The sequence below is a fragment of the Psittacula echo genome (assembly GCF_963264785.1).
Source record: "Psittacula echo genome assembly, chromosome: Z".
NCBI classification, from domain to species: Eukaryota; Metazoa; Chordata; class Aves; order Psittaciformes; family Psittacidae; genus Psittacula; species Psittacula echo.
Genome location: NC_137742.1, coordinates 83,839,647 through 84,111,567, shown reverse-complemented (window position 1 = coordinate 84,111,567; position 271,921 = coordinate 83,839,647). Strand labels below are relative to the sequence as shown.

At 50.0% G+C, this 271,921-nt stretch overlaps 11 protein-coding genes across 21 annotated transcripts; 6 read left to right on the top strand and 5 right to left on the bottom strand.

Annotated features, from left to right (window-relative positions):
* Window positions 1-45,878: 45,878 nt before the first annotated feature.
* On the bottom strand, window positions 45,879-58,790 carry SLC9A5 (solute carrier family 9 member A5; the record flags this gene model as incomplete). Its single annotated transcript, XM_080637187.1, has 16 exons — window positions 58,636-58,790; window positions 53,327-53,629; window positions 52,481-52,644; window positions 52,094-52,172; window positions 51,520-51,697; window positions 51,165-51,385; window positions 50,777-50,979; window positions 49,988-50,077; window positions 49,814-49,884; window positions 48,833-48,962; window positions 48,530-48,618; window positions 48,216-48,342; window positions 47,916-48,086; window positions 46,977-47,046; window positions 46,614-46,745; window positions 45,879-46,330 (listed from the first exon to the last, which is right to left on the bottom strand). Exons 1-16 carry the CDS (start codon window positions 58,766-58,768, stop codon window positions 45,879-45,881), a joined length of 2,613 nt encoding a protein of 870 aa, XP_080493313.1. The 5' UTR covers window positions 58,769-58,790.
* A 1,891-nt stretch (window positions 58,791-60,681) lies between these two features.
* On the top strand, window positions 60,682-76,369 carry FHOD1 (formin homology 2 domain containing 1). The gene is made up of 22 exons (XM_080637930.1): window positions 60,682-60,885; window positions 66,693-66,799; window positions 66,919-66,983; window positions 68,283-68,350; window positions 68,450-68,555; window positions 68,682-68,776; window positions 69,159-69,270; window positions 69,377-69,471; window positions 69,568-69,711; window positions 69,818-70,026; window positions 70,459-70,569; window positions 71,823-71,989; window positions 72,227-73,077; window positions 73,346-73,498; window positions 73,643-73,825; window positions 74,065-74,184; window positions 74,364-74,525; window positions 74,625-74,815; window positions 74,897-75,089; window positions 75,186-75,339; window positions 75,424-75,600; window positions 76,132-76,369. The coding sequence occupies exons 1-22, from the start codon at window positions 60,715-60,717 to the stop codon at window positions 76,212-76,214; spliced, it is 3,717 nt and encodes a 1,238-aa protein (XP_080494056.1). The 5' UTR covers window positions 60,682-60,714; the 3' UTR covers window positions 76,215-76,369.
* An 8,339-nt stretch (window positions 76,370-84,708) lies between these two features.
* HSD11B2 (hydroxysteroid 11-beta dehydrogenase 2) lies at window positions 84,709-100,116 on the top strand (the record flags this gene model as incomplete). The annotated part of the gene is made up of 5 exons (XM_080638259.1): window positions 84,709-84,979; window positions 97,675-97,887; window positions 98,138-98,323; window positions 98,815-98,952; window positions 99,755-100,116. 5 exons carry the CDS (start codon window positions 84,709-84,711, stop codon window positions 100,114-100,116), a joined length of 1,170 nt encoding a protein of 389 aa, XP_080494385.1.
* A 1,036-nt stretch (window positions 100,117-101,152) lies between these two features.
* On the bottom strand, window positions 101,153-137,571 carry ATP6V0D1 (ATPase H+ transporting V0 subunit d1). Of its 2 annotated transcripts, XM_080637459.1 has the most exons (8): window positions 137,410-137,571; window positions 126,597-126,768; window positions 111,790-111,968; window positions 108,687-108,766; window positions 104,834-104,911; window positions 104,003-104,179; window positions 102,989-103,066; window positions 101,153-102,497 (listed from the first exon to the last, which is right to left on the bottom strand). In XM_080637459.1, the coding sequence occupies exons 1-8, from the start codon at window positions 137,537-137,539 to the stop codon at window positions 102,336-102,338; spliced, it is 1,056 nt and encodes a 351-aa protein (XP_080493585.1). In that variant the 5' UTR covers window positions 137,540-137,571; the 3' UTR covers window positions 101,153-102,335. The 2 variants fall into 2 exon arrangements, with proteins under 2 accessions (XP_080493585.1, XP_080493586.1); XM_080637460.1 differs by lacking the exon at window positions 102,989-103,066.
* Window positions 137,572-139,177: 1,606 nt separating this feature from the next.
* Window positions 139,178-140,379, bottom strand: AGRP (agouti related neuropeptide; the record flags this gene model as incomplete). Its single annotated transcript, XM_080638194.1, has 3 exons — window positions 139,178-139,369; window positions 139,882-139,976; window positions 140,211-140,379. The coding sequence occupies 3 exons, from the start codon at window positions 140,377-140,379 to the stop codon at window positions 139,178-139,180; spliced, it is 456 nt and encodes a 151-aa protein (XP_080494320.1).
* Window positions 140,380-144,609: 4,230 nt separating this feature from the next.
* Window positions 144,610-148,583, top strand: LOC308231992 (SNF-related serine/threonine-protein kinase-like; the record flags this gene model as incomplete). The annotated part of the gene is made up of 5 exons (XM_080637923.1): window positions 144,610-145,198; window positions 146,513-146,654; window positions 146,771-146,983; window positions 147,076-147,213; window positions 147,740-148,583. The coding sequence occupies 5 exons, from the start codon at window positions 144,610-144,612 to the stop codon at window positions 148,581-148,583; spliced, it is 1,926 nt and encodes a 641-aa protein (XP_080494049.1).
* A 2,531-nt stretch (window positions 148,584-151,114) lies between these two features.
* Window positions 151,115-154,983, top strand: SETD6 (SET domain containing 6, protein lysine methyltransferase; the record flags this gene model as incomplete). Its single annotated transcript, XM_080638364.1, has 9 exons — window positions 151,115-151,141; window positions 151,216-151,314; window positions 151,391-151,535; window positions 151,938-152,079; window positions 152,395-152,589; window positions 152,759-152,882; window positions 153,196-153,376; window positions 153,594-153,736; window positions 154,672-154,983. 9 exons carry the CDS (start codon window positions 151,115-151,117, stop codon window positions 154,981-154,983), a joined length of 1,368 nt encoding a protein of 455 aa, XP_080494490.1.
* Window positions 154,984-158,079: 3,096 nt separating this feature from the next.
* Window positions 158,080-217,285, bottom strand: CNOT1 (CCR4-NOT transcription complex subunit 1). 7 transcript variants are annotated; one of them, XM_080636906.1, is made up of 49 exons: window positions 217,157-217,285; window positions 210,956-211,233; window positions 206,222-206,329; window positions 205,391-205,489; window positions 204,796-204,864; window positions 204,642-204,696; window positions 204,000-204,203; window positions 202,090-202,258; window positions 200,220-200,346; window positions 199,817-199,927; window positions 198,477-198,647; window positions 197,847-197,974; window positions 197,156-197,396; window positions 195,570-195,689; window positions 194,168-194,290; window positions 193,791-193,942; window positions 189,293-189,443; window positions 187,805-188,006; window positions 187,241-187,387; window positions 185,430-185,554; window positions 184,300-184,586; window positions 182,893-182,971; window positions 181,228-181,458; window positions 180,504-180,644; window positions 178,849-179,028; window positions 177,699-177,815; window positions 177,177-177,287; window positions 176,516-176,593; window positions 176,046-176,223; window positions 175,448-175,578; window positions 174,541-174,837; window positions 172,054-172,194; window positions 171,835-171,939; window positions 171,216-171,335; window positions 170,495-170,689; window positions 168,619-168,761; window positions 167,929-168,037; window positions 167,664-167,833; window positions 166,314-166,545; window positions 164,257-164,505; window positions 163,493-163,656; window positions 163,109-163,226; window positions 162,550-162,651; window positions 162,148-162,321; window positions 160,644-160,793; window positions 159,328-159,508; window positions 158,809-158,941; window positions 158,577-158,711; window positions 158,080-158,432 (listed from the first exon to the last, which is right to left on the bottom strand). In XM_080636906.1, exons 2-49 carry the CDS (start codon window positions 211,055-211,057, stop codon window positions 158,354-158,356), a joined length of 7,134 nt encoding a protein of 2,377 aa, XP_080493032.1. In that variant the 5' UTR covers window positions 211,058-211,233; window positions 217,157-217,285; the 3' UTR covers window positions 158,080-158,353. The 7 variants fall into 7 exon arrangements, with proteins under 7 accessions (XP_080493032.1, XP_080493033.1, XP_080493035.1 ...); XM_080636907.1 differs by having other exon boundaries at window positions 170,495-170,686; XM_080636909.1 differs by having other exon boundaries at window positions 176,046-176,211.
* Window positions 217,286-218,805: 1,520 nt separating this feature from the next.
* Window positions 218,806-224,050, bottom strand: USB1 (U6 snRNA biogenesis phosphodiesterase 1). Of its 2 annotated transcripts, none has more exons than XM_080636914.1 (8): window positions 223,892-224,050; window positions 223,655-223,806; window positions 223,353-223,536; window positions 222,517-222,570; window positions 221,426-221,531; window positions 220,187-220,270; window positions 219,811-219,911; window positions 218,806-219,230 (listed from the first exon to the last, which is right to left on the bottom strand). In XM_080636914.1, the coding sequence occupies exons 1-8, from the start codon at window positions 223,987-223,989 to the stop codon at window positions 219,221-219,223; spliced, it is 789 nt and encodes a 262-aa protein (XP_080493040.1). In that variant the 5' UTR covers window positions 223,990-224,050; the 3' UTR covers window positions 218,806-219,220. The 2 variants fall into 2 exon arrangements, with proteins under 2 accessions (XP_080493040.1, XP_080493041.1); XM_080636915.1 differs by having other exon boundaries at window positions 218,806-219,227.
* Window positions 224,051-224,169: 119 nt separating this feature from the next.
* ZNF319 (zinc finger protein 319) lies at window positions 224,170-230,999 on the top strand. Of its 3 annotated transcripts, XM_080637470.1 has the most exons (3): window positions 224,170-224,843; window positions 226,399-226,669; window positions 226,755-230,999. In XM_080637470.1, the coding sequence occupies exon 3, from the start codon at window positions 226,756-226,758 to the stop codon at window positions 228,406-228,408; it is 1,653 nt and encodes a 550-aa protein (XP_080493596.1). In that variant the 5' UTR covers window positions 224,170-224,843; window positions 226,399-226,669; window position 226,755; the 3' UTR covers window positions 228,409-230,999. The 3 variants fall into 3 exon arrangements, with proteins under 3 accessions (XP_080493596.1, XP_080493594.1, XP_080493595.1); XM_080637468.1 differs by having other exon boundaries at window positions 226,399-230,999; XM_080637469.1 differs by having other exon boundaries at window positions 224,170-225,004; window positions 226,399-230,999.
* Window positions 231,000-239,619: 8,620 nt separating this feature from the next.
* CNGB1 (cyclic nucleotide gated channel subunit beta 1) lies at window positions 239,620-267,836 on the top strand (the record flags this gene model as incomplete). The annotated part of the gene is made up of 32 exons (XM_080638363.1): window positions 239,620-239,724; window positions 239,945-240,002; window positions 240,148-240,205; window positions 240,322-240,451; window positions 240,648-240,690; window positions 240,878-240,959; window positions 241,044-241,125; window positions 241,521-241,560; window positions 241,888-242,038; window positions 242,142-242,217; window positions 243,160-243,196; window positions 246,156-246,330; window positions 248,156-248,269; window positions 250,291-250,420; window positions 250,782-250,824; window positions 253,114-253,249; window positions 256,493-256,591; window positions 257,414-257,571; window positions 257,689-257,868; window positions 258,604-258,812; window positions 259,670-259,720; window positions 259,836-259,922; window positions 260,287-260,351; window positions 260,790-260,912; window positions 262,110-262,251; window positions 262,484-262,643; window positions 263,894-263,991; window positions 264,077-264,160; window positions 264,555-264,673; window positions 265,260-265,406; window positions 266,209-266,425; window positions 267,624-267,836. The coding sequence occupies 32 exons, from the start codon at window positions 239,620-239,622 to the stop codon at window positions 267,834-267,836; spliced, it is 3,612 nt and encodes a 1,203-aa protein (XP_080494489.1).
* Between the last annotated feature and the right edge of the window lie 4,085 nt (window positions 267,837-271,921).

The following is a 271,921-nucleotide window of genomic DNA, read 5'->3' as shown; positions in this document are numbered from 1 at the left end:
TGTTCCTAGCACTACCTCAGCCTTCACCTTCCAGCGATGCAAGAGGTCAATCACTTTGGACAACACTGCTAGATCTTCCTGAAGCAGCATTCCAGAGGAACACCGATCTCCTGTAAATGGGATATCTTGAAGTTCACAGGGTCATGTATGTCATGCCCCAAAGGTTTCACATGAAAGACTGACAGACTTTCTAGGAGAACGTAGTCATCTTCTCAAGGTGCTTTAAGCCTGGCAATAGACACAAACACCCAGTCTAGTAAAGGAATCTGCAGTAAATGCAGAAAGCCTGCAAAGAAGACCAGAAGGTCATGTTTAAAGACAAGAAACTGAACATACTGAAGGTACCACTAGGGCAAGAAAAAGACACAAATGTACATGACAGCCCTGCCTTGGGTATCTCTGTACTGAGCAGCTTCCAAAGCTAGATGAGAGAAGCACAGTACTGGTGCTGGGGCTTTTCAGCCCAAGAGAAACCTCACTGGAGTCGTGCAGCCTCCAGACTATGTCCACCTTACTCAAACAAAGCTCTTCCCCAGCTTCTCAGGCTCAATTCAGCTCTGCAGACATCACCTCTCTCCACACAGGCACCAGAACACTGTTTGTTATTTGCAATGCGGAGTGGAGGCACTTACTAATGTGCAAATTGTAGAATGTGGAGGATTACATCAAAAAGCAAACTGGAAGCTGGGACATCTGAATTTGCCATGTTTGCAGGTTCCTCCTTTCCCCGAGGTTAAGGAAGCGGTAGAGGAGGATTTGCTTGTGTGCATTTCAAAGAGACATTAGCATTTTCCCTGCCAACTGCCCCGGCACCAGTATCATCTATGCTAACATCATGTAGTACCAGCGAGCAGGGACGGAATGCCCCAGCAGGTGCTGCTGAATATGCCCCAGTGTGGCTTTTCAACCAATTCCTTGCTATCAAGATACTTTCAGCTCCCAAAATATAGGGATTCTTTCCAGACCTGCAAAGTTTCAAAACTCACATTCACTTCAGGTTAGTCAATAGAAGAAAACAGCAGTTAAATTCTTTGTGAACAGAACCAGTGAGAATTTTAAGCCAACTCAAAACAGCTCCCATTTGACACAAAATCTTTCTAAGTTATAGACCACATTTGTGCAGAAAATAAGCTCAATGGGAGGCAGGAGGAAGAGGAGAGACTTAAGGGACAAGGAAAAATCTGCAGACACAGTAAACGCAATGCCCCATTATGTGTATTTTGACATAATCTAGTGTCTGTTGTAACAAGCAAGCTCCTCCACCACACACAGAGCAAATCATACATCTATCTGCCCACTACTGCTGAGGTGAGAACTGTAGCTCCCAACTGACCCAGTAAAGCTTAAGCCTTGTTGTTATCTGTATTTTAGGCAAAATACCCAGTTTCCAATCATAGCAAGAAAATGACCCCACCAAGACACAGTTACGGAGAATTTAACTTGTGTAGACACTGACTCAAAGAGGAAAAAGTCCATTTGTAGGACATTCGCTCCACTTCGTAATTTTATCTCTGTATTATCTTATTACTCTATCTCTGAGGGTTTAATGGGACTGGATAATGGGATGGCTTGTTTGAATGTCAAAGCAATCAAATGGATTAAGCTTATTATAGTCCCAGCTATAATGTTTAAGAAATACTCATGGCATTAACAGATATCTGAGCTGCCCCTGTGCCTTAAAGAGGGGTTGGTTTGGGGGTTTTCCTGGTGATTTGTTTCTTTGGCTTTATAAACTCTGAGATAACAGGGTTTTTTTTAACTGCAATGCCACATTTTAACATCAGCAGAACTGAACCACCAATGTCACTTATTTCAGCCAAATCCCTGGAAACATTTAAACTGTCTTTCATTAAGAACAAACTCCACACATACCCCAGAGAGGTTCGTCACTGCTGAAAGCCACAGCAGCAGCCATGACTCATCCTGTGGAACAGGAAGAACATCACACTTACTGTCTCACACACCAGCTGGACCTGACTTATTTTAAACAGAGGAGATGGGAACACAGAACAAGGAAGCAGCCACTGGAATCAAAAGAAGACTCTTTGTGCACCCAGCACTCAACACAGCCCAGCTTTCTGGGGTCCAGTCCTTCAGAAAAACAAAATTAAGCTGGGTTCAGCTTGGCCAGGGGAATGGGTATCAACAGTGTGGGTCTTTACTGACATACAGCCCCCAGGTGACATCATCCCCTAAAGACAGGCAGAAGCGGACCTCTCTTTTTCTGCTCATGGTGGTAGATCCTCAGAGGCACGCATACTTCAGAAAAAGAAACTTCTGAGCTTCACAGAAGAGAAATGCTTGTCACCACAGAAGTATCATAGAATCCCAGACTGGTTTGGGTTGGAAGGGACTTTAAAGCTCATTCACTTCTAACCACCTGCCACAGGCAGGGCCACCTTCCACTAGACCAGGTTGCTCCAAGCCCCATCCAACCTGGCCTTGAACACTGCCAGGGATGGGGCAGCCACAGCTTCTCTGGGAAACCTGTGCCACCACCTCAGCACCCTCACAGGGAAAAACTTCTTCCTAAGATCTCATCTCAATCTCCCCTCTGCCAGGTTAAAGCCATTCTCCGTTGTACTGTAAGAAGTCCCTTTCCGGATTTCTTGTAGATCCCCTTAAGGTATTGGGAGGCTGAATAATCAGAAATACCTGGTAACTGTGGGTTTGCCTAATTATGGAATTAAAATATTTTGATACAGGTGTTAATGAAATTTCATTTTAATTAACAGTAACTTTAGTTCCATTAGGAAGTCACAATAAGGCATTGAGTAAAATATGACTTTTGGATGCTTGAGAAAGCAGCTGTGTTTGCAGCCACATGGAGCAGTGCTGCAGTGGTGATACAGGCTCTTATCCACAGTTTAGGACCAATGCAAGCACTACGCTGGCAGCCTGTCCCAAGCCAAACACCTCTTGACCTGTTCCTCCACAGACACAGTTTAGCAATGTAGATCTGTCCCTCCAAACCTCTCAATAGTCCTCACTTCAATATCCCAATCCAGGTAATCCCCCTAGCCAGGGGTCTCAGAGAATGAGAGCTGCTGAACTGCAATAGCACGTTCCACCACCCCCACCACACACTGGCTCCTTCATGGGATCTGCATATCTACAGCTTGCCAGACTCAGTAGAGCCAACATCACATCCGTGCGGTTAGAAGTCATCTGCCCGAAGCTTGCTGCAAAAAGCAGAGATATCTGGGTTGCCTCTTTGATTCCTTCAGAAGGAACACAGCTCCTGCACAGAAGCCTCGGCAAGACCTGCTTGAACATACTGTCTGAGTTGAAGTTAATTTCTCTGTGCTCTCTCATTGGAGTTAAACAGCTTCTACTTGAAACATAACCAAGCTGAAGAAAGCGTGCTTGAGGGAAAGGGTGGGAAGAATGAGAAACCCCTCAATCTGCAGTTTTCTGGTAACTGATTCAAGAAAACAGTTACCAGCACACACATTTGTTGATCTTCAGGTCATGTTTACACAACTACCATTTTACTTTGGTATCCAATGCTGCTTCCTCTTGCCACATCCACCTTCCTAAAGCCAGTTTTCAACTATGAAAGACCTGTACGGTTAAGACATTCTTTCCTTACACATCCCTATTGCATCCACGCATCCTCATGCATCCATAACATGCACACAGTGTATGTAACGGGTGGAGGTCACCAGCAATCAGATTAACTGAAAAAAGTCTCTTACACTGGAACTTTGTTCTGTATCAATGGCAATTTGTAAAGAATTACTGAACAAAATATCTACATAAACCCACCTAGGAAGAGAAAGCTAATTTCAAACCACAAAAATTACAACTTCATCACCTTCCTCTAGTTTGTGCTATTAGCCCAAAGCCGCCCAGCAGACACACTTGTCAGCAGTGCCTCTTGAAGACTTTGCTTTCTACCCATGTTATCAAACAGACAAACGCACTCGCACCCAATTGCTGTACCTTCAGGACGTGATGCCCCAGAAGCTGCCTCCTGGTGGAAGTGCAGAATGGTGGACTCCATATGCCCCTTAGTGGGTCCTGCTAGGAGTGGTCCAACCTCCAGTTCCTCTTCAATGGATTCCAGTGTTTTTAAGGGTATAGTTGACTTTTCCCCACAGGAAAAGCTCTCCTGGTTCTCTTCTCCTTCCTGCAAGTCCTGTACTGTGACATGCTCTGGGTTCAGCACAAAGTTCTTTTCACCTTTACAGCTATGGCTTTCTGCTCGTCCTTGTGGTTCCTCACACTCTCCTCCAGACCTCTGGGTTCTGGACTGACCTGAGCCTTCTGCTTGTGCATCAAAGCCCATCAAAGTGTCACTGCTTTTTAATTGTGCTGCCATTTGATCACCCTCTGCTGACAGAGCAGCTTGGAGTAGTGTGACTTCTTCAGCTTCCTTATGCCAACAGGTAGAGACCTTTTGCTCTTCACCACCTGACAAGAGCCCATCTGTAGGAGCTTCTTCAGAACAGTGACTTTGACTAGTCTGACTCCCATTTGCAGTCAATATTTGTTCAGCCTCTTTGACTTCCTCTGGGCTGTCCTGTCTTCCCAGCTCAAATTCATCTACTTCTCTTTGGTTCTGTTCTGGAGGGTTTAATGGAGAACTAAGGTTTGCTTCCTGATCACTGAAGCAAACACCAACAACTTCTACATCCGCTGTGTTCCCTGAAGGAGAGCATCCCTCCACATCTACATCTGAACCCTCAGGTGTGATAAGCAATGTAGTGGCCTGGGCTGGTGCAACACTTTCACTTCGACTCTGGCAAAAAATATCAGAACCTTTCTTCAGTGTGCAGTGTGAGCCCAAAGACCCTGAGACAGAAATAGAAGAGACACAGATCTGTGCCACCTCATCTTGACCCTCAGTCACTGGTTCTCCATGTGCTCCTACCATCATCTCCTCTTCAGCAGCAGTAGCATCTACAATTGTTTCTGGGCTCTGCTCTGATATTTCAACACCAGCATTTCCACTAGGACTATCACTTTCTCTTTCCATGTTTCCAGGAGCACCAGGCATTTGTGCTTTGCAGCTGACTCTGCCTCCAGCACACACACTGCTGTAGCTGCACAGAGCGTATCTCAAATCAACTGAGTGTTCACTGCAGATTTCCTGTTCTGCAGATGAATCTTCTGCACTGCAGACAGGAAACTCAGCTCCAGGAAAGCTATTCCCCATGTTTCTAGGGCCACCTGGTATCAGCTGACCTGGAGAGAGCTCTCCATGTGCCAGTTTGCTGCTTTCCAACGGAATTACATTTTTGAGAACTTCTGCAGAAGACATTCTCAGGGGGTCTGTTTGACAGTGCTCCTTCTGCATAAGTGCTGACTGAACTATGTTCTTAGAGTAGGTACTATCTTGAATGACGATGAACCTGTGCTTGCCCTTAGATGCATTCACTCTTGTTCTGGGCTGAGTTAGAGAATTTAAAGCTAGCGACTGCGTTAAAGAGCCTGTTTGTGGCCCAAACCTGGGCAGTGAAACTTCCGTCAGCTCAACGTACTCGCCTTCAAGGTCACTTTTCAAGTTCTCTTGAGGCACAGGACTTGTACAGACACCATTGACAAGAGCTTCACTTAACTGGGGAGCTGTGCTGCTGATGACCAGGTTCTCTTGAATTGGACTTTCCTCCTGCTTACACTGAGATGCTAGGCCTGGTGAACTGCACTCAGCATGGTCCATGGAGAGGCACAAAACTGAATGTTCCTCTGTAATTTCTGGAGAGATGATACTGTTTTCAATTATTTTTGGTTTATTCATAAATTCAGGATTAACCACTTTATCCCAGGGGACACGAAATATTTTATCATCAGTGGTTAGTAAACAATTTTCCAGTGCTATACCCATCCGCTCTCCATTGAAAGTACTCAACCATTCCCGAGTAAAAATAGAGGTATAGGAAACTTCTGGAATCACGACTTCCTCTACATTATGCTTGTCTTTTGCCAAACATTTCAATACAATACGTGGAGACTTCTTCAGATAGGGAACCACCTGCAGGTAGAAGTCACCAGGCTTCAATATTCGCCAGTCAATGGAAGCCAGCTGGACTACAATCTTCTCATGGATACAGAGGGGCCAGCCCTCGTGGCGAAACAGCAAGCCACAGTACTGAACCTACAGAAAAAAGAGAGAGTTTCAGTATCAGGAACAGCTCAAGCTTTTGAACAAGACAGATCAATGCTTCTCTTTCACAGCTGTAGCAATACAACGGTTAAATTTAGGGTCTTTGGTCATTAGTGTAGGGGAGTTCTCCACTCTGAGGTCTTCTCTTTAAAAAGCAGAAACAAGAAAAGCTACCAACGCAAGTCGCATCATCTCAGAATGTGAAAAAGAACCAATGAGCTGCCAGAAGTTTCAGCCCTGTTTTAAAGATGAGTCAGCACAGACAGGCAGAGGTCTAAGCCCTAGAACCCCAGCATAATCAGGAGTTCTCACCTCCAAGAGCCGAAGGCAGGAGACTCTGTCTCTGTCTCATTTGTGATTCATTTGGACCAACTGGACTGACCAAGAAAGAGAAAATCCACACCACACAGCATCCTTAACCAAGCGCCATTACAGAAACACAGGCAAAGAGCAGTCTGCTTACAATGCATGGACAAAACCCATTGTCCACAACTAAAGACCACCCACAGCCTTAGCAGAGGTGGCAAATAACACCCATCAATTCCAGAACATCCACAGTGAGCTCTGGGTTGCACCAGGTACACTCGATACTGACCTGCCAGATGAAGCCTACAGATTGCAGAAGCCTCACTGCACAGGATGCCATTAGTCAGCCTGGCACCACGAAATGTCTTTCCCTTGGTGAAGCAGTGATGGGTCTTCACCTCCCTTCCAGCAGATTGATGAAAAGCTTTGCTGATGAAGGAAAGCAGAATGGAAGTGCCAAGGTCTGTCTGAGGACTTGTTTTTATTCCCTCATGTGCACTGCTGGAGTGTGCAGCATTTGGTGAAGGAGTGTGCACCTAATTTTGGTGAAGCCAAATTAAAGAGCATGGAGCCAGGTAAAACACATCACTCATCTTGTGCTATCAAGAGCCTACATGAGATGCATGGAGACAAGTTACACAGTATACAGCAGCAAGGGATGGCTGCAACCTACCAGCAAGCAGAAGGAGATACTGCAGAGCAAGACAAGGCAGGAGAAAGCAGGCAGCAAGTGAGGAAAGCACAGCAAAACCACAGAGAAAGAAGGCAGCAAGCCCCATCAGCAAGCTGTGAGGAGCTACACTTCACATACAAGGGATTTCCTCCTTCCAAAAACATAGCAGCACACAGGACAAGTCTCACACAAATCCAGATCAACTAGAATTAAGTTTTGTGGCTGAACTGAATTGACTCAACTATTTACAGCTTTATGATAATTTCAAAAAAATAAAATCACTGCTTTGAACTTGATTCTGATTGGGTAAAGTAAGATTTCAATTAAGCCATGACATAATCATGAAATTCATGGTTTAATTTCATCTTGCTCTGTCATGACAAGGGCTTAAACAGGATTCACCTGTACCAGATGCAATTCTTAAATTAGAAAGCTGTCATCTGAAAGCCCAAAGACACTGGCAGCATCAGACTTCAGCCATTTTATCTTGTTTCTCTTACATGGCCAAATGGAAGTCTTGACAGAGCAATCTATAAAAATACAATTGAAGAATAGACAGATGTGGAAAAAAACCCCAAACCTTTCAATCAAATATTTTGCTATATAGCAGAGAAACCACAGAACTGGAAGGCACCTCCTGGGTCCTCATGCACCTTGAAACAACAGGCAATGGCATCAAGTAATCTCTTTCCTATATTCATCAAGGTTTACTTTCCTAAGCCCAGCGAGGTTTTTAATCCTCACTGCACCTGCTGCGAAGTACCTCAGAGGCTTAGAAGCCCAAATCATCCTTCAGATTCAATAACTGCTCCTCCTCAACCCTGGAGCTTATTCTCTGGATGTGTTCCCACTGCTTAAAATCATTAAGCCATGTCGCAACACCTTAGCCCATCTCTCTTGATCATCTCTTCAGCCTGCCAGAAGTGCCTCCCCAGTGATACCTTCTCCTTTGTTCCACTTTTCCATCATGCAAAGTAATGCCAAGCACCATGTATAACAGCACCAACACTTCCCAACTGTGCTAGAAGCACCTCTTAAAGCCAATATCCCACGTCCTCCAGTCATGCCCCTACAGTAACCCCATCACTTGCTCACTGTTCCTTCCAAACTGATGAATGCCAGTTCCCATCAGAAATCCTGCCTGTTGCTTTGTGGAGACAGGCACAGGCTGGCCCTCCGAGCCTACTGTTATAAAAACTAAAGTACAAAGTTTTAGGGCTCCTCTTGTGTAATACAGTTATCTCCCTCCTCCTCTAGGTCATTGCCCACATCTCCCAAACAGGTTTAATCCCAAATACCTGTTGTATACGCACTCTTACTTTTTATGCCAAGTTTATGGGTGAGGAATAATGTGTATCTCATGACTCCTGCCTCCAACTCAGTTTGCAGGGCAGCACAAACACTCTCCCTTTCATTAGTTTGTTACCCGTTTTGCAATACTTGCATAAACCTCCATCCTTTTGGCACAATAATTAATTTTCCATATGACTCTGTAATAAATCCTTTATGGAAGAGATGAGACAATGAAACTTTTTTCTCTGGAGAGAGCTGATTTATGGAAAAGGCCAGTCTTGCATTACCTCGCACATGAAAAACATTACCCAGTTTTTAATGGGTCAATTAATTCAGTCCTTGCTCAGTTCATGTTACCTGCTCAGTTTATTCTCTGTATTTTGTTACTAGTCCTGATTTAACAGATTCAATAAAAGTCTCTGTTACCAGACACTCAGCATTACATGGTAACTCCTTCCATGTTCCAGGATTCCAGCCACTCCCTTTTCTCTGATACAGTCAAATCCATATCCATTTCAGTCATGGCAGTTTTATTTCTGTTCGCTCAGTGCAACTGCCTTACTGTTGTGCCTTCATATTGTACCACTACTAAACTGAGTCTTACTTCAGTTTTCATTCGTTTGAAGGATGATATTAATACTACTTTTATATTCTAACCTTGAACTCAGAGCAGACCCACCTCCCTTTCTTTTCTCTTTCTATTAACTTCAGAGCTTAAAAGTTTTATGACATAACTCACAGTTGCTTGTGCTTCCCTCAAAGGCATGGGGAGCTAAGCTATGCAGTCTTACACTCTTAGCTTTCTGATCTCTAAGACACAGATGCCTCTACCAGCTAGTTCCTTTTTTACACAGCACAGTTAAATTCAGCAAACCAAGACCGCCTCTTGCAGCACAGAGTTAAATTATTATAAATAGCTTATATGACTGAAAAGTGAGATACACAATCAGGAGGAGCATGAACATAAAGCTGAATTTCATCTGCACCCACGTGACAACAGAGTTTCTGTTAAAACCTGGTTGCAGAGTAACCTATTTGGTGGCCATTCATACATCAAGAAATCCAAAACCCTACCTCACCACCTAGATGACCTGCCTGCCTACTGACTGACAAGCAGAAGAAAATTCAGCAATAAGATCACGAAACCCAAACTGCAAAACGCACTGAAGCTCCTGAAAAAACCCACAAGCCACAGTCTGCAGCAAGAGCCAGAGTAACATCCAAGCAAGAGTTCACGTCCTTCAACAGCCTAAACATTTGAGAGCTTTAAAATGTTGGAAGTGAAGCACCCTCATGCTGCTCCTGCTCCATAAAGCACCTTCAAAGGGAAGATTATGTGAAGAGGCTTATTTCAGTTGTTTTAACATTTCACTTTGAGGCTCAAGTATTTGCTGTTCTCGTGTCCAGTCACTCCTGAGCCAAACCAGGTTTGTCAGAGGAGCGCCAGGAACACAGTCTACACCCAGTGGCTGCAGCCAGGAATAAAGCTGCCTCTGGAGAAAGAGCTGGGCACTAGTGACAAAGATGGCACAAATATGGCAGCTCCTAGAGCTACAGGGCTAGTTAGACTGGAACATATCAACAGATCACTTAGCTCAGGATGTCATCTGAAGGCCAGGGCAAAAAACCTGGTTTCTTACTCTGTGCTAAGCAGAGACAGAGCCCTTGGCACACCCCTCTCCAGCCCCTGGGGATCACATACAGGCTATTGATTTTAATATGCCCAGCTGAAGCCTGTGAACTTGTCTAATACTTCATGCAGCCACTTACACTTCTGCCACTGCAGAGGCTGACAAAAGATCTAGTGCTCTCAAGATTTCCTACATCAGTCAGACAGGAGCTACTTTTCCCCTTTAGTGTGTTTAGGAAAATCTCACATGTACCAGCTGAACTACAAATTAAGGATGAAACACTCTTTTTGTTTAGACTCTCTAAAAGGCAAACAAAACTCTTAAAGAACAACTAACAAGAAATAGTCCTTTGATTTAAGACAGTGAAGACAAAAGAAGGTGCACAAAATGGGAGTTTGGGGAAGACAAGGGGTCCACAACAAATGAAAGAAAGAACCTTCAGCAATAAAAATTCGAACAAGCAGACTTCTAAATAAAATATGGAATTGCCTAGACCCACCACTAAAGACAGTACAAGGTTCCTAGAGCTTCCCTTGCTCTGCCTGTATTGCCAGTCTGAAAGTACAAAATCAGGAGTTAAGGCCAGAAAGGGTCACAAGGAAGGATAAAAGGCTCAAGGCACTCAGCTGTGCTCTTTGAGAGACCTGTGCTTGCACTCTGCCTCTTGTTGCCCACTCTCCAGGTCATTTCACAACTCAGCAAAACCCCCCATACGTAATGCTGAGCCCTTACTGGAGGTGGCTGCTCCAACACCCCCACCAGCCCCAAATCTTGTGGCTACTGGGCAGGTCCTGAGGTGTCCCCCATTCCTAGGCCTGAGACAGGAGGGTGGCTCCAAGCACAGCTCCTGTCCCACCTCCCCAAGCAGTGCTGCATATGTAGGACAGCCCCACCATATTGGTTTTCCTCTCCAAAAGACCATGACCTCAGCCACCACCAGACCCCTTGCTTCTATATCCCCTGGGCCCATGCTCCAGTTCAGAGCATGGGGGGTGGCCACCAGCACACTGCATTCCTCCAGGGAGCCCTCACACCCTCCCACTTCAGGGACCCCAGAGCTCACCACCCTCACAGCTCTCCCACCTCAGGCCCACGGCCTCAATACCTCCTGCTCCAACAGCCTCTAGGCCACCATGTACATCAAGGCAGCTCCATGCTCCCATTGGCTGCTGCAGCCTCTGCTGTGCTCCCACTGGCTGCCAGGCAGCACAAGGCCTGCCCTACCACCACACCCCTGTCCCCTAGGGCAGCCATGGCCTGTGGTGTGCCTATGGCCCCACCAGCCCTGGCCTGGTGCCCAGGGGACAGCCCCAGCACTGGCACCCATCCTGCAGGTCAGAGGGTGACAATAGCAGAACAAACACTGCACCACAGCACCTGTGGGGTGACCAGCTCCCAGTACTTGTTACATGGAGCTATCCTGTGTGATGAGTGTTTACCTCGCCCACCGCTTCCCCTTGAGTCAATGAGTAATTGACTTTTTCAGTCTCTATTTTATAATTTTCCTCTTCTCGGAAGTCTCTTGCCTTCCACAATGAAGATTTCTATCAAAAGCCTGGCTGCACACACTGCTGAGGTTCAGAGACAAAAAGGCTAGAACAAATCCGAGGTTTAAGTTGTTGGGGTTTTTGTCATGCAGACTTTGAGCCAAGGTTATGATGGAGGCATTTGACTCATCGTTTCTAACATTTCAGACTCCCAACAGTAAGGCACATTAATCTTGGACTCGTTCTAGCAGTAAATGTAACATGACTCCTTGGGGCTATGGAGCATTGCGACCGTTCCAGCAACCATCAAAGCAGAGATGGAGTTCTGGGAAAAACACTGACTGGCAGCATTTTGGCCCACACATCCTCCTGCCAGCGGCAGGAGCCCAACAGCTTCATCCACAGGGCCAGTCAACCGCTGGGGTTAGAAGCCACCTGAGTCAGCCATATCCAGCAAATGCTTTGCTAAACCTCTTTTTCTGAATCCCTTAAGCCTTCTGTTTGGAGTTCCTGGTTACCGAAGGCAAGGCTGCCGCTCCACATCTGATCTCTGCCTGGTTAACTTTCAACTGCAGTTTCTCAACCGTTTCCTAATTGTCTGCCTGCCCTCCCACCTGGGCTGCCGTACACACGTGAGTGATTTTTGCCAGCCGCTTTACATACAAGAGCGGAAAGCTCACTCTCCAAGAAAGCCTTTGCAGGCCACAGACAGTATGATGTACTCACACAGGCATCCTGCTGAATGCACTGCAGGATGTGCTTGGCTGGAATCAGGAAGTCTATGAGGTAGCGTAGTCCATCCCCACGGTACGTCTTCTCCACCACATCAAAAACTTGGCACAGAACAGCGGCAGCGGTAGCCTCAAACGGAGGGTAGAGTGCTGATAACGCACTCTGAATGCAGCCGTCCAGTGACTCCGAGTCCTACCACGAGAGAAAGTGTTAGCGGTACCACAGCACGGGTGCCCTGGCGAGCCCTACACCCAGCAGCGCAGCCACCTCCAAGGGCAGGAGGAGAGAAGATCAGCAGGAGCAAACCACTGTTCTTGCTCACTCCTTTTGGCATCTGGCGACCCCAGGTAAACACAGCACAGCTCTCCTGCAAGGCAAGTGTGGCGCTCGCTGTGCACAGCAGTGAGGTTTCCCAGCTTTTGCTTACGCAGCAAGTCCTTCTCCTGCCTGTGCTGGGTGGGGCGGCTGCTAAACCATTCCTGCAGCACGTGAGCGCGTGCAAGCGAGACACAGTATCATGGGGTGGATGGACAGATCTGCAGCACCACAGTTCCTATACATGGGGCTTGGGCACATTAAAGCCCAGTGCTACTCTCCTCAGTGGGCTAAGGGGAGTTGGGCTGAAGCTCCTCAGCCTGCTGTGCTCTGGAGTCCTGCACAGGATAAGCTATTTGGTCCTGGGGGAAGGCACTCTGCAATGCAATTCCTTGTTCTTAAAAGCTGTTTGCCTCTCATGAAAGGCCCACTCTGGGAGTCAGGAGTTTTCTGCAGGGACAGATGCCTCACAAGAGGAGCATGTGAACACGGCTGCCTTTGGTGCTTGAGCATGCGCATCCATACATAAGATGCCTATTTCCTGCCCAGGAATCAGAGGAGATGGCTTCCCTACTTCCACCTTCAATCAGGAGAGCCTGCCAGCCACAGCTTGCCCACAGTGTCAGGAGCAATTACAGTGCTAGAGGCCAAATTGTGATCTATTGCATGAGTGTAGATCAAGAGAGCTTGCCAAGAAGTAATAGTAAAAAAAATAAATCTGTACACATCTGGAGAGAGGCTCTGGATCCCGCCTTTCCTCTCTGTTTTAGAGGGGACCTCTCTGGCTAACTTAAAGCCAGTCGGACTGAGTTTTGCTACAAAACCAAATGAAAGTTTACTCATGTGTCTGGCCAGATCCTTATCTGATCCAAATCCACCTCCCTTTACTAGAGACAAGAAAAGAATTTCAGCTGCTGGCCTAGAAGCCCTACAGCCTTCTGCAGAAGAGGAACAGCTGGACGGACATGCCTGAAAACACACCTCAGTCACACAGCAAGATCAGGGTAGAAAGTTAAACAAAGCAGCGCCAGAACAGCTTACACAGCCACTGGGGAACAGCAGGATGTAGGGACAGGGAGGAAGCAAACAATTTTGCTTCTTGCACTTCAAGGGAGCACATGATCATCACTCCAGATACCCCCATTGGTTTGAGAAGACATAGCAGTCTCAGAGCAAGCTCAGTTGACCTGCAGCCAGATGCTCTTCACACAAGCCTTCTCACCTCTCTAAGCATAATGATCTTTAAATTCCTTCTTTACAGGGTTGGGTGCTTCAAGCACAATATGAACTTCCTGCACTGTTGTAAAGCCTTCTTGCAGGAGAGCCTGTGAGAGTGGTGACACCCTGGCACAGGTTGCCCAGAGAAGCTGTGGCTGCCCCATCCCTGGCACTGTCCAAGGCCAAGTTGGACGAGGCTTAGAGCAACCTGGTCTAGTGGAAGGTGTCCCTGCCCGTGGCAGGGGTTGGAACTGGATGAGCTTTAAGGTCCCTTCCAACCCAAATCAGGAGATTCTGTGATTGCACAGGAGAGGTGAGGACACTCAGGCAATGCCCTGTGTGCACACTTCTAAGCATTGAATGCTAGAGTTGAGTATTTAACCCAAATCCCAAATGGAAGGAGAAGGCTGTTTTAAACAAGCTTTCCAGAAAACAATTTAAACCCTCAACTTTTATTCCATTACTTGAAATGAAAAGCTGGGAAGTTCCTTCTCTACAGGTACAGGTCTTCAGAGAAAATCCACCACTAGATATCACGGAGGTCAAGATTAAACTGCCAAGAGCTGACAGCCTGCTCTGTGCAGCAGCCTGCAGCTCCTGCACAGCTCTGGTCAAGACCTCTCTACACAGGGTACAAGGGGATAACTCAGCACACTTCTGCAAGAGAAAGCAGAGGACAGAACTGTGGGATGAGTTGTACAGACTCAAGAAGACAACCCAAATAAAAAAATGTTTCTTTTACATAGTATCCTGCAACTGCTAAAAAAGGCATGGAGGGAGTTGTAGGCTAGCGAAAGGGGTAACCAGCCTAACATAAAGCCTCTCACAATTAGACATTACCTAATATTGCTAAATCTTGACACAGCACACTGAACATTACACACTTTCCTCATGGAATGACAGAGAAGATGTGCACAGCCAGCTAAAGGCAAAGGCAGCTCCAGAGACCTCTCCTGAACCAACCTGTCCCAGCAAGTGCCTGTGGCCTTGCAGGCAAAACTAGCCTTCCCCTGGGTGCTCTCCCACCCAGCACCAGCCATCACAGTGAGCTCAGCACCACCACAGCAGTGTTACTGCTGGTAGCATCTGACAACAACTCCCCTCTAACCCTCCGCATTCCACAGGTATCAGTCAAAACAAGCTGGGGTTGGTTCTGTGCCATTGTCGCCTCTGCACCCTTCTTGAGCAAAATGCTTTCAGATATTACACCCTTCACCCACCTCCCCCCCCCCAAAAAAAAAAAGAAAAAAGTTTATTATTACAAATAAAGAAGTAAAAATATTTAAACATGAGTCAGTGCATTGCTCAAAGGCTCTCACACCATTCCTGCTGCCTTAGCAAAGCCTTCACAAGACAATTATTGACACTGGCACCAAATCAAAAAGCCTTTATATGGTTAAAATAAACCAAGTCCTCGATTGTCCTTCCTTTAGTAAAATGCAGGATAACCATAGCCTGCAGCCATTGCTGAGTTCAGCACTAACAGTGCACTCTGCTGAAGAGGCCTTATCTCTCTGCCGAGAGCATACCACAAAGCCATGATAACTGTGCAGGCTTTAACAGGACAGAGAGAAGGTTTTAACCCCTACCATTTGGTAGAAAGCAGAGATTAATTTTTTTTTCCACCATTCTCTGCTAATTCAAAAAAAAAAAAAAAAAAGGACCCAAACAGGGAGCAAATTCCCAGTCCCATCACACTGATGTGACTGTAGCACCAGCATTCTTGGGCAGCTATAGAATGCAGCCTCCATGTGCTGCAAATGAACAAGAAGGCAACACCAGGAGCAGATCCGCCTCCCAACATGGACTCATGAAACCAACTCAGTCCCAGGGATGGGGCTGCATATTTGTACTAAGTAACTTCTCAGACTGCAGAGTGGCCTGAGGAAAGGGCCACAAGGGCTGCAAGAGGCCCCATGGTCCTGCTGTTCAATGCTGGAGTGCAGATGGCCAGGCTCACACATCTCATCTGCACGCATTGCCTACTACCACACACATGGTTTGAAGGCTCAAGGAACTCATATGAACCAGCTTGAGGCAGCACAGGCCACAGAGATGCTGCGAGGGCTGGAGCAGCTCTGCTGTGGAGACAGGCTGAGAGAGCTGGGCTGGTTCAGCCTGAAGAAGAGAAGGCTCCAGAAGATCTTAGAGCAGCTTCAGTGCCTACAGGGGCTACAAGAAACCTGGAGACAGACTTTGGACAAGAGCCTGTAGGAATAGGACAATGGCTTTAATCTGACAGAGGGGAGATTGAGATGAGATCTTGGGAAAAAGGTCTTCCCTGTGAGGGGGAAAAAGGTCTTCCCTGTGAGGGTGCTGAGGCCCTGGCACAGGTTGCCCAGAGAAGCTGTGGCTGCCCCATCCCTGGCAGTGTTCAAGGCCAGGTTGGACAGGGCTTGGAGCAACCTGCTCTAGTGGAAGGTGTCCCTGTCCGTGGCAGGGGGTTGGAAGTGAATGAGCTTTAAGCTCCCTTCCAACCCAAACCAGGCTGTATTCCATGATTCCAGAGGCTGATCCACCTGGAGTCTACAGACAATCCTACTTACAAACCTTACTTCAAGCAGATGATTCGACCCCCAACAGGCATGAGGAGAAGCCTCTGCGACCCAGGATGAGGTGAGTACCTGGAGAGGAGGAAGAGGACAAGCTAAACCCAGCAAGGATCCAAGGAGAGGGTACTCCTGCCTTGGCACTCTTCCACTTACAGCCACAGTGACCCCCAAGAGCAGACAGAGCCCAGCACAGGACCCTCCTTGGAGAAAGCACCCTCCTGTAGGGACTGCAAAATTCCAGGCTTCCTTGCCTCCAACAGGATTGCCACATTCCCCTCATGGGAGAGGTCCTGGACCCTTGTTTCCTTCTCAGGCACTCAGCACAAGCAGTAAAAAGAGTGTTTTCCAAGCAAGCCAGAGAGCATCTCCCCAAGCAGAAGGTGCCTTGGGACTCAAATGCTTCTTTGTCAGCAGCACAGGGGGACCTATGAACTTCTATCTCACTGCTACCACTCACCACACCTCCCAAAAGAGAAACACGCTTTTAAAATAACTCCTCCATAAATCAAGGCGCTAAATAAAGCCCAGGTTAAGGTCATGTCCGGCTGTGCCGGCTTTCACTGCTGCTCAGACAAGAGCCAGCTCTGGAGCACGGAGAGGGAGGAGGAAAGTGGCACGTGGGGACGCGATGAGCTCAGTGGGCAGAGCGGTGATGGAAACCAGTCAGCATGATCCTGCCTGGAAACCAAGAGAGAGCCCAGCACAGCCTGGGTCTGAAGAGGGGCAGAAATGAGTGGGGTAGGACAGGCTGCCCTCCCCGCCCTGCACACAACAGGAGCCATAGGGCCAGTGAAGTGAGTAGAGCAATAAAGACCTGTGGCAAAGTTCTGCTGCTCAGCCCTAAGATCCAATCTCCCCTTTAGAAACTGCAGCAAGACCCAGGAGTCAGGGAGAGGTGAGGTTATGAGTGCCTGTGCAGAAGCTCCAAGCCAGAACGAAGAAGAAGGAAGAACTTGGGATCTGCTAGAATCCTGCTCAGAGGACAAACTTCTCTTTCTTGGTGCAAGGAGCCACTGTGGGATGGGAGAGGAGCCTGCCAAGAGGTACCTGGAGTAACCAGCAGCTTCTTGGGCTTTTCTAGGTGCAGTTTTCTGCCTCCCTTTGTGTGCACAGAGAGCTACATAGCAGCTCCAGCCACTGGGAACTCCTGCTGTACTGCGTTTCTTTCTGACTCAGGACTCAGCTTCTTCCTCTTTGAGACCTGCTGCTTGCCAATTAAGTTTGAACCATGGGGAGCCTCTTACGGGTTTGGAGAACAAGAAGTCAGCCTGCCCGGTGAGCAGAGAGAAGATCCCCAGGGCCACACACCTTGCCTGGCGTCGGAATACCTCCACCTTTCCAGCGAGGGCCTGGGACACCAACCCAAATGGCTCTGGACAATGCAGGTTGGTGTGGGGAAGGACTGCAACACTGCTAGACCTCCTGGGCCCAGAAACCTTGGCAGCATTTTCTCTACAACTCACCCAAGCACCTTGCTAAGAAGTTACCATCTTGCTGAATAATTTTGTCTCTCAAACGCTGAGTCTTGGTCAAGAACATGAAGAAGTGCAGATCTTTCCAGCTAACAGCCCAGGTGCTGTCTGGAGACTCCTAAAAAGCATCAGTATGGTGAGACCAGACAAACTGTTTGACTAACCCATGACTTATGGGTCCTTTCTTGCAGGCTGGACTGGCCCATATAACACCCTGAGGATTCACCTTGCAGCAGAAATTCAGCCTAAGGATCTGCAGCTCTCCTCCGAGAAACCCAGACCTCCAGTGAGCAGCCAAAGAACGAAACTACATATCCCAACATGTCCCAGTTAAACCCAGTGCTTGCCGCAGCTTGGCAGGGCGAGGTGCATAGCTGGGCAGTGGAGCAGAGCAAGCTGTGCCCGTGGTACATCCAGCTCTGAGTCACCGTGCAGCAGGAGCCTGACCAGGAGCTCCCACTGCTGCACCCTCCTTGTGCCAGCTGCCCACAGTCTGGCCACATCCTGCATGCACCCACCTTCTTCCCCTTGCTCAGGTACCAACACACATTGTGAATGCAGAATAGAGGAGAGCAAAGGAGAGCTCGCAGAGGTGAGGGGAAGAGATAACTCAACCCTTCCACACCCCAGAACTGGAAAGTAGAAACAGCAGTAAGGCTGGGAGGAGGCAGTGGCTGCTCGTGGCCTCCAGCCAGCTCTGTGATGGGGCAGAACGAGCAGGGCCAGGAGAGCTGGTCGTTCTGCCAGCAAAGGCTGCCGTGCTGTGCCACTTGGCTGGGGCTGCTCAGCTCTCAGCTGACATGAGAAACTTCATTTCCAGTAAAAACAGCTCTCTGGGCTTTCCATTAAGCCTTTCCACTTCTGACACAAACCTGAAAACCAGACCGCTTTGCCTTTGAAAACGAGACGTTTCACTGTTCAGAAAGGTTTTTGGCTAAAAACAAGGTTTGTTTTTCTTACAAAATGAGAGATTTCCCACTCCATTTCTGCAGGGAGGAGAACCGGCCCGGCCCCGTTTCCTGAGCCGCTCTAATCAGAGCGGCAATGAGTTCAAGAGAGAAAAATCTTCCCAGAGCAACTGCCAGCTTCCCCCTCTGCCGCTTGCTCCAGGGAGGCTGGAGGGGGGCGCCTGCCTTCGGCACCCTGCCTGCCTCTGGGTGTTTGAGCTACAACAACGCACTATTAAGTGGTGCAGCTACAGAGGTCAGCATTCCCACTGCTTTAATTACACCACCTTCCTGTGAGATAACCAGGAACAGCCCTACCTGCTCTTTGGGCTATTGTTTTTTGCTTTTCAGGGAGAAAAGCACAGCACCCTGTTCCACTGGGGAGGAAAGCATCTGCAGGTTTAACCAGACTAGCTTTGCTCATGGGCTGTACCTCTGAAAGTGAGGTGCCTTCTGCATGCCCCCATGGGATCCTTTGCATGATCCCCATGGGAGCAGGACAGCTCTGGAGCCTGAGGATAAACCAGCTCCTACGGCCTCGCAGGGAGTGGAGCTCCACAGACTGAGCTGGAGAATCATTTCCAGATGCCTCTCTGTGCTCCTCCAGCCCTTCTGCGGGTTGCAGCAGCCAAAGCAGCTCCTACTGGGCAGTGCGCAGGATTATCATTCCAGGCACTGCAGGAAAATACGTGCTTGGAAGCGATTAACTCATGATCTCTCATTTAATTAAACAAAGGGAAAAATGATGTATTTGCTTTCTAGCTCTGAGGTCCCGCTTCTGTGCATGATGTAGGTCGGGGCATGCTCAGCCAGGAAAAGGCAGGCCCAAAGCTGGACAATCCCCCTGCCAGCCCAGGGCTGGTTTGGTTTCACTCACAGGGGATTTTGAGGGATCCCAAATTGCTCTGAAAGCAAAGCATGACCTCATGTGAGCCTTGAGTTTGGAGCTAGTGTGCAGCTACCCCAGTCCTTATACTGGAGCAAGAAGGAGGGAATAGATGGCAGAGATGACAGGAACAGGAACATCCCTGCCTCTGTACCACACTTCAGTGACCCACAGAGATTAGTGTATAGCAATACAACCAGCACCAGTCACCTGCCCCACAGCCCAAGACCCCTGCAGCCCTGCAGGATGTTTATATGGGTCTGATATAGCTACAGAAGAAGCAAACCTGCTCTTAACATACCCAAACACCAATATTCATCCTTGTCAAAGTCATATCCTGCTGCAGTCCTTCAGGAAGGAAAGCCTGTGCCTGGAGAAGCAGAGCTTGCCCCAGCCCTTCCCAAGGGAAGTTGGAAGCAGCTTGCTCTCTGCTGTTGACCATCTCCAGACCTGCCTAGGGCGCAAGCATGACCAAACACTACTCCCAAAAACATGGTATCACATGCCTTCAGACACAGCAGTCCAGCACCTCTTCCCACCAGAGCTTTCTATTCACGTTACCGCTGTCTAACCTTTCCTTTAGGTTTTCGTACTCCAGCCTCTCTGGAGCAGGGCCTGGGACTTTGTGCAACACCCAATACCCCAGAAAAGCTGCTGACAACTGCTGAACAGATTTAACACTGATCCACAATCCAAGAGAGTCATCATACAGACAGAGAGGAGTAGAACAGGGAGATGGAGATAAGCTTTTCCTCATAGGGATGTGACCTGCTCACACCCGAGCTCTCAATGAACTGAACAGGAGGTAGGTCTTACCTGAACAACAAACAAGCCCTGCTGCCAAGACTTGTGACTTTCTATTAGCAACAGATCCAGGAGATGATACAGGTATTTAAAGGGCAGCTGAGAGAACAGACCAGAGCCCTGTCCTTAAACAGACATCTTCCAGCTGAAATGAGGGCCTGTGAGTAGACGCAAAGAGCTGTGTGTAAAACATCACCCTACAGCTGGAAACCAGCTTATTTTGGTTTAGGTTAATCAAGGGATTAAGTCCTTAATCTGAAATAACTGTCTAAGCACAGGGGGCATTTAAGTATCATTGGCATAGATCTAACCATGCAATTAATTAATGAAGTTGTACTCTGTGTGATGCAAAGCTTTGGGTACTTCTAGAATACCCTTTCTAGCACCAGTCATGCTGGAAGAGCATGAGCACATGGTGGCTGTGGTTTCACAGCCCACCATCAGGCACACATGGCCTTCCACCTCCTCCAGATCTTCCAGGGCTCTTCACTCTCACCACCAGATTTCAAGGGCTGCCCTGGCTTGGTCACCAAGAGCCTGGCCATGGCACCATATGCCATGGTCCAGCCAAGGAGCGCCCTGTTCCAAGTGTCATATTCCTACAAGAGGCTTGGACAAGGCTTGCTAAGTCCAGATATCACAGGCAGAGCCTAAAATTTCCCAGGCCACCTCTACACAAGTCATAGAATCACAGAATGGTTTGGGTTGGAAAAGATCTCATTCCAACACCTTCCTCCAAGCCCTGTCCAACTTGGCCTTGAACACTGCCAGAGATGGGGCAGCCACAGCTTCCCTGGGCAACCTCTGCCAGCACCTCACCACCCTTACAGGGAAGAACTTCTTGTATCTAGCCTAAATCTCCTCCCCTGTTTAAGTTTGAACCCATTACCCCTTGTGCCATCACTACAGACCCTGATGAAGAGCCATGGGACATTACAGCAGGCTTCCTTTCTTTACAGGGCTCTTCTTGCAAATGCACTAAAAACCTTTCCCTCTGCTATGCAACAGAAGAAATTGCTTATTCATCTTATTATTAGTTACAGTAGTTGCTCCAGCCTCAACATCAGGCATTGGCAAACCAACCTGCGCAGTAGCACTTTGTATCCTTTCCTGTTTGTGCCTAGTGGTGCTCCAGGCAGAGGAAAGGTTTGCTTATACCAGCTGGCTACAAAATACCCTGCGTAAATTCTTAGCCAAACAGGTCAGCTCGTTTTAACACCTTTTAGTCAGAGGCATTAGGCCATAGACAACACCTTGTGTTCAGACACCCATCTGGGGGTATCTTACAACAGATGGGAGGCCTCCTGTGCTCAGAGACAACACTATAATCTTTCAGCAGGGCAACTGACAAGTGCCAAAATGATCTTCACAGGGTCAGCATTTACATTATTACTTACATGCCAGCTTTGCACACATTCTGAGCTCATGTTTAGATTTCACCCCTTCCTCTAGCAAGGTGTATGAGCTGCTGGACAGACTCCCACAGGGCCTGGTAGATTCTCCATGTCTTGCAACGTCCATAATTGAGGGTGGACGCCACTAAGAAAAGGTCATGTTTGCGTTACAGAGCTCCCAGACTCAATGTGGGAGCTAGGTAGTACTCCACTGTCCCGGTATCTGGTAACAGATGAGCCATAGTTCCTTTTGGCTTTAAACACGTTGTATTACCACTTGTTCATGAAATACAAGTTCTGCTGTACCAATGGTGAAGAGAAACTGTGAGGCTGTGGGGATGGATCAGCCAGAAGGGCAGAGCAAACAGCCCAGAGATGGCCACAGCCATGCCAGCTCAGTCCTGGGCCACCACAAAAAGCATCAGTCTTTGCCCCACAGGGAGAAACGCTCCTGGTGAAAGGGACACAGATTTGCTCCAAGACTCTCCAAGCTCACTCGCGAACAGCCACATGTGTGGTTGAGCTCTCCTGCTCTTTAGCAGCCAAGAGCAGAACAGAGTCAGATGAACACATTTCCCCTGTATTTGCAAACAGCCCTAAAAGCATGTCGCCAGGAAAGCCAAGTAAATCAGCCATAAATTCACTGCACTGATTTTAGTAAAGTCCTGAGCTAGAAAGGAGTAAACACAAGCTTTTAAAGCTACTCTTTCTATAGCTTTCCTTTTTTCCAAACAGAAAACAGTCTCACATGTCCCATTATTTCCATACATATCAAAGGAGGGTAGGGATTTAGCTAGCGATTTCTAAAAGATCTTTGTGCACGAAAGGGATGTATGCCAAAACGTGGGTGGTTATAAGCCCAAACACAAAGGATAATACATCCACAGGCATTTTCCCCTTGATCCATTAACGGGCCTGCATACCAGCCTCCTGAGCATATGAGAAGGACCTTGTTCAAAAGGTAGATGTATTCAGAAAGATGACAACAGATGGCGAATAATCCACATCCTTTAACCACGTTGGAGGCTCAGCAGAGCCAGGCTTTTATTGGAAGGCTCCAAGATTGAACAGGCAGCCTCAGGGAAGGTATCATCCTGAAGGAACCTGCTCAGGAAGCCTTGCCACTCCTGCCAAAGCTGTCACACCTAATGCAGGCTGCAAAGCTCAAGGTGGACACCTAGCTCAGATCCTGCAGCCTTGCTTCTCTGCACCACACAAACCACCATTGTGCCCCACTAGGGGTGACCAGAAGCCCCACGGAGGCTCTGCTCTGCCGCATGCACCAATGCCCAGAAGGAGCACATGGAAGTCTTCGTCTGGTCCCTGCTGCACTTCATAGACTGGTTTGGGTTAAAGCTCGTCTAGTTACAACCCCCTTGCTCTTCAGGTGAGTCGTTTGATTCCATCCAAATCAATGGCTGTTTTTTGGAGCAAAGGTTCATCCTGGGCATCTCAGCCTGATGGCAGGATGGTAAATCCGAGCATACAGAAACACCTCCAGATTCATTCTGTGCTGCTTTGATCTTGGAAGCTTCAGCTTGGTGTCCAGTGATGCAAAAAATGGATCCGTATGAAGCCAGCCAGAAGCACTCACCACAAGAAAGGCCTCTTTTTTCTGATGAATAACTAGGTCAGCCAACAGCAATGAGGCAGAGAGGTATTAGCGTGGTCGAACCCTCAGAGTCAACAAGGGCACCTCCATTCACTTCTCTGAGTTGCAACACAAGTGTCCTGGGTGGTGTAGAAAGCGCAGAGCACCTGACCACCAGAAGCAGGCAGCTTACCCCAGCAGCATATCCTGGCTTTTTTAATGCTCTTCAGCCAGCAAAACATCTGATCCTGATGCTACTATTTGCTTTTTCACAGGTTGGCTACACTGAGCTCTGCAGGACAGGAACAGGGGGCTCCTTCGTGAGTTAGAAAGGCAGGAGCAGGAACAAAAGGTGCTCTGATATTGAATGTCCACAGGTGGGCTGAGTTTATAGCTTAGGCAGAACATCCCTTGACTGCTGTAAGAGATTTTTTAGCACTTTGGTACTAAAAGGGCCTGTAGCCCCCCATGTCTGTCATTTCCACCCACACTCAGGACCAATGCTCAGGTTGAGGCTGTGCCCACAGCCTGTAGAATCATAGGATCAACCAGGTTGGAAAAGACCTTTAAGATCATCAAGTTCAACAGTTACCCAGCACTGCCAAGGCCACCACTGAACCATGTCACTGAGGGCCTCCTCTACACAGTTTGTGAACACTTCCAGGGATGGTGACTCCACCACTGCCCTGGGCAGCCTGTTCCAACGCCTGAGCACCCTTTGGGGAAGAAATAGTCCCTAATCTCCAGTCTAAACCTTCCCCTGCACAGACTGAGGCCATTTCCTCTTGTCCTATCCCTTGTTCCTTTGGAGCAGAGATCAGCCACCTCCTGGTTCCATCCTCCTGTCAGGTAGTTGTAGAGAGCAATAAGGTCCCCCTAAGCCTTCTCTTTTCCAGAAGATGATTTGGTTTTGCACAGATCAGTCGCAGACAGGGTCACATTTGAGGTGAAGCTAGAACATTAGGTTCTAGGAACCAAGTGGCTGTGATGTGCTCTAGGATTTAGCAGTAGACATGCTGGCTGTCTTTTCAGAAGCAACCAGCAGCAAGACACTTGCAAAGCTCTTGTGTTATGATGTTTTCTGCTGGCAAGGCATGTCCTCAGGGCTGACTGAGAGAATGCCAGCAACATGGCCAGAGGTGGTTCTGGTACAGGATGCTGAGTCTCACTCACTCAGCATACAGTCCTCCTTGGACACCTGCAGTATCTCACTATAAACATGCCTTGTCTTGCATTCCCAACTGGTACTAGAACCCATTTGGTGGTTACTGGGAGGAGACACATGGATGCAGTTGGCCTGACATCTACATTTAGCCACTATTTTATTGCTGTAATGAACAGCATGTTCACCCGCCTAGTGTTTTTGCAAAGAAGCTGGGTAAAATGCACGAACTGTCATCCTTGTTACCCCAGAGAAGCTTTCAAACCACTTCCATGCACTCAGGATTACATCTCTGGGCTTTGTCTGTGTTCCAACATAGAATCATAGAATAGTTAGGGTTGGAAAGGACCTTAAGATCATCTAGTTCCAACCCCCCTGCCATGGGCAGGGACACCTCACACTAAACCATGTTACCCAAGGCTCTGTCCAACCTGGTCTTGAACACCGCCACGGATGGAGCATTCACAACTTCCCTGGGCAACTCATTCCAGTGCCTCACCACTCTTACAGTAAAGAACTTCTTCCTTATATCCAATCTAAACTTCCTCTGTTTGAGTTTTAACCCATTGCCCCTTGTCCTACCACTACAGTTCCTAATGAAGAGATCCTCTCCAGCATCCTTATAAGCCCCCTTCAGATACTAGAAGGCTGCTATGAGGTCTCCACGCAGCCTTCTCTTCTCCAGGCTGAACAGCCCCAACTTTCTCAGCCTGTCTTCATACGGGAGGTGCTCCAGTCCCCTGATCATCCTCGTGGCCCTTCCCTGGACTTGTTCCAACAGTTCCATGTCCTTTTTATGTTGAGGACACCAGAACTCCACATAATACTCCAAGTGAGGCCTCACGAGAGCAGAGTAGAGGGGCAGGATCACCTCCTTCAACGTGCTGGTCACACTCCTTTTGATGCAGCCCAGGATACGGTTGGCTTTCTGGGCTGCGAGCACACACTGAAGCTGGCTCATGTTCATTTTCTCACTGACCAACACCCCCAAGTCCTTCTCCGCAGGGCTGCTCTGAATCTCTTTTCTGCCCAACCTGCAGCTGTGCCTGGAATTGCTCCGACCCAGGTGTAGGACCTTGCATTTGTCATGGTTAAACTTCATAAGGTTGGCATCAGCCCACCTCACAAGCATGTCAAGGTCCCTCTGGATGACATCCCTTCCCTCCAGCGTATCAACCGAACCACACAGCTTGGTATTATCGGCAAACTTGCTGAGGGCGCACTCAATCCCACTGTCCATGTCACCGACAAAGATGTTGAACAAGACCAGTCCCAACACCAATCCCTGAGGAACACCACTCATTACCTGTCTCCTGCTGGACATTCAGCCATTGACCACCACTCTTTGCATGCAGCCATCCAGTGAGTTCTTTATCCACTGAGTGGTCCATCTATCAAACTGATGTCTCTCCAATTTAGAGACAAGGATGTCATGCGGGACAGTGTCAAACGCTTTGCACAAGTCCAGGTAGATGACATCAACTGCTCTACCCCCGTCCATGTGGTGCTTTAAGCATCCTCCAGCTGCAGCAACCCAACACAGACACATCATTCCTTACACTGAAACACAACTGGCCCCATGAAGAGGAATCACCTGCCTCATGCAGGACAGGGCAGCCAGCAGTTGCACAGTGCCAGACCTCCATCAGGAGCCAAGCTTCTGAGAGTCCTGCAGGCTGCCAGAGGCCATGCGGAAGGTGACGCAGGCAACACACTGACCCACATTCACTTAGAGCCCAAATCTTATGCTTGCAGGGTATGTTGGATTCACTAGGACACCAAAATCCCAAGACAAACAGAACAGCTTAGAGCTACAGTCACAGCTGAGCTGCTCAGAGATACACCTCCTGAAATGCAGACTGATCTAGCACAGTGTTGAGAGCATACCCTTGTTATGGATCACAGGTTCCATAGTGTGGCCAGTGCCCATTGCTGCATCTTTGGCAGTTTGATTTCTGGTTCCCGCTCCTTGCAGCTGCCAAGCCTGAACTCAGCACCCAAGAGGCACACAATCCCTCCTCAGCAGCAAGGCATGGTTCCCACACATCCACAACTCACCATGGACCTGGACTGGCTGTAGTACTGCTTACACAGAGGCCCCAGCTTCAGACATCTTTTGCATCACACATTAAAACAAGGTGAAGGAGAGCCTAAACTGGAGAGGAAGCACTTGGGAATCAAAAAGTCACCTCCACATTGCAGGATCCGGTCTCTGCCGGAGCAGAACTCTGGTCCCTACGGCAGAATGCATCCCTTAGGACTGCAAGGGATGGCAGAATGCATCCCTTAGGACTGCACCCACTCTGCACAGACCCAAACAGTGCTCTTCTTTGACTGCAGCTTCATACCACAACCGGAGTAGACGAAAGAGACCAAAGAGACACACTAGGCATGGGGTGAGGAAAAGAGGTTCCTTACTGGAGTGGAAGACTGGGAGAAGCAAGATGCCTCCAGGCCTTCACAGCAGGATGGGAGAGGAGAGCACACCACAACTCTGATGTGGGCATGTGAGGGTACAGAGAGCCACAGAGTCCTCTGCAGAGGAGCTGGAGGGTGGCAAAGGGGAAAGACATGGGTCTGAATTTAAACTCAGGTTGCAAAAGCCAGAAGTTGGGCAACTCATCCTCCAGTGAAAGCCAACCTTTTCCAGGCTCAGAAGCTGGAGTCTTAAAAAGGAGCAAGTCACTGCTAGGCACAGCAGCCATACAGGCTGTTTGTTCCCCTTATGTACTTTGTTCCTCTGCCGTGGGGAAGCAGGCCATGACACAGCAGGACACATCTAGGACATTTAGGGCTGCTGGGCACATGGATCCTAGGCTGAGCCCAGGAATAGAGTATCAGAAGCCAGACTGCTGCTCTGTGGCATCTCACCACAGGTCCCTCCGGCCTCTGCCAAACCCAGACTGGGCACTTCTGTTTGCAGGCAATGCCTGCAGACCCTGCAGCCCCTGCAGGGGAAAGAGGGTTCTCTGCTCCCATCTGAGCTCAACAGCCTCTCTCCTTCTCAGACAAGGATCTCCACATGCAGAATTCCACTCGGAAAGGGCAGGATCTATGCCCGGCCCCAGGGGTTTCTGTGAGCACCTGAATGCCTCCCTGGGCAGAAGAAGAAAAGCTGATGCTCTCTCCTTCCCTGGGCTCTGCAAAGAGGCAGTGCACACAGCCCCCGGGCAAGGGCAGGAGGAGAACCCAGCATCTAGGCAGCCCGATAGATGGGGCCATGCTGACCTGCCCCATCCCAGCTCTTCTCTCCATGGCTGCACCCCTATAGGTACCACCCCGCAGTGCCAATGAGAGCCCCCTGTCCCTGCAGTCACCGTCCAAGGGCTGGACCCAGGGTACAGTGTGCTAGTCGAGTAACAGGAAGCCCAGAAGAGCTGTTTCCCACTCCCAGCATGAGCCGTGAGCTGGCTCCAGGCAGGCTGCCCCACAGCAGCTCCATACCGTCCCCGTGGCAAAGAGCCCTCCGCAGAGATTTCCTTACCATGTTCCCGGCCTCCTTTATTCCCCCTCACTTCCAAAGGCAGCGTTTCTTCTCCTTTTCCTCCATGTGTGCGACGGGGCGCCTCGTCTCCCCTCCGAGGACGTGAACCACCGGAGCACTTTGAGTTCTGGACTGTAATCCAAGCCCTCACCGCCCCCAGCACAGCTCCAACTAATCTAACTCATGACACTGCCGGAGCTGAGCAGGGGACCTCCAAGGTTTCTCTGACAGCCAACTCCAGAGGGGCATAGTGAGCGCAGGGTGCTGCCTCTCCCAGCCTTGCGGGGACCTCAGGGACACGGGCAGAGACAGCAGCACTCACCGGCTGCTGGTTACAGCACTGCTGCTATTTGCGTCCCTCAAGAGCACGCCTCAGCCTCTGCACAGACCTGCTTAATGCGGATGCTTCATGGCAGGGAGCTGCCTTTGCCCAGGAAGGGCTGAATAGCTGCTGGAGGAGAATAAGCCCACGGCAGGCATCCCGAGGTCTCAAGCTTCCCAAAGAGGTTTCCAACAAAATCCTCCCCCTGCCTCCTCTTGGCTCGCTTTTCTCTAAGTCTAGAGAGGCTTCTCCACTCTGTGAGATCCTTGGGCAGCGCTGCAGGTTAAGCAAAGTGCTGAGAAATACAAAAATTTTGTGTTGCTAACTTCTAAGAGGAAAACAGAAAGGCAGTGACAGCTTCGGGCAACAGCAACAAACTGCATTGGTATCAGGCAGGAGATGTAGACCTCACCCCCTCCCAAAGGAGGAAGTAATTTAACATGGCAAATTTCTCCACCCCTCCATTAATTGTTTAAAATGGCCAGAGGCCAAAGCACGGCCCGAGCAGTGGGGAAGGTCACGGAACAGGCAGGCAGCAGCCTCCAGAAGTGACAACGGGAAAGGGCAGAGCCATAGAAGCAGAGAGGGAGGGGAGAGGCAGGTGCTGCAGGGCATCCCAGGACCTGCTGACACACAGAGCCTTTGTCTAACAAGAAGCAGGGCAGGAAGTTACACACAGGCGAACCTTCAGAGCCCTGGGCATGAGGTGCAGGGCCTGGCAGCATGGCACAGGACCAAGAGCTGCCTCCCCCGCCTTGCTTGGCAAAGCAGCACGTGGTCATGGATGCTCCACAGGGCTGACCCTCCATTACAGAAACCACAGTGCCAGGATATGGCTGTCCCCTCCTTTGGAAGATGTCACGCAGACCATCCCAAAAGGACAGGTGACTTGTGCAGGACATGAGGACCTGCAGCAGGAGGGAAGATGTCCCCTGCATGGGCAAGCTCACAAGAGCAGCACAGGGTATTTGCCTGCTGAAGTTGGGGTGACAGCTACCAAACACCCCTGCTGCCTTGGCTCTAGGGGCAGGTCCCACAGTCTTCCCAAGCCATGCTCCACAGGGCCAGCAGCAGAGCCCATGACAGCTGGTCCAGCTAAAGAGCCCCTTCAGAAACTCCACTCCCAGAGAGGATTGCCAGTAGTTTGCCCTAAAACCCATTGTACATGATAACCTCATGGCATGTTTTCAGACATAACCACTGAATAAGGGTTCAAGTAGTCCCAAATCCAACCATTCCATACACCAGCTGCATGACGTGCTGTTGTGCTTCCTATGCGCAGCAACGATGGATGATGGTCCCTGCAGTGCACCATAGAAGGGAGAGGTTCCAGCCCACATCAGGTGAGATCAGTTGATAATCACAGAATCACAGCCTGGTTTAGGTTGGAAGGGACCTTAAGATTATTCAGTTTCAACCCTCTGCCACAGGCAGGGACACCTTCCACTAGACCAGGTTGCTCCAAACCCCATCCAACCTGGCCTTGAACACTGCCAGGGACAGGGCAGCCGCAACTTCCCTGGGCAACTCATTCCAGTGCCTCAACACCCTCACAGTAAAGAACTTCTTCCTTATATCCAGTCTAAACTTCTCCTGTTTACGTTTTAACCCGTTACCCCTTGTCCTGTCACTACAGTCCCTGATGAAGAGTCCCTCCCCAGCACCCTTATAGGCCCCCTTCAGATACTGGAAGGCTGCTATGAGGTCTCCACGCAGCCTTCTCTTCTCCAAGGTGAACAGCTCCAACTTTCTCAGCCTGTCTTGAAACAGGAAGTGCTCCAGTCCCCTGATCATCTTCATGGCCTCTGGACTTGCTCCAACAGCTCCATGTCCTTCTTAAACTGGGAAATAATCCCAAACTGGGTGAAGGAGAGCAGCCTTGCCAATGCAAAGGGTGTTAACAACCCAGCACAGCCACTACTTAGTTGTCATCGCAGCGACTAAAGGAATTTGTGATCATGTTTCTTAATGCAGGAGAGCCTCTTTGTCCCCCATATTCATAGCAGAAGGATGAGGAATCTGGCATACTTCCTCAGTACAGCCTCCAACCACAGATGTCACCATCTGCAGAAGTAGCTTTGCCCTTATCTATTCCCCAAACACACCTCCCAACCTACAGACATGGCTGTACCTTTGCAACATCCTCCTGCAGGTGCTGGGAGTCTCCCTAAGGACTACCTTTAACCAGCAAACAGGTCCCTGCAGTTATCAGCCTCTGAGCAGAGATCTGAAGCCTTCAAGCAGTCTTGGCCACCAGCAACCTGGGTACTGATACTGGCTCTTCTGGGCTACTCCAGCAGTGGGTTAAAGCCCCAAACAGTCATATACAGCCTGTTTGAAAGCCCGCAATGGGGCTGAAAGTGACATGACAGGCCAGAAGCTATCTCATCTTTTGAATAAGAGACATGCACTCCTCAGACAGCACAAAGGATAGCAAAGACCCAGGTTGGGCTGGGGCAACCCAAGAGCCTGTGGGATGAAGGAGATGGAGCAGAGAATCTGCTCTCATGCTGCTACCAAACCAGTTAGGTCTTCTGCACCCAGACATCTGGCAGCAGCTTCAGGGTTAGAGCAACTTTTGGCTTTCCTCATCCCTTCAAGTGAGGTCTGGGAGCACAAGGTTGCCATCTCCTTTAGTTGAGTTACTAGCTTAAAATACCATCAAGCTGCCTAATTCCAGCTCTTTGATGGCCAGAAAAAGAGGCACTTTCAGGGGCTGGTGTAGGAGTTTGCAGCATCCCCATAAACAGATGAGAGGGACACCACATAAGCACACAGAGCCCATAGCTTGTTCCTATCCAATTTGTCACCTCTGTGACCAGAGACACAGCCAACACTCACTATCCACATCCTACTCAAACTATATAACCATTAGCACATATTTTTTGCAGCGCAGCAGCCAGCTCAGTTGTGGAGATGATAATTAAAAGCTCTCCACAAGTTCCCAAGCCAACACCACATAGACAATGCAGGAAAGTTGGTGGCTGTAGATCTGCATTTATACAAGCAGAGAGGGAAAAGGCTGTCTATCACAAGAGCAGCTTAGAGCCCAATCTCGTCCTCCTTCCGTTGCCGCACAGCACTTGAAGCTCAGGAGCACCTTTCCGCATCAAGGATCTCCAAACTGGAGAGCCTTAAGCTCAGCTCACCCCCATCCCAATCAGCGGCAGTGACATGATTTCCTGTGCTGTGGCACTGTGCTAAGGAGAACATCTCACTGCTGTTTACTCTCATATAGAGCTTTTCTTTTTTCCCATTGCAAAGTGGCCTTTTCTTCCTCTCCTGCATTGTAGAACCACTTCCCGCACAAGCACATGGGAGACAGCTGTAGCCAGCACTTCAGTGGGTGTTCAAAAGCTCCTCTTGACTGAGCCTGACAACAATGCCGCACTTGTTCCCCCACACAGTCTCACACTGTCTCCTCACAGGAGAAGCTCCTCGCTCTTGCACAAGGCCAGCGCTTTCCTTGGGCTTGGTTTAATTGCTGAAGCCACCTCAAAAAGCTGTCGTCATCCAGCTCTGCAGGCAGAAAGCAGCTTCCCACACAGCAGACCCAGGTCCTGTGCATGGACTCATGGGCAACTGATGAGCACTGAGGGAACTGCTCTGGTACCTGCCTGCAGCAGCAGCTCAATACTGCTAAGCGCAACCTGTCCCGGAGGTAAAATATGGCAAAAGGCAGTGAAGGCCAACATCAAGAAGGACGGGGAGACAAACTTTGAAGCCTGTGGTACCTCCCCAGATTTGAGGGAGGAAAGTTGGAACACCAACTGTTCTGAAATTTCACGGGTTATAACTTCAGACCTTCATCTCTTTCTTCCCCATCCCCTTTCCCCTCTGTTGCATCTGGTTTGCAGAGCTGCTGAAGCAGTATCACAGCCTAGAGCCCCATAAGGGCAGGGAGAGGGCAGAGGCTGGAGGCAGGGAAAGGACCTCTGCCTGTGAATCAGTTCTGCTTATCTTCAGTTGTGCAAAGCAGGGAGAGCTCAATGTTTTTATGAACAGGACTCTGCTCTGCTGGAAACAAGACAAGACAGATGTTTTAGATGCCAGATAAGGACATCTTCTGACCTAGAGGAAGTTGTGCAATACACATGCTAGCTAGACAACTGCACTACAGCAGCCAATAACTCTTAGGAAAACAGCCCCATGCACTCCATATTAGTTTAGCATGATCACTGGTGTGGTCTTCAGCACACCACACAGACCCTCTTATGGCCGTAGGGACTGCTAAGGGGAAGGAGAGCCCCAGAGCAGGCATTGGCAGAGCAGGAGTCCAGGACCTATGGCCCCTGCCACCCACTCATCAGTGGATGTCTCTAAATGTACCTCCAGGCACCTCATCATCATCCTTTCCACCAGCCCCCATGTCCACACACATGGCTATGCAGATGTCACATCTGATTAAGCTGTGCCCTGAAACTACAAGTTCAAGAAGTGTACCTTACAATCCCACCAAGCTACCCACTGTGAACCCCATTCCCTTTCCACTTGGCCTTATAAAAACATGGGAAGCCACCAAGAAGCAGCGTTAGACCCCACTCAGCACAAGCAGGCATCTGAAGACCAGAGACAGATCTTACTTTTCTTTGGCAAAACCTGTTTGAAGCAAACAAATGCTGCAGCAAGTGTAGCTGCAAGCAGCCCTTTGAACCAAAAATGTTTTGGTACAGAGCACTCAGCACAAGCAGGCATCTGAAGACCAGAGACAGATCTTACTTTTCTTTGGCAAAACCTGTTTGAAGCAAACAAATGCTGCAGCAAGTGTAGCTGCAAGCAGCCCTTTGAACCAAAAATGTTTCGGTACAGAGCTAGTTCTCTCCCCATCAGGAAGACAAGAGCAGGTTGTATGCAGTTTAATAATGTTTACTTGTGATCTGAAAGAAAGGTTTAAAGCAGGCCTTGGCTTCACAAAAGCACATCTTGGTTTAACCAATTAATTTGATAATCCCCTACTTTCAATCCTCAGGAGACATTCAGCTTCTAAAGCAAGTAATTACCGCTAAGTGGCAACCCCTTTGTGAGGCCCAGGCTGATTAGGGGAAAAAATGTCTTAAGCCAGGAATATAATCATGGTGTGATTTCCCAGAAGGACTGGAGGAGAGGCTGCACAACAACAGCTGGTCATGCTCAGGGATTTAAGCAACAGGAGCAACTCAATTACTTGGTCCCCAGCTACACTTCAAGATGATGTTCAGTGCCATGTGCAAACCTGATGTGTCCTTAACCATCAGGAGGCTTTCCAGACGTTTTACAGGTATAGAAGGCAGGAAGGTCCCACTTTGGGCTCTCAAATGCACATGTGCCACTGGGAGATAAAAAAAAGAAAAAAAAAAGTAATAAAATAAAGCAACTGCCCTTTAGGCCTGCTGCAGCACATGTACAAGCACGCAGTGCACAGTCCCATAGGAAAGCAGTCCAAGCGGAGCAATGCCAGCCTTACAGCTTCTCTGCACAGCTCCGAAGGCACACCTTGATGACACAGTGTCCTCCCAGACAAGCCAGCTGCTCTCCATACATGCAGAGCACTCGTTTGTTTAATGCCTGCTCCAGGCATCCTCAAGTGTTCAGGGTCTCAGCTCAGAAACAGCCCAGCAGTGGCATCACTGCCAAAGCCCACAGGACACAGTCCTGCTTCTGCACACATCCAAGTCACTTGTCTCAGGCTGGGCAGCTTTGGGCTGCATCAACTTTGGGCTAATGACCTCTCCTTATGTGAAGGTCATGAACACAGCCAGTACAGGTAGGAGCAGTGCTTGGATGGAATCCAGGCCTCCTGCCCCAATCAGGCACCCCACCAATAGGCACATTTTCTCTATAGCACACATACCCCCAAGAGGTTTCCTAGTTGTGGTGGACTCCCCTACTTGGGTCTGGGTCTCAGCATCCCACTGTCTGGTTGGCAGGAGGAGAGAAGACCCCAAATCCCCCGGGAGCCTGGAACAGAGACCTGTAAGACACAGAGCCAGGCAGGGCCAAGCCTTCATGGATGCAAACCCAGAAAATAGAACTAAAATCCTTTAAGAGGAACTGCTTGCTTGTCTCCCCACAGTTTAGGCACTGCCTGCCTTTCCTGATGGAAAAGTGCTCTTGGCTTAGTCCAGCTATGATTTCAGGACTGCTGCTTCAAAACTCAGCACCACCTCTGAACAGAAGAAGAGATTGACTTTTGCTGAAGAGCAGCCTGAAACTGACCCGTCTCTCTCCACATCCCACGTCTTTAATGGCACAAGCCAGTCATCTGTTTACCTTCCCTTCCGGCACTGATGCTCCGTGCTATTTACTCCCACAGCACATGTTTACTGTACTCTCTGAGACAGCACACTCACTTCCAAGCTAGACATGCCAGCGAGCATCTACACCCTTCCTGCCCCAGCCCAGCAGCCACCTCCCCAGCCCCTCTCCCGCCTGCACAGGGGATGTGGGGCAGAAGATCTCCCAGCTACCACAAATGCCATCCTCACCTCTCAGCTGCCAGAGGAGCACTCTTTCCAGGTCTGCTTGACAGAGGAAGGGTTGCAATTACAGACACACACCCCGTCTGTGTCACTGCACCAAAAGGAGCCCCGACCTGTGTCACTGCTCTGTGCACAGCTCACACCTAAGCAACCAGCACCCACACCAAGGGAAGCAGATGCAACTTTCCATGGACACCCCAAGCAGGTACTAAGCACCAACCACTACCAAACAAGGGCTGGGACACACTTTTGAGCTGCAGACTCACCCCTTCTCTTCCCAACAGCAGCCTAAACCCAACTGTGCCCTGCTAGGAGGAAGAGCTGACAGCTTTAACCATCCCACTCCAGGGAGGGGACGCCACTTCCAACCACTGACTGCAGCCTTTGCCCCACAGTTTGCAGAGCCAGGCCCTACCTGGGATGGCAGCCAGAGAACACAGCACCTCCTTCACTCTGCTCCAGGAGCTCTCACCCCCAGGACTGCTATTCCCCCTGAGCACAAGCTCTGCCAACCCCATCCAGCTCCCCAACCCCTCACAGACCCCACACTTACAGCCAGCACTTGCAGAGTCTTTGCCCAGCAGATCCCAGCAGATCCTGCAAACCATTCTCCCATGGCAGAGCCTCTCCAGAGAGAAGGAAAGCTCTCACCTGCCTGCTGTTTGCTCCTGCAAGCAGAGCAGCAGCTGGGTTAGCTCAGCACTGAGTGGGGCAAAACAATAGCCCCAAGGTACAGCACCATGTGGGCTTACAGTCCCACATGAGGTTTATACAGCCACATGGGCGTTCCCTGGAACCAGCAATCCTGTTGTCTGTAGCAGCTGGGCTGTGGTGCCCACTGAACTCGCGCAGTCCCACTGTGGGTCCTTTGGGTGCTTTTCAAAGTACTCTTAATCCTGCTGGTATTTCAGAGCTGAGCAGTGGTATCCTGTGGTACAGGAGAGACCTGCTTTGCCCCCCTCCAGCCTTTTCCAGCTGGTAGCAAAGGGGAAAGATCTGGTTCCTCCATCACAGTCTCAACAGAGCAGCTCTACAAGGCTCCAGGCTGAGATTCACGTCACTCTGCAGCAGGCAAACAGCAGTTTGGGGCCAGGGTCTTCTCCCCAGGGGAGTCTGGAGCCAGCTGTACTGATCCAGAGCACAGGAGGTGAGGCTTCTCACATGCCACTGGGAAGGGCTGGTTTGACGGGGATAGGAGCAGTCTGCCATGGGACATGCATAGCTGGCAATTAGAGGAGTGAACCTCAAGGAATGCCTACAGCAAGGGTGCCAGGCAGGAACACAGAACGGTTCCCAGAGCAGGTGGTGTGATGTGGATCATGGGTGCTAACACCAGGGACCCTTCATTCCCAGTGCAGGTTGGAGGGAGAGGACCCTGTACCAGGCAGGGGCAAATGACAGGGATGCTGTGCGCATAGTGCCAGCTAGGATGGGCACTTCGTCTCCATGGTGCCAGGGCACCAGCAGGAAATAGTGTGATTCAATCCCACTACAGCAATAACAATGGGTCTCCTACAGGAGATGAGCAGCTTCCTCTTCGGATAGGAAACAGCAGAGGGCTCATGGCTCCTCATCAGTCTGGCCTGCTTTCCTCTCACCCCTTTCTTCCTGTCACTGTTCTCTTCCTCCTTGCAAAGGAATCTCTGCTCCCAGATCAAGACAGGTTAAGACCAGCAATGGAGCCACTATATGAAGGGACCAGGAGGCTTACATCCCTTTAGCATTCATATAGAACCCAAAGTGGCCCAGTTGTTAATATGGGAACCCCTACCTGTGGAGGAGCTTGGCAATAACGGGACAAACAGGTCAAGAACTGTGGGATTGATATCCCAGCTATCCCTGGAACATCCTCTCCAGGTACTCCTGGAAGCAGAGGGAGTTCAGCAGCCCAGCCAGAGCTGGGAGTCCTCAGCCCTCTGAGTCCAGGAAGGAGCTTCCTCGCCACTGCTGAGTCTGTACGTTCCAAGTGTGTGTTCTTTGCTGGTTTGGTATTTTGTACTTTAAAACAGGCTTTGGGTTTGGGTGGTGCTTTGTCCCTGACAGGCAGCCCCTGCCTGCATTCACCACTGGCTGAAGTGAAGGCACCTGAGGCAGAGCTGGAGGCTCCCCAGGAACACTGGGTTGAGCAGTGGGGACAGGCAGCTGCCTGCACAGCACAACCGAGAGGAGGGTGGTGGGAAGCTAAGGGAGCAGCTCAACCGACACACCGCTGCTTTCTGGGCACACAGAAAGAGACCTAAAACTAGCACAGTGATGATGCGGAGTCTGGAGTATCTTTCTTAGAAGCAGACTGCAGGAGTTGGGTGTGTTTAGTCTAGAGCAGAGCAGAGCGAAGGGATCTCATTAATGCAGACCAGTACGTCAGAGGTGGGTGCCAGGAGGATGGTGCCAGACTCTTTTCAGTGGTGCCCAGTGACAGGACAAGGAGCATAAACTGATACAGAAGTTTCACCTCAACATGAGGAAGCACAACTTCCTTTGAGGGTGGCAGAGCCCTGGAACAGGCTGCCGTGGGAGGTTGTGGAGTCTCCCTCTCTGGAGACATTCAAAACCCTCCTGGTTCCTGTGTGACCTTAGCAGGGGGTTGGACTGGATGATCCCCAGAGATTCGTTCCATCCCTGATGATTCTGTGATTCGGTGATATATAGAACCATAGAATTATTTGGGTTGGAATGGACCTTCAAAGCTCATCTAGTCCCAAGTTGCCCAGACTCATGGCCAGCCTGGCCTGGGATGTCTCCAGGGATGAGGCATCCACCACCTGCCTCTCTGGGCAACCTGGGCCAGTGTTTTACCACCCTCAATGTACAAAATTTCTTCCTCACATCCAGCCAGAATCTCCCTCTTTCAGGTTAAAGCCATTCCCCCTTGTCCTGTCCCTACAGGCCCTTGTCCAAAGCCCCTCTCCAGGTTTCTTGTAGCCCCTTTAGGCACTGGCTCTGCTCTAAGGTCTCCCCTTAAGGACCCTTCTCTTCTCCAGGCTGAACCAGCTCAGCTCTCTCAGCCTGTCTCCAGGCAAAGGTGATAATGGGGTTTATTTTCCTCACCGGACCACCCCGGCGGAACCGCAGGCCCCGGCATCCCTCGCCGTGCTCCGCCGCACTCCTAGGGCGCCCTGCTAGGCCCTCTGGGGAGCGCGGCCGCCATCTTGGGGGCAGGCACACCGAGAGCACGCCTTGGTGCGGCGCGCCCTCTGTCGGCCGCGATGGGCTCCTCGCAGCCCCCAGCTCCTGAGGCGGCGGCTGAGGTGTGGGGCAGCCTTTGGTTGGAGCTAATTTACTGTTTACTTCAAAAGCTGGGTTTTTTGGTGGGTTTTGTTGGGGTTTTGGGGGGTCGGGGTTTTTTTGTTTTTGTTTTTGGTTTTTTTTTCTTTTTTTTGAGAGTAGAAAAATCAAACATTCATCATAATTCTGACTGCTCCCCAGCAGGAGAAAACAAAGATCAGAATTAGCCTGGTGCGAATCACCGATTGACTACCCAGCAGAAGCCTGGCTGAGCTGCTCCTTCAGTCAGAATCACAGGATCCTAGGCTGGTTTGTGTTGGAAGGGACCTTGAAGCTCATCCAGTTCCAATCCCCTACCACAGGCAAGGACACCTTCCACTAGAGCAGTTAAAACAAAGCCAATCCAAAGACACTGCAGCATCCTTCACTGTCAGTGCTGGGCTGAGCCACAGTGTTTAAGAGATGATGGTGACACTACTGGAGATCCGAGGACACCTTTAGTTTCCAGCTCACCACAAAGCCTCCCTAGCTCTAAAAATACCCCAAACCACATCTCCTTCAGAGCACTGCCTGTCTGAAGCATCTCTGGGCTGTCAGTACACAAGGTCCTTATGCAGCTGAGAAAGCACACGAGGATTTATCCTTCCTTGCAGAAGCAGCCCTGACATTTACCTCACCCACCTGCTGAAACAGGATCCCAGGCATCAACCTCCAGGCAGCTTTTCTTGGCGAGTTCAAGGACCATCTCTCAGGAACATAGACTGGTTTGAACTGGAACGGACCTTAAAACTCACCCACTTCCAACCCCCTGCCACAGGCAGGGACACCTTCCACTAGACCAGGTTGCTCCAAGCCCCATCCAACCTGGCCTTGAACACTGCCAGGGATGGGGCAGCCACAGCTTCTCTGGGCAACCTGTGCCAGGGCCTCACCACCCTCACAGGGAAGAACTTCTGCCTCATGTCCCAGCAAACACAAGCTGATGTTTGCCAGCTTCTTCACCATCAGCTCCTATCAGCCAGCCCCGCACCACCACATGTGAAAACATAATAGATCTTTGCCTTCGTAGTTGTTTTCTTTATTTTTTTCATCTTTCTGGGGTGTCTTTCCAAACCTTTGCTGTCTTTCTCCACAAATAGGACAGGGGAGGGATGCCTACTGAAAATATGTGCATCTACATGCACGTAGGAGGTAGATGAGAATATCCCAGTGCTGGGAGATGGAGCTTTCTGAGAAAGCAGTCAGCACCCAAAGCATCATGAGAAGCCTGGAGGGGGTGACCCCAGCACAAGAGATGCTCGTGTGGTCCCCGCACCAGCCATGCCTAGAGAAGAGCTCCCAGGGCAGCTCTGAACCCCCCATTCATCCGTCTGCCTGTGAGAGCCTCGGAGCCACCAGGGACTCACATATGGCGAGGCCCCGGGTATATGCAGAGTCCAGAAGCCAACTTACCCCAGGGATCCAGAGCAAAGCTTTAACTGTCTCTCTGACTTCAACTCCACTGCCTTTCCAAGTCCTTCTTCACCAGCTGCCTGCGGCTCAGTACAAACTGTGGTCCGAGGTAGGTATCAGACCAATTGGGCTCACAGCCACCTCTCCAGTGTCCTCAGCACCCTCCCTCTCCAACTAACCTGCCACAGGTTCCATTTACCTTCAGGTCAGCCTAGCTGCGGGGCAGCAGATGCTAGGAGAAGGCGAGGTGAGAGGCGTTCAGGTGGCTTCTTCAGGGATCTTTGCCTTCCTCAGGGCTGTGAGGAACAGCTCTGTCTGGCTGTGGGGAGGATCACAGCTCTAGGATCTGGGGTACTCATAAAATCAAAACCCCTAGCATGCTGACATCCATCCTGGCTGTTCTGCAGAATTCCCCGGAAGCAGCAGCCTGGCCACACAAAGAATCCCACAGCCACGTTTGCTCCTCCAGGCAAAAGCAGGGAAATCCAAAGCATGAACGGAGTTGTGGATCACCACACCCAGCTCCTGCTGACCCAAAGATCCCACTTGATCTTGTCTGTCCTTAGCTAGCCCACGCTGCAGCTTGTTCCAGGGTGCAAGGAGAGCCTCCTGGGCAGCCCTGCAGCCTGGCGTGGTGGCACAGCCACTGGAAAAGTGTCCCCAGCTCTGCAGGGAGCCCGGGGACACTCACCACCAGCTGATGACGAGGAGGCAGCGGCAAGCTGAGGGGCTGGCTCCACATGCGCTGGAGGGATGCAGCAAAAAGCACAAAGGCTTTCCCATCCTGGCTGCTCTGCCCTGGAACACAGCATGGGAACCACTGCCCAGCACAAATCTGTTCCTCATTATCAGCCCCGGCTGCCAACTGATCCCAGCTCCACCACCAGCCACTCACTGCACAGCCCCAGACAGCTTGTATCCCATCAGCAGAGCAACTTCTACACAGCTTCACCAGCCAGTGCAGCAGGGCAGGCCAGGGCTAGGCTGGATCCCACTCCTCCAGAGGTAATGCTGGAGTCAAAATCATAGACTCATAGAACCACAGCCTGGTTTGTGTTAGAAGGGTCCTTAAAGCTCATCCAGTTCCATTCCCTGAGATGGGCACGGACATCTTCCACTATGCCACGTTGCTCCAAGCCCCATCCAACCTAGCCTTAAACACTGCTAGGGATAGGGCAGCCACAGCTTCTCTGGACAACCTGTGCCAGGGCCTCAGCACCCTCACAGTGAAGAATTTCTTCCTTATATCTAGCCTAAATCTCCCCTGCTTGAACCCATTCCCCCTTGTGCTGTCACTGCAGTCCCTGATGAAGAGTTCCTCTCCAGCACCCTTGTAGGACCCCTTCAGATACTGGAAGGCTGCTCTGGAGCATTCTCTTCTCCAGACTCATTCCCTCCACCAACAGGCAGAGGAGGCTTCCAGTGAAAGCAGGGATGGCTGCTTCATATGAGAAGAGCAAGAAGCCAAATGCAGGAGGATTCAGAAGAGGTGCTAGTCTAATTCATGTGACCCAGGTGAGACAGATGCATGGACAGTTGAGCAGGAGCAAAGAACAAACTGATGTGTCTCCAAAATATGCTTACCAGATACGACTAGACTGAACAACTTTCCAGAATTTTCCTGCATTTGTCTTCCCACTGTTCTCCATGAAAACGAGAGTGTGGTCAAAGCCCCTGCCATGCTTTGTGCTAGCTAAGGCCTAGGACCAAGTGGGAAGTGGGAAGCTGGGCTCCCATTCACCGGCTTCCCACTGCTTGTGCACGTATAGGCCATTGTGAAAACATCACTTAAGGGCATCAGAAGTGCTCCAGAAATAGAGCAGAATGAAAAAGCACACAAGACTGCCCATGAGTCAACACCACCGTGCTGCAATGGAGAATGTGAAGCTAGCAGGTTCAAGGAAATTATTATCCTCCTGACTTTGTACCTGTGAGACACAGCTGGGTACTAGCTCAACAAGAAGATGGATATTGACATCTACATTTACGTCCACATCTACATCAGGGACTGTAGTGATAGATGTAATTGGTTTAAACTTAAACAGGGGAAGTTCAGTTTAGATAAAAGGAAGAAATTCTTTACTGTGAGGGTGGTGAGGCGTTGGCACAGGTTGCCCAGAGTAGTGGTGAATGCTCTATCCCTGACAGTGTTCAAGGCCAGGATGGGCAGAGCCTTGGATGGCTCACACATGGTCTAGTGTGAGGTTTCTCTGCCCATGGCTGTGGGGGTAGAACAAGATGATCTTAGGGACCTTTCCAACCATAACTATGCTACAATTCTGTGATCTACATCTACACCTGTATTAGAGACAACCAGCTTTAGGAAGACAAGGCAAAGAGGGGACCTGCCTACAAGGGGGCACAGAGAAACCAGAGCCCAACTCAGAGACACACTTGGAAGAGCAAGAGGCAACAGGGACAAATTGCACCAGGGGAAATGCTTGCTGAGCTGTCCTGGGTTCAGCAGTAGCAGTCATTTTTCTCCTTCTTAGTAGCTGGTGCAGTGCTATGTTTTTGACTTTCAGCCTGGGAACAGTGCTGATAACACCAATAGTTTTAGTTGCTGCTCATGCTGTTCATCATAGCAATGCTCATGCCGCTCACTAATGTTTAGTCTGACCAGGGACTTTCTGAGTCTCATGCTCTGCCTGGGAGGAGGGGAAGTCAGGAGGAAGCAGAGACAGGACACCTGCCCCAGACTAGCCAAATGGGTATTCCATGCCACAGCACATCATGCCCAGTATATAAACTGGGGGGAGTCACCTGGAAGGCCCAGGTCATTGTTCGGACTGGGCTGGGTATCGGTCGGCGCGTGATGAGCAGTTGTATTCTCTCCCTTTGTTATTCCCCTTATCATTATTATTATTGGTGGTAGCAGTAGTGGTTTTGTGTTATACCTTAGTTACAGGACTGTTCTTACCACAACCCGTGAGAGATTCCCATCTCTCTGGGAGTGGGGGAAGGAAGAAGGGCAGGAGTGAGGGAGTGGCTGCGTGGTTCTGAGTTACTGGCTGTTAAGGAGAAAATAATTCTGCACAAAAGTGGTGTAGCCATGGTGCGGCTCTGGGCCAGACAGGTGGTGACATCAGGAGCTTTCGAAACCCAATGGGACAGGGCTCTGAGCTACCTGGTGTAGTTTTGCCACCAGCCTTGTGTGAAGCCAGGGTTGGATCACAGATCTCTTGAGCCCCTGCCAGCCTAGAATCTACCTGATGCTCTAACACATGTTGTGCAGTGGTGAGGTGGTGATCTAAGGATGTCTGCACAATGTTGTTGCTTAGCTGACTTCGGAAATGGCCAACACCAAGCTGTCACCCGCTGCTTGGCTCTTCCATCCAGCTGATGCCCCTGTTACCAGAACTGCCTTACATCCCCTGCTGACTTCACAAGTTCTGGTACCATGGAGAAACTGGAGGAGCTGAGCATTGAAGAAAGTAAATCACTGTGGAAAAACTGTGCAGGTTTAATGGCAGGCTGTAAGGAGAAGCCAGCGTGCAAAATGACAGGTCTGCGATAGCCAGGAATGGGATTGCTTATAGTAACAGTCAGAAGGTTGGAAGTTCTGGGTTACATAGGAAGCAGCTCCTTTGATTATGCTTTACTCTCTTCTGGAGGAACACAGGTTTGGGCACATGTGTTTGTGGTTTGGCATGGTTCATGTGTTTTTCCACTGAAGCACTTGAGTATTTTTAGGCTGAAAGAGATGGCTCTGTGCTAAGCTGGAAGGATCAGAGCAGCCTTGTGCAGGCACAATACTGCTGGTATCTCTTCCCGTAAAGTGAAATACAGAGAGTGGAGTATGAGAATGAAAACTGGCAGAACCTCGTGGGGAAAGGTGTAGTAGGAACCATCTCTGGCCACAGCAGGGCTGACGTTGAGGATGGGAACAGGGGGTTCCAAGCTGCCAGCTGGTGGCCTGCACACACATTAGCTGCTAGGTTCAGATAACTGTGTAGGACAGCATCAACCAGTCCCAGTGTTTCCTGAAGCTGAGATGTCTACTTTTCCTTCTCTGAGGGGCTGAATGCCAGAGACCCACCACTTCCAGGAAAACAACCTGGCCCACACAACCTGGTGCACTGCCAAGGCAATCATCTCTGCAGCGAATACCGGCACTGAGGTCCAGCACACAGAGCACAGCTTGGCCAGCATTGCTAGTCAGTGGGATGCGAGGCAGCAGCTTCCAGAGAGACCAGTGCAAAGCTCTGAGTGCTAGTAGCCATACAGAGACCCTGCCAAAAAGGACCTGTGGGTGATGGTAGATGGCAGGTTGAACACAAACTACACATCTTGAACACAAAACACACATCTACCTTGTGAATCAAGTCTCCCTGAGGAGAAGCAGAGCCAGCAGATTGAAGGAAGTGTAATGCCAGCACATACCAATGCAGGATGGTTCCTGTGATCCAGGATGCCCTGAAACAGACCCATTTGAACCACATCTTTGGCAAAGGGAGAGGAAGTATCAACATGGGATGATGTGGGCTTCCATCACTCTGGTGCTTTGCACAACACTGGAGTTGTAGTGCCCTGCTGGCCTCTTGGTGGCTGCTCGCCACAGGCTGGCCTAATGACAGCTACAGGCAAGCTTCTCTTTGGAAAGAATTTCACATTTTCCACAAACATCGTCAAAACTAGGAAACCCAATTAGGCACAGTGAGTCCGAGAGGGGGCTGTGGCCTCAGGTGGAGAGGAACAGAGGGAGAACCGAACCAGAATCTGCAGCAACCAGGACATGCAGAGGTTCCCAGAAAGCAGAGCGATCAGACCACAATGTCTGCTCCAACTTAGCTTTATTGAACATTACAAAATACTCTGCATATATTTTCACATTAAAACAATATTCTTGCAAATAAGAGATTAAGTCTTGAGTCATCCAGGGTGCCCATGGCTACAGAAAACACTGACTCAGCTAGGGATTTAGTATGGCCCAGTATCAGCAATCAAAACCAGAATAAGGCATACCAGAAATGCAAAACTATATAAAAACCTTTTAAAAACTTCATCCAGTGGAACAGGTACCAAGCACAATAATAGCCTTTGTTGAGCCTTGCTGACAGCACCAGGGGGTACCACCAGCTTGCCTGCTCCACACTGGGCTCACTTACCCAGTGCATCCAAGTATCCCCAAGTGTCACCTGCTGTCCCAGCACACCCCTGTAGCTGGAACAGGCAGTTATTTACCTGCTCTGGGGCATTACCAGCCCAAATCCCCATTCTTCCTTCAGAGGAGCTAGTGCCCAGCTGCTGTGCTGAGCTTTTGCATGCAGAGCAGCTTTTGGGGAGCAATTCTTGGTCTTTGGGTTGACACCAGGGCTGTTGCCACTGGATTCTGCCAGCCTCTCAGGAGGGCCCAAGGGTGGCTGGAAGGTGGTGGCAACAGACCTTGGAGATGCACTTGGTTCTCACCTATCACCCCTGTTGCTGATGTACATTCATACCTGCTGGTCCTTCAATCCTTGCCCCATGACCAGCCCTACCAGCTGATGATCCCCAGGCAACTGGAGAGACTGGGATTTGGGCAGGATGAATACCAAGGTTGCTATGAAGGGCAGCTGCCCCCTACCGAAGTCTGAAAGCTGAACACGGCATTTTTGAGAACACACCCAGGCCACAGGCATGAGGCTGGCACAGGCAGGTTGGCTGCTAGAGGAGCCCTAGCATACAGGTTAACTAGCCGAGCTCCTCATGCAGCCAGAGCCCAAAAGAGCTGCTCCCAGTCCTGAGAAGGCCTTGCCTCTGTGGTACCTCCATAACCCAGGAATGCAGAGCTGCCATGGCAAGAAGCCCATCTCTGACCTTCTGGGTGCATCCATGCATGCTGTGAGGAACCAGCACTGTAGCCACCTTAAAGTCAATAGCCCATCACTGGGTGTGAATGGGCTCCCATCCACCAGCACACCTCCCAGTGCTCTCCCCAGAGGTCTACTCACAGCAGGTTGGAGATCAGATCCACCATGCTCCTACACCCGTGAGCAGCCACAACCCATTAACCAGCACCCACACACCCCAGGGCAGCACAGCCACTACAGGATGGAGTCCCCTTGGGATCCTAGCCCTGGGAGGAACATCTCTGCCCTCCCAGCTGCAGAGATACATATCCTGAGAGGAAGAATGACGTTTGGGGTCTGAGTGAATGGAGGCTGGTACCTGCTGTTGCAGCAGAAATCCCAATTATTGACCAGTTTGTATCAGTAAGTGCATAGGCAAAGCCCACCCTGGAGTGCCACTCTGGGAGGAGCAGTGGGTTCTTCTGCCACTCCTGGAGTTTATGGAGACACACAAGCTTTACAACTCAAAACAGCAGAATGACCACAGCCCTCATCCCTTTTGCCATCCACAGTGTGCCCTCAGAGGTGGCTCGCTCAGTTAAGCATCAGCCCCCTGTGCTCTGCGGTTGGCAGCACCCTGCCCTGCTTCTCCGTGGCCATAAAAAGCTGCATTTCCTGCTGCTCTGCACCACTGGGGTTGCTGTCACTCTGTGACCGCCCATTCTTAGAGACATGGCTGGGAAACTGGAAGCAGGAGCTCTGCTCTGGCACAACTTGGCTCACAGGCTGGGGTTGCTCCTCCAGAACAGGGCAGGCGAACCTCCTGTGCTGAGGTCCACTCTCAATGCCTGGCGGGGAAGCAATGCTCTCCAGGGAGGAGATGCTTTGGTTCCACGCCTTCTGCATATCCACTGGCACGATTTTGGTGGTCTCCGAGGAGATGTAAACAGCCAGACCAGCCTGATCTCCTTTCCATGGCAGCTCCTTCTCTGCCAAGGTGGGCGAGGGAGGGATGATGCAGGGGCTGGGGCAAACATCCAGGCTGTCTAGGGCTGCAGAAGGAGTGACAGTGAGATTTTGCACAGCTCTTGGTTCGTCCTTGGGCTCTGCAAACATTGCAGAAACAACCACTACCAAATGGTCAGCTGGCCCACACATGCAGGAGCCACCAGGGAGGCTCTGCCATGCCTCCAGAGCCACAGAAAACAGGGATTCTCCCATTCATGCTCTGCTCACTTTGGGTTTGCCCAGGCCAAAGCAATTTAGTGGCCCAGGAAGGACAAGTTACCTTAACGGCAGCTGCCCTGGCATGGGAGCACCAGTGCCTACCAGAAGCTGTCTTTCCCTGCAGGACCTCATCAGTGGCTCGAGCAATGAACACAATCCCTTCGTCATCCTCTCTCTCAGTCTCTGAGCTATCACTCTCCTCCTCCTCGGAGCTGATCATCACCAGGACAGGAGCTGCAACCAGATGGAGGGAGTTGCTTTAGAGGATGGGGCACCCTGTGGGGGAGGACTGCACCCATGGGAGAAGGACTTGGTGCTAGTACAACCACTTGTGCTGTTGTGCCACCATGCTGGCAGTAGGCAGGCACAGAGGTCTGCTCCCATCCCATCCCATCCATCCCACCTCACCTCACCCCATCAGGTCCGCATGCAGGACTTGCAAACCTTGCCTGCCACCCGCCTCACCAGCATCCTGCCAGGGGTCATTTCTGTGCATCTTGTCATTGGGAGCCTCTCTGGTCACAGAGATGTTCTTCTGTGAAGGAAGAGGGACCATCTGGGACCTGCCCGGAGCAAACCCCTAACCCCAGACCAGACGGCCCTGCAAGATAGGGTAACCCCAGGGACCCAGCCTCCCACCCCAGCCAGATTCCTAGCCCTTAGGCATTGCATTTTCATAGCCCTACAACAAACAACTCAGTTTCAATGGCTTCAAAAACCTCCAAATGAGAGAAGATACCTAAGGCTCAATTTAAGCCACAAGGCCTGGATCTGCAGCGATGTTCAGGCTACTTTATGCTGAGTGATCTTGGAAAACAAACATGGGGCTTGCTCAGGGCTTAGGACTGCTTTGCCCAGGGAAAAGCCACACCACAGCAGTGTTGGGATGGTGAGGACACATGGACATGTAACACTCACGTGCTCACACAGAGCATATGACAGGCTGAGAGGGCTGGGCTTTTTCAGCCTGGAGAAGAGTAGGCTCTGGGGAGACCTTAGAGCAGCTCCAGTGTCTAAAGGGGCTACAAGAAACCTGGAGAGGGGTTTTGGACAAGGGTCTGTAGGGATAGGACAAGGGGGAATGGCTTTAACCTGACAGAGCGGAGATTGGCTGCTCCATCCCTGGCAGTGTTCAAGGTCAGGTTGGACGGGGCTTGGTGATGTAGTGGAAGGTGTCCCTGCCCATGGCAGGGGATTGGAACTGGATGAGCTTTAAGCTCCCTTGCAACTCAAACAAGGCTGTGATTCTATGATATGCAGGACTAAGGTGAGATTAGCAGCTTTCCCCACTGTCTCTGCAGCTACTGATGCCCTTCAGCACCTCACCTACACCCCACTGACTGCATCCTGGGGGAGACCAAATCTCAGAGCTAGGAAAGGAGCAGGAGGCTGGGGAGTGCTTGCCTTTTTCCTGCCCTTTTCCTTCAGCCTGGCCTTACTCTTGGAGAAGCAGATGTTGTGCTTTGTGGACTTGAAGGTCTCCAGCCGCCTCCTCATATTCTGACGGAAGATTTCTTTGTCTTGGCGCTCTTGTTTATCTGGAGAGATGAAGTGACGGCTGTAGCTGGCCTTGTACTGGCCGAGGGAGAGGCAAAGAGACATAGGGTGAGCAGCTGGCCCCACAGAGCATCCTCCATCCCTGCTCCTTTTGTGGGTACTGCTACACTCAGGGTCAGCTGCACACTATGGCGAGGGAGCACTCACCCGCCGGCGTGGCTTGTACAGGCTTCCTCGCAGCACGTGGTGCATTGCAGCATCCTCCTTGTCCCGCCGGCTCCGCACAGTGTCAATCACCTGCATGTCCAGGCACGCGCCACTCCCACTCTCCCTCCTGGGTGGAGATGGAGATGGAAATGGAGGTGGAGGTGGAGATGAAGATGGAGTTGGTGGGACTGGGCTATATGCCCCCATCCTGTCAGCCCTCTGCCAGCCATGGCACAACACATCCCCAGGGAAAAGGGAAGATGCAGGAGTCCAGCGAGATCTGCCCTGGGGCTTGGGGGGATGCTTGTACTCACAGGAGGTTTGTGACTGATGACTCTGAAATGGATGTGCGGCTGGGCATTGAGGGCAGCGCCAGCTTGGCAGCAGAGAACGCATGTCCACCCTGGAAGATGGAAGGGCAAGGCTGGCAGCAGGGCAGCAAGGACCTCACTGGTCTGGGGGTCCCCACTGCCTGGCCTGCGGGTACATGTGTAGCCATATATGGTGGAGCCACCACCCCAGGCCACCAGCTCCTGCTGGGGCCATCCCACCACCTGGTCCCCACCATATGCCCCTGGTGGGGAAGCTGATAGCAACATGCATGTTCAGCTTGATACCTGGTCAACGAAGCTGATAGCATCACGGATGTTCAGCTTGTAGTAAACATCCCAGATCTCATCCCGCAGCCTGTAGGCAGATTTCCGCATCAGGAGCTGGCTCAGGTACTTCTTGTCAAACTGTTCCCACCTGCCATAAGATGAAGACATGGGTGTTTAGCGCTCAGGGGTACCACAGCCAGGGACCCCTGCCCATGTAAGGTTGAGTGTCCAAAGCATGGTGAAAGCAGGCTGGGCACACAGGACCTGGCTCTGCCCAGGGACACACTGCCAGGGAGAGCAGGAGCACAGGGGACATGCTGACCTTTCATCTCTTCCCAACGGGAAGTCAGAGACAAGTGGGTCTGTGGGAGTGGAACTGTGGCCAGCAGCTGCCCAGCTGGAGCACTTCCCTTCCAGGAAACAGGCTTTTCTCATCCTGTTCCTGTTGCTGTGCTGCAGATAAACACTACCCAGGCCTTAACAGGGCAAGTCCCTCCTCAGCACCCAGCTCTCCACCCATGGAGAGTCACTGGGCCATAGCCCATGCCCCATGCCCCATCCCTGGCAGTGTTCAAGGCCAGGCTGGACAGGACTTGGAGCAAGCTGGTCTAGTAGACGGTGTCCCTGCCCATGGCAGGAACTGAATGACCTTTAAAGTCTCTTCCAACCCAAACCATTCTATGATTGCCACCACCATGGACGCCTCATGCCCTCCCAGTAGCTCCAGCACAGGCAAGCAATGCCAGCTCCTGCAGCATCCCCAGCTCCACCTGCCTGACCTCTCTCTACGATGCTTTAGGTACTTCAGTCTGCTGCATAATAGGAGGCCGATGGTCCCTTTCCAGATGGATTGATGGATGAACATACAGCCCTCTTGGTCCTACTGCCCTGCCTACATCAGGGCTGTCCTCCGGGGTGGACCCTGCAATGTCCCCATGACTGGCATTATGTCCCCCTTCCACCTGATGGCCAGCAGAGGATCCTGGCTAAGACACTCACTTGTCCCTCCAGTAATGGTAGCCATGGTGCCCCACAATATCCTCCACTGCTGCCATGATGTGATCAAAGGCCTTGAGCGAGGAGAAGAGGGTGAGAGCAGTGACAAGGCTGCAGGTGCCCCAGGGGTGCTGAGGCAGCACAGGGAGCCAGGCAGCCTTCAGTACCAGCACCTACATGCTCATGCAGCTCCTCGTTCAGCGTGGGCTTGTGGTGGTCACTGCGCTTCACCTTCAGCCACGTCACCAGGGGTTTGATGGTGAGGCCCTGGAATTCAGGAAAAGGCAAGGGAAAGACTGGGAGGGCAAGAGGGTGAGTGGCTGGGGCAAGGGAAGCAGAAGTAACAAGAAGTCCCTAAACCATGTCACTAAGGGACATGGATTAATGGTGGACTTGGCAGTCCTGGGGTAAAGGTTGGACTTGATGATCTTAAAGGTCTTTTCCAACCCAGTTGATTTTATGAATCTGTGAAGTGACTGGGAACAGCAGCTATGCCAGCAGCGCATACCCCTACCAACCCGACCCTCTGTGCCTGGACCTGGGCAATGCTCTCATGTCCAGGGCAGCAACCATGCAGTACCTCATCAAGTCCCCCTTCCTCTAGGATCATATCCATCCACCCTTTGTCTCCCCTTCCCAGGGTGCAGGGACTGCAGAGCCAGGGCCATCAGCAGCATTGTAAAGAGAACATTCTCAACACACTGTTGCTGCTGTTGGAGCCAACCCCAGAGCAAGAAGCCAATGGGGAAACAATGTGGACCATGGCCCCACCATTGCAACAGTCACCACCATGGCCCTCCACACCAGTCTGGTGATGGACGAAGTGCCAAGAGGCACCAATAACCAAAGGTCACTTTAAAAGAAGTACTTGCCCCAAGCACATGTCCCCACGCATCCGCCTGGCCCCCCAGGCCACCTCTGAGGCAAGAAGGCAGCACTGGAGAACGGCACAGTGCCCATCCTCACCTGCACAATGACAGTGAAGAACACCACCACAATGGTTGTTGCCACAAAATAGTCCTTGGCTTTCACCTTTGTCCTGTCCAGCAGGATGACGAGGGCAAAGGCCACAGCCCCACGGAGGCCACCATATGACATGACCACTTGGTCTATCCTGTCCAGAGGAATGAGGCGGAAGCGGTTGAGCACACAGGTCTGCAGGACAACACCTAGGGAAGAAGGAGAAGGAGAGCCTGGGATGCTGGCAGGGATGTTGGGATGCGCCTGGAGATGGGGCAAACCCCAGTCAGGAACCATGGCTGGCCTCATACCCGAGCATTTCTTGGGGGATGCCACTTTTTGATATGAAAAGAGCTGAGTGCTACTGGCCAGAGGCACCAAGGGGCAGACTTACCCACAGCTCTGAAGAGCAGGATAAAGAACAGGGTGCCCAGCACCAGTGCTGTGTCCCATGCCCATTTGGAGGTGTCCACTGCCGAGATGCCCAGAAACATGAAGATGATGGTCTCTGAGCTGCTGGCCAGCGTCTTCATGGTGTACTTGACTGTGGTGCGGGACTTCTGGGAGATGTTGGCTTCTACATACTTCTTGCAGCAGATTCCACAGAAGGTGACTCTGCAGAGGGGCAGAAGGAGTTGGCACAACCTTGCAGTGGCATGAGGGGTAGGCCTGCTCACCACCTCTTGCTGCTTAGCACTGCACCCCTGATTTCCTGGACCCCCCACTCCATGGGATGCCCCAGAACTCACGCCAGGATGGAGGAGAGTGAGACCATCTCAGCAACAAGGTATGCAACATAGGCCAGGAGGAAAACGAAGAGTGGCTCGATGATGCGCACGTGCTTGGTGAACCGTGTGATCAGGGCCAGAAGGAAGGCAAAGAGCAGCCCCACAGCCGTGCCCCCCAGGCTCACCAGGAAGAAGGAAGCTGGTGGGGGGAGAAGACTCATCTGCACTATAAGCAATCGAGCCCAGCTCCTGTGCCCCCATGACCAACCCATGCTGGGCTGCCCCTTGTGCTCCCACCCGGCTCCCCACCAAAGTGTCCCATGATGACAGCCAGGATGTGGAGACAATGCCCTTAGTGATATGCTTCAGTGGTGGTCCTGGCAGTGCTGGGGAATGGTTGGACTTGATGATCTTGAAGGTTTTTTCCAACCTGGTTGATTCTATGATTATGATTCTATTATTCTGATTATGTGACCACTGGGATGGAGATGGCAGAGCTGTAGTGCTTACTGCCACAGAGTAGGACAGCACCTGTGCTTTCCTACAGCACTACCATGCTGGAGAAGATAGAAGGGCTGGTGGGGCACATACTCACCTACCCCCTTCACGTAGTCTGTGGCACGGACATGCTCTGGGCCCAGCTCCACAAAAGAGTTGAAGACCTTGTACAGGACCTGCAGGCAAGGCAAATGCCTTGGGGAAGGCAGGGTATTATCCTGCCTTGAGAGGGACAGCACCCAGCACTCATGGGCAGGATGGACCCTGCAGAAGAGGCATCACCCACCCCAAATCTGCCAGAAAACACAGCTCATCTCAACAGGCAAGGCAAAGTCCCACAGGGCCAGGAGAGAAGAAAGGCCAAGAGAGCATTGGGCTGCCCCCTGCTTAGGGATGTCACCTGCATCCTCTGCCTATCCTGGCGGGCTCCAGCACTCTGGCCCAAACCTGACTCCACATTATGGTCCCCCAAGCTCCAACTCACCACAGTGACAGCATCATTCAGGAGAGACTCGCCAAACACGATGATGAAGAGGGTTTCATTTACATGGACCTCTTCAAAGACAGCCAGCACTGCCACAGGGTCCACAGCTGAGATGAGGCTGCCGAAGAGCAGGAAATCCATCAATCCAGCTTCAACACCTGGATCTGCTAGGACAGAAGGACCAAGTTCAGGCAGACCATCTGCTCCAGAGTCCCTCTCATCAGCCTGAAACAAGCCAATCCCTCATCTGCTCCTGTTCATTTGGCTGCAGCATCCCGCCTTGGGACGCGGTGGGCTGAGCCTACGAGTGCTCCCAGACGTCTGGGGTCTCCCAGGCAAAGCACATTCTTGCTGCAACATGAGGGCAGCAGGGCTTGGATGTCCCCCTTGCACCCAGGTGCATTGCTGCCCCTCCAGTAGGTATGGACCAAAGTAGGCTTAGCAGCCCCACCTCAGGTCCAGGCATCAAGTGGTTCCTGGGGACTCAGGAGAGCTCAAACCACAGCCCAGGCCCCCGAAGGCCAGTAGCTCCAGCCAAGGACAGGGAACACAGCAGTGAGCCAGCAGAGCTAGTCAAGGTCTGGGACAAAAATAGCAAAGACATGAGTCACCCAGTGCCAAGCCAGACCCGTTTGTCCTGCATGCTTGACAGTCTTGCCAGAGCACAGTTCCTGGGATGTCAGGACCCTGCTCCTGCTATAATTCCTGGGAGTCCATGGCAGGGCCAGGCAGTGGACTCTGAACCTGGGGGTGCTTTGCACCCCCAACCCACCTTTTGAGTTGGGTGATAGGGATGGCTGGTTGGGTTGGGGATGTGGTCTAAGCTGAACAGCCCTGTGCACGCACCCATAAGCCCAGCCCGGTGCAGCCCCCAGAGTGCAGTGCCGGTGGTGAAGGAGTTCCAGAGGGTGCCCACCACCGCGTAGGTGAGGATGGCACCAATGTTGTCGAAGAACAGCCGGCTGGGCATGAAGTAGCCTGAATCGAGCACGATGGGGGGCAGAAGGAAGAGGAAGAACATGTTGGGCTCCAGCTGGTACTCCGCTTTCTTCGCCACAGCCAACACGATGCCCCCCAGGCCCAGCCCCAGCAGGATGAGGAGGCAGCTCTCCGGCACAATGGATGTCACTTTCCTTGACAGATGGAAAACTAGAAGGAAAGGAGGAATGAGAGCATCAGCCAAACAGACAGAGCATCTCAGATCCACAAGCTCCGCAGAAGGCTTGGTTGACACATGACGGGCACCAGGGAGGACAAGGGAGCACTTAAGGGAGCTTTGTGGCCACGTGTCCACAGACCTTCCAGCTAGCTCCCAGATCATGATTTCACATCCCTAACATTTTGGGATCTTCCTTTCCTCCTCAGCCACTGCCTATCAAGCCAAGCAGCCAGGCATTTTGCTTTGCTTGGCCTCTGGTATCTGCCCTTAATGGATCAAAGTAGCCAGCAAGCACATTCACAGTGTCACAAGCAATGCTGGCTGCTGTCTGAGACATCCTGGTTCATCGGGGCACGTTACCCCACTCAGAGATGAGGATGCTCAGCCCTGGTGATGAGGTGACCTTGTTTGCAGCCGTCTGAGCAAGCAGGGGGAGCAGCATGCAAAACACTGCAGCACTAGGCAGTCTCCATGCCCTCAGCACCAGCTAAACTACCTGCATGCAAAAACCAGGCACATGGGAGCTGCAGATCTAGAGATCAGCTTATTCCCTGAGAGGTTTGGACCAAATCTTAAGCTGCCACAGATCAAAATATATTTTTAAAGCCTGCAGGCTATGTTCTGGTATTCATCCATCAGCAATGTGGCAGTGAGCCTGCAGCTCAGGTGCAAGCCAGTAAGACGTCACACCAGACAGCACAGGACACTCGTTCCTCCAGGCAGCCTTGTCCCCAAGGCCAGGGCATCCCGTGTAATCACAAATCATTCCAGCTTTCTAGTGGGCAAGCCCCCATCCCTGAGGATTTCTCCTACCTAGAGTAGGGTGCTGTATTTTGGGTACCCCTCAAAGGGCAGTGCTTGGGGCAAGGCTCTTGAGGATCACAGCAGTTTTGCTCCCCTCATTGTTGAGTTCTGCCATTCATCCAGCCCACCTCTCTAGCTTGACTTGGTCATCGAATGAAGAAACCTCCTCCTGCGCATTGGGTTCCAGAGCCACCTCTGCCCTTGAGCAGCCAGCAGGTACAAGGGACAACACGGCAGCCTCTGAGCCGTCAATTGGCTGCAAGCCCAGCCCTGCTGCCAACCCAAAACCCAGTCCCTAAAGCCCTTATCTGAATTAGAGATGCCCATTGCTTATGCCAAGTCATCCTGCCAGAAGGAAAGCTGTGCTGTGGTCACACACCAACCCTAGGTCACTTGGCTTCTTTCCTCTTTAGGAACCCCCACGGACACACCTTAAGTTCTGCTTAGGCCAGGGTCCTGTCTCCAGTGCCGTAGACCTGGAGGCAGCACTTCATCATCAGGATTCTATGCCTTTGACTTTTCCCTTTGAACCTGTCCCAGCCCTGCTCTATCCTTTCTGGGGCAGCTCCCAGAGTCCCTGAGATGCAGACACCCTGGAAACTGAGGCCATCGGCTCCTGTTCTTCCTTTCTTCTTTCTTAACACCCCTTAGTTGGTTTGCTTTTTCATTGCTTAGTTGATTTTTTTTTTCAGTTCTTTTTTGAGCACTGAATTGCAGGAGATAATTCAACCTCAGAGATCTGGTTCTTATCTAGAGACAACATCTTTGAGGCCTCCACCAAATGTGCAGGCTAAGGGCTGCCTTTCCTCCTGCTGAGACCTTCTCAGTGACCGGCACTGCTCCTTGGCATGGTGAGCCATGTCCGTGCCATCCTGGTGAGCTCCAGCACTGCTTCCCTGCCATAACACACCAGGAGCACTGCCTCAGCCATGAGCAGAAGGGTAACCACCTGAAGGGGAAAGAGCTGCAGAGCACCCATGGCCAATCCTCCATCACGGCTCTGTGGCTTGGCTGCAGAGACTAGGGCATCCCATTTGCCCCCAGCTGCCTCCGCTTGATCCAGCCATGCAGGCAGAAGCAATACGGACACTACAGCCTTCCCAGCCCACCCACAGCCTGGGGAAGGGCTGGCTGAGCTCCAGCCCAGCGGAATTCCTGCTAAATGACCACAGAAGCTGTGGTAAAGCTCTGTTCACCCCACATAAGCCAGGCAAAGGCAGCGCTGGTGGGTACATGGTGCCTGTAGCATGCTGTGAAATCACTTCCACCCACTGGAACACAGCTCCAAAGTTTCCCAGAAAGGAACAAGGCGTTCGGCCTCTTTCTGCACGCTTGGGAGCATTGCCAAGATCCCTGCTCCGACAACCCATCTGCACTCTCCGTGCTGCAGAGATATGCCCTACCTGGCTGCAGAGATTTGGAAGAGCTCACAGAGATGCTGTGGGAACATGGCTCCCTGCTGTCATCCATCATTCCTTCCCTCAAGCCAAAAACTTGGGCAAAGAAAGGAGCAGCATCAATGGGAAAGACCTTGCTTGTTCACAAAGCCCCTGGCTGAGGGGGAATGCTGCCATCCTCCCAGGTGAATAACAGCACACAAGCTCCTTTGTGCTGTGGGAAGCAGCCAGTGGGGACGAATAGAATGAGCTCTAATTTTACACACACTAGTCAAGGATTTCAGTATTAAAGGTTCCCACAGCAACAGTAACTTAGCCACATGTGAATTAACTTCAGAGCCATAATCCACTCTCAGGCATTTATAATACACAATTTGCCATTGGGAAGACTCAGGTCCAAAACCTGCCTCTGCTTCTGCGGTGCTGGAAGAATGGTGGAACACCTAAATCAAGACATGAGCACCTGAGGACAGAGGTGATGGTGCAAAGGGAGAGGGTTGTGACCCATGGGGATGCTGCTGGATGGAAAAAGTTGCCACCATTGCACTTAAATTCAACAGCAATTCAGCTCTTGACTTCCAGGGTAACCAAATTCTGACCAAGGAACATCATTAGGTGTTCAAGGCCAGGTTGGACGGGGTGTGGAGCAATGTGGTGTAGTGGAAGGTGTCCCTGTCCATGGCAGGGGGTTGGAAACGGATGAGCTTTAAGGTCCCTTCCAACACAAACCAGTCTGGGATTCTATGATTCTGGCAAAGTCCTGCCTATGGGGGAACTGTGGGAGCATGTCTGGGGCAATGCTGATCACTTCCCTCTCCCCACACCCATTCAAGAAGACCTGTGCTCTGACCGGGGACGTAAAAGGCAGCAAAGGCCAGATGACGCCTCGCTGTGCAGGAAGGCAACACCCAAGCCAGTTTCTCCCCGCCCAGGGTGTTTGCTGGCTTGGGGCACCCTGGCATCGTGACTGCCTCCGAGAACAGAGACCACAGTGTCATTTCCCCATCACCCAGGCGCAGGGCCACTTCCTCCCCTGCAGTCACAGGGCTGTGAGCTGGCAGCCCAGTACCACAACTCCAATGGCTCCTCTGCACCAGCCTACACCCAGTGTCCATGGTGCTGCAGCCGGCACCGTCCCTCTGCTCCAAAGCATCCTTCACCCCTGGCTCCACTTCCTCCGGGCTCCCATGTGCTCTGGGGACTACGTGTGCCACCTCCAGGGACATCAGCTGCATGGTCCCATGCCAGGGAGCATGAGATCCTGAGGCTATGTGGATGTGATCTACTGAATGGGACTGCTCACAGCCATGCCCCCAGGTGTGGATGTTGCTCCTGGCTTCAGGCTCCCAGTATCCATTGGACCCACTGGATGCAATGAGCCAGGCAGCCCAGAGCTACCGACCACCAGGGTTGTGCCTCCAGATGACAGTGGCCATCAGCTCGCCTCAGGCCTGGAACAGCATGGGATGGTTGGGGACTTAGGAATGGCCCCAGCTTGCCCCCCCCACAGCATCCCTGCTCAGATAAGGCAAGGATGATGATGGGAGCCCATCAAGGGAAACCCACACAGGGAGCAGCTCCAGGGAGGTGCTTGAGAGAGTCAAATAAAAGCCACGGAAAGGAATCGCCTCTCTCATCTTCTGCAGGTAGGAGAAACGCACTCAGCAGCTGGAGGTGGCAGAGCTGAAGACAGAGGGTTACATTTTTAAGCCTACGGCGCCCTTTAATTCTTTCCTCGCGATGCCTTAGGTCTCCCTTGTGAGAAGGCGAGAAAGGAGAGAAGCACGAGCTCCATGGCAGTGGGTTCAGTGATTCTTGGGATAGGCAGAGACCAGCCGGTACTCACAGCAGAGGCTGAATACTGTATACCGAGACCTATTGCTGGTCCCTGGCTGCTCAGAGTCTCCCCCACCTAACTCTGAACCCACATTTCTTGAGCCAGATCCAAACTATGAGGGTGCCTGTGCCCACTGCCACAGGGTCTGTGCCCACAGTGTGGCCTCCAAGGAGGAAACAAACCTGCCTCAAGGTCACGGCCTCATCCCCTGGGCCCAGCACAGGGGCACTGTTGGTGATCAGCCCTCTGGGGACCCTGGTCAGCACCCACACATGGGCAACCCCTCCCCAGCACCCAGTATGCAGGGGGGGCACAGCCCTGCAGCACCTCACCCACCTCCTCCTTGCACCTTCCTCCTCCTCCTTTCCTCCCCCTGGTTGTGTGGTCCGGCACAAGCATCTGAGGTCATGTGAATGTGCAGGGGATCACCGGCACGAGCCCATCTCCAGGCTGCTGGGGACACGTCTTGCCCAACACCTGCACCAGTGGGTGCACTTCCTGGCGCTGGGGGACTACCAAGCAGTCTCCAGCCCAGCTGATAGCATGTGCTATGCCAGCCTCTGGGGCACAGGACATCTTTTGGGGGCATCTCTGCTCAGCTCTTCTCATGAGCCCTCCCTCTGTGCCCACCCATCCATCCATCAATAGCAGGGAAAATGGGCCCAGGCCCCTGCGTTGCTCCTCGGGCTGTGCCTTCACTTTGTCCCACGAAAGGGGATGGGGGATGAGCCATGGGGTCGTGCCGGGCATCACAGCACGGCCGAGGACGGTTGATCAGATGATGGTCCCCATTTGTCCCTATGACCTGTGTCCCGGGAGGCAGTGGCACCTCTCACCCCGCATGCAGGGATGTCGTATCCCACCGTACCCTCTCCGCGATGGGCGCAGCAGCTCCCCGTGCCCCGGGGGACCGGAGCTGGGGAATCGGTCGCGGGGGACAAGACATACGGACACTCACCGATCTTGGCTAGGCTTGCCACTAGGATCCAGGCGGCCACCAGGCAGGGCGCCTGCACCTCCTGCCACTGCCACCGCAGCAGCTCAACGCTCGCCGGGGCGGCAGGGCTAGGGGAGGCCGCCGGCGGCTGCATGGCCGCATCCCTCCGCGGCGATCCTGCCGCTCCCCGCCGCTTTGCCGCGATACCGGCCCCCGCCCTCGTCACGCGCACGTCCCCCGCCGGTCCTGCCCCCCTCCGCCCCACGCCACCGGCTCCGCCAGCCCCTCCCTCCAGCCAACCCTCTCGGTACTGCCGGGGGCCCCGGCACTGGCCTGCACATCCCGCGCACCCCGCTTCCGCCCTGGCTCGACTGCACCCCCCCCGGATGTCCGCCTACGCCGTCCCCGACCCCCTCCAGTGTCCCTGCACCACCTCCGCTGTTAACCCTGCCACATCTCGGCCCCCTGCGCCGGACCCAGTTCCCCCCTCCGTATCAGCCTGGTGCCCCTGCACCGGTCCCAGTACCCCCGTACTCTATGCCAGACCCCTGCCCCACTCCTCCCTGCAATTTCTCTGGTGCCACCCGCATCACTCTGGTGTCCCCTGCCCCGCTCCTCCCTGACACCACCCCGGTACCTCCTGCATCACCTCAGTGCCTCATGTCCTCCACTGGCACCCCTGCTCTGCCCAAGTCCCCTCACCCTGGCTCAGCCCTCCTGCACCCATCATGTTCTCAGTCTCCCCAGTCCCCCTCCTGGTGCCAGCCAAGACCACCCATTCCTGCCCCAGCCGCTGCCTGAGCACCAGCCTGGGAGCATTCCAGAGGGGTCCCTCTTCCCTCCTCAGCCTCTCTTAGACACCCTTAAAAGCTCCCACTTGCCCACCAAACCTAGGCTGTCCACTTTGCTCCAGGAGGTGCCCCGTCTCCCACATCCCATTGCTGTGGTCCCAGATCTGGGGCCTTGTTGCCTGAGCAGGCAGTGAGGGATGCCCAGCAGCCTGGGGAGCAGTGGTGCTGCCTGGCAGAGGGCAGGAAGGCATGGTGGCAGCACATTTCATGGGGAGCCAGCTCTGAGCTGCATTCGTGCATCCCTGGAGCATGGACAGAAGGACACCTTGTCTGTGGAGGCCCAGGAAAAGTCTTGCAAGGGCTGCGCTGAGAAGCAGCTGCCTCCTGTTTCCCTTTTAAGCTGCCAAAGGTGTAATTAAATCCCCCTTTGCCTCGCCTCCCGCAGGCTGGTCCTGCCGTGCTGCCCTGGCCTCTTGGACCCAGCCTGTGCTACTGCATGGGAGTCTCTGCAGTCTGTTCACACCTCTCTCCTACTGGGAGCCCAGGCTGGAGCCAGGAGTGAGGGGAACACCGCTTCATTGTGTTGGGCTATTGGCACTGCCCAGTATGCAATCAAAAAGAAGGTCAAATCACCTTTGCTAAAGCTTTCCTTGAAGGGCTGTGCTTTGTGCTGAGTCCACGGGAGATGAAATCTGCCTGTGTCCCCATTCCTGGTGCAGCCACGCTTCTCCTAGAGGTCCTCCCAGGGGTTCTGGCTCCCCTTTGCATTCTCCTTCCCAAACTCACCATACAACACTACCCTGTCCATTTTGGATGTTCCCGTTAACATCAACACCCTGCATGCGCAACAATCTCGTTTGTATCAACACCGGCCTTGGAGGTACTGAGCTGCCCTGCTGGCCCCCAGCCCTGGGGTAAGATGCACTGGCACCCCGGAGCGCCACGGAGCCTGCTGGAGCGTCCCCCAGATCCTCCTGGAGCCCGCCGAAGCATCTCCGGAGAGTCCCCTGGACCATCCCCTCGACCATCCCCTGGACCGTCCCCTGGACCAGAGTTCTCCGAAACGTCCGCCGGATCCCCTCGGATCCCTCCACAGTATTCCTGGAGCACCCCCTACAGCTTCCCCCGGAGCATCCCCGGGAGCTGTCGAGCGGCCGCGGGAGGGCGCGCCGAGCCCCTAGCGGTTCGCATCGGAGGGGGCGTGGCCGGGATGGGGATGAGGGCGTGTGGTCTGTGGGGGTGGGCTCGGACGGGGGCGTGGCCTCCTGCGCTGCGCCGGTGGCGGAGTGGCGGCCGCGGCGGTGGCGCCATGGTGGAGGCGGCGGTTCAGTGCCGGATACAGTACCTGCAGGACTCGGACCCCTTCGGCTGCGGCAGCTTCCCGGAGCCACGGCGAGCCCCGGTTTATGCCTTGGTGGAGGCGCTGCCCCTTGGGGCGCAGCTACCCGCGCTGCACCGCCTGGTCGGGGCTCCACTGCCGGTGAGGAGGAGCCGCGGGCGGGCGGGCGGGCGGGCGGGCGTGGAAGGCACCGGGCAGGCACTGGGCTGGAGTCGGGAGTGGGCTGGAAGGAGCGCCGGGGGGAGGTGAGGGAAGGGGTGGTGTGCCCCCGCCGGAGCACGAGCAGCGCTCCTGGTGTGAGTCACGGCGGAATCCGTGAGCCCTGTGCGAGAGATGCCGGTTCTCGCCCGGCACCGGATGAGTCGGCGGGGAGGAAGAGTGCTTGCTCACAGCAGGCAGGAACCCGGGCCGAGGGAAGCCGGATGAGGGCAGGCGTCCATTCCCATCTCGTCGGGGCTGACCCAGGCAGCGGTCTCCTACCCCACCATCCACCTTTCCACTCGGTTCCAGGAGTGGAGCCGAGCCTTGAAGGGAGCACACCACTCCCTGACACAGGAGGACCGGGCCAGCATCCCCACTCACTGCAGCACGTGGGCTTTGGGGAGGTGTCGGTGGAGCCGAAGGACCCGCAGCCCTTCACCCTGCCTATCCACCGGCAGCCTTTAGCGGAAACTTGTGCTGAGCAATTTCCTCCGTCTGGGAGGAAGGCAAGAGGCCAAAGCCAAAACAAGGCTTGTTGTGTGGCCTCAGGCCTGCTCCAGGATGGGTAAAAGAGGTTAGGGAGAAGAGTCAGGGGACCTTCCCTCTGGGGTGTCTTGTTGGGGTGATGCTGTCAGAGCATCCTTTACAGGGTGGGGATAGGCTTGTTTTCCTTATGAGTGTGGGACCAGCAGAGCTTTGGCAATGACTGAACATCTCTGTCTTGCAGCACGGCAGGAGTGCAGGCAGGAACCCGGGCAGGCAGGGGCAGTGTACTCTGCCCATAGCTGGAGAGGGCAGATGGAGGCAGCATGAGGGAAAATCAGTTCCATGTGCCTGGCACTGAGCTTGCTGCTGTGCCAGGGAGAGGGTATCACTGTGAGACTTTTGCCTGCACCACAAAACCTTCCCTTTTAACCCGCTTTTCGTTTGCCTTAGAGCAAAGTGGCAGTGTCTTGTGTCATCGTCATCATGGGATTTTTAGGTGGTGACTAAATGGAGTTTGTTTGGGAACAACCAGCCCCAAGACATGACGAATGGAGCAAACTCAAATTTCAGGCGTGTGCTCTCCTCCCAGGCAGAAGCTGGCTGTAATGGGATCACCAGCCGAGGGTGCTATGTGGTGACACGGGGGGGCTGGGTATGGCGTTCCCTAGGACAGGAGTGCTGCAAAAAGGTCCTGTGCATGGCAGAGGCGTGTTGATCTGGGATTTCGGCTCTGTTCTCTGCCTAAGTCAAGCTCTGGATGGTTTTTTATCTGTAGTTTTCCTGCATCTTGTAACTCTTGGTGACATTTGCAGCTAGGACCCTGCTTTGGGTTTATAAGCCAGAGTCCTCGTTTGTATGAATTATATAGATTATAAACCATGATCACTTTATTACATAGAGCTTTCTGAGCCACAGCCCAGCCTGACAAGTTGGGATGCTGGCTGGGATTTGCATGAGACAATGTGTTCATTGGGAGCCTCTGCACCGGAATTTACAGCCTGCAGAGCAAGGTCACTATCCCGAGCCACCTGCTTCAATCCAAATCCAGAGCTGGCACCCCAGAGCTGTGCAGATGTCATTACACTGGTATGATGAGCAGAAACCTCCCTTGGTGCCCCTCGTGCCAGGTAGCGCTCAGCTCCATTACTCGCTGCCCTAAAATTAGTAAATGAACAGTCGGATTTTTCCCAAGGAACTGGCTGTTAATAAAATTCAGCCAGGGTGCCTGGTGCGAGGCTTGTCCTGCAGGGCAGCATGCCCGGGGCTGAGCCGCACAGGGAGGAGGGTGCAATGGCTGGGAGGATGCAACCAGGGGTCCCCACATCACCAGAGGAGGATGAACCATAGAACCCCAGGGGTTCTGCCATGGGGGACCAGCGGCATCCTGCCCTCCCTGGGCGCAGCAGAGCTGCTCCCTGATCTGGGAACAGCCTGGAGATGAGCGGGGGATTTCTCATGCCAGTATCACTGCCTTGAACAGCCTGTCCTGCCCCATGACACCCTCAGTGCTTCCTCCCGCAGCTCAACCCACCGCTGATGACTTTTTCATGCTCTCCGGAAAGCGTGTTTGTGCTTGGAAATACCTTCCTGCTTTGTTTGTGCTCCCGCATTGTTCAGCTACGGGCTGATACTATCTTCTCCTGCTCTCCAGCATTTTTCTAGTACCCTTGGGTGATGCTCATGCTGGGCGTGGGGCTTTTCTGAACCTCCACAAGCAGGTTTTGACAGGGAAGGTCCCCATATGCTGCTGCGCTCCCTTGCCCCTGAGATCTAGGAATTTTTCCAGCCCCATTGTCCTCTATTTCCTAACTGGCTTGAGGGGGGCCTTGCCAAAGGTCTTTGCTCCAGTTCACCTCAGACAGGCATGGAAGTGGTGAGATGGGGTCAGCAGCAGCACTTTGAAACTGCTGTTTGCTTCTTGCCAAATGGTTAGAGCCAAGTGCTGGTGCTCAGCAGCCTCTGGCGATTCCCAGCTCCCAACAGTGTCCATGCATGGGTCCCGGGGTGGGAGCTGCAGCCAGGCATTCCATGGCATTGCTGGAGTGCCAGCTGGTCACCGGGACTGGAATCCTCCGGTTGCCTTGGGTCTGTTGATGAGAAACACAGGCTGTGTTAATGAGCAACAAGCCTGGCTAGAGGGGCAGCAAGGGCCGTGTGCGAGCAGGTGTGCAGTTCTGGGCCATCTCTGGGTGAGCTCCAGAGACCCCTCCTGGCTTCGCAATGGATTTTTCTCCCCATGATAAGGTAATGGCAGTGCTCCCATCCACTTGCTGCCATCCATCAGGTAGGTGCAGGCAGGACCAAAAGCCTGGCAATAAACAACCTTCTGAGCCCTGAAACGAAATCTCAGTGAACACACTTGGTTGCTGGTTGGGGTTGTCCTGTGTTTAACTCCTGCCTCAGCTGCAGCAAATATTAGATTTTTTTCTGTATTTCCCCCATGGCCTTCCTAGAAGAGCTGCAGCAACACTAGCAAATTGTGGTCAGTGCAGAAAGAAAGTGTTGGAGAAAGGGGAAAGTGTTTCCTCTGCTGGCAGATAAAGAGGATATTCACTGCCCAGCCCTGGAGCATCCTTCCGCATGGGAATGCCATGATAGGGGTGAGGTGATGCCATGGTGTGTGCCACCAGTTCAGTTGTGGGTGGAAGATGTCTCCATCACACCCCATGGTTCAGAGGGGCAGACACACCCTGAGGGGAGCTGGCTTTCCCTGGGGAATCACTTGCCTGTCATGTGTGTGGTTGCTGAGCTGCAAAGCCAGCCGCAATGCTAGGTGTTGGTAGGATCAGGGAGATCTATGTGTTCCTGCCTTCCCTATGTCTCAGGTCTGAGGCATCAGCATAGGTAGAGTGGGGCAAACCCCACTCTGGACCATGGGGTCCTGGTCCCACACTGGGGCTGGCACCAGCACCTTGTCCCCAGGGAGACACCAGAACCTCCCCATGTAGCAGATGGACATCAGTGCTGCTGGGGCTGTATGGGCCTCCCTGAAGCCTTGGGCTGGAGGTGTGAGCGTGGGATGCTCTCCTTCCCCTGCAAGTCCCCATGACCCTTGAAGCCCAGCTCATTTTAAAATGGATTTACAGGCAGGAGGCGGATGGATCAGAGCCGCCCCACACCGGTAGCTGTCAGTACCCCATGACCCCAGTGTGCTGTCCCCAGCAGCACAGCCCCGAGGTCCCAGCTTAGATCCTCAGTCGGTGCTCCCTGGGGTGGAAATGCTGTCCCGAGATGTTTGGCTGGGCAGCATGAGCCTGGGACAGCCTGTCCCGTCCCCCGGGGGCTGCTGCTTGCCAGGGGGCGGGGGAGCCAAAGCTGGGCCCAGCTTGGAGTGTCCCTCGTGATGAGCACTGCCAAGCTCACACGGGAAACATGCAGGGTCGAGTCCCGGGGTGCTTGGCCTCCCCTGCCAGCTGGGACATGTCACCAGACCCAAGAGGAGCTGGGGATATCAACTCTGGCTTGCTGGGGCTCTGGCTGCCCAGAGAAGGCAAAGCTTTTGTGCTGGAGCTGTGAGAGTTGCTCTGTACTGTGTTTGAGTGCCCAGGAGGATGCAGTGGTGCCTGGAAGGATACGGGAATGCCTGAGGGGATGCCTGAGTGGATGTGGGGATTCCCAGGAGGATGCAGGGATGCCTAAAGGGGTGCTTGCAAGATGCCCAGGAGGATATGGGGTTGGCTGGAGGGATACCCAGGGAGATGCAGCCTAGGAGGATGCAGGGGTGCTCGGGAGGATGCCTGGAAGGATGCAGGGGTGCACAGGAGGACACATGAATGCCTGGAAGAGTCTGTCCCTGTGGAGGCATTGAAGATTTCCCCTGCATCAAACCCTGCATGGGGCCAGCATGAGCAAACACCCTATGCAGAGGCAGGGCTGGCGGCCGGGAGTGCTGCCCAGGGCAGGCCTGTGTTTGATGCATGTTGCCATGGCTGGCTGGCATGGTAAGCAACTGCTGGAGGTGGAGTAGGACACTATGAATATGAACAACCCAGCAGCAGTGCCCTGCCAAATTGCTTCTTATCAAAGGCTTAGTCAGGGTTGTAATGGTGTTAATGCACATGGCATTTCTTCCTTGCCCTCAGGTTTACCATCACGCTCACAGTGAAGTCCTGTGTGAGCTCTTGTGACTTGAGGACGTGGGGCTTCATGGAAAGCAATCCCAGCGAGATGCAGGAGCCATACCCAGCATTGCTGTGGGTCACTTGAGGGTGGCCAGGGCCGTGGTGGGGAAAGGCATTGATGATAAAGTCAGAGAAGCTGTGACCATCTCCTTGGCCACAGGATATGCAGTTTGGGGCTGAAATTGGGGTGGGTTTTTAAGTGATTGATAAGCCCCACTTCTCTTCCCCTGGTTGCTGCTTGTGCTGCTTGCTGGTTTTGGCAGCAGTAGTAGCATTAATCATGGGGTTTTATCCCTGATGCTCAGCTCCCCAGGTGGTTACACAGTAACTGCGGGAAGTTGGGAAGGGGCATCAGTTCCTTGGAGGCAGGGTGAAGAGGGTACTGCAAATGCTTTAGGAACAGGTCCAGATGTGCAGGGTGCTGGCAAGACCAGGCAGGCATTTGCCCTCCCTCTGCCCCTACACACACCTTGAGAGCAAATTGCTCCCATCAGGAGCTCACCCAGGATCCCTGGGTGCTGTGGGATGCTGCTGGCTCCCAGGTGGCTCAGGTGGCCCTGGGTGCTGTGCCCGCCTCTCAGGGTGAACCATGGGTGCTGTACGTGGACTTTTAAGGGAGATGGCCTCACCCCAGCCTTGCCTTAGGCTGTGGTTTTCTGGGTCAGTCGGCTGGAAGATGCCACGTGGCTGTGGGCTGAGCCAGAGGCTGCGTCACCAGGGGACACCCCTGTGGGGTTTTCCCCTGTTTGGGGTGTCCTCTTGTGCCTTGGTGGTTCCCACAGACCCAGTTCGTGCAGGTGGAGGCAGTTCATCAGCCCAGGCGAAGGCAACAGCCCTGGGAGGAGACAGGTCCTGCTTTGGTGCTCACTAAGCCCCAGGGTGCAAATCTGCCAAGGAGCGTGGCACCACCCTCGCTCTGCCTTTTCCCAGCCTGGGGCTCCATGTTTCTTCTGTTTGCCGTTGGAGAGTGCCAGAGCATCTCCCCATGGGTTCAGGAGGGGACCTGCCACCCCACTGTGGGATGTGGCTGCTGGGTGTGTTCGGTGTGGGCAGAAGGGTGACCCAGGGATGCAGCATCCTCTGAGAGCCGGGAGGGCTGTGGTGGGCACAGAGGCTCAGTCAAGCTGTCTGCATTCCCAGCTGGAGGACTGCACACTGCAGGTCTCACCCTCTGGGCACTACCTGGACCTTGACTTATCCCTGCTGGAGCAGAAGGATGATCTGGAAAGTTTCTACGAGGAGGTCAGGTGAGGCACATGGGGTGCCCAAGCCCTCGAGAGATGGGACACGGGGACCCCATGTGCATGTGAACACTGGGAGCTGTGGTGATTCCACTGCGAATGCTCACAGTTTCCCCTGGCCCTAGGAAGGGGAGACGGCCAACCCTGATCCTGCGCACACAGCTCTCTGTCCGAGTCCATGCCATCATTGGTGAGTCCTCCTTCTTCAGTAGCTTGTGCCCCTCCCTGGGTGGTGGCTTGATCTCTGCCATGAGTTTTGGCCAGGGTTTTTGTGATGGAAGGAGGGAGCAATCCAGCCCAGGGCTGCTTCTGCCCCGTAACCCCTCCCAGAGATTCAGGGACATGGACCCCATGAGGCTGGTGGGGACTTGCTGGGTTAATCCTCTCCATCCTCAGAGATCAGGACTTCTGCCCTTTGGGCTGGGAGCCCACCACCCACTGCAGATATTCTGGGTCATTCGGGCAAGCTCTAAATACAGCCTTGCAGGATGCAAACAAATAGCTTTTGCGCAGCAGAAAGTGCTGCTGCACCCTGGGGCAGCCTGCTCGGACGTCCTGCACAATGCTCAGGAATGCCAAAGCCTCTTTCCTCCTTAGCAACAGGGGAAACAAGAGCTGAGCAGAGCAATGCTGGCCGGGCATCAGCTGGCCAGGCAGGGCTGCAGCCGAGCCCGAGTGATGCAGGAAGGGGCAGGAAGGCCAGGATCGGGGTCATGCTCTTTGTGAGCAGTTCCCAGGCTCCGGCTGAGCTCTGGACTCTCTGCTTTCCCTCTGGGGTGCTCTGCTTTCCCTCTGGCTGCTGTGACAAGCTGATAAGCAAGCAGAGGAGGCTGCTGGGACCTCGTGTTTTACAGACCCCTGTCAGCATTACTGGAGGGCTCCTTGGACAGCTTGCTTCTGGCTTGTTACACCCATAATAACCCAAATGACTCGGGATGCTCAGATAACTCAAGCTTCGGATGCAGGAAGTGCTGACTCCCAGTGGCTTTGGTCTGCACATTTGTTTAAGTGGTGCTTTCCAGCTTCCCATTGCTCTGGCTGTTCCATGCAGACTCCTGCCTGCAGGCACCATCCCCATAAGCACATAGTCGACTGTCCTTTTGTCGCCGAGCCAGTGTCATGCTGGCCATCTTTCCCATCCTGCAGCTTTTCCCAAGCTGTGAGGCTGCTGGGGACTCCAGGATCAGGGCAAATGTGTAAGGAGCGATGGCTAAAAGTAGCTCAGCCTCTTGCCCTTGTTCCTGTTTCGTTGCACAGGAAACCAGAGGGGATATTTATATCATTGCAGGCCAGAAAAAGAAGGCAAAACAAAAGGAAATTGGAAGGTGGCATGGCTGAAATAAGTAGTTGTGGAGCTGCAGCTGCTTCCTCCTGGGGCCAATGCCGACATCATGGGATGACAGCACAGGGCTGAGTTGGGTTGAGGGGCTTTTCCAGGCAGCTGGCAGCATTCCAGAGCCCTGATTCAGCATCAGTCCTTTCCTTCCAGAGAAGCTGTACAACTCGCAGGGGCCGGAGCTGCGGCGATCTCTCTTCTCCCTCAAGCAGCTTTTTCAGGTACAGTGATGCTGGTGGGGCTCAAGGGGGGTTCCCTGGGGGCTGGCAGCCCACCCCTGCCTCCCCACACTGCGGTTACACCTGGCCTTTGCCCTGCAGGAGGACAAGGACCTGGTGCCAGAGTTCGTGAACCTGGATGGGCTGACGTGCCTGATCAAAGTGGGGGCAGAGGCTGACCAGAACTATCAGAATTACATCCTCCGGGGTTGGTGTTTGGGCATCTCTCATCCCTAGGAAGGAAGGCTGGCACTTGGAGGGGGGTGAGGCAGCCGCCTCCAAGAAAAGCCCTATCCCTGCTGCACTGTTACCCTGCCTCCTCTCTGCCTTGCAGCCTTGAGCCAGATCATGCTCTTCATGGATGGGATGCAGGGTGTCATCAACCACAATGAGACTGTCCAGTGGCTCTACACTCTGTTAGGAAGCCCAGTAAGCTCCTGTTGCCCTTGGGGGCTGCTGTGCCCCTCACTGCACCTTTCTTCCCCTGCCTGTGGCTGGCTCCTGGCACTGTCCCACAGGGGATTTATCCCATTCTCTGCCTTTGGGCTCAGTGCCCTTTGTATGTGTTGGGTTCTGCTCCCAACCATTTGGAAGCCATGCAGGTTTCTAGAGCTCCCCATTCTGATGTGACCATGCTCCTGGGCAGAGAGTTTGAGCAAAAAGGTCCCACTTCAGCTCCCTTCCCAGTGCCCCTTGCCCATCAGCGTCATAGCTGCAGGCTGGTCCCTGGTCCCATGGCAAAGCCCCCAGCCCCGGAGCATGGTGACCCAGCAGACATTGCTGCCATCCCAGCCACTGTCCCTTGTCCCAGTATCGCCTGGTGGTGAAGATGGCGCTGAAGCTGCTGCTGGTGTTTGTGGAGTACACAGAGCCCAATGCCTTGCTTGTCATCCATGCCGTCAATGCCGTGGACCAGACAAGAGGTGGGTGCAGCACCAGCCTCTGGCAAGGTCCCCACTGGGGGGGACAGCATGTATGTGTGTGTGTGTCCTTGTCCTGTGTGTCACTGGCATGGGCTGCTTTTCCTAGGAACCTGTCCATGGTCCAACCTGATGGCTGTCCTGGAGCAACGCAATGGGGCTGACACAGAGCTGCTGGTCTTTGCCATGACACTGATCAACAAGGTCCAGGAGGGTGGCAAGGTGTCCCTGTGATGCCACGGTGGCAGGGCTCAGTGTGGGTTACACTGGTCCCAGCACCATCCTTTTGGTCCTGCTTAGACGCTGGCAGCCCTCCCAGACCAGGATACGTTTTACGATGTGACGGACTGCCTGGAGCAGCAGGGCATGGAACAGGTGGTGCAGCAGTTCCTAGGCAGCAAGGGCACCGACCTCGACTTGAAGCACCAGTTCACACTCTACGAGGTGAGTGTGGCTCCTGTGGGGTCTGACCGTGCACCATGTCCCATGGCAGCAGGGAGGGGAAGTGGTGGCATGGTGGGGCTGACATGCCCTCCTGTTCGCTCCACAGAGCGCTCTCAAGCTAGAGGATGGTGTGGAAGAGCTGCCCTCGGGGGGACGCAAGGACCGGAGGAGAACAGATGAGGGCCGGCGTGGATGGCGATCCCAGGGCGGCTGCCTTGAGCCTGGTCCTGATGCCCAGCTTGGGTCCCCTGGAACCCCAAAGGAGCCCCCCACTGGGGACACCCCAGCTGTCTCCATGCCGAGCAGCCCAACAGAGTAAGTTTGACTGGAGGTGGCCCAAGGTGAGGATGGTCCCAGGACTCTTTATCAGGGTCTGTAGCAATACGACAAGGGGTGATGGGTTTAAACTGAAACAGGGGAAGTTCAGGTTAGATTTAAGGAAGAAGTTCTCTGTGAGGGTGCTGAGGTGCTGGCACAGGTTGCCCAGAGAAGCTGTGGCTGCCTCATCCCTGGCAGTGTTCAAGGCCAAGTTGGATGGGGCTTGGAGCAACCTGGTCTAGTGGAAGGTCTCCCTGCACGTGGCTGGATGAGCTTTAAGGTCCCTTCCAACCCAAACCAGTCTGGGATTCTGTGGTTCTATGGTGAGGATGCTGGGATAGTGTGAGCAGTGCTCAGGTCTATTCCCAGTGCCAGGGTGAGGGCAGCTCTGCAGGACTTGCCCTCATTCACTGTCACCTCTTTCTCCAGCCTGTGTCCCAGCAGCGTCTTCAGCAGTGCATCCAGCGTGCGGCTCGCACTGACCTCCCCCCCGGCCGACAAGGAGCAGCCTCCAGCCCCAGGCGAGCGCAGTGTCTACAAGTAAGGAGCCAGGAGGGGCTGGGTGCACAGGGGGTCCCCCGGGGTGGCAGGGGGCTCCCAGGAGCGTGGGGTGCACCTGTGTCAACGCAGGGAAACAGGGTCTGGGTGGGCACTGGGGATGAAGAGAAGTGTGACAGGGGGAGTGGACGTCTGAGAGGGACCGGCCAGGGGCTCCAGGGCATCCTTCACATGTGCACAGCTCCTCTGCAGCAACTCCTCACTCTTCCTCTTGTCCACGCTTTACCTCTTCTCTGCCTACTCTTTTCTATCTTTCCTTTTGCAGGCTGCACCAAACTGCCCCTGTCTGGTAAGTGCCTGGGCTCTGCATGTGTGTGCTCCTTCCCAGCACGATGCTCTGGCGGGAACGGGCACTGTCCCACTCGCTGTCCCCATCCGTCGCCTCTCCCCTCTGACCCCCATCATCATGGGGTGATGGCATCCTCTTCTCCCCACCTTCTAGGGTGAGATGTCCCTCTCAGGGTGGCACAGCCTGCCCTGGAGCTGGCAGGTGGCTGGCATCATATTCCTGGTGGCAAACTGGGTGGCTCTGGTGCAGTGGACGCTACACCATCTCACCAGCACCTAATGCCATTTGGTGCATGGGCAGGAAGGGATTTGCTGGGCATCTCCCAGCTCCCCAGTGAACGCCAGTGCCATGGGGTGGCAGCAGGACAAGGGTCCCATGCTGGAGGGCTGCCAGAGGGGATGTGCAGGAGGCACAAACCCAGGGGGTCTGTCAGCAGTGGGGGCTAACCGCTGTTTTCCCTCAGGCGGGAGGATGCCCCCTCCTTGCATGGGGACAAGCCTATTTTGAGGAGGTTTGAGTAAGTAGAGGCATGCGTGTGTCTCCAGGTGTGCGTTTCCTTGGGCCAGCGCCTGCTGGAGGCTTCTGGGCTCTGGCCACACAGGGCATGCGGAGCAGGATGGTCCCCACAAGTTTCTGCCTGGGTTTTGTAGCCTTTGGATGAGGGTTGCAGTGAGCACCAGGTCTGCTGGGGCCAAAAGGTGACAAAGACATGAGCCTTTGGCTCCCACGGGACTGCAGCATCCCTATCCCCAAGCTGTGGTGGCATCACCTGCCTCTCTGCAGCACTTAGAGGAGGTTGAATCCTCCATGTTCCTGATGTTGTGTGGCCCAGGCAGGGGGTTTCTGTGCTGTGGGCCTGGCTGTGTGGTGTGGCATGATTTGCCCATTGTCCCAGTCATCCCCGTCCCTGCCTTGCTCCTGCCCAACATCTGCCTCTGTCTTACAGAGCTCGCTTCCTGGAGAATCTGGCTGCAGCCCAGAAGGAGAAGATCTCTTCCATGACCAAGGGACGGCTCAATGTCCTCGGTGATGCTGCACTGGAGCATCCCACCACTCTCGCTTGGGACAGGGACAGCAGTGCCCCTGAGTCCAGCCTGGAGACACCCAACACAAGTAGGTGTTGCCAGGGTATGTGTTCCTGGCTCTGGGCTCATTGGGGTCCCCAGGATGGGTATTAGTGTCCTTTCTGCCCCTCCTCCCATGCCTGATACTCGGAGCCATGGAGGAGCTGGGTGGTGCCTCCCTATCCCACTCCAAACACCAGCATCCAAGCACAGCCCACCAAGGAGCAGGACCCCAACTCTGTGCAGCCCAGCAGAGTTACGGCAGCCTCTCCCCCTCTCCCTGCAGGGTCTTGCATGGCTCAGCGAGACACCACCGACTCCTGCAGCACGATCTCCTCTGACACCAAGTTCATGCTGGACATGCTCTACGCTAAAGGCTCCTCAGAGTCAGGGAGGGAGAAGATCTTCCCTGAGGTCCTCTCACCTGTCCTGGTCCAGGGTGAAGTGGTGATGGATGCCATTGGAGGTGGCAGTCAGGAGCAGGAGGGTGCCTGGCCCCGTGGCAGGGCTCCAGATGGGCTGGTGGCCAGTGCTCATGCCAAGCTGGTGTGTGCCATGTCCAGCATAGATGCCGAGACCCACACACAGGAGCTGGAGAACACTGGGATGATGCCCATCAAGAAGGATGTGGAGCTGACATGGGAGCGCCTGGAGGCCAGCCCTGCACAGCTGAAGATCAAGGACCTGGACTTTACTGATCTGGGGGAAGAAGAAGACTTTGATATCCTGGACACGGGGCCGATAACCAATGGCTCCTTGCTCCCTCCTGCCATTGGAGCAACAAAAGCTGGAGCATTAATGGCTCCCCCTCCACCTCCTGCTGTCCCCGGCTGCCCACCACCTCCACCTCCACCTCCTGCATTCCCTGGCCGCCCACCACCTCCACCTCCTGCAGTCCCTGGCTGCCCACCCCTGCCAGGGCTACCAGGCCCTTCCGTAATGGATGGTCCTTCCGAGGCCAAGAAGAAGAGGACAGTGAAGCTCTTCTGGAAGGAGTTGAAGCAGCTAGATGGCACTGTGGGGACAGGCAGGTTTGGCCAGGCGACACTGTGGGCATCCCTGCAGAGCGTTGAAGTCAATGCTGCCAAACTGGAACATCTCTTTGAGTCACGGTCGAAGGAAGTTCCAACTTCAAAGGTACCTGTGGGCTGGTACCCATCAGCCAAGGGGACTTGAAGGGTGGGAGGAAGGCTTTTAATTCCTTTGGGGACCCTAGTCATGCACTGCCACCGCTACCCTCTGCTGAGGATGTGTACCTGCAGCTTGGAGACTTGGCAGGGACAGTGATAGACGGTGTGTGGGTTTGGCTTATCACCAGGTCTCTGATCAGCTCATTCTGTCCATTGTGTTTTCTTGAAGGAAGCCCTTTGCTTTCCTGTCCCCATCTATCCTGTCCTCTTTGCAGAAGGCCATCGATGGGAAGAAGGTGGTTGTGGTGCTGGACCCCAAGAGGAGCAATGCTATCAACATTGGCCTCACGGTACTGCCGCCTGTGCACATCATCAAGACAGCTGTGCTCAACTTCGATGAGTTTGCAGTCAATAAGGAAGGGATTGAGGTGAGCACAAGAGAAGCTCAGCCCCCCTGAAGCCCTCATATAGGTCATTTCCCCCAGCCAGGAGGCCTCCCTGCCACCGCCAGCCCTGGGTAACATATCTCATGGTGACATGTTTGGAGTCTGACACATCTCTCCTTGCTCTAGAAAATCCTGACCATGGTCCCAACCGAGGAGGAGAAGCAGAAGATCCAGGAGGCCCAGTTGGCTAACCCTGATGTACCCTTGGGCTCTGCGGAGCAGTTCCTGCTCTCCCTGTCTTCCATCAGTGACCTCACAGCCAGGCTCCAGCTCTGGGCCTTCAAGCTGGACTATGAGAGCCTGGAGCAGGTACAGAACCATGTACTCCATTGCGCCCTCCCACCACTGCCAGCCCCAGCAGTGCTGAGCGCTGAGCCAACTGGGGACCAGCCATGTCCAAGTACAGGAGGTGCCGTCCTGGGTGGGGATGGGCTGCAGGTCCCCAAGGCAAGCACAGGCTTGGGTTGACCACATGGGCAAGAGTGAATGCTGAAGCTCCTAAGGGAGGGGATGGCCCAGGGGTCTCATCTGCATCTCTCCTCTCCCAGGAGATCGCAGAGCCACTCTTTGATCTGAAGGTGGGCATGGAGCAGCTGGCCAAGAACCACACCTTCAAGTGCATCCTGGCCACACTGCTGGCCATGGGCAACTTCTTGAATGGCTCCCAGGTGAGAAGCAGGGTGTGGAGGGATGTGGCCCATCTTGAGTGCTGCAAGCACAGGATGAGCCATGGTGCGTGGGAGCTTGGGATGGCACCTGAGGCTGGGTGGTGCTGCTGGGTCTGAGAACTGGAGGGTGTGCTGGAGGAGGGATGGAGAAGGACTTGCTGAGTCCATTGTGGTTTCAGAGCAGAGGCTTTGAGCTGAGCTACCTAGAGAAGGTCTCGGAAGTGAAGGACACAGTGCACCGGCAATCCCTGCTCCACCATCTCTGCCAGATGGTGGTAGAGAAGTTCCCAGAAACCACTGACCTCTACTCGGAGATTGCCTCCATTACCCGCTCTGCCAAGGTAAGGCAAGGCAGATGATACCTGCACAAGGCAAGGCTGTGGGTCCCACAGCTGCTCAGCTCCACAGCATGGCCGAGTGCTGACATCTTGCTCTTCCAGGTTGACTTTGACGAGCTTGCCAACAGCCTGGTGCAACTGGAGCGGAGGTGCAGGGCCTCCTGGGACAACCTGAAGGTGATCGCCAAGCACGAGACCAAACCAGTGCTGAAAACCAAGCTGACAGACTTCCTCAAGGACAGCACCCAGCGCATCGTTGTTTTGAAGGTGGTGCACAGGCGTGTCCTCAACAGGTCGGTGGCTCAGGCCTTGGGGGCGCAGTGGGGAACCCCCTCGGTCCTATCAATGGCCTGTCATGACTGGTGTCCCCGCAGGTTTCACTCCTTCCTGCTGTACCTGGGGTATCCGGTGAGCGCGGCGCGGGATGTGAAGGTGACTCCCATCTGCAAGTTGCTGCGGGAGTTTGCCTTGGAATACCGCACATGCCGGGAGCGCGTCCTGCAGCAGCAGAAGAAACGGGCTGCCCACCGTGAGCGCAACAAGACCCGGGGACGGCTCATCACTGAGGTACAGGCACGCTCGGCTGTCACCACCACCAGGTGGTGACCACTACCTGGTGATGGCCCACAGGTCCCTTGATGCCTGCATCTCCTCCCACTGTAGACAGAGAAGTTCTCTGGCATCGCTGAGGCTGCTTCCCCACCTGCCGTGGTGTCCAGCAGCCCCAAGGAGCAGATGGAAGCGGGTCACGAGAGCATGAAGAGCCTGCTGGCCTCTCCCACGGACAATCCTGCCCGCCGCAGCCGCTCCAGCCAGGGTAGGAGCAGGGTGGCAGGGGCATATGAGGCATGCCTGGCTGGCTGGGCACAGCTGATCCAGCATCCCGCTTGTCCCCTTGCAGGGACAGGGCACACCAGCCCGGCCCAGGGCTCTCCAGCCCAGGAGGATGTTCCCAGCTCCCCAGACGATGCTTCGGATGAAATCATGGACCGGCTGGTGAAGTCGGTCACTCACAACACCAACCCACGGCCCTGTGCCAACAAGGAGCGCAGGAGGTCCCGTGGCAATAGGAAGTCCTGTAAGTTCCAGCCCTGTCCCCATGCCCTTTGCTGGCTCTGGTCTATATGCTCTGCCTGTTTCCCTGTACTCTGTCCCATCTCTCTGTCTCGGTCCTACCTGTATACCTGTTCCTGTGCCTATCCCAGCTCTGTGTCTCTCTTCCCATGCTCTACCCAGTACCTGTACTTTGTCCCATCTCAGTGTCCCTGTCCCCATATCCCGTCCCACCTCTGTGGTCCTGTCCCTATACTCTATCCTGTACTCTTTCCCATCTTTGCATTCCTGTCCCATCTCCGTATCTGTACTCGTGCTCTATTCCCATGCCTTGTCCCATCTCTGTCTCCTTGTTCCCATACCCTGCCTGGCTCCTTCCCCTCTGGCCACCCCTGATCTCTTGTATGTTGAGCCCACCAGGCCACAGCAATTTGTACACTGAGACCAGATTGTGTCACTGCCACCCCTCCCCAGCATGTCAGGGCTACCCTGTCCAGTGGGCACCCTGAGCCATCACTGCTCCTGCTGCCAGTGCCACCCTCTCTTCTTCCCGCAGTGAGACGGACGCTGAAGAGCGGGCTCAGCGATGACCTGGTGCAGGCACTGGGCCTGGGGCGGGCACCTGGCATGGAGGTTTGAGGGGGCTTGTGCTGCTCCCCACCACCAGCAGGAGGTGGTGGCAGCTCCTGCTGCTTCAGGATTGGCATCCTTGGTCTCGCCTTGCTTTTCCTTGCTGGCCTCCAGCTCCTGGAGGTGCAGGCAGCAGGATGGCAATGATACCCTGGAGCTGCTTTATGGGGATAGAGGATGCTCAGTGCTCGTGCGTGGGCATGGAGGCTCTGGGTTCATCTTCACAGCAGTATTAAAGGGGTTAAGGGGCTGGACCCAGACCCCCTCTGGGAACTGGGTCTGGCCTATGGCCCCTGTGGTAATAAAGTAATTGACACGCTGCTAGTGTCCAGTGTCCCTGCGCTGGAGAGGCTGGGGTACCCTGTGCCAAGCCTGCGTTCGCATCCCGGCTGCACCCTCAGCCCAGCTGCCCAGGACAAGCACTGGGCTTGCAGGGACCATCATCCCTCCCAGGGACAGTGTGGTCTCCTGCCTACCAGGACGCACAGGGAGACCCTGCCAGCAGGAGCAAGCACTGCTGCAGGCTCAAGGCTGCACACTCAAGGACAGAACAGCGGCTCCAGCATGAGATGAGGGGGACAGTGCAGCAAAATCAAGAATTTATGCCCTGTCTCCAACTTCACGTCTGCTTTACAAGTGTTTCCTGGGGGATTTCAGCCGGACCTAGACGTGGGTCTGGAGCCAGGCTGTTTCCCTCCCACAGTGAGTTCAGGGCACAGCAGCCATGTTGCCCCTGCAAACCTGGTCAGGCTGCAAGCCTGGGAAACATAGAGTCCCAGACTGGTTTGGGTTGGAAGGGTCCTTCAAGCTCATCCAGTTCCAAACCCCTACCATGGGCAGGGATACCTTCCACTAGAGCAGGTTGCTAAACATCTTCATGGGCTTGGGGCTGCCTCATCATGTCAACACAGCAAGGGCAGCATCTACCATGCCCATGGGGGACTGGCAGATGTCCAGGCACGAACATGCCACGTGTTGGCTCAGCATCACTCATGCCATCCTGGGCACAGGTTACAACCCTCACTGGATGCTGGCTGTGATGCCCCCTGTGAGTGCTAGGTGGTGGGTACCACTTCTGAGCATCCACTTCTGCCAGCTGTAATGCTTTGGGCACTGTCACCTGTGGTAAAGGCATTTGGGAACAGTGGCACATCATCCATCAGAGCAGCTCTACCTCGGCACTGCCCTGGTGCTGCCTCCAGCCCTGAATCCTGCACAGCAGGTCCCTGTGGCTTTCAAGGAATGAAGAAAAACTCCACCAGGCAAGACAGCTTCTTCCTCCCAGCTAACCTTTGCCCAGGGTTGTCCCTGTCTTACAAGGCTGGACACACTGGTGGCCTCGGAGGAGCTGGGCAGCACCAGGTTGTGACACACCTGAGATGTTCCCAGGTGGCTCCACGGCCAGCAAGATACTATGGTAAGACCTGCAGATGTCCCAGAGATGCCCCAAGACATGATCTAGCTCTCCTTCCTTCCAGGTGCTTGCTTTGGGTCCACAAAGAGATGATGAAGCAGTCACAACAGGCTACTTTGAGCCACACAGCAGGAAGGAGAAAGGGGTAGTAAAGCATCTTCCCAACACCCTGCACCTTCCCCAGGTACCCAAAGCGTATATGTGACAACCCCACGACAGTTGCTCCTGAGGGCTTGCTGGGATGCCGAGAAATGCCCCCCCCCCCCCCCAGTGAAGGCCTCTGCCAACCCATTTGGTTTTTTCCACCCGGGAATTTTTGCAGCCTTGGAGATATTTCCAGGATTCCCGGCCCAGCTTCGGGCACGCGCTGCCCTTGAGCGGCGCCTCAAGTGCTTGGTTTGGCCGCGGCACAAGGGGCTTATGCTAAAAACCCACCAGGCAGGAGCAGCCCCCCCGGGATGGAGAGGGGGTGCCTGGGTGCTGGAGCCTCTTTGTAAGCGGAGACAGGTTGGTGGGGACATGGATATACATGGAGTACAGATGGCCTCGGGCACGAGGGAGTCGGGATGCTGCACCCCAGGAGGATGCTTGGCTCCTGCCCTTGCCAGCCCACGGCCACCGGCTGTGTCCTGCTGCCACGAGGGGGCACGGCGAGGCCAACCGAAACACACTTCTCATCTTACCGCTCCTCCTGTCGCGTCCCGCCGCTCTTCAGACGCCCTCCGCCGGCCTTCTCTTTGCTGTTGTGTGTGTGTCCGTTCCCCCCCCGTCAGCCGGGGGACTGCGCCCTGCTCCCCCCTACCCCCAGAGAGATGTCCTGCTGCTTCCATGTCCCCAGTGGAATGAATGGCAGCCATGTCCTTGGTCCTGGCCATCTGTTCGGCTGGCAGGGACAGGCTCATCTCCCCAGCGCTTGTCCCTGGCCCCCAATCTCTCCCTGGCCCCCTTCCAATCACTGGGGATAAGCCCAGCTTCTTTTGCTGTCCCATTTCCCCTCTTCTATAGCAGTTCGATGGCAGAGACAATCCCACCCTGTACACAGCCTGTGCTCATGTCCCCTGCCTCCTCCATCCCACCCTGCCTGCCCTGTCCATGAGACTGTCCCAGCACAGAATCTTCTTTGTTGCCAAGCTCCAAGGTCAGCTCCAGCTTCCTGCCCATGGGCATGTCCCCAATGCTGTCCCCAAGCTCAGCAAGGGGACCTTCTGTGATCCTGGGCTAATAGTTGTCACACAGCCCTGCCACCTTGCATGAGAAGCACAATTCCCACCAGGGACAGCACAACCTCACTTTTGGTGAGAGGCTGTGGCCATCTAGAGTGCCTCTTGCAAGCATCGGTGTGCCCTGGCCACCTTCCAGAAGCATCCAGATCATCTGCCCCACCACCCCAAATTCCTCCTGCTGTCTCAGCTGGAAAACTCCTCCTCTATCTCCTGTTCCCAGCCCTCTTAAGCAATCCCAGGATAGCAACATGCTCTGTTCTGCAGCCACCTTCCCCAGCAGTACAGAGGTGTAGGACAGGAACCAGGTCACAGTTGCTCTGACCTACTGCCCTCTTCCCTGGGGGCAGAGGCAGCAGGATGTCATCTGGAGTATGGCCCAGCCAGCTTCCCCTGGGATCCGTCTTATGGCCAAGGGGGAGTCACATTTCCCCTGTCCCCATCACCCTAAAATTGAGATAGAGGCCCTGTGACAAGCATGGAAGAGATGGGAAGGTAATGCTGGGCTGGCAAAGCAAGCCAAGCATGGGTACCACTCATGCCCCAGGAGATGGAGGATGCAAAGTACAAGGCATTAATGGCGCTGGGAGCACTTCAGAGCATCACCTATGCTTCCCAGTCACACCAAAGGAACAAGGTCCCTGCAGCCCAAAACCAGCTCCTGTTCGGAAAACCATGGAGAACCTGATGAAATGCCTGGAGCCCAAGTGTGATGAGGAATGGTTAAGGGAACTGGGAGGTTTAGGCTAGAGAAGAGAAGGCTCAGAGGGGACCTTATCACTCTCTACAACTGCCTGGCAGGAGGATGGAGCCAGGAGGTGGCTGATCTCTGCTCCCAAGGAACAAGGGATAGGACAAGAGGAAATGGCCTCAAGCTGCACCAGGGGAGGTTTAGACTGGATGTTAGGAACAATTTCTCCCCCAGAGGGTGTTCAGGCATTGGAACAGGCTGCCCAGGGCAGTGGTGGAGTCACTGTCCCTGGAATTGTCCAAAAACTGTGTAGACAAGGACCTGAGTGACGCGGTTTAGTGGTTGGCCTTGGCAATGCTGGGGAACAGTTGGACATGGTGATCTTAAACATCTTTTCCAACTTGCCATTTGAACCACAATAGATTCTATTATTCTATTGTGCAGAAAGCCTGGCTGGTGAAGAAGAGCTGCCAAGGCTGCATGGGTGAGTGGACATGGGAATCCTGGGTCCTCATCAGGGCAGAAAAGCTTGAGATCAGGAAGAGGAGTGGCTTCCCAGAAGGAGAAACTTCTCCCAAAGCTATGAATGCAGATGGAAGTGGAGCTGTGTTTGTAAATACCTGGGGATCCTGCACAACCTGAAGAAAACAAGTCAGGGGTAGGAACTTTTCAAGAACAAGGGGATTTGCAAAGAGCCAGATACGGGGACAGCAGTCAGCTGGATGCTTCATGCTGCCATCATGAGCACTGGGGAGCAGCCCTGCCACTCCAGCCACAGCACCTTTGGAGCAGAGAGGTGCCACCAGGAGCTGGGGAGTGGTTTGGGCTGTGCCACCATCCAGCTGAGATGTAGAAACCCCCTGCAGATGTAGGATCAAAGCCTAGGACTCAGGCTGATCCCACCAATATGTCATTAGATGCATGGAATGATGGGCACAGACAGTCACCCATGGTTTACAGCAGCAAAACACAAGGAAAGCCCCTAAAGTATTCCTCAGTCATGGCCTGAATTATGTTGGGAAAAAGGGATGGGAAGTCCTAGGGGGAGAAAGGGGAGAAGATCCCAGCACAAGTACTTAAAGTGGCTCCTTGAGCAGTTGTGGCTTAGATTTGCCATGCTGTGGGAAATACCTCCATGCTGGGCTTTGGTAGAACCCAGTTTCCATGCACTGCGCTTGGGAAAGGACCGTGGGTATCCTTCCCCAAGTGCTGGGTGCAGGAAAGTCTTCCTGGACCTGAGTCTGGCTTAGCTGAATCACAGCCACCTGAGGATCTGCCCTCTGTGGAGAATAAAGCCACAATGACAGAGCTCTCACTCAACAATTCCAATCAGAACAAGTAGAACATTTGCAAGTTCATTGGTAGGACACAAATATTTGATGCTGGGAGTAATTAATCACTGTCCTCTGTGAGACAAATTTGACATTTTGGGTCAAAAGGAGAGTGAATTCCAGGCAGTGCAATGGCCTTTGTCATCCCTGAACTGTCTCTGGCCCCCAACAAGCTCCAGTGTTCCACATTTTCCCTGTGAAGAAGGATGGATCCACCTCCATCCCAAGGACTCCTTGAGGACATGGTGTGGGAAAGAGGGAGCCCCATCTGCTTTAGCTAGCGAGGGACATTTCCTGCGCCTCCTTTAATGTGGGTTTGATAGACCATGATGGGTACCCAGACCACAGATGACATCCATGTGTGTCCCACCCCCATAGTCACCCCTCCTGAGACAACTGGACAATTCCACTTGGCCTTTGTGAGGAGGCACAAGTCCCTGCAGACAAAAGTGCCCTGTTGGGTGCTTGCCTGGGTGGTGATAATAAGGAGATAATAGCCATGGAAGAAGGACTTGCTGTTTTGGAGAAGATTAAGTATCTGCCGGAGCAGTCTGGATGAATCATATCCCTCATGGGCTCAGAGCCCCTGGAAATGGCTCATGGCACTTTGAAAACAATGTTGTGAATCTTCTGCAGATGAGATTAGGGAGTGGAACAATTATCTCAAAACCTGTTAGTCATGGGAGGCTCCACGGAGCTGGAGGAACAGCCTAGGGCAAGGAGAGCACTAGGAAGATGTGGAGTGTGTCCCCACTGCTGTGGACCTGAGTGAGCAGCCGCAGTGAGGGTGTGGGAGGTGGCTGTGGTGGAACCAGCCCCACTACCCCTGAAGAAGGTGAGCTGTAATTAGCAGAACGGGTAAGGAAAAGCTCAAGTAGGTCAAAAGGTAATGGGGCTATCACCAGCGTTTCCTAACAGCACAGCACAGCACAGCTGCGAGGCACCCTCCACTGTTGAGCAACGGGAAGATGAACAAGGCCAGGCACTGTCTTCAAGGGAATAGCCACCAAGGTCACCCTAACGGCACGTCAGCCTATTAGGGAAGAACTGGGAACAGCCAGGGCTACCAAAAGGTGCTGTTAATCCAGTCCCACCCCACCAGAACATCCATGGGAAGCCCTGACTGCAGCTGATGGAGCACATCATGGCTATCGACAACCCATCCTGAGGTGTCCCACAAGAACAGCATGCTAAAACCACGTGTGAGGAGCTCTGGAAGCGATGGACGAATGGACACCCAACCCAGCTCTCAAGGGAATGCAGGAATGCACGCTGCAGCTTGGGAATGGCCACATCTACCCTTTGTGAAACACTGTCACTGGTAGAGACTCTATGCTCTGACTGTGTCTGAAAGGCACCATATCCCCAGCCCTGCTCCCTTGCACACCCCACCAGCTCTGGCTCTGGTGAAGGATGCTGTCTCTGGAGACCATGTCTTTGGAAAACAACCTTTCTCCAAAAGGATTTCTCCAGTCCTGGTGAAGCAATGCGTGGGGATTTTTAACAGGGTCCTCTTCAGGGCCTGAGGCTCAGCCTTGTGGCCACCTCCATCTTTTTCACCCACTTCAGTAGCCCAGTGCCACAAGCAAGCAGGTTCGTGTGGGAGAACCCGCAGCCACACTGCTGGGAACATCCCTTCTCCTCCTCTACCTCGCCAGCATTCCCAGCATTCCCCTGATGGGAACATCAGGGCTGTGGATCCAGCCATGTCCCACCACCACACCCCAGCAAACCACCCCAGCCTGTTTGACACAGCACTTCTGCTGCTGCTGAAATGTGGGGTTTGTGCCAGTATCAAGGGGGGTTGTTCCCAGGAAGGACGGCACGGATATCCACTGCCATTGCCAGGGCTGGCAGGGGCTGGCAGAGCCCGGTTCCTCTGGAATCAGAGACCAGTGTTGATGCTGGCATGTGAAGGCCTCTCCTGGAGGGCATCAGGGGTCATGCCCACAGCAGGATCACCAAGTACGGAGACTTGGTAAAATATTAAAGCGGGTGCTTAATAAAGCGAGCCCAGAGGCAGCAATTTCTAGTGTAATAAACCTCAGAAGGAGAGGACTTTGCCTCTCCCGACAGGGTGATATCCGGGAGCTCCTGCTGGCACTCACTGGAGATGGCATGGACCTGGCACCAGCACTGCATGGTGAGGCTTCCCACAAGCCTCATGGCACCAGCCAGGGAAAGCCAGGAGCTGACATTCCAGCACAGCTCACCATGCTGCAGCCCCACAGTACTGCTGGGTAGGCAGGGTGCTGTCTGCTCCGGGTGGGAGATGAAGAGCAGGATGGTGAAGAAGTGGTTTGGGAACAGATGGAAAGGAATTCCACCTTACCTGCCTGCTCCCAGCACAGGGAGAAATGGAAGCGTGGCTGGACACAACACTGGGACCTGGGTGGAAGGTGGCCATATGGTGTCCATACGGTGCTTCCCCAGCAGATGAGCAGGTCCAGGGGCACCATCCTGTAAGTGGGGACAGCAGTGGAGGGGGGGCCCTGGGGGACACTGTGCCCTGTGCTCCCACTGTCCTAGCAGGATGTGGGTGCTGGTGGCACTGATCTTGGCCTTGACAGCAGGCAGGGAAGGCACCCTCCCACCAAGCACTACTGCTTGCACCCAGGAAGCTCTGCCTGTCGTGAGCACCGAGCCATGCCAGGCTGAACGAAGCTGAGCTGAGCTGTGCCGTGCTGAGCCATGTCATGTGAGCTGAACAGAGCTGTGGCGACCTATGTAGGGTGAATATCCCAAGCTGTGCTGAACTGAGCCAAGCTGAGCTGTGCTGAGGTGGCATGACATCTCAAACCATGCTGAACCGAGCTGAGCCGAGCCATGCAGTGTTGAACTGAGCCCAGTTGAGCTGTACCTACTTAGATGACATGATGTCCTGAGCCGTGCTGAGCTGAGCCAAGCTGCACTGAGCTGAGCCATGCTGAGCTGAGCCATGCCCATCTATGCGGCATGATGTCCTAAGCCATGCTGAGCTGAGCCAGGCTATAGATGGTATGATGTCCTGAGCTGTGCTCAACTGAATCATGCTGAGCCACGCTAAGCCAAGCTAAATCATGCCATGTTGAGCTAAATTGTGCCTTGCTGAGCTGAGCTGTGCCCACCTAAGTGGCATCATGCCCTGAGCCATCTTGAACTGAGCTGAGCCATGTTGTAGGTGGCATGATGTCCTGAGCTGTGCTGAACCGAGCTGAACTATGTCTACCTGCACAGCATCATATCCTGAGCTGAGCTGAACCAAGCTGAGCCAAGATGAATTGTACTAGGTAGCACAATATCCAGAGGGGTGCTGAGCCAAGCCAAGCTGAGCAGAGCTGTGCCTGCCTGGAGGGGCATCATGTTGTGAGCCGAGCTGAAGAGAGCTGAACTGAGTTATGCCTGCCTAGGTGGCACAGTATCTCAAGCTGAGCCATGCTGAGGTGAGCCGAGCTGAGCTACACCCTACCGACGTGGCACAACGTCCCATGCTGTGCTGAGCTGAGCCGAGCTGAGCCATGCCTACCGAGATGGCATGATGCCCCAAGCTGTGCTGAGGCGAGGCAAGCCGAGCCAAGCCAAGCTCAGCTGTCCCTACCTGGGAGGCATCAAGTCCTGAGCAGGGCTGGTCCGAGCTGAGCCTATCGAGGTGGCACAGTGTCCCGAGCCGAGTTGTCCCGCCGTGCTCCTGCGGTGCCGGCTCCGGTATCCCTTTCCGATGTCCCGGTGTGCCAGTGCCCCGGCGAGGACCCTCCCGTCTCCCATTGGCGATGTGGCTGCCGGCCCCGCCCCTTTCCCCCCGCCCGGGCGGTTATAAACGGGCGCGGCGGGGCCGGCCGCGGTGGCAGCGGCGGGGCCGGGGCCCGGGATGGAGCCGGGGCTGGAGCGTTGGGCGTACGGCGCACTGTGGGCGGCGCTGGCCGGCAGCCTGGCGCTGCGGGCGGCGCGGCGGGCGCTGGGGCCGAGCCGGGGTCTGGTGCTGCCGCTGGCGCTGCTGGCCGCGCTGCAGAGCCTGTGCCGCGCCTGCCTGCCGCTGCCCCTGGGGCTCGCCCTAGCCGCCGCTGCCGCCGGGCTGCTGCTGTGGCGGGCAGCGCCCCGCAGGCTGCTGCCGGCCGCGGGCAGAGCCGTCCTGGTCACAGGTGAGTGCGGGGACACGCGGTCTCGACGCCCCGACGGCCGCGGCTGGGAGCTGGACGCACGGCGGGCACCTGCATGGTGCTGGCTGCGGTGTCCCGCCTGGCTGTCACCCCGCGGGAGGAGCGGCTCAGCCGCGCATCACTCCTCCTCCTCCACGTCCAAGCAGAACTGTCCAGGATGTCCCTTCTCTTGCCCCCGTCCTAAAGCAAGGAGGTTTCAGGGAGCTGCGTTGGACCCTGAAGCAGCTCCACCGCTCAAGCGGTCACCACGCTGCCGGGAGCTGCTTCCTCTGGAAGCTGGGAGATGGGATGGGACATGTGGTGGGCTTGGCGCAGAGCCGGGCAGCTGGTTTGTGAACACCTTGGCTGGCCCAAGGGCTGTCCTCTCCTCCCCTCCGGAGCCATGCTTGTTCTTAGAAAGCTTCTTGTATAGTATCTCCAGAGGCTACAACAGAGCCCAGGGCTGAGCACCACTGTTCACCCAGAGCTCCCTCCCAGGAGCTTCCAGGGAAAAGGGAGGCTGTTCTCTGTCTTTGCAGGAGCATGCTTGGGAAGTGCTGCTCCACTCTGATCACCTCTTTGGGCTGCCTGGCACAGACCTCTTCCGTGGGGAAGGTGGCTCTGCAGGAGATGTGCTGTGCTCCCAGCCTAGGCTATGCACACCTCTGCCCTGATGGCTAAATCTTTTTAGGGTAGCTTGGTATACAAGGGTTTTCTGCATTCCTTTCTCCTGGCAGTGGGGCTGGAGGATGATGAAGGTAGGCTGGGGTCAGCAGGTGCTGTGCTTTGAGATGATGGGTGAGGAGGAAGCCCTGAAGCCAGGGTGGTTGTTGCTGCTGGTGAGCTGGGAAAGTGCTGCTGGCTCCGCATGAATGCAGAGCAAAGGGAAACTTGTGGACACGACCTTGGTGGCACTCCCAAGGACAGGAGCCTGCATCCTGGTGAGGATGGTTTGGAAACCACAAGTTGGACAAGGGAGGCTGCGTGCTTCTTAGATAGTTGGGTCTTATAGTGGGGAGTTTTTCAGAAGGAGAGAGCTGAATGCTCCATCCGACTCAGAGGGCTCTGCGGTGTTGGTGAGAAGCAGAGGGAGGCCTTTCTGGAGGAGGAAGCTCAGATGAACAAGGCAGTGGATAAATGGATGATTCAACTGAGTGAAGGTCAAAGCCTCAGCAGGGCAGGGCTGCCTGGGGAGGACGTACCTGACAGCCATGTGCTTGCAGGTGCCCTGTGGCACACCGGGTTTAGCCAGCCCTGGCTCGGTGGCACTGCCTGTATAATTAGTGAGTCAGTGTCTGGAACAAGGTGTTCTTGCCCTGGTGCGTTGAGGTGACACCTCTGCCGCATTTGCTCTCGGCTGTGAATATTTTGTGGTTTTACAGGTTGTAGGTGCAGGCTGTGGTGCGGGATCATCACTGCTCCAGCAGGTGCCTGCCCAGGGGCAGATGCAAGGGCTGCTCTGGCCAGGATGGCATCCCTAGCTGTAGCATCTGCAAAGTAATTAGCCCGAGTCCTTTGCAGATTAATCTGGGACCCCTCCTGGCAACTGGCTATTGAGTCGCTGCTGGTATCTCCTGTGGTAGCAGCCAGGGAGGATCAGTGCAGGAGCAAGATCTTTGACAGGGAGAAGCATGGAGTTGCGTGCCAGGGCTGCTGGACATCAGTGAAGGTGTGTAAGGTCAGGGACAGGGTTTCTGCAATGCTAAGTGTCATGCTGGACACTGGAAAATGCAACAAAATCCCCTCCCAATCCCTGCCATGGAGCAGTGCAGGTCCCAGCCCAGAGAGCTTTGGGCATCGCTTCCTTTTATATACATTTCTTGGCCACTGGCTTAATCCTGCAGCAGGGAGTTGCACAGGTTTGGTGGAGCAAGGGAACATGGCTGAGGTGCTGTTGTTGAGGTGCCCCAGCTCTTCCAGCTGCCCATTCTTCCAGCCTCCCTGGGAACAACCCCAAGCTGAGCTCTGCATGTCATGCTCCAGCCATATGTCCTGATCTGGACATTGCTGCCTAATCAACAATTAGTTCATGGGAAGGGCTGAAGGAAAAATGTGTGGCTTGATGGGAAAGTGGCAGAGATGTGTAGTGGCAGCAGGACTGGAAAGTTGTGGCATTCCCCTCATGTTGCAAGTTTGCACTTTAGGTGTTGCACAGGAGGCTGGAGTTTGGCTGGAGCTGGGATGGACAGCTTGCCTGAAAGGAGCAAGGAATGCTGTGGTCTCCCACTGTGCAACCCTTGGGCTAGCAATGTAGGTAGCTACTAGTCTCCGTGGTGCTGTGTTGATCCATGGCTGTGACCTTGGGGCTTTTGCTCTGCATCCTGATGGTCCAGCTTCTCTGAAAGCATTTGATGGCCTGTATGTGGGCTGGCTGGGGGCAGGAAGTGAGGCAAGTGTTAATTCTGCCTTCCATGGGGAGGTCACAGCTGTTTGCAGTGGGGAGGAGAATGCCCTCCTGTGCAGAGCAGGTTGGGAGAGGTCAGCCCTAGGAGGATGGGCTGGATGAGGAAGGGAGTGGAGATCCTGGGAAGGAGACAGCAGCAATCTCTATGCTGTCCTGACCCTGCCTGTGAGCCCAAATATGCCTCTAAGTCGAGCCCAAGGTCTAGCATAGGCTTTGGCTAAGCTTCGGGGATCCCAGCATGCCTGTGGCATGGGCAGGCTGGTTACAGGCAGCAGCAGCAAGCTGCAAGGTAGCTGGCATCCCTCACCAGTGCTGTGTGGTTTGGGCACGCTGGGGTGCTGATGTTGGTGATTGGCACCATGTGCCAGGGGCTCACTGCAAGCAACCTTGTTCAGAGCATCAGACAGATGGCTTCTGTGTGTGCAAGCCCCTTCCTGAAGCTCAAAAGGGTATTTTTGGGTGTTCTCAGGTGTGTTGGAGTCCTCTGAGCTGTGTGAGCGAAAAGGAGGGGTGCTGCTTGTATCTCCTATGTCCCCTATCCCCTTCCTATTGGGAATCAACATAAAAAGCAGTCCAGCCTCTGCAGCCTGTGCAAGGGTGATGGTCTGAGAGCAGCCTTGGAGGGAGGTGCTGAGCTGACACTGACATGAGTTGTGTGTAAAGCATTGGTTCTTATGCTTCAGCTTGGATGAGCAGTTGAAAGTAGTGCTCTGAAAGTTGAAAGCTCTGTCTATGACAGCTGCACCTGAATTACACAGCTCTGAAACAATCCACAGCCACCAGATGGCTGCCTCAGGGAGGTAATTTGGGTCTCGCATCCTTGTAGCTCCACAGGTATAGCATATGGAGCAGGAGGCATCTGTGCTCTCCCTGATAAATCATCTCTGTGAACAAAGCTGGATGGTGGGTCAGGCTGCCCCAGCACTGACCCTTCCAAGTTTTTCTTTCTTCTTCTTCCTCGCTCCAGGGGAAAAGTGGCTTTCCTGGTCGGACTCTCTTGTTACAATTGCATGCCCCATTAGCAATCTGAAATGGGTCAGAGCTTCAGATCATGTTCAAGGTTAACAGAGGTTTTGCAACTTGATCATAGTCAAGCGGATCTTCAATGTTTCCCATGGACTCCCCAGATGTGGAAGCATCTGGTGACTGCGGCAGAACAGTGATTCAATCCAGATGTTGGGACTCTTGCTGTTCTGCTGCGAAGGTGAATCACTTTCCCCTGTGAAAGAGCAGCATCACCCCTGCCTGGACTGGGGTGGTGTCTCTTAGACCTGTTTTCCAGCTAAACTGGGTGATAGAGAGATGTTGGGGGTTGAGACTTTGGGGCTGTTGAGTATCCCAGGCTGGCTCCAGAATGGATGTGGCTGGTGCACTGGCATGGCATGCTCCAAGCCTGCATTTGGTGCTGAGCCTGCCAGCAGCCTCACAATGAGTTAAGCTTTATGCAAGGACACTGTAGTTCTTCATAGACAGCTTCTTCTCTGCTTCTGGAGCTGATGAGCCAGCTCAGAGGTACCCAGAGCCTTTCCCCAGGCGAAGTGCAGGCTGAACATCAGCTTGTTCTCTGGAATTGCTCTGGTTTTTCCAGGATCTATTAAAAATTAACAGCAGAGACAACTGCTCTCCAAGCTGAGAGCAGGGAGGACAGGACCAAGACCAAACAGCCAAACACCCAAACTGCAACCCTGATGTACAAGCAATCCCTTGTGTATTTAAAGTATGGGGAAAAAAAAGCACGTAACTCTAGTGAGGGATTTTACTGCTGGTTTCTGGGAGCAGAGCAGGAAACCTGCTCTCTTTGCCACTCATTGCAGGGCTGAAACTCATCCCTCCACCTCCAACTTTGTCAGCAGCTCTCTATGGTTTTAGGATTCTTCTTCCCCTCAGTAGGTTTCTTCAGAACTTGATACCTGCCCCTGCTCACCGCAGAGATGTCGATATACCCACTCAGCTTGTCCTTGCTTATCTATTAAATGAGCACTTTTGAAGTCCACTAATGACACAGACCTGTTGGGATGGGTTTTTAGCACTGCTAACCACGAAAAAATGATAAACACAGCTGATGAGGAGGAAAAGCACATAGAAGCTGCACACTGTGGGAGACCAGAATTGGGAGAGAAACCCAAGCTGGCTTGATTAGCACTCGGGGTTATGCAGGGACATGAGAGCAACAAAGCAGAGACTTCCCTGCAGAAATGAGATTGTCAGATGGGAACGGATGCTTCGGGAGAAGAGGAATGGAGGCAGTGGCTGCCCTCTATCCAATGAGCAGCATATCTTTAATGAGGTCTGGGATTGTGTTACCTACTGTTGAGTCTAGCTCCCCTCAAGCCAGGATCTGGTTACACAAGAGCTGTGCTGCTTTTACTACTGGTAGCACAGGGATGGTGGACTTGCCCACAAAGGATTTTGCTTGAGCAGGGCTGGAATTGGGGGGGGGTCTTCAAGGTGCCTCTGCCAAGCCTGGCGAGCATTTACCTTCTCCCCATGGTGGTCTTTCAGTGCTGTTCCAAAACCCCAGCTGGGGGACCTCAGCTTGCCCAGATGACCTGTGCAGGAGGAAAGGCTGTAGGGCTTTCACAGCTCTTCACCTCCTGATGTCCTTCCTGCCATCTCAGATCTGAGATACTGCTATGGAGCCTGCAAGGTGGAAAACGACCAGGACTGTTGCCTTCATGCTGTCAGTGTGTTCCTATAGGTATTACGTGAGGCTTTCCTTAACCTTGCCCAGCATATATCTGTTACCTCCTTGTCTAGTTCCCCCAGCTGCTGTGGTACATGCGCTGCCTCCAGTCACTGTTGTTCTGTCTCAGCCTGTGCATACTTTCACATGCAACGTATCACTTCTGCTTCTTTCTGCACTGGAGAGCTGCCAGCCCCTGAGCTTTATCGACTTCCCCATTGGAAGCTGGCTCCCACATGCTGCTGTCCCGGGATTTGCTGGCTCTGAGGCTGTAATCTTGAAAAGCAGTTTTTGGCTTTACAGGCTTTGCGGCGGTGCAGCCTCTTGTTGGGGTTGACCCTGGGGAGCCAGATGGTGGGTGCTGGCCGGGCAGGCTGGGGAGGGACGGCTGTAAGCCGAGGTCCTGGAGGAGGTACCTGCCCTTGTGCCTTCTACAGAGGCTTTAAATGCCTGGCTTCTTGTTTCAAGCCTTTCTCATTGCCTTCTGGTGGTGGTGATCTTGTGCAGGGTCTCTCAGCTTCCACCAGACATACCCTTCAGCAGATCTATGATCCCTCACTACCCTGTTTCTCCACTGTGGTGGCTGTACTCCAGTTTGGCATAAACATCACACCATGCACATCTGCTTCTTGTGCCCCTTGTCCAATGACACTGTGCTCGATGCTTGCTCCTCTCCAGGGTCCCAGTTACCAGGCAGGGACAAGCTCTAACCTGGGGTGTGCAGCCATCCCGTGGTGACTTCTGTCCTCCCTTCAGCTGATATGCTGGGCTCTGCCTGTGCTGTTCCAAACCAAAGGGCACACATAGGTGCTGCCGTGTGCATTGCTCGTCAGCCTGGGCCAACATGATTGTGTCCAAGCACATCAGCCTGGAGGCCACCTTCATATATTTTGGCAGAATGCACCAAAACAGGCTTGTGATACTCAAACTGATGAGTTGGTGGGAGCTGCAGGTTGGGGGTAAGAAGGGGACAACTTAAACCAGGTACAGAAAGGGCTGGTGTGGTTTGAGGTGGTCATGAGGGTACAGCTCAGCCTGGGGGCCTAAAGAGCTCAATGTATTTCAAAAGCCGTCCCGGCTGGTGCTCAGTTGGTGCTCACTTGAGTGTTTTGCTCCCAAGTGTTTTTGTTAACCCCAAAACAACTCTCCCCCAAACCTGAGCTCCACATGGATGTGGAAGCTGCAAGAGAAAATAGAGTTGGTACAACTGCAGAGCCTGTTGTGTTGTGGGGATGGGCAGGGCTTGCACCCGTTCTGCTTGCCTGGGCTTGTGGCATATGGTGGCAGTTTATTCTTGTGACAAGGGGAGTGACGAGATGGCACCTTACAAAATTAGATCACCAAAATACCCGTGAACTGACACGGCTTCATTGAAACCACGTTAGCTTTGTCATAGTGCTGCTTAACATCGTGATCCCTTGGCCTTGGTCTGGAGCCACAGCTTTGGGCTTTGTCCCTGCTGATACTGCCTGTCCCAGACTCCTGTGGCTTGTCACCATCACAATGTAGTGGCTGGAGTGGCACCCTGTGTACTTCAAGGCTCTTCCGTGGCTGACCTGACATACCATATGGCCAGAGGTTCTCCTGGTCCTGTGCTAGAAATACCTTGTTTCAGATGTCCTGGGGTGGTGGTGGCTCATGGTGATCCATGTAGGGGAGCTGGTCTTCCCTTCTGCTGCTTGTGGATGGCTTTGCTCTGCCTGTGGCAGACCTTCTGCCTCTTCTTGCTGGCTTCTGGGGCCTGATGAGTTACTGCATGGTAGAGATGGATATGGGACTTGGCTGGGGTCTCTGGGGAGCCTTTTTGCATCCCAGGGATGCTCCCAGCAGGTGACCCAGGTATAGCTTTGCTGCCACCACCTTGCTCCCCAGGAGCATCTTCAGCACTGAATCCCAGCCATGGCCCATGGAGATTTCCATCTTCCCAGCCTGCCTCTCCAAGAGCCCAGGATGTGTTACTGGCACTGGCTTCTCAGCACTGATCCAGTTGAGCCATCCCTGGGCCACGGGTATCCTTCCCAGTGACAGCTCTTGCTGATGGATGTCTTTTGCGGCTCACCAGCTCTGTGTTCCTGGTTCACCATGTTCCCTCTGAAGGTGATTATTAACCCAATTATCACTGCAGCTTTTCACAACTTCCTCTTCTCAGGCACACATCCCTCCATCCCTCCATCCCTCCCTCCCAGATTAGCTCTGTTGGCTGTGCCTTTGCCCAGGCGCTGTCATCTTCTCCGGATCATGCCTGCCCATGGAAAGCTCAAATTCTTGTCTATGAGAAGATTTCCTCTCGGTGGGAGCTGGAAGATGCTGCCTGGCTCTGGGATGCATTGAGCGGCTGCTTCTAGGAAATTCCTGTGCCCTTTTTCTGTGAAACCCTGCCGTGGTGCTGGGAGGAGGAGCACTTCCTCACCTGCCTGTTTGTGAGCCTTGGGCTGGTTCTCACCAGCAGCACCATCGCTACCAGTCCAGGTCATCTCCTAAGCTGTCCTGTGCCTCCTGCTCCTGCATCTGAGGAAGACTGGTGCTTTTGCATCTGCACTTTGCTGGTGCAAGCGCTTAGACTGCGCTTAGCAGGTCTGGGTGCCAAGCTTAAAGCCTGGCTGCAAGCTCTTGGATGGATCCTGACCTCCTTGAGCATCTCACCAGGCACAGGCCTTGTGCAGGAGAAGGTGGCTGGGCTTGTTTCTGTCTTGGCTGTGCCATGTATAAGCTCCTGGCTTTGTTAGCCCCATCAGTTGCAGGCAGCATCTGCTGCTCACAGCTTTCAGGAGGAGGATAAAGCATCTGGGTGGCTTTCAGTGACAGGGGAGGGCTGTGGCTTCCAACACTGGTTTATCTCACACTGCTCTTATTGGGCCCCCAATAATGATGCACCAGTGCCTGCTCCTGAGAAATGGGCTTTAATTCAGGAGCTGTGGGTGCATACGCACCAGGCTTGGGCTCCTTGTCATCTCTGCCTGGCTGCTCCGGGTTGTCTAGGCAGAAAATCAGATTTTCCCCCTTCTCTGTGTTTTCTTAAGTGCAAGATCTCGCCCCGGGTGGAGGTGATGGTGTGTGAGGCTTCAGAACCACTCAGCTAATCCGTTGTAATTCATACCATCTGGCCATTGTCCGTGGTGCAGGGAGGGGATCTGGTCATCCATATACCCCCTGGTGATGGGCATCCCCAGCTCTGCCTTCTGCCTTGGTCCATCAGCCTCCCTCAGGGGGCTGCCTGGCCCCTGCCCCCTCATGGTGGGACAGCTTGGGTGGGGGCTTGGCTGTTGTCCCATCACCAAGGATTTGGATCATCACTGAAGGCACCTCCCTGTGTTAAATTTCATTTAATTAGGCTTGTGACTTCCTGAAACCAGGTGCCAAGGACCAGCAGCAGCACTGGGGTTGCTGCCACCTCCCCAGCTCCATCTGCCTGGGGAGCTCCAGGAGGAAGGAACAGGGACACCACGATGCCAGCCACTGGCTGGGCTGTGGTTTCCTGTTGATGGTGATGGCACGGGTGGGATGGGAACCTCGGGTGCAGGTGATGGTGGCCGGGCAGTGTGGTGGTGGCTCAGCTGCTGTGGGTGCTCCTGCTGTCCCCTCCCTCCACAGCACCCTGCCAAGAATTTGTTCCCTCTCACCCAGGCCTGACATCACCTCTTTATCGCTCCCTGCTCCAAATGTGCCCAGCATCCGGGAGGTGTTGGCAGCAGGGCCCTGCCCTGCACACATGGGCTTTCGCTGGGTGCTTTTATTCCAGATGGACCGGCCCTGCCCATGTCTCTTTTGGGAAGCCACATCCCCACTGCTGGCACCATCCCCACCCCACTCGTGCCATCCCTGCTCAGTGCACCCTCACCCTGGGCTTCCTCATCCACACGGATGGAGCCAAGATTAGTCCTTGCTGCACCTGCTCATGTCCCCAGATGGGTCTCCCCATGGTGTGGCTGCATTCAAACCCAACCCGTGCTGGAGGAGCTGGATCTGAGGTGGTGGTGGTGGATCCTGCCGGGGCCAGGAGGCTGTGTTTTGCTTGGCATCCCAGGCAGGATTTGAGCTCGAGCCTATGGAAACAAGCAGCTGAGTGTGTTAATCCTCTCAACCTTGGAGCCCCAGCTCCCCTCCGGCTGATGGTGTCCTTGAGCCCAGCGCCATCCCCAGGCTGTGAGGCTGGTGACAGTGATGACAGCTTCATCTTGGCAATGTGTTTTGGACAAGGTGGTGGGACACGCAGTCCAAAAGCTCTGTGTGGGAGGTGGAATCGTTGTCCTGGGGTTTGGGGAGCAGTGGCTGGCAAGCACCCGGCTGCCTCTGGGCTTGGTGGCGATGGAGCATACTCAAGGGGTGTCCCAAAGCCACCCCACTGTCTGCATTTGCTGAGTGCCTCAGGAGCAGCCCCTTGGGGCTGCCAGGGCTAACCTGGGTGCTCTATCAGGTGCTCAATCCTGGGGCAAACCCTCCCCAGGTTCTGCACTGGGATCCAAACATGGATGGAGCAGTTTCTGGGAAGCTGTCGCTGCACCCAGGCACCCACCAGGGCAGCTTCACAGGCATATGGGACTGCTTCACCCAGGCTGCACTTCCAGCCGCTGTGGGTTTGCCAGGTCTGTGCTGATCCTCACCCACTATGCATGGCTCAGGGATGAGGATGTACAGCTTGTTGTAATTCATACAGAGATGAGGATGCCCAGGGGTGAGGTTCATGGCTTGAGGATGTTATGCTTGTGGCTCAGGGATGAAGATTCATGGCTCACAGCTCAGGTGGGGAAGCTGCTTGTGCCTTGCACGGAGGTGAGTGCTGTAGATGTGTCCCAATAGCCCTCCATCCCCAAGGATGGGCACAGGAGCAGGGGAGTGGTTGGGCTTTAGCAGCTCCTGGGCAGTATCCACATTATCACCCATCTCGGCTCCACTCAGCAAAGAGCAGCATTGATTTTGAGCACATGTCTCTCTGTGGTGGCCTTTGTTTTGGCGGTAGGAGCAGGGCAAAGACCTGAGACAGCAGAAAGCCATGTGCCTGACTCACCTGAAAGAGCTGCGTCCACACCGAACTGGGACCTCAGCGGGTGCGTGAGTCCAGCCAGGGCAGCACCTCCACCACAGCCCAAGGCTGGATGGGAGCTGCTGGGCTGGCACAGCACAGCCCCTCCATGACTTCGCTTTCACCATCAAGGGGCATCTCTGAGCAGTGGTGCATGGTGCTGCATGGTCAGTCTTCGGTGCAGGTGGGAGAGCACCCATCAGCAATGCTGGAGCCCAAGCCTTCTTGCTTGCTCAAAATAGGTAGAGCTGGGGTTTATCGTGCCACAATTCCTGTGGAGGCTGGCGTGCCCTGCTCCTGGGGAAGCTGCTGCAGGGGCTGGAGCTTCCAGTCAGCCCCTGGAACAGGCATTTGCCCCCACTGTGCTAGATTCTGCAACTGAGAATTGTGCTCTGTTGCAGCAGAAACCTCTGGTGCTGGCCCGGAGCCGGTGGGGGGATGAGATGGGGGCTTCAAGACACCCACCCTCCTTCACTGCGCTCCCTGTTCTGGGCTTCTCTTGCTCTTGGTCCGGCCACGGTCCCTCCCACCGGCATGGATGCAAAACGGGTTGGGAAGCTGGGAACTGGGGCTGGCACCGGCATCTCCTCATGATGCAGCATCCTTGGAGGCTGCACAGACTGTCCGGCTCCAGTGCTCTCGGAGGCTCGTGTGCTGGTAGCTACAAGAAGTGAGCGTGGCCCTGGGCGAGCTTCAGGGCCACGTGCTGTGGTCCCCAGGGGGTTCATTGTCCCTCCCTGCACTCTTGGCCATGCCTGAGTGCGGCGCCTGGGAAGCAGAGACCTTAAATAACTCCAGAGCATCCTCACCCTCCCAGCCCTGGGCTTCCCGCCAGCATCCCGGGATGGGTTTTTGTGTGTGTGTGAATAAATTAGAACTTCCGAAACAAACCCTGTGATGGCCCTGCTGCTCTAAGGCAAAACAAGCCCTGCCTGGCTCAGGCAGCATGCTGGTCTGTTTGTTGCCTCCAAGCTAGGGTTGCCTGAAACAAGCCGGCAGACTTGTCTCTCTGAGGTTTTTGGGATGCTTCCTGGTGTTTTGAGGTTTGGGAGGTGATTGGGAGCTTCATGGTTGGACTGGAAGCTTTTGTTGCTGGCTGGGGTGGGAGCAAAGCAAGTAACTGTTGAGGCCATGGCCACCAGCACTTTTATTTTTAAACCTTATCTTTATTGCAGTTTTCTCCTGCCCTGATGGGAAAGGAGAAAAGCACCTTATCTGGCTGGCTGCTGGCAGCACGACCTGTTCCCTGGGAGGGGAGAAGTGGATGTCCTGCATCAGCAGCACCTTCTGCATCCCCTGTGGCACAAAGGATGGAGCCAGGAGTGATGATGCTGGGGTGATGCTGAGCTAGCCTGGCATGCACCTATGATGGGTGCTGGGTGGAAAAGGGAGGTCCCTGTAGCCCTTACTGCCACCTGAGCACCTCTGGTGTGTGTCACCACTCTGGTCTCTGGCCATGGGCTTTATTATGGGTTTCTGATGCAGCAATAAATTCAGTTCTGAGCTGAGGACAGCTTAACTGGCACCCCAAGAGCTGGAGCTGGCAGTACTCAGATCCCAGGCTGGGGATGCAGGAATGGGGAGCTGAGGGGGCAGCCGGTCCTTGTGCCCACCCTGGATCTGGTGAGATGGGTGCTAGGAGGGGTCTGGGTCCTGCAAAGTAGGTGGCAGTGCCCAGAGCCACTGTTGTGTCCATCCCAGGGTGGCTCCAGGTGGCTGATGGGGCTGTTTCTCAGGGGTGACTAAGGAGCACACAAGGGTGCCAGGCAGGAGGGTGCAGGAACTATGGGGCTGTCCCTGCAGTGCTCCCCTGTTAATGGTTAATGTGGCTGGGAAGCAGAACAGGCTGTACCTTGCTGCTGCTGTTTGTTTGCATCGCAGGCGCTCCACCCTGGCCACTGGCCCCACACACCCTCCTCCTGTCTGGACTGTCCTCCAGCCACCCCAGTAGCTTTGGGGGTGACACTGTCATCTGCTTGAGCTGAGATGTAGGAGATGAGGCTGGGATCAGGCACAGCAGCACCAGTGCTCTCCGGCATGAGACATCCTAGTTGGATGCTCCCTTGAACGATGTGGGGTGGCAGGAGCAGATCAGGATTCCTCTTTTTTACCCCCTTCTTTAATCCCCTTGGCACCCCAGCTGGGAAAGGGTGTGCTGTGCCTCTTGGCCACCATTTCTGGGAGGTGAAAAGCATTCAGAGAAAGGCAGCAACTCCCACGGAGCCTTGTGCCAACTCTGAGTGATGCCCGTGGAGATTTGGAGGCTGTGTGGTGCTTACCCCACACCACTGCAGGGCTCTGGGCTGTCCTGGTGCCTCCATGTATCTGCAGCTTGCGTCAGAGAGGTGCTCAGGGTGACAGGGTTGCAGATAAGGGTGTTTTCTTCCTCTCGTGTGAAAGAGAGAAAACAGCAACTCTGACCTGCAAATGCTCCAGAGCAAGGCTGGGAGCTGGGTGATAAGCCAGGGTGGTTGTAAGATGGGGGAACAATGCTGGGGATGGGATTTGGTCCCTGTGTATGGAGAGGCAGAGCTTGGGGTCCCTAGGCATGGAGACAGGATGTACTGCTGGGCTCCTTTTGGCTCTTGCAGGCTGTGACTCTGGCTTTGGGCAGGCGACGGCACGGCACTTGGATGCCATGGGCTTCCAGGTATTTGCCAGTGTGCTGGACCCGCAGGGACCTGGTGCCCAGGAGCTGCACAGGAGCTGCTCCTCAAGGCTGACACTGCTGCAGATGGACCTCACCAAGCCAGAGGACATCCAGCGTGTCCTGCAGCACATCCAGACACACACCCACAGCACAGGTAGGAGCCCTTGCCACACCACAGGGACACTATGCAGTTCCCCAGGACCTCAGGCAGTGCCAAACCTCCACGTGTCCCCCACCATGGGCTGCAGTCCTGTGGGCATCCATGACAGCCTCTGCTAATGGGACTTGTCCTGTGGCACCCCATGATTCCCCTGCAGGACCACCATGAGCTGGGGACCAGTGGGGATCCCCAGGTGGGGGGGTCCCCCGTTTGGGTCACCTCTTCAAGTATCCCATCCCTGCAGGGCTCTGGGGCCTGGTAAACAATGCTGGCTTCAACGACACCATCGCCGACGCCGAGCTCTCACCATTGGGCAAGTTTCGCACCTGCATGGAGGTGAACTTCTTCGGCTCACTGGAGCTCACAAAGGGGCTCCTGCCCCTGCTGCGCTCCGCCGGTGGCCGCATCGTCACCGTGAGCAGCCCTGCAGGTGAGCAGCTGCCTTCTGCCTGGCCCGCCAGACCCCTGGCACCCCAAGACCCCAGTGCCAGCTGCATCCAACTGGCACTCAGCACCCTGGGGTGGGTGAGTGGCATTGCTGAGCTCCACAGCAGGCACCCACACAACTCACAGGACTGTGTGTGCACCCTGGGGACAGCAGTGCAGGCAATGTCAGCCCAGCCCCCACATCAGGATTGCCTCCCACATTGCCTCCATGGGGGTAACAACCCCAAGCGTAGGCTGGCCCAGGGAGGGAAAACCAGCTTCCCCTCCTCCAGTTTTTCCTCCCTCTGGTTAAAACACATTAATTTAAACCAAATTCCAGCTACTTTCTCAGTGAAACAAAATCAAAGCCCTTTCCGTGTGCAGTGGGTGGGAGTGCAGCCCTGTTGAAGCCCTCCCGGTCTCTGCCTGTGCCTCAGACATGCAGGCAGCTGCCTGCTCAGTGAGCCCGCTCACTCCTCCTCTTGCTCCTACAAGGTGACATGCCCTTCCCCTGCCTGGCAGCCTATGGGGCCTCGAAAGCAGCACTCAGCCTGCTCATGGACACCTTCCGCAGCGAGCTCCAGCCCTGGGGCATCAAAGTGAGCCTTGTCCTACCAGGCTACTACAAGACAGGTAAGAGGGAGGGTGCCCACTGGCTGCCTGTGCCTGCAGGTAAAGGGCAGGTACCTCTGGGAGGCAGAAGATGTAGCAATGGCAGAAGATGCTGCCAGATGCAGATTCTGAGCAGCCCCAGCCCCTGTGGCATTTGGGCTCTGGTTGGTGAGAAGCACAGTCAGGAGCAAGCTCTGCCTGCAGATCCTGAAGATCAGGAAGAGAAGACATGCTGAGACCTGGGCTTGTTCAGCCTAGAGAAGGCAGCTTTGGGAAGACCTTGTAACAGTCTTTCAATACTTAAAGGGCTCCTACAAGAAACCTGGAAAGGATCTTTGGGCAAGGGCTTGCAGGGACAGGACAAGGGGGAATGGCTTTAACCTGACAGAGGGGACACTGAGATGAGATCTTAGGCAGAAGTTAGCACCCCATGAGGGTGCTGAGGCCCTGGCACAAGTTGCCCAGAGAAGCTGCGGCTGCCCCATCCCTGGCAGTGTTCAAGGCCAGGTTGGACGGGGCTTGAAGCAACCTGGTCTAATGGAACGTGTCCCTTCCCATGGCAGGGGGCTGGAGCTGGATGAGCCTTAAGGTCCCTTCCAAACCCAGACCAGTCTGTCATTTCTGTGATCCCCTGCCACCAATGATGGCTGAACAAGCTCAGTCACATTTATGGCAGCATTGTTCCTACATCAGGCAGGGTCTGAGACCTCTTTTCCAGTCCTGGGGTACCAGCAGCCACCATGGTGCTTCCGCCATGGCAGATCTCTGCCAGGGTTCCAGCTGGAGGGGCCACACAACTCACAGGGGGTCTTCATTCTTGCAGGGACAACATGTGACCCTGCCTTCTGGAACCTGCAGAAGAAGCAGTTAGTAGCCAGCCTACCCCAGGAGCTGCTGCAGGCCTACGGAGAGGACTACGTGGAAGAGATCAACCGCCAGTTCATCCAGTTCATGAAGGTGGCAGTGGAGGACCTCAGTGCAGTAGTGAACAGCATCACGGATGGGCTCCTGGCAGCCAATCCAGCCGTGCGCTATTACCCAGGGCAGGGCCTTGGGCTCATGTATTTCATACACCGCTACCTGCCCTATTTTGTGCGAGACTTGTTCCTGAAGGGGTTTTTCATCAACCCCAAGCTGCCACGAGCGCTGCGGCAGGAGCACCATGATGCCACCAAGAAGGCCTGACCATGGCCTGCATGCAGTCGTGGGGCAGGAGCAAACCTTCTCACGGCATTCCCCGGCACCCCAGCCCCTGAGCGTGTGCACAGCTGCCAGCATCGCCCTCCTGCACTGGGGGGAAACAGGCAGCACTAGACAGTGAAAACCAAATTGCTTCCTAGAATCAGGCAGATCTATTTTCTATTGTGCAAGAATCAATGTTTTCTAGAGACCATGATTTTGTATTTTTTCTACCCATGCATCCTTGAAGGGGGCCAGCCCTGCCTCACTCAGTAGCTCTGCACCGCACACTGCCAATGGAAAATGGGTGTTTCTCAGCTACCCAACATCTTTCTCACTGCTGTTGGAGCTGCATTCACCTCCATCCATCGCCTCTTGGCTGGGTCATGCCCTGAACCCTGTGGCCACTGCCTCCCTGCCTGTACCACACACTCCATGTGCCCTGAGAGAGTGCAGGGGCCGAGGCCAGGCTGCCAGCGCTGCAGAGCTCCTCGAGATGAGCTACATGACTGTCACTTTTTAAATAAATTTGTTCTTGATACGCCACCGGGCTCTGGCAGTCTCCTTCTGTGGTGCCACAGTTGGGCAGGGATGCCAGGCCTGCCGGCAGAACTAAGCTGGGTCTCCATCAGCCCTGGATCAAGCACCATGACAGGAGCCTTGTGTGGGACAGCAGCAGCAGCCACTGGCAGCCCTGGAAAAGGGGTGAGCCTGGCAAGAAGAGCTTGTACCTCCTTCCCCTTTTCCTCCCCTCCAACCCAAGGCCTTCCTTGTTCTTGAGTTGCACTTCCTGGGCACTCATGACCTCAGCACCCACCTGCACCCACAGACTGGGGAATACTGCAGCTCAGTGTGCTCAGGAGTGAGTGTCCAGGGTCTCAGGGATAGTACAACATTGTGCCTGGGATAGAAATAAGTGTCCCAAGTCATACAAATTGCCACACCAGGCTCCATTACCACAAACACCAATTCCCTGGATGATGCAGATTCCTCTTGAGGATCCAGGAACAGGTGCCCAAGTCAGTAAGCAGGTAGACCACAGTGCAGTAGGCAGATATTTATTGGTATAGGCAGGAAGGGAAGCACAGGATAATACACACTGCAGAGGTGATCACAGCACAAGCTGGGACAGAGCTGGTCTCCATCTGGCTGTCCGTCCATCCATCCATCCATCCCTCCCTCCCTCCCTCCCAGCAGCAGCATCCAGCACATTTCCCACCACAGGAGGGAGGGAGGCTTCTCCACTGCCACCAGGCATCTCCCAGACTTCGAGCCACAACACAGCAGCCCAAGGCTTGGCTCCCTCACCACAAATGACCAGGGCCTGGATAGGGCATGAGACATCTGCACCAACAGCTGCCCTCTGCGCTCATCAGGGTGTCCAAGGGCCAGTGGCAGGGGTACAGCTCCACAGCAAGTGCCAGGCAGACACCCTGCACAGGGGAGTGGGCTGTGCTAGCCCTGGGGGATGCAAGTGTCCAGCACCATCCAGAGCTAAAGGAACCAAACTCCCGCATGGCTGCAAGAGGAACCTCCAAGCCATGGGTCTTCAGAGGCGGAAGGAGCTCAGCCAGCTTGTGGAGCCCTTTCATGGCAGGAGGGAGACTGACAGAGCTGCTTCTGAGGACACAGGGAGGCTGTACTAGTGCAAACACTGTTGGAGCAGGGAGCAGTATGGCTCTGCCCTCCCACTCCTACAGCCTCTGACCCAGTCCTGACCAGTCTCCCCCAGGTCAGGGTTAGCTACAAGGGGATACAGGGCTTACACAGCAGCATGGCCTGTGCCACAAACCACACTCAAAACTATATCTCACAGGAACAATACTGACTAAGAGGCGTGCAAAGCAATGACGAAGAGGACCCTCAGCTATAGCAAACCTGATGTTTTCCTCTGCAGCAGTGGGAACCCCTCGGAGGCAGCAGCCCCCCCAGTTGGTCCTGCTCTATGAGCATAAGCACATACAGTATTAGTACAGTAACACAGGGACTATTAGATACACAACAGGAGGTGTCCCTCCTGCCCTGGTCCCTCCAGATGCCTCACAGCACACATAACTCAAAATTCAGCTTGTGAATAATTTAACTAGCAACTGTAGAGCCTCCTCATCTGGGTCAGTTCCACAGACAGGACATCCCTGGAGTCTGGGCAAGGGGTAACTCAGGGAGTTAGACAGGGGTCCCTCCACATTCCAGGGGCAGGAGGGTTAGACAGGAGCAGAGCAGGGTTAGAAGATGGGAATGTAGTTGTCAATCTTGGTTCTGTGCCGCTGGGCAATGCACTCTGCGATCCACACAATGTTGCGGCACTCCTGCTCCTTCAGCTTCACAAAGGCATAGAAGACTCCAAAGTGGAACTGGTTGAGGAAAGCCAGCTTGTTCAGCTTCACCTGGGGAAAGCACAGAGATGGACACATGTCACTTGTCCATCTCAGGTGGGAGGAGCTGGTCAAGACAAGTGTGGAGCAGTTCAGGAGGTCCCATGACTATCCCAGCACGCTGGAAGGCTCAGCACAGCTATTCTGCTCTGCATCGCACCAGGTCCTTGGGACAGCTCTAACCTACAGTATATGGCTTAGGACAGGCTCTGACATTTAAAGGGTGAACTATTTATACCCTCAGTACTGTGAAAATCCTCCTTTCCCATGTAATTACACTGATTTTACTATTGATTCACCAGCCTTCCAAACTTGCCTCCCACACTGCTCTAATGTGTCTGGGTGAGAACATGGACTGAGCACCATGCTGGATCCCCACTCCTTTGCTGGAACATCCTTTTCCTCCCCCCAGATTCTGTTCATCCACATCACTTGCTGCTCCCCTTAGCTTTGAAAATGGCACAGGCAGACACAAGCCAAGAAGTGTCTTGGGGCTCACACACCTCATGCTCAAAGAACCTGTCTTCAAGGGTCTTGTCTCCAGGGTTGCTGCCAGCCCCTTCAAACAGCAGCTTGTACTCCTGCAGGAAGACATTACAAGAGAAAATACCCAAAGCCCTCCAAGCTCAGCAGCATACAGGGGCCCTGGGCATCAAAGAGACATCCCAGCCACCCTGTCAGGTCAACAGAAGCCACAGAGAAGCCAAGAGTCTGCCCTGTGCACACATGAACATTGGCAGTGGGGTGCTGCCAGGGCTACACTGCACACACACCAGTTGAGGGCAATCCCCAGAGAGGCAGAGAAATCATTTATTTCATCCATGAGCTTGTCCTGCCAGAGATCCCACCCCTCCTTTGAAATGTTCAGGTCTCAAAGCTGTATCATTGCTTTGAACCTGCAGAGAGGATGTGTCAGGTACAGAGCCCTCTGTGTACAGACTAGGGTGTTTGGGCCCTTGTACCCACAAACACTGCCACATGCCCTGGCTGCTTCAGTAAGGGGACACTGAGCTATGAACTCCAAACAGGTCCCCAGCTATGCACAAGATGAGCTTAAGGAACCCAGACACATCCAAAAAGTGTCCTCCCAGGTCAGTGTCTCCTCTGCAACTGAACGAGATCTCAAAGCAACCCACTACGGCTGGGGAAGCAACCACTTCTCACTGAAGACACGTTTCCACCCCCAACCAGCCAAAGAGAGACTGTCACTGCTGCCACACTGATACCTCAAGGGTTTGGTGGTGAGTGCAGGCCCCACAGTGTGGGATGGGGTGCACAGAGCATGGGCGGTCTCCCTACCACTACTGCAATGACAGCCATGACTAACAAACCAATGGCATCCCAGGCAAGCCAACTTCACTTTGGCCAAGAAGAGTACGGAACAAACAGGTACCAGCAGAAGACAGGCACCCCTCTCCCCAGGCTGTTAATCCACAAGTTCTCCCAGATCTCTGAGAAGCACTGACCCAGATCAGGTCCTTGAACCAGACCCCATGGCTCTAACCCCAAGCACTCACAGGGTAGTAGTCAGCAACATTCTTGACTTGTTCGTAGTCATCTGCTCGGGCCAGCTGAGCCAGGCCCTCAGGGTAGAGCTTGCCACAGTGCGGGAACAGCTTTGCCCGGTCCTCCTTGGACAGCTCAGTCCCAAATGAGTTAATGGTGATGATGAAGGCCCTCCGATCAGCTTCGAACTGTGGGAGAAGAGCGGTTCACCTTGGGATGCAGCATCTTTGCCAGAGCCCAGCAAGTACTGATGCTGCTCTGAACAGAACCACATCAGAAGGGCGGCATGAACAAGCTGCCTTGGACACATACAGCTATCTGGTGCTCAACCAGGGCAGGCTATACATGCAGGCTCCCAGTATGCCCAGTAGCTGGTGCATGGGGAACGGTCAGGTGATGAAATCCCAATCCCATGCACAAGCCAAAGCACTGAGCAGAACCCTGCAGGGTCAAGGAGTTCCTCACCTACTGCCCCTGAGCACTGCACACCCCACAGCTAGCCTTGGCATGGAGACAGGCATGCACTGAACAGCTTCAGTTGTCTCCTGCTTGTTATCCATGTGAGAGGATGAAGGTGTTGCCATGAAGGCAACAGATGGCCTTCTGTGCAACTGTGCATGCATGATGGGCAAGCCCATCATCTCCATCACCTGAGGAACCAAACCTGCCCAAAGTCATGTTCAGGCAGTGTTTTCCCAGGCTTCCCAATGCACAGGCAGAGTTTGCATGCAGTGCTGAGAAATATCTGGAGCATCCTTACTGCTGGCAGGCAAGCTGGGCCTGAGCACAGAACAACGAGTATCATTGCAACAGCATCCAGCTATAGGGGCTTCCAGACCTACCTCCAGGATTGGGCACATAGCATCTGCTGTGGTACCTCCCAGCACCTTGCAGAACTTGTAGAAGGACTCCAGGTAAGCCTGGAAAAGAAAGGGCGGGTGAGGACTCTCCTCACAGGTTCACTTAGTGCCCCACAGGGCAATTCAGCAGAAGACAGACACCCTGCAGGGATGCTCCCAGAAACACAAGAGCTCCCACTCCATATGAACTTGGATGCCAAGCCCACACTAGGAGCTGTGCTTCCCCAGGACCCAGAGATGTGAAGGGTTGTGGCTGGGTTGGTTCAAGTGACTGCATGATCTTACTGCAGGCAAGATCCCCAGGCAGAAAAGTTAAAGCCCATTTTGCTCCTTTGAGTTGTCTAACTCCACCACATCTACTGAAGTCTCACGTGGTTTCCTGACCCCGCTCTGGCCTCCACAAACATGCCAAGCCACACAACTGTAGCTGCAAGACCTAGGCTCAGAAAGTACCGCTGTGTAAGCGGAGATAGGAGATGAGACAGGACATCTGTGAAGGAAACCAGCCATCCTCTGCAATCCTCTTTTCACAATGCAGCTGCTTGGTCACCATCCCAACTGGAGCACTGCAGAAAACATGTTAGGCTAAGCACAGTCACGCTGCCTCCAGGAAACGTAATCGTTTGCAAAGATACACTACAATCCAGCTGGAAGATGACTGTATCTCCCAGGGGGAGCCTATGAAGGCTGTGCACGGCTAAAAGTACTGTTCAGCAAAAACTTTCTCAGAAGTCATCATGTGATAAAATACCTCCTTGAACAGAGCACTGCAACTAGAATTACTTGAAGGGATGGAATAAAATGATGCTGAGACACCACATATCTGCTTTGTCACAACTCCAGGACTATGGATGGACCAAGAATGCACGTGTTGGACACCCTCAGGCTCTCCACTAGGAAGGCACCTGGGTTACTGTGTTCTGTAAATATTTGCTACCACACAGTGCAAGAGGACACTGCTGGGTGAGCATCACACATCAAAGAAACATCACCTCCAGTGCTTGCCACTGCTCAAGTGCAGGAGAGCACAGAGCATCAGTCTGCAGTTACCACAGGAACAAGCACATGGAAAATGGACTTTGCTTGAGGCCAACAGAAGAGGGAACCTGGATGAGAGGGTCAGTCGCTACCTCTGCCCTTCTCAGAGTTCACACACAAGCCTAAGGCTCTACAAGCAAAAATAGGTGAACTCAAATATCCAGCACTGAATGAGGATCCAATATCACAGACACCATGGGAACACAAACTAGAAATGTCGTACTGGGTACACCCACCATGTACTCTCCAGTGTCCTGAACCCCTCAGCCCAGAAATAGTTGTGTCTTTGCATTTAATAATCCTTAATGCACTTTATTTTCATGAACCCACACATTCACCCTCTGCCTCCTGCTAGCCTCATCAGTCTGTCACACACAGCCTAAAGGGAGACCTGTGGCTTTGTCCAGCCACGCTAACTTTTCCAACACTACCTACGGCTACCACCACAGCTTGGGTTCAATCCTCTTGCAGGCAAGGAACCCTAACCTTTTCTGCAGTTTCCCATGCAGAAGTCCTTGTACCTAAATCTTAAAACATGTCCTCCTTAGCAGCTTCTCCTGTTCCACTGTTCATATTCAAAGATAAGAGAGTAGAGGAATGAGCATTTAGAACAAACACAATTCAGATGTACGCAGCAGCACAGTAGTATTCATGCAGTTCTTCTCTACTGTTAGGAACAGATTACCTTGGAAATACACTCTTGCTTAGGGCAATCAGAACCTAAGATTTCATTTAGTAGTAGAAAGAAACAAGGAGGCCCTCACTATACAAGCAGGGTTAGGATTACCTCCTTGCCTCTTCCATACATCACTCCACATTTATCACTCCACATTGATCTGCCTGCTGTATTTTGCTGTTCAGTCACAAAGCTCCTTCAGCTGTTTCCTACAAGAAGGTCAACAACAAAGGACAACAGCCAGCCAGCTTCACTTCAACATAGCCATTAAAGATGTGGCAAAAAGGGAGTGAGCAGTGAAGATCATGCCAGCATGCCTCCACTGCAGAGCTCTGCTGTTGACCACCCTCTACACTAATAGCTGACCACTTAACTTTTAACCTCTGCTCCCCGTCTTAACCATATTTCCATTCAAGAACCTTCTCACTTGTCAGTGCTAACAAGAAACCTCTTGTAATTGCTTTCCTCTTACAAGTCCTGCTCAAAGCTTTTGTCTACATGCTCATGGATTCCTTCAAAAAACCTCCAGTAAGTCTGGGAGGTAGTGCTTCCCCTACCAACTCCTTCAGGCCACGGGCACCCATCCCAGGCACCCGCCTGCTGTGCTCCTCAGAGCAGCTCTGTGCAGATTTCAGTCCTGATTTTATTTCCCTTATTTGCCTATGGAGACCATTTGCATTGTATCATACATTTTCCAGTCCCTGGGGAGAGAAGTGGCTTCAAGTGAGAGTCTGTAAGCAGCAGTTACCTTTCACCCTCACATCCCTCTGATTTGTAACTGACACAGCCCCATGTTCTGTGGGGGTTGCTCTTCAGCAAGAGCCACCCCCAGCATATACCAAGGGATATCAGGCATCCACACTTCAATTTGGAGGTAGGGAGAGCAGAATGCAAACCATTATCAGGCCTCAGAAAGGAGATGGGAAAGGATGTAGCAGCTGGGACCCAAGGACCCACTGGGACCCACATTCCCCAACCTGCTGTCCTGCGCACAGAGGTCTGCACCCTGCAAGGCTGCAGATATTTATGCGAACAGGAATTCCTCCCACCATTACAGCAAAAGACCAGTACATGCCAGAGGCCACACGCTGCTGGGCATGACTGCTGACACACAGCTCCTTCTCCTCTACCTTCACCTTCTTTCCTTCACGCCTGGCTTGTTCTCTGCCTCTCCCACCAGGCCATGGCTTCCTTGGGAAGCAGAGGTCACACTGACTGCAGGCTGGCTGTGACCAGCCAAAACAAGGCTTGGCAGATACAATCTGCATCCCACCCTTAATCCAGAGAGTAGAGATGGAGCGATAGCCACAGCCTGCACATAAACACATGCTGTGATACTGCCAGCTAAAACCAGACAGGGCCTGCAGAGATGACAGCTACCTGTATGGGCTCAGGACAAGTTGATCCTTAGCCCTCCCTCATCCCTATGCCAATACTCTCCCAGCCTGCAGGACTCCTCCATCCCAGCTGCACCTTTTACTCTGCTGTACCAAGATCATCTAACTCCAACCACAGTCACTGAAGGCCTGAGCAGGCTGTTGGAGGCTCTTTTAAAACAGCTCAAGAGAGAGAGCCAAGCCTGTGGAAGTTTCTCAGCAATGTTAATGTTACCCTTAGCCCTCTGAATGCACTCAACTACACATCTGAACTCATGTGGTTAAGGAGCAACCTTCTCCTGCCTCCCTGGGGCCTGAGGAAATTCAAAGGCATAAATTCCACAAAATCTTTTGCACAGACTCTTCACTGTTTGATAACTCAAAAAAAAGAAAAACCAAAACAACAAAACACCCCACCCTGCCTGCCTAGCTAATGTAATTCTGCAGAGCTGGGTTATGGGATGGCAGAGACCTCCAAGTGCACTGTCTTTACTTTCCAGCGGATGCAACTACTTCTTGGTCATTACTTGATCAGTACTTGGTCACTACTTCTTTATCACTACTCCAGGGAAGAAAAAAAGATAAAAAGCGAAGTTACTTTTAAGTCTACTCCAAGAGGAAAACACCCTCCCATCTTTGGTTGAAGAAAGCCAACCTAGGTTGGAGCTCCTGACCCAAGAAACACCTCTAGTCATACTAGGAATAACCAGGCAAGTTAACATCTCTTTCCTACAGACTCACTCACCTTATACAGCGTGTTTCGAATTATTTCAATGTTCATTTCATCCAGGTCCTGTTCAGATATGCAGTCTTGGAAGAAAGCAGCTGAAACAGAGCCACAGACAGAGTTAGTACTGCGCTAACCAGATCCATGTCCAGCACCTTCCAGACTCTTCAACAATACCAGGCAATAGCACACCCTGTGCTGAGCTTGACCCTTCTAGGCCTGGCCCTTATCTTCAGTAGCGACCAAATTGCCATGATTCAAAACCTCAGGCTCCACCATTGTTCCACAGGCCACAATCATTTCTGGGGCTCTTCCATGAAAATCTTTCTTCACCCCTTAGTCCTATGGTTTGGGTAACAGCCTGCTGTCAGCTCTAGACCCCAGCATCAGTGCCAGATCAGCCCATGTTCAAAAACAAGCAAAACCCAAACTCTTCCTAGATGCAGGTATTCAGAGGTGACAAGACAGCTTCCCAATTGTCTGCTTAGGCATCTGTGAGACAGTGGCTAGCAAGTCCTGAAGAATTTGGTGCTTTTCCCTCCTTCTCCAATGAGGCATGGAGATGTCACAGCTCCTGCAGCCCATAACACTCCATGGCTGGAGTCAGGAGCTGTTTCTCCTGATCAGGTATATCAGTCCCATTTTCTACCTCTTCCAAGGATTTCTACTTCTTTATCTGGAGGCAAGAAACAGGATCAACTAGTGGTTTTTGTGGTAGGATGCTCAGTCCTACATACTTTGCCAAAGTATCTCTGGGAAGGAGTTTGAGAAGGTGTTTCCACAGATTTCAGACCTAACACAGGGTACTGCAAGCTCCAGATGAAGATGAGTCTTGCACATCTAATGTAACATAAGGCTGTTGTGCTCTTGCTGACAAGCGAGTGGTACAATAAAACCCACTGACAGGACTTTTAAGAACTTCTACTTTCCTTCAGCAACCAACTTTGCTGAATTTGCTACATAAAGAAATATGATCTTTCTCGGTCTACACAGTCCAGCTGGGGCTAAAGAGCACTGCACTCATGCTGAGAGCTGACCAGTGCTCTGCTGTGTGTGACAAATCAGGTATGATGCAGGCTCACACCTCTGATGTGCACTGCTTCTATAGCAGCCGGACTGTGGGTCTAGACAGACCTGAACCAGGGTCAACCCCACCAAGGTTTCTTTGCAAGAGCATCAGAGAGCAATGCCACGTAGCTGGAGAAGCACTGCTCCCTCAGTTGGCAAAAACGAAAACAAAGTGTGCCAGGACTGGTTTTCACTGCAAGACTCCCTGGCTAGCCTAGCTAGCTAAGCAGTGACTACTTCAGAGTAGCAGAGGAATGAGAACACAGCTATTTCAGTTCTTGGCCCTCCAATATCCCAAATTAAGCTAACAGCAAGTCTTATTTTGCCCTGCTAACCTATGAAAGCCATTTGGGGTTAGGCATTCCTACCAAGCCACATAGCTACTCAAGTACTTTTAGGAGATAGAGCTGCTGTTTCCTTGCGTGTGGTCACTGGAAAGACTGCAAGTTAAACAACTGGAGCCTACATGCCTGCTTGTTTAGGCAACACAGCTACTCCCCATGCTCTCCTGCTGAGGAAATGCCGCACTAGATGGTACACAGCCTAGAGGGTATGGCTAGGGCAAAAGGTTTGAAGAAGAACTCAGCCTAGCCAGGGCAGAAGCAGGCAAAAGTGAGTCATGTACAAGTACATGAACGCAAGAGGCAAAGACCCTTAACTGTCAGATCCGCTCTCCAGAACCACCTCGCTGCTGTAATGGGGCTTTTTCACTCATTTTTTTTCACAGCTGGAAGCTTTGAGGTCTCTGAGACAGTATCTTTGAAATATCCTTATCTTATTCCCAAAATGGGAAAGTTCTCACTTACTCATCAGGAGGATTTTCTTCCCACACATCATCCCTACAGTGGGTTCAATTCAGCTGCATGCAGAGCCTCGGCTCTCCTGCTATGTCACTGCCCCACCTTGGAACCCAGATCTCTTGAGACAAGTTTCCCCTCCTCTGCTGGGCTCTATCTGGCAAGTCATTTTTCCATGACAGCTTCTTCACTTGCCGCATTATTACACAGAGCACTTGCAAAAGCACTTTCAGTTCCAAAAACAACTATTTCTGTCACAGACAATATGATGATTTAGTGTGTTTTGTTCTTTTTAGCAACCCCAAAACAATGATTAACCACTGACTCAGGTGTACCTCATTGTTTTTGCCCACAGAGGCTAAACTAGCAAGTCACCTGTGACTACCTCCCCTACTACTGTAAAAAGGCTTTCATATTTTCTGCAGAACCACTTTCTACACTTTTATCTTTAAAGAATGTTCTGTCTGAATAGCTGTTCATAAGACACCTGGTTTTAGCATTATGTGCCTCCTGGTCAAGGCCTGTACCACTGAGACAGTATTCCTCAGCGCAGGATCTCGCTACACAATGAACTTAAAAAGGTTTTGGAGACCTTTCTTTTGCTGTTGCTGTTTGAGCTTGGGGCTTTTTGTATATGAAGAGCTTTCCTCCATCTAGAGCTAATTTTCTCATGTGCAAGGGCATGTGCAGATCTCTCTGATTCTCTGTAAAAATTGCCTACAAGAAATTGCCCAGTGGTCTAACTAAAAGTGCTGGAAATTAAGTGACTCATTCCAGCAGAGCAGCTGATAGCTCTTCACTAAAGAAGCCAAGTGTCTCATGACAGTTATTGAGAGGTCTTAGAAAATGTGATCTCTTCAAACTTTCTCCTTCCTCCTTAATTGCAGGTGATGTTTCCCAGAAGTGCTGATAAATGGACATATATAGCAGACCAGATCTAACTACATCTGCACTGCCACCGCAGCTCAAGGCCTAGCTCACACAAACCAAACTTCCCAGCAGCCTGTACTACCAGTGTGCTGGTCTGAACATTTGCTGTGAACTAGCTGGTCGTCCAGAGATAAAACTGGCTTAGGATAGGCATAAACCTGAACTCAAGCCCAGCCACCACAGGCAGTACAGCCACCACTGTGCACTACCCATCACTTTGTCTTCCTGGCACAAAATTTAGGCTTAGTTGGACCTAATTAAACTAGGGAAAAAAGGGACATCTGCTCCACACACAGCTGAGAGGTATTTTGAAAGGCTCCACTCACCCAGGGGAGTGTCCACCAGGATTGCATTGTAGAGCTCCGCAGGCGTCTGAGCAATGTTCACAGCTTCCATCTGCTCGAAACTTCCCAGAGGATGGCACTTGGGCACCAGTTCGGAGATGGAACGCTGGTGCAGAGTCCCAGTGATCAGCAGAATGACATTGTCAATCATGTAGCTGTACCTGGAGGAATGCCAGAGGAAGCCTGTTACAATACAAGTAATACAAAAACCAGAACTGGCACCAGACAGGCACACATCTTCAGTCCCTGTAAGCATGTTCAGAATGATGCACCCTTACCACAAAAAAATAGTAAGGGGTCTCCTTAGTGTCTCCTTATCATGCCAGCCTACGAAAAGGGCATCAAACACAGTCCTAGGCCATAATTTATGCTACACACCATCTGGGCATCTCCTATCTACCACTGAAGAATTGGAAGGGACTTCTGAAGGTCTCTGGACCAATGCCCTGCTCCAAGCATTGCCAGCTCTAGCTGCTCAGGGCTTTGTCCAGCTAAACTTTGCATTATTTGCAAGGATTTGTAGATCTCACAACCTCCCTGGGGCTCTGCTTCAGTGTCTGACCACACTCACAATGAAAAGTCTTTTCCTAACAGCTCATCAAAATTTCCCTCATGGCCATGTCTGATGTCTCTCATCCTGACCCCACACATGTCCAAGAGGAGCCTGGCTGCAGCTTCCTCATATCCTTCCACAAGGAACATTTGTCCCTTCAGCATTCCCACTGCTCTCCTTGCATCACCATGCTCTATAGAGGCACCAGCAAAGGGGAGATCTGCAGAAAGCCTAACTCAAGCTCAGCTTCAGTGCCTGCAGCAGTGCTCCATCTTGCCAAGACTATGGAGAAAGGATCATGCTTCTGCAGCCCCACTCCCTTCCCAAAACAACAGGGCTGGCAGCTTTGGCACAATCTTCATTCACACCCTCACATAACTACACACAAGGTCTTTCACACCTCTGCCATTAAAAGTTAGGAAGTTCTTTGCATTAGCCCATATTATGATGTCCCTACCCAACTTCTCTGCTTATGTTATAGAGGATTAGCAGATTCAGTCTATACCACTCAGCACAACTTCCACCAACACAAGCTCTTTGTGGCCCTTCTCTCCAGTATATCCTTGTTTCTCTTGCAAAGAGGCTGATTGCCTTCTCCAAGCAAAAGATCCAAGCAAGGGATCAAGGCATCATGTAAACACAAGATGAGAATACAAGATGAAACAAGCATCCCCAGCAAGAACAGAAGTGGTGCTGTAGGCATCTTCACCACCAGCTGAACCATAATAAAACCAAGCTGGGGACATGAAGAACATCAAGCACCATGAGTCTTTTTCCAGTCAGGAGCAGATGCTTTTGCAAATGTTCCTCAGCAGCCCAGTGAAGAGGCACAGATGCTGGAATAGCAGGATAATTGGGATTTTACACTCCCTTGCTTTCACTGCTAAAACTCTAAAAAGTGAGATGATGGAAGAGATCTGAAGAGACATGCTCCAAAACAAACAAGATCAGGACTTGAACTAGAACAGTTGAAGGAGCTGTGCAAAGAGTTTGAACATTTTTGAGGTTCAGGCTTCCCACATGTACTTGAGGACCAAAGAAATGGAACTTAAGGCCAGCAGCACAGTGGGACTGGGACAAGGGCAGAGTTGGCAAGGCTCTGCACATGTTTGTCAGGCAGGCATTGGGATGTTCCTGGTCTTTATCTTCCCAAGCTAACAAGAAGGGCATAGTGTAGGCCTGTTTCCTTTTGAACCACATCAAAGGCAGGTAAGCTGAGCCAGTTAGAGGCAGATTTCGGTAGTTTTTATTAGATGGGCTCTCTACCTCTCAAACACGCTCAAAGGGCATGTCCATGAACAAATCCACACCTTAGTTCCTCAAACAGGTGCTGCTGGTTTCTCCACACCACAGGGCTGGTAATGTGCTTCCTGGCCCTACTATTTTTGCAGAGAGCCTTTTTGTGTTTGCAGCCTACCTTTCCAGGGGTGTTCAATTTAGAACCAGGACAACCAGTGCAAGCTTCATGTCCTAGGAAACCTCCTTTTGCCTTTTAATCGACAAGGTCATTATCCCTGCTTCTGTTTGTGCAGCCTCTCACCACGGGGATGATTGCAATCTCCAGGACAGCAAGAAGGGTCTGTTTATGAGAACTGAGGGTTAGTCCCTTGCAATAAGCAGCTGGTTCCTGGTAAATACAAGCATCTGCACTCCAACAGAGATGGATCTCCATGAGGTGTACCAGATCAAGGACACAAACCATCCTTTCCCAGCTCCACCACTTGATCTCAGACATGTAAGTTTGTTTAGTGCAACACAGTTGCTTTCAGGAAAGACCACACACAGGACTATTCTCACCAAAACAACGCAACAACATAGGACCAGACCGTATTTGTTTCTACTACTCAATCTACAGTAAAGGAACAAGGCAAGGAAATGTGGTCATTGCACAGTATGCTAGCACACTTCTTCCGTGTTCTCAGCTTGCTCCACCACGGATCTTGCTCTCCACAAGTTACTTGTGACTTGCAAGGAGCCTGGTCAAAGTCAACCACACAAGAGGAACTGAGGGGAAAATGCCTGGAGCCCTTTCTGTTCACAGGTCTTCAGAGCAGCTTTTAGCTCTGATTTCCTGGAGTCACACCGAGCTCATCCATGCCCTCCCAGCCCAGCTCAGCATGAAAGCCAGGCTTGGGAAGAACAGCCCAAGTCTGACCTCTTCATGCATGAGAAGCTCTTGCTTTCAGGCTGATGGTCCTAGGAAAGACAACCCAGCTCCTTCCATTTCGTAACTTGCTTGTTTCCTCATCCTTCAGGGAAGTCTGGGAAAATGTACACTATAAAGACCAGATGCCAAGGTCTCTAAGCAGGCCTGGCACCAACTTTTTGTTGGTTTTTTGTACTTTACCTATTGAAACTACTTAAATCTTGCTGTCAGAGCAGGATTCATCCCTGCAGGAGGAGAAGGAGTTACTATGTGCAAGACAGAGGAGAAATTTCTCATTCAAATTTCCACTGTGACAGCATTTCAAGCCTTTACAATAATGAGAGCTGCAGCCAGATAAAGGTCTCCTCCTGCCTGCTGAGGCCAGGCAGACACCACTACCAAATCCTTACTGATAGTTCTATTCCCTTCAAGCAAACCTGGACCACACTCATTCACATTCAATCCCTGCTTTAACCCAGTAAAAACAGTCATGACTACAAAGCAAGTTGTCTAGTGCCAGAAGAGCTGGAAAAGCCTCTTCCCATCTGGGGCAACACTTGCTTTCCTGTGCCAAGTCCAAACAAGAATGCATCTGCCTCCAGTAGCACAGCTGTACTAAGACTGTATCAGAGGTCCTGGCCATGCTGGCATTTTATCTGAGGCCTGAAGGATTAGATTCATTACAGTGGCAGCAGTTTTCTTAAGAACATCCACCTACTTGTTTAATAGAGCAGCTTTTGTCATCATCCTCCTCATCTCCTATTAAATTCTGACCAGCTTCAAAGGTTTTAGCTTTTATGGTTAATGCATACTCAGACCCCTTCAAGAGCATATTAACCTTTACTAACTCTCAGTGCAGCTAATAAGAGGAACACATCACAAAACAGGAGTCACCTGCAACACCATGAATGCTTACTGCAGCCTGCTTAGCAAGGAAAAGAGATTGGGACATAGGATGGTCTGGTAGAGACTGGAGACCTGAGACACTTGTCTGGTAGAGACTGGAGACACCGACCAGCTCTTTGGTGAGGACAAGCCTCTGCACTAGCTAATGTGAACACTCAGTAGGAGCTCAGAGGAGAAAACACTACATGGAGGCTCTATGTAAGCTGCACCCAGTGACAGAAGGTACCAGGATTTTAATCAAGAGATAAAATGGTATCTTTTCTGAAGTTCCCAACCTTGCCTCCACAAAGACCATAGCAAAACTTTCCAGGGCAAGAACGTGTTTTATACTCCTCCTCTGAGCTGCTATCTCCCCACGCAAGGAGATGGACACAAAACGAGCGTATGCTCAGTTTCATATTCACAGTTACACCCTGCCTTGCTCTTCCTGTCACCACTGCACTGAGGTGTGGTATATTCCAGAAATTCACGTTCACAGAAATACCATTTTAAGTTGATACCAAGAAGTGTCCTCAACATCTCACATGAGAGCACAATTTCTTATTAAAAAACAGAAAAGAGTCAGCAAGCATAGAAATATCATCCACAGCAGGAGAGAGATGATGGTTTAGAGCTTCCTGAAGTCTGAGACAAGAAGAGTAAGTATTACAGAACCCTAGAATGATTTGGGCTGGAAGGGACCTTAAAACTCACCCAGTTCCACCCCCCTGCCAGGGGCAGGAACACTTTCCACTAGAGCAAGTTGCTCCAAGCCCCATCCAATCTGGCCTTGAACACTGCCAGGGATGGGGCAGCCACAGCTTCTCTGGGCAATCTCACAGAGAAGAACTCCTTCCTAATGTCTAATCTCAACCCTTCCTCTGTCAGTTTAAAGCCATTCCCCTTTGTCCTGGCCCTTGTCCAAAGCCCCTCTTCAGGTTTCTTGTAGCCGCTTTAGGCACTGGAAGCTGCTCTAAGGTCTTCCTTGAGTCTTCCCCAGGCTGAACAAGCCCAGCTTTCTCAGCCTGTCTCCAGAGTGGAGGTGCTCCAGCCCTCGTAACATCTTCACTCCTCCAGTGACACCCAGTTCAGCACAATACACACTGGGTTACACTTGCATAACAAGAACTAAGCCAGGCTAGGCTAGGCCTAGAAAAGCCAAAAGGTGTGTGTGTGGTGGGGGAAATGATCCCTCCATGAGCAGTAGGTCAGAGAGATCGTTCTCACTGCTGGCTATGGGAGGTATGGTCTCAGACAGGCACAGCAGAGACCTCCCAGAGAGAGAAGTGGAGAGACAAGCTCCAGAAACTAACTTGTCGTCTGTGAATGAAGGATCATCAAGGAGGAATAGGGCACACATGCAAAAGCCATGTGCAGGTTCTTTGACAATGTACATGTTCCTCCTCCTGCTGGAGTTACTTAAGTACAAATGAGACGCAAGAAAGACTGCAATGGCCCACTGAACATTGGGAAAGACTTTTTATAGCAGAGGAGCACAGGAAATTCATGAAAGCTCATCACAACTTAGCATTTACAACTTGGCCTGAAGGCACTCAGGCATAGCCCTGCAAGGCAGTGACGCCAAGACAGTTAGGGCTTCTCCCTCCCCCACTTACTAGTCTAATCTTCAAGAGTCATTGTCCTGTGGCAGATAGGTTGGGTTTTTTATTGCTTTCTGCTCCAGGATACTAAAGAAACCGTAAACAATAATGCAAGTGGTCACAAAGCATGACTAATGACAGAACATTGCACGACCTGCATTTCTCAGGGATCCTCTGAAAGCCTTGCCAAAGCCAAACTGTAGCTTAACAGCTGCTGGGCAAGGGGTCATGAGGACGGCCCTCCTGTCAACAGTGGGATAAGGCACAAGTGCACAAGCTAGGCTGCAGCTCAGGAGTTTTGCTGGGATGGGTTAAGGTATTGTATTGCTCAGGCAACTTTAACGCTTTCTAAAACCAGCATTAGACTAATGCAGACTAATGCTTGCAAGGCCAAAGTCACAGAATCCTAGCCTGTTTTGGGTTGGAAAAGACTTTAAAATCATTTACTCCCAACCCTGCTGCCACGGGCAGGGACACCCTTCGCTAGACCAGGAGGCTCCAAGCCCTGTCCAACCTGGCCTTGAACACTGCCAGGGATGGGGCAGCCACAGCTTCTCTGGGCAATCTGTGCCAGGGCCTCACCATCCTCAGAGTAAATAATTTCTTCCTTGTATCTAACCTACATAGCCATCACCCCTTGTCCTATTGCTACAGTAACTGATGAAGAGTCTCTCTGGTGTCCTTTGTAACTGCATTGGATAGTTACTCAGATGACTGTAGAAGCATGTGTTTATTTTGGGATGAAAAAAGGAAATCTCCAGTGGGATCACAGCAGTGCTTGAACCCAGCATGAATTCTAGGGACAGCTTTAAATGACAATTAAGTTGTTTTGACTACAGTCACTTTAGCATCCACTGCTTCCTTCTTACAACTCATCCAATTCATGTACACAGGGGCTAGTGATGGAAGTAGCCTAATGGAAAAGTTTTGGGCTGGCTGTACTGCTGCTTCCTTGGGTTTGTGCATAAGTACACAGACCTCTCTATATCCCACTGGGTTAAGGACTTTGAGCAAAGGTGCTGGTACACAGAGCCACCTGTTACACCTCTTGAGTTTGAAGTATAAGCAGGTATGGGGGAAAGCAATATACAGACTTCAAAGCACAGAAGAGCAGTAGCTGATATTGTTGACACTAGTGCCAACAGCTGACATACTTGTATCTAGAAGTGTTCTTGTAAAACCATCAGTAAATAACTGTACAGCAGTCCTGAACTGGAAATGAAAGGGATGTTGCACATCAGGAAGAGCTCAGTGCCTCACTAAGGCTTGTTTGAGGAACAGACAGCAGAAGAACAGAATCAAATCTTTACATCACTTTTTCAGCTCAGACTAGAATGTATCAGACCAACAACTTCTGGCCACTAGGAGTTCTGCATGTGATGCCCCAAGTGTTCTCTTCCTATCTTTGCTCGCTGTCTTTCCTAGAGTCACACCAATAAAAACCACACCTAAGTGGTAGGTTTGTGAACCTGCCAGAGAGAAAGCTGAGAATTTTATGGTTGCCACCACAAACCAAGGGCATTCAGCCAGCAAGTGGGTGCCCTGCTAAACTCAAATCATTGAGACCATTTCACAGCAGAGTTGTAACATCACAGTACTAGAGAGGCTCGGGCAGCCTTTCAAATCTAGGCATCCAGGAATGTTCTCAGCATTAATCAATATTTAACTGTATCTCCACATGTTTTTTACTATCTTCTAGTGAGTCTACGTGTCTTGGGATAGTGACCTCTGTTTTCCAGTGGCACCTTCTGGTAACTTATAAGCAGCCATATAGTGTTAGCTGCATTAAAGACTAATGAGAGAAAAAGCTAGATGAAGTGCTTTTTTTTTTTTTTTAACTCTGAGGCTTTATGAATATGATGTTGTGTTCTAGCTGTGTCCAAATCCCTTGAAATGCCAGGGAATGTTTTGAACACCTCAAAGCCTTGTGCAAGAATCTCTGGCTGCCTAAACTTGATGCCTCAAAGCTTAAAAACACTAGGGTGATATGCAAGGCTGAGTCTTGGCACTCCATGCTGTGCTGAGTAGACCCCAGGGCTAATTACGTTTTAAATATTGACCAGAAACATGTAATCATGCTGCTTTCACACAGATCAAAACACAACACATTTCAAGGATATGAAATTAGAGGAAAGACTGTGCTGTTTAATCTCACTTTATCCCCAAAACTGCCTCTTGTAGCCAAGACAGCTGAAGGAGTTTGATGGCCTGAAAGCCTTTACTCATTTCTCAGTGACCATATGGCCTGGACCTAACAAACATGCAGAACATGACTATGCATACAGATCTGCTGCTAGCAGAAGACAAGACAAATCATCCCACTTGACATGCAGTAAAACAGATGGGCTAGATTTAGCTCATTCTCCAAATATTGTGTTACTTCCACAAAGCCCTATGCAAGTATTTGCTAGACGTCAAATTTGCATGCAGAATAGATCTGGGAGAGGGGACTAGGACCCAAGATATCCCCAAGAAGCATTCAGAAGCAGCACCCTTGGCTTCCAAGCCTTTTCTGGGCTGAACCTGCCAGTCTAAAGCATTGGGTGAAGCAAGTTGATGGAAAGGCAAGAGAAAAATGAAGGCTGCTAAAGTCCAGCATCAGAACACCTTGAGAATGGTTTCAATCAAGGATTGAAGCATGTTACATGGGAACAGAAGTGTTCATCCAACTGAAGGCACTGCACACAGGTAGCCTTCTGGAAAAGTCACAACCATACATAAATTTATTAGAGGAGCACTGATAACCTTCCCGTTTTATGCCTCTACCAGACAGGCTCTAGAGGGAAAGACTGCAAGAATCACCAGCTTTATCATTCAGCTTTATGCAGAATCATTCAGCTTTAAACAAAGCCCAAGAAGATACCTAAGTCCACACACTGCCTCTGGATGAAACACATCAGCTTGAGCAGGGATGTTATCCAGAGTTCCCATCTAATCACCCACAGCTTGCCAGAGCCACTTCTTGGGGCTGCACTTTCATTCAAGATTTCTCTTCGTGAAACACTGGCTTAAATCTGGAGGTCATCACTTGCTTTTTCTGCATCTTTACTGCCACTGACAACACTTTGCTAGCTCTTCCAAACATTATTGTAACTCACTGTGTTTGTGAGGCACTGTGCTAACACCTTCCAAGCAAAGAACAGTGCTGGTTTGTAGGAGCAGGGTTATACTGTTCCAGCTCAAATCCAGTGGCCAAATGAAGTGTTTTCCAAGCATTAGAGGTTTGGAGGAAAAAGCATTTCCTCAACATAACACACAGTGGAAGCCACCTTTGAAAGCCTCTCTTTCTGATGAGGGCACCCACAGTCACACCATTTTGAAAGATGACTCTATGCCTCCCCCTCAGGCACCCAACCCTGTCTGTGCTCACTGACACTGGTTCTGGGTAACAGGTAGGAGATCTGTGTCCTTCGAGTATGTGGGTATGCAGGACAATAGCTGCAGTTCCAGTGCTACCATCCAGAGGACACAAGTCTTTGATCGTTTCCAGACCATTAGTTACATGCCCTCTTATTTTGAATATTGCATAATTCCTCCAAGAATTTGGCTTATCAGTTCAACTTTGCACTCCCTGCAAACAGGGAAGCTGTTTGTCAGAAACCTGTGCTTCTTTGCCAAAACAGTCTCTGCCAGAAAAAGCTCATAAAGGTTTTATTGCAGGATCCCCAGCCACTCCAGTCATTTTTCCTTCCCAACCTCACTGCCACCAAGCAGCCAACAACTAATTGAAAATAGTATAGCACAGTTTTAACCACAGTAGATTAGGAAGGATCCTTCAGATTGGGGCATTTGCCCAAATAAACTGCAAGTGTCTAATGTAAAGCATTAGGAGCTTTTTCTTCTGCAAGAAAGACCTTCAAAAGGATGCAGTCATGTTTTGTAACCTCTGCAGTTATGCCAGGATGCACACTCCAGTACATTTAGAATAGACAGGCAACTTCCTACTCCAGAGAAGAGGACTATTGCTCCTCAGCAAAAGTAGCAATGGAAAACAATTTGGCCCCAGAAAAATCACTGCTGCAAGACGAAGTTCGAACGCAAAGTCATGCAGCAGAAACTAGATCTATCCAGTGCATGGGAGAGGCAGAGCAGCACTGGGTCAGGGAGAAGGTAACAGAGAGAAGTGTCAGCTACAAAAAAGCATGTGAAAGGGGAAGGGTACATGCAACCTCATCAAAAACATGCCTTGTGACCACAAAAACATACTGAAAGCAAAGTTCCCAGGTGCATCCCCAGGGCAACAAAGAATCCAGTTCCAGCCCTAGAAGACTGGTGAGGTAAAGACAAAAGACAACTTAGTCTTGTCCTCTGACAAGAGGCTTGATTATGGATTTGGGAAATGTGTTTAGACCCAGCTCAACCCTAGACCTCACTCTTACAGCAGGCTCAAGTCTCCACACAGTTACCAGCAGCTCCCCCCCATCTGAGCACAAGATCAAACCCTTCTCTGCCTAACAGCTTGCTGCAAGGGCTCAAGGAGCCCAAGAGCTGTCAGAGCCCTGCACACCAGGATCTGTGAAACCACTTCCAAGGGGAAGGAAGAGATCGTGCTGAAGCAAGGGCAAAAAAACCCCAAACAACCAAATCTTTACTGCATGTTTTTCCCCTAGAAAAATACTAAAGTTGGCAACCAGACCAAGCTACAGCAGACAAGAGTCAGATGCAGCACCATGATACAGAATCCTATCCAAACCATGTACAGGAACACTGAAAGGAAGGAGAGACAGGACATAGCATGGTGACAGGCTAACACAAACAAATCCTTTACAGAAAGGCAGGGCAGCATAGCACGGAGAAGAACCTAAAACCCACTTCCATCCCACAAGTCAGTATGTGCTTGCTGAATTCAGGAAGTGGGTTTTGCTGTTTCAAGTACACTTAATACCTGTTTGTTGCTGCCCTACAGAACATCACTGCATTCCCTCAGCCAAACAGTCAATTGTTTGTGTTGGAGCGAGATGTTAACAGTCAACTTGTGCCTATCAAGTCAGAACCTATTGTGGGCTGTTGAAAGACATGGGAAAACACCAGCAAGGAGCTACATGGCAAGACACAGAGCTAGCGGGTGTTTCATAGACTGTGGCAGGCTCAACAAGGTGAGCTTTTCCTTGCCGCAATATGCAGTGGCAGAAGGCCACCAACTACAGCCACCACTTGAAAAAACAAAAGGGAAATCAGCCAACTTCCTCTATATTTTGATACTAACAATACTACACTTGCCACAGAAAAGTTCCTGGAGAGGGTAAGAGCCAGGAAAGAGTCAGTGTGGTCCCAGGAGAGGAGCACAACAGGACAAAAAACAGTGGCAGCAAGTGACAGAGGGAACTGGCTTGCTGCCTAGGTGCATTCTTGGGTTAGTTTTGTTCATGTGCCTTTCAACAGTGTTCTTTCTCCTAAGCTCAGGAGGTAAGGTAACTCCTGTTCACCTCCAGAGGTTACCTAAAGGATGGGATGCCCCTGGGGCCGGGCAGTAACAGGGCTGGAGTGCCACCTTCCGGCAAGTCACAGAGCTGCTTCACCTCCCTGGAGCTGGGCTGGGACAGCGACCAGGAACAGCATCCTTCCGGTGCTCCAGAGCCCCCACACCAGCCCCGCTGCTGCTTCTGCTTCCAGTGGCACCTACCTGGGTTTACGGGCCACAGAGAAAAGGCAAGAGAAATGACAAAAGGGGGGACAAACAGCTTTTGGCAGGTTGAGGAGGGGACAAGGGCATACCTGCTCCTGAGATCAGACAGTTCCCCAGATACCTCAGCAATGTGCCCTGGGTCAACAGCAGAGCACCCTTGAAAACCCAGTGCAACACTCACCTGCTGATCAACTCAAAACCACCCCAGAGGTCCAACAGGACAAAGACTGCTTTTAAACGCTCCATCCACCTCCCAGCACCAGCCACCAACATCCTGACTGCTCTCAGTGGGATGGTACCTGCATATTTAACATGCCACTGTCTCATGCGAGATTATCTAGTATTTCTAAGAAGGCCAAGAAGTTAAGTACCTACAAAAGCATTCTGCAGCAGTGAGTTTCAGAGCTGAACTGGACATGCTGTAAAACATTTCCTTCCATTTTAAGCCAGTCACACCTCCTACAGAGCCACTCAGTTTTCAAAATCTGTTCACAACCAATGCCTCTCTCTCAAGATAGTACCAGTGCACTCAAGCTTTCCTCCTGCAGAAGCCAGCCATGCTCAAACTTTCCATATCTTTCTACCATTTTCTATTTCAATTCAGCCTGTATGGTTTAGCACATAGACACATTCAGTTGAGTACAATTTCTTCTTCTGATCACCTGGTGAGTCACTCGCCCTGAGCTGCCTATCAGGAACACCTTTACCATTTCCTCCTCAAGTTTTATTAGCTACCCTAAAAGAAAGGAGTAGGAAATAGTCATGTTCAAAAGGCCAAGATAAATCACCCCATTACGCCTATTCTGTGTTCAAAGCCAGAGCAGGAGATCAAACGGCACAGGCTTGTTCCAGTGTCACCCAGGTAGGCAGATGACACAGTACCTCTGCATGCACAGGCTCAACACCCCCAGCATTGCCAACATTGTTGGGCTGAAATTGCCTGTGATGCTGCTAGCATACAAGCCTGGGTTAGGTGAAGTACTGGCACAAGTACACGCTGCCAGACTCCTAACAGAGCTGTCCTGTGGTCACTCAAGCTATTTGGGATGTGCATGGGAAGCTTCCCAGGAGAGCGATCTGCAAACAGGACCTCTGAAACTTCTATCCCCTGCCCTGAACCAAGAGCTGCTACAACCTATGGGACAGTTTCAGGGAACAAAACACAAGTCTGAAAGGCAGCCCAAGAAGTCATACCTAGTCTACCCTCTTTTCTACTAGCCCTGTCACTAAATATTATCAACAGAATACAGTAAAAACTGCTGGGCAAAGGTGACACCCTCTTCAAGCTCCTGTGTTTCAGTGCCATTCTTATATTTTGTCTGTAGTGTCATTAGAAGTTATTAGAGCTTGTAACATGCTGACAGCGACTCCCACCTTGGATCTTCTGAAGCTGGTAACACTTTCCCTATTTCAGTAACACTCCACTGGTGTGATGAGTACAGAGTCAGGGGAGACTCTGGTGCAGCAGAACCACAACAAAATGCAACTAAACACTTGAACTCCTTGTACAAAAGGCTCTGCAAGCATAAGGATGTTTCATGTAGGAAAGTGGCTTTTCTCCTGCTTCACCTTTTGCCTTCCTCCAGGCAGCACTGCAGACAGTAGTATTAAAGCAAATCTTGTGGGTAAAAAGGAAGAGATGAGAGTGAAGACAACTCAAGGAAGAAACATCCCGTGCTGAATGGGACCAATATACTCAAGAAGAGATTATACAGTAGGTAAAAGATAGGGATACCTGCAAAGAATTGAGATTTGCTGTACAGAACTCATCAAAACCAGACAGACAGAAGCAGAACACAATGAAAGTCAAATCAAGCTGAGGACAAAACACCAGTTTTACAATTAAGTCATTCCAACAGCTGGAATGATAGCCACCAGGCTATCAGATCACAGGAGATGTTCAAGGTCTTCTACACAGCTCGAGCTGGATATAGACACTGGATAAAGGTCAACAGGACTGTTGTAACAAGAAACTGGACTTCCAGAGCAATTCAGGGTCTTCCTACCAAGTCATGCAGTGTGTAATCAGGGCAGGCATGGTCTGAGGCCTTTTGGTTCATCTTTTACAGACACCAGTTTTCAAAGTGAGACTGTTTGGGGACAGCAAATTTTAAAGTCTGCAAGATACTCATCTATCCTGCCCAAACTATTGCCTTTAAACAGATATGGCAGAAGCTAGAAGAGACCACTAGTGATTACTATGATATTTCCATAGAAACATTTCTATAAACCTGTAAGGTAGCAAAGGAAAAGCATGCATGGAGGACAAACTACCTAATATTGCCAGGCTCAAACGGTCTTTACAGCAAACTCAAGATGGGCAAAGAGGTGTTTTGAAAGTTCAGTTTGAGAGACTAGAAGAGATTGTTCCAATCAGCTTAAGATGAGCTAGGAACTACTGCATCTATTGCAAACACTCCTGCAAGATGAGGGCTTAGTAATGTCCTGCTGATGACTTGCTATATCTTACTCCATATTTGGAGCCAAATATGAAAACTCCATGTGTTTTATAGACAAGCATATAACAAAAAGCTATTTCTTAGAAAATAGGAAAGGCTTAGAAGACAGGCAGCTTTAGCAGAGTGACCCAGAAAATAACAGGTAAGAGCCACTGGGTCAGAAAATGAGATAGTTGTTTCTACGTCCTTTCAGACACAGAAAGGACAGAACAGGAAGGAATGTGGCTGACAGACAGGTCTTTAATCAATATCTGCATGTGCAGGAGACACCCTAGATAGGCCAATCTTAAAATCTTTGAACTGACCGCAAAGGCCTGTCTATATCAGCCTCCATCCTTCAAAAATCTCTAGGTGGCTAGCAAGATAATACACACACAACTGTTATAAATGCAAGATTAAATATCACGTGTCAGGGCGCCTGCAATGAGCCCAAACTCACTATGTCAAACAGAGCAGTGCTGATTTATGAACTATCCTACTCAAGAACAGAGTACTACTTTCCCCTCAGAGATCCAAGTTAAAAACATGTTCTACTGAGCCTGAAATTAACTTTTGCCTGTAAGATACCTCCTTACTGCTCAGAGGAGGCCATCGGCTAGGCAGTTTGCAGGGCAAAATAGATCTTACAGGAGTGTAGACTAAAGAAAGGAAAAAATGCAACCGAAACATGGACGTAAAAGTGCCGACTAGCACAACTGGTATCTCACCAAAACTAGGAATTTCACTTTATTACCAATTAAAGCAACACACAGAAGCAGAGGGCTGTGCAAAACTGCTAGGCGAAGACACTTGTGAGGAAACTGTGCTATCTCAAGCTTTTCACATCAGCTGAACCTGCTGTGGAAGTGTACACACCCTGTGTCTTTTCATGCACCAAGTGAGACATATTGAGGGTGCTGCAGCCCTGTCTTTCCCCACTGCATGTTCTAGGCCCTCCCCTTCCTTACTGGAAATCCACTATTTGGTGTATTCCACAGAGTTGGCTGAAAAAAAAATTTAAAAAAAATTAATGATTAACACCAAAACAGCAAGGTGGTTCAATTTTTGGCCACATCAACTCCTTAAACTAGTTTGTGACATGATCAGAGGAAGGCATACAGACCCCAGAGTGAGATATCAGAATCACAGCAGCCTCGACAAAGGCTGACAGACCTCAGTGGGTCAGAATGAGCAGGCAACTGCTGTTGTGCACATGCATTGCAGCAGGATCACATTTAAGAATAATAAAATAGGAACATTTAACACAAGGGACAAAGGTACATGACAGGTCCAATAGAGACTGAACCAGTGCTGCAGGGAAGCAGCCAAGCAGCTGTGCCAGCACACCTGAGAAGCAGAAGCCTTTAATAGCGTAGTGATACTGTGCTGCTGCTTTGAGACCTCCAGATACAAGTTTTGTTCAAGAAGCGGAAGAACACACAGGAGCTACAGGGTTGAGAATGGAAAACAGGTCTGAGAGCCCTCAAGTCTGAAAGAACACCAGTGTTTCAAATGCTATTGACGAATAGCTGGTACTCACGTGATGAAGTCCAGAAAACTTGCTAGAGGCTCATAGGCATGGTTCCTCATGTGACGGAACTCCACTACCATCTTCTCTTTCAGCTTGTCGTCTATGACAGAGACAGTGAGTGGGGAGGCTTCGTTGGCCAGGAAGTTCCCATAGTCTGTGCTCTGAAGGTGCAGTTTCAAGTCTGAAAAAGAAAGAATAATTCCACTCTGCAGGGTTTGTGTTGGGTTTGGGCTGGTTTTAATTTTAAGCACACTCAAGAAAGCTGTTGCTCAGCCCTTCTCTAGGCATTCTCTTCTCTGAAAGATCACCTAGAAAAAACCCACATTAAATCATATGTTTTTATCTGTGCTTAGTTTTATCATGGACAACTCAAACACAGGAGGAGGTCAGTGTTTCACAATACCAGCTTTGCCCCATCTTAAAGAGGTAACTGTGGCACTGTGTAACTGGGCATACAGCTGCCCACTGTGCTTGATCAAGATGGGAGGTTCTAGATTTCTAGCAAATACTTCCTAGAAAATAATATTAAAAACCAACAACTTAAGCACTTTCTCTAGCCCCAAGGGCTCTGGTTGCAGGCTTCTCTGAAGCAATCACAACCAAGAACCTATCTGTACCCACAAGCAAGTTCCCTCAGATACTAGTGATGGGTGGCACTGGAAAAGCTTTCAAAGCCAAATATATGAACAGCAACCTTGAAATTATGAAACAAGCAGACCACTTAGACTGAGTCCAGAGCAGTGCCATGAAGATGCTGTGAGGGCTGAAGCACCTTTGCTCTGAAGACAGGCTGAGAGAGTTGGGCTTGTTCAGCTTAGAAAAGAGAAGGTTTCCAGTCAACTCACCCTAGTTTCTATACTGGGCATGACATGCTTTGGTAAGAATACCCCTTTGAATAATAGTTCAGGTTAGCTGTCCTGGCTGTGCTCCCTTCTGGCTTCTTGTGCCCCACCTCACTGGCAAAGCATGAAAGACTGAAAAGTCCTTGATTTAGAATAAGCAGTACTTAGCAACAGCTAGAACACTGGTATATTATTCTCATCCTAAATTCAAAACACAGCACTGGATCAACTACTAGAAAAAAATTAACTCTATCCCAGCCAAAACCAAGACAAGGAACATGCTTAGAAGCCTTCCCCTCCTCCAGTTTGGAGTAGATGGAACCTTTGTTTCCTCCCTTACCCCTGCTGTAGGTCAGGTGCCCAAGCAAGCTCCAGTCCTGGCCAACAATCAACCACAACATGCTGAGCTCTGTCAAGATAAAAGCCCTATTTGAGCCAAAAGCATTTAAGTGTCTCCATGGAAAAACTGAATCCAGAACTGAGGAACGTCATACAATCCTACAAAGCTCTGCTAGTTGCACTGGTACACAATGTTCATCTTCCTTCAACTTCCACCTTGGAGGGCCAGTTAGGCAAGCACCCTCCAAGGGATTCAAGACCTTTATGGGGAAAGGAAAGTAGCTGGAAGAGTTTAGTCAAACCAGATGTGAACACACAGTCCAGAGAAAACAAAAAGAAGAAGAAAAAAAAAAAAAAAGCCATTTCTCCCTGGTTTCTGTGAAAGAACAGCACTAAGGCTCCCTTTCCCCTCCACTGAATCATTGAGTCCTCAGCATTACAGCACAAGCAACCACAGTACCGAGGTCAAAGCAAGGACTCAGACTAGCTTGAAGAGTTTGATCTTTTGACATTCCACCCAGCTACAGGCACGAGCTGGAGAGCATCCTCCACACTGGGCTCCAAACTGAGCTTGGACTGTACAGCGAGACACTGTCCTCAGCCCAAGGGGTCAAACAGCTTTCAAGCTGACTTTAACTCTTCTGGTTATTTCCAAGAAGGTCTAGTAAAGATGTTGTTGACCCAGCACTTTTATAGTTATGAAGACATTACCACTGCTAAGCGTCACAGGAAACACGGTGGTTACAGAGAGAGGAAAAGGCCAGCGACTTAGAAACATGACAGAAACCGAGCACTATTTCCGTGGTTTACAGGAGAGTTTGGTGGTACTCTTACTAAGGAAGCCTGGATGCAGCAAAGAGTTACTTGCCCAACACACATCCCAGCTGAAGCAAAGCAGAAACTTAAAGTAGATCTCTGTTCCCCAGACTATGCTGCAGCTAAACAGCTGTATTTTGTTCTACCAAAACATTGCCAACTTATGCTCACACTTCTGAGGTGGGAAAACATTGTCTGGATAACTCAGACAATGGAGTTTTCAACATGAACCTTGCCACAAAGTCAAACACTTAACAAGTTTCAGTCCCTCTTCTGAAAGGTCTTCAATGAGAAGCTTTGGAGTCCAAGTGGAAATTAAGTTCCACTGTCAGATCAGGGCTTTACTTGTTTGCTTTTAGAGGAGGGTGGAGAAAGCACGGAACAAAATTCAGCAGTTGCTCAGTGAATGTGAGAGAAAGGATCATGGTAAGAGTACTGCACCCATAAAATCAGACTGCAAGGGAAGGCCCAAGGGGACTGCAATAGCTACATTCACATACCTCCTTCTTGCATTTCTCTGCCATTGTGAAGAGCTCTAACGAAAACTAAGCCTTCCCAGAAAGGCATGTAATGCTGTTTTGCAGCCTATACAGGACCTTGGAGAGGAAGCAGTTATTGCATATTCTACCTATCTCCTACTTCAGTAGGGAAGCTTCCAAAGTTTCTAGCCATTTCCTCAACTCCAATTCTACTGGCCCAAAATCATCTGTTCCTTTTGGTGTCATCACAACCTGCAACTCTGCTCTTCCTTTTGAGGCTGCAAGTGACACAAAAAGTAGAGTTTGCCATACCATCCACTTCCAGGAAGTCAGAGCTGCATCTCATGGAGACCAGAGTCACACAGGCTGCATGCTGTGCCTTGCAGCTTCTCTGTCAAGAGCTTTGAGCAAGCTCCCAGAGCATTTTGTCCTGCTTGATGAGGGGGTTGCCCCGCCAGCTCCACAGCACAAGAGTCAGCATAACATTATGTTGCAACTGGAATAAGGGGCATGTTTATATAACACTTGGAAAGCCAGCCACAAACTAAAGTCTTCTGAATCTCTTAGCATCCAAGCAGACAGAACAGAATAGATTTTCCAAAAATCTGACTGGATTTATAAACCCTGACTCAATGTACCCCATAGTGTACAAGTGACTTACTTAAGTGAGCCTGTCCTCCTCAAGCCCATCACTAAGCCTCAGCCAAGAGGGTTTGGGAGGTTTTAATAGGGCTATTCACATGTCAGGCTTCACAGTTAAGAACAAACTAATCCCATGGTCTCACAAATCCCCTGCCAGAAGAGCTGTTGCAGTAGCACAGTGACTAATAAGTAGACCCACTGCTGAGCAACCCCAAGCTCTCCAGAAGCTCAAGTTCCTATTTCCTAACACAAGTTCAGACTGAGCTGGAGTTGGCCTCTAGCAGCAACTGCAACACCTCGGAGGCAGCAGCTGCCAGGGATCCCACACGCTGGATGTCGACAAGATGCTGGCTGGAAGTCTTCTGCCTGCTGAAGAGAGGACAGACCTGCACCTAGAGCCCAGGCACTGCTGATGGGCTCCTCCAGATGCTGAGTAGCATCAGCACACAGCCTCAATGCAGCACCTGCTTCTGAGAGGTATGTTTGCCTGTTTCGGCATTTTTCCAAGCAGTTCACACACTTTAAGAAACAGATTTGAGGCAGCATTTGGCATGGGAGTGTCTGAATTACCACAACACTTTTGTTCTCTCTCCTCCCCCACAAAAGCTAGTAAATTATGGCCAGGTCATAGTTCCCAGAAAGTTGCCTTATGCAAGAACACAACAGCTTGTCAGAACAACAGCCTGTTTCTGCTGAGTATTCAAGTAGGGAAGTGCTTGAAATTACCATGACATGTACTTACAGCCACCTCCTTTCAAATCTCTGATAAGGCCCTCTGGTTTCAATGCAGCGGGCTGTGCGTGAGGCACAAGCACAAATGAAGTTTAATTCAAGTACACCTTGACATTTCAGATGACATTTTCATGAGAGACTTCAGATCCACAGCAATATTACTATGCTCTCCTGCAGGTCTGCTGTGTCATAACAAGGAATTAAGCCATTATTCAGTCTTTCAGACATCTGTCAGTCAAAACCTATCCTCTAAGCCCTACTCACAGTGACCCAAGGCCCTAGCAACTCAAACTTCTACCCTTCCTTCTTCAGCATCCTCCCATAACTGCAGAGCTCTGAATCAAGTTAAGGGCTTGAGCACCTCCAGGCAAGGACCAATTTGTCTTCTCACACACAGGCACGGAATCAGCTTGGAACCTGCAAAGGCTTAACTGATGTTTTCACACAATTATCTGCTGTGACCCTGACATTTCATTCCAAAGCACTCAGGGTCATCGCTGCATATACTAAAATTACCATCTTTTTTGACGTCTCCCAGGCTGGAGGCAGTAAAGCAGCTGAGGGATCACACAGCAGTCTGCAGTTCAGCTCCATCACCCACATCTCCCTTCAGAAGACTGCAGTCATTACCATTTGGCTTACTGCTTTCCATTAGATCTGTTTAAAGCCACCTCAGACACTCCTGGAACTGATTCACTGAAATCTCACTCAAGAAGTATCCAGAGACCCTTCATTCCCCAGAGAATTTAAGACCTTTTCTGTGGTTGCACACCACAGTACAGGTATATCAATTTTCTTCTGCTGTCAGGCAGCAATTCCTCTAGGCCAGAGGAGGAGCAATTCCTCTAGGCCAGGGCTAGACACAGAGAAGCATCATCTTTGCTCCTTTCCACCCACCAGCATCTTGCCCCTCATTCTTCACTTCACTGAGACATCCTCAGCACCAAACAGCAGCCCATGTTTCTAGTCCAGCCCTTCCCGGGGTTGAAGTTGCCCCCATCAGAGCCTCAAACCCAGCACAGCCAGGTTTTGTTTCCTCAGGAGCCCCTCAACCAGGTAGCCATCTCCTGATCCTTCCAAGAGGTGAAGAACACCTCCTAACCTACCTGCATGTCCAAGAAACTTCACCTCTATGTACCCTTTTCTTCTCCCCTCTAAAAACAGACTGCACAAAGTCACAGCTGTAACCTCTGAGGTCCAGTATACCAACAGGACATCAGCCCAGCACCTAGTGCAGTGGTTTAAAGGAGAGGCAGCAAATCATCCAGAAGCTAAGGGAAACAGGACAGAAAACATTCTCACACTGCAGGAGCCGACAGCAAAGGAAAAACAAGATGAAAGTACCAACAGGCTGCCAGGAAACACAGACACCACCATCTTCTAAGGAGGGGCAGGACACAAACAAGGACTGAAGCTGCACTAGTACTGAGAAGCTGACCTCAGCTGCTGCATGCAAGTTCAGCTAGAAGAAGCCATGAAGTGTGTGTCTGCCCAGTAAAGGAGGCCAGAACAAACAGCAAAGAGCCTCTGCTGAACCCTGCAGGAAGCCAGAGACCACAGTGTTTGTTTGCCACCATGATTTAGCAGGCCGTGGAAGTGCCATCTTTCTCCCAATAAAGAATGTTTTCCTTGAGCTCATTTTAACAGGACAGCTGATTAACCAGCCACAGCCACCAGTTACACTGGAGGATGCAGGACAAAGCATTGAGATTAGAAGGACTAGCCTTTCAGCTACTGCTCTCTCTCTGTACATGCAGCCAGCATTCACAAGACAGGAACAGTCTAAGCCCTCCTAAGGTGTCACCATTCCCATATGCTCGGCCTCATCCTGCAGATGAAAGCTCCTGGGGACAGGGACAACCCTCCTGCACAGTCCCAGCAGGCAAAGGTCATCTTTCCACAAAGGGGTCTCAGATGTCAGGAGACAGAAAACATTGTTATCATGCTTTTGAAAGGTATCTACCACATTACAGCTTGGCTTATACACCAGGATTCAGACTGAACCATTCACAGAGTTCAAGACGGATCTAAGTATGGCCACACTTCAGGACTATCAAGTGGCCACTCCTTGGTTGCTTGTGCAGCAGAGGAGCTGCACGGGAAAGGACCTACCCTCTTCTCCCCACACCCAGGACAACACCATGAGCTCCACCATGGATCCAGGTGTCAAAAGCAAGCTTGCAGGCAGTTTGTAGCTCTGGTAACAATGCAACCTATACAAGAGAGGACGCACTGCCCATGTAGTTAAGCCGAAAGAGAAGCCTAGCTCCAAACTTTCTGGACCTGAACTCCAGGACCACAGCAATATAATGGAAGAGAGAAGGGTAGCACAGCCTCTCCTGCTCTCAGTGAAACGAGACGTGGTGAACATTCAGCACATAACACCATAAAGCAAAGTCAGCCTCCAGGGGAGAAGAAAGATTCTCGGGACTATGAAAATAAAAGCACATACTGCACTCAGCAGAAGCCAGGTGCACAGAGGAAACACTCCAAACATCCATTTCTTGCCTCCAAGAGGCCACAGCTCTGCTCAGGCAGGCCTCTGCTCTGGTGTGTCTACTGCTCTATGGTTAGACAACAAGAAGACAGATTTCACTCCACAGTGGCTCAATAACATGCTCAATGCACTTCCAATTATTTCATCACCTCTCCTTTGCCTGGAGAAAGAGGAAGAGGAGAGAGTGGAGGAGAAGCAGATGTCATTACACTGAAGAGGCATTTAGGCCAGTAAGCCTTTAGTAATGCACTCCTCAGCTGGCTGAAAGCAGCACTTCCTTTCTGGGCAGGGAGGGCTACAGACAGCAACCCTGGAAACGCTCTTCAAGACTCAAAACCAACCAACCCAGCCAGTCTTGGTTTATTCCACACCACCCAGCCCTGTATCAAGAGCATAGCACTCCCTGTGTGTTCCTCCAGATGCATTTGACAGGAAACAGGGCTCTGGTGTGAGGACACCATTCAGGCAGATCACCATGCCCTCCAGCTGGTGTGAACCCAGGCAGTCCAGTGCTTCAAGCTCTCCAATTTCACTGTTGATTAGCAAGCATCCTACAAATGGAGGCCATGAAATTTCTCTCATTCTACAAATGAAGAGATGAGAGGACCACAGTCTTGGAAATCCTTTCTATCTAAAAGAATCACATGTATGTTCTTCTCCTAGCCAGCCTTTGCCTCTCAAATACATCTCTGGGGCTCAGACGGTTGCTGTGCTCTTCACAGACGTGACACAACACCACTACCTTGGGGTTATGTGAACTGAAAACCCAAGAGCTTTCACAGGAAAAAGTGTGGGCTGAGATGCACAAATAAAACACAAGAGAGCCTTGCAGGGGCATGAAATTCATCCTACACACACCTTAAGCTGAAGGCACAAAAGAGCCCATCCCACCATTGTTTCCATAAGGTGCACAAGACCCTAGTTGGGCCAACTGCACCAACAGAAGCACTAGCACCCACAGAGGTGGTGGTGGAGGAAACACACAGCCTGTGGAAAGCCTTTCCCAACAAAGGCCTACACTAATAAGCTTTAGCCAACTTTTCAGCTAGCCATTTCACAACCTCATTACCTAAGTAGAAGGTGATATGTCCTGCTGCTGGATTTCACTGTATCAATCACATTTGTAACACTGGCAGGTCGAAAAGAAATGTTTCCTATACTAACAGGGTGGAAGGAAGAGGAACGTTAGCAATAGAAGGTTCATAAACGCTGACTTGAAGGAAAAGAAATTCCTGTTTCTAAAGATGCTTCTGTGCACCTTGCACTGTGCACAATGCTCCATACTTTTTGGAGTACGGAGCATTGCAGACCAACAGTAAAGTCTGGCAATAACCTACATTCCAGTTCCAGAATGAACTCTGCCGCTTAAAAGCAGCACTGCTGTCCAACTGCATCAACAGCTTTTTATTCTCCAGAGATGATACCAGCCTTCTAACAGGCCACCACAGCTTTTAGAAGGTGGAGACAGCTCACCATCCTTTTGACAGCAGAAATGTGGGTGACTCATAAGTTTGGTTACCCAAGAGTGATTCCACTCAAGCACAGATCGATGCTCACAGCATCGAGGCAAAAGAAAGCAGCTCCAAGTCCTTCACTGACACCTTGTGTTAGAAGCAGGAATTGGCTGTCATAGAGAGGGCCGGGCACGTTCTAAGCAATATCCAGCACAGGTGTGTGGCACAGAAGGATACCTGGCAGAGAAACGATTACAAAATTTGGAGCTAAAATAAGGGTTTAAATATATTATTGGCCAGGGCTTCAAGAGAGAACTTAAGCCAAAACAGCTCTTACTCCCTCCCCTCAATCCTAGTCATGTTTTCCTGCCCCTTCTTACAGCCAGCTTAGGAGCCTGCCTGACCACCTGTTTGGCCCTATTTCCAACTCATCAAGAAGCCAGAGCTTGAACTGGGTTTCTTTGTGATCAGATAAGCAGAGGATCACACAGAAAAGCATGATCTCCTCCTTCCAGCAGCACTAAGCTGTCAGGCCAAGTCCTGAAGCAGAGAAGTCAATTCCTTTTTGCTTCCAGAACAATACAAGCACACAAGAGGAAGCAGCATTTCAGAGCTGGAAGCAATACCTCCTAGCAGCAGCAACCAGACGGATACCGGATTCCCAGGGCTAGCCTCCAGATAGCCTTGGTTCTTCAGGACCAAGGTGATGATTTGCTCCAGGACTGAACTAACTGCAGAGCCAGACCCAGGCAGGAGGAGCAGTGAAGACAAAACAGAATAGCAGAAAATGTATTTTATGCCAGAGTAATTATTTTGGCTGGTAATAAGCTAGCTACTGCCTGGATTTAGTGCAGACAGGCATCTGGGAGAGAAAATGTTAGAAGTCTGCAAAGCACAGGAAACAGGTACTAAAATAGCAAAATGGGAACTAAAGGAACAGAGGAAAGAAATGGTCTGACGACAGACATTGTAAGTGATCAACAGCAAGGTTCCTCTGGAGGAAAATCCCTCTATAAGAGCACCAATGTAGAGTGCCTTGTAGAGGGACTTTGTCACTTTTGGTGTCTCTAGGGGCACAGAAAGCCAAGTGGAGGAGGAATGAGAGTGGCAGTGAACTTAGAACAGCAGTCAGGCTCTGAATGAAGGGTGACAAGGAGCATAGCAGCAGCCAACATCAGGGAGCTGTCAGGGCAGTAACAATACCAAGACAAATATACGAGTGGGGATGGCACAAGTTACTCCTGGGGAGATTCTGACTGGACAAAAAAGGAAAATTTTTCCCAGTGAGAACAACCAACCACTGGAATAACCTCTGCAGGGAATTTTGGACTCCTCAACACTAAACACTTCAGACTGGGCTGAATAGGATGCTTGCATATGCAGTCCAGGTCATGCTCTGCCTAGAAAGGTTGGACCAGATGATCCTTGAGGTTCCTTTCAACCTGGGATTCCGTGATTGATATGGGAACTCCAAAGTGATCACTCCAAATGGAGAACACAGCACTCCAAGGGAAAGCAAAGTTTACAAAACCTCATTCAGAAGGCAAGGAAAGGAGAGGGAAAAAAATTATATACTTAAGGAGAAGCTGTAAGGTACAGAAAGACTCCGAAGAAGAAGTTACCTGCAGGAAAAGTGATAAAGTGATAGTTTAGGGCATGCTGAGACTTGTGACTAGCAGGAGAGCATGAATACCTCCCACCACTCTTCCAGACCCTGAGCTCCATAGCAAGAATGATACAGACTGCTGCAAGCAAAGAGCTGCAAAAAAATCTACCTGAAAAGGGGCTTCTGTCCTAAGTAAAACCACCCTGAATATGTTTTAAGGTAGAGACTGAGGCACACCACAGCATTCTGTTCCCATTCTGTTGTTTAACAGTTGACCGAGTAGCTCCAGGTAACTTGCATCCAGGGTTCTGCTGGTCAAGGATCCCGCTAGATAGTTGGTATAAATTTCAGTCACTCAGCAATGACCATCAAGATAAGGGTGATCTTAACCAGTATTTTCAGAAGAAAGAATGATCCAATAATTACAGTCCCATTGACCAAAACAACCAACATCTCTGGATACACGTCTCTCTGTTTCAAGAGAGATCTGTTTTTGATCTTCATGATTTGTGACACAGGTTCTGGACACCCATGAGGGAAAACTGTTAAGCAGGTCACTGATACAGAGGAACAGATCAGCACTGGCTAATTAAGATAAACTGAACAGAGATGAAGAGCATCACTGAGGAAAACCTTCATAACTCTCTAGGTTTATACACACCGATCTAGAATAAAAGACGATGGCTGGAAGTCAGGTTCAGCCTTGAAAGAGAACTCAAAATTACAGGTGAAGAGTAACTCACCAGTGAATTTACAAAGGTCTGCACTGGAGTTTTTCCACTAGCAACCCTTTAGTAACAGCATGTACTTTCCTAGGTGACCCAATCTCCTCAAACTGATCACGGGTATCAGAGATTAAGTTAGATTACCCCATTAATCTTGCTTCTGGCCTTAAAAAGCCTCCCTGCTCTGCCTGCCACTTAGGAAGTGAAAGTGCAAAACAAGACTCCTCAGCAAAGCCTGACAAACTGACCAGGTTCCCAACAACCGCAGGAAGCACACCACAGCCTCCTCAAGAAAGCACTGGGAGCTTCCTTAAACTGCCAGCTTTAATCAGCTGCTGCAATCACAAGGCCAGAAAATTGAATCAGCTGAGCTCGGAGGAAGCAGCCACGGTGGGAGAACACCTCTAGCGTGAGGTATGCTGCCCATGGAAGGGTGGGTTGGAACTAGATGATCAAACTCAAACCATTCTATGATTCTATGGCGCCAAATGCCTGCTCAGCCAAGGAGCGAAGATGGAAAAAAGCCTCAAAAGCGCCTATATGGACTCTTATCCCCGCTGCCACACAACCCCCCTCCTCCCCACGGTCCCACCACCCCTCCATTCGAGCTTCCCCCTCAGCCCGACAGCCATTCCCCTCAGTATGAAGGCGGGGGTGTCCCCCACCCATCTTAGACATCCCCCAACTCACCCTCCAGGCTCTCACACTGCACCAAGTTCACGTAGTCACCTTGCCGGAGCACCCCCGCCTTAAAACCGCGCACCAAACCTTCCAGGTAGCCGTTATCGACGTTAAAATACAGCTCCGGGAAAGACGACATGGCGACAGCCGAAGAGGAGGGAAGACTATGGCGGCGGCTTACATTACGTACGTACGTACGTACGTGCTCCTGCGTCCTCCCCTTAAGGCAGTCCAGGGCGGGAAGCGGTGGTGGCGGTCGGGGGGAGCAATGGTGGGAACTGTGAGTCTTGATGTCGGTGGTCGTGACTGGCCCAACACAGCCTTGCTTTTCAAGCCCTGTTCCTGGAGATTATAAGCCACCACTGAGACCGAATTAAACAAGTATTTCACTATATATAGACATAGTCATGGGCGAGACTTCCAAAATTCTCCAGATAAAGCAGGCATGAAACAAGAGGACCAACTGCTTTACTTTAAATCGGTGTGGGCCTTCCTTCTGTTGATAGGTTAATGGTTGCAAGAAAAAACAGCTATAAGGAGCCTCTGAGGGTTGTAAATTAGCCCAAATGAGAATACGCAGTTAATTAGCAAGGCTAAGCAAGCATTTTGGTGTCCTTAAGTATTGGGTTTACATAAAAGGGTAACATGAGTGGGGGTATTTCTGCCCACATGACCCCCAGAGACACCTGGGGGAGATGCAGTATGATATGCAGTGAGTAATGAGAGTTGTGGGCACTCTGCTCTGGTGAGACCCCACTTGGAGCACTGTGTGCACTTCTGGTGTCCTCAACACAAGAGGGACCTGGAGCTGCTGGAACAAACCCAGAGGAATCCACGGAGATGCTGTGAGGGCTGAAACACCTCTGCCTGCAGACAGGCTGAGAGAGCTGGGCTGGTTCAGCCTGAAGAAGAGAAGGCTCCTTAAGGGGAGACCTTAGAGCAGCTCCAGTGCCTAAAGGGGCTACAGGAAACCTGGAGAGAGGCCTTGGACAAGGGCCTGTAGGGACAGGACAAGGGGGAATGGCTTTAACCTGACAGAGGGGAGATTGAGATGAGCTCTTAGGCAGAAGTTCTTCCCTGTGAGGGTGGTGAGGCCCTGGCACAGGGTGCCCAGAGAAGCTGTGGCTGCCCCATCCCTGGCAGTGTTCAAGGTCAGGCTGGATGGGGCTTGGAGCAACCTGATCTAGTGGAAGGTGTCCCTGCTTGTGGCAGAAGGCTGGAAGTGGATGAGCTTTAAGGTCCCTTCCAATGCAAATCACATGATTCTATGTATATAATAATGATATATAAGCTGTAAACTGTCTCTTCTCAGGGTGCGTGATAGGCAGAACAATCCCCTCTGCACCCAGTACCGTAATAATGTTGGCTTTCTAACCTGTCATTCTGGTTACAAAGTTTATTTCCTGGATTTTGGTGGCACCATAAGCGATACTGACAGGACAAGAACACAAGTGAAGCTCCCAGTGCAGCCAGAATGTCACTTCCTGGGGCACTCCTCCTGAAAGACTAGGAATAGCCCTCCAGGAGCTGCTCTGGAAAGAAAGTCAATCTCATTTTGCTTGACATGGAGGTGCTTGACATCGGCTGTGTGGACATGATGCCCACCTGGGCACATGTACCCTCACCTTGCTGTTCCCCCTCTTTCCTGAGACTCCCAAGCAGACACATTGAACCATTCCCACTCAGCAATAGCTTTTGCTAACAGCTGGTTTATTAGAGCTGCAAAGCAGGAGGTGCCAGACACGGGCAAGGAGCAGGCAGCCCTGCAGCACAAGCACTAGTTCTTGCCGCAGGGGAAGCTGGTGCTGATTTTCCTGCAGTAGCAGAAGGCATTGAAGAAGCGGCAGTAGCAGGTGGCACAGGGGTCACAGCAGGGGACCTGGTGGCCCAGGCACGACTCCAGGAGGCGGACACAGCGGCGGGGGGAGCGCTTCTCATGGCTGGCAGCTTCTACTTCTGTGGAGGATGCCTGCTGGAGGGAGGAGGAAAAGAGTTGGTGTTAGATCACTGCATGGGAGAGAGACAAGAGTGGCTGCTGAAACCTGCCACTGCCAGCAGCTCAGTTCTGTCACGCCCAGTTCTGGACTGGGTCTGTGGGGAATTACCACTGAGCCCCAGAGACTCTCATGCCTCATTTGTCATGTCTCAATGCCTTTAAGCACACATTTAACTTGAAGTGCAGCCTCAACTTTAATGAAGGTGGCACTAAGTAGAAGCACCAGTATGTGAGCTAGCCACTGCCTGGTTTGCTCCTGCTCTGCAGAATGTGCACGAGGTTAATTAAACAGATTGCAGGAGCACAGGTTTGCACCACCCTCCTTTCTGTGCCAGAGCCTCTTGCAGCTCTGGGCAGCCCTCACTGCTCTCCAGCAGACAATGAACAGATATGCCCTTCAAAGGCAACACCACACTGGCCCCAGGGGCACTGAGAAGGCTGTCCCACTTCTTGGGGTGTCTGTAAGAAAGCTCAGGGAGCATTACCTGCGATTCTAGGATGCTGTCTCTCTGCATGAGATTACCATCAGCTTCTTGGACCTCCAGGGTCATCTGCTCGAGCCCCAGCCTGGGGAGAGCTCCTGCAAGATACAAAGGCTCAACAGCAAGGAGATAAGAGCTGCTGCAATATAGTGAAGGCTATATAACTGCTCTCACCAGCCAGTGACAGAAAAAGCTGTGCTGCTTTATGGGGCTCCCCTGCAGCACCTCGCCATGGATGGGGGGTCCCCACTTCAGTTTTGGGGCCCTGGCCATGCCAGCAAGCAGCTTGTGGAAGGGGGGGAACTGGGAGAGTGGGGTACCACAGGACTCACCCGCTGGCTCCGCAGACACCTCCTTGACTCTCCGCAGCAGGCTGGAGTAGCGGGCTCTGTCTGTGCCCTCCAGCCCTCCACTCACCTTCCCTGACAGCCCACAGCCCACGTCGGCACCAAGGACAACCCCCTGCAGCAGCCCGCAGCACAGCAGCAGCACATTCAGCATGGTCCTGGGGGGCAACCTGCACAGATGGGTCCTGGCCAGCGTCAGCCCACCTGCAGGCAGCCCAGCCTGGCTGCCACTGCCACCCTTCCACCATCACCCCCTAAGTAGGCCCTGTCAACACCCACCACTCCACTTGCTCTCATGGACTGGAGAGCCTTTCCTGAGCCACCACATATGCTATGGGAGCGGTGAGGTGGTGGCACAAGTTGCCCAGAGAAGCTGTGGCTGCCCCATCCCTGGCAGTGTTCAAGGCCAGGTTGGATGGGGCTTGGAGCAACCTGCTCTAGTGGAAGGTGTCCCTGTCCATGGCAGGGGGTTAGAACTGGGTGAGCTTTAAACTCCCTTTCAACCCAAACCCGATGATTCCACAGTTCTTTTACAGCAGTGCAGGGTCTCCCTGGCCCAGAATGTTGAGCAGCCTTCATCATCCTTCAGCAGCCACAGGCCATTGCAGTGCTGTGCTTTCACTGCCTGCAGGTGTATGGGATGTGGCCAAAACATCCAACACAGCTCCTCTCTGGTGCTTGTGCTCACAGAGTGTGGAAATGACACTCATTTTAAAGCACAGACAGACGTGTTTCTGCTCCCAGCCTTATGGGCTGGTTTGCAGCACGGCAGGAGGGAGTGCTAGGAATGGGCAGGAGACACAATGTGTGGTTGAAACGTGACAGAGCTGTATATTGTGGCTGGCACAGCAACAAGTATTCCCCCTGAAAGACAAACTGCTTTGCTACAGCTCCTTTTGCAACCAAACCATGGGGTTTGGGCACCCCAACAAACATGCGGCTTTGAGAAGATAGTGTAATGCGAGGCTGGCAGAGAGAGCAGTCGTGTCATGGGCAAGACCCTCACAGGGGCTCCAACCCTCCAGTGCCACCCAGTTAACTCAGCTGCATGGTTTCTAGCTGGGAAGCATTTCAATACAAAACTCTCTCTGCCTGGGACATGGACACCATCTTCAGATGTCTCTCCCCTTTGGACCACCCCAGGGTTTGCTTCCCCTTGCCTGCCCATGGGCCTGGATGGGGACTCCCATGGAACCCAGCACCTCCTGTTTTAGCAGCACTGGGGCTCCAGCCTTGGGTCCAGCAGCCCAGAGCTGCACCAGCGATTCCTTGCCTCCCCTCCCCATCCCCACAAAACCATGCAGCCCTTTGCCAGCAGAGACCCACAGTTGTGAGTATCGCATCTTGCATGCCCCCACCCCTATCCCAGCCCCTTCCCATAGTAAGCACTGACCTCTCCAAGCAGAGAGGGGCTTGCTGCTCACTGCTTCTCCAAGCTTGCTGGGAGCGCTGCTGCCGCTCTCTGCCTCGATGTCCTCCTCCCCATAGGCTTACTGGAGTTTATATCAGCTTCTTAATTAATTAAGTGCTGCAGCCACATGACTCTGCTAACCACAATGTAGGTGGGCTTCTCTGAAACCTGGCTTTGTACGGACACTGTGACAGCCATGGGGCAATGTGCAGGAGGTGGGGGGAGGGAGGGAGGACTCTGTTCCTGCACCCTGCATGGCTGCAAGGAGGAACAGATCCCCATTGCCCCCAGAATCTCATTTCTGGGAGTGATCCCCACCATCCTTCCAACCAAATTCCCTTTCCAGCCATGCCAGCACTGAGGCTGCAGCCTGAGGACATCTGGTTCCTGGTTACACACTTTACATGCCTACATGCTCCTCTCTTCTAGTTTTCAAAGGGAATGGTGCCCACAGCTCTTGGCAGGCACCCGCCATGGTCCAGGGCCTCCATAAGTCCTCCAGCTTCTGACCACTGCAAATTCCTCAAGCTCCTACCTGTGCTAACTGCATCTCTCATTCAGGCATTCTTTGGAAAAGCCACAGCTCCCCACAGCCAGGCACTGTCAGAGGAGCCCCGTTGAGCATCCTGAGCTTGACTTCATGGGAAGAAAGGAAGGAACCAGCCACTCAGTTCTCCCCAGCCCTAACGTTGTATTTTACAGCCACCGTATGTGGCCCCTTGAGCTTCTCAGTGCAGAGACCTCCAAGGGCCACTCCAAACCCCAAAGGGAGCTGCAGCCTCAGTCACAGAATAGGCACTGATGGAGGTGGCATCTCTGCAGCCTCTCACTGGCCAAGGCTGTTGGGGGACACGCATCCCAGTGCGCCTTTTATCTGTTCTCCCTTTTCCAACTGAAGGCTTCAGACCTGTGTTGGCACATGTACAACAGGCAACTGTGCAGAAGGATACAGACCTACAGAGTGGGTGCAGTACCCAGTACCCTGTCAGGAAAAGGACCTGGCCCCTATACACACAAGCACTTCGCTAGTGGAGGGCAACCAGGAGTGGAGCTGGTGAGAGCCTCCACAGTCTGCTCTGAGAGCAATCTGCTGGAAATCCTAGTGCCAGAAGCCAGGAAGGAATCACTTTTCCCTTTGAACCCCAGATGCAGAGGACCCTGCAGGGTCATGGCAGGGATAAGACATGAGAGGGGTTCAGAGGGCTGTGACAAGGGAGGCTGATGGCCCAGGGTCTGCTCCCAGACCCTGCATGATCAAGGACATCCCAGCACGTCTCCAGCGGAGCATGAGCCCATGCTCCTGGCTGCACCCTGCATACTTTGGATGAAGACTCATCTTGGCTTAGAGGCAGGTTTGGCAGCTCCCCCTCTTCCCAGTCCCATTCCTAAAGCCCCAATGGGTGCTGAGCGCCCCATCCACCCTTATTCCTATGTTAGGAGCTGCTGGCAGCTTGTTCCCCGCCCCCAGCTCCTCCATTCCCAGCCCTGGGTGTTTGGTCCTGGTCCGAGTTGCGCCCGGCTGACGCTAGCCCCGCAGCCCAGCTAATTAAGGCCTGTGTGCAGCCTGTGGGATCGCAGGCAGGAGTGGGACTTCTGGGAAGGCATTAGCCATAGCGGGGGCGGCAGTGCTCAGAGCTTCTTAATCTGCAGGAGCAACATCTGCTTCGTGAGCATCCCCGCGGCGATTAACGAGCTAAATGAGGCAGATGGGCCGCTTCCAAGAAAACAGGGCTAACGTCTGCGCCCCCGGGCCCCGAGCGAGGGTGGGAGTGGGCGATGTTGGAGATCGGTGAAATGGCAGCAATGCCCATCAGCAGGCAGGAGAGCAGCAGGGCGGGAACTCATGCACAACAGGACCCTCGGGACACAGGCCCGAGCGGGGGCTTTGCCTTTCTTCCTGGAAGCGGCCGGGTGGCTCATTTAGTTCGTTACCAGCCCTCGTTAACGCTAATGCCAGCCCCGAAACGGACACTGAGTAGTCGGGCTCAGGGCCCCCCCCCCACTGCCAGGGGCAGCGCTGCCCGCTTCTGGGAGGTGCGATGAACATTGCCCCAGCCTCAGCCCCTGCGTATGGGGCCCTTTAAGGCGCGAGGCCGGAGCCGCCCTGACGTCAGCGGGCGGCGCGCCCCGGCAGCCGCAGCCCCGGCAGCCCTGGTGGCCCCAGCTCCGCCGCCCCGGTGAGCGCGGGGGAGCTGAGCAGTGCGGGCAGGGTGGGTGGGTGGAGGGCATGGGGTGGGTGGAGGGGTGCCCCGGCCAGGGGGTGGTGGGGGCTGAAGGTGGGGCACCGGGGTGCCCAGGGTGCTGGGGAAGGGAGGTGAGGGTATTGGGGTGCCCAGAGCGCTGGAGACCTGGAGGTAGGGTATTGGGGTGCCCAGCTTGCTGGGGTCTGGAGGCGGGACAACGGGGGTGATGAAGGTGCTGGAGACCTGGAGGTGTGGGTATGGGGGTGCCTGAGATGCTGGGGAGTGGAGGTGAGGGTATTTGGCTGCCCAGAGTGCTGGGATCGTGGGGACCTGGAGGTGGGTTATGCCCAGGGCAATGGGGGGGGGATCGGAAGTGGGGTATTGAGGTGCCCAAGGTGCTGGTGACTTGGAGGTGGGCTATTGGGGTGCCCAGAGTTCTGGGGACCTGGAGGTGGGGGTACCTGAATGCCCTGTGATGCTGGGGAAGAGAGGTGGGGGTATGGAGGTGTCCAGGGTGCTGCGAACCCAGACATGGGGTATTGGGGTACCTGGGGTGCTGAGGAGTGTAGGTGGGAGTAGTGGGATGCCCAGTGTGCTGGAGGTGGGGGTGCAGATGGGTGGCCAGGTCCTGGGATGCTGGGATGTCGGGGGTGCCCGTGGTTCTGGGGTTCTGATGTCCAGGGGATCCTGACCTGGTGCTGAGGGTGTGCAGGGGTGCCCTATCCCTCATCCCACATGGCTCAGCAACTCCCCCATGGCACAGTGCCCGCTGCTGTCCACGCGTGCTGCTATGGCTGGGGCGCAGGGCTGCTGCGAGGGGCAGATCGCGGGGCTGTACGACCTGGGGCGCACGCTTGGCACGGGCCATTTCGCGGTGGTGAAGCTGGCGCGGCACGTCTTCACTGGGCAGCGTGTGGCCGTCAAGGTGATCGACAAGAGCAAGCTGGCGGGGGGCGCCGCGGGGCAGCTCCTGCAGGAGGTGCGCTGCATGAAGCTGGTGCAGCACCCCAATGTGGTGCGCCTCTACGAGGTCATTGACACGCACGCCAAGCTGTACCTCATCCTGGAGCTGGGCGACGGTGGGGACATGTTTGACCACATCATGCAGCATGAGGGCGGGCTGGCCGAGGCGCGAGCCAAGCACTACTTCGCCCAGATCGTCCACGCCATCTCCTACTGCCACAAGCTTCACGTGGTGCACCGTGATCTCAAGCCCGAGAATGTGGTCTTCTTCCAGGAGCAAGGTGTGGTCAAGCTCACTGACTTCGGCTTCAGCAACCGCTTCCAGCCTGGCAAGATGCTCACCACGAGCTGTGGCTCGCTGGCTTACTCAGCGCCTGAGATCCTGCTCGGGGATGAGTATGATGCCCCAGCTGTCGGTAAGGGTGATGGGGCTCAGAACCATGGCTGGTGCTCACCATGGGGACCTACTTCCCTCATGTCCCTTGCCAGGAGTGTGGTTCTGCTGGTGAGCTACCACCTCAGTTTTGGTTCCCTGTGCTGGAAGCACCTCTGCCCTGGTGGCACTGCTGTCCCTGCGGGGAGCAAGCCTGTCCCTTGGGTGCTCTGCTCTGCCTATACCTGCACGAACCAAGATCCCATAGAGCCATGCATCATGCCAGGGAGGGGATGAAGCTGGAGCAGGCCGGTGTGGGCTGTGGTTTGCGGGGGTGATGCTGGAAGGAAACCCACTTGGGATGCTGCTCTTAGAGCTCCTCCGCCCAGAAAGTTTCCTTTGCTCCATTCCCACCCTGAAAATCATTTCCTTCCCATGGCTCCCAGTGCTCTTCCGCCCTGGCCAGTGTGCAGAGGGGTTCAGAAGACCATCCCCATCCCAAGCGGAGGGCATCAAGAGGATTTGCTGGGGCAGAGAGGGGATGTGGGAGGGAAGCAGGACCCCAGCCAGCTCTGCTGGAATTTGGGACAGGAGGATTTATCAAAACAAAACATGAGCCCTTAAAGGAAAAAGCCCAGTGTCGGCTCAGGGAAGGGCAGCTCCTGAGCTGAGAATGGGAAGAACATGTAGAGACAGTAGGAAAGGCAGCTGGTGGCTCTGCCATGGGACATGAAGGGTGAAAACCATCACAGAAGAGAACATTTCAAATGCAGGCGCTTGAGTTAAGAAGAGGAAGGTATTAATGGAGAGCCCTGGGGCGTGCTCAGCATGCCAAAAATGCACCTTTGCAGACAGTTTGTGCAGTACTCAGGAGCTGGTGAAGATGTTGCTGGTGCAGTTCCTGTGCCCATGATCCCACTCGGCCTGCTTCCATCACAGCTGCGGGCAGCTGGAGAGCCCAGATTCTCAGTGTGGTATCCCCTCTGGCACAACCCAGTGCTGGGATGGCTGCGGTGTGGTCTGTTTGGGAACCAGGAAGATGAATAATACCATAAAATGGTGCTGTGGGTGGGTGACCAGGCAGGAGAGAGCTCAGGGCTATCCTCACCTGGAGAAAGTGACAAGGCCTCAACTGCTTGAGACCTCAACTGCTTGGATGTGGGAATAGGGAAGGTCCTTCCCTGCACCAGTGGGGCTGCAGTCACCCATCTGTGGGGCAGGATGTGGAAGCCGTTGCACCCAAGGAGCATCTCAGTGAGCACTGGGTCAGCACTGGGGGCTGGTGGGTAGTGCCTGGAGTTGGGGCTCTCTGCTGGGCCATGGGGGGTGCAACCTGAACTGCTGCTGCTTCTTGCAGACATCTGGAGCCTGGGGGTCATCCTCTACATGCTGGTCTGCGGCCACCCCCCCTTCCAGGAGGCCAACGACAGTGAGACCCTCACCATGATCATGGACTGCAGATACACTGTCCCTGCGCACATCTCGGCTCAGTGTGCTGAGTGAGCACCTCCCCAGGCCCCCCGGACCCCGACTCACTGCCCCGGGCAGCTGGGGTGGGAGAAGGGCGGTAGTGCTGACGAGATGAGGGTTCATGTCACCTCTTTTCCCCCTCCAGCCTCATCTCCAGGATGCTGCAGCGGGACCCTAAGTGCCGAGCCTCTCTGGAGCAGATCGAGGGCCACACGTGGCTGCAGGGGGTGGACCCATCCCCCGCCAGCCGCTGCCTGCTGCCCCTCACCTCGCACAAGCGGGTGTCGCAGGAAGAGCATGAAATCATCCTCCGGGCCATGATGTGTGGGAACATCGCGGATAGGGACACCATCCAGGAGTGCGTGACAGGGCGGATGCTGTGGTGGGAGCCCTCGGGAAGGGCTCTGGGATCCTTCCGTGTGCTGACGCAGGTTCCTTGGTCCCATTTAGAGCGCTGGAAGCAGACCGCTACAACCACATCACAGCCACCTATTTCCTGCTGGCGGAGAGGATGCTGCGGGAGAAGCAGGAAAAGCAGAGCCGCAGCCTCAGCCTCGTCTACAACCTGGCAAGGGAGGTGCACAGCAGGTGAGACGCACTGCTGTCCCCTGTCCCCCACACTGGCCTGGGTCCCCAGTGCAGAGCCCCAGGCAGTCTCACATCCCCATCTTCAATGAAGCCCTCATGATGCCCAAGTGGGTACCAGCAAACTAGGGCTGTTCAGCCTGGAGAGGAGAAGCTGTGTGAAGACCTCAGAGCAGCCTTCCACTATCTGAAGGCGGCCTGTAAGGATGCTAGGAATGCTTCATCAGGAACTGTAGTGATAGGACAAGGGGGAATGGGTTCAAACTTAAACAGGGAAATTCAGGTTAGATCTTAGGCAGAAGTTCTTCCCTGTGAGGGTGGTGAGGCTCTGGCACAGGTTGCCCAGAGAAGCTGTGGCTGCCCCATCCCTGGCAGTGTTCAAGGACAGGTTGGATGGGGCTTGGAGCAACCTGCTCTAGTGGAAGGTGTCCCTGCCTGTGGCAGGGGGCTGGAACTGGATGAGCTTTAAGGTCCCTTTCAACACAAACCTGTCTGTGATTCTGTAATTTCCATCCATCCTCTTACTCAGGGGCAACTTATCAGGCACGTTCAGCCCCATGGGCAGTGCCAGCAGCCTCTTGCCGTTCACGGAGGTGCCGGATGGCCTCACAGCTGGCTCTCAGCTGCACCCCCTGCCCACTGGAGCTGACATCGGCAGCCGGCAGCCCCCCAGGACCCTGCAGAAGATCCCAGCCATTGGCAACACTGTCACCAAGAGCACCCCTGCCCTGCAGCAGATCTGTGAGGAGGAAGAGGAGGAGGAGGAGGATGAGGGGAGGCCTAGCACCATGGAGAGGAAGAGCAGTTCACTGAACCAGGAACAGATGCGAGCCTTCCTGTGCACCCACCACCCATCCAGCCGTGGGGAGCTGTGGGGCCCTGGGGCTGAGTTGGGGGGCCAGGGCTGGGTTGGGAAGGCAGTGAGGGGGGTTTGGGATCCCCCAGCACTGTGGGGAGATGGAGCAGAGCCTCCCAAGAGGGAGGAGAATGCAGATGCCGGGAGTTCCTCCGCAGAGTCCCCCAGGGAAAGGGGAGCCACTGGATCACCCGGGAGCAGCTCTGCTGAGGTGCCCCAGAGGCTGGGGGCAGAGGTGATCCCTATCACCCCCCTGAGCCTCACGGACAAGTCCCGAGGGCAGGAGGCACCCGCCAGCCTGGCCTGGAGGTCGGTGGAGAGCTCGGGGCTAGGGAGCATTGAGGGAGGTGTGGAGAACGTGATCAAGCTGGACCCTGGCAAGAGCAAAGGGGGCAGCCTGCGGGACAGGCTTCTGCAGCTGCCGCTCTGTGAGAAGGTGCTGGCCTTCAAACTCCAGCCGGGCTCCAGGAAGAGCCTCGTCTCGCTGGGGCAGTTCAACTGCTGCCATGTCATTTAGACTCTGCATGAGGGCTCAGGAGGGGACCCCTCCCTTGCTCTGCCCCTGCCCCACAGCCCCGGGGCTGCTGGGGGGCTCGCAGCCTCTGCTCTGTCACTGGCAGTGGGCACCCCATTAGCACCCACCTGGGGCACCCAGGAAGGGACTGCCCGTGGGGAGGGTGAGGTGGGCTGGGGTCCCGCACCACAAGCTCCGGGGCAGCTCCATGGCCCTGCTGCTGCTGAGTGGGCCACACTGTGTTTTTTAACTCCTAGAAATAACTTTTTTAAATAGTCTATTTTAATGTAACTACATAGAGATTGCTATATCCCCCTGCCCCACAGTGGGGCTGTGCTGCCTGCAGCAGCCATGGGGCAGCTGATTTGCTATCTGCAGCCGCCTGTTGTCCCTCTGGACGGGGCCAGGCACAGCCCTGCCCGTGGCACAGCCTGACCCTGCGCCTTCCCCCACAAATAGGCTTCTATTTATTATCTCTTTGTTTTCTTGCTGGCAAGAACTGAATGACGACAGCAGCGTGGGCCGGAGCTGGGCAGCGCGTGCATGCGGAATGGAGGGGAGCCACTGGAAGCAAAGTCCATTGGGACAATAAATAAGCTGGTGGGTTGATGCAGGTGCCACGTCTCATTGCCAAAACACCATCATCCACTGGGACAGCTGCCCAGGTGGGCAGCGAGGGGCTGGTTTCACAGTATCACATACTGGTCTCTGTTGGAAGGGACCTTAAAGTTCACCCAGTTCCAAAACCCTGCCACAGGCAGGGACACCTTCCACGAGACCAGGTTGCTCCAAGCCCTGTCCAGCCTGGGCTTGAACACTGCCAGGGATGGGGCAGCCATTACTTGGGGACAGCATGCACTGACCTTCCCTGCCCAGAGCCACCTGACACACAGGGGAATAAGGACAGGGATGGAGAACACTCAAAGGCCAAGGAGAAGGAGGCTCAAGGTTCAACTGTGCCCAAAAGCTCTCCACTCCCTAACCTGGGGGGGAGGGGCACAAGACACGTCCAAGCCCCCAGTTTCCAACTAGCTTCTTACCCTCCAGCTCTGCTGTGTCTTTCCCTCTTCCATCTATCCTATTTCCTGGTCTCCCCCCATGCATACCCCCAAAACAACACCCTTACCTGAGACATTATGCAACTCGCTGCAGTACAGGGTGGCTGGAACAGCAGTGGAGCTGTGTAGGAGATGGCATGGAGCTGGCCATGGAGAGATGATGGAAAAGAAGCAGGGGAAACTGCTTTTGCCCATGGGTTCCCCCACTTTGCTCCTAAAGGATAAGGCTGTTGCCTGAACAGGGGCTTGAACCCTGGACCCTCAGATTAAAAGTCTGATGCTCTCCCAGCTGAGCTATCCAGGCTGACAATTGGGGTTTTGGGGGACGCTCGAGACAGGCAGTGAGGACCCCACTTCACTGTGGCACTGGAGGGACAATGTGAGGACTTGCTTTGGCCTCTTCCACCCCAACAAAGCCACCACAGTGGAGGGCATCCTCCCCTGACGAGGAGCATCACCAGGACCAGGACTTCTACCCTGCCCTGGCAGGTACAAACACCAGATTTGCCCTGCTGGGGACAGCCAGAAGCCACGGTGACAAAGGAGGAGGGGGAGGAGAACGACGAGGGTCTTGGCACGAGCCGCGCTCCCACGGGACCGACCCTGGATGCGCCCGGGAAGCGCTGGTGCCGCAGGGATGCGCTGGCAGCAGCAAGAGGGAGCTGTGAGCGGCTGAGAAGCTCCGCTGGCTCCGGGGGAATCCGGCGGCAGGAGAGCAGCGGCCGCGGGGCCGCGCCAGGGCCGGGGCCGCACCGCGCTCAGTGCCGTGCGCTGGTGCTGGGGCGATCGCGGCTCGAGCCCGAGCCTCAGCAGCAGCCTTGCCAACAGCCAGGCCTTGGTTTGCTCTTCTGCTTCTCCAGCCCTGCAGAACGGGGCCCCTTTGCTCCAAGGGAATCCACCGGAACAGTCTGGGGAAGATTCAAACCGACACCAAATGCTTATGGTGTGGGACAGAGCGCCAGGGACAGCGGTTCCACTGAAGAGGGGCATCGTCAGGGACCTCTTTGCACTAACTGGCTTTGTTAAAAGCATTCAGTGAAGGCCTGTCTTGTGGTGGTGCTGGGACAGGGTTGATAGGCCAGGGGATGGATGGAAGGAAGCCCCAGATGGGATATCACAGCTTGGTTTATTATCTGGATTAATTAATCAAGAGTCCACTGCTTTTATCCCATGTGTTGTGTTGTGACCCCACCAGAGGCACCAGAACCAGGATCGGGACACCCTGGAGACCCCAGTGTGGGTGCAGAGACACCCCCACACCCCACAGAGGCACAGTGGGTGCCCCCAACCCTCTGATCCCCACAGAACGGTGCTGCGAGCCGCAGACCACCCCCATAGGGCCTCGTGGAGTCGCCTCCCCACCGTGCGCAGCCCACCATGACCCTCTGCGGCCGCCGTCGGAGAGGACTGGGCCTCCCGCACACCCGGAAGTGCCCGTCCGGGACCACGTGGGGCAGAACCACGTGCCAGCCCGCCATGGCGTCGGCGCCAAAGAGGCTCAAGGTACGCGGGGGGACCCACGTGCGGGCGCGGGGCCTGGCCGGTCGCGCCACCTCACCGCCCTGTTCCCATCGCAGGCGGCTGCCGGCAGCAGCGCCCGGGGGAACGGCGCCGCCGATCCCCTCTCCGGCTTCCTGGCGTGGTGCGGCCGGGCCGGGGTGCAGCTCAGCCCCAAGGTGAGGAGGCAGCGCGGGCCGCGGACGGTCGGGTTCCCCCGCGGGCAGCCGGGTCACGGCTCCCGTCTCGTCGCAGGTCCGGTTGAGCAGGGAGGGAGCGGTGGCAGGGTACGGCATGGTGGCTGCCGCGGAGCTGGAGCCGGGAGAGGTCCTGTGCACTGTGCCACGCTCCGCGTTGCTGTCCCAGCATACCAGCTCCATCCAGGCGCTCTTGCGGGAAGGTAAGCGTTCCCCCCACCCTGAGCTGCCTGGTTACCTCGGTCTTCCCGTTTAAAGGAAGAAAATAGGGTTGTACCCATTTCACGTGGGATGCTGGAGCAGAGAGGAAACGGGCTGGTTGGGCATTGTATCACCGCTGTTAAGATGCTTTTGTTGAGGGCCTGGACAGACTGCTAGGAGAAAGAACAGTTCCTTCCTTGCTGAAGAGGGGCAAGGGGGTGAAATTAGGGTCACAGGGCCAGGAGCAGCTCCCCCACCCAAAGCTCCAGAGCAGCAACTTCTGGTTCTGCTTCAGCCAAACCTAAGACAAACCAGAGCAGAACTCCCCAGCCCAGGCTGACAGCCAGGCTGGTGGGATCAGGCTTTTGTTCTAGGTTAACTTACATTTGTCTGTGGTTCCTTAGGCCACGAGTCCCTGCAGAGCCAGTCTGGTTGGGTGCCGCTGCTGCTGGCGCTCCTACACGAGTACACAGCCAGCAACTCCTACTGGCGGCCTTATTTCTCCCTCTGGCAGGACTTCAGGAGCCTGGATCACCCCATGTTCTGGTAAGGCGAAACCTCACAGGGTTGTGAACAGCTCCCACGGGTAGCTGAAAGCAGGCACAGTCCAGGGGTTGCTGAGGAGGATGGACATGGGCTTGTTGGGTGACCCCAACCTAGTGTGCTAGCCCCATCCCAACAGCAGTATCCCAACAGCCCGAGAGATGCTCTGTGCACTGCCGGCGGTTGAAGCAACCTGCAGGCATAACCAAAAGACAGGAACCTAGAGAACACCCAGGAAGCTCAGATGGTGAAGAAATAAGTTTATAGACCCTTCCCTTGGGGCAGGTGGAGATAAACCCACTGTGTTTCTTGCAACAGGCCTGAAGAAGAGCAAAGAAGGCTCCTGCAGGGCACAGGCATCCCAGAAGCTGTGGAGAAGGACCTGGCCAACATCCACTTAGAGTACAGCTCCATCATCCTGCCTTTCATGGAGTCCCATCCCAACGTATTTGACCCCCAGCTGCACACACTGGAGCTGTACAAGCAGTTGGTAGCATTTGTCATGGCCTACAGGTGAGAAGTGAGGGCTTTGCTCCCACAGGGGCAAGGACAACAAGTAGGATGACAGGAAAGATTGTAGACTGCATTACTTTCTTGTGCAACATCAACCTTAAGTGTAAGGCGAAGCTTTCCCTGTGCTGCAAGGCATGCAACTGGCTTGTCTTCATCTCCCTTCTCTTAGCTTTCAGGAACCTTTGGAAGAGGAAGATGAAGACGAGAAGGGACCCAATCCTCCAATGATGGTGCCTGTAGCAGATATTCTGAATCATGTGGCTAACCACAACGCCAACCTGGAATACTCCCCTGTGAGTGCAAAGCTGCTACATCAGGCAGCACTGTGGTCTGGTTCCTCTTTGCCGTGAAGCCTTGGGAGGCTGGGTCTGTGAACCCAGGGCCAGAGCGCTCTAATATAAAGAGCTATTTTGCTCAACATCCTCCCCTGCACTGGCACAGGCCCCATCGCTGGCAGTGTTCAAGGCCAGGCTGGATGGGGCTTGGAGCAACTGGCTCTAGTGAAAGGTGTCCCTGCCCGTGGCAGAGGGCTGGATCTGGGTGAGCTTTAAGCCCCCTTCCAGCCCAAACCAGTCTGGGATTCCATAATTTTCTCCCTGCCTGCAGCAATGTTTACGCATGGTTACAACACAGCCCATCAGCAAAGGGCAGGAGATCTTCAACACATATGGGCAGATGGCAAACTGGCAGCTCCTCCACATGTATGGCTTCGCAGAGCCGTACCCCAGCAACACCAACGACACAGCCGACATCCAGATGGTGACGGTGCGCGCAGCAGCACTGCGACGTGAGTGGCACTGTGGGCAAGGAAGGGGCAGGGATCCCCTTAAGTAGTGATGTGATGAAACGGGGATCAAGGAGGACATGAAAAATAAGCCTGTTCCACAATGTCACAGGTGCTGGGGCCATGCCTGGGTTTTCTGCCTCCTTGTTCCCCTTCTGTTTGCCACTTTCCCTCCACCACAACCCAGGCTGGGTTTGCATTTCCGCTGTCTTCCAAGCAGGTGCCAGAAGTGAAGTGCAGCAGCAGCTAGTCTTAGAGCAGTGGGACTTCTTGTGCCAGCTGGAGATGGTGGGGGAGGAAGGCGCCTTTGTGCTTGGCTGGAATGAGGTGCTGACAGAGGAAGAGCTGTCTGTGACCCTGAAGGTAAGTGGTGGAAGAGCTACTGGAGGAAGAGCAGAGATTACGCAGGGGGAGCAGCTTGGTGAAGGGGAAGCAGTGTGCAGGGGCACTGTGGTACTAATGCTCCTGTGGGAAGTGTGGTAGGGAGCGTGGCTGCCCAGCTCCCAGGCTTCAGGCACTGTTGTTGACCACCTTCCTTTCCTGACCCATGGCTTACACATCAGCCCTGGATGGCTTCACGGCTGCTGCTGCTGCTGCTCTGGAGCACTGCTGCACCTTCCTAGAATCAGAATCCCAGGTGGGAAGGGACCTCAAGGGTCCTCTGGTCCAACCTTTCTGGGTAAACTTGACCTAGACTAGATGTCCCAGCTAATCCTCTTCAGCTGAATCTTAACAGTCTCCAGCACTGGGAATTCGCCACTTCCCTGGGCAGATTATTTCAGTGGCTGGTTGTTCTCAGTGTGAAACATTTTCCTCTTGTGTCCAGTCAGAATATCCCCAGTAGTAACTTGTGCCCATCACCCGTTTTCTATTCCATGGGACTTCTTGTAAAAAGGGAGTCTCCATCTTCTTTGCAAACAATCTAAATACTAAGACACTGGGGATAACCCCTGAGCCTTCCTTGCTCAAGGATGAGCAGACCCAGTGCTCTCAGCCTTTCCTTGCACAGCTTCCCAGTCCTCAGATCATTGTTGTGGCCCTTTTCTGGACTCTCTCCAGCTTGTGTAGGTAGCAGCAAAGATCATTACCACTGCTGCCAATACCCAGATTTGCTGTTTGGATGTTCTAACCCAGAGGTTACTTGTGATTTAGATACCTGAGCCAGTTTTACTCTCTCACCTTCAGTGCAGCTGAGGAATAATTCATCTGCCCCACACAGCTCTAAACCCACAGATCTGCGGAGAAGGCTGATGTACTCACACTCCTGGTGACCTGTCTCTTTGCCTGGGCCATTACAGGTGCTGTGCATGTCAGAAGAAGAATTCAAGGAGTATAAGGAACAAGACAGCTGGGAAGGTGACAGTGAGGAAGAGGAAAACTTGACCTTTTCAAATGAGGTTCTCTCCAGACTTAAACCCCCTTGCAAGCAGCTCCTTTATGACAGTGTGCTGCTCACTCTGGAGTCCTACAGGTCAGACTTGAAAGCAGAGCAGGACTTGCTACATAACAAGGAGGCTTATGAGAAACTGAGTCGAAGGGAGCAGCAAGCTTTGCATGTGCGCTATGGACAGAAAAGGATCTTGCATCAGCTGCTGGAGCTGGTACACTAGAAGCCTCACTGTCCCTGGAAATGAACTTGCCTGGAGCTGTGTATAGGAAGGGAAGGTTGGCCTTCAGCCATCTATTCTACAACAGCAAGAACAGATAGCAGGATTGAATACAGGTCCACTTATACTGCATCTTGCATGTGGCTTTTTAGCTATCTCTACCTAAACCATCTTCCACAACACAGAGTGGTTTTGGGTGTCTTTACCTTATTGTGAGAGCTCTGAAGCACAATTACCACCTTATAGAGGACTTCAGAAAGCCCAGACCTCCTACTGGCTGACTTTAGGAAGGCAAATGTACACTGTCAGAACAGCAGGTGGGTTCCCTCATGTAGCACTACAAATTTAAGGCAAGAACTGCTTCTTGGCCAGATGGAGAGGGCAGAAATCCATCTGATAGGCCTTACACCTTACTGTTCAGAGTAAGCATCTGGCAGGTGGAGATGCTGACAACACTGTGAACTCTTCACCTATCCGTGGCTAATACTAAGCATTTTAAAAAGTACACACCCATCCATCCGGTTTTCACATAGGCTCAATAGAGCAGGTATCCCCTTTTACCTTTCTGAAAGGCATTTCTGTATGGGCTTGGGACAGCTCTGAAGGAACACTGACACAGTTGTGCAGACTCTCCAGTTGACAGAGTTCACCCCTGAACTCAGGCACTGCTCTGCATCATGTTAAGCTGTATTAATATCTTTCCCTCAGCAGTTTTTGCATGACAGATCACTGGAGGTTTGCAGGCCAAGCTATATTTAATAAAGATGCTGTTTCTTACCCAGCCAACGCTGTCTACTTCAACAGAGTGCACAGCCCCATCCAAGAAGGGGGGATCTTTGCTTCTGCTGCAGTTAGAAGTATTTCAAACCAGCAAAACCCAGACTATACTCATGTAGATCAAGGTCAGCTACAGCCCTACCTGCACTGCTGGGGGCCAGGGTGGTTTCACAGTACCTAGGGTAGCTTTATCCAATCCCCCTTGTAGAGTGGTGCAATGCAGTGTCTGGTTGGAGTCCAGCCTGCTGCCTTGGTGCTTCTCTCCCTACAGCAGACTGGATTTCACACTAGGCGTATGCGGTAGTTCAAAAGGCCAGTCTTAATTTCTTAAACATTAATTCAGGGCCTTTGCTGGTAGGGACACCAGTAATGCTTGTGGAGTTGACAGCAGCATGATTTACACTGACAGTACCAGCTGCAGGTTCCTTACCAGCCAAGAGAGAGTATGAAGTGCAATGGCCTCTGTTATACCAGCCTCACTTGTGTTACTGGGATCCAGGCCAAGACCTGTCTACCTTCCACCCCTGTTTACACCAGCCTTGCAGTTCTTAAAGCATCAAAAGAAGCAATCATGGACAGCAGCATTAGTACAGAACCAGAGATCTTTGAGCTTTGAGTCATTAGACAGGCTCTGCATAAGGTCTGCTAGAGAGAAACAGCAGGAAAAAAGTCCTATAACATCCTGCCTAGATAAAGAAAAACTGGCTGGTGGTAATTCTTTGTATCCCAAACCAATACAGGAAGAGGAAAAAGCTGGAGTTGCAACACCAGAACAAAAAATCCTTCCTGAGCTGCAGTCGCCTGGCACAGCTGGCTCCATGTTCCCTTGAAGCTGGTTTTAGCTCTGCAGGGAAAGCACAGCCAGACACACAATCCCTTAAACCTGAGCTGGAAATCCTGACCTCTCCACTCTTACAACTAGCAACCAACTAATTTTAACAAACTAGTCATGTTATACAAAGAGGAAGCAGTGAAGCTCTGTTTCCTAGTATCTGCTGAGCTGTGAGGTACAGGCTGAAGGATTTTGCAGTACTGGCAGCACTGAAGCCACCTATCTTTATTCTAGGAAACCAGCAATCCTGCAGAGATCCTTGCTGAAGGGAATAACATAGCAGGGTACAAATCATTAGAAATGAAGCTAAGCTGCTGTCTGTGCTCAGCATCCCTCTGCTGCCAGCACAATCCTTTTAGAACAACTGTGTCAGGGACAAACTGCTCCTGATCTTGCAACTAAGGTATTTCTCTCTCCACACAACTGCCCTTTCCTTTGGCACTTCAAAGCAGGGCCCCATCTATTTCTAACAATTGTCCCTTTGGATCTCACCTAGAAAACCCAGCTGCTTTCAACAGGCAGAGTCCAAAATATTGGAAACCCACAGGTTTTGGATGGGTGGAGCAGACTTTGTAAGACACCAACTGGCAAGGCAGGATGGAACTGGAGAGAATAAGCACAGTGGCAGGTGCTGCGTGTCATGACTTTAATGTGTAACTACAGTATGCATACATACAAGAAGTGGGAAAAATAAAGCCCAAGAACTAGAAAGGCTACAAAATACAACACATGGACCAATACTTTACAAAACATTCAAAATCCTTACAAAATGGGCTGTATTGGTCCTTTGGGTTTTTTCTTTTTCTTTTTTGTAAAAACTTATACCGTGTGGTCATGGGGTGGGGGGAGTGGGGAAAGGTCTAGATTTAACCTTCCCACCTTTCAAAATTTACAAGTGTCAAAAGAAACAAAACAAACCAAACCAACCAAAAAAAAAAAAAAACAAAAAAAAACAAAAACCACAAAACAAAACAAAACCAAAAACCAAAAACCAAACAAAACAAAAAACCCAAAAAAGCTATAGGCCTGGTCTCTAGTGTCTTCACTAAAACCAGCTGACCCTCTCCCAAAGGGCCTGCCTGAGGTGTGTCTTCTCCAACAGAAAGGAGGCATTCTCTGCCTGCCACTCCACTTGCTGTCTGTCAGCATTCATGAGGGTATAGGGAAAGCAACACTGAACCTTAACCCCTCCCTCACCCCTTCCCATGCTCCATAGCATTTCATATTCCAAACACATCCACTTTTTTTTTTTTTTTTTTTTTTTTTTAGTAAAACAACTTAGTGATTTAAAGGTCCCCCATCCACATAAAGAAAAATAAGTTATATAATATTATAACTGGCTTTTCAATATTCTTTGGGAGTCTGGGAACATCAGGACAAGGAGGTCTGCCCCAGACAAGTGCTTGGCATCAGCAGCTGTCCCTTTATTACAAGCTGGACAGGCACCAGTTACCCATCTGCCTTTTACACAATTTGCACAAACCCAAAAGTCCAGACAAATGTTTCTGTTCTTTGTATTTACATTAGTTCAAAATGATATTCACAGCATCTTCTGAATTTTGGCCAAAAGTAAAAAAAATTGGTTTAAAACTTTGGAACGTTTTTGAAAGACTGAAACTTTTGGAACAACTTTCACCCAGGATCGGTTGCATCTACCCAATCGAGAGGGCGGGGAAGGTCAGGAGGAGTCTTACAGAGTCTTCTATCAGTTGATGGTATGGGGTCCCCCAGGCTGGCATGCTTACAACATGACATGTGGCTCATCTAACTGGCACCAGTCCCTTCCATCACTTGCTGGGCCTGCTTCTGCCCCATGCAGCACTGTGCGACTGACTGGAACAACCTGGACACAGAAACAAAGCAGTGTTAGATGTATTTGTGGCAGCAAGTGGTGCTTCCACTATGAAGCACCAAAAACTCACAGCGCAACTCAGCCCCTGCTTCACGTATATGGTTTCAGTGAGCTTTGTGGTCAATTTATACTCACTTCTCAATTTCTGGGGCGCAGTGAACAAACTCATGGTTCCAGAACTTAAATGCTGGATTTTTTATCAGCTCAATGAAAGTAATAAGGAGACCCCAAGGATGAGGCCTGTTTACAATCAGTCGTTCCAAGAGAACCCTGAAATCCAAAAGTAAAACCAGTTAGAGCTCAAAAGAGCTAAAACACAAGGAAGGAAAGTAAAAAGCTGTATGCTGGCACATAAAACACATCTCACCTAGTGATCTGCTCCTGGATAGCCTCAGTGTTGGCCTCTGCAAATAGGTAGAGCATGGTGCAACTGAAGTAGTGGGTGTGACTGTTGGGGTATCGCAGCTGGTTGGCGATTGCATTCAAGAAAAGGTACCGGCCTGCAGAAGAAGGAGTAAGTACAGATGATTTCCCTTACACACATTGCAAAAGGAGTAAGAAGCAGCTAGTATTGAGGTGAAGGTTTGGGAGCCTGCCTTATGAAGGTAGAACAAACAAAACCAATTGATGATATAAAAAAACAACCTGATGGGGCAGGAAAAATTCCATTCCTCTTCATTAAACTTACTGCTCATTCCCTTCAATATCCTGAATATTTTGGCTTTACTATTGCTCCTGTATTCAGAGTGGAACATTATAACATAGCATGACTTGCTGTGAATTCCCTAGCAGCTACATAAAATCACCTCCTGTATTTCTCAGAGTGCCACCAGACAATCTACTGTTAAATTCGACATCTCATGAACTAGAAGCGTTTCAAGCTCACCTTCGGTGTCCAGGTCTACTGCCAAATTCTGGAAGATGTCCATGTGAGCTGAGTGGGTAATGGTGCTCATAGAGGGTGTGCTGCCTTTGTTGTGAATGTGCGCAATAGCTTGAGTACCTACATAGAGCACCAGGGCATTAATCAGCTGGATGTTGTAGCGGTTGCCAGGTTCATTTGATACCTAATAGCAAAGATAGAAAAAGCATTAACAGTCTATATTCCTTCAGTGACCGAAGGTACAGCATGTACAACAACAGCATCCGAGTCTTCTCTTGATTATACAGAAGAGAACACACTCAGGACATCAACAAATTCAGCTTAGCATTTACCCTTTCATAATAGAGCAGATATATACATATGTGTGTGTGTGTATTCAAAAACATCAGAAAAAGTGTTGACAGACCCAATAGACAACTTTTGTACTCCCTACAAAAGGTATGGGCAATGTGAATTCACCAGCAGTGCCAGAGGGTGGCTGACACACACACAACCTATGCAAATGTTTCAATATGAGCACTTTTCTGAGGAAGTCCCATTTCAGCCCTGAAGTCTGCTGCAAACCAAGCCTTGTGATGTATGAAATGGGGCTGCCTTTTTTGACTCTTACAGCATTAGCATGCAGATTCACAGATTTCTAGAACAATGAATCCATTCTGAGTCAAAATCTAGTCAGATTCTTAAAAAAAAAAAAAAAAAAAAATCAATCAAGTTCCATAAACCCCACTAAAGCATTACTGAGGCAATGCCTGGCTAAGCAGTGCTGGAGTCATGTGATAGACGCCACAAGACTTCATCACCCAAAGGCTGAGGACAAAGAAACCAAGCTTGATGCAATCAGCTCTGACTATATTCTTTACTAAGATTTGCAAGGTTGTGCACTACAGACATGTAAGCAGAAGAGTCGGATAACTCTTTTATTGTATATTATATATTTATATAAATTTATATATATTTATATAAATAAAATATAATCTATTTTATTGTATTTTATTGTCAGATAACTCTACAATTTCACCACAAGCATTTGTCTGTTCATGTAGATAAAACCATCTGCTTTTAAATGAAATAATTTTAGGGTCCTCAAAGTCAACGTTCTTCTGCCCTTGAAATTCCACCTGTCTGAAACTACTTAATATACACTTAAACATTCTGCTAGGAAGTGGTAAAAGAAGCATGCATTTCACAGGGCTTTTCTACTGCCTGGAACACATGCTTGCTACACACCAACAAAATTCCTGCAAGGAAGGAGGGTGACTAAAGCAGTGAAATAATTTGTCCAATGCCATCTGAATTTGCCATCATCAGAAACCACTCACCTGTAGGTTGCTACGCAAGTCAGACAAAAAAGTGACTGGTGAGCGGGTTTTGAGATAGGAATCCAAGTCTTTCTTGAACTGAGGTGGCATCACTCCAGTGAAATTTGTGAGTATTCGTGGAGCAATATTAATCTCACTTAACATATCCACCTGTGGAGAGAAAACCCCGTCAGCTAAACCATAAGCAATCTCTAAAGCAACAAACTGCAAAAACAGATCTGTAAGTGATTATTACATTAACTACTGGTGTTGATCACTTTTTCCTACCAGCAATGAAAAGGAAACACTAGGCTTTTGCAGATTCCAGAAGAAAATTAGTCTCTACTGTGCAAACTTGTTAGATGACTGTTTCAAAGAATAGAGTAGAAGATAAAAGAAATCAAGGGTGAGGGCCGTAGGGGAATCAGTCACCGCCTGTGAAGTCTCCCTACCGACACTAGTTTAAGAAAGTACCAACATCCACACAAGTCAGGAACAGACTTCTTCAGTCTCAACAAATGCTGAGTATTGCAGCTTTGCTCCCATCATCCTGCACAGCTCAGGCAAGGAAGAATAATAGGACAATGCTTTAGCAGTGTGAGAAGGTTTGCTTCTAATCATTCCATGATGAGCAGCCTGTCATATGCCAGAAGATTAAATTTGATAACATTAACACACTTAAAAACCTCTCCAAATTATGCAAAAGGCTTGTCTCAGAATGGTAATTTATCTCATTATTTTCAAGATAAGATGGAATCTATGTTGCTCATCCAAAAGTATTTGCAATTACATAGTGCTCTTCACCAGCTCTTCAATAATTAGATAACTGAATTCCAGCCGCCACACATCCTGCGGAGCACAAACTGTACAATTCAGCATGAGCTAAACAAAACAGGCAGGAACTGTTGTCTGAACTTCCAAACAGCAAAGACACAAAGACTGCTTAAGCAGTCTGGTTTTCAGTGACAAATGAGACAGGAAAATTATAAAGATGCCCTTGCTCCAACATGTTTTGCCAGTCAGATTTAGGGACATCATAAAATAGGTCTCCCTTTGGGAAAAGTCCTCTGGTTTCCCATGCAAAGCTAGGTTGTCAGGGCAGGTGTCATGTAATACAAGTCTCACCAGCCTGTCCTTCTAGGTTGAACCTGCGCAGACTTTGAGAGTGAGCTAATTGTCTATGGGTGCCAATGAAGCCATATAGAAAGAGGCAAGCTTTATGCTTCCAACTGCAACAGATTTCATGCAGACAAGGCTGTATTCTGCTTGCGTGGAAAACCTCAAACACTGTTACAAACATAACTGAAGCCTACCTGCTTTAAAAAAAAAATACGCTGTTCTGCTAGCTGCTATGTGACTTAAGTTTCCAATTACCTGTTAACTTCTAAATAGTTGCATTAATTCAAGTATCAGTGGAACTGTCCCCAAATATCCAGTCTCGACCAAAAAAAAAAAAAAAAAGAAAAGGAAGAGTACTTAGAGCATTAAAGCTTCCCATTATCAAGCTCGTGAAAGGAAGTCTTACCTTTAGATTGGGGGTGAAAGGGTCTGGAAGCCTCATGTTCCGTGGGAAGGCACTCAGGATCAGATTCCTTAGCTGAATACAGTTAGGTGGGATCACATCACAGAAACCATAGTGGTAGTCACAAAGAAATTCTGGGAAATCATGCAACAAGACCAGCAACACACGCAGAGTACCCTGGAAAATAAAATATGAGAGAGCTTGCAGAGCCATCCTTCCATGTCATGTGATTAACAAGAAGAAATTCATCTGGGGAGGTAGTCAGTTTCTATCCCATATTAAATTTGCATTTAACTCAAGATATAAGTTCTAAAAACACATTAAATCCTATTTTGATACCCAAAACCCTCTACTTTCAGACAACTCTGGCTAGAAGCAGCATCTATTAGCTGGCATTTTTTTCACCTTGTAAAGGATTTGCATAGGTTTGGTGAGTTCCACATTTCTAAGGAAAGGAGCCAAATACTTGAAGAGATCAATCAGTAACTGGGCATACATAGGCCAACCCTGTCAAGAGAAAAACAGCAGGTGGAAAATGTGCAGTAAAGAGCAGTTATCTTAACTTCAAAAACTATAATTAGATTGGTCTTCATATAAACCTTGATCAGAGTTATGTCCCACTGCTACCTCTAGCAGTGAGTGCAGCAGAGCTTTAGCTGCACATCATATGCTACGGGTCTTTCTAGAACACTCCACATGACATTCTGATTTGGCAGTATTTGGTCTGGACTACAGCTCTTCCAGACTTTCACAAAAGCATGTTCCTTAACCTCAGTTCACCCTAGAGCCCATTGTTCACTGACACAAAGATTCTCCTTCATGCAGTTAGATGACTGTGAATATGGAAGACAACAAAACGGAACAGCCATGCTACTAGTGCACTTCCAGAGATGTGAAACACCACCACACTAGATAAGCATCTGTGTGAGCTCCTTAATTCAGAAGAGATAAACTGCAGCCACACCTTCTGCTGTGGTGTATGTGCCAGCATTCTTGCAATAAATATCCGATGGGAGATCAGTTCCAGCCAGGCATAAACAAAACCTGGAGCTTTTGTAGGCCTCAGGATGTGAAATGTGTTACTGAAAGAAAAGTTAGAGCAGGTTAGAAGTGCACAGCAATAAGACTGCTTTTCATAACATTGAAGGAAAACATACACAGCCCTAGAAGCAAGGCATTTTAGCATCTTGTGTTTTACCACCATCTTCCTTAAAACAAGCAAGTGGACAGTCTATAGGAGAACCAATTACTCCAAATGTGATTAAGCCACCACAAAGGAACAGTCAGATAGCCTCTGAATGAAAAATCCAAGAAAGGATGAGCATTGTGGCCAATCTCAAGTACATACCAGAATGCTGTGAGTGTCTGGAAGTTGATGGTCTCCAGCACATGCTCAGGAGCATTTAATTCCAACAGCAGCATGATGAAAATGCGATGGTAAGGAAGTTGCTGAAACTCACTCTGCCGAACATCGTGGTCTTGCAGAAGAACTCCCACCACAATACCAAGGACCTAAAGAGATCAAGACGTGACAGTGGTGACAGCAAGAATCACTTTGCAAGTCTGCCTATAGGTAACACTAACCTGTAGGTAAAAAAATATAACCTGTAGATTCTAACAAGAACCAAAACTTCTAGTTATTGGCAGTGCTATGTAAATTAATATAATCTGTATTAGCAACTACCAACCACGGTGTTTTGTCCTCTCTGTCCCATGGGTCACAACGACTTACTGAGCAGTGTTGGGAGACCTTAACTACCTAAGACTTCCTAGCCATAAACAGAGTAGTGTAGAAGAATTGGCAAGGCCCTCACAAAATCAATGCAGACACCCAGGAATCATCCACTTTAAAGCAAACTTTTAAGGCCTCAAAACAATAGCAGAGGACCTTTTCGTTTCAAGGCACAAAGGTGAGTTTCAGGTGTGCTTGATATGAATTCTTTGTGAACAAGAAAGCCACCTGGCATCCTGATGCTCTACTCAACATTTTATCAAGTCCTCAGTCTCATCCGTCAGCAGTAGCCTGCACTGAGGTCTATATTTTACATTAATCAGCAAAGGCATGCCTGATTCTGCACTTTAAATGCCAGGAGTGCAAAAAGGGTTCCAAACCTTATTCAGGAGGTTGATCTTTGTAACTGTGTTGGTTGCCTCCCCAGAGTGCTTCACTAGCAGTGCAATAAGTCGTACAAAGGCATCCAGATTGTGGTAGCACTTGGCTCGAATCATAGTGGGGTTGGCAGCAGGGTTATGCTGCTGCTCAGCCTGAGCACGATAGCTGATTTCAACACACATTTCGGTGCAGAGGCGGAAAAAGCGGGTGATCAGGTCATCGGTTTTCAGGATTCCTTGCTGGTGCATCTATCCAGGAAAAGAAGTCAGAACTATAACCTCATGAAGTGAATTTTAGAACTTATTTCAAACAGCACACACTTTACAGAGCACTCACCTTGCCTGGCACAATTAATTTTTACCATGCTCTCAAGAGAGATGAGTAGCAAGCTATCTCTGCTATTCCTTCCTAGTATAAGTATTTAACGCAATTTGAGGGTGGCAACACAATTTTAGCAAAGGCATTTACTCCCAGATAGAGTCTTTTTGATCCAAATTCTTTTCAACCATCAGCATAGCTGACGAGGTTGTTTCAGTATCAGTTCTGCCACCAGTATTCAACCTTGCATGAAGGACAGTGAGAAGCAGCAGCAGTAGTTCTTCTGTCTAGCCTTTAGGAACCCACGCAGGATGTACAAGCTGTATGAAGGGCAGACCTGAGCTGGTAGCTCAGGAACCATCACTACTTTGCAGCAACAGACTAGTTTGGGTTGGAAGGGACTTTTAAGATCATCCAGTTCCAACCCCCTGCCACAGGCAGGGACACCTTCCACTAGACCAGGTTGCTCCAAGCCCATCCATCCTGGCCTTGAACACTGCCAGGGATGGGGCAGAATCGGAATCTGCAGATTGCAGAAGCTATGTGCATTTGGAGAGTGAATTTTCCTTACAGGAACATGACACAGAGAAAGACTGGGTGGGCTTTTTTGTCTGTTTTGTATTAGGATTTGTTTTCAGTAACATACATCTTAAAGAGACCTCCTTTTATTTGTTACCTATAGCATTAAAACCATCAAAATGAAACAAATTACACTGCATAAACACCATAATTTGTAGCACTTTGAGAACTTCTAGTATTTCTGGAGAAACTTTTTTTTAGGAAAGAAATTAATGTATCAGCCTTCAAAATACTATGCTCCTTGTTCTAAAGACTAGTGCAAAGAAAGCAATGCTTAATTTAAGCAGCCAGAATTATGGTAATTTAAGTTCAATAACGAAGTCTTGTTTAACAATTATTAAAATATTCCTCTAAGCCCCATAGCTAAAGCCTGTAAGGAAATAATTATATATCTCAACACTTTGATATATTGCATTTGCTAGTCCAAGCAAATACACTAATTCATGGGCTTCCTTGCAGCTGCAGTCAAGGAGGACAAGGAAGACAGTTTTATGACTATTACTGCAGATATACAGGGATTTTGGTATCACACATATTTGGCTACAGGGGGCATCTCCCTGCTCAGTCACACCTGGAAGGCAGATGTGAGCTGTTCTTCACAGCTGTTAAGGTGTCCTGGAGGAAAATGCCAGAAGCCATTTAAATTTAGGCACCTCTTTAGCTAATGAAGTTTCAAGTTTTTCCTCACTCTAATGAATGATTCCTGTTTAAAAAAAAAAAAAAAAAAAAAAAAAAAGGATTTTCTTGTTCACATGGTCTGAAACAATTCACTTGCAACAATATTAACAATTTCCTTTTGCAGGCTGTCTTAGCCTTTACCTGTTACCCATAAGGAGCAACACTATACTCAAGCTTCATTACACAGAGTGTGTCAGCACTATTCCCAAGAGCTATCTCACCTGAAGCTCTCTCACCAAACTTATCCCAAAACTGAACTGATGGGTTGCTGCTACAGTATATGAAGAACATGATCTGGGGAAGTGCAGGGGTTTCTGCAGAAGTTTCCATCAAACCAGGCAGATTTTTGACAGTCAACTGCCATACACCTAAAAGTTTCAAAAGGACCCCTATAGCATTGGTTACAGCACTGCTTGAAAATGGAGGGCATCACACCCTATTGATGTTGAATAAAAAGCACCTTTCTTTCCAAAAGCTCTACCTGTCCAACAAATGCAGAGAATGCTTTGGTACTGTCACGGCCTGCAGCAGCTGAATGGTAGAGGTTCACCCACTCCCTCAGCAGGTATTCTGCCTTCTCCCTCAGACCTGGTGGGTCATCATACTCAGAGGCCTGGGAAATTCCTGAATGCATCATGAAATTAGGACCTCCATGAGCACGGTCGATCATTGCTTCATAGTTTGATCGGACCACTTCCATCAGCTGCGGTAACCTAACACAACAGAGCAAGAGCTAGGTTAGAATTTCTTCTCCACCAAGAGATGCAGGAATCGGAAGCTCAGTCAAATATAATTGGAAGCAAGTTATTTCTTATACTTAATCTTTGTATCTTCCAGTCCTCACTGGATAGCAGAAATAAGTCATGGGTGCAGATACATTTATGATAAAAGAAGGAACACTGAGATCAGCCAAGTTTTGAAGTTTCACTTCAATTCATCCAGCTGTGTGCTACAACAAAGCACCATGAGTACTTTGGAAGCCCTAAAATGTTGTGAAACAGTGAGATGTCAGTGCTGAACAGCCTGGCCGGGGTACTACATTTGGCTGCAGTGAAAGTTAAGTCATACAGCAAAGACATTGCACCCAACTGACATACAGCAAAGACAGTGCACCCAAGCTGTTCGCAAACCCAAACCAAATTGGGAAAAGGACTTTTGTTTGGGATTTGCCACTAGCAGTTGTGTTGGTAGCAGCAGCCACTGCCAACACTAGCACCAGCTGCTAGTTGATCTCAAGCAATCCTGAGTTCTCCAAGCTCCAATCCATTTCTTCCTCAAATCCAGCAGCAATTGCTTCCACCTCAGCAACAGGAGGCCTGCAAGTTGCACAGGTATTTCCAGATGCTGTGGCTGTTTGCTGCCAAATTATCTGCTGGTGGATACACAAGCCACACAAGATTGGTGAATGACTGCTTTGTAGACTCCAAATAAAACTGTCTAAAGAAGCAATGAGGATTGCCTAATTTGATGACCTGCTCATGATTAACAAATAAACATATTAACACCTTGATATTAAGCATCTGAACAGGTAAAAATTTTCCCCAAATTTGAGATGAGGCAAGAATTCAAGCAAGTTTGTCAGAGTACCATGGCATTTTGGAGTACAGTGCACAGAAGGATTTTCCTGTTCAAGCATTCAGTATGCCATGATGATGCAGCTGCCTCTATTTTGGCACAAAAATCAGCACAATTACATTGGAGTAACAGCATTAACACAGGACTGCAGCTCTCAAGAAAGTTTAAAGCTATATGATTTGAGACACTGTCTATAAAACATTCAAATCGTAAATGAGCACAAGTAGTAATATACCACACAATATTTCAATCTCACCCTTCTGGGGCGTTTCCTCTGGAATGAGCATTAATCCTCATGAGTGTCTCAATTGTGTGAAACAGATCTGCCTCTGTTACATGGGCGACACTCCTCTCATCCACCAACAGGATCTTTACCAACTGCATGGCAAATGCCACAGCCATGTAGTTCAAGCCATTCTCCATTGACTGTCAACATGAGAAAGGAAACTGAAGTTCAATCACAGATTTTTGGAGTGGACTGAACATCACCATTCTCCTCCAAAAGAACAGGTACCCTTTACCTGAGCCAAGTGGAGGTCATACTGCTGCATGTTAACAAGGTGATTGCGGATCAGCAGCTCCACAGCTTCCACGTTGTACTTGTACTCATCTCTGCATTCAATCAGGCACCTGAAGAATTAGACTGCTTTTAAAAAGCATATTTAACACAGTTTAAGTGAAGCAACTCAAGTACTTCAGAAACTGTGCCATTCACTGTGATTTGCTACTTGGCTACAGAAGAGCCTCAGAGCATTCTCTGAGGCAATGTTCGAGTTGAAAACAGCCACCAGCCCCAAACATTTGCTGCCCTGCAAAACTGGTCACAACACTCCTTGAAGAGCTTCAGCAGAAGCAGCTCTCTTCTAAGGACAAAGTGGCACAGCTGCCTTGCTGAAGTATCAATGCTCCTGCTGCAGTGATATGCCATGTCACATAGTTTGTGACAGCTCAGCTCAGACATTCTCTGTAAAATAAGGGAAAAAAACTCCAACTCCCAGAGCATTTCTAATGTCTAATTCCGCTGAAGATTCCTATCATGTTCTAGATGAAGCAGCATTATAAGATCTGGTTACTTTTGACTAAAGCTAGTTACTTTGTCTGTCCAAATTGCAGCAATACAAAATATTAACAAGCAAGAGATTCAAAATACACAGGAACTCCCAAAAGATGATGAAAGCTAACATCAGTGTTCCTGTTGTCTCATAACTGACCTAGTAATTTGTTTATTACACCACGGAGATCCATAGGCACGGCCATCCTGCAGAGCCTTCAGCACAAGCAGATGACACTCACGATAGCGAAGCAGGAGGTCAGCATCTGCCCCACTGGTGGCATCCAGTAAGCCCTCTACAGCCTAGAATAGATGCAACCTGTTAGCAGAGTTAAAAACAAGTCCTCTTCCAAGTCTTCTCCAAATTACATCAGCAACAGTTATCACCAGAAGACTGAGATTTGCTAAAACCAATTTAGTTATCATATTGACCCCTTGATGAGACTATATGAGATTTTACCAGCTACTATGGCATCTACACATTCACTGCACACAGCTGTCCTACCACAAACAAGCCTTTCTATGCCCCCCTTCATATATGCACCAAGTAGTCTGAAAGACTGCACTAGTTTGTGCTGCAGCTTTTCTAAGTCAATGCCTCCACACAAGCAATTTTGCATATAGCTCATGAAAAATAACATGGAAGGAGATCTGCAGAACCTGCCAGAGACTAGCTTTTAGCTTTTTTGGACAAAGAGCTGCATCACTCAGATGCACCTGTCTATAGCAAATGGAAGACAAGTCTTACAGTGGCAGCAAAATTTACATGGGCAAGTCCTAGTCAGGATTAGATTCTTTAATAGGTACAAGCACTACCAGCCAAGAATAGTCTTCCTCCAGCTTGTGTTTTGCTGCTGTTCCTGGATCCTCAGGTAGACAGATCTGTATCCTTCCACTATGCTCAAATGGATTTTTCTCCACATGCGTCACTATGCTCTGCACTAATAATCAGTCACAGATGCCAGCTCAGCTCACAGAGCTCACTGTGACACTTCCCTCCAGGTATAGTCTACTAGTTCTGGCTGGAATGGAGTTAATTGGCTTCCTAGAAGCCCATATGATGGTGTGCTTTGGATTTGTGCTGAAACACTGTCGACAACACATCAGTGTTTTGCCAATTGCTGAACAGCATTTGCACACCATCAAGATTTTCTTTCCCACTCTGCCTCCCCCACCAGTTGGCAGGCTGGGTATGGGCAAGAGGCTGGGAAGCAACACAGCCAGGACAACTGACCCAAACTGAATGAAGGGATGCTCCATATCATATGCCATCATGCTCAGCCATAAAAGCTCAGGAAAGGGAGGATGAAGGGGGGCATTCATAGTCATATTTGCCTTTCCAAGCAAATATTCCACGTGCTGAAGCCCTGCTTCAGGAGTGGCTAGACAGCTGTGGGCTGATGGGAAGCAGTGATTTTTATTTTTGTTCTGTTTGTTGAAAAGCACACAGCTTTTCTTTCCCTACTAAAATGCCGTAACCTGAAGGAACAAGTCATCTTGCCTTCCCTTTATTTTCTCCCTGTCCTGCAGAGGAGCAGAATGAGTGAGCAGCTAAATGGATGCTTGATTGTTGGCCAGTGTCAACCCACCAGGCATACTCGTTTGTCAGTTACTGCAAAATACAATCCCCCCGTGCGCCACTATAAATACAGTCCTACGCTCAGTAATATCTACCTATATGGGAAATTCAAATGTCATCTTAGCCTACAAATCATTCTGAAATCAAAGACTGTTCCTGAGTGCAATAGCTCTCTACTTGCCTCATTTGAACAAAACTCCTCTAAATCCCAGAATTCTGTACCTGATTTTTTCCATAGCAGCCTGGCCCCTGCATGTACAAAACACCATGTGAACATCATGATCCTCTTCCAATTTCATTTACTGAATTTCCAAAGACAGCAGCTGCTCAGTACTGTTCACCAAGCAAGACCCACAAGATGCATGAAAGTACACAGTCACCACCAATGCAATCCACAAGCTACATGAGTAATAAACTCTAGGTGAGTTGTTACAGGAGAAGAGTTGCTAACACTCACCTTCTGCAGCAGTCCAAGTGCAGCAATAGCATCCCGGGAGTTCCGAGCCACTACTACAGCCTCCAAGAGGCTGCGCAACGCTTGAGCTTGAGGATTCATAGCCAAGGTGTGTGGAATGGACTGCAGGTGCTGCTCCAGTTCTGTCATACATTTGTCATAGATTTGTGCTACATCATCTGTAGCCCAAGCTTGCTGCTTAAGAGAAGTGGGAATGAGTGTTTTTTGCAAGGATTATATTTGTGCAACTCATACTGACTGGCTATTCTGTATCCAGAATTTATACCTCTTAAAGTACTGTGGTTAGTTATGTTGGCATTTTAAATATACAACTATGACAAATTAAGCTGTGGAAACTAGCAAGCAATTCCAGCAGTCCTTAAGACCAAGAATGCATACAAAAACCTCTTTGTTATCTCAAAATCCATGCTTGCCACCCATGGTCTTTCTGCAAAAGTAACATGGGATTTGAATAAAATATTTCACTGCTACTAAAATTACACATGGTAATCACAACCTGCAGATCTTGTCCCAGTTTGAGATACAACCCCCTAAGACTGGATGTAAGTTTTAATGTCAGCCTAATCACAACATAAAACTAATGCATCTTACAACCGCTACTCCCAAGCTTGATTCTTACTAGTCTTCTAGCAAGAGACACAAGTTCCACAGCATTCAGCAATAGGGCTATAACTCACAAACCAATTAATTCAGGAATCTTTACCTTCATAGGCTGAGCCAAGAATCCTGTGGGCTGGGTTAAGTCATTGGTAGGCAGGAAGCCAGGGACATTGCGTGCAAACTCTTCATAAACAGCCAGCTGTTTTGGGTCCACACCTCCAACCTTTTCAATGAAAAGAACAGACATTAACCTCATTGTTCAGCACTGTGGCAGTAAGAAATGAGGGCAATTTGTGTAACTGGTAGCTGCTCAGTCACACTCTTAAATTGAGTGGCCTAGACATCAAGAAGTAGGAGGTCCTATCATAATGGCTCCATCCACAGCTGACAAGAGAAATGCTCTACTGAAAGCACAAGATACGTCCTCTAAAGGAAGAAACATAAGATGACAATGAAACAGGCCAGTCATCTTTCAGTGAAAGGAGCAGCACACCACAAGAGACAGGACTTTTAAGGTCCTCAAAGAATTGAGAAAAATTATAAAAACACTCTGGACCAACTAATTCACGTTTCCAATACTAATCAAGCTTATAGCAGTTGCAGCAATAGTAGACAAGACTAGCAATATACACAATTGCTCAGCTGAAGCTCTGCCACCCACTTTTCACTACTAGGAGAGGGAGAAAAGCCACAGCAGAGTGTGGCTCCGTTAATATCCTCACCTTTAAGCGGATCTGTTCTGGCATTCTCTCAGCCTGGTAAGTCAATACAACAGGATCACAGTACCGACGACCCTCTTGTCTAGCATGTTTTCTGAGCTCAAATTCCTGGGGAAAAAACCCAAGCAACAAAACCACCAAACACCACAATGAATTTTACACAGAGTCTGGATGTATATGAGCATATATAATGCTTCTAAAATGCAGCAGTCCCATACTTACAGTTGCAAGCCTCTTGTCCATCTCAGGGCCTGCCTTTTCCACAGCTGTCTTCTGGATAAAGCAGCAGGCCAGTTCACAGTTGTCCTGTGCTAACTGGGCTGCTGCCTGCTCCATCATGTCCCTCTGTTGTGGGGAGGCTGCCTATTGAAAACCACAATAATCAATGAAGGCTGTAAATCTCCCCTGTATTTTACTAGCCTTAAAATCTGTGCCACTGCCTTTAAAGAACACGAGCAATAAAAAGGAATGCTCTCAGGAATGCACTCTCTTTGCATGGAACATACAACAGTAAAATTAATTTTGCATAGCTCTGAATAAAACTGGGAGGGAAGATGACAGCAAAGACTTTCAAACAAGGAACAACACAGCAGGAGGTTCTCCATCTTCTCCACCAACCTATCTCCAGGGCACAGACATAAAGGCCTGCTTTCGGCTGATGCATACATGACAGATGCAGGAAAAACAAACCTCACATCACAATGTAAAAGTTCTCCCACTTCCTAGCTTGTAATCACAAGATACACTAAATGGAAGAGTAGTGCTAATCCTTTTTCAGTGGGTTCCTTTTCTGATACAGATTTTCTTCTTTCCTTGGAGTCTGGTCTGAGAGAACCCTGAACATTTGGACTTACTTTCCAGGGTGCAAAGCAGCAACTCTCACTGGAAACAGAATACACATAACACAGCAAACAGTCCAGTCTACTTGGATTTGTTTGCCCATTGAAATCTACTTCTCTTTCGTATCTTTTATCTGATATCTTACTGTGTTCAGCTCTGGGGCCCTCAATGCAAGAGGCATGTGGACCTGCTCGAGCAAGTCCAGAGAAGGCCATGGAGATGCTGCGAGGACTGGAACAGTTCTGCTCTGGAGACATGCTGAGAGAGCTGGGCTTGTTCAGCCTGGAGAAGACAAGGCTCCTTAAGGGGAGACCTTAGAGCAGCTCCAGTGCCTAAAGGGGCTGCAAGAAACCTGGAGAGGGGCTTTGGACAAGGGCCTGTAGGGACAGGACAAGGGGGAATGGCTTTAACCTGACAGAAGGTAGACTGAGATGAGATCTTGGGAAGAAGTTCTTCCCTGTGAGGGTGGTGAGGCCCTGGCACAGGTTGACCAGAGAAGCTGTGGCTGCCCCATCCCTGGCAGTGTTCAAGGCCAGGTTAGATGGGGCTTGGAGCAACCTGGTCTAGTGGAAGGTGTCCCTGCCCATGGCAGGGGGTTGCAACTGGATGAGCTTTAAGGTCCTTCCAACCCAAACCATTTTATTATTCAAGGATTAATCACAGCAAGACTGCAAACCAAAGGAGTGTTTCCGCCCCTCTTATGAGAGGATAACAGCACTTTTTTTTTATGGTTACCAGTTTAATACCCAAACTCCGAACTGTAATTAGCACAGGAGCTAACAGTGGTCACTGGCTGAGTTCACACGTGAACAAAGCACTACTAAAACTGTTTGCTCCCACCCTTGTGTTTAAGATGGATGGAACAGGTATGCTTGTTCACTTGTATGCTTTTCCTGCTCTTCATCTCAGCAATCATGTTATCTGAAGTTCTGTATATGAAGAGTCAAGTGTTTGAGACCTGTGAGTTGCAGCAGACTATCCATCCCATACCTGCACATGCAATTCTTTGTAACATTTTGCACTCCCTTTGGAACATTAAATCCTGTCCTCAGAGCAGTTACCATGCAAGAGAGCAATGCCACTGCAAAAGGGCCTTTGCTTTGTCACTCCCCACCAGATGGGAGACAGTGACATGCTCTTAAGCAAGAGGTAGGCAGTCCCTGAACTATTTCTCTTTTAAATCCCTGAAAGGATCTACGTCTTGATCCTTCTGAGGTCTTCATGCTCTTGTGTCTGTGCTGACATCGGTGGTAAGCACAGAAACTATTCTGGTCAGCAGGTGCTATTCTGGTCAGCAGGTCACAGACTGTTCCATTTAGCCAAGAAGGTAAAGCTACTACTTCAGCTCAAACTTTGTTCATCAAAAGACCTAAAAATAGCCTCTAGAAAACCCAGTGAAAGAGGCTTTACATATCTGCTAACAGCACAAGTGAATAAAATCTGCTTCAAGCATGCATGCTGTAATAACCCAAGGCATCACCAGAAAGTCCCAGAATCAACTCTGTTCTCGCCACTAGGGCTTTTCTACCTCAAACCCCACAGAAAGATAAGCACTCTAAGGCTTCATGATGTGATCAAACTGCAGAGAAGAGGGTGGCAAAATGAAAAGGTAGTTGGGAAGCTTGTGCGCAATAAAGCAAAATCCACCTTAAAGGCCTTAAGAGTGCTTGAAATGAGCTGTAATCTCAGCACAGTCTTTCCGCTGTAATTCTGAAAGAATCATGAGATTTTTGTTCACTAAATTAAGCTCCAAATTAGTTAACACTCATAATTAATCAACAAGTCTGCAGTGTGGCAAACTGATCTGCTAGTGCTGAATGTCTACAGTTCTGTAAGTTGGGAATAAGCTTCAGATGATGTGGCTCTTACCCTCAGTGCAGTAGCAAAACTATTTTTCAAGTTGGTAGCTATGCTCATCAGCAAAGGTTCCCTGCAGGTGATCATGGCCATCCCAGCAGTCAGGTTCCGCATCATATGGTGTGCAGCCACACGCATTCGTGACTCCTCTGAATCCAGTGCAAAGTCCTTCCTGACTATCTGCTCACAAGTAGTCATGGCAATCTTAATAGAGCGATCCACCACTGGATGGACAAGTTCTTGCACTGCTCGCTCAATCGCTTGCCGCACGCACTGCTTCAACTGTGGGTGGGCTTGGAACAGTGGGATCTGGAGGAGGGTTAGGGAAGTTAAGTGAGAATAAAGTAGAATCCCATCTACCCTAGTGTTGTGGTTTAAGCCCAGTCGGTAACTCAGAACCACACAGCTGCTCACTCACTCCCCCCTTTTTCCAACCTGCATTCAGTTTCTGAACAATTTTCAAGTTTACTGTCATAGCTTGTTTTCAGCATGGCACTCCTGTGTTCCACCTGCACCTATTATAATATTAGGCAATTCTGAGACATATGATTGTTCTTCTTCTAAAGTTGCACAACGCAAAGACTAATTTAAGAGTCAGGTCACTGACTGGTCAGGGAACACAGAAGCTTCTTTTAAGCTTAAGTCCCAAGGAGCAACTATCCCAATTGAAAGTTATTGCCAGAAATAAACTTGATACTAATGTCATAATGAAAGATCACTCAACCTAAGATTGCTAATGCCATTACTAGCAACCCCTGAATTTCTCCATTTGATTACTTGTTAGTGTGCACCCACCCACTTTTGAGAAGTGACTCCCCAGTAACTTCAACTTACAAACTGCTGCTCCCACCCGCTGAAACCTTTAGCAACGCTGGTGCTAAGAATTCTTACAGCAAAACAGATCAGCTCTAAAACTTACCGTTGGATTTAAGGTAATATGTGGAGCCAACCCTCCTAAAGAATAGACATTGATGTCATGATAACTGTACTGGGGCTGTGGAGGAACCGTGGCTGTACAAGTGGTGCTGGTAGCTGGAGTTGTAGAAGCAGCTGTAGGGTACAAGAATGTTTGTATTGAACCATTACTGAAAAGCAGATGCTTATAGTGGAAGTATATCAGTCTCATTTAAACCAGAAAGGCACTAAGAAGTAGTTTTGCACTTTGATCATGAAGCCTCCTAAACTTCTCAAGCAATTTTTATTCTCCATTTTCCTAATGAGTAGTACCAAACTAGCTTCTGATTTTAGCAGAGCTGCTTGTTACAACACAGCTTAGCTCCTGATGGCTTGTTAACAGATCATCCTGCTTCACTCTCTTCTAAGCAGTAGCTACACAGAGCACGCAAAGAATTATTCCTCATGATAGCTTCCCATTTTCTATCACAAAACTATCCAAGTGCTCCCAAGCATTCAGCAATGTGACAACAGCGTACGTAGCTTCATATTTTTCTTTGCAGTAGTATAACCTATCTTATTTGAACTTCTATGGAGCAGCTCTGGATTCTGGATGTACTTACTAGTTGTTGTGATGGGTGGTAGCTCTTCTGGCTGCTTCACATCCTTCTTTGGAGCAGACAGCTGCTCATCCAGATTTTTCAGACGATCCTTATCTTTCAGGAGACTTCCAGGCTTCAGCTCATTGATGTCTAGGGCAAGATTCTTGCAGAGCACCTCAATCTCAAACTTCAGATTCAACTGCACAACAAGTCCAGTTTAGGTTATGTCACAAGGAAAATACCCAAAATGTTTACTGGGCTGCTTGATTCCCAAACTTCCCATTCTAACTCCAGGCCTTTTAGAGGCTTTAACATTGACTGAGGATTAGACAAATATCTTGCATGCTGACCATCCACATCCTACCAAATTAAGCAATGCCCAATTCTCCCCATGCTAAAGAAATGAAATTTGGTCCTTCACAATATCCCTCTTGACCAGTATGTCAAGAAACCCTCATACTTAGTAGGTAAAGTGAAAACCAGAAGTTTACTTTTAGATCATGTTCTTGATGTAGCTCAGCTAAAACATTCATAATGGCCATTGTCCATGGGTTTGGAGGTCTGAAGACCTACAAGAGACAGAGGAGAGAAGTATGACAAATTTTTTGAATCATCTGGGTAACTTAGGAGTGGAAATTTGTGAAACATGAACAGCTATATCTGCACACAGCCATGGAAAAGTTTGTACAACTGCAATTAGGGTTGTATTTAGTAGTCAATTTGACTGTAACTAGATTAGGAAGTCAGCTGAACATTAAACTGGAAACACAATGACCTGGTCCTTGCGCACAATCAGTTCCACATTAAGCAGAACTGACAAGAGCTGATCAGGGTCAAAGAGGAATGGGGGAAAAAAAAAAAATAAAACCCCCAAACAATACGTATATCCTAAAACCTCTGTAATGACATCCTTATGTTTCTCAGAGTTCTGTTCAGGGATACACCACGGTGCAGTTCAGCTCATACCACCAAGACTGCAAAAACGCACAGGCCATGTACTTTTGCTTGAAACAGAACTCCTTCACTTTAAGCCTGCCATCCCTTTTCTTTCTCTCCATGAAATGCAACTGTTTTCCTCTTGTGAAAGAAGCTAATTACTTCATGTCATACTTGTTACTTGAGAAATAACTCTGTCAGCACAAAATCACTTACCACGCTCCTGACACTGGATTCTAAGACTTTGGCAACAAATGGCACCACATAAAGCAATTCCTGCTGTCCCTTTACATATGCTTCCAGCAGTAGTGATTTCACATCCAAATCCTGAAAAACACATGAACAACTCAAAAGGGGTCAGAAAGCGGAGAAAACAGAAACCACATTGCAAAAATCCCACTTAAACCTTATTTCCTTATAGGGAATATATTGGCAAGGCTGAGTCATGACAGTTCTTGAATTTTACATACTGCTAAGCAGAAGTTACTTCTTCAGCAAAGATTTACAGATACACATTTTTACAAGAGATTTATTTATTTATTTTGGCAAGTGCTTAACTACTTATTTTTCTGATATTAAAAAAATATTTAGAAGTCTTGAGTGACTAACTCTGGAATCATACGTTGTAGTCACAAAAAAGAGGCACCAGTAAGGTGATAAAATGTCCCCAATAGCCTATGCTGCACCATAACAGCATTTCAATTCCCACCAAACAAACCAATAAAGGCAAAAGCTTACTGTATGCAAGATGGGCTTATTTTTAGCGAGTGTAATCATTCCCAGCCAGTGACCAAGGTTCTTTAGCAAGGAACGGTCTGAGAAGTTGGCTGCAGCTTTATCTGATGTCAGTAGCACCTAATGAAAAAAATGCAACTCAAGCAACAACCAGAAGATAATCCGACCTAAAACCCAAGTCCAACAGCTTATCTGACTGAAGATGTAAAGTTTTGGAACATGAAGTTCTGAGCTTCAGTCACATTACAGAGTTAATCAAGAGCAGCCTTCACTTCAAGGCAGCATCCTGTAAATCTGCTCTGTAATGATCTCAAAATTCCTTTCTTTCAGGAGAGTCAAAAAGGAGGGTTACACTTTCCCATTTACTTTGTTCAAGACTGCTACGACTACTTGCTTAATAAACTCTAACGTGTCAAGGCAATGCTACTTCTTAATGCTTCACCACATGCCTGAAGGCTACAGTTTTCACTTCTTGGGAAATAATTTCTTATTTCAAGACTTAAATAATTTCACAAGTATTCTGCTGTTACTTCTGTTCCTTAGCTTTAGAGGAGCATGAGCTGAACAGAGCAAGGTCAGCTGTGCTGTGAAGAGCCAGGAGATTCTTTTGCACTACAGCGTAACCCATGGTGTAAGGAAATTCCACCAACAGGTTTAAAAATAGTGCTTGCTTGACAAACTTGTTTTACTCCCTCATCTCTTCTGAGCTACTGCCTCTCCCTCCTCCTCCCCATAACATTGTCTTAGTCCTCTAGTAAATTTTGGTTGTTACACCCCCTCTATTAGACTACAGTTTTCTAATCTCTATACTTTCCCCACACAAAAGAACTAGACCATAAGCGATTTTCCCCTAGGTTATTTGCAAGCCTCATACAGATTTAGAGCCTACCTACATATATGAATTTAAATGCAGATTTGCCTTCTCATTATACTATTGAATTAAGACTTTGGTACATTCTTGACTGAAAACAGAAGAATTTAGTATTCATAAAGGTAACCTGTTAGTTCAATTTTAAGCTACCAAGTAGATTTTTGAATGATCAGCAAGCAGATTTTTGAAGATCAGCAACACAGTAAGCAAACAGCAGGAGGAAAACGGCACACTCCTAAATCTTTAAATCTACCTAAGTATTAGAAGACTTGTGCTACTTACCTTGATATTTCTGTAGGTTTCATTCAGAACCATTTTATTAAACTCTGGATTCTTAAGTGTGTCAAGGAAGTTTGAATATAAGCTGTGAAAGTTGGGCTCAATACTGACTCTCTTCATCACAAGATACTGTGATACCCAAGGCATGAACTCTTCTTTCACTGTTTCCTTCAACTCTTCAACCTGTTTCCATACCAAAGAAAAAGCAAGCCACAGAAAATGTAAGGTGATGACCAAGAACGTCTGGAGTTGGCTGTGACCAACACAGTCAAGATCAGTCAATTGCTTTTAACACTAAAGTTGTTTTTCAAAAAATGCATTGAAATCTGAAGATCTGCTCAGTCAACAACGACAAGCATAAAATCAGCACAATATAATGATCTACCTCTCCCTCACTTAGCTTTTTACCACGTAACTGCAAAATAAATGCGGACATCTTAGGTTTAACCTATGCCTGTCCACCAGACAGACAGCTCAGCTGGCCGCAGTAATGAAGATCTCCACTGGTTCACACATCTCCAGCTTGAAATACAAGAGTCCATCAGCTGAGCCCTGCAACATTAAATGGTACCCAGCCCACTTATGATGTGAATGTTTGTCCAAACGTGTATTAATGTTTTTCAGAAACTCACATTAGTATTTTACAGTTATTTCAAATGACAGAAAAATCAAGAAGGACTGTGTGCCCTTGTGGCCAAGAAGGCCAATGGCATCCTGGGGTGTATTAGAAGGGGGGTGGTCAGTAGGTCGAGAGAGGTCCTCCTTCCCCTCTACTCTGCTCTGGTGAGACCGCATCTGGAATATTGTGTCCAGTTCTGGGCCCCTCAGTTCAAGAAGGACAGGGACCTGCTGGAGAGAGTCCAGCGCAGGGCAACTAAGATGATTAAGGGAGTGGAGCATCTCCCTTATGAGGAAAGGCTGAGGGAGCTGGGTCTCTATAGTTTGGAGGAGACTGCGGGGGGACCTTATTAGTGTATATAAATATATAAAGGGGGAGTGTCATGAGGATGGAGCCAGGCTCTTCTCAATGGCAAACAATGATAGGACAAGGGGTAACGGGTATAAACTGGAACACAAGAGGTTCCACTTAAACTTGAGAAGAAACTTCTTCTCAGTGAGGGTGACAGAACACTGGAACAGGCTGCCAAGGGAGGTTGTGGAGTCTCCTTCTCTGGAGACATTCAAAACCCGCCTGGACACATTCCTATGTAACCTTATCTAGGTGTTCCTGCTCTGGCAGGGGGATTGGACTAGATGATCTTTTGAGGTCCCTTCCAATCTCTAACACACTGTGATACTGCGTGTGACTATCCAGGAATTAGTCTGGGCATATAACAGAAGTCCTTTCCTGAAAACAGAACATTATTGACCTAGAACACTTCAGTACAAAGGATCTGTCTATACAGAAGCAAGAAAACTTGTAGGAGAAAGCAAGATGAAGCACAGCTATCTTTTATCCAGCTCTTCCTTCCCAGAAAAATTTTATCTCCAAAGAGGTTCAAGCAGAGTGTTGGGAACTACAATTTCTTTACGGTGTGCTCCCTCTCAATTTTTTGCAAGTTGGATTTTTAGTAGAAACACTAAATCACCCACCACTTTAGAACAGATTTCCAGAAATGCATAAAAAATTGATTTTACTGGCATTCTTCCATACTTGCCTTCTGTGTCATATTTGACTGAGACAGATTATTGAAGATGAAAGCAATTTTTTCCTGGACATTCTCTGGAGGTTCCACAATTCTCTCAGTTTGATCTGTAGCTACTAGCAGTGTATCAATGTTGGTAGTATTAATAGAAGGCTGGAAGGAGAACAAGAAGTTAAAAATAGACAGTACCTTGAGGCAACACTGAAAGAAACTTGCTCTGTTCTGTCAAGTGAAAATAAAGAATTGAGCTTCATCAGGTGACATCTACAGTTCCAGCCTCATTTTTAGCAACACTCTAATGAAGCCAAGTGGGTTTCTTACTCTACAAACCATGATCAGTACTCTGCAAAAGAATGCTACTATCTACATAACAATCAGGTGTGAAAGACGTTAACAGCTACACTATGGACTCTCCCCCCAGTTTGTTCACAACACTTTCAGCTACCTTTGGGTTTTACCTCCTTCAATTTGAGAAGCTTCTTTTAAGAGAACTATACAAACACAGTACAGGAAGCAAGATGGGCTTGACTCCACAGTGCATCAGTTACCACACAGTAACAGCTCTACACACCCTCAGGCAATCCTGTAATGACTCTGAGTTCAAAGGTTTGTTCATGGAAGTGACTAAAGATTTGAAAAACCTAATGCAGTTAGAACGGCTAGGTCAAATATGGTTTAGTGAGCAAGAAGTGTTCTCAAGCCCCCAGTAAGGGCACTGATGTGACACATTACTTACTGGCACATCTTTCTTGAAGCTCACTCCAGTTGGTCGGGTGATTGTAATGGTTTTTGCAACAGTGGTGGTGGTTGAGGTGGTAACTATAGTGCTGACTTGGCCAGCAAGAGGAGCTTTTGCTGGAACTTGGGCCTGGGCCTGAGCCTGGGCAAGTGCAATACTTCCTGGGGTGGTGATTGAACCCTGCATCTTCACAGGAGGATCTCTGGATTGCTGTCCGTATTCTATGTACTGAAAAAGAATGAACAAGCACATACAAAATTTCACATGCAGCTACAGAACAACAGGCTCAGTTTTAGCATGAGCAATACAAAGGTTTCCCTTTATATCTTTAAAATACTTGACATTAATGCCATTAAGGGAATTTGCAAACTACAAGTTAAGCCTTATAAAGCAGATCTTGTCACTATTAACTTACTTTCTCACTGGAGAGGAGCCTCAAGCTCTACCTCTGACCTGAAGAGGTTGACCTCAAACATTAAGAGACTTGACATCCTTAAAATTCCACAAAGCACTACCCAACAAACCCCACCTCTGCAGGCATGGGATAGCAGACCAAAAGAAGGGAAGAGCCTAGGAGAAACATGTATCAAGAAACTGGCACAGGTTGCCCAGAGAAGCTGTGGCTGCCCTATCCCTGGCAGTGTTCAAGGCCAGGTTGGACATGGCTTAGAGCAATCTGCTCTAGTGGAAGGTGCTCCTGTATTGGTAGGGGACTGGAACTGGATGAGCTTTAAAGTCCCTTCCAACCCAAGCCATTCTATGATTCCATGCAGCTACGCAGTAAGGTAGGTACGAAGTCTTCCCCAAGGACTTCTACAGCTACATAGACATGGTAAAGTCTGAAGTTCACAATTAGTAAGCAAACCATAGTTCTGAAATGGCCAACTTCCAAATTTTACATCTTCCACAGTAGAAAATTAGTTTCTTCCTCATTGTAATACATATACCCAGAAATTGGTAACATCAAACAGTTTCACTAACAGGTTTCAGCCCATATTGGACTGTGCAGCTCTGAGGAGATGGCCTCTCTACCTTCATGTTAGAGCTGACCTTTTTCCTTAGTTAGATCATGCTCTCAAGCTCTGCCACTGGGATTAGCTTTTCTGTATTTCTATCAATGAAAGCACCTTTGAGGCAGACACTGTGACCAACACTGCTATGGACTACACCAACACTGCTAGGGACTACAGGGTATTCCAGTTACTCTGATCAGACTTTCAGTAATGAAATTTTTCTTACTTTTCATCATCTTTATGTGGACTATTTTAGCAGATCTGAGTATGAAACTATAAATGTAGCTGAATGCCCTCTATTTTAGAGGAAAATTCAAAATCCTTAAGGGACTGGAATATGAATTCACTGAAGCACCTGAAAACCTCTGTGAACACATATGCGCACTGGTTGATCATGCAGTTATAGTCAGGCTGTTATTTCTACATAAGCAACCCAAACATATTTAGGGAAACAAAAGGGGTATCATATAACCACCTTCACCTGCCAAAACTATCCCACAGCAAAACTTTTAAAGAAAATGTATTTAATTCTGCGGATGTACACTGCCTAAAATTGTGACAAGTAAGATTATGTTTCCAAATGAAAACAGGAATTTGCTCCAAAGAATCTAAAATAATAGAAAGCCAGTGTGCTGACATAAACACTCACCTCCTGTAAGTGATGTGGGAACTGTATAAAGTGACTAATAGAAGCCAAGTGCTGACAATACTGGGGATAGTCCTTCAACCTATCAAATAAAACATTTATCAGTCAGAAGCATAAACCTTGGTCAGAAACAATATCACAGAGAAATACAAATGTAACCCTGGTGTCTCATTCCCATGCTGCATCACAGAATTACTTCTGGACTCCTGGCAGCAGCTGCGCTATAAACGAAGCATCTTCTACAAAGTACTTTTTGTTGCAAAACCTATTTGGAATGAATTCATTTAACAGCAAAACACAAGGTTTGTTCACTGAAACTCATCTTATCCTACATCTCTATGCTTCTGACTGAGCATACAGTTGCCTTTATATTCAGTTTTTGCAGTAAAATTGGTGGATAAGTCATTTGTAGTCTGGCTCAGTGTGATTTAAACAGCAATCCAGAGTACCCCTAACACCTGAGACAGAAGCTTCACCTATGCACACCAATTATTATAGTTCCACTTGTGAATGCTAGCCACTGCTACCAGTCACTGAGAGTAAAATCTTTATTGTCATGATTAAAATGGTTCTTCAGAAAAGAATATGGCTATGTCTCAAGTATGACAGCCTTAAGGGTCTCTACTCACTTCTGCTCAGCTAACTCCACAACACAATATCCATCCACAAATGCTGCAAAGCAACAGCTTTTATTACAGATGAAATACTTCAGTGCAGATGAACAGGAGAACAGGGTTAGAAGATAACATGCTCCTTGCTTATGAGTCCACACATTTCTTCTCATAACTAATCCCAGGAAGCTTTCTAATGCTTTTCAAGTTCAAGTATCTTCTTCCAGAATGGAGATTTTTTCCTCATGGGTATATAATCCTGCCTACTACAGCAGCCTGCCTTGAGAGATTCCTCTCTTCACAATCCAGTAAAAACTTCAAGAAAGCTTTAGATTTTGAGATACTTTTTGGCATACTTGACATTTCTATGTTAAACCAAAGTCCTAGAGCTAGTTCCTAGCCAGCTTTCAGTAATGAACAGCGAAAACAACACTTCATTAGAATGTACCTGTAAAGAGAAATTACATTCACCCTGTTTCTAACAAGTAGACAACTTCATCTAACTCAACACTTCACTGAATTAGTTTTGTCAACAAGCTCACTACATAGTTTCAGCATCTCACTTTACCATGCATTTACACAAGTATCACACTGAAAATTTTGATTTTTAAAAGTCACCCTTTAACTAGTACATTAGCACATTTTGTTTCAGTACAGCATATCTTTAAAGTAATCCTGAAGTTCAGATGTGTAAATTTCTAGCACATATAAGCACTCTTGTACTGCATAATTAGAGCAGGTTCAAGGTGTAACAGTATATGTAATGCCTTGTTAAAATATTATCAAACCCCATACTTACCTATTTTTAAATCTATCTAGTGCAGCAATACCGAAATAGTACATTTTAGATGCAAAAGGCTTTCGTAAGGCTTCAAGAACATAGCGCAGGGCCAGGCCCAATGCCATATAAGTAACAAGTCCTTTCTCTATGATACCGCCAAAGAGGCAGGCTGTTATGTGCAGCTCTTTATCTGGGTACTGGGGAAAGAAGCGGTACTCCTCAAACAAGTTCCTCAGCATACAGTTAAACACTTCTCGTTCTCGTTTAATGTTGGAGTCCTTAAACCTCTGCAGCATTTCCAAGACCTGCAAAGAAATGGGAAATTGTTACCAACAGATTTGCTTTATTTCAGCTCTTCTGCATCTTCAGGTTTCAAGAATGATTGTAGCTGTTAAGGTAAACTGCAAGACCACATGCTTGACTGCAAAACAGTTGCTTCAAAACCCCTCATGTTAGCCTGTAGACACTACACTGCTACAATAAGCCTCCTCTTCAGGCTTCAGTTATCTCCCATTTCTTTTCAGTAACTGTCTTCACATAAAACTTTTACGTGGCTGCCCACTCCATTGCTTCAAAATTAGCAAAATGAAAATTAATGTTTAGTGCTTCCATAATTCACAGCCACACAAATATATTCAAATAAAGCTGAGGTACTTCGAAGACTGAGTACATGAGACTGATAATCACTCTCACTGAGACTAACCAAAATAATTATCAAAGCTCTGAAGGTAGAACTTCAGGCACCTTTGTATATTTGGATGTTGCAGTCATTTTTAGGTACTTTAAAAACAAATATATTCAAGATAAGCGTAACTTATAGAGACTGCTTAAAGGCACACTTTAACAGTTATTTTGAACACACAAGCTTCTACTCCACATTGAATTCTTCGCGCTCAGCATCATTTCAGGAGTGTTAACTGGACACCTAAAAGTCAAAGCTGAATGTAGCAACCAAGTGCAAGTTTACTGCAAAATCATCCTGTCTTAGAAATATACAACTTCAACCAAGCAAAAAAGCAGTGATGCAAGCATCTACCACAAGCCCTTTATTATCTTTCACTTAAGACTAATCCAAGAAAGAATAATTACCATGAAGTTTATAGCAAGTCGCTGGACAGGTGATGCAAATGCTACTGAAGGGAACTCACCTCATCTACAGACATGGTTGGATGTGGTGGATGGTTGTAAATACGCTGGAAGTAGCTGTTTGCCTCATCATCTATTTCTTTGCTAAAGTGCTGATTAGCCTCTGGCCACACCTGAGATAAGTCAGCTGTTAAAAAAGGGAAGAGGTATCATGCTCAGAACAACTTGTAGCCAGGATTTCACGTAGTCCCATTCAACTCTTCGACCAATCTATAAAGAACCTGCTGGTTTTCTTGAAAAGCAGGATATTTAACCTTTCCAGTAGTTAGGAACTGTTATTTAAAAAATACATATACAAAATATAGTATTTATGCAAAAGAACTGTATCCTAAGATAGGATTAACCTCCTACTGATGCATGCCTAGAATGCACTGCATCCCAAACTAACCTCAGCTGGTACCTGAACTAGATGAATGCAAACAGACTAAAGCATGCTACACAACACTAGAGAGCAGACAAACTTCCACACAAACTTTCAGGCCAGTCAGTGAGTGAGCTTTGAGCAAGTGTCTTGGGTTCAGCAGTAGCAGTCATTTTTCTCCTTCTTAGTAGCTGGTGCAGTGCTGTGTTTTGACTTTCAGCCGGGGAACAGCACTGATAACACCGATGTTTTTAGTTGCTGCTAAGTAATATTTACTCTGACCAAGGACTTTCCCAGTCTCATGCTCTGCCAGGGAGGAGGAGAAGCCAGGAGGAAGCAGAAAGAGGACACCTGACCCAAACTAGCCAAAGAGGTATTCCATACCACAGCACATCATGCCCAGTATATAAACTGGGGACAGCTACCCGGAAGGGCTAGATCACTGCTCAGGTTGGGCTGGGTATTGGTCAGCAGCTGGTGAGCGCTTGTATTCTCTTCCCTTGTTATTTCCCTTATCATTATTATTATTGGTGGTAGCAGTAGAGGTTTTGTGTTATACCTTAGTTATTGGATTGTTCTTATCTCAACTCATGGGAGTTGCATTATTTTCATTCTTCTCCCCATCCCTCCAGGAGCAGGGGGAGGGAGAAGGATGGGGTGGGGAGTGAGCAAGCGGCTGCATGGTTCTGAATTACTGGCTGAGCTTAAACCATGACAGCAAGTTTGCACTGGATGTTCAAGCCCAAAAATATAAACCAATGGTCAATACAGCTGCCTCCATCTGTACATATCTGTAACTTTGCTTTCATGGAGGAGCTATCAAAGGAAACACACAGTATGAGTGTGGGAGGTTTAGCATATGGCTATGCCTCCTAAAGGCAACAGTTGATTGCTTAAACATTTAGTAGTGACCATACTTCAGAGGCATAAATGAATAAAGGATAATGGCTCAGTATTAGGAACCAAATTATTCCTTTCAAAAACCATCTCCCCACCAACTTTTGTTAGTCTTATTTGCACCCCATTTTGCAGTCTGATCCACTGCTTCAGGTGTCAAGTTCTCTGCTGCAAGAGCACCTTACCACAGTAGCTTTGTTTAACCTTGTTAAAAACCCAAAATCACCCTCTTACCAGATGCATACAGTTCTCTGTAGAAAGGACAAAACTTCTGTTCAAAACACAGCACAACAAAAAAATGACACAAACACTGTTCATGCAAATCCACCATGTTATGTTTTTATGCTAACAGCTTTTTAACTCTCCCTCCAGCCACTTGGCAAGGTTTCAAAACAGAGTTTAGAAGCACCTTTTCCAGACTAATGGCATAATACAAGAGCCACTTCACAGCTTCTAACATTTTCCACCTACAGATCCAAGCCTCCCCAGAAGGAAATGCAGGTTAACTGCAGACCACAGTCACACTTCACAGCCACAGACAACACTACCACTTACAAGGTTTCATCTTACTCTGCTGGAATGTAGGCTGGTTCAGTCCAGATGTGCTCAGCTTCCTTTGTACGAAGGGGTCACTGTTCACCGCAGGAAGGCCCAGGGCTCCACTTCCTATGCCAGTCAGGCTACCCGTAGTAAGACCACCTACTGAAATGGAAACCTATAGTAAGACCTCCTGCTAAAAAGCAAACAGCTGGTAATCTCAGTTGTACCCTCTACAATACACACTCATCACTCCAGGCACTTGTTGTTTCCAACTCCAGGCTCTAGAACCTCATAACTGTCTAATATCAAGCAGTTTTCTCTCATGCAATTCTTCATCTCTGTCTTAACATAAAATAAAGCTACCAAAATCTGTCAAAGATTTACCCCTCTTGATTCTCAAGCTTTTTACCTACTGCAGTTCAACATTCCGAAGTTTCAGAAGCAGCCTAGGAGCAAGGACTGTGTAATTCCCTCCCATGTGACACAGAGCTGTCAGCCCAGTAATTTCCAACCACAGCAGTAATAGTGCCTTAGTTCCAATATGTCATAAATACAAACCACTCCACTGGATAGCAGTACCTGGAAGCTGTGAAGACAGTCCTCCAATGCCACTGAAACCTGTTGTCTGATTTTGGGTAGAAAGAGGGGGGAACGCTTTTGCTGGTGACTGTGGAGTACTGAATGCAGAGCCCAAGTTTGGAGGGAAGCCTTGCATGCTCTGGGTGTGAGGAGCAGCTGAGCCACCTAAGCTAAGAGATGCCATTCCTGCCAGCGAGTCGATCTGAAGAAAGGAAGATTATACAGAGACATCCATGAATCCAAATCAAGCTGATTTTTGGCAGGTTTTGTATAGAGACAGCAATATATCACGATATTCCTGAGAAGAGCTCTTTTGCATGTTTACTGCATGATTCTCAAGTCATCCAGATCACCCCCAAAAGATTAATCTGTTTACAGAATGCTGTTTCATTTTTAATTCTACGATCCCATAAACTCCTGTTCTATCAGAGGTTTTACAGAAAGGCCAATTGTTCCATAGTACAGCATGCTTGTACTAGTTTATGCTCTGCAGTTTACAACCTCAGAATTCACACCAAGACTTAAAGGCTATTTCATATCAAGCTTACAGAGTATTTCTGACTGTTTGAAGGATGCCGTTATGCCCAGTTTTCACAGCTAGATACCTGAGCGCAGTCTTCACATTAATACTTGGGTGATAAGTAGGAGGGAAGCACAATGCCAGCTGACAAAGCAGTAAGTTAAAGCTCCTGACTAGCAAGAGCAGAAAACTGTTTCCTGCCCAAAAGACAGCATGACTACAGATAACATCTGCTGCTCCATTCATTCACAGCAGTTATTTGCAGCAAGTTGCCAAGATATTTGGTACATCTGATGAGGAATTTCAATAAAGCAACAATTTACAAGGAAACTGCTCTCTGTATTTAGTTTAAATTATCCACTGATGCTTCACACATTCTTAAATGCTGAATTGCCACTACTGCATGTGAAAACACTTGTCACTGGTTTAAAATCTGATATTGAACGTAATAGCTAGAAGCAAAACCTGTCTGTAATGTGTTGCTCCCAGAGGAGGAAGGGATGATGAGTGGCAGAGAGTAGCTTAAATGTACCTTGCTTTTAAAAGAGTAGTTGAGAGCTGAAGAACCCTAGTTATAACAAGTCCTCACGCTCTAGCACTGTTGCTTGGCCACTGAAGCTACAAACAAGACACATGAGGCTCAAAGGCAGTGCTTAATTTTCACAAGTCTTAATACATTCTAGCTCTTCAAAAGAAACACTTACTTTAAATAAAGCAATTCTCTATCCCTCCTCAGTGCTATCATCCTACTATATTTCAGTTATCTTACAGGCATTCGTGAAGATAGTTCTGACCTACAACCCTCAGGCACTATTCTGCAGTTACAAGCAAGTTATCTAGACATGCAAGCATAAAACTAAGGGAGCCAGATCATGTTTTACTTAGTCCTGCTGAAAAGTACTCAAATAGTGCAGTGGAACTAGTGGTAAGACACCAGCTTCTAAAAACACATGACATTATTCATCTACCTGTACAGGAGAGATGGCATCCAAGCTGCTAGCGCTGGGTGGGCGTCCTTTGGGCATGACTCCAGGGGGTGGCTGCCTGGCTTTGTTCATGACATTGCTGCAGTTAGCTACCATGGTGAGGATTGTCTCCGACAGCTCCTGAGAAACACTCCTACAACATGGAAGTAGGGTAGTGAGTGATGCAACAATTCTCAAACTAGAGCCCCTGATTTATTTGGTTTTCTTACAGAAATTTGGGTCACACTTCACCAATAGAAGCTACAAAGCAACCCCCAGCAGAAGCTACATTTTGTTATTTGCAAAACTTGTGCTACATGTCCCAAGAGAAACAGCTATATTTAAATAGATAATTCTAAATTGTATTTCTAAAAATTAATCTCAAACAGAATATTCCTTTGTTTCCACTAATGCAAATACTGCTTTACAGTTACCCCAGCAAGTAACGACTTGCAGAAAGCTGGAATATGTACCTACATGGCTCCAGCAGTCCTTGGAAGAGCAGACTATCTACAACACTTTGACTGCTGTTGTCCACATTATGGGTTTTATACAGCTCAGCCTCATGAATTCAACCATACAATAATGACGTGATCACTTGCTCGATTCTGCTCCAAGGATCCTTCCTGTCTTGACATCACAGTTTGTGATTATTCCCACTCTGAACCCGCACACAAGATCTCTCCAAAAGAGGAGATACAACATGACTAAAGCTTAGCCTGCACACTCAGAAGACAAAAAATGAGAGGTGAATACCACCACCTGCTCCACTGAAATTCATCTCTCTGAACTGAAACATGCTTTCTGCATTAACATGAAACCAAAACAAAAAGGAAATCAACCTAATCAAGGAAATTGTACTCAAAAGCCAACAGAATTCAAACTTCAGAATGAAGACACTACACAATCAAGAGCAGCCAGTACTTCTTTCCAAGGTATTCCACGTCTGGCTGCCAGGTTCCTAAACTAGAAGGAAAGCCAGCTCTGCTGCGGACATACCTAACCACAAGCATGCTAACACAAAACTGACATTTTCCTTTTGGAAAATACAGCCAATTGTTTATGGCTTTCCAATGCACCCTTGTTACCTTTCTCTGAAGATCCCTCATTTTAACTCAATTTACACAAGCTTTTACTGCACAGCTGCTTGGGTGAGGGGAAAGGAAAAAAAGAGGAACTATCCTGACAATTAAGGCAGAAAAACAAAGATCAAATCAGCCTTCAGCTTTGGCAAGTATCCCATTACAGGCTAACACACAGCTATCAGCTTCCAGTTATTTTTCAACACTATTAGCTCACCCAAGACATGGGAATTTGGTGAGCAGGTTTCCATACACGGCAACAAACATTTTATCAACTGTTCCATAAGCTGATTCCTTTACATGCTTTAACACCCTCTCCCCAAGGCAAGCAATTTTAAAAGCAAGGAGCTTGGGGGAGTATCAAACAGCAATCAGAAACCTAACTTCAAATGAAAAAACTCAAAGGGAGTTGCTTTGAGAAAGTGTTTCCAGACCTGAAGACAGGGCTTTGAGCATGGCATGTGGTAGGTTCAGTAACTACAGAATGTATTTGCCTACATTCCAACACCACATTCTCAGAAATCTCAACATTCAAATGTATATATGATCAATTAATAGGCTTTTTTTCTGAACAGGGTTTTTTTTTCATGTAGGAGGCATTCCAAGACTGTACAGCACTTCTGCTAACCAGGGAACAAGACTCGGGGCTGGAAAGCTGGATTCACAACGGTTACGACCATCTTTTGCTCTCTTCCTTTTTTTTTTTTTTGTAGCAGATAGATAAAAAACAGCCCACAATGAAGACTGAACCAGGCTTACATTCCTAGAGTTTGAGACCAGTTAGGCCATTAGTGCTTTGGAGCAAACCACTAATACCATGTCCTGCCATCTAGAAATTGAAGGATAACTTCTCTGTCATATCAAAGGACACACTGAATCAAGATGAAAACATCACAGTAGTTTTAGGTAGTACAAAACTGTAGTTTTCACAAAAAGCCTCACCAAAACCCTGCATGTGAGGCAAACTATATCAAGTAGTACATAGGTGGGCATGATTTGGTAAGTAAATCTTAAAGAAAATGTTCGCATTTTCAAGTTTTATGTAAAAATATATTCAGGTGTCCAACCTAATCAATGCCATTCCTAGAAGAGAACTAGAGGGAAACTGTAAGAGAACTTTGAAACACAAGTAAGGAGGAGAGCCGGCAAACACTCAGACAGCTCTAGAGGAGCAAACCTGTCAGCTTAAGGGAAGCTCCAGCTTGCTGGAATAACAAGGGCTTTTTTAAGCCATTTTTCCAAAGCAATTAAAGGCTTTTTCATTCTCCTGGGCACAGGTAGCCAAAAGCCTCTTCTCTTCTTGAGGGAGGGACAGAGAAGGGATGACTGTCCCCCACACTGACACACTGGGGCTGTGCTAGACATGACAACATGGAAGAGACACTGCTACTCTCTCAATTCACTGCACCTCCTTCAGGAGAGGACTTCTCATAGGCACTTTGTGACCAAGTCACAAGCTTGGTCAGCCTGTGGTGCCCACAAGCACCCCAACTTCATTATAAAAGCACTAAGTAATAGAAGGAACACTTACTGCCTTTTGAAGCCTTTCTGCTATATGATGCTACAACTGCAGTGCTCACCAGTGGTAAAACAAATGCCACCAATAAACAAAGAGTTTCAGAACATGCAAGATCCTGATGACTAAAGAAAAGCATCTCCCTGGACATAAATCAGGACAAGAAAAACTACAGGCTAATTAAGGAGGGGGCTCCTAAATCCACAGATTTAGGAGATGCCAGACTTCAGCTGGTGAAGTGGAACTACCCTCCCAGATATATATAATATTTACCATGATCTTAATCTTCTGGCCTTCACAATGCGTGCTTCCATTCATGACTGCAACCTGAGCTAATCAAAGCAATTGCTTCATGAAAGAAATCCAAGCATTTTCTTTTAAAAGCTCAAAGAGAATAACGAATGGAAAATGACTGCAAGTAGGTCACATTCTTGCATAAAAGGGAATACAAGTAGCTATAAAAAGAAACCAAAAGCTGAGAGAATTGTGCCAGTAGAGAACTAGTAGCTCTTGGAATTAATTGAATAAATAGAACTTGGTAACACATTAAGATTCAGAACACAGTGACGTCAGATGTAAGTGAAAACTACAATTAACTATTAAACCTCTAAAATCTGGATGTGGTAGGATGTAAAATAAACGTAATTTCTGAACTGTAGTTTCAGAAGACGCATTTTGAGTTGAAAAATAACAGCCATCTTCTCAGTCCAAGAGGCATGCTAGGCCATTGTATTTCAGGAGTGATATTCAAATAGCATTTTGAAGTTTAACTGCACAGGTCCAAGTAGAAATCAGGAGAATCCTTTATTTTATAATCTTAGAGCTACCTCAAATTCCCTCTACACCAAATACTCACCGTGACAAATCCATGCTGATACTCATTTCCTGGCACCTACATCAGAGCCATGAATCATCCTGGATACCTTTAAAAATGTTCCTTAAAACTTTCAAGACAACACTGGCTAAACCAAAGGACACAACAGAAGCCTTACATCAGGTAACACACACTGAGACATATCAGCCTATTTCAGTGTCAAAATTTAACACCAAAACTAGCACCATCTCCAGCTTTCAGTCCCCTCTGGCTCAAATGTCACACTAGGCTACACCTCTGAAATATTGCTGCAGTTAAATACCAGCTTGATCGGACAGCAGCAAGAAATGACACCGCAAATATTTTACAACACTGTCATTTTAAAAAACAGAACTTAAAAACTGGTTTGCCCAATTTCAGTTTCCATCAGCTTTTCTGTAGTCCGCCTCTCCCTCTAGCAAATAAAACTTCCCCCTATGACCCACACCTTCTATTCTTGACATTAGCTTAACAATCTGATTTGAAAAAGATCTTGGATGTTTTTCACTCTTAACTACTTCCAGACTGTCTCAAATGAAGACAACAGAAGTTACATGGCTAGTTTCAGTCTCAATTACGTTACTTACAACCAACTCGTACCACTTTGCTCCAACACATAATGACTGCATTAGCCCTTTCTGCTAGGGTAGCAACCACAGAGGCATTTGCTTAAGACACTCACAAAATCCTTCCCCCAGTCACGGTTTTCCAACATGCAATCCCATTCTGTACTTATGGCCTGTATTTCTTCTTGTCCAAATTACATCCCTGTATCTAGTCATTAACAACCCAGGATCTGACTAACCAGCCATCCCCTGTCACCAAGATCAGGCAACCTGATTATAAAGACAGGAGCACTCAAACTCTTGTGACTTCCCTACAACAGAAGTTTCAGTGCAAAATTAAACATATTTCTGGATCTATGCCTGCAAGCTTATTTACTCTCATGAACCCCATTCTCTATGTGAAATTCCAAACAAGCAGTGACCACGTGACAGCAAACAAGCTGCAAAGAGATTACACATTCTGCATAAGCAATATAATCCTTACCCAGCACAAGCTTGAAGACATGCCAACATAGTCGCCAAGGTTTCTGGAGGAAGTTGAGCACTTTTGGGCTGGTCTTTTTCTGGAGCAAGGCCACCCAGGATAGATGGACATCTTCTCTTTAAGAAAGTCATACAGGCCTGGATGAAAGGCTCCTGAGGAAAAAAATATTCTCTTAATCTCCCAGACAGCATCCAAGCCATGATTTCAAACTTGGCAATTGCACCGTGGAAGGAACTGCACTAAGCTGTTATTCAATGAAAACGCTGAACTATCAGACCATGGAGACTTTCCACAACTTTAAAGCTACTTATAAAATTGTTAAAGTGACTTAAGTTAGTCACTGATAGAGTGCAGAAATAAGAAAAATCCTGTTTTACCCCATGCTCCCGAATTTTATCTGTGAGCCATTTGTCAAGTTTGAGGTATTCCCGTCGAGAGGCAAGTGCAGCAAGGTCGATAACAAAGGCAAATGGAGTACCATTTAGCAGCATTGACAAGGCCTAAAGGAAAAAAAAAAAAAAAAATCAGAAGACTACTAGTGAAGGCACAAGGATAGACACCCCTTCTCCTGCTTTTCCTTTCTAATCCCCACATAGTTTTTAGTAAAGTAGTCTTGCTATCACACAGAATCCCAGACTGGTTTGGGTTGGAAGGGACCTCAGACCATCCAGTTCCAATCCAAAGCAGGAACACGTTCCACTAGACCAGGTTGCTCCAAGCCCCATCCAACCTGGCCTTCAACACTGCCAGGCATGGGGCAGCCACAGCTTCTCTGGGCAACCTATGCCAGAGTCCCACCACTTTCACAGGGAAGAATTTTCTTCATGCTGTTATGCTTTCTTTGTCAACAAAAAGACTGGTATTACAGCTTCATTTATAGCTTGCTAAGGAGAGAAATAAGCAAAAAACTCTCATTTGCAGTCATGATCCTATCCCTTCTTTGAAGCCACCTTGTGTTGACAGTTTTAAATTCCTTTTTATTAATATCCACCAGCAAGTGGAGCCACCAAGTTGACACTGCCACTAAATTAATCAGAAGAGCCTATCACTTCCCTGCAATCAGAGCTCAACCCCTTCAGAGCTTTTGAATTTATCTCCTCAAAAGTGTTCATCTCTGAAACAGAAACTGCTACAAGAAAACTGACTTCCAGCAGCAGCTGGTGCTTTTGCACTTTGAGACACACAATTATGTTGTATCTAACTTTATGAAGCACTAAAGACTTCAAAGAAGCTAGTCACAACTTCCAGTCTCTTTTGAGAATGTGTGAACAACTAAAGCATTGTAGTACTCTCAAGAAATCCCCATACATAAAGCTTAGCAGAGCCACTTTCACACAATTATCTGATGTATATTTTCTATATTCCAATTTCAATGGTATTCAAGGTTAAAGCAGTCAAAGCTCTTCCTGGATTTACAGTACATTCACACAGCGAGCAGGTCTATTATACTGCTTCCCAAATAACTTGTCAGCTAAGCCACAGTAACCAATTCTACTGCAAGAAGCAAGTAAAATGTCTTTGGTTCACAAGAAGGCTAGAAAGCATCCGTAGTCAGATACCACAATTCAGCTGAAGAGCACTTGAAGCCACATGAACACAGGCTTTTTTTTTTTCTTTAAAAACCAAGATGAGGTACAGCACTAACAACTGAATTCAAACACGCTTAAACTAAGTAGTCTTTACTAAATTAGTCACAACTAAGCTTAGCTTTTGTTAAAGATGGGCAAGTCTGCATAAGACCTTGGACAAAAAAATAAAGTAGTGCTCTGGGAAGCTCACCTTCAAGTCTTGTGCCACATCAAGAATACGTGAGAGTTTTGCTTGGTCATACTGCTCTCCTCTCATGTACCACTCTGCCATTGCATGCATGATCAGCTGACGAATTGAAGGAGACTGGCCCTAAGGAGAATTACATTAGAATTGTACTTCATGCCTCTAAAAAAAAAAAAATCAGCTATGTGAACATTAAGTAAAATATCTTACTTCTAAAGCCTTACATGTAAACATTATTTGCTCTTTAGCTTCAGAACTTCTCTTCTGAGTTGAGCTGTTTCTATGCAATAACAAACTATACTGGAGCAACTAAAGGATGTAGGATAACTACAAATGGCATGTACATCCTCATCTCTCTCCTCTCTTTTGCAGAGAAACAGCTTTAGGAATACACAAATCATTTACACAATGTTATGCCTGGTGGCATCCTGAAGTGAGAATTACAACATCACACCTTAACACGGAAAACAGTATCTAGCTGTTTACAGGGGCAATTTTAAACTACAGCACAACCAAGAGTCTGATGGCAGCAAGGGTTTTGCTTAAAGTTCCCTCATATGGGGAAGTGAAACATCTTCAAGTTGTGGAATGGCACCATGTCATATGGCAGCCATTACTGTGGGTAGGAAGCCTACCCTGTGGGAAAAGTCCATATTCTGCCATTTCAAGACCTTATGCAAAAAGCACAACACTTCTTCCCCTCATTCTGCAATTTAAATAGTTTTATCATGAAAAATACAAAGTGTTCATAGCACTTCAGCTAGCAAATAGCCATATTTGCTTATCACTAATGCTATTTGAATAGGGCAAGATGTTCGCTACTGCAGATTCCCTCCCATCCCAGAAGCTTCCTCTGCCTTAAAGTTTCTTTTTATGGCTTCGATTTGCTTAACTACCAGTAGACACAATGATGAAAGCCATATCAAAAGGCTTACTTGTTTCCTGATTAAACGCGTGGACTTGCATATATAGTTACCTTGTCCCTACATGGAAGCTCTCCTTGCAAAAGCTCAACAGCAAAACCTAAATTTTCAGAAAATATCCTAGACTCCTAAAAGTATAAATAGTTTCTTTATACCTAGAATAACCTCCATCTTTTAGCACGTACAGTGGAGATTATTTTAGTTTAAACATCTTCACCTCTTGCTGCTTTGAGTTTCTACACTTTAAACTTGTGAGGCTGAGAGCTGGGGGTGGCGGAGAGTGTCGCTGTTGTGAGACTTTCAGTGTTCTTTTGTTTTAAAAAAATAAAACAAAAAAAAAAAACCCTGTGGTCAACTTTGGTTAAAACTGAATGGTTAAAACAGTCAAACTTAAAATTGGTCTCTACATTTCCAAGAATATTTTCTCAGTGAACATTATTTCTTTGTTCTGAATATATTTCCCCAAAGGAAACTTTATCACAACAGTTCGCTTCACAACAAGGAGGAGACAACTCATTACTTTGCATAAACCACTAATAATTTACTTCTTGGGTTTTAAATTACCCAGTTCATTAACCAATACATGCATTGTTGTTCTAACTGTCCAACCCATTTAACAAACTTTCAGTTATCTGAACAAGCTACAGACACTCCAGTGAAAATGCTTACCTGTCCATGCCATGCATAGTGCAAAATGATGGCAGAATTGGGATGGTTGCCAAGGAAAATTGGCATGAGTGTGGAGATGAGTTCGTGGCGCAAGGTATGCCAGGATGTGTTGATCTGCAATAAGGCCAACACCAACATATCTGGGCAATGCTTGATTGGAAAACTGAAGAGCTGCTTAACCTGCTCATACTGTCCTACTTCTGCCAGTCGTAACAGAGATTCAATCAAATCCAGGCTCTTCCTAACAAAATACAAAAAAAGACAGACAGCCCCCCAAAAAGTTACAAAGCAGTCAGCATATAGGATCCAGTAAATATAAATTTACTATTTTAATCCCAGAAATTCTTTCATACAAGTCTAGCAGGTTCCCCTAATGTGATCCTGGGAAAGACAGATTTCAGTTCATACCACCTCTATCCCCTTCTATCAGCTCACAGTTATCTTTCAAAATACATCAGCAGAAATTCTCCAAAGAACTGGAAGACTCCAGTGACACTTTCAGATATTATGGAAGCATATGAGAAGTCTGGATAACACGAGAACTCTCACTGATCAAACACAGAACAAACACTAATGGCTGATGTCTTAGAATGTACACAGCTACAAATAAACCTGATTGTGTAACTACAAAGCTACATTTGACCAGAAGAATAATCTAACTCAAGGTATGAAAAGCAGCTGGGAGGCTTACCATGTAGCTATTTCCCGGTTGTCATCCTCTGGTGGTGCTTTCAGGATGTCTGTGGCAACAGTATGACAAGGGTAGTCAGCAAAACAGAAGATGTCAGGATTTATGAGGGAATGTTGAATGAAGGAGAGCTGGAATAAAAGACAGCAAAAATAGCTTAGATATTTAAAGTTTCAGGTTCCTTCCACTTTATCACCTGACAATATTTCTGAGAACAATGCAAATAGAGATGACTCAAGTTTTACATTAGACTGAACCTCACACTTCTCCCAGGATTTCAGAAAGCAACAGATACAGATGTGCTGAGAGGAACTTGTCTGCACAAAGCTTTTGTTTAGCTAGATAAAAACCTTGGAGCACATCCGTGCAGCAACAGTTCTACACTTAGTTGCATCACACACCAGAACTCTGCTAAAACCAAAGATGCTGTCACAAATGTACAGCAAATGACCATCTCCTCCTAAACAGCGCAGTTCAATCAACAGACTGTACTTCAGTAACATACCTGAGGCCTATGCATTTAACAGGCCAAGTTGTCAAATGTAGCTTGTCTCAAAATTCGCATTTGCCTTTCGATAAATCCAGAAATTGGCAGGTGTTGTACAGTTACAGCAGAAGTGTTGGTAAACCTACCTGGCCTTCTGCATGCTTCCAAGGTCTGTATATGGCATTAACTGGAAAAACTTCCATGCCCAGCCCTCTCTGGATGCCAAACACCACAATATGCAGGCCCTTGCTGTCACGAATCTGAAATCCTGGATGGTCCAATTCATAGGTTACTACTTTGAAGTCCAGGCTAGGATTCTGCAACCAGAAAAACAAGAGAGTAGTCAGCCTTGAAACATTACAATTTTTGCTACTGTCATGTAAGAACCCGTCTTCATCAGTAGTTTACCCAGTTTAACCTCCACCTGACTTCTAGTTGAAAGCAAGGGTTTTGGTTTTAAAAACAGGATTTAGATAGCTGTGAGAACTTGATGCAAGTTAATGTTTGAAACTACCCTGTGAAATTGCACTTCTCCAGCACCACAGGCACTATTGTCTATCCTTCCAAACATCTGATTAACAAGTCCTCAAAAAAAAAAAAAAAACAACCCAAAACACCCAAACACACAGCCCCTTTCTTAGCATGCTAACTCATTCCTTGAGTAGGCTTCCATATGCCCTCCAATAAAAGGCAGAAGTGTCTGACCTGCTGGCAAGAAGAACTTGCTTTTTCTTTTGGAGAATGTACACTGCAAGCGCTTGCAAAGCAACTCTTTGATTTTCAGCAATAGTGTGAAACCGTAAGGATTAAAGAGCTTGGAGGGAACTATGGCTGCTGTGGACCACAGACCACTCAATTCAGAGATAGGTGAGCACCAAAGAAGGCTTGCTGTATGTTCCAAGGTTTAGAAAAATAAAACAGGGACTTCTGCATAGATTAGATGAAACATACAAAAAAAATATCACCCAATATAAGGTAGGCAAAGGAAAAGGTACTCACATTTCCCTGAGTTAATTACAAAAATTGCTGCCAGTAAGTGGTGGAAAAAGGTTCCTGTTTCTGAAGCATCTAGTGTTTTGGAATGAGTAGCTACAAAAATCTTTTGTTTCCTTTTTATCATTAATGCCTACAGTGTGATGCTTTTTAAAACACGGAGTCTAATGCACTAACTTCCCACTGCCAGAAGTAAGTTCAAGCCCACAAACCCTCAGAAGATACACACTGGAGTATGTGGGAGCAGTGGAATAAAACTGAAGCTGCACCCAAGTTTGCCATTCATGCAGCTTTTCTTTTCCGTGATTTGTCAAAATATTCTTTACTTGAGGAAAAAATGACACCAGTCATTTATGTACAGCAACACAGTTATATTAACGAGATTCAAAGCCACTCGAGCTGCTAGGGGCTTAAAAAAGTTTTATATTCACACAGAGACATGTCCTTCTTGCAGATATTCTGCATAAAAGACCAAGATGCTCATAAAACTTACCAGCTCTTTAAGAACATCAATTAAGACCTCCACATTCCAGGTATGGACTTGTGCTCCGTCACTTTTATCTTTCCCATCACTCCAAATCCCACTGCCAGGAGCCGAAATAGACTGCAAGTTAAATAACACTCCATCAGATACTAGTTAAGAATAAAGCAGTCTCAAAAGCCCCTAGATACAGAACTCCCTGCATTATGGAGGCAAGAAGTTCAGAGCAGTAATACCACCAGCTGCACACACCTGAGAATCTTTCATTCAAGAATGTGTCACAGACCTTTACAGCAGAACAGTTAGAAGTGTTAAATAACAAAAGTAATTCTTGAATTACTAGAGGACTGCACTGTAACTCCTTATTGTCTGCTCATTAAAACATATCTAAGCCCCACTCCAGCAGGCCACTCACTTGTAATGGAATACCATCCGTCAACCCCGAGTGAGTTCGAGCCATCATTCCCAAAACTCTGGCAACCTGGGCAGCCGTAACTTCCCGAACACCAAACTGCATGATTATGTTGCGACATTCTTCCACACTAAGATGCAAAAAAAACCCAGAGAGATCTTAATTCAAAAGCAGGTTTCACTGTGGCACAACTTAACACAGACCAAAAACAAGGTTTGTAGGTACAGTTGGGAGAAACTAATCACAGACTAAAGTATAACCGTTCACTCAACCTCAGTTATGTTAGTCAAATGATCCAACATAACAGAATTCCAGGACGAGCAAGAAGAAAAATGCAGCAGAAGCTCCATGCAGTTATTTCCATGAAACACGCTGTGCCAGGTGTTCAGTTCAAAGCTAGGTCTACTTAAGCAACAGCAAGAGCTGTTTCACAGCCTATACTTTTCAAAGCAGAATCACAGGTTAGGTTTAGTACTGACTGCTGTTAAAAGCATTTCCATGTATTGACCCGTGAGACAGAGCTCCAAAGAGTGAAGTTTTTGCTAGCTAAAAGTGAAACAGTTCTTCATTAGACCAACAAGATTTATACAGCATCAGTATATCTATAAACAATGTTTCATTAAGAGGCACATGTTAACAAAGGAAATAATTTCCAACATCTTCCAACCCATTTATATTTTGTTTTCTCTTCCTTGTTTGGACAGAAATTTATGTTAATGTCTTTGAGATCTGATCACCTCCCTAAAGTAGTCACTAGACTTTCTTTTAAAATACAGAATCATTTACTTCTCTTATCTCATGTTTCTTAATGAATCTTCCTTTAAAAATAAACACCACGTATCAGGTTCACATTGAGTGCCAAGACCCCCATCAAATCCAGCCACATGCCTGCAGGTTCTTGCTATGAGTACCAGTATTAGAGCACTATCCTAAATCTTTAAAAAACTATATTCATAAATCAAGCTGGGTTTGTGCAGATAGATATACAGCAGGAAATATATTTAATATATAATTAATAATTCTAAATATCCAAATTACCTCTTCAATAAACAGTTTCTAAAAAGTCTAGCTTCTCCTACTCCAGCTCACACATGTCCTGCTGAGGCCATCCCTGCAAACCCACATGGTTCTGTGCATGACAGCCCATTTCTCACGGCTCCAGCAAGTCCAGGTGGCAGCTGCCCATCTAACATTTCAGATTAGGGGCACAGAGGAAGAATATGGAAACGCTATTGAAGATGTGGGTCATGTATGACTATGAACATACAGACAAACCAAGGATGAATTTAAGACAGCTGCATTTTTACCAGAATAAGCCTAAGCCAGCAAAGACTGATGCAGCTGTGAAGATACTCTAGCAATTCAGTATCATGACCTCAAACATATTGCATATCACACAGACCAAACTCCAGTACCAAGAGAAAGCTGCAGCTGGTCAACTCTCTTGAAGCGAGACTATTACATTTAGTTCTTCTGTAATCTATTTCATGTGGACAGGGAGCTAACAGCAGTCTGGCACAAAAGCAAAGTTCTTCCAAAGATCTAGTAGGATTTAGTTGGGATTTATTCTGCCTAGTCACTTTGGTTTTTCTCAAAAGAATGATGATGGTCTAATTCTTACAAAACCTTCAAGAGGAATCTTAATACCTTTATCTAGCCTTTCTCACCATGACAAAAGGCTACACAATTTCAACAGACATGTTAAACACAGAAGAAAGCAAAATATAAAATGGGAATCAAAACAAATGACCTCATAATAATGAGGTTCTAATTATTTTAGTACTATGAGGTGCTCTTCACCCTTTGCCGGAAGAAACACAGAGGAAAAAACACCATCTCCCAAGATGCTTGTAAATGACATTTGCCTACAAACCTTGTACAAAAGCCATAGCCAACTTCTTGCATGAAATCTGCCAGAGAACTCTCCATCATGGTTTTGGCTATCCCTCCAGAATCAGGCAGGATCCTGTCCATTAGAATGTTCCGTTTTTCAGGGTATAGAAGTGGTGCAAGCACCACAGGACAACGCTCCTGCGGAAAATCTAAAGACAAAAGTAACAAAAAGTGTCAAAAAAACCCCCAGAACACCAGCTGTATGCAACTGACTATTTGAAATTACTGCTGTGTTACAGTTCCCCTGCTGCTGCAGAAATCAAGGGGGGCACTCATTCATGCAGCATCCCTCTATCCCACCTCCCCCTCCCATACAGGGACTTGGAAATTCATAGAGTGGTTTGAGCTGAAAGGGACCTTAAAGCTCATCCAGCTCCAACCCCCTGCCACGGGCAGGGACACCTTCCACTAGACCAGGTTGCTCCAAGCTCTGTCCAGCCTGGTCTTGAACACTGCCAGGGATGGGGCAGCCACAGCTTCTCTGGGCACCCTGTGCCAGGGCCTCACCACCCTCACAGAGAACTTCTTCCTAAGATCTCATCTCAAGCTCCCCTCTGTCAGCTTAAAGCGATTCCCCCTGCCCTGTCTCTACATGCCCTTGTATTCCTACAGAATAAAAATGTAGAACAGATAGGGTTCCCACAGGGTCACTGGAGCTGCTCAAAAGGGCTAGTAGCCCTGCAGGCAGTAAATTTAGAACTGGATTATTAGTAACAGCAGTCATCCAAAAAAAGCACAGAGCAAGAAACAATACAAATAGAACAGCAAAAGCCTCTCTTCCCATTCAGGAAGTATTAGGAAACAAAGGACCTGCTTTTGAGTCTAAGAAGTATAGGAAATGTAAACCAGGTATTTAGGCATGAAAAGAGAGAATGCTCCCTTCTTCCTCCCTGGGAAGCAAAGTTTAAGAGAGACACAGTAACGAGGGGATGAGATGTGGGAGTAGGATTTTGGCCCACAGTGGAAAGCAGCAAAGACACCTCATGGCTGAGCTTTCCTGAGACAGCATTATCCTTAGTTAAGGTGACGCATAACATCTCCATTCTCTTTGGAGCCATTGAGAGAAGAGTTTCCAATTTCCAAAAGCAAAGTGGATGGAATTACAGAAGTTAATACACTAATCTTCACTGAAGTATGAACTAAGAAATTATAATTAAATAAATAATTTGCTTTTGCATAAGGGTGCCTTCCTGTAGGTCTGGGTTGTGTTAAATTCAGTTAGCTTCTTGAGTCCAAATGCTCCTTATTCTGGTGGGTTTATAGCAAACACTGTTGTTTCAGAAAGCAACATGCTACTGTATCGATAACATCCCCTCCATCACATGAGGACCACAGCAGCTTCCAGGAAATGACTCAAGTTTTATTTAAATGCACACCCCCTTGTACCAGTGTTTCCACATAGATATCCATTCAATATACACACAACCCAGTGCTTAAAACAGAATCACAGAATAGTTAGGGTTGGAAAAGACCTTAAGATCATCTAGTTGCAACCTCCCTGCCATGGGCAGGGACATCTACTTGTCTGAAATCGTATGTCCTTTACACTGTAAGGAGCTCAAGGTTTTTAACTACTCTACACTGAGTTGCTTTAATTAAACCTAAAAATACCATCCCACAAAAGCATATATGAATATCCCCCTACTTAATTGATTGATCACTCCTCAAAAAACCCAAACACAAGACCACATTACAGCTCACTGAAACAAAACCAGTACATTATGCCAGAACAGTGGTATTTTTCTGCCAGTGGACAGACTTCTGAAAATACAACCAAGTTCTACCTCACTCAACTCCCCACAATTCAAGCAGCAGTCTGCACTGGCAGTAAGTTACAAAATTCCATTCCAAAGTCATTTAGTCCGGCTTCCTGATCACCACCACACTTACCTCTACGTAATGTTTTGAGGAAAGCGTCAATCTGTTCCTGTCCTACCCCAAAAGCTCCCTTCTGCCCAAAAAGGAGATGGGAGAGAAGAAGGTGCAGGACCTCTATTGCAATATCTTGGAAGCCACCTTCTTGATTTCCACTGACGTCTGCGTCAATGTAAGAGCGCAAAAGATCCGGGAGTTTCTGTTTGATAAACTGGGCAGCTTTTAAAGACAAAAGAGGTTGAAGATCAAAACCTGAACTTCTTTTTAATAGGAAGACTCTTTTTAGCTAGGTACTATTCTCTTAATCTCAGTTTGTTAACCACAAGCCACAACAGAGAGCTGAGAGTTAAATAGAAGTCTTAACCCATACCTCAGAACTCAAAAATTAATGGACAACTAAAATCTAATGTATTACAGCACCTCAATTTGATTCATCATCTAGCAAATCATGGAAGCAAGTCGTTTAACTTCATGTACGACAAGGTGACTGTGTTATCTACTGCCCCTTTCAAAGTGGTGTTAGACCTCAATGCCACCACTAACACCAAGGTCTTGCACTATTCCAGTCATGCAGGCACACATCTATCCATCTAGAAAGCTCACTGCTTACATAGAAAACATACGTCCCTGCTGCAGTACTTCAAAAGCTTCACTTACCAAAACCTCGTAGTTCAGAGCTGAAAGAGTTCAGTAAAGCGAGACCAAAAATCACCTACAAACAAGAATGAGTATCACAGTAAGGGGACATCATCCTTGCTAACAAGCTTAGTCAAAAAACATGAAAGTATTTCTGAAGCAAGTGTTCACCTACCTCTTGAACTTTACTTAATTTTATGACTTTACTCAATTGGGCAAATAAGTGGGGTGAAGGCTTTAGACTCTGAAATAGATAAGAGTTAAATGGAAGATGTTATGGAAATAGTGTCATTTGAATTGCAGCAGTCTATCCAAAGTTCATTTGCATATCTGGAACTATTCTGCTGTAGGTTAATACAAAGCTTATGTGGCTAAACAGACATCTTTGGAACTACTTCTGGATACATCTAAACTGAAAGTTTCTTCTGCATATCCCACTCTTTCACTATCAAACCACTATAGTGGCTTTGACACTGAGAGAAAGAAGAGCACTGATGAATCATTTTGGTTCTGGCTACCACAAACAAGCCATAAAGTACTAACCTTAGATTAAGCTTTAAAGTTAGTTTTCAGTCATTCTGAATGATTAACTTGCTCTGTTTAACAAACCCAACATCTAGGCAAGCTCAAATTTTGAAGACTTCAGTGAAACCAATCTTAGCCATAAAAAAAACCACCTGGGAAAAACCCCAGGGAAAACCAGCTGGTTTCCAGAAAACCAATTCACTGCAGTTTCTGACACTGGGATCCCCTTCAAGAAGCATACAAACCTTCTGATAGTGCAATGGATTGTCAATGGCGTAGGACAGCGTCGAGATAAAATTTGGTTTTGTAATCAGTGACGTACACTCCTGGATCAGAAACTGAGTCTGAAAAGAACAACATAACTTGAAAACCCCCAAACTGTTTCATAACAGGACAATAAAACAAAGACCTAAGCACTTTATCTTTGTTCAGCTTTACTGCACACAGTACTGGGTGAATAGTACTGCACACAGTAAAGCTAAACAAAGAGAAGGTGCTTAAGTCTTTTTAATTGCCCAAATTCTCATCAACAGTAAACAGTTTCTTCTCATTCCAGTTTTCTTCAGGTTTAGTTTGCTTTTTCTTTTAAGACTAAGAAAGTGATCAAATATTCTCCATCTTATGTGCAATGCTGCATTATCTGCAAGCATCTTCCCACACTGCAATAGACAATTTAACAATATTTGATTCCCATTTATGAGCAAAAAAGTCTGTGGCAGAATGGCTTAAGGATGAAAACACTCCTGAGAGAACAGACGCCAGAAGTGTCAGTTAGTGGATTTGAAAGCTTTAAAAGACAAAGAAAGGCTTTCAAAATAGAGCACTGCATGTGCTGGCAAACCTAACTGTACTGAAGCTATGTGATCTTCCAGATCTAGCGATTGTAAGAGTCAGATATTAATAATCTGTCATCTTCTGACTTGAGGACCAGCAAAATGTGCTTGCAATTGAAAGGCCACAGATGAGAAAAGAAGTTGGCTTAAAGCTCTTATCTCTAACTTGCCTTCATGCTTAAATTTTATTGCAGATTTTTAACAACCAAACGTAATTAGCAGATTCCTCAGTGCAAACTGTACCTGATGAAAATCTTTGCCACTGCTTTTACCATCGCCACTGAAATCCACATGCGAGAATAGGCAGCGTAGTAAATGCCTGTCTGCCTCGGGACCGTGCCTATTCACAATCTGGAAAAGAAAAATCCAAACTTGGTAGCGATTAGTCATTACAGAGCAAGATCTGGGTCTAGTACAGTGAGCAAAGCAGTACTTCTAGTGGTTAAGTCATCTACAGTTCTAACAAAACTGCTAAAAATGTTTCTTTTTAACCAGTAACCTTAGAAACCAAGTCATTAACCCTATTCGCAAATGAAAAGTATAAACTGTTAAAAAAAGGATCTAGATGCAAGTCATTGACACAGAAGCCAGGCATTTCATCATAGTATTCTTAAAAAGCTAAGTAAAAGGGGTTTTCAAGAAACCTAGAGAAGGATTTCAAGCTTCTCTGCCACCAAAGCAGCCCAGAACCCACACAGTGCCATGGCCTCACTTTTCCCCATGGCTACAGTGCCTAACTGCAGGAGTATGGCCATGGGACAGCCTTCACCTCTGTGCCATGCCTGTGTAGCAGGAATTTATCCCAGAGCCAAGCCACCATAGAGTATTCTTCACAGATCTCAGAGGCCCCTTCTACATTGTCTCCTGATCCTGACTGACTTGACCGCCATTGCTCCAGGGTCTTTTAAGACATAAGGGAGTATCTACACAGGACGTGTTTCCTGCCATTGAAAGAAAAAAGCTCATCTCAAACTTGCTCATTAGCAAGCTCTAAAAATCAAATGCCACAGGCTGAACACCTGCAGCTAAAACCTACCAACTCTTCTCCATGTCATTAGAGCTCATTGAACCGGATTCTTCTACACCTCAGTCAGAAAGAGGTGATCTGCATTTGTTAATTTGCAACACCTATCACTCTTAACAACAGTATCACATTTTTGCTAGCATCCCCTGTCATTTGCCTTTAACTCTTGGCTAAAGACCACATCATCAACTTTGTCTGCAGTTATCTTCAGGTTGTTTCAGTGCTTATTCACTTCTTTAAACCTCATCTAACACAACAACATTACTTGTTTTTAGTAAAACCCATACTGGCAGAAACTTGAAGACACAATCACCAGTAGCTTGCCTTTTTTATCCAAAGAGTACACATAACATCAAATCCAACCTTTACTGGCAATTTCTTTGCTGTTGTTCCTCCATTTCTAGCTACAGGAGAGACACAACATGTGCCAGCACAAGCCAGCAGCTCTGTATGTGCTCTGTCTCCACCAATCCCACTGCTTCACCTCATCATAAATATCCTTGCTTGCCAGTAGCTTCTTCATACAAAAGGAAAAACAGCATTGCTTTAGACTCTGTGGGCTCCAGCCCTGCTGTTCCTGATTGTTCCTATCACAAATCCTCTACCATTACATTGTGGTTTAAGCCCAGCTGGTAACTCAGAACCGTGCAGCCACCTGCTCACTGCCACCGCTTTTTCCTCCCCCTGCTCCCAGAAGGGTAAGGAGAGGAATTGAAAGAACCTAACTCCCGGGGTGGAGATAACAACAGTCCAGTAACTAAGGTATCATACAAAATCACTACTGCTACCACTAATAATAATAATACTAATAATGGAAATAACAAGGGGAGAGAATATAAAACTCGAAAAGGAAAACCATAAACACAAGTGATGCCCAATACAATTCCTCAGCACATGCAGACCGATACCCAGCCCGACCCAAGCAGCAAACTGGGCTTTCTGGGTAACTCCTCCAGTTTATATATTGCGCATGATGTGCTGTCGTATTGAATACCCCTTTGGCTAGTTTGGGTTAGGTGTCCTGCCTCTGCTTCCTCCTGGCTTTTTGTGCCCCTTCTCACTGGCAGAGCATGAGACTGAGAAGTCTTTGATCAGGGTAAGCATTACTTAGCAACAGCTAAACATTAGTGTTATCAGAGTTGGTCTTAGGCTGAAGTTGAAAACACAGCACTGCATCACCTGCCCAGGAGAAAAATAACTGTTACAGCTGAGCCCAGGACACATTACCTGACGCTATGCTCCCTCTTCCCTCTCAGCCTGCTAATTCAGTGCCTGCCAACTTTGGTTCTGCTAGAAAAAAAATACCCAAGTTGGATATATCTCTACTTCTTGACCTTCTACTTGCTTGTGGTGCATCAGTCCAGAGTAAAGAGTCCACTCCAATTATGCTGACAGTACTGTCCCTGAAGGCAGCCATCCCCCATGATTAAGTTAAGAACATGCTTGGACTTGTGCAAATGCCACCAAAACTGAATTGACAGTAAGGTCTACTGGTTAGCTCAGGCTTCAGAAAACAGGCAATTTGTTGAGGTAACCCCAATTAAATATGAAGCTTTAGATGTGGTAACAGGAGTGGCATGAAGCTGGATCAATCTCCTAGGGAGCTACCTGGTGCTATGACCAAGACGAATTCATCAAAGCAGATGGATGCAGAAGAAAACTACACATACTAAAGCCATCAAAACAACTTTTTGGCATCAGAATTATACTGCTTCCTTGCACAGAAGTAACTTCAAATGGACAATAATTTGAAAATTTAACATATGGGGAGGAGGGAAACAGAAGGCTTGAAGTGCAGTGTAACATCTTTCAACTCTTAACTACATTCACATAACAGCTTTTCCAGGGAACTGGAATGAGAATTGCTAGCTTTCCTGTAGAGAGAGCTGAAAGAATCAAAGAATCACAGAGTGGATTGGGCTGGGAGGGACCTTAAAGCTCATCCAGTTCCAACTCCTGCCACAGGCAGGGACACCTTCCACTGGAGCAGGTTGCTCCAAGCCCTGTCCAACTTGGCCTTGAACACTGCCAGGGATGGGGCAGCCACAGCTTTTCTGGGCAATCTGTGCCAGGGCCTCACCACCCTCACAGGGAAGAACTTCTTCCCAAGACCTCACCTCAATGTCCCTCTGTCAGGTTAAAGCCATTCCCCCTTGTCCTGTCCCTACAGGCCCTTATCCAAAGCCCCTCTCCAGGTTTCTGGTAGCCCCTTTAGGCACTGGAGCTGCTCTAAGGTCTCCCTGGACTCTTCTCCAGGCTGAACAAGCCCAGCTCTCTCAGCCTGTCTCCAGAGCAGAGGCAGTTTTAAAACATCAACTATGTTAAATGACTACTGAAAGCATGTTGAGGCAGAAATTAATACCTCAAGCTTTGCCACTGTTATGCTTGAGAGTGATGTACTTAAATGCACACTTTGGTGAGTGACAAGAACAACTCCAAGCAGTTTTACACGTACACTAAGTGCTTAGATACAAGCTTTGTAAAACTGCATGAATTATGTCAAATCTTTACATCAGTGTACTCTCAGACTAAGAAGTAAAGCATGGATATATAATCTCTTCAATTATCTAAGGAAAAATTGTACTAGTAACCACAGAAGGAAAGTAGTATCAGGAAGTTTAAAAATAAAAAAAAAGGAAAAAGAGGCATCATGGAGACTTTTTAAGAGTTTAGTCTTGAAATCCTGTATCTGTCTTATAACCAAACATACACAAAAGAGCCATTTCCACAGACCAGTTTCCAATCTCTCACCACAGTGAGCCTGAGGCCTGCCATGAAGGATAAGGAACAACTGGTCCCATTTTAGAGATCTACACTCCAACTGAATGGCAGATCAACACTATCTTCTCCCAAATCATTGTTATTCTTTATGCAAGTGCTCCTGACAGATCTGCAAGTCATGGCTAAGCCACACCTTGCTGTACAAATGGGCTGTTGAAACCAACAGTGATCTCAGGTGAGCTCCCTGCAAGCACTGAATTTGCAAAAGCATGGAAGCCTAACAAGAAAGGTATTCCATCTCCATGGCTTACCAGATCATTTTAAGCATGAATATTGCTGAAATCACCCCCTTGCCTCAAGGTAAGTAATGAATGCACTTTTAAAGAAGTCAGCTGCTACCAGAAATTCACTCTGCATAAGCCCTCTGGCCTCCTAATCTGATGCAAATCACTGCAGGACTGCACCAGTGTAAGGGAAAAAAAAAAGTATTTAACTGGCCCAGCTGTCTGCTGGGAACTGAACTAAACCAATTTCTAAAACAGGCTCAGTAACACTCACTTCCTCACAAGCACAACTCTGTGGATAAAGCTTTTCAGTCCATCCTGCTACTCAGAGCTATTTTTAAAAGGGTCAGTTAAACCAGAATTCTTGCCCAGATCTTAAGATACTTGGGTTTCAGTCTGCAGTTACCCTACCTGCCTTCTAAAAAACCCAGGGCCCAGACAGTCAGCTTGGCTTCACCACCAAGTCATGCTTCATCCAGTGAGATGAGGATCAAAAACCTTCCATGCAATGTAAAGTGAAAGCATTCAGACATTCAGATGTAGGTATCCATGTACTCATGCTTTTAGGGCAACAACTCTGAACAGTAAATGCATGTTTTCCTTCCTCTTCCAATCAGTGTTCTTTGGAATGTCCAAAAGTTGCAAGATTTCACCTGAAGGAGCTGGGAAAGTTTTGCATATCACCTTCCAAGAGCAGCAGTTAAGTCTAATACTCAACTATAAAGTTAACAGTGGTCTCAGCTCTGAGCTGCGGTATTCCAAGACCTGAGAGATGAAACCAAGAGTATCAGAGACATGAGCTGCAATTCTCAACACTGCAGACAACAGTGCACAGCAACGCACACACCACCACCACAGAGCACAATCGAAACGAGAAGCAAAACTCCATTTCACACTCCAACTTTCTTCTTTCCAGAGTTTCTTTTGCAGTACCATTAGTCTACTTACATGCTGTATTTCCTGCTGGCTGGCTCGGTAGTTTTTCTTGGTTAAATTGTCCACCAGGTAGCTGATTTGAGACAAGGCCAGCGAGAGCGAGTCAAGATTCATTGCTGGTTGGGGCGGAAGCAGGCGGCCGAGCCCGGCGCAAAATCACCATTATTCCCCTTTAGTCACCTCAGAGACAGGTTAATTTTTTTTTTCCCCGATTAGCCTCTATCTGGTTCTGTGTTACTTTCTTCAGCTCTTCTTTCTCAGTTGTTTTCCTCTGTTCTGAAACATGGTACCTGAAAGACAGCATTACATTAAATTTAAGTTCTGTAGCAACATCACAGCTTTCTCTTATTCTTTTGCTTCCAAGCTAACTTGGCAAAACAAGTAAAATAAAGTTTAACAAAGGAACTAGTAATTCAGACATGATAAATGCAGAAGCCATTTGAAATAACTATGTCCACAGGGAAGTACTATCAAGTTTTCACAACACAAACTTAGCTGTTTTCACACTACCTACCTACATTTATTGGTTTCTGCCTTTTGCCAGGCTGTAAGAGCTAATAAAACAGCTCTCTCAGAAGTGTAACTACCCTTCCAGCACTGGGAGAAAGAAAATCAGACGCAGAATGAACTAGACAATACACAACAACAATCAGAGATCAGAATCATTCAAAGCATCAATCAAGTTTATTTTAAAAAAAGTGCTTTTTAAGCATCTCTGCAATATTTTGCCTTGCCACCAAAGCAGTATTGCACTCAACTGTACACAACAAAACAAGCAATTGTGAATGAGCAGCACACACAGGGAACCACAACAAACTAGCCCCCACACGGGGCTTATACCAAAACAGCTTCTCCAGCTACAACAGCAGAGCTTGCCAGCTTAATAAATTTCTATGACAACACAAAACTTGGCACTTGACATCTCTTTAAATCACAGATTGTCAATGCAGTAAAATTACATCCCAGAGCAAGTCCAGCATAACCAACAGTCTAAGAAGTCTCAAAGGAAACTGTAAGCTGCTCTGAGAAGCAGCACTGTAATTTATCACAGGTGGCATCAAGCTGGAGAGTCACTGTTTTGAAGCTCTACTTGATCAAAACACAAAGGTCATTAGGCTTTGTGCCTAAGAGTCTGAAGATCCCTTTTTCAGGATAAAAATAATCGCTCTACTGTCTTGGCTATACAGCCAAAACCACCAGTCCATGATTTCTGCCTCATCATTGAGATTGATCACAGAGGTGATGTGATAACTTGGCATACGTGATGCTCAGGGCGCGTAAGTTCAAAGCAGGCCCTGCAGCAGCGTGGCTTCTGCAAGAGCAGAAGAGGAGCAGCACCAAGGCAAGCTGAAGAAGCTGTGCTGGATAGAACTAGAACTCTTCCTCTCTTCTTCTTTACACAGAGGTTTTCACTCCCTCATACTTAGAACTAAAGCTTATTTAACATCTGCCTACATTTCAAAACATCAGGAGCAGCAAATACTGTCACAGGCAGCGAAGACTATTCTGCTCTTTTGCAAAGTTTATTAGCTTAAATAAAAACACAGGTAAGATAAGTCAAATCATCAACCAACTTCCAGGATTTCAACATGCCACAGAAAACCCTGTGTGCTCCTAGAAGCTATGTAAGTTCCTGCTAGCACAGGAAAACTTGAATCCCATGAAAAAGACATTTTCAAAAGGGAATATTAAACGCATTCTTCAATGACAAGGTAGTTGTGCTCTGAAAGAATTTAAGGGCATGCTTAAAATTGCAGCAAGAAGAATTACAGAAAACTTCCATTTCTTTTCTGTACCTCTGACAAGCTGTAATTCATTACCTTTCTATACAGGTTTAAAAGCCCACTGACTGTGACACAGGTTGTAGAGAGGAGGAGAGGCACAAAAGTTAACAAGATTTCTCAGCAGCACAGTACCTGATTTTTTTTCTTTTTTTTTTAATAACTCTATTCCTCTCTGGAATAACCCAGAAAGTGTCACTGGGCTTGGCAATTGCACACTTTCCAAGATGTTCTTACTGGCAAGGTTTAACATACCAGACCAATCTAAAGCTGCTGAAGAGCAGTTGTTAAAAATGAAGCAGACAGACTATTGTGCCGCAGTACTTGCAGCTATCAAAGCCACCACAAGCAGCTAGTGAGGGGAATTCAGTCCCTACGGCAGCATCAGGTTTCAGCTGTCAGCCTGAAGAACTCAGGATAAAACTTGGCCATTTATAAAGCAGTAACAGAAGTTTCAGAGTTTGTCTTTCAGGCCCCTAAGAAGAAACCCATTTCTCCAGGTATTGCTTCTCAGACTGATACAAACAGCACAGTAATCACACCTACACCCAAAAATCAAGTTTTTAGGTGTTTGAATCCTTGAGTTAGGCTCAGTCTAAATGGGATCCTCCCAGCTGCCACACAGACACCACTCCCCTACCAGCATTGTTCTTTCCTCCCAAGAAAAGCAGGACTACCATCTCAACATGCTTTAACTGCATGGAAGCAGGACACCAATAGTTCACCACTTTCCAACTGCAAAATCTGTCAGTGCCACTGGACAACCCAAACTGGAGTCAAAATTGGATTTTCCCTTCCAAGGAAGCAGAACAAGAGCCTGAGCAGACATCGAGACTTCAGGACACAAAACAACAGCTGAAGGAAGCAGATTCCCATTTATGTTCTAAATATATAGTTTGCACTGTATGTATCCTGATACACACCAAAACCTGACAGCTCTCAAGCACCAAACAGCATTTCCAAGGTTCAAACGGTGCACCTAACTTACAACAGTATATGAAATCAGAGTAATTCAGGAAGCCCTGCCAGGAAAGCAAAAATGCACAGGTACCTCTCAGGTCACCCAACGCGAGGCTAAAATTCAATTACTACAACACTGATCAAACAAGCTATGAATGCTATGCAAAGCAGACTTTATTTTTAGATGCATAGATTCTTAGTGAGAATTAATCTCCCTCCACTGGCCTCAGTAATTCAAGCAGCTTCCAGTCCATGGGGCAAACCTGCCATCTTACCAGGTTTAGCAAAGGAAGTCTTCACCCAGAGAGTTCACCACAAAAATGTAGATTTGCTGACAAAATTAGTTACTTTCAACTACAGATACTATGATACATCTGTGGAATAAGACAGCAGACATGGGACTCAGGAGCTCTTACAATATTAAGATTTCATATTGGGCAATACAGCTGGTTTTTAAGACATAGTAAATAATTACCAAAATCTACACTAGTACACAGCCTGAAAGCTTTCTAAGGAAATTGAAAGGCCATCAGCAAAACATTCGGCATCTATTTCAATAGATTCTTTTCAACAGCAGAGCTTTGTTATTAGAACATAAACATGACACATCTTTAGGCAAGAATACAAAAATCACAAAATAGAAAGGGACAACATGTAACAAGCAGTAAGGTCTGACAAAAACACTCTACTAACCTGAAGGACAGCACTAGGAGTAACTAAGCCTTGCTGCTGAAGACAATAAACCTGAATTCTTCCAGAAATTCAGAAACACCCTTACAAAGTAATTTCAAAATTACTTCAAACTGAGTTTTGGATGTTTTGCGTATTTTACAGAGGTAAGTAACAACTCACACTGGGTTTCAGGAGGCATGAACACTTTAGACCATGTGTACTGCATGTGGAGGATATAACACCTCCAGTGACAGATGTAGCTACATGCTTGCTAAGTAGATTCTAAACTGCTGTCAAAATCATCGTATGAAACATGCTTCAAGTATCACTGTTTTAAACCTGTTCTGCCAAACAGGCTCCCTTACCCACTTCTCAAACCCAGAACAGAACTCATGGAAAAAGCAGCCCCATGTGAGAAGCTGTCCAAGGGGGAAAGGTAAGTAGCCTTACAGTATGAAGATAACATCATACTCCTGCAAGTTAGGGAATTATTGCAAAGGAGATATTTCTAACAATACAGCATCTGTTGCTATTTCTAGCTTTGAAATAAGCAAGGCCATTTTTTCAGGCAGCGTGTCCTGAACTGGAGGCCAGCCTTGAGAAGCATTCTTTCCATGGGGTCTGCAGGAAGTAATACCATAGCTAAGTTAGATTTCAGGATGTCCATAATTTTGAAATCTAGAGAAAGAAAAGCCTTACAGTGTAAGTCACATGAACAGTAAAATAAGCTCCTGAATAATTTGATGGGTTCAAATTTAGGAGTTTGTATGTAGAAAAGCCATCGGAACATTCCATTTACTGGAAAAACGCACATAACTCCAGTCAGCTGGAAGCCACAATGATGATTAGACACAGTAACTTTTGTTTACAGAGAGTAGCTGAACGGAGTAGATATGTTTGCTCTCATACACTAAGGCCAGTTAAGTTCCATGTTTGGAACCTATCCCAACTAAATCAGGCATGCATCAATCATGACATGGCTGCTGCAGGCACGTTCACATCTTAAGCTAGGATTGTCCACAAAAAAAAAACCACAACCCAAGAAACTCTCACTTCCCATTTTCTCTTCAGTCAAATGCTGCAGGATAAAGTTCCATGGAGGGAAGTGAAGAAAATTCAGGGGCCTGTTCTCAAAGGATTAATACTGTTGTCCCATCCAAACATGTTTTAGAAGAGCTAAATGCTATGTCAAAAAGCAAAGGAGACTGGCAGCATTCATATAGTAGAGGTGGTTGTAAAACAAAAGAGAAGTCTGGCTAAAACAGTGCTGTCCTCAACCATGGTAAAATGATAAGAATCCCCAGCACAATTCAGCAATGACCATCACAAGTCACAAAGCTTCAATGTCCATTTTTCCTAAGTTTTCTTTGCACAGCTTCTCTTTCACCTACCCATCTGAACACCATCAGCACCCACTTCAGCATCAATTAAAGTGAGTATCTAGGATCACTATACTAGAAATATAAAAAAGAGTAGGTATGTCTCTGAAGAGGAGAGACAGGTAGATAGAATCATAGAATCACAAACTCGTTTGGACTGGAAGGGACCTTAAAGCTCATCCAGTTCCAACTCCCTTGCAGCTTGCTATGAGTTTGATTTGGAGACACAAAGGCCAATAGCACAAACAGCAGCAAACTTGAAAATCATAAATACAGAAATACCCAAAGCAATAAGAAGTCTAGCAAGGGCAAAAAAGTCTACTACCAACGTCACTTCACCTGGACTACTCCTGCCTGTAATTTTAGTTGATGCCAACGTAGTTGCCCTAGGGACAGGAAACACTTTAGTTGTGTACACTCGGAATGACTTGCCAGGTGTCATACCTGTTTTGTTACCTGCTTAAAAAAATAGTTCCACTGAGAACAGATGTCACTGTTCCTTCCAACAACTGGATTCAGAAACAGTCTAAGCTCCTGGTGAACCCACAGACTATGTGTTTTATTTCTTCATTTTCTCTCAGTTCTGTTGCAGAAACAGTCCAAACTGTTCATGGTTTGTTGAAATTTAACTATGACTGCCTAGCCAGAGTAAAAAGGTTGTAGAAAAGGAACACAGTACTACTCCAGGTTAGGGAACTATTGCAAAGGAGCTATTTCTAACAATACATCTCCTGTTATTTATAGTCTTGAAACAAGCAAGCCCATTTTACTGTGCAGACTGTCCTGAACTGGAGGACAGCCTTGAGAAGCATTGTTTTCCATAGGGTCTGCAGGAAAGCTCGGTCACCAGTGATTTACTACAGACTGCTTTTTACAGCCGGCTTTCACTGGGTGACAACAACGACGATCTCCCAAGAAGCCACCGAACCGTGCGCGGGCACGGGCAGCACTGGCCCGTTCCCGACTCTCCCAGAGCTCCACTTGCCACGGTCAACGCCACGAAAGCGGACGGGGAGCAGAAAACAGCTCCAGAGCTGAGGAGCTCCATGCCAGTCGGCACAGATCACCGCGCGGCCTGCACCCACGGACCCGCCAACGCCGGCGGCTCCCGCCCCGGGCCAAGGCACAGACCGTCAAAGTTCGCTCGGCTGCTCCTCCCGCCTCCCAGACGCGGGCTGAGAGCGGCCGGAGGGCCGAGAGCGTTGCGGGCCGGGCTGCAGGCGTCCCGCGGGCTGCCCCGCTAGCACCCGAACATTGCGGGGCCGAATGCGCTCCTTCTACCGGTCCCGCCGCGGCCTACATCGCCCCCCCTACGGCCAGAGCGGGACCGAGGCCCCCGCTGTCCCAGGAGTGCTGCCCGCCCGCAGCGCACCCGCGGGCCGTGAGCCGAGGCCGCGCTGTACCCAGCGGGCAGCGCTCACCTCAAGATCCGGAGCGGGCAGCGGGTTGCGACCGATCACGCTTTTATCCTCTCGCCTCCGCCGCTTCGCTACAAAATGGCGGACAGGGTCGCGCGCTCACGTCGCGGCCTTTCCCCTCCCCCGTCCCCTCGCGGCACGCCGGGGGGGGGAGAACAGGCGGGGAAATCAGCGGAGTGGGGTGGGCGGGGCTTCCCTCCAAGCTCCCCGCCCCAGCTGGCGAGGCGCTCCACCAATCAGAGCACAGCACTTCGAGACACCGGGTCAATTCTGACCAATCAACGGGGCGCGACCTCTGAGGGGACGTTCTGCCGCCCACCCCCTGCGTTATCCACGCCCCCCACGTGGAGCCAGCGCCGTGCTCCCATTGGCCAGAGAGCACCCCGATCCCTTTTACTCTCTAAGCCAATCAACGCTTCTAGTCTCACGCATGCGCACAAGCGGCAAACCCGTCCTGGTAAAACGCTGAGGCGGGGCGGGAAGGGGAAGTGGCGGGGAGTGCCAAAGGGAGCGCGGAGTCATGGGGGGACGGGAAGGGGAGACGGCCTTACTCTAGTGGTGCGGTCAGCTCCATATCCCCCCCTCTTGCCTCGCTACCCTCCCCCACCGCCGCCCGGCGGTGGTACGGCCCCAGGCATAGCGCCCCGCCCCGGCGCTGCCTTGGTACGGCCGCAGGCGCCGCAGTCCAAAAACATGGCGACGGAGACCGAGAGCCACGCGGCGCATCCCCCTCCGTTTGACACTTCCGGCTCCTGGAGACCCCCAGTCCCCAGCTCCCAGGGCTGGGGCCTCCACCCCGACACTTCAACTCCTTTCGGCCGGCCTCAGCCACCTTCCAGCCCTGGCGGGCGACACCGGCACTCTGAGGAGTTCCCCCGGGTACGAGGGGACCTGGCCTATGACAAGGCATATAGGAAGGGCCTCAGCTCTGACAGGGACCCCTTCCCCAGCTGTCATGGAGTCAGCAATGGCAGACCCCCAGTCCCACAAAATCCATCCCAAAGCTTGGGAAGCTAGAATGGAGGTTTGGGACATGGCTTCATCCCAACCTCAGAACAGGCTAAGTAAGTTGGGGCTGTTCAGCCTGGAGAAGAGAAGTCTGTGTGGAGACCTCATAGCAGCCTTCCAGTATCTGAAGGGGGCCAGTGTTGGAGAGGGACTCTTCGTTAGGGACTGTAGTGGTAAGACAGGGGGTGGTGGGTTCACGCTTAAATGGGAAGTTCAAGTTAGATACAAGGCAGAAGTTGTCCCTGTGAGGGTGGTGAGGCCCTGGCACAGGTTGCCCAGAGGATCTGTGGCTGCCCCATCCCTGGCAGTGTTCAAGGCCAGGTTGGACAGGGCTTGGAGCAACCTGGTCTAGTGGAAGGTGTCCCTGCCCATGGCAGGGGGTTGCAACTGGATGAGCTTTAAGCTCCCTTCCAACCCAGACCAGCCTGAGATTCCATGATTTGATGATTTGGAAAACCAGTTACTGCATGAGTGTTGGCAGACACCATGATGTGTGCTGAGATACTCCCATGGCCACAAAGCCCCTGGCTTCCTTGTGTGCAAGCACCAAGCGCACAGAAGCATTTGCAGCCATTGCCCCACCTTAAGTCTGCAGGAGTTGGGTGTGTCTGAAAGGAAACATCTGAAATACACCACAGAAATGGTTTTATGACATGAGACAGACTTTTACTGCTCACAAGTCCTGGGGTCTTTCATCAGACAGATGAGGAATGAAAGATTCAGGGCAATACATTGGGATCCTGCTCCAAGTTCCTTGGGGCTGCAGCTGACTGCCCACTGGAACAAAAGGATTGAAAAGGAGCTTCTCCCAAGGGACAAAGTCCAGCCTGCCATCCCCATGGTCAATGCGGCTTTGGGGCTGCTGCTCTCACCAGAAAAAAGCATGGAGCCTGGGCAGGAGCTTCCACCCCATGACCACATGGCAGCAAGCCTCTCTGGAGAAGCAGGCCTCCGAAGTCCTGGGCTTATAGCACTCACCCTCTTAAATCAAAGCTCTTGTTTTAGACCCAGCCTGGAGCAACGAAACACAAGGGGTTCCCAACCTCTCCCATCCAGATGTCATCTTCTGCTGTTTGGCAAAAAGATCAAATACTGACATTTCTCTGTAAAGGCAGCATCAGTGGGAGAGGGACACACAACGCAACCCAGGAACTTGTCCAAGCTGGCTTACAGTAGGGAGATGCTCAGATGAGAGAGTCCGGCTCCATGTCCTTGCCTCTTGCTACTTAAAGCAGGCTCAGAGCCTCCTGGCAACATGGCAGTGCTATTTACAACAATGCAAGACACTCTCCCTTTAGCAACAGCTTCCCACGCTACCTTCTTCCTCCTTCCCACAAGGCATCTTATAGAGATTTTTTTCTCTTTGTTTATAAAACTGGCAAAACTAGCAACCGTGGGATGGCTGGAACCACCAGTGCTGACTGCTGCACATACAGCAGTGAGGGTGTAACCTGCTACAAACACACAGTTCTTAGCCAGCAACTTAGACTTGGAAGTAGCCTGACTGGAGGCCCAGAGATTGCTGAGCAGGCAAGAGGAGCATGGGAAGTGCGTGAGAGCACACAAGGCTCCGAGCTGCGTTGCAGATCTATCCTTGGTTAAATATCAGACTCTTCAAGACTGACATGCATAGTCCCAAGGGCCCCTACCTCAAGGGGAAGGAGAAGTACTTGTTCCCTGACTTGCAGTGTATTTGCTCCCACTGGACACGCAGCAGGAATGCGGAGTCCTCAAACCCATCCACAATGTCCTGGAAAACAGATGCAGGAATTAGGACCAGGAGGGTGGATCTGCCAGAGGACAGAGTCAGCAGCTCCCTCCCTCAACCGAGTCAGAGATGAGGCCATTTGTGGCCGAAGCCTCTGACTTCCCTCTGGAGGGTGACTTAACTTAATTGCCCCCAGAATCAATGTGAGTTCTTCCAACCCAGTGAAGTTTGTCTTGCTCAGTGAAGAGAACAATTCTGCCCTTGGCTGGACACCAGCTCTGCTCTTCCCCTGTTCTCCATGCTGTGCGGGGTCGTACCTGGAGCTCCTGCAGGCACTGCCCCTCCAGCCTGTCTGACAGGTCCCCGACGCACCAGGCCAAGCTGATGTGGAATGATGGGTCCTGAAAGCAAAACAGGGATTGGATCGTGAGGGGTGAAGGAGGCTCCGCTCAAGGGATGGAGCCATGGTGGGAGATCTGGTGTGATGCTGTCCTGCCTGGGATCACACAGGAAGGAGGATCCTGAAGCTGGGAGCCCCCTCTTCCAGCTCAACAGTTGCAGAGCTGATGTGGACAGTGCATGAGGTGAATTGAGTCCTGCACTCCCCCAGCCCAGCCTTTCTGGACACCAGCGGGCAAGGCTGATTCTCAGCCTCCCTGCGGTCAGCAACTGCACAGAGAACCTCCCATGGCCAGTCCCGCAGTGGGTAGGTGGGTCGCTTCCAAATAGTACACAAGAGACTGCTGCTCAGCACTGGAGACAGAGAAATCAGGGTCTGGCCCTTCAAATTCCACAACCTGTCCTCAAAGCTAGCACCAAGCAAAAAGGCTAGACTGATGCCTCAAGAAATTGCCCAAGGAAGAGGCATAAGCATCACTGCAGTGCTCACCCCAAGCCTGTTTTATCCTAGGACAACCCTACTTCCATGCACAGCGGAGTGTCTGCTCTGGCCCTTTGCCACGGAGACATGTTTCTCAAGAGGCCACTAGACAGTTAACATCCTTACTCGCCTGCAAAGGGCATGATACAGAAGTCACAGACTTATAGAATAGAATCATAGAATGGTTAGGGTTGGAAAGGACCTTAAGATCATCTAGTTCCAATCCCCTGCACCATGGGCAGGGATGCCTCACACTAGACCATGTTGACCAAGGCTCTGTCCAACCTGGCCTTGAACATTGCTAGGGATGGAGCATTTACCACTTCTTTGGGCAACCCATTTCAGTGCCTCATCACCCTCACTGAACTTCCCGTTTAAGTTTGAACCCATTACGCCTTGTCCTATCGCTGCAGTCCTTAATGAAGAGTCCCTCTTCCACATCTTTGTATGGCCCCCTTCAGATACTGGAAGGCTGCTCTGAGGCTGCTATGACTTTCACTAGTCCTATTCTCAGCAAGATCATGTCCAGCGTGTGAGGTATGAACAGCCCAGAGGAGACCATTTCAGTGTGTAACCTCCCTGTGCCTCTTTATTTGAGGTGAACATTTTAAAGGCCTCTCACAGGGAACCAGCTGGCATGTCCAGACCGGCAGGAAAGTACTGGAAGACACCTCACCTTGTAGAACGTAGGAAGGTCAAATTCCTCCAGAATTCTGTCCACCTCTGAGACCAGCTCCAGCAGCTGGAAATGCCCAGCAGTGACCTCCAAGCCAATAAAAGTCCTAGAAGAAGGCAAAGGGAGACAGCAAGCATGCTCTCATGCTGCAGGAAGCACAGCTGAAAGCATACTTAGCCCTGAGTTCTGACCAGGCAATTTCCCTACCCCCTAACGAAAGATAAAATGAGGAATTCCAGGTTTAAGTGTTCAAGGAAACTGATCATATTCTGAAGAAAAAAAGAAATGGAGATGCAGTGGCAGGGAGAAGCGGGACTGGGTGATACACAATACAGGCTTACTAGACTAATTCAGCACCATTTGGGACACAAAAACTCACTTTCCAGGCACAGAATGCACTCTCTGGAAATTCCAGCAAGGCATGGGCCTGGGCAGGAGCTGCTGTCAAAAAGCAGAAGTTGCTGGAGGGGTTTTACAGTGGGAGAGGAAGAAGGCAATGGGACATACCAAGCTGGAGAGATGAGAGAGGTATCTCCTCGAGGACTGGCTGGATGATGCTTTCTAGACTCCAGGAGGGGAGGGGAAGACTAAGGATCCGCTTCTTCATGCCCATGACTATCGTGGGCTGCCATTCCCACTAGATTCAGCAACTTCTCACAATTTAAACACCTTTGCTTTGACGTTTAAACTACTTAATTGCATTCAGTCAGAATCAGGCTTCTGAGCTGACACCCACAAGAATTAGCACTGTCTGAGCCATTTCACTCCAGCTCTTGAAAGACCTGCACTACAATTTCAGCACCAGCATTGCTGCTAAAAGATGTGGCCCCAGCTCTGGCCGCCCCAGGCTGCAGGTTCACCCACTGCTGATGTGACCAAAGGCTGGCAGAGAATCAGCCCTGGAGCTAAATGTTTGTGCAAGTGGCTGGGGAACGGGGTGAGACCTCTGGGGATGAGGTGATCATGTACTGCTCTGTCACGCGGCTTAGCCCTGTCACTGTGGGACAGGCAGGGTGATGCCTCCTATTCACCCAGCACCTTGCTTGCCTCCTCCCCAGGCAAGCAGAGAGGTTGCACTGCTACTCACTCACCTGGTCTTGTTCTGGTTGGTGTAAACCTTCACTTGGTCAGCTACACAAAAGAACCTGAAATAAGGAAGAACCTGTTTCAGATGGTAGAAGAAAAAAAAAAAAAAAAAAAAAAAAAAAGGGGAAGCAAAAAAAAAAAAAAGGGAGGAGTGGAGGAGATGGAAAATAAAAGAGAAAAAAGAGAGAAAAAAGAAGAGGGGAAGAGAGAGGAATAAAAAGGAGAAGGAGAAAAGGAGAGGGAAAGGGGGGGAAATTGGGGAAAGAAGGAAAAAATGAGAAAGTAACAAAAAAAAAAGTTAAAAAGTGTGGAATAAAAGGGGGGGGAAAGATGGGAAAAAGGGGGAGGAAAAAATGGGGAGACAAAATGAGAGAAAAAAGGGGAAAAAAAGAAAGGAAAAAGAAAAAAAGGAGGGGAAAAAAAAAAGTCGGGGGAAAAGAGGAAAAAAACAAAAATAGGAAAATGAGAAAAACGGGGGGGGGGGGGGGGGGGGGAAGAGAGGGAAGAGAAGAGAGAGAAAAAAATCCTGTGGAGGGGACAGGATTTCTACCGAGCATTGGAAAGATAAAGGCAAATGTGTGCCCCACTGGGACCGAACAGGTGAAGCCAGAAGCTTCCTGGGCTCGGACTAACTCCCCCGATTTGCAGCTTTCCGGAGCCCCAGGAATGACCCGTGGGGCAGAGCACGGCACAGCACCACCGCCTCCTGCCGAGGGCAGCCGTGATTGTGCTGCCAGATCCCGCCGCTGAGAGCTCCGTAGGGATCGGCACCAGAGAGGCCTACGGGTGCCGCTGCACCCAGAGGCCTGGGCTGGAGGGAGCGGCCCTGCAAGGCTCGTACCTGTGGAAGGCGGCCAGGCGCGCCCTGAGGCCGCTCACAAAGGGCTGTATCCAGTGGTAGCGCAGCACCACGCACTGCGAGAGGCTGAGGTGGAACTCCTCCATCGCCGACAGCGACGGGACGTGGCTGCGGGCGCGGTACACCAGCAGTTCCAGTAGTTCCAGGAACTCCTCCCGCACCCTGTCTGCGGGCAGCGCGCTCACACACGGGCTGTCCCCGTCCCCACCACCACCCCTCCCCGGGGCTGCCGTCCTCGCCGGACACCGGCTGCCCCGGGGGCTCGCGGGGCCGCCATCACCTACAAGGCAGGTAGACATGGGTTGCCCAGTTGCCCCGCTCGTGCGGGAAGCTGCGAACGCGGCCGCCGTGCCGGGAACTGTCATCGGTAACGGCCTCCTCCGGCTCCGGATCGCCCGGCAGGTCAGCGGGCAGGGGCAGGCGGTGCCGCACAGCGCTGTAGGACGAGGAGGATGAAGGCCGCACGTCCTCACCCGGCCCCGCTCGCTCCCATCGCCCTGGGCCCTTCCCGTTGCACTCACCCAGCCCTGGAAGGCCCCTGCTCGCCGCCCCCCCGGTGCCTCCCTTCCTCTTCCTCCTCCTCCTCCGAGCTGCTGTACTCCACCAGCGCGGCCCTCATGGCTCTGCCGGGCCCTTCCGGGTCGCTGCTGCCAGTGACCCCCTCTCCCGGTGCCGGTGTCCCGGTGCCGGCGGGGGCGCTGTTGTCTCCGCGGCCCAGCAGGGGGCAGCCTCTGCAGCTCGCCCCGCCTCCTCCGCCGCCGCCGCCGCCGCGGCCGGTCCGGCCCGCTGTGATCGCGCCTTCCCTCCCTCCGCGGCAGCCGTCTGCGCGCCTCCGGCACCGGCGCCCCCTTCCCTCTTTCCGTCACTCCTTCCCGGCTCTCGTCGCCACGCCGGCGTGGGGCTTGGGCGGAGCGTGCAGGCCGCGGCCCCGCCGGTGGCGAGCGGGCTGCCAGGGGCCTCCCTCCTGTCGGAGGTTGGGGGCTTGGCCGCCGTCGCCGCCACCCTTTGTGTGGGCCTCGCCGGGGCGGGGAAGGACCCCCTACCCCAGCCTAGCGTGGGGCTTCTTGCAGCGCGGCGGCGGGACAGGCCGCAGGGCACCGTAAGCGCGCCGGTGCGCAGGCCGGCGTGGCCGCTGGAGCCGTCCCATGGGGAGAGGCGAGCTGCGGGACGGGCCTGGCCGCGGGCTGCAGCGGCCGCTGGCTTCCGAGCTCCCCGGCCGCCCCCGCGGACGCCGGGCCCGCCGCGACGCTCCCTGAGGCGGCCTCGTCCTTGGCCCGCCGGTGGGAGGCGGGAGCGGGCAGCACCATGCCGGAGCAGGCCGTGCCGCGAGCCGCTGCTCCAGTTTGAAAGTACCTCTGCGCTCCCGTCTGCTCTCTTGGAATGGTTGTCGCTTCCCACCTCCCACGGAGGGATGAGTTAGGCTCGGAGCTGGCGCCGGCTCGGATACCCGTGCCGAACCCTCGGTAAGCCAAGGTTGGTATTCCTCGTTCTCCCCCTCCTCCATGGGTCTGGGATGCTCCTGCCGTGGTTAACGCTGCCCGAGGGGGAGGGCGGCAGCCGAGCTGAAGCTCTGTATCCATCCCATGAAGCTCCGTGCTGGGGATTGCTGATGCCGGCCCATGGCTGCAGGCAAGGTGAGCTGTGTAGGAGAAAGAGCAGATCTTTGCGTTCTGGCAGGGTGGTGATGGGACCTTTAGGCGTTTTACTGTCCAAAATTGTGCTGGCAGTCAAAATACTGTTTTGCAAGTCCCCATAGGCAGAAGCTCCCCAAGCTGTAGGTAACCATCCAGTCTCAGAGCTGGGGAGGTGGGAAGTGAGTTTCTCTGGTCCTCATTATCCCTTGGTTTTAAACACAACAAACACCTTCCTAGAAGACCCAGGTTTCACTTAAGCCTGGGTAGAGGCATGTAGGTTGACTCATTCCTGTCTGTGCTCTGATGTGGGTTAGGAACTCATGGCGCAGGCTGCTTCTTGCCAAAGACTGGACCCTTTCTCTGGCTTGAGATATGTTGCCTCTGCTGCTCACTGGTGGGTTTTACTCTTCTCTTAAGTTTATACCAGGTTTTTCTGGGCATCTCTAGAAAGACTGGAACTTTTTAGTGAACTGTGATATTCTGCAGTAAGACCAGGCAGCAGCTCTGGTGTAGGATGTTCAGCTCCAGTGTACTTCTGTTCCATGTTTTGGTAGGAGGTTCAGCTGAGTTACTCCTTTAACAGTTATTTTATCTTCACAGCAGGTGCTGTGCATGATACCTGTGGGTTCTGTATTTTGTGGATAGGATAATATCCTATTGTTATATATGTTATATATATGTTATATATATGTTATATATATATGTTATATATATATGTTATATATATATATATGTTATATATATGTATTATTATATCCTTGTGGATAGGATAATATCCTATCCACAAGGTGAAGGCAAGCCTTCACCCTGGTTCCAGCTCTTCCTAGTCCACAAGTGCTGCCCAGAAAGAGCAGAGGAAATCTCTTACATACGTCCCTTGGGTAATGTGCCCGATATCCAAGCGGCAGGAGGAGCAGACCTGCCTCACAGGGGTGTTTCAGCTGGGGTGGGGTCAGCTTGGGATCTGCCTTGATGGCTGTAAAATCTGATCAGGTTGCTTCTTGACTGTACAGCATTTGGTGTACCTCAGCCTGGGCAGAGACTGGTGTTCTCAGCCCATGACCCCAGTGGGGCCAGGAGATCCAGTGGCTGACAGCAGCTGGGGTAGCGGCTTTGCTGACTTGGACCTGGGCAGTTGTGCTGCCTGTCTAGAGAGCACATGGCTCAAACACATGCCTGGCTGTGTGTGAGCAGAGCCTGACCCTCCCCAGGTCCAGTCATCCTTAGCCCAGCAGTAAGGGGGACTCTGGTTCTTGTCAGCTCCTCCAAACTGGCCTTCTGGCAGCTTTGCAGGGATACAGGAGAGTTTTCAAAGCGAACTGTGGGAGGAGGTTGACTGGAGAGTTGCCCATCTTTCTTCTAAGACCTGACACCGGCTGTACTCTTCCTTGCAGAGAGAGCTGTTCCCTGGGCTGCTTCCCTCAACCTTCCCAAATGTGAGCATATCGCAGCCAGCACGGAGAAGGACCTGCTCTTGTCTTGCTTCTGCCTCCTGTTCTTTTGTCGGAAAAAGCCAAACCAGATCAGTCCACAAAGAACTTGAGCTGATCTGAGGAGGAGGCTCTGGAGTCTCAGTCACTTCTTTGCTTCCCAGGATCCTGGCTGTCGGCTGGATTTTCTGTCCTTGACTTCAGCAGATCAGCTACGGGGAACTCAGGATCTTGGGTACTTTCAGTTCTTGTTTTTGCTTGAACCTTCTCCACCAAGAAGCTGAATCTGTCCCTGCTGAAATCCTGTGTTTTTCCCCAAGCATGTCAGAAAGCTGGCAGCAGCAACAGCAGCAACCACCGCAGCCACCGCAGCAGCACCACGCTGGGGCAGCCGCTCTCACAGAGCACTCCATCCCGCCCAGCACTGACAGCTCCTTGGGCTGTGCTGTCTACGGCATACTGCTCCAGCCAGACACTGGTCTGCAGCACCCCCAGCACGCCTCCCTCCAGGTTGGAGACCTGTCCCACAAATGTGGGGTGTGTGGCCATGACCTCACTCACCTCTCTAATCCCCATGAGCACCAGTGCTTGCCAGGCCATGATCGCTCTTTCCAGTGTACCCAGTGCCTGAAGGTCTTCCACCAGGCCACTGACCTTCTCGAACACCAGTGCATCCAGATGGAGCAGAAGCCCTTTGTGTGTGGTGTCTGCAAGATGGGCTTCTCCCTCCTGACCTCGCTGGCGCAGCACCACAACGTCCACAACAACAACGCCATGAAGTGCTCTATCTGTGAGAAAACCTACAAGCCGCCTGAGGCAGAGCATCTGCAGCCTCTTGACACCTCGGAGAAGCCCTACAGCTGCTCCATCTGTCAGAAAACCTTCAAGCACCTCTCGGAGCTGTCCCGGCATGAGCGCATCCACACGGGCGAGAAGCCCTACAAGTGCACGCTGTGTGACAAGAGCTTCAGCCAGTCGTCCCACCTGGTGCACCACAAGCGGACGCACAGCTCAGAGCGGCCCTACAAGTGCACGGTGTGCGAGAAGACCTTCAAGCACCGTTCCCACCTGGTGCGTCACATGTACGCGCACTCTGGGGAGCACCTCTTCAAGTGCAACGTCTGCGAGCTGCACTTCAAGGAGTCGTCAGAGCTGCTGCAGCACCCCTGCACACCCAGCGGGGAGCGGCCCTTCCGCTGTGGTGAGTGTCAGAAGGCTTTCAAGCGCCCATCTGACCTGAGGCAGCATGAGCGCACGCACAGTGAGGAGCGGCCCTTCAAGTGTGACCTATGCCAGATGAGCTTCAAGCAGCAGTACGCGCTGATGCGCCACCGCCGCACACACAAGGCTGAGGAGCCCTTCAAGTGCAACCTGTGTGAGAAGGGCTTTGTGCAGCCCTCGCACTTGGTGTACCACCAGCACGTGCACGGCATAGAAAACCTCTTCAAGTGCAACGTGTGCCAGAAGGGCTTCAACCAGTCCTCGGAGCTGCTGCGGCACAAGTGTGTGCAGAACGCAGAACGTCCATTCAAGTGTGGCATATGCAACAAGTCCTACAAGCGAGCCTCAGCGCTGCAGAAGCACCAGCTGGCCCACTGCTCTGAGAAGCCCCTCAAGTGCACGCTCTGCGAGAGACGTTTCTTCTCCTCCTCCGAGTTCGTGCAGCACCGCTGCGACCCAGCCCGTGAGAAACCCCTCAAGTGCCCTGACTGTGACAAGCGGTTCAAGTACGCCTCAGACCTGCAGCGCCACCGGCGTGTGCACACCGGTGAGAAGCCCTACAAGTGCCCCTCCTGCGAGAAGGCCTTCAAGCAGCGCGAGCACCTCAACAAGCACCATAGTGTGCATGCCCGGGAGCAGCAGTACAAGTGCATGTGGTGCGGGGAGCGGTTCCTGGACTTGGGCCTGCTGCAGGAGCACAGTGTCCAGCACACGACCGAGGGCGCTTACCAGGTGGCTGCCTGCTTGTCATGAGCCTCCTGCCCCTTGGTGGCTTGCAGCTTGCATGTGACGCTCTGGAGCCTCAGCCTCCCCCTTCCCTCTTCTCGGTTGTAAACAGAGTTTGGGGGTAGAGGGGTAGGGAGGTCAGGCAGGTGAACTTTCCCCTGGCCTCTGTGGTTGCTACACCACTTGTTTTACAGGGGCGATTGACGATGTGAAAAGCTCGAAGGGGTGGAGAGGAAAGGAGGGAGGTGGGGAGACAAAGCAATGCCTGTAGTTGCCTAGTTCAAGCTGTACCTGCAGTTCCAGTGCTGGGAGCTCAACTGTGGGCACCAGCCGTTCACATGCAGCCTTTTTTCTGTACCCTGCCTGATGGGGTTGGTGCTGAGGGCTGGGTGACTCCTCCTGAGAGGGCTTAGGAGAAGGGCAGAGAGAGCTTAGCGAGGAAGTAGCAAGTTTCTGCTTGGGGGAGCTTCCACCTTTCTTGATCCAAGCTCAGTTGCAAGGACCGCTTCAGTTTGTTAGTGTTGACTGCCATGACCTCCCCTGCTCTCCCTCTTTCTAGAGTGTAGAAAGGGAAAAGCCATGGGGCTGCACAGCTCCAAAAAGCACTTTGGCGTTGCTGCTTTTGCAGTCGTTCGCTGTCACACCCTGCAAGGGTCCTGGGGCAAGCCTGCCCATCCCTGCCAGCAGCACGGAGAGGAGTAGCAAGCGCTGTGCCGCTACCAGCAGATGTGGCAAGGAGGGTCTCCCTGCCCTGCTCATGACTGAGAGCCTACTTCCTGAAGGACCTGGCTCGTCTGCCAAAACTCCCTTCCAGCCCCTGGGCCCTTTGCACTGTTAGCATCCCCCCAGGAGCATCCAGCAAAGAGCCTTCCTGGCAGTTCGAACAGTAAAGGCTGAGAGAACACCACTAATAACCTACAGTTTGAGAAGTGTTACCCTTGCCAACAGGAACCCATGCTGCCAGGAGCTTGGTGGGTGATTTGCTGGAGGGAACCAGAGCAAGCCAGGGGCATCCATCCTGGCCTGCAGGCTGGGCTCTAGAGGGAGGGGAGGGTCAGCAGTGGTAAAGGAGTGCATTTTTCCCCTCTTGTGGGAGTCCTGTTTTACCCATTTACTCTTTCTTTACCTCTTCTGTATTTTTCAGGTTTTGCACAGTTCTTGTAAACATCACTTACAAATAAATTTCCCCTAGCAAAGTTGATGCAGCCTCAGGTGTTTTCCTCTGCAGGAATTTGCTGGATTCTCATGACTGCGGGACCTGTTACATGCCAGTTAGATGCCTTGGAGATTGAAGGTGTGCTCACTAGGTTGACCATCAGCCTTTCCCTCTCTGTCTTTGGAGACATTAAGGTGTTAAACATCCATCTGCGGGGATACTCACGCCCTTGCTGAATGTGATCATGGACAACCTGCTTTAGCTGACCTTGTGCAAGCAGGTTGGACAAGATGATTCCCCGAGGTCCCTGCCAGCCTCAGCTCTTCTGTGCTGTTTGTTGGCCATTGTGTGAGGTAGGAATATTGTGATGAGTGTGATTAGTAAGCAGCAGCCAGTAACTTGCCCTTATGCTGCACAGGTGGTGAGAACAAGGTCAATAAATGTTGTCCACAGCAAATATAGGAAGATGAACCTTGTAGAGGGCTGAGCAATGCCCACTTTGCTGGCTGGGGACACTTATCTAAAAGGTGGAGAAGGACTTTTGTTTCGAGGATGGTGAGGAGGGATGGGGACAATTCAGTGATAGGTCTGACCTTGGGGCTCAGTCTTCATGTGCAGCTTTAAGTGAGTTAAAGCAGACCTTGCTCTGTGCTGCCCAAGGAAGAGGGACTGATGGTTATCTTCATGCTGCCTCAAAGATGTAGAACTTCTTACCGAGTTTTCTGTCTGTGTTTCTATTTCCTTTTTTCTTGTTTTGCCTTTTTTTTTTTTTTTAAAGCAGTTTGTTAATACACATTAAAAATACTGTGTAGTTTAACTTGATGTCATACCGGATCTTTTAAACAACAACAAAAAAAGCGATACCTTGTTTTTTTTAAAGATCTCTTTGGTTCTAAATAGCTGGTTTTTGCTGTTTAATATGTAGCAAGTTCAGTGTATGCTTTACTGTAGGAGTAAAAATTAGTCCAAGGAACACTAATTCTATCATTAGAGAAGGGCTTGATGGTAACCAAGGGTGTTTGCATGGGACCAGAGCCAGCTGGGGAGCCTGGCACCCACCTGAGCCCTCGCTCTGCTCCTGCCCAAGCTCCACATGGCTGCCACAGTTACCACAAAGCCAGAGGTTCTGCAGCAGCCAGGATCACTGCCCAGAGCTGGAGCTTGCAGAGCAGCTCATCTTTACTAGGAGCAGGGTGTGAAATGGAGGCTGCTGAAGCCCCAGAGGCTTTTGTGGCTTTTTTTTTTCTGGGGCAGCTGCTGGCTAGAGGGGAGGGGGTGGGAGGAATTGTTGGCATGGCCCCTTCGTGGCTCTTCCCTGCTCTCTTCCTTCCCCAGGGCCCCGGTGGCTGCCTGAGTGGCTGGACAGCCTCAGGTGCTTGGGGCAGAGAAGAGCGGCAGTGTGCCCCAGGCATAGCTCTGCACCATGCGCTGGCCACAGAGCTGGTGGATCCCATCCTCTTTATACCCCTGAGCACAGGGACTGTTGTGGACTGTTTGTTCTCCTCAAGCTGCACAGCTGGGAAAGCCCTTGGTACCCAGCAAGGAGCTCGAGCTCTGCTTAGGATGTGGAGCCCCATACCTGGGAGAAAAGAGATGCTGTGGGGAGCTTGGTGGGGACAAATGCAGGTCATCAATTGGTGCCTGTGAGCTGGTGCTTCAAGGTTCAAAAACATCTTGGTGCAGCATTAAAGCATCATTAAGTAGGACTGGCTGTGGTGACTCTCTTGTTTGCTGCTCAAATCCAGTAGAAACCCATGTCGGCTTCTGCTTCCAGACGTTGGTACTGACTGGTGGAGGACCCATGTGGAGCGGGCTGCCAAGTGGTCACCAAGAGCCTCAGGGGTGTTTTTACAGGGAGATTGTCTAGTTGGAAGCAGTAGGTCGATCTCTGCTGCTGTGGCTTTGGGTCCTGTTTTGACCCGAGAGGTGATGGAAATGGCCAGAGGCACATGGGTGTCAGGAGTGTGGTGCTGCGTGGGGAAGCAGGGGCTTGCCAGCCACCAAGGGCTCTGCCAACTGCTGGTGTTTCCTTTTCAAACCAGAGAGCAGTTGTGGCCAAAACTTCTTGTGCAGAGTAGAAACATGTTTTACTCACATGTGTTGCACTTTCCTTTTGACATTTCTTTCAAGAGACTTTCAGGCTTCTTGCTGCCTCCGCTCAGCCTCTGGCATCACTCACTGCTTCACAGCACCCAAGAGGGTCACCATGCTGGAGCTTGTGTTGCATGTGTCTTCAAGACCTGGTGACCAGACCTGAGAATGCTCTGTAGGGCAGCTCAAGCACAGGATGCTGCTGGGGAGGTGCTGGGCAGAGTTTGGCTGGCCAGAGCCGGTATGGATGTTGTCAGGAGATAAGCCCAGCTCTCTAGGGCTGCTGTTCCTCTGTCTTCCTGGGTCCAGGAAGAAAGTAGACTGTTAACCTGGGCTTTTTGCTGATCTTCACTTCCTCTTAGCCTACCTACAGATTGCCTTTAGCTATGTCTCAGCCCGTTCCCCTCCACAGCTATTTTGTTTGTACTTTTGTAAGGTAAGATCTTCTTGGCTTCTTCACCCTTTGTTCAACTCTTTATTTGCAAACAGCAGTTTGGTTTTCATCCTTTTTTTTTTTTCTTTTTCATTTTGATTATGAGGTCTGTTCCCCCTTTCGCACCCCAAATTCCCTTTGTCCTGCCCAAATTCCTCTCCCAGGTTGAGATCCAGGTGATGCCAAACCATGATGATAAGGTCAGGTGCTGGGACCCTAGTCTTGCTGAAATGCAGTAGGTGCTTCTGGTCCTTTCCCCCATGAGGCTGTCCATCCCACTGGGCACAGGCTATGGCCTTGGCTTAGCAGGTTGGCTTGGCCACATCATGTCCATGGTGCAGCTCTTCTCTGGTGAGTGAGTCTGAGCCAGAGCAAGCCTGTAGGAAACAAGATGCTGAGGTGAGAGCAGCCATTTCCATGGTGGGTCCCTTTGTCACATCTCCAGGGCTCATCATTAAGTCAGTGAAGGGCTGTCAGACATTCCTTGGGAGAAGTCATGGCCCTGGTAGGGGGGAGAGTGTTGGATCTCTCAGTTCCCTTGGGAACGCCTGCTGAGCAGCTGTGGGCATCAGGCAGGCGGATGAGCTGAGTTGGCTGTGGCGTGGGCACCTCTAGGACCACAGGTATCCCCGGTGGCTCTGACAGCTCTCTGGGAACCATGTGCCATCCCTGCCATATGGGTGGGAAGACATGAACACTCTGCTCCTGGGGCCCATAAGTGGAGGGCAGGGGGGAAAGCATCCTCTCACAGTAGTCTGGGACCATGTCTGGGTGCTCCAGCCTGGCTGTGTACTGTTAGCAGGGAGGAGAGCACTTTCTACGCTTCTCTTGGGTATTTACCATCAAATCAAGGTGGCAGACAGAGCCTGGCTATTAAGCAAAAAACCCACTTGTTCAGAGCTTGACTGTTCCTCCCTTGGGTGGCAAGTTCACCTGTGGAAGGTTCCTGCACACATGAAGCTGAGATGCAAGAATGGATGCTGCAACAGCTGGGGCCGGCAGCTGCCTCTGCTGCTTCGTGGGCATGAAGGAGCTGCTGTCACAGCATGTCCTGGGTGCTCAGTGGGAGAGCAGTAAAGCAGGAGGGAGCTGGACCACAGGCTTATCTCCATATCCTCCGGGCCATGGATCTGAGGGATTCCATGACTGTGAGGTTTTCGGTTATTCTGACCTGTGCTCGTGCCTCTGGCAGAGTTCCCTGGGGCCATGGGGAGTTGCAGCCAAGGATGCTGAGGTTTGTGTGGCTTGCAGTGCCTTTAACACTGCTCTCCATGTGTTTCTAAGATGATACTCCATGTATGTGTGTATATATATTGTATTAACACATCCTGCTCTTCTGTGTGAGTGTCAAATGGGCTTGCTTTACTAATAAATTTATAGTTATTTATACATTCCTGTGGGTGTGTAAGATTTCTGGAGTGGAGCCTCCTCTGTCTTCATGTTCTGTCTGGCTCTGCTTTAAATATTTATTTTTTTCCCGTGTTTACTTTCTTTCTTTCCCTCAACTTTTTCTGATGGAGAAATGATTGTTCATCCACTTGGTAACCAAAACTTGAGACACAGTACAGGCAGACATCCGGGGCTGAAAGCAAAAGCAAGCAGAGTCTGCAGGGTGGTTTTCATAGAATCCCAGACTGCTTTGGGTGGGAAGGAAGGGTCCTTAAAGCTCATATAGTTCCAAACCCCTGCCATGGGCAGGGACACCTTCCACTAGACCAGGTTTTGCCCTGTGCTAGGGGTGGACAGTTCTCATCTGGGGCAAAGCTGGGGCTTCAGGGCAGAAGCAGGCAGGATTCTGTCTGCCAGGAGCACCTGTTCAGGAGGCAGAAGCTGATGCATCTTGTGCTCCAAGAACCCCAGCCCCTCACCTGGCCATTTTAGCTTTCTCAGGCAATTTTCTGACATTCTGTGATAGCAAGAGACCTGCAGAAAACCTGACTTGCTCCATCCCACGCCCAGGTGAGATGTGTGTTTGGATCACTGAGAAAACACTTCTAGCTGAAGGTTTGGGATGGGAAACTGAGGCAAGAGTGGGGACAGTGCTCCACCTGAGTCCTGCAGCTGGGAGGTGGCATGGCATCCCTTCATGCTGCCTTCTTCATTCAGAGCTCCTTCAGTTAAAGTGCAGAGGTGCTCTGGAGGAGGAAGAGAAGGGATGTTCCCCTCTTGCTGAGAGGGTAGGACCCCTTCCCCTCTGCAGACACTGATCCCGGGTCACCTGTCCCTCTGGCAGCTGTGCTGAGCCCTGGGAGGGCATTAGTGACACGGAGCAGGATGGTGCCTGGTGGCAGAATCATAGAATCCCAGCTTAGTTTGGGTTGGAAGGGACCTTAAAGCTCATCCAGTTCCAACCCCCTGCCACAGGCAGGGACACCTTCCACTAGACCAGGTTGCTCCAAGCCCCGTCCAACCTGGCCTTGAACACTGCCAGGGATGGGGCAGCCACAGCTTCTCTGGGCAACCTGTGCCAGGGCCTCAGCACCCTCAGAGTGCCTCACCCTCCTCCTTATATCTAACCTGAACTTCCCCTGTTGAAGTTTTAACTAAACACAGCTTCTCTTCTCCAGGCTGAGCAGCACCAACTTTCTCAGCTGGTCTTAATACAGGAGGTACTCCACCCCCTGATCGTCCTTGTGGCCCCTCTGTACTTGCTCAACCAGCTCCATGTCCTTAAAAGAAAGGATGTTATCTTTCCCAGCTGCCCTAATTTCTTACTCCCAGATGAGTGATTTCCATGGGAAGATGAAGAGTTGAACAGCAGCTGATAGTCCCAAGCAGTGCCTGTATTTGAACTTTGTGGTTTGAGGAAATACTCCGTATCCTCAGGGTAGGTAAGCAAATGGCATTGGCACCACCCCTGCTCTGCATGGGCTTTTAATGTCTCATCTTTGATTTCCCTGAATCACAGCAAAGCAGGTAATCCTTGCATATGCTAGAGCCCAGGCTCTGGCTGGGGGAGGACCAGGAGCTGCTGGTGGGAGCAGCATCCTCTCAGCACTGGCCCCTTAAGTTGCTTTTCCAGAAGACCTCACTTACCTACTTGGAATCTTTTTCCATGTAGTTACTGTAATCGGTCCCTTCTGCCTTACTCCATCAACGTGAAAGCCAAGGACGAAAATGAAAGGACAGCAAAAGTGAGTGGAAAATAGTTCGGCAAACATGCCAGGAGAGCTGGCAGTATCACCCAGGTAAGCAGCAGAACCTTCCCCTTGTTCTCCAGGTATTCCTCTTGGGCATTCACTTGCATCTTTGCACTTGGAGGGGATGCAGGTTTAGCCATCAGCAGATTCTGGTTTTTTTGAACCCCTTGCTGCAGGATTTCATGAGCCTGAGCCTGCAGAAGTTCACTTGAAGCTGCCCCTGTGTTGCTTTGCTCTTTTAGGCAGCACTGCCTTCTCAGGTGGGACCTCCAGAGCCTCCTGCAAGGTGGAACCTGGGCCAGGCTGTGCCGTGAGGGCTGCGAGGTTTGGCCTTGTGCCATCACTGGTCCTGCAAGAGGGACAGCAAGTCCTGTCCGGGAGCCTTTGCTGCTGCCCAGGAGCTTGCCTGTGGTGCTTTCAGGCCCAGCCCAGCCAGCTCCCTTCACAGGTGGGGCTTTTCATGGTGATGCAGGGTTTTCAAGGCATTCTACAGCAGCCACGGTGTCCTGCTGTCAGAGCTGAGGTTCCCCTGCCTCCCCCAGTGCTGGTGTGGTATCAGCATTCATCCTGCAGTGCAGAGCAGAGGGTTTGCCCCACGCCTGGAGGTGGGCAACTGGGGCAGCTGAAGTTGCTAACAGATTAAACTCTGCCAGCCCTGGGCTGGGGTCTGAATCTACCATTCAGGAGAGTGAGGAGGGGGAAACTGAGTGGATTCAAGCTGCCTGGCCCAGCATAGGAGCCCTGTGCTCATCTTCTGGCCACCATGGGGGTTTGCTGCTGATTCCTGCTGGGCTGGAGCAGCTCTGCTGGCCAGACCCATGGGGAGCAAAGTTCAGGGAGCTGAGGCTGGGTGATGGCTTTGGGAGCCACAAGGCTTGGGAGAACACAGCAAGCACCTTTGATTTGTGTTTCTGCTGGAAAAGTCAGTGTCCATGCTGACCTATAAGCAGTCATCACTCCGCTTCGGAGTGAGCAGTATTTTAGGAATACAGTGACGCCTTTCAGACTGCTTCCCCAGGCCTGGCAGGTGGGGAATGAGGTGCAATGTGCCTGGACTGCTGCTGTATGCCTTGGTTTCCCTAGCTGTGAACCAGAGCTGCAGAGGTGTCAGGCTGGGGCCAGGCAGGAAAGTGATTTGTTGCTCACTAGGATGGGGACTCCAGTGGCGCTGAGGAAGGAGGATTCAGGTCAGGGGGCTCTGGCCAACCTGGGGCTGGATGTTGAGCAGCAAAGCTGTGCCAGAACCAGGATTCCAGGGTATGACTGTGGCTGGGATTAGGGCAATGGAAAAGGCTGGCAGTCAGCAGGGCTGGAGGTAAACGGATCAAGCAGCAATTGGCAGGCTCAGCAAGGGGAGGCTTAGCTCAGCCTGGCGCTTCTACCTCCTGCCACCATGCTGGGGTCAGTGCAGAGCAGTGAGTTCAGCACCCTGGGGCACATCACCCTTGCATCGCCCCACAGGATTTCAGCAGCCCCACTGCTGCTTGTATGTGCGTGCCTGCATGCAGCTGGCCCTGGGCAAGGTGGCAGTGTCCCCACAGCACTGATGGGCTTGTGCTAAGCTGGTGAGTGTCTGAGGTAGCTTTTGTGGCTCCAGCGATGTGGAGGATGCTCAAACCTGCTTGAGTTTTGGCTTTTCTTTGCACTTTCCTGCACCGAAGCCAGGCTGGCTGCTGGGAGCCGGGGCATTCGAGACAGCTGCGTGCCAGTAATCCCATTTGCAGGGAGTGCTCAGCTAATCCTCGCAGAGCCCTGAGAGGATTGGGGTGGGCTTGGGGGGTCAGTGGTGAGCTGCAGTGGCCAAGGAGCCCGTAGATCCCAGCAGTGGCTTCCCGAGAGGCAGCAGCAAGTGAGTGGGGTAAGTGACAATGATGGAGGTGAGGGACATGGCTGGGGTTTCTGCAGGGTCACACATAACAGCGGGGCCAGTGCTCTGAAACAGAGCTGGAGATTGAGCTGTGGCAGGGACATGGGTCCGTGAGGATTGATGCTGTGAGGGTGATGGAGTGGGGTAAATGTGGAGGGGTTTGATCTGCTACTGGAGGGGAGGGAAAGGCCGTGGTGCTCCCTGCTCCAAGTGAGGATGGCAGGTCTGCGTGCTGCTTGTGCTGGTGGAGATCAAAGCCCTTCACTCATGGAGCTGCATGCAGGCAGTGGCATGCGCCGGTGCCCGCAGCATGGGGTATTGCATGTGGCTGCCTGCTCTTTGGTGCCATCACAGGCAAATCCTGGCTGCTCATTCATGTTTCTTCCAGCAATTAGTTTTCTGGGGACCCACAAATGTTCCTGCCCCTCTGTTGTTGGGGTGTGCCAGAGGAACAGCACCAGTCCCCCACTTTCCTCCACAGGCCAAGGACAAGCTTAAGCCTCAGGCTTTTACAGCTGCACAACTTTATGTTGAGAGAAGAGCTGTTGGTTGGTATGGGGGCTTTCTCTGCACTTGTTTGGGCTTCTCTGGGACCTGTGAAGGTCCCAAAACACAGATGAAAGTGCTGCTGTGCCATGTGTCACTGCTGGGTTTTCTTCGCAGTTCCTAGGGCATTCGCAGCTCCTTGATCCCTTGTACCCGGTGAGAGGTAAAAGGCAATTTGTTAATTGGTTTCTGGTCATTGGGCTTCCTGGGAGGTGTTTTACAGCCACCCTGTCCTACTCTGGTGACGTGGGGGTCTCTGGTAGAGCTGAGCCTGCCCATGCTGTGGCAGGGGCTGGAGGTGCCGCATGAGGCAATGCTTTGGATGCATCCCTACCCAGCTCCTGGCCCTGCACAAGGCGGGGGCAAGCAAAGAGCTAAGGGTGTACATCAGCTCTTACATCATACATGAGCCTGGGAACAACAGCTCATTAGGATTTCAAATGCCAGCCTTTGGGAAGCCCCCAGTGATCTGAATCCCCAGGGATCTGAAGGTTTTCTGCATGCCTGAAATCCTGAGTGAGGGGTTAATGCAAAAAGCCAAGCGCTGAGCAGCTTCCAGCCATCAACCTCCCGCGTATGTGGGACTGGTATTATGTGTTAACCCTCTGATGAAAACTTCCATGCGGTCTTGTGGCTGTAGATGGAGCTCAGGGATCTGCTTTCTCTTGCCCTTCACTGGCATCTCCTATGAGCAGCAGTGTGGAGGCAGCCCAAGATGTTCCTGAGCCCCTTATTGAGTAGAGTGGCATGATTTTGAGAGGCATTTTGGGCTGAGCATGGCTTTTGAAGGGTCAGCAGCAGCAAACATCCCCTATTTGAGCCAGGTGGAGTCCTGTACCCAACATGCAGCATCACTCTGCTCACTTGGGCTGCATCCCAGACCAGAGCTGCATGGAGAAGAGGTGCCGGAGACCCACAAAGGCCAAGAAAACAGAGCTTGGACAGCTGAATCCCTGCTCTGCAGCACCTTAGTTTTACCAACCGCATCAACACCACGGCAGCCCCAGCACTGTAGCTGGCTGCCCCTCCTGCTCTTCTCCTGCCCCAGCAGCCCTCATGTCACTGGGCCACGGCTGAAAGGTGAGGAGAAGAGTTGATGCACGTGTTGGAACTTGCTCCTAAACAAATTCTGCTCAAATTACTGTTGCTTTTCATCCTTCAAATGAAAGAAGGGGAGCGTGGAGGACCCTGAGCAGAGCATCACTGTTTCTGTGATCTGCTGGGGCTTCATGAGCACTCTCCTTTTGTGACACCAGCTGTGGAGGGTTGTGGAAAAACAACCCTAAGTGAGCGGTTGCATTTAGGAACAGCAATACGAACTGAGCCTATGAGATTAAGATTGAGGGTATGGTTTTTTCATGATAACAGCGAGGGGTCAGGGTTGAATCATAGACTCAAAGACTGGTTTGGGTTAGAAAGGACCTTAAAAATCATACAGTTCTACCCCCTGCCACGGGCAGGGACACCTTCCACTAGAGCAGATTGTTCCAAGCCCTGTCCAACCTGGCCTTGAACACTGCCAGAGATGGGGCAACCTGTGCCAGGGCCTCAGCACCCTCACAGGGAAGAACTTCTTCGTTTTATCCAACCTAAATCTCCCCTGTTTCAGTTTAAACCCATCACCCCTTGTTCTATCACTACAGTCCCAACTTTCTCAGCCTGTCTTCATATAGGAGGTGCTCCAGGCCCTGATCATCCTTGTGGCATCCTCTGTGCTTCCTCCACAGCTTCATGTCGCTCTTACATTAAGGACACCAGAACTGCACACAGTACTCCAAATGGGATCTCACAGAGCAGAGTAGAGGGGCAGGATCACCTCCTCTGACCTGCCGGTCACGCTTCTTTTGATGCAGGTCTGGCTGTACTGCAGTGCCACCTTTCCCAAGTAGGACTTGCAGACTGTGCTGCCCTGGGGACAGTGTGAGCTGCTGGTGCACCCATTTCCCCTCACTGCTGCTGGCCTCTCACTGCTGGAAACCCCTCCTTGCTGCCCACAGCCAGCAGGATGCTGAGCTGGATCGAGCGGGTGGTCCCCCAGCCCCCAGTTTCTCATCTGGTGGAGGAGATCCCTCCAACCCCAGCTCCAGAGCAGGACCTGAAGCCACCTAAGGTAAGTGGGGATCCAAGTTTGGGATGTAGCAGGCACCCTGTGGGCATGGTGGAGAGATGCCCCGTGCTTCTGCAGCATCCACAGGAGGGATGAAGGCCAGGATGCATCCCCACTCTGTAGCAGGAAGGATGGGGAGTTACTGAGGTTTGCAGCCACCTTTGATCAGGGGACACTGTCTTCTTTCCTTGTTTTCCGATACCTTCTGCCTTTTGCCTTGAAGGCACCAACAGGGAAGGCTGGTGGCCCCAGGGATGCTGCTGACTGCGTAAGCACTGAAGGTAAGGCCCCACGCAGGTGAACACGCTGGTTTGGGCAGGGGATCAGCATTCCTTTGCAGGATGAATCGCTCCTGGCTGGCATCCCAGGGGCTGCTGGAGTGGTGATGAGAGCTTTCGATTTGGTGTTTTCCTGCTGCCATTGAAGAAATGGACAAGAAGGTGGGATTTGCAGTCCCTGAGGACCAAGGCTCTGTATTTGAGAGGTACTGCCTTTGCATCCTCCAGTGTGCAGCATGGCTTGCTTGGGGTTTTGCTTTCAGTTTTGGGGCTGAATGTCTGGGATGAAGGTTCCCAGCCTGATTTGCTGCTTCCCTGGCAGTGTGGGGAGCAGTGTGCTCTCCTGGCTCTCCCAGGGACTGGAGAAGGTGATTCCCCAGCCAGTCCCAGCACCAGGGACGCTGCAGGCACTTGGGAAGAGCTTCGAGACAAGCATCGATGTTCCTGATCAGGTAGGTGACAGATCCAGACAACAGTCTGGCATATTGGGGCTTCTAGCACTTTTTACCTTTTCTTCTTATTATTTCTCCTTCCCATCACTCTCTAATGCTAACTTGGAGCACTAAACCTGCCCTGTGTGGCCTTCATCCCATTTGGGATGAGCCTGCCTTGGCTGCCAGGGGGGTGATGGTCTGTTTGGCTTTTCAGACGGAGGTCCAGATCCTCAAGGACGAGGAAGAGGAAGCTCTGGGTAAGGAGACTTAGGAGTCCACAGCTTGCAGCACCCCAGGTGCCTTTCTGGGACTCCCACATCCCACCTTCCCAGTCAGTGATGCTGGCACTACTGTCCACTTGTGCCAGCTGATGGGGAAACCAGCAGCTCCTGGCACTGCAGATCCTGGCTCTCCCCTGTGCCCATGGCACTGCTCTCCTTGCAGAGATAATCCCCTTCGATCCAGAGGACGACAAGCTGGACGACTGTGAGCCTGAGCCTGACTCGAATACTGCCACCAAGGAGTGGTGGGTCCCCGGGCTGGCTGTTGGGGGAATGCAGGGGGTGCACGGGATGAACTCCCCAACTGTGGCTGCTCTCCCCTCTGGCAGGGCAGGAGTGCGGGTGCTCAGCTGGCTGGTTCAGGGCTTCGAGAGGATGGTGCCACAGCCAGAGGTGCTGAAGAAGCTGGAGGTGAGCACTGCACAGTGCAGGAGGCTGTGGGGCTGCTGGGCAGATGTGACAGTGGAGTGGGCTCCCTGTCTTCATCCCACATGCCCTGGATGGAACCCTGGGGAAGAAAACCCATGGGGAATAGAGCAGAGCAGAAAAGAGGCCTTGGGGTGCGTCTTGCTGCTCCTCAGCCTGACTGCATCCAGTAGGACCCTCCATTTGGGACCTGCTGGTACCAGTAGTCAGGTGTCTGGGCTTAATGGTCCTTGTCAAGGAAATGAGGCCAAAACTGCAGTGGAGGGTGTGTGGGGCTGTGCACATGGGTCCCCTTGGGGTAGGGGACGTGCCCACCCAGGGTGATGTGGGGCCACATCCAGCGCTTTGCCATGTCCATTGGTCCCTCTGTCCCTCTACAGCTGGAGCTGAAGGAGCAGAAGTGTGAAGCAGCAGAGGGAGGTGAGTTCCCTGGGTGCCCTTTCAGAGGATACACTCTGGAACCTGGGTGCAGGCAGGCACTGGCCCCGGAGCTGCCCTGTCCCTGTGCCCAGGGGTGGGCACACCAGGTCCCAGCATCACAGCACTGCCCCTACACCACCTCTGTTCCCAAATCCCATGTCCTCATTCCAGGCTGGATGCTTGGGGGAGAAGCTATCAGGGAGGTCCCCCAAGCATGTCCTTCCATGGGAGAGGTGACCCTTCCTCACTTGCTCCCCTTCCCCAACGATTTATAAGATGACTGCTGCATTGCCTGTCCCCCTTCTCCTTCCCAATAAACCTGAGCAGGCACAAAAGGAACTAAACCCCAGGCAAAGCCAAAGAGCAACGTTTCAGCCACCCAGAGCACCCTGGCAGCAGTGGAGCCAGCAGTGGCTGAGGTGCAGCCTGAGCCAGTGGCCACCCTTGTCCCTTGGTCCCTGGCTGGGGACGGCAGCAGGTAACTGCAGTGGCAGCTTCTGTGTGGGTACGTGGCCAGCAGGACAGTGCTGTGGGAGCAGAGGCCCCAGCAGCCAGGTCTAACTGTGGTTTCTGGTCACCAGGGTGTTTGCCTGGTTGATCCAGGGGCTGGAGAAGGTGATGCCACAGCCAGTGACAAGGGAGAAGCAGGAGGCACAGGTATAGAATCACAGAATTGTAGAATCATGCAATAGTTGAGGTTGCAAAGAACCTTAAGATCATCTAGTTCCAACCCCCCTGCCATGGGCAGGGACACCTCCCACTAAACCATGTCACCCAAGGCTCTGTCCAACCTGGCCTTGAACACCGCCAGGGCTGGAGCATTCACAACTTCCCTGGGCAACCCATTCCAGTGCCGCACCACTCTTACAGTAAAGAACTTCTTCCTTATATCCAATCTAAACTTCCCCTGTTTGAGTTTTAACCCATTGCCCCTTGTCCTATCACTACAGTCCCTAGTGAAGAGTCCCTCTCCAGCACCCTTGTAGGCCCCCTTCAGATACTGGAAGGCTGCTATGAGGTCTCCACGCAGCCTTCTCTTCTCCAGGATGAACAGCCTGGGCTGGATAGGCAGAGGGCATGTGAACACCATGTCCCCAGCAGAAAGGATGTCTCCTGCCATGCCCATGCCACTAGATCAGTGCATGGACCTGATGTGGTTTGGGCTGTCCCACAGCTCCTTCAAGAAAACAAATCCCCACAACCAACTTAGTTAATGAAGACCAGGATTTGGCTTCTCAGCAGCGAAAGCTCCCATAGTTTGTGCTTTCTTTACTGTTTCCTTGCCTTCCTGTGCAGCAAAGGGTGGTGCTGAGGTCCTGGCACCTCACTGGGTTACAGTCCAGCTCTAAGGAGAAGCAGGAGCTTTGCATGCTCTCCTTTCCTTCTTTTGCACCAAGGCAAGCTCACTGATGTGCTCCTACCATTTCCCATCATATGTGGGGATGCTTGTCCCCATGGCCAAGCTAACCAACATGCACCAAGAAATCATACGCGATATTTAGCATAAAAGGTCCACGTTTACTTAAAATGGGGTGTTGAGAGTAAAAATTTGGAGTTATTGAAACCCAAAATTCTCATGTTCCCTTTTCCTCCTGGCAGGGAGTGGATGCAGCAACTTTGAGTCCCGTGGAAGAAAGTAAGTGATTGCTCTATCTCACTGTGCTGGTTTGCTTGCCGAGGTTATTGGGAAGGCTATTGGGAAGAGGCTTTTATCCCACAGTCTACTATGGCTGCCATCTCAGGAGCCCTGAGATCCCTGAAGTCCCCCCAAGGAATCCATAAGGAGCTGCTGCTGCTTGGAAAGCGGGAGCAGATCCAGGGTTGTGGCTCAGGCTTGTCAAAACTCAGGCTGTGGGAGTCTCTGAGTGCAGCATCCCCCATGCTTGGGCCCCAGGTTTTGAGGTTAGTGCTGATATCAATGTCTGTCCTCAAGATGTGCTGGAAGATGATTGCTAAACTGCTGGGATTTGATCAAAGCATTATAGGGAAATTCAAACCTGCTGCCTTCATCACTCCTTTTGGCATTGTTGTTGTTGTACTGGAGGGTGTTTGCCAAGCCTGTGATGTCTAAGGAGATAATTCGTGAAAACAACATCCTGTGGTTAGCGGTGTTGGATGTGAGTCTGCATGGTGTAAGAAGACATTGTAGGGTTCTCACTGCTGCTTGCCTGCCCACTGTTGGGAATGAGCACAGGTTTTGCAGGCACATGGGGTTGGCTCTCCACACCAGCCATCTTGTGGGATGCTGAGAGAAGCAGGAGACATGGTTGCCACCAGGAATGGACAGGGCAGGGGAGGTGCCCCACAGGCCTGGACAAGTGCTGCCAGGGAAGCTGTGTTTCGTTGGGCTGTGCGAGCTGCTGGTGGGAGCACGGACCTGCCGTGGCACACAGAGGCTGTGCATCCCCCCAAGGATATTTCAGGAGGTGGATCCCACCGAGCCAGCAACTGCTTGGTGGGATCTCATGTGGGAAGTCCTGTGGGAAGGCATTTCTCCATGTGTCTGTACAAACTGGAGACCAGAGCATTACCTTGGGAAGAGGTAAAGTCAGTGGGCATGTGAGGGCAGTCACACGTCTGTGCGCAGCTGGCTGTATTTCAGCTCCCTTTGGTGCTTTGAGGCATCTTGATGTGCCCCAGGAAGGGAGCGATTGGGTCAGCAGGAGATCTGCCCAAACTGCCAGCAAGCTCATTAATGTTTTCCTTCTCCTTTTGTTTCAGGGGGCAAAGGGGCTTAGTGCCTCTGAAACAAATGGAAAACGAAGACCATGGCCAGCCAGCCCTTCCCACAACCCAATGAGACCAACCCAAGGAGAGAGTGCAGCTGGGGAGGAAAAGCAAAGGGGAACCAGCAAATGGTCTCTAGCTCCTTCCCAGCCAGGGTGGCAGGACTGGAGGCTGGTCAGGGACACTGGCTTTGTGTCCCTGGTCCTGGGACTGTCCCATCTTCGCTCCCTCTTGGCTCTGGGAACCAGAGCTATTGTTTTTGCAGGATGATGTATATGAGACTGGAGCTATAGTTTATAGGAGGGTAGAAATGCACCACTTCGAGGCAGAAAGCCTCTTGCTGCAGCTTCCCAGCACTCCTGGTCCTCTCACTACCCCATCAAGCATGTGAATATTCACCCCTGAGACCTCCAGATGAAGCTCACAGGTTTCTTTTAGTTGACTGCTGCCTCTGAGGTGTAACAACATAAAGCTCTTGAAGCTCTCATCAGCCTCTTACTGCTTTTCTTCCATTAACGGGGTGTTTTCTCCCAGTGAGTGGAAAGGGCTCTGGTTTGCAGCCACCAGTGCAGGTGGGTGAGGTTAATCTTTAGGTGGGTAGGTAGGGTTAAAAACCTTTTCCTGAGCTCTCCTTGTAGGAGAACTTACCTCAGACTGTCCTTATCCACAACTATAGGTGCTTCTGACATAGCTCCTCAGATGCAGCATTAACTGCAGCAGCAGGAATGTTCTGGCATGGGAAGAGATCCCAGGGGCTGCCAGCAGCGCAGAGATGTGCAGGGCCTCTGGGCAAGATGGAGTGAGAGTCCTACACCCCAGGGTTTTAGTAAAGACCTTAGAATCACAGAATGGTGTTTGGGTTGGAGGATCCAGTTCCAATCCCTGCCATGGGCAGGGACACCTTCCACTAGACCAGGTTGCTCCAAGCCCCTGGGTCCAGCCTGGCCTTGAACACTGCCAGGGATGGGGCAGCCACAGCTTCTCTGGGCAACCTGTGCCAGGGCCTCACCACCCTCACAGGGAAGAACTTCTGCCTAAGATCTCATCTCAGTCTCCCCTCTGTCAGGTTAAAGCCATTCCCCCTTGTCCTGTCCCTTCAAAGCTTAGTAAAAAGTCTTTCTCCATCTTTTGTATAATCCCCCTGTTTATACTGAAAGGCCACAATAACGTCTCCCACCATCTCATTACATCTCTAAGCAGCTGTAACAAGGAGTCACGAGCCAACAACCAACCTGAGAGCCATCCTATGTGTTTATAATGAACCCTGCTGATACCAGGCTACAATTTTAGTATTTGTTCCATTTTCATATAATGTCTCCAAAATTTTGGCATGTTTTAAAAGTCTTCTCCCTGATTGCTGTGCTGCGTTTTAATTAACGGGGATCTAGAGGGAACAGGCTGAAGGCAGCATAGGCACTGTAAGGTGGATAAATGCAGTGCAGAGCCAGCCATAGGTGTGTTTCCTGCCTTTCTGTAGTTGAATTTGTGTGTTTGCTATGAGCTTCACTGTGAATACGTAAGTTTTGTTCTCAGGCAGACCTCAAAATAAACTGGTTTTACATTAAGCGATGTGCTTCCTCCTCCTGTTTCTTAGCTGTGTGCCTGATGTGGTAGCAGGGGTACCCCTGGGACATGGAGAGGGCTCATCATGGGTCAAGCCTGGGCTCTTCCCTTTGCAGCCTCCCCAGTAACACGCCAGGGACTGGGGCTGCACAGGTCTGTGTGAGCTGAGAGGTGTTTCAGTTCTGGCATGTGGCAGCATCTCACTGTTGAGCAGGGAAAACATGGGATCTGCCCTGGCTCTACCACTGGGCTCTCGAAAATGTACTGCTCTCTTCATCACCTGCCTTCACCCATTCCCGTTTCAGTTCACATTGTCCCTGAGGAACCCAAGGAGACAGACCTCATCCTGGAAGAGATCGATGGTGGCTGGAGTAACGAAGCCACGTGTGAGATGATGGCCTGGGATGTTGAGGCTGAGATGGTAGCAGATACTCATCCCCTTCCCCCCATAGAGGAGGAACCTCAGGAAGATGAAAATAGGTAGGAAGGCAAAGGTAGAGCCTGTTGATGGGCAGCTGTATATGCTTTCTGACCGCCAGCATCATGGCCATGGGAGGAGATCAGCATGTCCCTGGGTATCCCTCCTTGTCAGTACTGGTGGTGGAGCTGACAGCAGGTAGCTGAGGTGCCTGTTTCCAAGGAGGGGGGCACCAGAAGGACCCAAAAGGTGTTTCAGCAAATGGCCTTTCCTTCTGGTGCTGAGATTTGGGTTGGGGCAGGCAGTGGCAGAGCTGGGAACGCGATGCTTCACTTTGCCCTGCAGAGGACAGCTAAAGGATGCTCTTAAAATCATAGAATCACAGATTCACAGTGTGGTTTGGGTTGGAAGGGACCTTAAAGCTCATCCAGTTCCAACTCCTGCCACAGGCAGGGACACCTTCCACTAGACCAGGTTGCTCCAAGCCCCGTCCAACCTGGCCTTGAACACTGCCAGGGATGGGGCAGCCACAGCTTCTCTGGGCACCCTGTGCCAGGGCCTCAGCACCCTCACAGGGAAGAACTTCTGCCTAAGATCTCATCTCAGTGTCCCCTCTGTCAGGTTAAAGCCATTCCCCCTTGTCCTGTCCCTACAGGCCCTTGTCCAAAGCCCCTCTCCAGCAACCATGTAGCCCCTTTAGGCACTGGAGCTGCTCTAAGGTCTCCCCTTAAGGACCCTTCTCCAGGCTAAACAAGCCCAGCTCTCCCAGCCTGTCTCCAGACAGAGCAGATCCAGCCCCTGATCATCCTTGTGGCCTCCTCTGGACTTGTTCCAACAGTTTCACATGCCTTTTGTGCTGGGGACCCATTAGCTGAAATTTTGGACCTTGTTCCCATCAATTGTGCATCCAGCTGTCATGACATTTGGAAACAGAACTCTATATAATTCATCGTACTTCTTCCAAAACAAAATCCTGTCAAGGTCCTTCCAAGGGCTGGGAAATACTTTCAAATCTGGGGTCAAGCTGCACTGCAGCAGGGGAATGAGAGGTGTCCATGCGTGCTTCCCAAGGGCTTGGGAGCCCCCCAGGTGCTTCCAGAGCCTAGAGCACTTGTAGGGGAAGATGTGCAGTGGTCTCCACCTCCAGCATGGGTAATGATCAACTGCACTAAGCACAAGACAGAACTTCTGCTCTGGTTCCTCCTTCTGACCAGCTGGTCCAGGGACACCATCTCAGTCGGGCTGTCCCTTCTCCCCTGAAGGACCACGAGGGCCAGGATGACCAGTATCACCTACTTGTCCAGGTGGCCCAAGCAGGGCAGGATTAACAGGAGGCTCCTCAACATCTTTTGGTCCTGAAACTCCTGGTGTTCCTGGGAATCCAGGGAGGCCTGATTCTCCCCTCTGATTCCTTTGGGTCCAGCAGGCCCTGGGAATCCATGAATTCCTGGAGGACCAAGAAACACTGGACAGGTTATAAAGATGTTTTTCAGACTTCTTTCACTTTAGTATAGGAGCCTGTGAAGCTGTGGACCACAGCATGGCCTGTGCTGGAGGGTGGATTTCGCTGTTGATACAGGGAGGTTTTGGTCAAAATCAGCAACAAGTGACCCCTAAGCATATCCTGTCCCCATGCTGCAGGGGGAATTTAATGACTCAAGGACTCTGGTTTTCCATTCCCAAACTTTTTCTCATTCTTTCTCCCACCAGCATTGGGCTGCAGACACTAACGGGCTGTGAGCACTATATACCCAGAGTACCCAGCTGTGCTCCACCCCCCAGATGCTGGCTGGTGGGTGCAGGGAGAGCATGTCAGGGCTGCAGTGCTCCTCTTGCGAGATTCAGACACGCTTTTTGGATTTCACCTAATGAGTTTCACCTTCCCAGGCTGTGGTTGTGCTCCCTGACTGCTGGTGAGGAGGAAGAGGAAACGGAGCAGGACGGAGAGGAAGAGGAGGAGGAGGAGGGGAAAAAGGAGGAGGAGTTGAAGGAGAGTGCAGGGTGAGTGGCTCCTGTTGCCTTGATGGCTTTGTTGGGATGAACGTGACTGCAGTTGTTCAGCTGCATTCACAAGCTGGAGAGGCTGAAACACCCGAGGATGAGTGAAGCGACCCAGCCTCGGGGGGGAACTGGGGATGCTCTCGGGAGGAGGGATGCGTTCAGGAGATGTGTTTTCAGAAGGGATGAATTAGGGAAGGATGCGTTTGGGAGGAGGGATGCGTTTGGGAGGGATGCATTTGGGAGGGGTGCGTTAGGGAGGGATGTGTTTGAGAGGAGGGATGCATTCAGAAGCTGCGTGTTCAGGAGGAATGCGTTTGGGACAGGTGCATTCCGGAGAGGTGCATCCAGGAGGGATGTGTTCAGAAGGGGTGCATTCGGGAGGGATGTGTTCAGAATGGATGCATTAGGAGGGTTGTTTTCAGCATTCAGGAGGGACGCTTTCACCAACAGGCCTGCCCTGGGCTCGCTGCTGATGCAGAACCTGCTGCTAGGCAAGTGTCTCCAGGTGACACAGGCTCTGTCTCCATCACCTGTAGCAACTGTAGCCCCAGACATCCCCTCCTGTGGGTCTGAGCAGGGACCTGGTTTGTTCCTTCCTTGGGAGTACCCAGCTCCTGGAAATGGTCCATGTGATTTAAAACCACATCCATTAGTTCAGGCAGTTGGGATGATTATGGAGTTTATGGAGCTGAATTTAAAGATAGGATTATGTGTTGTGCCTGCAAATGCTTCCTAATACAAGCAGGTACAAGTTTACATTGTTTTTTTCCATTGTAGAAAACAGCCCAGTTATTGCCAGTGGTTGTAGGTGGTGACTTTGGTCTAGATGGTATTTCAAAAAATCTTTCCACTTAGTTTAGTGGTTAGCTCTGATTTCAGATGAGATAAACATTTAGGGATTTGTTACCTAGTGCTACAATATTATTATCTGTTAATTCCTCTGAAATAGCTGAAAATGCTCAATTAGTCATTGTTAAACCCATATCTTTATGTTTCTTCATAATCTGTTCCTAGAGCTCTACTGGAGATGCTTGAGCTTCAGTTGTTGGGTGAATGAGATGCTGCTCCATCCCTCACTGTATTTGTTCATGAGAAAAGAGAGACACTGGCGAGTTTTCTAGGTTAGGATAAAAGACTTGTGATTGCATTTGAAGGGAGCATATTTAAATAAAAATAAGGGGCAGGGGGATTATTAAAAATGATTTTTAAAAGACCTTGGAAAATAACAGCTTTTCAAGGCATGGAGATAAAAGAGAAAAGGAGCAGCTGCTTGTTTACATACCTCTTCTGACTTAGGGCCTGCAAAGGATGCAGGAAGATTATTTCTTTGGGTTTTTCAATTTTCCTGCATTTAGCTGTCTTACGATATTTTCATTATCCCCAATCCCTGTTTCACATTTCTCTCCAGGGAAGAGCACATCAGGAGATAAACACACAGAACAATGTGATGAGGCTTGGGTTTTTTTTCAGTTATGGTTGTATTAAACCACTGAAATCTACCTTGTGAGCCCCCTTTGCAGAGTGGTGGAGCTGTGGTCTGCATTTGCTGCAGGAGGAAAATGAGGATTATGTATCCTGGTGGTGTCTTGCATATGCAGACTTGGGGTTCAGATGGTGCTTGCAAGGCAGTCCTGCCTTGAAATCAGGCTCTCAGCTTTTTATGTGGCAGATCTTCATTATATGAGAAATCATTCTGCACAGCAGGAGGAACATATTGCCTGTACTTTTCTGCATATGCGATCTTTCCTGATGCATCTGCACTATTTATGCACCTCTCACCTGGTCTCCCATGTACTATGTTTTCCAAGTCCTAACCTAAGCAGCAATAGTTTGAGTATCATTTTTGTATTAAATGAAGATTTCTGTGGTATTGTTCACTTGCAAATGATGCCTGTGGTGCTCCTCAAAACTAGGAGCACCATGCATCATCCCCATGGATGGGATGCCCCATCTGCAACATGCCCAACCTTGGAAAAGGCAGAAGGGAGGGCACTTTTCTCTGCTTGATGTCTTCCATCCAGACTCCTGCCCCTGTCACCTTGTCTTGCTGCCGAGAAGGATGTGGAGGAAGTCTACTTTGCAGAGGAGGCCTTCAGGATTGAGCAGCTGGAAGAAGCTGAGATAAGTGATCTCGAAGGTGCTTTTGTACAGGTACAGCATCACTCCCTGCCTGGCTCAGGTCTGCAATAAGCTTTTGCTGCCTGGTGTTTGCCAAGGTCTCACAGCTTGCCTGGAGGGTCGCAGTGTCCTGGTGAAGAGCAGGGATCGGAATTGGCCCTGGAAATTTTTCCCACCAGGACATCCCCATCTCTGAACCTGAGACAGCAGCAGTACCTGTTCACCAAAGGAGAGGTGCTTTCATCCTAGAATGGTGGTGCTGAACAACAAGCTGAGGGGCTGGAGAATGACAGGGGAAGGGTTAGGGAGATATGGGGCAACAATTGAGCTGCAAAGTTTGCTCTCTTACAGAGCAGCTCTTGCTCTCCTTAAAAAGGCTCTTTTCATTTTGAAGGTGGAAAAGAAGACAGCTGAAGCTGCTGAAACTGATGCTGAAGGTACATTATATAGCACCATAAAGGCAAATTAGGATGACCCAAAGTAGGCAATGCAATGCCCAGTGAGGAGGAAATGCCACCGCTCCCTCCTCAGGCAGCTGAGTCTCCTGCAGCATGGCCTGTGTTGGGCACCAGGGCTTTCCATGGGCTTAAAGCATCACATGGGCACTGCGGGATGGCAGTGTTGTTAGCAGCTGGAGCCAGCTCTGGAAGGTGGCGCTTACGTGTTACTTAGTCTTGATTAAGCAATATCTGATGTGAAGGAAGAGTTTCTCCTTCAGCTGGAAAACTTAGAGGGGGGATAAAAAGGATTTTCTCTACCACTTTACTCAATTGAGGAAGTAACCAGTGGCATAAAGCATGTTTTCATAGTAAGGAGGTAAGGGGCTGGTAATGAAAATGGGGTGGTGAGCTCCTATCACAGCCTGAGTGAGCACAGGAAGGTCTTGGCATAAGTCCACTGACATCAGGGAAGTTACATAAGGGATGGCTTGACCTGAGCCCTGGAACAGCCTGGAGATTCCTCTGCTCTTGAAGACCTTGCAGAAACCCCCGCTTTTGCAGCAGTGCTAGAAAAGCTTGTGATAGGATGCTCACCACCACTGTCCTGTGCCACCAACATCTGTGAGCAGCAGGCAGCAACAACCTCCCACAGCCCTACATTTCTCTCCCCTGACATAACCGTCTTGTCTCAAACCACTTTGTGTTTTATTGCAGCTTCAGATGCCTTGTCCCTTGCTAGGCACCTAGCAGCATGGCCAGGCGTGCCCGAGACATTGAGCTAGATCAGCTGGTGCACGACAAGCCGCTGGCTGCGGGGGATTCCTCCCCTTCTGGCCGCGGTGAGCTAGAGCAGCTCCCCAATGTCCCCAGCTACCGAGCCACCACTGCCTCCCGCATCCCAGCCTTTGTTGCCAGCAAGCCCAAGGCTGGAGCTGTCAACCCCAACTTTTGCCATGAGGAGCAACCTCCCCTAGGTATTAGAGATGTTGGCTCTGACAATAAGCTTGCATAGCTTGAGGGGGGCAAGGAGGTATTGCTGTAGTAGTTGCTTTTTGGGGGAGAAACATAGTCAAAGCTCACTTCATGTTGCAGCACAGAGATGGGATAATAGAATTCATGCATTTTCTGCTTCTGCCTCATCACCATGTGCCTTTCCAGCTATCCCCTAGAAAGCATTTGCAGATACCCATAAATGACACGCTATACATCTGAACTTGCTTGGCCAAAAATTCTCCTGAAGGAAATGCTGGCAGAGGGTTAAAGATCTGCTGCATGCAGTTTTCTCCTTAGCATCCATGCAACCTACTCCTACAGGACAGCAGGATGGAGTTTTGCTCTTCATGGCTTAACCCAGAAGTACAAATTCTGTTTCTGTAGCTTTGCTTCGCCTTGTTTTAACCAGTGAGCCAAATTGCACCGCTTTTCCTTACCTGCAATATGATCTTAACTTTGAACCCCAAATAGGCCTTTTCTCTGTGATTTGGTGGAACCATGCTCTGATTCACTGGTCCCATATTGTGTGGGACAGGAGGGGATGTGTGGGGTCTTTCAGATGTGTGAACCCCTTCCTCCCCTGCTAAAGAATCCTGAAGAAACTCACTGCATTTTGTTGTATAGCTAAGAAAAGAGATGACGCTTTGCAGTCTTGCTGGCTGTGGGGTCTGGCCAAGATAACCCCCAGCACCGTTTCTCCCTCAGGCAATTGGCATCTCTCTTTTCCCCACTATAAACATCCAACCTTCCTTCTTCTAACCCTGCAGGTTAGAAGCAGGTATTACCTCTGCAAAAGAGAGAGACCATAAGTGCTTATTTATATAGTCTCTTATTCTGCATGAAAAGCAAATGCTTGTGTAATTAGGAGCTTGCATGATCCATATGTTTATGTTCAGAAGAACCTGGAGATGTTTCCAGACCTTGGGAGGGAGGTTTGCAGCTGGAAATCCTGGGTTCGTGTCTGACACCTGCAGCTGGTAATCCTTGTCTCCATTGTGTTCCAAATTATGGGAACCCTATGCTTGAACAGAGTAGCTAGAATCGCTGCAAGCTGGGAAAGCAGAAGAGGAGCAAGTGGCAGTTCTCATGATGTTAAACACTGGGGGAAAGGAGAAAGAAATGCTACAAAGTGCTAGGAGAAAGGAGTGCCAGTCGAAAAGGGAATGGGGGGAAAAGGAGAGGCCTTCTGGAATGTTGGGGGGTTTGGAGGCAGCTCCACAGAGGCAATGGGCTTTGAGGGTGCTGGGCCTGCATCCTTCTCACCTGCCATTATTGTCCTTCTCCACGGACCAGGTAGTTACCCCACTGTGGACATCAAGAATGTGGACAGTGGAAACAACGCTGTGGAGGACAACTGGACCCACTTACCAGTGCCCACTGCTGCCAGTAACATGCTGGAGGTGCCCGGAGTGGCTCCAGCATCCCCCAGGTATAGCTCTGTCCCGGCATGTCCGTGAGTCCCGAGGCTTTAACTCCCCAACAGTGCCAGTACAGGAGATTTCATACAACTGTATGGAGCAACCCGCTCCTGGCAGGTTTGGATAGTGAGCCCTGTCTGTGTGTCCTCCTGGAGGTGGGCTCGATCCCCAGGCTGTGTCCCATTTTTGTCCCACACATCTGTGCTCCCAAATTCAGAGTGCAGAGGATCTGTGTGCTGCCTATGGGCCTTCATCATAAATTCCAACACTTACCTCCTTCTATGTTTCCTGGAAGAATTTGCAGCATCTCCCCTTTAGGTTTGTGCCCTCAGATCAAGGATGCTCAGAGAGGGGGAAGATAGATGAACAGGGCAGAGTATTCTTCTGAGATGGAGAAGTCCACCAGGTGAGGCTGTGTAACTCCTCTCTCTCTGGGATATGTGACTTTGCTGCAGATGTTCATCCACTTCTGAATCAGGATCAAGGTATTAGGCTTTCTGTTATGCCTTCCACCAGCATAGAAAATGGACAATTCCTATTAACACCCATGTCATGCATCCCAGAACATCTTGGGCATCTTTGGAGGCCAGGATCCAGCAACCCAAAGGCACGACCTTAGACAATTCTGTCTCCAACATAACTTTTTATCAAGTCTTTTGTCAAGATCTTATTGTGGCCTTTTGATACGTAAGGGAAGGCATATAAGAAAACTGGAGAGGGGCTTTGGACAAGGGCCTGTAGGGACAGGACAAGGGGGAATGGCTTTAACCTGACAGAGGGGAGGTTGAGATGAGATCTTAGGCAGAAGTTCTTCCCTGTGAGGGTGCTGAGGCCCTGGCACAGGTTGCCCAGAGAAGCTGTGGCTGCCCCATCCCTGGCAGTGTTCAAGGCCAGGTTGGACGGGGCTTGGAGCAACCTGCTCTAGTGGAAGGTGTCCCTGCCTGTGGCAGGGGGTTGGATCTTCAAAGAAACATTCCATGCTCCTATGGTTCCCCACAGAGCCATTTTTTGGAGCACCTCAGTTTTCTCATGCTATTTTCTACCAGTTTCTTAAAGCAGGTTTTATATTTGCAATTACATGTATGAGCACATGAAACTTTCTGCTGTGCCTCTGGGTAGTGTCTCTCAAGACAACATTGGTAGTCCCTTGCTAGAGCTGTAGATGTTTAAAAGCAATCACCTCTTATTTTGCTACATAGAAAAGTAAAATTTCAGCTTTCTGAACCAGAAGTAAAACGCTTGGCTCTGGCTGGTATTTTCAGAGGAAGAGGGCATCAACTCTGCATTGAATAATCATCCATTTGTCCTAAGTCACTTTTATTGGCCACAGTCTTGAGTTCTTTCCTAAAAGGATCTGTGAAGGATTAGGGTTAACATTGTTTAGACAGAGTCAGGAAAGACTTATCACAAATGAGCCACACCAGAGGTCTGGAGGTCCTGTCCCAGAAAGCATCCCTGCAGCTGGACTGTATCAGAGAACTAATTGTTTTCCAGGAGATTGTCAGGAAAGGTTCCTTCTTTAACATGGATGATTGAGAACCTGATAGACTTTCCAAGGTTCTGAACTTGTGGTTGCACATACATGAACTTCTCTATGGGTCTTAACATCTCAGTTTGCCTCTGAGCCCTTTAGCCACCAGTTTTCACAATCCACTGAAGTTTTCTTTGCTCTTCGGGTAGCTCCTGCTCCTTCTCATATATCTCTGTCCACTGGGAACACAGGTGATCTACAGGCACCATGCAGAATATCAAGGGATGTGTCCTGCACCTCTGAATGTACTGCCTTCTTGGGGACATTTGTTGTCTTTTACATCTTTCCAAGGGCATCCATTAATCTGAAGCAAAAAGAGACATTTTTTCCCACATGGATGTTGACACACAAAGCTTTGCATGTACTTGGAGGGCAACCACATGAGCTCTGTGGCCTATGGGGAGCCATGCCACAGGCAAAGAGGGAGGTGGCGTTACCCTCTCTACAGGGTCCCCATTATAGAGCAAGAGGCCATTGAGCTGTCAATGTAGGCATCTTGGGCTTGCTTATGGATAAGGATGGGCAATGGGGCAGCACGATGCCCCAACGGGGCAGAGCCAGGGAGAAAGTGGCTGGAGACCGATGAGAGGTGATGGATGATGTCCTAACAAAATCACAGATCTTAGCAGGACTTTTTCTCTTAAATTATGTGGGTTTGGGAACCTCTTCATCCATGTCTGAGGGTACTTTGACATGAGGGTTGGGCTTGTTCATCTGTTCCACTTCCCAGCAGGGCATGCCCAAGGGCCGATGAGGTTGGAGATGGGTGGGTTCATAACATCCAGCTTTCTTCAGGAGATCTGTGATGGCAGGATGACCTCCCTCAGTGTCCTGCTTGCTGCTGCTTCACATGCACACTGAGCCGTTTTGCACCAGGGTCAGTGAGATCCTGGTTAATTTAGAGCAACTGCTGTGGTGGCAGAAGACAATTTCTGTTGTTGCAGTTACAACTCTGGAGTTGGCTGCAGGCTGCAGTCCAGATTTTTGCCATGATTGTCACCTTCACATCCACCTCTTCCTTCTGCCACTTTGATTGTCCACAATTAAGGAAGTTGTCCTTGAAAGCTGTGTGTACCAAAGGGAGCCACCAGCTCTGTTAGCATGCATCTTCCAGGAAGACATCAGCTGTCACTGCCTCAGCATCAGCAGGACATTGTTTATAGGGCTCCTCCTGAACCTCTTGAAGCCGTTCTCATCAAGTTGAACTTTACACTTGGCTTTGGAGGTATCAGCAGCAATTGAAGGGTCCATGTTATGTACCTGCTGCTCTGCAATTCACTCTGTCTTAGGGATTTCAGGTCCTATGGAACCAGCTCAGAGCCTGGCACTGTCCCCAGAACCTTCTCTTTTTTCCAGTTTCATTCACTTGCTCCACCTTACTGCTATTGCATTTCCCTTGCCCACTTCTCGAAGTACAGTGGTATGATGGTGCAGCAGAGGGGACGAGTACAGACTGGTGCCTGCCTTCTGTGCATCTTGCTGGGTGCCCAAAATGGGTTGAAAAATGGTCTGTGTGGTGCCCAGGAAGAAACAGGGCTTTAGCAGCAAAGGAGCAGAATGGTTTGCTGTCATTTACTTCAGGCAATGCCAAAAAATGGGGGAAGACTGACTCTGGTTGGAAAAGGGAAAGTGGAAACCAGATGAGACCTGGGAGGAGGAGGAAGAGGAGCTGGATGAGGATGGGGGAGAAGCTAAGCCTCAGCTGCTGTGTTTATGACCACAGGAGGAAGCTACCGGCCCCTGAGGATGGTCTGGAGGAGAGACCCATGAGCCAGTCCCCAGTCCAAGCACTGCTCAGCTGTGATGAGAAGCAGAAGGAAAGGTGTGTGGTGGGGCCGAGAGGTTCCTGATCAGCGCTAGGGGTTCAGATCCCAGTGCTCTGATGGAAACAGAAAAGATCCTAGGAGTCCTGGGATACCAAAGGGAGAGGGAGCCGCCTTCTCTGGGAAGCAAAGGCTTGGGGAGGGCCTACACCTCCTCATAGGGCGGGAATTTTCCTTCTTCCTGAGCAGAAAACATTGTGCCACGTAACACAATGAACCAGCCTGGAGCTACAGCAAGCAGGCTTGTTTCTGTCCTCCCTCCTAGTGATGGTCCTTGGCCGTGCTAGGTGAGCATCCTGGTCTGAATCAATCATAGAACCATGGAATCCTTGAATTGCTTGGTTTGGAAGGGACATTAAAGCTCATCCAGTTCCAATCCCCTGCCACAGGAGGGGATACCTTCCATTAGACCAGGTTGCTCCAAGCCCCATCCAGCCTGGCCTTGAACACTGCCAGGGATGGGGCACTTACAACCTGGTTTTAATAAAGAGGCTGAAAAGAGACAATACAGTGTGTAAATTCAGGGGCTTGGTGCATATTTGCATCTCATAGTTCTTCCAAAATCATCCTCTCCTAATCAAATGCAATCCAGTATGGGATCTTGGTGCTTCCCAAGTCCCTCTGAAGGCAAGAATGAGGTGTGGGCTGGTGCTGTTTGATGGTATCTTACTGAAACCACCTTAGCTTGTGTTCTTCTGATCACACAATAATCAAATAAATATGGGTAAATCCTAAACCAGGATCCTGTAGGTTAAAAATGGGCCATGAACCTACCCTTGACCTTTCCTACCTGCATGAGATGCCTGGTGGTTTGCCCACAGCCTGCCTGAGCGCATCGGTTCAGCCACAAGCCTGAGCAGCACCGTCATCAACAACCGGCTTCAGGAGCTGGTGAGGCTCTTCAAGGAGAGGACCGAGAAGGTGAAGGAAAAGCTAACTGACCCCGACGTCACCTCAGAGGAAGAGAGCCCAATGGCATGTGAGTTCGAGTGGGGCTTGGTCCCCACACATGCTGTGTTTTAACCTTGTTAACAGGTTAACACATTGCAGCAAGAAGATTTTCTGCTCTTTCAAATAACTGTGTGGCCTCTCCCAGCTCCTGCCAAGCCGGCACTGCCAGCAGCACCAGTCCCTCACCCAGGAGGGCAGCCAGAGGGGGAGAAGGTGGCAGAAGAGGAGCACTACTGTGAGATGCTGTGCTGCACGTTCAAGTACCGGCCCTGGCTGCACTGCCTGAGAAACTACCAGTTCCCCAGCAGCATTGACCCTCTCACCAGTGAGTGATGGAGCATGGCCACTGGGCTGGTGAGGCAGCCAGAAAGGGTGGGGAGGGGAGGAGGTGTGAGAGATGAGACCTTGTAGAGCAGGAAGGTCAGCTAAGCAAGGACCAACTTACAAATGTCTGCTAAAATCCAGTCTTAAGTTCCCCTGCAAGGCACAGGTTTTCCTAAATACTTCCCCTTAGTTATGGGTGTCAGGAGCATGACCAAGCAGAGAAGAAGCAGCAGCTTTCTGCTGCCTTTCAGGCTTTTTATTAGGCAAACGCTGTCCTTGTGGTGTGGACATCCAAAATGAAACTAAAAATCACAACAGAAAAATCCACTGTCCAGTGACACCCCCTAGGAGCTCAGCTCCTTCCAGGGTCTTCGCTGTTTCACAGCCATTTCAAAGCCCTCAGGCTCTGGCAGGTGGCCGTGTGCTCAGCACAGCCTGAGGAGGGAAAGAAAAGCAAGAAAGTCAAGAGCAAAGCAAAAGAAAACCTACTTGACTCAGCAAAGTCGGAAGAGGCTTTGTGACAAAAAGCAGTGTGCTCTGCAGCTGGTGGTATTCACTTTGCATCTACAGCCCAGGTCACTTGAAATTAAATGCTGTCAGTATTCAATAGAGACCTCTTGCAGGTTTCCCTGTGGCACTCGGGGCAGGACAACGGGATGAAAAGCCCTTTGTGTAGTGGTTTCCCATAGATGATGGACATGGGCCCCACTAATTGCCGTGTGATTCCTGTCCACAGATCTGATGTATGTGCTGTGGTTGTTCTTCGTTGTCATGGCCTGGAACTGGAACTGCTGGCTGATCCCTGTCCGCTGGGCTTTTCCCTACCAGACGCCAGCAAACGTCCACTGCTGGCTGTTCATTGACTACCTCTGCGACCTCATCTATCTGCTTGACATCCTCTTCTTTCAGACCCGGCTGCAGTTTGTCCGGGGGGGAGATATAATAGTGAGTGGCAGGGCTGCATCCCAGTGCTGGGGACAGGCTGGGGGGACCCTTATTGCCGTGAGCAACATGGGTGCTGCTGCTCCATGATCTCTGAGTTGAGCTTTCTCACCAGGGCTCTGTCCACTCTTGGAGGACTGCAAGCATCTCTCCTGCCATGTAGTGGATAAGCAGGAAGTATTTTTTTGCCCTAAAGTCATATATTTTTGCTCTGACGTCAAAACTAGCCTATCTAGAAAGCATGTGAGGTCCATGGCAGCCCCGTTCCTGGGTAGGAATGTTTAGAGCGTGCTGCTCCATGGAGCAGTGCTCCCAACAGTGTGGTGCTAACTGTGAGCAGATGGCATGATAAATGTGTTTCATACAAAGGAGCACAGCTAGGCAGAATGCATTAGCAACATGACAAAAGCGATTGCAATCTGAATGCACAGATCATGCACCAGAGATAAGTGAAAGCCCTTGAATCCATTTCCATATCCAATTAAATAAGCTGGGAAAAATCAGACCTTCAGGGTACAGCCTTCCCATGGCCCACAGCAATGGTCAGATCTGTAAATCTGATTTCTGTGGCACTAGCACTGTGATGTGCTCTCTCCGGGATGCAAAATGAGCATGGGATGTCCCAGGGTAGGATGGGAAGCTGGTATACAGCCAGGTCTTCTCTTGGCATGGCCAGGATGGTCATGCCTGGCTTTCCTCTACTGCTCCTCTTGCTCTGCTCCCTTTCTTGGGCACAAAGGGAGCATTTTCCCCGTTGTAGTGCAGAAGAGAAAAGTCAGGCATGACCATGTTGGCCACAACTTTCCTTTCTGTAAGCAATGATTAACCTTGCTCTCTCTCTCCTTCCTCTGCCCAACCAGAGCGATAAAAAGGCCATGAAGGAGAACTACCTGCGATCACAACGCTTTAAGGTTTGATGTCATTTTACATACTAATCTGAATCTTCAGTGTGAACCGTGGCTTGCAGCTCCCCCCCACCATGTCTGAGGGTCCTCACAGCGTTTCCTCTCTTTGTGTGGATTTCAGATGGATATGGTGTGCCTCCTGCCCCTGGATTTCTTCTACTTCAAAGTTGGCGTCAACCCACTCCTGCGCTTTCCTCGCTGTCTGAAGGTAAGTCTGAGCTTACAAAACCAGGCAGAACACCAGCTGCAGTAGATGTGAAGGAGTACCATGCTGATAGGGGTAAGCTGTGGCTTGCTGCACTCACAGATGATCACAAGAGGGTTGTAAAATGGATGGAAAGTCTTGTCCCAACTGCTTTGTGGAGCTGTTGGTCAAACACTTCTTTTCAATCCTAAAACATGCTCATATGTGAGTAGAGGGGCACTCAGATGGAACCATATCTGTTTGTGGCAGTTCAAGCTGTAGAGGGGCTGCAGGAGGGAGAGTGGGGTTTTATAGAGATGTAACTCTCCTGGTGGGAGTCACAAGAAGCTGGATCACACTGAAGCATGCTGCTTCCCTTCTCCTCCAGTACATGGCCTTTTTCGAGTTCAACAACCGTCTGGAGGCTATCCTGACCAAGGCATACATCTACAGGTGAGGGGAAGAGAGGGAGGGAGAGACTGTAGAGTTGCTGTTTGCTATTGGGAAAGAAGGCTTGCTTTGGTGTGCACCCATTCTGGGTTCCTGATTTATTTTCCCACTATTCCTGGATGTTCCTAGCTGATATAGGTGTTACTTGATGCAGGCGGGACGCGGGGTCCTGGAGCTGTGTGAGTAGGGTTCCCTGTCTCTGACCCAAGGGTGACTGGGGTGCTAATGGTGAAAAGGAGCCATGAGTGGACAAGCTGCTTTTTCTGGCACTTGTGGAGCTGCAGAAGGGGCAGCAGGGCTGCACACTTGAGTACTCTGTAGTTCCTGCACTTGGCTCATCGCTTAGAAGCAACTTGTGACGCTGGGGGTGTTCTGACATGTTTCCAGCAGACACTGTATCACGTCCCTTCCTGTTCTCTTCTTTTTTGTTTGTTTTTGCAGAGTGATTCGGACCACAGCCTATTTACTGTACAGCTTGCACGTGAACTCCTGCCTCTATTACTGGGCATCAGCCTATGAAGGACTAGGCTCTACCACCTGGGTCTATGATGGGGAAGGAAACAGGTACCAGCCAGGGTTTGGGTCCTCACATAGCACAGATTGCTGTGATGAGCTGGAGTAAGAAGGGAGGTATTAGGATGCAGGTGGCTTCATAAAAAAAACCAAAGAAATGGGTTGCAGGTGCCAGGTGATGTGGAGCCAGGGAGAATGATGGGGACAGGAAAGGTGGGATTTGCAGTAATATACAATGCTGCAAGATAAAGAGGCTGCAGTTAGGTTGAGATAGGAGACAATGGCAGGTTGAAAAGACTGAAAAACTGGGAACCTGATGCTGGAAAGCAAGAGAATGATCCCTGACTAAGCAGGATGGGAGGGACAGATCTGTTCTTGTTGACCTGCTGCCAGGCTTGAAGTTGTGTGTCCTTGGTGCCATGTGTCAGGCCCTCAGACAAGACCATCTCTCTCATTCCCAGGGTGTGAGACAGTGGCCACCCCTTGCCATGGGATTTCCAAGATATACGTATTAAATGTCTGTTGTGTTGTGAGTGATGGGTGCCACAGGGAGAGCACTTAGCTCATGAGCTGAGCACCACCTCATAGCAAATGCCCACACTGACTGTTTTACAACACAGGCATAATATGATCCTGAATAACATTCAAATGAGAGTTTCCTGCAAAAAGGCATGGGCAAGTGCATTACAGACTTACTGCGAGGTGTGGGTGTAGGTGGGGACAAGTGACTGTCACCCCTGCAGCCCTAGTGTTGCCTTCCCTTCAAGCACTCAGCTCAACATGTTAATGTTGCTGTTATATAGCTATTCAGTATGATATACACATCAGTATCTAAGTGTAACTATAGCATCCAAGGGAATGCCCAAGACCAATGAATCAAGAATCCACTTGACACCTCTGGAGTTCCATGCCAACAAGTGGCTCACAAACCCTTTTTTCACCCTGACTATTTCTAATAGTGTAAATATTGCTGAAAAAATGTTGCTGGTTTATGGTAGTGGAGCTGTAAGAGCAGAAAATAGGAGTAGCCAGAGCAGCTGAGCCTCCCATGCTCCTACTCCTGTAGCATCTCCAGAAGCACCTGTGAGTGTGGTGGAGAGTTTGCAGCCCCTTGATTTTCCCCTTTCCATAATTACTCTCAGCAGGTTCTGGCTTGCCATGGCCAGAGGATGTGAGCTCAGTAGTGAGGGGAGAAACAGGCCTTCATGCCAGAAACACCTTCAAAACTGCCTCCTCTTTTCCTCTCAGCTACATCCGCTGCTACTACTGGGCAGTCAAAACCCTCATCACCATTGGGGGCCTGCCGGACCCCAAGACACTGTTTGAGATCGTCTTCCAGCTGCTGAACTACTTCACGGGTGTCTTTGCTTTCTCCGTCATGATAGGGCAGGTGAGCAGGAGTCCCGGGGACTCCCAGCCTCCCCTGGGGAAGGTTTTGGTGGGGTTGGTCCACTGTCTCTGGGTTTGTTTTCCCCATTGAGGACCTGCTCAGCATTGGTGGAAGACAAAAAGGGTTTGGCAGATGCTGTTAGGACTCAGCAAACATGCTCTAGATTGCTTAACAGGCTAATGGGTAAGTGACAGCAACTAAAATATCTCTTCCACCTCTTCCTCCCATCCAGATGAGAGATGTGGTCGGTGCCGCTACTGCGGGGCAAACATACTATCGGAGCTGCATGGACAGTACCATTAAGTACATGAACTTCTACAAAATCCCCAAAACTGTTCAGACCAGGGTGAAAATGTGGTACGAGTACACATGGCATTCGCAAGGCATGCTAGGTGAGCTCCAGCCACTCCAAGGACCCACACGTGCACTGCTGTTGCTGTACAGAGCTGAAATGTTACTGTCAAATAGCACTGTCGTCACAGGGAGGGGGTGGCTTACTTTACTCTTGTTTGCCCATCTATATAGTATCTAGGCTGCCATCAAGTTGTACATCACTCATGGAGCACCAAGTCCAGCATCCCACCCACTGGTCCCTGGGGAGTGGGCAGTGACTAGCAAGTGCTGGCCAGAGAGTGTCTAACAGCAAACCCATAAGCTCACCTGAAGAGTAAATCATAAAATCACAGAATCATCCAGTATCAACCCCCTGCTAAGAGCAGGGACACCTTCCACTAGACCATGTTGCTCCAAGACCCTGGCCTTGAAAACTGCCAGGGATGGGGCAGCCACAGCTTCTCTGGGCACCCTGTGCCAGGGCCTCACCACCCTCACAGGGAAAAATTTCCTTATATCTAACCTAAATCTCCCCTCTTTCAGCTTAAACCCTATCTCTTGGGCCCTATCAGTACAGTTCCTGATAAAGAGTCCTTCTCCAGCATCCTTGTAGGCCCCCTTCAGATACTGGAAGGCTGCTATGAGGTCTCCTGGAGCCTTCTGCAGGCTGAACCAGCCCAGCTCTCTCAGCCTGTCTCCAGAGCAGAGCTGCTCCAGCCCTCGCAGCATTTCCGTGGCCTCCTCTGGACTCACTCCAACAGCTCCACGTCCCTCTTGTGTTGTTGCCTCAGAGCTGGACACAGGACTGCAGGGGGGTCTCCCCGGAGCACAGCAGAGGGGGAGAATCCCCTCCCTCGAGCTGCTGCTCACGCTCTGGGAATGCAGCCCAGCACACAGGGGGGATCTGGGCTCAAGCACACACTGAAGCCAGGTCATGTGGAGCTTCTCATTACCCAGCACCCCCAAGTTCTTCTCTGCAGAGCTGCTCTGCATGATGTCTCTGCCCAACTTGTAGCTGTTCAGGCAGGACCACTGCACCCACCATCCTGGCCAAGAAAGATGCAGCTTGGACTCACTGGTCTGTCTCCAAGAGCCATCAGAGCAGAGATAACGTGAAGGGCAGCTCTCCATCACTCACTGGCTTTAGACCTGCAAGTTGCTTGGTTGGCAGAGGCCGGAGAAGACCCTTCTGGGCAAGCCTATTCCTGTCCTCTGCCATCAGAACATGGGCTGCTTTCCCACTGCCACACCAAGGGCATGATCTGGGATTAAGTGTGGGAAAGATCTAGTGTTCTGCTTTCTCTCACAGATGAGTCAGAGCTGCTGGTGCAGCTGCCAGACAAGATGAGGCTGGACATCGCTATTGATGTGAACTACAGCATCGTGAGCAAAGTGGCCCTCTTCCAGGTAGCCCCTGCAGCGTGGGTTCTGCCCAGCACAGCCTGCCACGCTGGCACAGACTAACCATGCTGTTGGCTTTGTTTCTGCTAAGGGCTGTGACAGGCAGATGATCTTTGACATGCTGAAACGGCTCAGATCTGTGGTCTATCTGCCCAATGACTACGTGTGTAAGAAGGTAATGAGATGCTCAAGTGCCTTCCAATCCCCGGTGTCATGGCTGGGCTGCAGGAGCACTAGCCTGCGATAGGAGCAGTGCAGAGTGGGGAACGCCAGGCTTGGCTCATCAGCATGGCATCGAGCCACTTCACAGAGCAAAAACATCCTCCTTTGCAGCTGGTCTTGTGCAAAGTCTGACCTCTTCTGCTGCAGCCATGAACAACAGGAGAGCAGGGGGAGACTTTGGGATGCTTAGATGAGGATGCTCAGGAGTGAGCACCATCAGGAAAAAGCATTTGGAGAGTCTGGAGAGGGCAGCATGGTCATGGGGGTTTCCAGCAAGACACAGGTTAGGGCACCCATAAATTCTCCCTGTTTGTGGGCACCCCACACAGCACCTATCTTCACTGCAGGGAGAAATTGGCCGTGAGATGTACATTATCCAGGCGGGGCATGTGCAGGTGCTGGGGGGACCTGATGGCAAAACCGTGCTGGTGACTCTGAAACCTGGATCCGTGTTTGGAGAGATAAGGTGAGTGAAGCATTCCCATGGAGCCAGGGGAATACAGCTTGTGGGCTCTGGGTGAGGAAGGTGGGAAGTGGAGAGATCAGCAGCACCGTAGTTAAGCCATGTGATTGAGAGCCATGAACACTGAGCAGTGTCTGCTACACAAATTACAGCTTGTTTTCTCACATCTTGTATATTTTTGTGCTGTTTTCTGCCTGGAGAGTTAGTGACAGTAAGCAGAGGTATATGGAGGGGTGGGAAAATAAACAAGAAAAGGTATTTCACTAAACCAGCCCCTCATTCACCCATTTCCTGAGCATGTAAAGTCCTGCACCAATAACACTGTGACAGAGGTTGCCTCTGTACAGCCCAGCAGACACCAGACTGGTGTAAAATGCAATGTTTAAACCTTCAAAAAGGCAAATCCTTTTTTATATGGCTCTCCTTGCCAATGTTTACATCACTGTTTAAAAATTGGGCTTGCAGTATTTCGGTGGGGGTGAAAATTAAACCTGAGTCCTCTGAACAACAGAGATCGAGACATGCAAAGGGAGATTTTCTTTAAGCTGTGCTCAATAACAGCATTGACGTCTCATTGTGTCTCTCTCAGCTTGCTGGCAGCAGGAGGGGGCAATCGCCGAACAGCAAATGTCATTGCTCATGGCTTCGCCAACCTTTTCATTTTGGATAAGAAGGACTTGAATGAGATTTTGGTGCATTATCCAGAGTCTCAGAAGCTGCTGAAGAAGAAGGCCAAGTGCGTGTTGAGCTGCTGCTTTCTAGCCCATGGGGTTTTCAAAGAAAACCTGATAAGGGGTTTCAACATCACAGGAGAGATCTCTCTGTGTGTAAGGCCCTGTGAAAACTCCTGCTGCAGGCATTAGGCATGAGTCCCAGGTGAAGAGTGGGGCTGGAGCTGCTGCATCATGGCAAGAAGCCTGGAGATGCCCAGAGCCAGCCCAGCCCTGCTGCAAAGCACCCTTCCCATACCTAAAAGGGCTACAAGGTTGCTGGAGAGGGGCTTTGGACAAGGGCCTGTAGGGACAGGACAAGGGGGAATGGCTTTAACCTGACAGAGGGGAGATTGAGATGAGCTCTTAGGCAGAAGTTCTTCCCTGTGAGGGTGCTGAGGCCCTGGCACAGGGTGCCCAGAGAAGCTGTGGCTGCCCCATCCCTGGCAGTGTTCAAGGCCAGGTTGGATGGGGCTTGGAGCAACCTGGTCTAGTGGAAGGTGTCCCTGCCTGTGGCAGGAGTTGGAACTGGGTGAGCTTTAAGGTCCCTTTCAACCCAAACCAAACTGATTCTGTGATGATTCTATGATTCACTGCTAAAAGTGAGTGCAACTCAGGAACAAACAATGTGCATTCGTTAAAAAATATATTAAATTATTCATATATATAAAAATTTATATTTTTAGAACCACTTAGATTTGTTAGTCCTGCCTTCCTAAGTCATAAAAAATACCTGCTTTTTTTAAAGCCTGCTTTTTCTGCATTGTAAAACCCAGCTAATACAACACACCCCCAGACTGAAATAATCTCTTTTTTTCCTTGATGTAGGAAAATGCTGAAAAGCAACAATAAATCCAAAGATGCAAAAGGAGTCCCTGGAGACTCACTGATCATCCCCCCAAAACCTGACACCCCGAAGCTCTTCCAGGCTGCTCTGGCTGCAGCAGGGAGGATGGGGGGAAAAGGGCCACTGGCACAACTCCGCTGGAGGCTGAGGGAGCTGAAGGCGATGCAGGCAACGCAGGTCAGCATGGGAAGGATAAGTGTGGTCAAGGTGCCTTAAAGGAGTGAGCTCAGGTTATCGGGGTCTGACGTGGTGTGGGCAGACAGGAAGGGGTGGTTCAGCATCTCACACATGGCTCTGGGAGAATGCTGTTGTCCCACAGGGGGTTGTTTTGCAGCACAAAAGGGAAATACATTGACTTTTTGCCCAGCTATGCTAAGCCTGAGCCTAATTTCCAGCTGAGCTATAGCCACAGATGCACGTATCTTCTGTGCTGCAGAGACAGAGCCACTTGTAGGGAACTGATGTGCTGGCGGGACAGGGGTGATGCTGGCATCCAGCACCCATAATATTTGACATCAAATCTCTGGCAGCATGTCAGGGGCAGAGCCCCCAGCAGCAGACACACTGGCCTGCCAGCTCTGCAGGAGCTGCCTTGAAAAACCCCTTTGCTGGTTTGTCATAAGCAACCAAAAAAGAAAATGGCCCTGCTCTATTTTTTTCTCTCCTTTCCTCCAAATGTCTCTTTTAAACTCATAAAAGAGACTGTACCTCCATGTAGACCTTATTGTGGCTCTTGTCAGCATGGAGTTATGCATACTGTCTGGACTGTAAAGGGAGGTGAAAGAGCAGCTGATATGCAGCACGCCATGGCCTGGTAAATACCCAGGTAGATGCTGAGCATATCTGCACCTCTGTAGAGCCTTCACACAAGACAGTGCTCAGCACTAACAACCAGTCGAAGGCAGCAGTGGACAGTGGCACTGTGTGCTCCATGTGCTAGTGGCAACAAGACCCATATTAGGATCTAACCATTCTAATGGGGTTTAGGAGGACCCTGTTAGAAGGACACCCTTCTCTGTGGCACATCTGTTAGTGAAGTTTCTGAAGCTCCTCTGCAAAGGAGGCCTTAGGACAGGGCCGCTCACAGCAGCACTTCTGCCAAGTTTTTGTGTAAATCAGCCCCCCCAGATGCTTCATGAGAAAACAAGGTCAGGAAATGTAGTAAAGCTTCGCTGCACTCATCTCTGAATATGTGCATGATAGACTCCAGCTGCCCTTGTCTCAGAGATCATCCTTGGCAGCAAGCTGATATTCTGATGTGAGGTCCAGTGTGGTATAGCTCTGCAGAACACTGGCTTTGCACATCACTGATGCCATGGCTGGGGCATTGGACAAGGGTCTGCTAAGCTTCATTCTGCCTTTCTTTTAATTGTTTGTTTATTTCCTTGGATCACAGGGTTCCAGATTAAGTCCAACCCCGCCAAAATCACCAGTGCATCAGAGGTCACCCGTCACCTCCCACAAAGCACGCACCCACCTGGGAGAAGAAATATTCTCTAAATCTTCTGATAGTTTAGTCACTATTCGTGTGATTTCCACAGCACAAGAAGATGAAGAGATCCTTGCTGCTGAGATTTCAGAGCAAGAAGAGGAAAAAAAAGATAAATGAGAACCAAGCAGGTCCTGGGGCAGGAGTTAGAAGCTGTAGCTATAAGCTTCGCTATGTGCTGCGGGTAGAATCTGCATTTTCTGTCAGCCTAGACCTTCACTCACTGTTGATAAAGCCCTCTGCCATATGACCCAAAATCATACAAGGTTTCTGAGCTCTGAAACCTGGGCATCTTTATGAATATTCCCACTAAGTCTCAGGCCAGCCCTCTTGCTTCGAAATCCAGCCTTGCCGAGAGGGAGCCCTGAAGAAATTGCTTTTTATGGCTCCGGGTGGTTAATGAGTGTTCAGGTGAAGTGTGAAGAGTTCTTTGCCTCTGATAGCTGAGTCACAGCTTGGTCAGAAGCAACCAGGGGACATAAACAACAAGGTTTCTCTCTTGGGCTTAAGATAGTCAGGAGCAGATGGAAAGTGATTAATTCAAGAAGGATGTGGACTATGCTCACAGGCCAAGCACAGATCCACTGTCACAACACCAACGAGGTCTGTCCTTGTGTGCATGGACTGCAAGATGCTTGAGGGTCTCTGTGTGGTGCCAAGACTGCCTTGGGTTTCCTGCTGGGAAGAGGATTTCCTACCAACCATTCACACCAGAGAGGAGATGGGCTCTCCATAGCTGGTGGCTGTTATGGAGAGTTGTGATGAGCACTTTTTAGGGATGGAAAAGCACAATCCTGGGTGAGAAGGTGTTTCTGGAGATCCCTGGGTTTCCACGGGTGCACCAGCTGGGAGGGATAAACTGAGTGTAGGAAAGGAGAAACCCTATTGGTTTACAGCTGGGTCAGGAAAGTGCAGTGCAGAATGTGCTCTCCTCTCCCATCCAGTGTTTCAGAGTCAGGTCAGAGCCCATAGTGTGCAAGCAAGAGTGCACAAGTGTGCGGGTGGTCCCCTGCCTCACTGCTGGACCTCAGTGACCTACATCTTCAGCAGCCAATTTCCAGCCTTTTTGGTCATTTGGTTGGCTCTTGGCCAAATTTCCTGAGGAGAAGCCATGAAGAAGCAAGTCTCAAGTCTTGCTCTTGACTGCAACAGGGCACTTGTGAAGGCACTTTCCCAAGGGTGCTGGATGGGAAAGTGAACACCTGGTTAGCAGCCAGCTTGCCCAGCTGACAACTCAAGGTGTCCAATTGTCCTCCAGCACCACCAGTTCTCCATCTTCCTCAAACCCAGCACTGACTGGAGCAAACTTCCTGTGAGCTGAGAAGCGGCAAGAAGTAGTGAGTGAGACACTGCCACCACACATGGGGATGATGCAGATCCGCCCCAAGGTTTCACTGGCCACGTCTCCAACTGGCACCGCTGGCTCTGTCAAGAGGAGCCTGTTTCCACCCTCTGGAGGAGAAGCAGGGTCAGGTTTTGCCACAGAGAGCAGCCTCAGTGCCACAGCTGAGGGAATTCCCAGCAAACACTATGAGCAGAACTGCAGGTTCCACAGGTCTAGCCATGAGGCAGCCAGGCTGCTCGTGAAGCATTGGGTGATGTCTCTTCCCATCAGCAACCTGGGGCTGATCTTCACCTCCTTCAGGGTTCTCTTAGAAAGCTGTGGGGTTTTTTGCCCTCTCTTGGAAAATAGATGGGTTTCTGTGGTGGGAAGAAACCAGAATATATGTTAGTGTTAATTAATGCTAGCTTGCTGTCTTTTAAACAAATATAAATGAGCTCTAATACACCACAGAAGGGTCTGAAGCCATCACTGCACTTCACATTGCAGGGGAGAATCCAGACTCACCCAAACCTCCCTAAATATTTCTCATCCTCAGTCATTTGCAAATGGTTTCCTGCTGGATAGAAGGTTTCGGTGGGAAGTGCAAAGCTTTTTTTTTTTTTTCCCCATTATATAAATATTTATATAATAAAAACAGGAAACCTGCTGAAGTTGATCTGCTGTTCTGATTGGATATGGGTTAGAAAAAGCGTTTAAATAAATAGTAGGCTGTAATGGCTTTTATAGTTCACTGCATCTACAATAAACACCGTGTAGATTACCATGTTTTTGCTGTGGCTTTATTTCAAAACTCCAGTTGTTTCCCATTGTTCTGCTCCCAGTAGAGCCAAGGCAAGTCCCCACGTGCGGTTCACAGATTTCCCAATAAACTACTTAGAGTCTTAGAACTGTAGTATTACAATGGAAATGTAATACTCTTTTCATCACTGGAAGGAGGGGGAAAAAAGGCTTTCTAAAATGGCACATACTTGTGTGAAGGTCTTGGTTTTCAATATGCAGCATTAGACAGTAATGGATACACAACTGGTAATTCTGGAACTGTGGGGAGATTTGAAATTATCCTCCTCTGCTATCTGTTTATGACTTTAGTTCTTTAGGAAGATTATTCTCCAGGTAACAATTAAGGTCAGGCAGGGTTGGGCTTACAGCCTGGGTTGGAAACGTGCTCAGGTGTATTTGCTGTGGAGGCTCTGTAGAAATGACAGGCTGAGGAGATGGGCAGCTCATTTAGTGCCTCTTATTTGGGGGGTCACAATAAATTGGCTTTCTGCTGGATTTTGTAAATCCATTCCTCTCTTAGTTTTACTGTATTTGCCATGGGCTTCCTTCAGATTGATTCCTATAAATATCTTGCAGTGAGTACTTATCACAGGTCTGTTCCTTCCACTGCCCTTGGAATATTCCTGATTGATTTGGTAATGCTCCATGTACCTTCACTGCATTTCTTATTAGCTTTTGCTCATTCCGCTTCAATATCCTTAAGTATTGGATTGATACGATATGAGATCCTCTAATAATATTAATGGAGTATTTCAGGGATCTCATGGGGCACTTGCCAGTCCAGCACCCTGGAAGTTCTGCGTTGCGGTCTTCCTTCTGCCTTATATTTCTGATAATGGATTTCTCAGAGGTCCATAGCCATAGAAACCAGATTTTCCTGCAACGATATTCTAGCTTTTGCTGCTTTTGAGTGAAGTAAGTGGAATAGAGAACTGCTGATGGAAGAAGAGCATGCTGTTGATGGGTTTGTATGAATGTGTTAGGTTTTGTCTCACTATCACATGTAGTCGCTATCACAGTTATCTTTACTGGAGGCTTCATATATACTGTTTAATATATATATATTTATATATATGCTTTTATAAATCTATATACATTTTTGATACTGAGGGTGTATTCATATTCCTCATGACCTGTGCTGTCACATCTTTCAGAACAGTGATACTAATTTAATGTTCTGTGTGAGGTGAGAGAAGACAAACAACTCTGATTAAACAATCAACTTATGAAAGGAATAATATAATCCACCACAGACATTTGACAGTGGAGGAAGTTGTTTTCCTCTGGATAGAAGTGGGGCAGGCAGCTTCTCTGTATTTATAGGCAGAGCAATCTCTTAAAAAGATTAAGAGCAATTGCAGGTTAATCACTGATAAGGTTGTAAGGAAAGTAAAACAAATAACCAGGTTTGGGAATTAGACTCAGGTCTAGAAAGAAATTGCAGCATAAACAGAAAGTCCAGTAAAATGGTGTTTAATTAGAAAGTTTGAAATAAAATCGACCACTTTAACCTTTGAAACCTGGAGACCTTAACCAGCAGGACATGCTCCTAATTCTGGGAACTGTCTGTAAACCACTTATTCTGCTTACATATACATTTTTGTGTTGTGTAGATCTGTCTTGATCACAGTTGCAATGAAATCCTCCTGATTCCCTTTTTGCCTTCCTCTAAATTTGAGCTAATAAGAGTTTGTTTTTCTCTGCCCTGAGCACACAGCTCTTTTTAAGTGCAGTGATGGTCTCACTGGAGCTAACATCCTGAGTTAAAAACCCAGACTTCCATTTGGGAAGGGGTCACACAGTTATACACACCCCGATGGGCTCCCACACCAGCATTTATTAACAGCAGGCTTAGTGCTGGCTGGATGACATTTTTATGTGGGCCACAAGAAAGCTGGAGAGGGGCTTTGGACAAGGGCCTGTAGGGACAGGACAAGGGGGAATGGCTTTAACCTGACAGAGGGGACACTGAGATGAGATCTTAGGCAGAAGTTCTTCCCTGTGAGGGTGCTGAGGCCCTGGCACAGGTTGACCAGGGAAGCTGTGGCTGCCCCATCCCTGGCAGTGTTCAAGGCCAGGC

Coding starts and splice junctions, on each gene's coding strand:
- ZNF319 (XM_080637470.1), top strand. CDS start 226,756: ATGTCAGAAAGCTGGCAGCAGCAACAGCAGCAACCACCGCAGCCACCG.
- CNOT1 (XM_080636906.1), bottom strand. CDS start 211,057: ATGAATCTTGACTCGCTCTCGCTGGCCTTGTCTCAAATCAGCTACCTG. Junction 204,865..205,390: donor ATCCATTGCACTATCAGAAG/GTTTGTATGCTT, acceptor TATCTATTTCAG/AGTCTAAAGCCTTCACCCCA. Junction 204,204..204,641: donor CTCTGAACTACGAGGTTTTG/GTAAGTGAAGCT, acceptor TGTCTTTAAAAG/CTGCCCAGTTTATCAAACAG.
- ATP6V0D1 (XM_080637459.1), bottom strand. CDS start 137,539: ATGTCGTCTTTCCCGGAGCTGTATTTTAACGTCGATAACGGCTACCTG. Junction 111,969..126,596: donor AGTTTTCTGGACTTCATCAC/GTGAGTACCAGC, acceptor GCATTCCTCCAG/GTACAGCTACATGATTGACA. Junction 104,180..104,833: donor CTATGTGCCCAATCCTGGAG/GTAGGTCTGGAA, acceptor CTTCTCCCACAG/TTCGAAGCTGATCGGAGGGC.
- USB1 (XM_080636914.1), bottom strand. CDS start 223,989: ATGAGGGCCGCGCTGGTGGAGTACAGCAGCTCGGAGGAGGAGGAGGAA. Junction 223,807..223,891: donor CAGGGGCCTTCCAGGGCTGG/GTGAGTGCAACG, acceptor CTCGTCCTACAG/CGCTGTGCGGCACCGCCTGC. Junction 219,912..220,186: donor AGTGCCTGCAGGAGCTCCAG/GTACGACCCCGC, acceptor TCTGTTTTCCAG/GACATTGTGGATGGGTTTGA.
- FHOD1 (XM_080637930.1), top strand. CDS start 60,715: ATGGTGGAGGCGGCGGTTCAGTGCCGGATACAGTACCTGCAGGACTCG. Junction 73,499..73,642: donor TCAATAAGGAAGGGATTGAG/GTGAGCACAAGA, acceptor TCCTTGCTCTAG/AAAATCCTGACCATGGTCCC. Junction 75,340..75,423: donor CCGCAGCCGCTCCAGCCAGG/GTAGGAGCAGGG, acceptor GTCCCCTTGCAG/GGACAGGGCACACCAGCCCG.